Source organism: Paramisgurnus dabryanus, chromosome 22 (genome assembly GCF_030506205.2).
Source record: "Paramisgurnus dabryanus chromosome 22, PD_genome_1.1, whole genome shotgun sequence".
Lineage (NCBI taxonomy): Eukaryota > Metazoa > Chordata > Actinopteri > Cypriniformes > Cobitidae > Paramisgurnus > Paramisgurnus dabryanus.
This window is the reverse complement of record NC_133358.1, coordinates 28,628,038-28,916,395: the sequence shown is the minus strand read 5'-3', so window position 1 is coordinate 28,916,395 and position 288,358 is coordinate 28,628,038. Positions and strand designations below refer to the sequence as shown.

The following is a 288,358-nucleotide window of genomic DNA, read 5'->3' as shown; positions in this document are numbered from 1 at the left end:
AGAATATGACTACGGACAGGAGAAACCCAAACCTAAGTGCTGTCACAATCATCACAATGTTTGCCTAAAGACTTAGACACTTAGTACTTTAAATAGAGATTCACTAAATCAGAAACTCATATTTATAGAACAACTTCCTGAACTATTAAGACCAGTAGAAATGAGAGAAAATGTGATGCTGGATGTCTTAAGAAATATTGGAACAAAATTAATAAATTCAACAAAATTACAACTTTGGAGCGTAACTGGAAAATGGAATAAAAGCAGTTAGAAGCTTTTTTGTTACTATTGCGCAAAATTAGTGCAGCTACTACACTTGGTAATGACAGACAAATAATTTGGTTGCTTGCTACTTTAACGTGCGTTTTACCTTTGGGTTTCTCCTGAACCATCAAGTAGGCGACGGTCTTCTCTTGGCCAACCACAAAAGCTACATCACCTGAATCATCTGGTGTGACCATTTTCAGCACTAGGCTGTGTTCCCTTCCTCTGCAGCTGATTTGATTCAAGTCATTGTTTTGAAGGTGGTTGGAGCCGAGCCACCACTCGACATTCGTAATCCCTGAATGGGACACTTCACACTGGAAGACTGCATCTTCGCCCGTTATCACAGTCACATCCTTTAATTCTTGAGTGATTTTTACATACTCTAGGGAATGGACGGAAGGAAGGGCGGTGAAGGGAACTATCAAAGTTCTTTCACAAAGCTCAAAAGAGATCTTAGTATTGCCCACTGCCTGTCTATTAAAAATGGATTATAATGTGAGATGATGTATTCTCAGTCTTGGAATTTTGATGTGACATTGCACATTTTAATCCAAGAATGGAGGACAGCACCAATATAATATACATAACATCGTGAAATTTGAAGACTTGGATCATGTCAAGAGACTACATAAAACCTGTCAAGGTATCCATGATTTAGGATGCACATTTTCTCCCTATTTTTGGAGTGTGAAATGGGCAAACATTGAGAAATAATTGCATTATTATTGAGGATTTTACAAAACAGTCAAGCTAATTACCTTTGACAGTCAGTGTGGCTTTGCTCTGTTTGTCTCCAGCTTCACATATGTACTCTCCACCATCTTCTACGGATAGCTTATGGATCACCAAGGTTTGAATTGTGCCTTGCCTCTTTATAGAATACTTCTGTCCATCGGATAGGACACGTGTTCCTTTTTTCCAGGTCACATTTGCATCTGGGATTGAAGTCTCACAACATAATGTGGCATTGTCTCCTTCATCGACTTCTTGGCTAGACAAGTCCTTCACAAATGATTGCACAGGGATTGCTGACAGGAAACAGTAAAATAAAGATTACAGTACACAGTAAAATACATATGCAACACCCCAAAACCTGAATTTTGAAAGATCTTGAGATCTCTCTGCAATTTGTATTCGCAGGGACAAGGTATGCCTAAACTTAGATTTCAGAAATCAGAAACAGTTAAGAGCAGTGAAGCTTTTGCAAATTATTAATAGTCAACAATGTGGATCTTGACCACTTCTACAGTACATAGGATATTCAAACAAATACAACTCAATTGCTAACCAAAAATGATGCAGATTAAAGCAGTAACTGACAAATGCAGACAACATTTATGTAGTACATGCATGAACAGAAAATGTGTTGTGGCATTGATGCATCATTTGATGGTTAGTCGCATGCAAAAGCAGTTTAGTGCTACTAGATGAAGTACATAGACATACAGGTCATAGCCATACAGATGTAGACATGCATTTGGTAATACAGTAAAAGAAACAATACAGCACGGTGTACAGTATGTGTTTGAAACTCAAATGCAATATTGGTATGGTTAAAGGATTCAAAAAAATTTTAATAATCTAAAAAGTTAATTTTTACCTTTGACCGTAAGACAAGCGAAAGAAGTGTGGGAACCCACATGGAAGGACACTGTCCCTGAGTCCTTCTGGGTTACACCTCGTAGTGTGAGCGTGTGTCTTTTGCCCTCTTTTTGGATTTCATTCATCTCATTGTTCTGAAGTGGAATATCTTGAAGTGTCCACTGAACAATGGGTGCATTGTCATGAGAGACAAGGCATTCAAAATGGACATCCTCACCTTCATTGACAATGCAGCTCTTCAGACCAGTTAAGACCACGATTTCAGGCTCTGTCCAACACAGCATCCCAAATGTTTCAGTTGGCAAAAGAAAGCAACATTCAACCACATATTTCAATGACCACTTTACAGCCTCAATACCAATTTAACATCTACAACATTTAGCTATCTGCAAACATACACATTAATGCTATAGATTTTTAAAACTACATTCAGTGCAGGTCATGATAGAGATGACTTGACAGGTCATGAATAGTTATGCTAACTGCACCAAAATCCTTTGTAATCTGCTATAGCAGGGCTGACATAGTTATGTCAAAGGATGGTGTTGTAATGATGAAAAGAGGATGATTAGATAATTTAGGAGGGATGATGATCTTTATCTGGTGATTCCTACCATTCACAATGAGTCTGGCAGACGTCCGATCATGTTCTGTCTCACAGGAATATTCTCCAGAGTCTCCTCCCTGCAGTTTGTGGATAATAAGAACGGCCTCTGCCCCATCCTGTTTGAGTTGATATTTGCTGCTTGCTTCCAATACACAATTGTTTTTCTTCCAAGTGACTTTGGCTCCAGGTTTGGTAAGTTCGCATCTAAAAACTGCATTTCCCTCAGCCTCAGTATCCAGATTTTGCAGAGCCGTTTTGAAAAGAACCGGCTGAGCTGTAAAATGGTAAGTATGTAAAACAAGATTCTAGGTCATCATGAAGTAAAAACAATGACAAAAGATACGTGATTTCCGTGTAAGCCTACCCTTAACTTCAAGATGTGCATGGCTTTGCTGATCTCCACTGTCACAAATGTAGTCACCAGAGTCAGAAGGTTCAAGATCATGTATGACCAGCTGAACATGGTGGCCATCATGCTTGAATTCATATTTTGCACAGGGACACAGGCCAATTTCACCCCTGCGCCACTCAACGGTAACGTCTGGTTTGGAGAGCTGACACTGGAAGACGATGCTGTCTCCTTCAACAGCTGTCTGGTTCCTCAAGTCTTGTGTAAAAATGGCTGGAAGAGCTGCCAATTTAAAGATTGGTATAAGCTGCCATAGATTGACTTGTAGCACATTGAATTTATAACAATTATCTAGACAAGTAAGATCAAGACTGCCCCTCTGGACAAATGTGATGCATTTCAACTAGGGTATTTTGATAAAAATTCATTAATTCATGAGCCATCTCCTACCATTAATCTTTATGTTGGCTGTGGTGACATTGTCTCCACAATCACAGGCATAGTCTCCAGCATCTTCAAGTTTAAGATCAGTAATCTTAAGCTCAGCAGTAGTCCCAACTTGCTTGATGACATACTTTCCTCCAGAATGGATCACCTGTGTTCCTTTTCTCCATACCACAGGAACTCCAGGTTTTGAGATTTCACAGTGCAGAGTAACACTGTCCCCCTCTTGAAACTCCTGGTTATGTAACTCATGCTTGAAGACCACTGGCAATGCTGAGAAATCAGGCAAAGTTGTTGAAACAGTATAAACCAACATTACATGAAGACATTATTGTAGAGATGCAGTTTTGATAAAAAACAAGAAGATTCTTCGTTGTTGAAGGGGTTTCAAATAACAGCATAATCCTACCATTGACTTTGATGTTGGCAGTGCTGATGTTGTCTCCACAATCACATACATAGTCTCCAGCATCCTCAGATGCAAGATTAAGGATCTTCAGCTCAACAATAGACCCAGCTTGCTTGATGACATACTTTCCTCCAGAATGGATCACCTGTGTTCCTTTCTTCCATACCACAGGAACTCCAGGTTTTGAGAGTTCACAGTGCAGAGTAACACTGTCTCCCTCTTGAACCTCCTGGTTATGTAACTCATGCTTGAAGACCACTGGCAATGCTGAGAAATCAGGCAAAGTTGTTGAAACAGTACACACCAACATTACATGAAGACATAATTGTAGAGATGCAGATTTGATCACAAAACAAGAAGATTCTTCGTTGTTGAAGGGGTTTCAAATAACAGCATAATCCTACCATTGACTTTGATGTTGGCTGTGGTGACATTGTCTCCACAATCACAGGCATAGTCTCCAGCATCTACAAGTTTAAGATCAGTAATCTTAAGCTCAGCAGTAGGCCCAGCTTGCTTGATGACATACTTTCCTCCAGAATGAATCACCTGTGTTCCTTTCCTCCATACCACAGGAGCTTCAGGCTTTGAGAGTTCACAGTGCAGAGTAACACTGTCCCCCTCTTGAACCTCTTGGTTGTGTAACTCATGCTTGAAGACCACTGGTAATGCTGAGGAATCAGGCAAAGTTGTTGAAACAGTATACACTAACATTACATGAAGACATTATTGTAAAGATGCCATTTTGACCACAAAACAAGAAGATTCTTCGTTGTTGAAGGGGTTTCAAATAACCACATAATCCTACCCTTGACTTTGATGTTGGCAGTGCTGATGTTTTCTCCACAATCACATGCATAGTCTCCAGCATCCTCAAATGAAAGTTTAAGGATCTTCAGCTCAACAATAATCCCAGCTTGCTTGATGACATATTTTCCTCCAGAATGGATCACCTGTGTTCCTTTCTTCCATACCACAGGAACTTCAGGTTTTGAGAGTTCACAGTGCAGAGTAACACTGTCTCCCTCTTGAACCTCCTGGTTATGCAACTCATGCTTGAAGACCACTGGTAAAGCTGAGGAATCAGGCAAAGTGGTTTAACCAGGGAACGCATCTAGCTTGATCATTTACACTTTATATTGTCAAAATCACTTTCATTGCTGAATGTAAAAATCCAAGATACTACAAACCTAACAAAAACAACTCACAACACAATACTAGGCATAACACACCACTAGTACCAATGAACATTAAAACATTATAGAAAACAGCAAATAGATCTCAAAACAAACACTATCTTCATTGTTGAAATGGCTGCGGATGATAGCTCAGTCCTACCATTGACTTTGATGTTAGCTGTGGTGGTGTTGTCTCCACAATCACAAACATAGTCTCCAGAATCTTCAAGTTTAAGATTTGTGATCTTCAACTCAACATTAGACCCAACTTGCTTGATGAGGTACTTTTCTCCTGAATGGATCACCTGGGTTCCTTTCCTCCATACAACAGGAATCCCAGGTTTAGAAAGTTCACTTTGCAAAGTAACACTGTCCCCCTCCTGAAATTCCTGGTTCTGTAGCTCTTGCTTGAAGACCACTGGTAAGGCTGAGGAAGGCAAAGTTGTTGAACCAAGAACAGCATCTTGTAAGATCATTTGTTCTCGACTTTAAAACAAAGTATTTCATTGCTAGATGTAAACATTCTTCTGGACAAGCTTTAATTTATGCATTTTAACCACCATAAAAGAGTTGTACCAAAATCACACCACAACCATAGCTATATAAATTCAAACTGTAAACACAAAAAATGCAACTCATTACAGGACTAACTAATGCATACCACGTTACCATTTAATAAGGAACTCATTTTTTAAATCACAAAATAAGCATTCTTCATGGTTGAAGGGGGTTTAAATAAGCGCCCGGTCCTACCATTGACTTTGATTTTAGCTGTGGTGATGTTGTCTTTACAATCACAGGCATAGTCTCCAGTGTCTTCAGGTTTTAGATCAGTGATCTTCAGCTCAACAGTAGACCCATCTTGCACAATGTTGTATTTTCCTCCAGAATGGATCACCTGTTTTCCTTTTCTCCATACCACGGGGACCCCAGGTTTTGAGAGTTCACAGTGCAGAGTAACACTGCCGCCTTCATCACATGTTTGGTTTAGAAGTTCTTGCATGAATTGAACTGGGAGAGCTGTTGAGGTAAGCACTTTTTTAGCATCTATAAGTAAACCGTGTTTTTGCAATTCAGTTTTACATGATTCTGTGGTAACAGAAAAAGTGCAAAGGTGTAGAATCAAGGAGTGTGATGCATCCGTCTCATCAATTTATATTGTCACGCAAATATACAGTAAAAGTATAGACAATTAATTAGGACAAATCATTTTTGAATTTTCTATCTAAAATAAAACCATTCACATCTCAGATTCTGAATGACGACTTCACCAAACCACTCAGCCGTGGGTGTAGTTTTTGGAGGGGAATAGGGGAGCTAGCCCCTCCAATAATCCAAACAAACAATTACAAACCACTAAATTTACCCCCAAAATTATACACCTGAACCACCAAGGTTCTTGAATCTGTCCCTACCTCAACTTTACTCGACTTAGGACTCTTACGTTGATAGCATTCTTGAAGAACAATGTTGGAAACCACAAATCTTGCCATCTTGACAATCAATTAAGACAATTATATAATATTAATACGTCCTACTTATCTTTATGTAAACAATCATTTTTAAACCTTCAGGTAAATATACCAATTAATGTCCTTTAGACAAACATTGAAAAACGCAAGAATTTAAAATGCTTTTACAAAGTTAAAAATGAATAACGAGGACACACAGCGCACACTACAAATAAACAGTCCCTTAAAGCAAAAGCGAATGCTTGACATCCCATGCTATTCTTTCCGAACAAAGCATCGCTAAACATTTTGACTCATGCTGTCATTAGCACATAAAGGTGCTGTGCCACAGACAGGTAATGGACATCATTTTCATACCACGGAGTTGTTCCTGCTTTTCTCTCTTCTGATACGCAGTGTCTGTTTCAGAGGCAGCAGATGCAGTGAGGAACTTTGGAACTGTGATAAAAACAAATTCACCTAAACTGCACATCTTTATTGAAACCATAAGGATAACAAAATTGCAGAAAAAGCGATGCCTTTGTCAGCCAAATGAATTATGTTGTTGCAATGACACACCCATTACGGTGCATCCTTATTACAACACCCCCCTTGTGGCATTATTCCTGCCTTTTGTTCACACAATGCTGGGTCAATGCTGGGTGTCAAAAATAAGCAAGCATTTTTAGAGTGCATAAAATTGCTGTGCCATTAAAGGGTAATGTACATCCGTTTCATACCACTGGGTATTTCCTGTTTCTCTCTCTCTTGCTTCTGGATGTCTATTTCAGGGGCAGCAGATGCAGCGAGGAACTTTGGAACTGTGATAAAACACAAATTCACCTAAAATGCGTATCTTTACTAAAAACCATAAGGATAAAACACAAATGCACTAACTTGAAGTGACCAGCACAATAATATAGAGCATTCTAAGACTTTTCCAAACCACTCAGTCGTGGGTGTAGTTTTTGGAAGGGGAATTGGGGAGCTAGCCCCTCCAATAATCCAAACTAACAATTACAAACCCCCAAATTTAGCCTAACCCCCCCAAAATTAAACTTATGTACAGTTGACACCTAAATACCCTATGTTCTTGAATCTGTCCATACCACAACTGTACTAGACTTAAGACTCTTATGTTGATAGAATGCTATTTGAGAACAATGTTGGAAACCCCACATCTTGCCATCTTGACAATCAATCAAGACTATTACATATTATCAACACATCCTACTTATCTTTATGTAAACAACAACTTTTAAAAACCTACAGGTAAATGCACAAATAAATGGCCTTTAGACAGCATTGACAAACACTTGCAGGAATTTAAAATGCTTTTACAAAGTTATAAATGAATAAACGAGGACACACAATGCACAAAACAAATAAATAGTCCCTTAATGCAAAAGCAAATGCTTGACAGCTATTCTTTTCTCAACAAAGCATTGCTAAACATTTTGACATGGACTCATGCTGTCATTAGCACATAAAGGTGCTGTGCCACAGACAGGTAATGGCATCAGTTTCATACCACTAAGTTGTTCCTGCTTCTCTTTCTCCTGCTTCTGGATGTCTTTTTCAGGGGCAGCAGATGGAGTAAGGACCTTTGAAACTGTGATAAAACACAAATTCACTTAAACTGCGTTACTTTACTGAAACCATAAGGATAAAACACAAATGCACTAACTTGAAGTGACCAGCACAATGTAATGCATTCTAATGCTGCGTTCACACAGCCGCGTTAGAGGCGTCAAGCGCGAGTGATTTCAATGTTAAGTCAATGACCAGCACAATAATATAGAGCATTCTAAGACTTCACCAAACCACTCAGTCGTGGGTGTAGTTTTTGGAGGGGAATGTGGGGATTTAGCCCCTCCAATAATCCAAACTAACAATTACAAACCCCCAAAATTAAACTTATGTACAGTTGACACCTAAATACCCCATGTTCTTGAATCTGTCCCGACCACAACTGTACTCGACTTAAAACTCTTATGTTGATAGAATGCTATTGAAGAACAACGTTGGAAAGCACCTATCTTGCCAATCGATTAAGAAAATTATATATTATCAACATGTCTTACTTATGTTTATGTAAGCAATAACTTTTAAAATCACACAGCGCACAAAACAAATAAACAGTCCCTTAAAGCAAAAGCGAATGCTTGACATCTCATGCTATTCTTTCCTCAACAAAGCCTCGCAAATATTTTTGACATGGACTCATGCTGTCATAAGCACATAAAAGTGCTGTGCCACAGACAGGTAACGGACATCATTTTCATACCACTGAGTTGTTCCTGCTTCTCTTTCTCCTGCTTCTGGATGTCTCTTTCAGGGGCAGCAGATGCTGCGAAGAACTTTGGAACTGTGATAAAACACAAATTTATCTAAACTGCACATCTTTACTGAAACCATAAGGATAAAAAAGCAGAAAAAGCGATGCCTTTGTCAGCCAAATTAACCATGTTGTTGCAATGACACACCCCTTACAGCGCATCCTCACTATGACACAACAGCATTATTCCTGCATTTTGTTCACACAATGCTGGGTCAATGTTGTGACCCAGTGCTGGGCAAAATAACCAAGCATTTTTTAGAATGCATAAAGTTGCTGTGCCATAAAAAGGATTCAAATGTTTTAAACAAATTCATCATGAGTTGTTCCTGCTTCTCTCTCTACTGCTTCTGGATGTCTGTTTCAGGGGCAGCAGATGGAGTGAGGATCTTTAAAACTGTGATAAAACACAAATTCACATAAACTGCGTTTCTTTACTGAAACCATAAGGATAAAACACAAATGCACTAACTTGAAGTGGCAGCACAATTTAAGGCATTCTAAAGGGCTCGTTATAGTTGTACGTAGGTCCTACGGCGTAGGTTCCACCTCGGTTTCATTTATACTTTTGCGTCGTCATCCATGTCGACATGCAAACATGCGCGCAGACCGCTGGTAGGCAGTATCCATGTGTGTAACCACAGTAGCAGCGTGACCGTCAGAGAAGAAGAAGCTTGGCAAGTTAACCCACAAACGAAGAAGAAACAGCAACTTGTTGTGTATGATTTGAGAAGACCAGCAATGATGGAAGTAAATAAACAGCGACTTTTGTTGCAGTTTGAGGTAAATCACTCCTCAACATGGTCCGTTTTTGTTTTCATCGTCGCAAACGGAAATACCTATGACACAGTTTTTTTACCTGACGGGAGGGGTTCTGGTGGACCAATCACAGCGCTAACGGTCCGCATAGAACTGACGCTGTTAAAAATTTTGCGTTGTGCACATCAGGCTACGCACAGGCTACGGATAGCTACGCCGTAGAACCTACGCATGACTATAAATCAGGCTTAAGACTTCACCAAACCACTCAGCCATGAGTGAAGTTTTTGGAGGGAAATGGGGGAAGCTAGCCCCTCTAATAATCCAAACTAACAATTACAAACCCCCAAATTTACCCTCCAAAATTGAACTTATGTACAGTTGACACCTAAATACCCCAATGTTCTTGAATCTGTCCCTACCACAACTGTACTCGACTTAAAACTCTTATGTTGATAGAATGCTATTTGAGAACAACGCTGGAAACCCCACATCTTGCCATTTTGACAATCAATCAAGACAATTACACATTACACATCCTACTTATCTTTAGAAATATGCACAAATAAATGGCCTTCAGACAGCATTGACAAACACTTGCAAAAATGTAAAATGCTTTTACAAAGTTAAAAATGAATAAACGAGGACACAAAGCGCACAAAACAAACAAACAGTCCCTTTAAGCAAAAGCGAATACTTCCCATGGTATTCTTTTCTCAACAAAGCCTCGCAAAACATTTTGACATGGACTCATGCTTTCATTAGCACATAAAGGTGCCACAGACAGGTAATGGACATCAGTTTCATACCACTGAGTTGTTCCTGCTTCTCTTTCTCCTGCTTCGCAGTGTCTGTTTCAGGGGCAGCAGATGCTGTGAGGAACTTTGGAACTGTGATAAAACACAAATTTATCTAAACTGCACATCTTTACTGAAACCATAGGGATAAAAAAGCAGAAAAAGCGATGCCTTTGTCAGCCAAATTAACTATGTTGTTGCAATGACACACTCCTAACGACACATCCTCACTATGACACACCCCTTATGACATCATTCCTGCCTTTTGTTCACACAGGATGCGTTCTGAAATATTACTACGTCCCAGTTACAAAAGAGATCCCAGAATAAATTTCAGGACAGGTTTGCGTTCACATAGAAGGCATTCTGGCATTTTTTTTGGCAAATTTCTGGGATCAACGCGCTGTGTAAAAGGTAGGGTTGGGAATCGGATTTCAATTTTAATTCTGGAATTGAATCCATAAGAAAGTAATCGGATCCTTGTTATAAAATTACAATTCCACTTAATAATTCCGGACCGCACGGTCACATAATTTTCACGTCATCTGCACAGTGCGCTGGATCGTCTGCTCAAATACTAAAAGTCAGTTTGCATGATAGACCGCGGTGCAAGGCGTTGCAAGATGGGTTTCACCAGCAATATGGCAAAGCATTTGTAATTGGGGCATTGTATTGAATAAAAAAAACATCATGTTTGATGCGTTGCACATTCTGAATGCCGAGTGCTCTTTATTGGTCACCGACGACAGTAGCCGGCACATGCTACACGTGAGACCCCCTTCTCCCTTGCTTCGCTTACACAGGAAAAAACAGATTTCATCACAACATTTATAGTGAAAGGCCTGCATGCATTTTCTGTTGTTGAGTCGCAATCATTTACATAGGTGTTATGTTATAAGGGAGAATTATTTTGAGATAACTTAGCCATCTTTGTTTAAAAGTTTTTATGTAGCCTCCTTTTTTGTTTTCAGTATTTTTGATTTATAAAGGCTTGAATTTGATTGTGTTTCAATCCTTTGGAATCGAAACAAAGAATCATTAGGAATCAGAATTGAGAATCGGAATCGATAATTTTGAAACAATGCCCAACCCTAGTAAAAGGTGTTTGAGACTTCACACCAAGCCACTAAATTAGAAACATAATTTCGAGGGGGTGGGTAACCCCCAATACTTAAAACTATAAATTACCAACAGCCAATATTTATACAGTAATTCATGCAAAAAAATAAAAATAAATAGGAACCGTTGACCCCTCAATCTCCCTCAAAAAAACCCAGCATTTTTAAGAGTGCATAAATTCGCTGTGCTACAAAAAGGTAATGTACATCAGTTTCATACCACTGAGTTGTTCCTCCTTTTCTCTCTTCTGATACATGGTGTCTGTTTCAGAGGCAGCAGATGCAATGAGGAACTTTGAAACTGTGATAAAAAACAAATTCACCTAAACTGAACATCTTTGTTAAAACCATAAGGATAACAAAAATGCAGAAAAAGCGAATCCTTTGTCAGGAAGGAAACATGGAGGTGTCCTTGCATAAAACTTGTTTTATACCATGATTTACTTTTTGTATGTATCGTATTAATGAAAGCCTAAAGCATTCAAAACAGCTCAATATTGGGCATCTATGCAAAAAGAAATCAGACTGCTGATCAAGAACCCATAAAGCACAGATCTGCACATTAGCTCCATACCACTGACTGATGCCTCTTCAGTTGTCTGCTTTTGAAGTCCTGGTTTGTACGAAGCCTTCAGCACTGTGACAGAAGATGTTCTGAGATGTAATTACCAAGTAAAATAATTATCCCAAGGAATGTGTAAAGCAGACACATATCCAAAGCCCAGCCATGGTGCATAGTAATCTCCAGTGTAGTGTAATGCAACGTCATATATTTTGACCTAACTCAGTTGTTTATGTACAAGTCTTAAAGCAGCTGAACAGGAAACATGCTGACAAAGAGAAAACAAGCCATACGTTTGAAACTGCAACAAATAACTATAAAATACACTTATAGCAGACAAGTAACAGAAATTATTTGAAGTAGGCCTACTCAAACCAACACACTTCCAAGGAGACAAACTGGTGACCCACATATCTGAAGCACATTCAGCAGTAGAAATGACATTAAGGTCCAAAATATTTTTATGTTTGCCAGTTCACTCAATATTTGACTAAAGTCACCTAAAATTATACTATGGGCAACAGAAAAGCAAGCCACAAGCTAAAGACAAAACTGACAGAAAGTACCAGAAACACATTTGAGGCGAAACTAAAACAGATGTCTGTCAGATAACAGCACAGCGGGTAGAGTAACAGCGGGATACAATAAATTGTTTGATAGTTATATTTGCACATACAAGCAAAAACATTGCAGAATGAATCTGTTCCATCAATCACTTCTGGCTTTCTACATGACTATTTTATCTGTAGGAGCATGTAAAGATAGCATAGTACCAAAACAAAGGGTTGTGAATATAAAAAGGATTCAAGACTTTGCAAAGTGAGAGACACCTGAAATGAACAACTACATTATATATTTTTGAAAGAAAAATTATTACAGAATAGATAAAAGAAATAATGAGACCACAAAAAGAGTTGTACGTCTGCGTAAAACCATGCAAATAGCAAGTAACCAGAGGATTAGCAAACTAAATCTATCTTAAAGACAAGCACCGCAGAAGAGGTTGCTGTACAGTAATATATTAGGATTAATGTCAGGAAAACATGACATTTCACCCCACAACCAAAAAAAAACAACGCTTTATAATAAGGTTGTTTTTGTTAACAATAGCAAATGCATTAACTAATATTAACTAAAAATGAGCAATATAGTTTATCAGTTAAAGAAAATGTTTAAAAAAGTTCACAAAAATGACTTTCTTACTTAGTAATTTTTCTTGTTTTTGGTACAAATATCTAAAAATTAGATCAATTAAATTAAATCGAGATGCATTTTCTTGATGAGTTAAATGAACTAAGAAAATAAGTCTAGAACTAAGAAAAAAAGTCTACCAAAAATATCAAATTTATGTGAATTTGTGATTAAAACAAGCAAAAATAATCTGCCAATGGGGAAAGATTTTTCATAAATTAAATCTTTGAGAACTAAAAACTAGACTTATTTTCTTTGGTAATTTTGCTCATCAAGAATTTTTAGATATTTGTACTTAAAATGAGACAAAAATACTAAGTAAGAAAGTCATTTTTGCAGTGTTGGTACCAAATGCACTGCAAAAAATGATTTTCAAGAAAAAAATTGTATTTTTGTCTTGTTTTCAGTAAAAATATAAAAAAATTCTTAAATTAAGATGCTTTTTCTTGATGAGCAAAACGACCCAAGAAAACAAGTTTAGTTCTTTAGTTTTAATTTTTCATGAATTTTTCTTGAATTTAGTGTTTAAGAAAAATGTTCAAGATTTTTTGCTTACCCCATTGGCAGATTTTTTTGCTTGTTTTATGCACAAAATCACTTAAATTTGAAATTTTTGGTCTAAAAACTAGACGTTTTGCTCATCAAGAAAAAGCATCTTAATTTAAGAATTTTTAGATATTTTACTGAAAACAAGACAAAAATAGTAAGAATTTTTTTTCTTGAAAATCATTTTTGCAGTGTGTAACTCAGTTCCAAACAATAGAAACATTTTGTCTTGACTGAGACTCGTGCCAAATAGTATTGAATCACTTATGGTTAAAAACTCCCAGAAAGAATAAGATTGGTTCTTACCCTTGATCTTCATATTGGCTGTGCTTTTCTTATCTCCACATACACACGTGTAGTCTCCTTCATCGTCAGGTTTAAGATCATTGATTTTTAGCTCCACTTTTGATGCAGTTTGCTTGATGATGTACCTCCCTCCAGACTGGATAACCTGGCTTCCTTTTTTCCACTGCACAGGGACGCCAGGTTTGGAAAGTTCACAGGACAGGGTAGCACTGCCTCCTTCATCACACTCCAGGTTCTTCAGCTCATGTGTGAAGACCACTGGCAGTTCTAAGGAACCAAGATGCAAGATATTGTTATGCTGCATAGACACCAAAGTGAAGCATTGGGTTCCTCGCTCTAGATTACTGTACTTGCGTGATTTAACTTTGTGTCATGCAGATTTTTAGCTTGAGTTGAAAGTTTTTGCTGCTATTCGCGTCTTTGCATTGACTTACTTTGTAATCTACTTGTGCAAAACTTTAGTTTGCGTTTGGTTTGTACGTTCCATTACACAACAAATGATGATATCACATCAGAGCTGGTAAGTTTAAGGTTACGGCAGACCTTTATGTGGCTTCCTAACTTATAACAAAAATGTTTTACAGATTTGGTGTCATACAATCCCACTAAGAAAGCAAAGGCTGTGCACAAAATTCCTGCATTACTGTAATAAAAATCCCTGAAAAATGTCAAACTTTAAGTAACAATATCAGACATAAACATTCTTCAAAACAGGCAGTGACATCATGCATGTGCATTTAATATAGTAAGTGATCCCTACCATTGACGGTAATGGTAGATGAGGTTTTGTTAAAGCCACAATCACAACTATAGACTCCAGCATCTTCAAGTTTGAGCTCAGTAATCTTCAGCTCAAAAGTAGATCCAACTTGGTCGATGTGGTACTTTCCTCCTGAATGGATCACTTGTGTTCCTTTCCTCCAAACCACAGGAACTCCAGGTTTAGAGAGTTCACATTGAAGAGTAACACTTCCTCCTTCTTCACACTCCTGGTTTTGGAGTTCACGTTTGAAGATCAGAGGTAATGCTAAGAAGCAATTGCCGAATTTGTTAGTAAGGGTTTCTTTTGTACAAAAACAAAAGAATTTTGACATGCAAAGACTTAACCTAAAAACAAGACACAATATAGGACACATACAAACATTGAACGTAAGATTGTACTCGACAAGATGCTATACCATTCATTGGTGTACTCTTACATTTAACGTGATACTACTGTATAAAATTCAAGGCCCATTTTGGCCCAAACCAGTAATGGTTAAATATAAGCTTTAAATATAACGCTTTGTACTCAGTTGAGTCAATTTAAATAGTTGAATAATCTCATACCCTTGATCTTAATGTTTGCTGTTGTCTTTTTGTCCCCACATAAACATGTGTATTGTCCAGCATCTTCAGGTTTAAGATCAACAATCTTCAGCTCAACAAGTGGTCCAGCTTGTTTGATGTAGTACTTTTCCCCAGAATGGATCACCTGTGTTCCTTTCCTCCAAACCACTGGAACTCCAGGTTTAGAGAGTTCACAACATAGCGTAACACTGTCTCCTTCTTCACACTCCTGGCTCTGTAGTTCACGCTTGAAGACCACTGGTAATGCTGAAGAGCAGTTGTTTGTTAAAGAAATCAAGAAGTGAGCTCATGTGGCTGACTACATACAGTATCTATTGAGAGAAAGATGATCCCTACCCCAGATCTTATACCCATAGAATTTAGTCTAAATCATATCAAATAATTGCACATAATTAAATAAGCTTTTATCCATACCGTTGACAACAACATTTGCTGTTGTCCTCTCGTTTCCACATTCACAGACATATTCTCCAGTGTCCTCGATCACTAAATCTGAAATCTCTAGCTCAAACACAGTGTCCTTTTGTGTTATCTTATATTTGCCACCATGTTTAAGACTTTCGCCTCCTTTCTTCCACTGCACTTGGCAGTCAGGTTTTGAGAGGACACAGGAAAGCAAGACTTTCCCACCCTCTGTAACCTGTTGGTTCTTCAGCTGCTCTTTGAACTTTGCAGGTACCACTGGAGAATTAAGAAGGACTTCGTTAAAATTCGACATATTTTTTGTTTACGGAATCCAGGATGGAGTAACGATGAGATGCAGGTAATAAATCAAGCTCTTTTCTTCATTAACAGTTAGAGAAATGTGTTTTGAAAAGCTAACAAAAACAAAATGGTCAATGGCATAAAAAGACTACAATTCAAACAGCAACATGCATGTATAGATTTCACTTGTAGCAGGTAAAACGAGCATTTAACTAATAGAAAGCTAAGCAGATCAAGTGATGCATTGAGAGGCAGAAAAATCAGCAATTTCAGCACACTTCTTGAAGTCAGGCTCTTACCTTTAATCGTTAACTTTGCTGTAGTCTTCGCAGAGCCAATGTCACAGGTGTATACCTCACTGTCGCTCTTCTCAAGATCCTTCACTTTGAGGATAAGGACCGTTCCCTTTTGTATCAGCTCGTACCTTCCTCCTGTCATGATCTCCTTCTTTCCTTTGAGCCAGGTGACTTTAGAGGCAGGGTGGGCTGTCTCGCATTCAACAGAGATGGTACTTTTCTCTTCCGCTGTGGTGTCGTTTAGCTCACAAATAAATTTGTTGGCCATTTCTATAAAGAAATTCCAAAATAAATACACTTTTAAAAAGTACAGCAAAAGTGATTTTAAAAAGAGTAATATCCTTGCCTTTGATCTCCAGTTTAGCCTTTGAGGTTGGACCACCAGCAACTTCACAGCTGTATTCACCAGCATCTTTGTCAGTGACATTGCGGACAGTCAGCCTTACGAGTGTCTGTGCCTGGCTGATCTCATATTTCTGGCTTTTCCTAATGGACTTGCCATCCTTGGACCACTTCACGTCCAGTCCAGGTTGAGAAAGTTCACAGGAGAATGTGGCATCTTCACCAGCTTTGACACTGACACTTTGAAGCTCTTTGGAAATAGTAGGAGCTTCACCTGAATGAAAAAATAAGACATGCTAAGTTTTATGTGGAACAGGAGTTATCCATTTCAATGCCATGTTGGTACAAGTTCTGCTTACCTTCAACAGACAAAGTTGCCTTTGAGCTCAAGTCCTTGAGGGAAAAGATCAGCTCACCAGAGTCAGAAGCTGAGACTCCTTTGATTGTTAAGGTGTATTTGCGTCCTCTGCTGCTTATTTGAAATCGTCCACCATCAGTGACGGGTTGGCCTTTTAGACTCCAGGTACACTTTTCTGAGCTTTCCCTGGACAAGATACAATCAAATGTGCAGCTTTCACCTGCTTTGGCTTCTACTGACTTAAGACGCTTGGTTATTCCGATTTGGATATCTGGGGTCAAAAGCAAAAAGATTTTTAAAAACACCAGCAAAGCTATGTCAGACGTTGTATCTATTGTACAGTGGATTTATTATTAGAATCCCTACACGTACAGGTACTGGAGCTTATTAGAACAATAATTGCTTGTCGTCATACCTCTGACAGTGACTTTGGACTTTGCTAGATCTGTGCCAAGATCACAACTGTACTCGCCAGCATCAGCTTGCGTGATGTCATGGACAATCAATCCCAAGGTCTTTCCGTCATGGAGGAACTCATACTTTTTGCTTGCTTCTAGGACTGTACCATCTTTACGCCACACAGGGGCAACCCTGGGTTTTGAGGCTTCACACTTGAGAGTAACTGTACCCTTCTCCTCTGCAACCACATCGTCCAGAGACTTCAGGAATACAGCCTTCTTCTCTGGATATAAGTAAAATAAAAGTATGGCTTTATGTTAAAACCTGCCGCCTTCTTCATCTAGGTGTATTCCATTTTCTGTAACCCTGATTATTATTATATTATCTTTTTACCTTTAACCTTTAGCAGGGCTGTTTCTGTCACATCCCTTACGCTGATGGAGACCTTCCCACCATCCTTAGGTGCAAGGTTCTTGAGAGTAAGGGTATGGGTCTTATCCACATGGGTGATGGAATTGACATCATTGTTGAAGAGTGGTCTGTCATCGAGCATCCACTGGACCTCTTCATCAGGATAGTTGATGTCACATGTGAACACAGCATCGCCATCTTCATCTATCACCAGGTCTGCTAGATGCTTTGTGATCTGGATTTTACGCACTGCGTATATGGCAGAAACATAAAAACATTATCAGGGTGAATTTTTATTTCAGCTTCTTAAACTTAAGACTGTCCTCAGCATAATTGTGTCATGATGTATTATTGCACTAAATATACATTAAAACATGTATTAACAAACTGATAAAAGCCTTAAAAAAAGTTCAGTACTTAATTTATTTGGCACCACTACAACCCACGTATGAAATAAGTGCATGGACTAACCTAAGCCAATCGGCCTAGCTCAAACAGGCTGGATGTATAAAGGGTATGCAATTTGAAACAACATACTCTGAATGCCTTCTCTATGACTTTACCTTCTACATTAAGATTGGCTTTGGTCTCACAGACCCCAACCCGACAACGATACTCTCCAGAGTCCTCTGCGCTCAAGGTCTGGATGGTCAGCTGCACACTGGCGTCCTTTTGCCTTATTAAATACTTGCTAGAAGCCTTCAAAGCAGTTTGGCCCTTAAACCACTGCACTTCTTTTGGTGGGGCAGAAAACTTACAGCACAGTGTAATGGATGTCTTCTCTTTCGCTATCGCATCTTTGAGTGGCTCCAAGACTTCAATAGGACGCTCTGAGGGATAATATGAAAAGCCACTTTAAAACGCAAACAAGAGTATTTTCAAAGGTGGAGAATTTGGTTAGTGGCATCCACATGCATTACCTAATGTGTGGTTCAGTTTGTTAATTTTTACATTTTGAATTTTGACTTTCATCATCTGCAATGTTTTTAGTTACATTAGTTACATCTGTAGTGCTTTTGCAACTTTACTATGTCTTGTCCAAGTGGACTTTTTTATAGAAGTGAAGGTTTTTGCCAAAAAAGCTTGCCTGCACTTAGAGGGTTTTGCAGCGAATGACAAATTTGTTAAATACCAATAAAATGACTAAAGTGACATTTGTTAAAATAAGGCATTTCACTTACTGAATAATAACCTTTTCATTGCCCTTAAAGTGTAATTACTGAACCTGAACACAAGAGCATGTTAAAAAAATTCTAATTTACAAGAAAACATGTCATTACTCAACTCTTGTTAATTGTTAATTGATGTTATTAGAATCAAATGGGGTGGGATGCATGTAGTTCTTGATAAACCAATCCCTGACCTTTAACTGTGAGCTCAGCTGTAGATTTGCTTTTGCCAGCAGTGAACTGTACAGTGCCTGACATGGCGACCTTGGTCTTCTTAAAAGTAAGGCGGTGCATAGTTCCTTCTTTCTCTATCTCGATATCCGCACTCTCCTTCAGCTGTTCCCCATTTAGTGTCCACTTCACTGGCTTAACCGTCTCCACGCTCACTTCCACCTCGAAATGGGCGGCAAAGGGCTCTGTCACCTCTACAGGACTCAGCTCTCGTACTATGCTGATCGCTTGCTCTAAAGTTGTGATAAGAAAGTATAGTGCTCAGAATGTTTATGTTTATTAAAATCGCATGGAAGTTAAATTTACATTAAGAGTTAACCGTACATAAGCACATCACATACCAAGGTTCAAGTATATTGCAGATCATTAGGAAACTGATGCATGTTGTATGAATGCAGTTTTTTCATCCTAAAATGTAATAATTACAGGAAATATATATATTTTTACCCTCTACAAGAAGTTGACATGACGTCTTATCATCAATGGCATCACACGTGTATGTATCCTCATCATCTGAGTCCACATCAATGATGGTGAGCTTCCTGTAGATGTCCTCACTGGTAATCTCATGCTTTTTGCTGGGTTTAATCTGAGTCTTGTTCTTGTACCATGTGACTTTAGCACTAGCCCGTGACACGTGACACTCTAAGTACGCTTTGTGTTTGTACATGGCGATTTTCTCCCTCAGTTTCTTCACAAATCTCACAGGCAGCTCTGTAAAGAGTAAAAAGGACCTTAGGGTTCTTGGTAGCTTGAGAGTAGGATTTGTTAGACAGTACAAGCACAGCATCAGATTTAGTTAATTATTCTTAATGCTAAATGCAAAATGTATTTATCCAAATCATAAACCTTTAACTTTCAGTTTAGCAGTCGATGATGCCTTCTCAGCTGTGAACCTGACCTCGCCTGCATCCTCAGCCTTCACAGATTTAAAGAGCAGAACGTATGTCCTGTCTGAAGTAGAGAGTTTTATTGGATTGGTGACTTATTGGAATTTATGATTTTTAAGCCCCTGCAAACTGCTGTTAACTCAGTTCAACTCACCCTCCTGCCTCATCTTTATGTTGTCTCCAGCTTTGAGTTTTGTGTCTCCTTTGTGCCATTGAGCCTCTACCTCATCGTGAGAGATCTCACAGATAAACGATGCACTCTCCTTCTCTGTCACCTCCAAATCCTTAAGTGGCTTCACAATCTTAATATCGCGAGCTGTGAGATTGTAAAATATTATTTTGAGATTATTTATTTTAATGACTGTCCAATTTAGTAAAAAAAGTGTATTCATCATTACCATGAACAGTGAGCTTGGCGGAAGTGTTGTCATCTGTTGTTTTACATATATATTGACCCTGGTCCTCATAGGCACAATTGTGGATGAGTAGACTGCGTTTGTTGCCCTGGGAATGGATGCCGTATTTCTTTCCTGGCTTCAGTTCGATCTCATCCTAGCAAAGTCCAAATGACACTTTCTTTGAGTTTCATATTATTTGATAAAAAAAATGTGTATTATGAAGCTAGATAATGTTTATTTCTGCAATTCTGAATCAAATACAAATACCTTAAACCACTTAACATCTGCATTTGCTCTTGACACCTCACATTCAAAAGTGACTTTCTCCTTTTCTGGACAACTGATATCTTGAAGAGGTCTGAGGATTTTTGCAGCAGGTTCTGTACACACAACACCAAAAATTATGTTTTCAATTGGGCTTTTTATCAAAGTGATGAACACAAAGAAGTTATGTTGAGGAATGTTTGTAACCAAACCAATCAGAAGCTAAATTTACTTCCAAAGTATCCTTTTTCCTACTTTGCAAGTAAATTAGGCTTCTGATCGGTTTGTTACAAACATTCCTCAAAATATATTCCTTCGTGTTCATCAGAACAAAGAAATTAATATAGGTTTGTAACAACATAAGAGGAAGTAAATAATTTTGGTTAACTATCCCTTTAAGACAGGGGTGTCCAAAGTCGGTCCTGGAGGGCCTGTGTCCTGCAGAGTTTAGCTTAAACTTCCCTCAACACACCTGCCTCAAAGTATCTAGTCTGCCTAGTAAGACCTTGATTAGCTGGATCAGGTGTGTTTGATTACGGCTGGAATAAAACTCTGCAGAGACAACGGCCCTCCAGGAGCAGGAGTGGACACCCCTACTTTAAGATAAACACACCTGTAATAATGAGTTTTCCAGAAGTATGAACATCCTCAGCCTGGAATGTGATTGTTCCACCATCACTAAGCTTTAACTGGGACAAAGTCAGGCAGTGCTTGTTGCCAAGTGCTGAAATGAGGATATTGGATGCTACCCGTAGTTTCTTGCCATCTTTAGTCCATGAACCTTCTACATCAGCCTTGCTGAGCTCCACCTCCATTGTAACAGTATCGTTTTCTTTTACTTTCATCTCTTTCAGGCCTTTAACCACCTGAATCTTCTTAACTGTATTCGAGAACAACAAAGAAAAAATGGGTGAAAGACTTGATGTGCCCAGTACATAGATCCTTGTTTGTTTGGTGCAATGTTTATTGGGTTATAAGTGGTTTCAACGGATGCAACATATCTGAACATAACATCAAACAGTATATAAACAACTTTAATGTTTTAAAGGAAAACGTACTCTCTACTGTTAGTTTGGCCTGGGTCTTGTCATCCAGGGTTTCGCAGGAATAGTGGCCTCTGTCACCATATGCCACACTCTTGAGGACCAGAATCTGCTTGGCACCATCAACATGGATCTCCATATTTCCACCGGGTTGTAGTACCACACCATTTTTCATCCACTTGACATCTGTAGAGGGTTTACTGAGCTCCACTTCGAACCGAACTGTATCCTGCTCCTGAACTGTGATATCTGCAAGCTTCTTTTTGAAGGTCACAGGAAGCTCTGCAACAGACATCAATGAAAATTTGTCTATACATTTGCAGTGAAATACAGACCTTGTAACTTCAAAAATGCAAATGAAAAAGAGTCATAAATGTATAACCCTGTATGTGGATACTCTTAGCTGTAGTTCTTACGTTGTACTTGCAATGTGGCTTTGCACACTTTGCCTTCGGCATCAATACTAATCTCTCCTGCATCCTCCTTAGTAACAGCCGTGATAGTGAGGGAGTGACTGCTTCCTCCATGAGCAATCTTAAATTTAGGACTGGCTAGGATGGGAACATCATTACGCAGCCATTTGACGGATACATCAGAAGGTGTGATGGAGCATTTAAAAATGGCATCTTTGCCTTCATTTGCAACCATGTTGTTTAGCTTGGTAGTGAACCTCACAAGACGTGGGGCTGAAATGTGATGAAGAGTTGAAAAGTTAGCTCAAAGAACTGATAAGAAGAACATCCATTGCTTAAAACAAGTTTAATTGGTCAAGTTGGTTCATTTTGAATTGATGACTTTCAATACGCAGACATGGGCATTGATGACTTACCTTTTGTGGTAACTTTGGTAGAGGTCTTGTCATCTTTGCATTCACAGCTGTAATCACCTTCGTCCGCCTGAGTCACAGCAGACACAGTCAAGATGCAGTTGGTGCCATCAGTACGGATACTGTACCTGCCACCCGGTTTGATTTCCTTGCCATTTTGCCTCCAAAGAACGTTAACTGTTTCTTTGTTGAGACCACAGGAAAGGATCATGGTGCTTTCTAATACTGCACACACTGGCTGCAAAGGCACCACAAACTTTAAAGGTGTCTCTGTGGGTAAACAGTAAAAACATGTTTGTGATCCTTGAAGAATTAAGTTGAATATGCCTTTGGTAAATCTAGCAATTGCTATCAGAGCTTCAGCTAATGCCCTGCAGATACTTTAGATGAACAAATGGAGGTCATGCTGCATGGTGGACGTTAGGGTTAGGGTTAGTAGTTTTAACAAAAGATTTTAAATTGCTGAGACTACTGCACATTAACTCTTAGGAGATGACTCAATAATTATTTATCAAACACTGCATATCAGCTTTTACCTTTGACCTGAACCTTGAACTCCATCTTGTCATCAACAGTCTGGCAGGAGTAAGTGCCAGTATCTTTGGTATCAGAAGACTTCACAACAAGGACACGTGAGCGACCTTCTTTTTTTATCTCATACTTTGATCCTTCTTTTATTTCCACACCATCCCTGAACCACTTGACATTACAACTCTCAGAAGTCACTTCGGTTTTCAAAACAATCTTCTCTGTTGTATCTACTACCAGTGTATCCTTTGTCACTGATGTCTTCTGGAATTTGGCAGGGACATCTGTGAAGGTAAAAGTAAATGAAGGTACTCGTTGAGCTTCACTGAGGCTTGAAAATCAAATATCATGTCAAAGACATCTCACCTTCCACCTTAATCCTAAAGACCAGTTTCTCATTTCCAACTTCACAGGTGTATTCTCCAGCATCCTTCTTCTCCACGCTTTCCAGTTCCAGCTGACGGCTGGTACCCTTTGACTCTATGTGGACACTCTTACTGGAGCTCAACTGTTTGCCATCCTTGAACCATTTCACCTCAGTCTTAGAGTCAGAAACTTCACAGCTCAGTGTGGCTTTTTGGGAAACTGACACCTTCACTTCTTTCTGATAGGTGTCCTTGTTGGTGAAGACTGCTTTGGGCTCTATCACGGAAGTATAAAGAGAGGTCATCCAAAGTCATTAAGTCAGTAAGGTACAAAGTCTCACTTATTCAGAAGTACTGATGATCCAAAAAACATAATGAAAATGTTATTGGGTGTGATTACCAGAAAGCAACCACAAAGTCTAAACAATACCCCATGCGCATAATCAAAATAAGTTGTTCAAAAAGATTTTCCATACAGTACCTGTCACCAGAATCTTAAAGACCAGCTTCTCATTTCCAGCTTCACAGGTGTATTCCCCAGCATCCTTCTTCTCTGCACTTTCCAGCACCAGCTGACGGCTCTTGGCCTTTGACTCTATGTGTACATTCTTACTGGAGCTCAACTGCTTGCCATCCTTGAACCATTTCACCTCAGTCTTAGAGTCAGAAACTTCACAGCTTAATGTGGCTTTCTGAGAGGTTGATACTTTGATGTCTTTTGGATAGGTATCTTTGTTTGCGAAGGCAGGCAGAATGTCTGGTGGGCAGTCATGGTGATACAATATTAAAAATAATATTTTTTGAGTAAATATATTATTCAAGTTGTTTTCAATATGGTAAACAAAGATGTCTTCCATACCTGTGACTTGAATCTTAAAGGTCAGCTTCTCATATCCGGCTTCACAGGTGTATTCTCCAGCATCCTTCTTTTCCACGCTTTCCAGCACCAGCTGGCGGCTCTTGGCCTTTGACTCTATGTGGACACTCTTACTGGAGCTCAACTGCTTGCCATCCTTGGACCATTTCACCTCAGTTTTAGGGTCACAAACTACACAGCTCAATGTGGCCTTTTGGGAAACTGATACTTGGACTTCTTTCTGATAGGTGTCCTTGTTGGAGAAGGCAGCTTGAACGTCTGGTGGGATAATCATAAGGTTTCAATACAGTAAACATGAAAACTACCAATCAAATCAAGTGAATATTTATTGCCACACATTGAGGACTGTTGAAATTTGTTTCTGCAACCTTTCAGTGTGAGCCACAAAAAAAGCAAACAAACAATGCGTGTTCTCACCTTCCACCTTAATCCTAAAGACCAATTTCTCATTTCCAACTTCACAGGTGTATTCTCCAGCATCTTTCTTCTCCACGCTTTCCAGCACCAGCTGGCGGCTCTTGGCCTTTGACTCTATGTGGACACTCTTACTGGAGCTTAACTGCTTGCCATCCTTAAACCATTTCACCTCAGTTTTAGAGTCAGAAACTTCACAGCTCAATGTGGCTTTCTGGGAAACTGACACTTTGACTTCTTTCTGATAGGTGTCCTTGTTGGAGAAGGCAGCTTGAACGTCTGGTGGGATAATCATGAGGTTTCAATACAGTAAACATAAAACCCACTAATGAAATCAAGTCAACACTTAATGCCACACATCAAGGACTGTTCGAATTTGTTTCTGCAACCTTCCAGTATGAGCTCCACCCAAAAAAAAAACAAGTCAACAAACAATACATGTTCTCACCTTCCACCTTAATCCTAAAGACCAGTTTTTCATTTCCAACTTCGCAGGTGTATTCTCCAGCATCTTTCTTTTCCACGCTTTCCAGCACCAGCTGGCGGCTCTTGGCCTTTGACTCTATATGAACACTCCTACTGGAGCTTAACTGCTTGCCATCCTTGAACCATTTTACCTCAGTTTTAGAGTCAGAAACTTCACAGCTCAATGTGGCTTTCTGGGAAACTGACACTTTGACTTCTTTCTGATAGGTGTCCTTGTTGGAGAAGGCAGCTTGAACGTCTGGTGGGATAATTATAAGGTTTCAATACAGTTAACATAAAACCCACTAATGAAATCAAGTCAATACTTATTGCCAAACACTGAGGATTGTTGGAATTTGTTTCTGTAACCTTCCGGTACGAGTCCCCCCCAAAAAACAAGCCAACAAACAATACATGTTCTCACCTTCCACCTTAATCCTAAAGACCAGTTTCTCATTTCCAACTTCACAGGTGTACTCTCCAGCATCTTTCTTCTCCACGCTTTCCAGCACCAGCTGACGGCTCTTGGCCTTTGACTCTATGTGGACACTCTTACTGGAGCTCAACTGTTTGCCATCCTTGAACCATTTCACCTCAGTTTTAGAGTCAGAAACTTCACAGCTCAATGTGGCTTTTTGGGAAACTGACACTTTGACTTCTTTCTGATAGGTATCCTTGTTGGAGAAGGCAGCTTGAACATCTGATGGAAATTATATTGTTTCAATACAGTAAATGTGAAAAACACAAATAAAAGCAGGTCAAATTTTTTTTTGCCACACATTAAGGGCCGTTGGAATTTGTTTCTGCAAACTTCAAGCAATGTAACTATGAACTAAGTGCATTTTGGCACTGGAGAAACCTGGTGTTAGATTCATTTCCCAAAGGCACAATGGTGATGGTTTATGGCTTGCTTTTTATAGATTGAACCAGCCAGCAAGTCTCCTTTGGTCAACTGCTTTATTAGACACTATGCTGCATTTACAGCACTTTTGTTCGAAAAAATTACATATCTATGGCCCACTAACTTCCAAGCACTTACCAGGCTAAATCAGCTTAGATAGACAAAGAAAAATGTAATCGTTCTCTTTATGAGGTTAGGCAAATGGCAAACACTTTTGTTTTATGTAATGTCATGTTTGAATTTTTCAGTGTGAGCCACAAAAAACAATCCATGTTCTCACCTTCTACCAGAATCTTAAAGGTCAGCTTCTCATTTCCAACTTCACAGGTGTATTGTCCAGCATCCTTCTTCTCCACACTTTCCAGCACCAGCTGACGGCTCTTGGCCTTTGACTCTATGTGGACACTCTTACTGGAGCTCAACTGCTTGCCATCCTTGAACCATTTCACTTCAGTTTTAGAGTCAGAAACTTCACAACTCAGTGTGGCTTTCTGGGAAACTGACACTTTGACTTCTTTCTGATAGGTGTCCTTGTTTGAGAATGCAGCTTGAACATCTGGTGGGATAATTATAACGTTTCAATACAGTAAACATGAAAACCACAAATGAAATCAGGTCAATATTTATTTCCACATATCGGGGATTGTTGGAATTTGTTTCTGCAACCTTCAAGCAATGTAACCATGAACTTAATGCATATTGGCACAGGAGAAACCTGGTGTTAGATTCATTTCTCAAAGGCACAATGGTGATGGTTTATGGCTTGCTTTTTATAGATTGAACCAGCCAGCAAGTCTCCTTTGGCCAACTGCTTTATTAGACACTGTGCTGCATTTACAGCACTTTTGTTCGAACAAATTACATAGCTATGGCCCACAAACTTCCAAGCACTAACCAGGCTAAATCAGCTTGGATAAGCAAAGAAAAATTTGATGGGTCGCTTCATGAGGGTAGGCAGATGGCAAAACTTTTGTTTTACATAATGTCATGCTCGAATCTTTCAGTGTGAGCCTCAAAAAACAAGCCAGCACACAATGGCATGTTCTTACCTTCCACCAGAATCTTAAAGGTCAGTTTCTCATTTCCAACTTCACAGGTGTATTCCCCAGCATCTTTCTTCTCCACGCTTTCCAGCACCAGCTGACGGCTCTTACCCTTTGACTCTATATGGACACTCCTACTGGAGAACAACTGCTTGCCACCCTTGAACCATTTCACCTCAGTCTTAGAGTCAGAAACTTCACAGCTCAATATGGCTTTCTGAGAGGTTGATACTCTGACTTCTTTCTGATAGGTGTCCTTGTTGGAGAAGGCAGCTTGAATGTCTGGTGGGATAATCATAAGGTTTCAATAAAGTAAACATGAAAACAACTAATGAAATCAAGTCACTATTTATTGCCAAACTTTGAGGACTGTTGGAATTTGTTTCTGCAACCTATGCTGAGAACCTAAGCAAAGAAAATTTGGATAGGCCTTTTCATAAGGGTAGGCAGATAGCAAACACTTTTGTTTTACACAATGGCATGTTCTCACCTTCCACCAGAATCTTAAAGGTCAGCTTCTCATTTCCAACTTCACAGGTATATTGTCCAGCATCGTTCTTCTCCACGCTTTCCAACACCAGCTGACGGCTCTTACCCTTTGACTCTATATAGACACTCTTACTGGAAAACACCTGCTTGCCATCCTTGAACCATTTCACTTCAGTCTTAGAGTCAGAAACTTCACAGCTCAATGTGGCTTTTTGGGAAACTGACACTTTGACTTCCTTCTGATAAGAGTCTTTATTTGAAAAAGCAGCCTGGGTTTCTGAAAGAACATTTATGTGTCATTTTTATCATTACTGTCTACTGCTTGGATGATGCATCAGAAAAGCATGAGGTGCTGGAATGCACGTACTCTTTGAAGGACAAGCAAAAATATCTTGCAAATGAATTAAAAGAAAAACACAAACCATACACACAAAATGGATTTAAATGTTTCTTTCTAAATTCTATTAATGTTTCCCAGACAGATTTTATCTCTAAAAGCAGTGGTCAATTATTGTTGATGAACTAATATTGGCCACATTTGACATTGACATGATAAACGGCAATATATACTTTATATATAACTGATATAACTATTCATTTATTAACTCATTTATTAGTTGAATGAACATTTAGCGTTCGGCTACACCACCACTGTTCAAGAAAACCATAGTTATGACATTAATTAAGTATTCTGGCATGTTTGATTAATCATGTTCATTAAATCTTTTAGTTTTAGACTAATTAGCACTATTCTTACCTTTTATCTTGACCAGGAATGTCATCTTGTCCTCTTGCGTTTCACATGAGTAGCGTCCTTCATCGCTCTGCTTGGCACCCTTGATGATCAGCTTTCTTTGTGTCCCCTGAGAGACAAAGGTTGTCCTTGTGTCCTCTATTATTTCTTTCTGATCTTTTTTCCACACAACAGTGGTTCCAGAAGAAGCAACCTCACAGCTCAACACCACGTCACCCATCAGAGCATTGCTCTCCTGGGTCTGGGCCCTTGGCTTGTTAACAAACTTAGATGGTTCTTCTGTTAGGGAAAATTGAGGTTTAGATACCAAAAAGTTGGTTTTAACGTGAAATGGATTATACAGCATAAAAATAGGTATATCCAGTGTCCATCATGTGACACTGAACACACAGGTAACTTTCGCTGTCCCAATTTAATTTAATTTGATCAGGAACTGGCAGTACTGTAACATCTAACTGCCTATGGGAAAACATGTGTTCATAATAAAAAATAGTATACTTTAGTACAATAAGTTAACATGTACTTGCCTAGTCAGTAGAATGTATGGTGGGGGACCATCACGATAAGGTGTTATCAGATATTAAACGGTCTACTAGTACTCTAATGATAGCTAGTTGACTTGTAAGTGTTACGTTCTTTAAAGTCAACAGAATGTTAAAAGGAACCATTAAAATAAAGTGATACCATCATGTCTAATAGTCAAGTATATTGAATATGATGACTGCTAGCGTATGTACTTGACAACACACCCTCCCAACACTTCCTGTTAAGTGTTGCTTTAGCCCAGCTGTTCCTGGCTGTCACCACTGACCTCTTACACCATTACGCTGGGATAGGAAGCACTGACTACACAACACTTATTTTAACTGTTGGAATATGGAAATCCCCACATAGTACAGCATGCATCTTGTGTACCTCTCTTATAATATATTTATGTCAAATATTATAAGTCAAATAAGTTTGTATCCAAACCCCATACTACATGGGGTTAAATGTATTTATAAAATTTAATTTAAATGTAAATTAAGTTAACTGTAATTTAATACTTTATAATAATGTTGGATTAGTTAACTCTTTCCCCGCCAGCATTTAAAAAAAAAGTTGACAGCCAGCGCCAGCATTGGCAATTTTCACAAAAGTTAAATGCCTTCCAGAAAATGTTCTTCTTTAAATATATAAACAAACAATATATCAGATGAAAGAACAGACCCTCTGCTTTCAAAAAAAAAAAACTTTCATCCTACCTTCATTAGTTGTCTTGTAATCACCTCTCAAACATGGGTAGGTTTCTTCAAAAACACCCAATTTTGAGCAAAAAGCTGAGATAATTCAATTTTTGCGAAGGACTTTTGATAGAGTTCAGATGCAGAGCGATCTTTAAAACATACACGGAGTTCTTTCTCTTTCACGTGAGGCGCTATAAGTATTGCGGAAAGACGGAAAATGTCGTCATTGGCGGGGAAGCGTTTTCTCTTAATTGAGGAGATATCTCGTCAATGGCGGTGAAAGAGTTAATGCATTCAAAATCAACGTAAATCTTGGCATAAGTTAATACACAACTGGTATAAACAATTGTATTGGCATTAAATAACATTAAAAAAAATATACATGCTGATAAACAATATTGCTTATTGTAAGTTCATCTTAGCTAATGCATTTACTAATGTTAATAAATACAACCTTATTGTAAAGTGTTACAGCTTTTGTTTTAATTACAAAGGGAGTAGATGCTATTAAAATAGCACACAACATAATTAAAGTGTAAAGTAGAAATATATATGGCATTGAAAATAGCTTTATTACCTTTAAGGGCAAGATGAACAGATATTTTATCACCATCACAGATGCACTCGTAGATGCCCACATCTTCATGGGTAACGTTGTGGACTGTTAGTATCCGTTTGCAATCCACACTTGTTGCTTCATATTTTTTCCCCATCCTCAACTCTTTTCCGTCCTTCATCCAGACCACCTGCAGCACAGACCGTATATGTACTGAAGTTAGGCATCGAGAAGAAATTTGACACATTGACCAAATACCCTGATGGCTACACATTTAACAGACGTCTGTACATTTGTAAAGCAAGTGCATATATAAGAGTCTTTTGTTTTAAAATATATGCCATTTCTGCATTACTATCATCACAAGATGGAATATCAAAAATGATTTCAAAAATAATAATCATTTCTAAAAATAAAATTGTGCATCACCTGGACACTTGAATCGGACACTTCTGTGTACATCTGTGCTGAGGAATGTACACTGAAGGTAAACACCTCCACTTGAGATGACTTGATGAAGCGTGCACGTGGAGCTAGAAAGGAAAAATATAATTGTTTTTGTCTATCACATGTTCTGGTAAGTCTGCTTTTCAGACCCACACTTTATTTCTTACCCTTTACACTGAGGGTTCCCGTGCTCTGAGATCCACCACCAACAAATTTGACCTGCGCCCCATCCAGTCCCATGGACACCTCCCTGATGACCAATGTGTGTGTGTTCTTTGAACGTGTGATCAGGTACTCAGATCCACTACGGATCATTCGATCATTTATGCTCCAGGAACCTGAACATACAGCTGACAGCTCGACAGTGAAGGTAGCTTCTTCACCAGCATGTGCACTACAGTTTACAAGGCCTATCTTCACTGACGCTGTGGGCTCTGACCGGATAAAGCAAAAAAATATTTACTGGTAAAGCTTAACATTCTGGACATTAAAGAAAGTCTACTGTACTGTCTTCCCATAGCAAGCAACTAGAAATGATTTCTTACCAAGGTAGAACGTTCCAGGAACCTCCAAATAAGCACTCTGGCCAAAATCATTGACTGCCGAGATACGGAACTGATAGCTTGCTTCCTCTGGGATGTTGCTAATGGTGTATTCAGTGGTAGACACAGATGTAGTAGTGATTTTAACCCAGGTTTGGACTCCCACCTTCCTGCGCTCCACAATATAGCCAGTAATGGGGACAGGCCGGTCAGTGTCTGGTGGGGACCAGCCCAGCGTGATAGATGAATCTGTCTTATTCCGCACCACTGGTTCAACTGGGGGATCTGGTGGATGTTTCCTCGGTGCTGAGATCAAATGTGTCAAATTTAAAGTGATGTTATAGACACATTGCCTCTGTAAACATATTATGGTAGATAAGTATTTTAGCACAGAAGATGGGCTTTTTTCGACCCATACCCACCAGTGACAGAGAAGCGAGTGGATGTCTTGCAGTCACGGGCGATGAAGGCCACCTCACCCGAGTCCTCTGTGGTACATTCACGAATAGTTAAGGTGTACTGTCTGTTTATGCGGGCAATGATAATTCGGGAGTCCTCTTTTAGCCTCTCTCCATTCCTGGTCCAATATGCATCGTCTACTGGTTGCTCCAGTTCCACGCAGAAAATCACTGTATCACTAACTGGCACCACTGTCTTCCTGGGCAGCTTTTTAGTGATGTTGCCTGGAATTGTCGAGAGGAGACTCAATTAAACAAAATCAATTCTTTGGATAAACTATACATAAATGGTGTTCAGAGCTTTACCCAGAACTGTTAGTTCTGCCACAGTGCGACTGCCCTCCTTCATCTCGCAGATATAGACGGCATCATCGTTGGTGGTAACATTGGTAATTATGAGCCGGCGCACGGTGCCCTCCTCATTCATGTGGTACTTGGAGCTTTCTTCTAGACGAGTCTCTTCCATGTACCAGCTAGCTTTGGTGTTTGGCATTGGTACCTCACAATGCAGAGTCGCCATTTCCTTTTCCTTTACCTCAACATCCTGCAACTTTCTCTTGAATGGAATCTTTGGCTCTGACAAGGATACATATTAGTGAGCATAATTTTTTTTAAGTGACATAAGTTATACAATATGGAACCTGACTAGTGAGAATTAAGCAGCCCTTTTAAATAATTATTGAACACCAATTCAGCATCTACAGTATGGCTATATTCAACGTGAGAACCGGTTAATCTACACAAGTTGATCTATACACAGATTATGGGAAGGGCAATTTGGCATCTCCAATAAACCTAACTTGAATGTGTTTGGACTGTGAGAGAAAACCTGAGTAAACCCACACTGACACAGGAAAGACCTCCTGACCCAGCCAAGGTTCCAGTCTGGGACCTTCTTGGTGTGAGGGAACAGTGCTCCCCACTGAGCTACTGTGCCACCTGCCCTTCACATAAAGTGCATGCATTGTTGATGCGATGCCTAAATTGGTGAAATATATTTGGTAAAAAAAAGATCTGTCTATAAACAATGGTTTAAAAATCAGTCACTGAAAAACTAGACTTGATCAACCACTATTCTTAATATGTGGGCTTGTTTTTGTTAGACTGCCAACCAGTTTTCTGATAACCTCACTAGTTGTCTCATAATCAAAAACGCAAATCTCCTCCCCTCCTTAAAACGATCTCTCTTTACTTCCGGTCATATGGTATGGCAGGTGGGCCATTTCACTCGTATATACGTCACTACGGGGAAAATAAGACAATTGCTACTTCCATTTCATGGCGACTTTAAATTAACCTGTTTACACAAACAACCTTACAAATGTCATGAACCTTCACACTCTTAACTATTATACAATGATATCAAGTCACTTTGGATTGGAATGACAGAAAGGCATCTGGCTAGGTTTCTGTGACCTTTCTCTAAGGTGCTTATGGAGTGAGAGATTAAGGCACATGTACAAGGCAGCAAAACATGATTGCCACACTTTTAGCTAAAATTAGATATGACCGCTTAATTTATACACAATGTGTTGAAGATTATAATGTTGCATTTGTTAACAACGACTGTTCTAGAATAACTTTGGATTATGGATCGATAGTAAATGTAGAAGTCCCACAAGACGTGATATGGAAAGTCACCAACTCAGTGGCGTCAGATGTGACAACTAACCATCACAACAACTGTGAACTAATCATCACCAGCAGAAAATAGGTGTAATGCTACACCCTGTTAAAGAGTCTTGCTAGCACTTTACCGCGATGAGATTAAGGTGAATGGCAAAGATGACTATCAGACTTAATTTCAATTTTTAAAATGCTGAATGTGTAGAGCCATCTGTATTTGTAAATTAAATCTAATAGTAAGTACTATGTCCATTGGAAGACTTTCTTTCACATATATTCAGTTTGGACTTGAGACACAGTACTATAATATATAATAGATTTAACTCATACCTTTAACAGTCACTAGCACAGCGCTGTAGGTTTGTCCAGCCATGTTGGATGCATTGCAGGTATACAGCCCATTATCATTTTGCTTGCAGTAGAGGACCTTGAGGATGAAATTCTCTGCCTGATCCTCATACATAACATGTCTGCGGCCCTCGCCAATGTTAACCCCATCCTTCCGCCAGATAATCTGTGGTTTAGGATGGCCTGTGACGAAACAGCTGAGCTTGGCATGTTTACCCTCTGTCACTGTACAGGTGCGGGTAAACACACCTTTAGGCAACATGCTCGCCAAGGCCAAGGCAGAAACCCTCTGCTCATGATCGTAGGACCCAAAACCGAAGCTGCCATGTTCTTCTGAGATTTTTGAGGAGGAGGTTGTGGTGCTTTCTGTGGTGCGGTAGATGGAGATGTCCTTTTGCATCTCTTCTTTTCGCTTCTGCATGTGTGAGAGGAGGGATGTGCTCTTGTCTGCATTGAGCGAACGAGTGTCCTGCATGTCCACCACCAGAGCGGCAGCGGATTGAGCACGACCAATGGAGTTCTGCACCCGACAGGTGTACGAACCACTGTCCATGCTCCGGACGCTTTGGATCCGCAAGGAGCTGGATTCGCTATCTGAGGTAATCTTGATGCGGTTGGTCTCACTCAGGTAGCGGCCATCCTTTTCCCAGTCAAAATTTGGTGTTGGATGGGCTGCAACACGGCAATAGAAGGTCACATCCCCGCCTAGACCCACTCGGCTGGAGACAGGCTTCACTATAAAGACTGGAGCACGATCTCCCACAGCTGACGGCAATCCTACTTTCAGGGTAACGGCTGCATACGCCTCTCCGACATTGTTCTTGGCACGGCAAATGTACTGCCCACTGTCTTCTAGCGTTAGATCGTAGATAGTGAGTCGATAAACGTCCCCATCCTCAACCGTTTTGAAGCGCCCCCCTGCCGAAAGAATCAGTTTTTCTTTCTCCCAAGTGACGGCAAGTACAGGGTTTCCTACGATAGTACAGCTGAGGGAAGCATCTCGTCCCACACTCAGTTGAAAGGCCTTAGGTCGAGTTAGAAAGCGTGGAGCCCCACCAAATAGATTCTGATCCATTATTGCTTCCTGTAGAGATGAAACAACACTAAAGTGAAAGCTGTTTGTATTTGTATATTGTCTTAAATAGAATCAATACAAGACATGGAGATGCTAACATAGATTTTGAAATAATTTAATAAAAATACAAGTTCGATTAAGTGCAGCGCAGTTTTGTACGTGCACCCTAACCCAAGCAAAACATTTTCACAAACTTACTGATTTCTGCCCTCCTACAGTATAAGATCATGACAGATTATACCGTGTGATATAGATCTAATAAACTTGGGTAGGATATAGACTGTACAATACAGAATGTTATGGTGCATTTATACCAGACGTGAATGAAGCATGAAGCACGTGTGATTTACATGTTAACTCAATGCAAAGACGCGATAGACATCATACGGCGCGATTCACCCAAATTACGAGAGTTAAAAAATCTGAACTTTAGCGGATATTTGTACTGCATTAACCTATAAGGAGCTTGCTCTAGTAGTGAGGTGATTACGATGTAGTGGGAAGGCACAAAAATTTAACAGTACAGCGTCGCTGTATGTGGACACTCAGAGCTGTAAGATACATCTTCGTACTTTTATAGAAACAGGAATAAAAAGGATCTTCTGCAGTGAGGCGGTCGGACAATCTGAGCTCTTTACTCAATTTGAGCTATACATATTGAGACTACAAGCTAGCTAAAGCCGGCAAATTGAGTGTATTCACATCTGAATTTCACATGCAAATGACGCAAGTTAACTCAAAAATGTTTAAATCCCCAACTACACGCAAACCGCGATTTATTCGCTTCATTCGAGTCAGGTATGAACGCACAGTAAACCTTACCAATATGTACAGTACTACTGAATATTTATCAAGACTATTGCCATGTTAAGCTCAGTAGTATCTTCACATAGTTAACACAGTACTATTCGGACGGGATTAGTTTCACATAGGGAGGTGCAGCAAGTTTTATTAGAGCTTCTCGGTTAAACGTATTTAACTTTTAGCAATACATCGCATTGATCAATACGTCATTTTATGTTGCATTTTCATTGGGTACTTGTAGGATCATGCTACATTTCTGACACTGCTTGCAGACTATCTTTGATCGCAAGACTGTGACAGCTGTCTTTGAATCTCTCCTACCGTATGTCAAAGGACCACCGTTTAGGAGTTACGATCATAGAAATCATCAAATATTTCATGATGGCCATCTTTCATTTGAGACGGCTGAAAATCATGCAGTGTGAACCCGGCTTAATACTGTATAGGCTACTAGATGGTTTTACTGTCTCTTTTTTTGGTAAGTAAAATAAAATAAACAATTGTACTTTGCTGCATTCATCAGTACAGAACAAATATCAACAGAAAAAAAATGGGGTCAGTTTAGTCTGGAAGATCCCAGACTCACAAAAGCAGATTTAATCCTAGATAAGGTAAGATTTAAACCTCCTGTATGAACTCAGGAGTTAAATAGAGAACCCTGTGCCTGACCTCTAGATAATTTTAGGAGACCTGTTTCTGTAATTAGTGTACTGTAAGTCGGTGTGAATAAAAAGAGTGTACTGATGACACGACTAATGACAATGTAACTAATAACCATGTCAGGAAGGATCCTGAAATAAACACTTAATGCAGATGGTGCTCAATTTCACCTATAAGTGTTACAAGTGTACACTTGCCTGCAGATTAATAAGAGAAGTAATTGCCCTTCAATTGGAAATAACATTAACTAAATATTTTTAGAAATGTATAAATACCATATTCACAAATAAACTAAACAAATGAATACTACACACGGTTACAGTCCATTTAATCAGAACAAACTAAAACAAAAGGATGTCGGTCTTTGAAAAGCATGACATTTGCTATCTCCGACACCTCAGTCCCATGAGCTGCCCGTCCCAAAAATAACCTCAGCTGTCAGGCTTCGTCTCCAGTATGTCCATTTGTAGAAGAGATCAGACCTGAGCTGTGATAGGACATCACTACAACAATGTATTATGCTTGGACATTTTTTGTCAATGACCATTTAACCTCATCTCATAAATTCAGTCTTGCAGAGAAATAGATGATGTTTACTTTTACTGCAATGAAAAAACTGCAATTATTTTTAGACAATTAAAGCAATGTTGTGTTTATATTTAGAGGAAGACAATAAAATACAGTAAGAAACTTGGAAACACCAAAACGGATGATTTGCAAAGTTTCAATAGTAAAACAGCAAAAAATTATAATATTAGTAATTAAGAAGCAAGATAGCTATTTATTACAAGTTACCAGGTTCACCTTTCAATAGTCCATAATAAATAAAATTGCCTCCTACCTTTTTTTTCTCCTCAAGCTACAGTGGATATAAACCGATATAGTTCTTCATAAATATCCAATGTTGGCATGAGAATAGATCCGCGTAAAACAGGTAAATTCCGTGTACTTTAGAGGAGCAAGGACAGTGTATTTTATCCCCCAGTGTCTTTGCTTACACTGTGACAAATAGCTGACGCTCCTCTATCGGTCCTGCCTCCTGTTCAAAATAGACATGCCACTTACCAGAGCCAATGTCAGACACTATATGGGACTTTTAATGTGGAAAACAAGCCCCATGTATGTCAGAAAGTTGTAATAGTTCAAGCATTTAAAAAGAATTATAGACTTCTTATATAACATTTGTTTATTAAGGTGATAACTCACAGATTATAAATGGGGTTCACTAAAAAAGGTGTCACAAATAAGAAGCTTTATAAACAGTCAAAACAAAAATTATTCAGACACCAGATATGATTTTGTTTTATATCTTATAGGAAAATGAAGTTAAAGATGACATATTATACCCAAAAATTCTTCATAAAGTGGACTACCAGTAAAACTGATAAAAATTTTTGAACGAAAATTATTTAGACACTTTGACCTGACCATGTTTGCTTAAGTACCCCTAAGGGGACATGGAGAAAAAATTAAATAAAGTTTAGTTTCATGTGCTCACGCGAAACTTTCATGTGCAGAATTTTTTTTTAAAGTTTAGTTTTGCGCGCGCACGTGAAAGCGAAAGTTTCACGTGCGCACGCGATAGTTTCACGCGAGCACGCGAAACTAAACTTAAAAAAAAATTCTGCACATGAAGGTTTTGCGTGAGCACATGAAACTAAACTTTAGATTTTTTTTACCCCAATGTCACCTTGGGGCTCGGTACTTAAGTGTTTTTTTTCTTTAATTGCTTAATTCACCCTTTTTACACAGTAAAAATAAATAAAAAAGTTGACTTGACTTAAACTTTCAAGGCAACTGGTTTTCAACTTGTGGGACAAGTAGTTCAGCTAACTCAATTTTAACTATCCTTTTATTTTAAATTGTTTGTTCAGAGTACTCCATTTGGCAAGTTGGGCAAACATTTTGGACAAACACATAAAAATCCAGCCAACAAAATAATGATATAATATAATAATACTTGAAAGCAGGATGATCAGGCTTATTTCATTCGGTATAAAGAAAATAATAAATTGACCTCCCTCAACAAAAAAAAAATCTTTGTTCAAGTTACTTTATTGTCTTTGTTGGGAGAACATTTTGAAGTTGGATTTTTTACAACAGTGTACAGCATCCTTAGCACGCAACCCTTAACCATTTTGCACGTGTAGGTCCAGAAAGCTGTTTCGACTATAATAAGTAAATTCCTAAAGCAGCCATCTTTTTTCAAAACGCGTTGTTTTTTTTTTCGTTTCATGTGTCTACGGGTTATTTAGTGACAAAACACATCCTAAAATTTGACTTCTCAAAGTTTTTCAAAATTAAAATGATAAAACTGATTTTTTTTTTTACAAGAATAAATGACAAAATATGTTTGCAGTTACATATTAACAAGGTCATAGTCAAGTATATTTACTAAAAACAAGTGTATCACAAAAATCTATCTTGTTCCGTTGTGTTACTTTTAATCCACCTGTTTGTTACTTTCGTCCCAGCTGACAGGATTAGTTATGTTCAAAGTAAAATTATACTGAAGTCGTTTTACATTTGTTCAAAAAAATACCAACCTGGTATTGATGGACCACAATTGTGAGTTATTGACCACAGCAAAAATATATTGTAATTCAACATACTGTTTTTGAGACTACTAACAGAAGGATGGCCAAAACCAGTGAAATATCAAATTAATTTAACAAATAGTTTGAGTTCTTCATATTTTATTACAATTATTTAAACTATATTGAATAAACTGTGATATGTGAGAAATGTTGAAGGTGTCTGAATAAATTTTGGTTACAGGAATGCACTGTAAAAAAAAAATGCAGCATATGAATTATGCAAGTAAATTCCAACAACTTTTTAAAGTTTTGACTTGTGATAAGTTGACATAACTTATCAAATTAAGTTGAACAACTTAGTTTTTCTAAGTTAAATTAACATAAAAATATATGTTGATATAATTATTCAAATAATTATTAATAAAAAAACTCACATTTAGGATAATTTGGTAAAACTTTGTAATTAAATAGAACTGTTGAAGCAAAGACACACAACCATTGTATTTGGCATATTTACTTTTGTAATAAAAAATTATACATGTATTTATATAAATGTTTATAAAAAATAACAAATGTATAAAAAATAATGAGTTAGAATTTCAGTGTGAATTTAATCACGTCTCTTCAGTATCTTTTCATAAACCTCATCAAACTAAAATTATCCTTCTGTATTTTAAATAAACCCATAATAAAAGAGATTCCTGTGGGAAATAAATCACATTTTTAAAGGGATACAATCATTTATTTTTTTCTCCACTGATTGTCTCATATTCTCTTTAAAGGGGTGGGTCCCTCCCATTATCTCCCCCAGTATGAGTGTTGATTGACAGCAGCAGATTGGCCAGGCTTACATTTGAAACAGCTTGAAACTCAAGCAGTTGGATCAGCCGAACACTTTGGTGAGAAGGATTATTTTGATCTCTGCTTTCCACTACTTTGGTTGCAAACGTGTCACTTTCCTCACATGGGAAATGTGTCAAAAAACTTAACAGCACAGGTTGTGCTCGAGTACCAATAAAACAAACAAACATGCGTTTATGCAAATGATAATATCTGTGATCAATGTTTATTTTTAGCTGAACTAGTTATATTTAAACCATTACTCTAAGTGCCTGGCAACAGATATTCATCTTGCTCCAATTCCTTAATGATAGATCCAAATGCATCTACATCCCAGCCAGAACTATGAGGTCAGTGAATGAGCGGCGCCTTGTGGTACCATTACAAAAGGGCATAAAATCGCTCCGCCATTCATTACAATCACTGTTCCTCTCTGTTGTTTCATGCCCCTTAAAATATAAAACAACAGCTATAACTCTCATCTACTTATTTTCTTCTCTCCTCTTATATTATCACCTCCTTATAATAAATCACTTTGCTGCTATGGATAAATACATCTTTGTGCGTTAAACTTTTAACGCATTATGTGTAATTCTGTCTTGATTTTGTGTTAAGTTGTGTTAAAAGTAACACAAAATGTGTGGTTTCAATAATGTTTTTAACACATTCGTTCTAAGAGTGTGGGTTAACAATTTTTGAAATACAGGTTAATTCTGAGCTAAATAAGGTTTATTAAATGAAATATAAAAGTAGATTTGTGTTTTGAGATTTGGCACTCTCTTGGTAGTAAAAAAGCAGGATATTTTCATTAATTCTGATGATTAAGGTATTTTGTATTCTGTAGTTTATTATCGTCATGTTTTTAAAAACAATTATTATACAAAATATACTGTATATTCTATAGGCACGTTCTGAAATAAAATAAAAAATGACATATTTTATTACAAAATTCCCCTAATTTCTTTGGCAAAAAACAACAATTAAGATTGTTAAAACAAATAAATCATATATATATCTTAATACTATATAAAATGGTAGAGAGTATATGAGTTGACAGCATATGAAGGTATCATAAACATACCAAGTAAATGTCCGTATGCTGCCTAGTAAACATTAAAAACACTTCTCTGAAGTTTCAAGCTATCTGGGTTAAATGCAGCCATAGTCACAACCAGACTAGTATTATCAGTTTAAACTGAAGTTTCACTCTGGTTTGAGTTTGACGAGTTCCCATTGGCCACCTCCACACAGTCGCAAAATGACATCATGATGCTACAAATAAAAAGACAAATTGAAAATCAAAATAGTGACATCCTCTAAAGTATCAATCCACAGTAATGTTTGTGTACCTTTTCCAAACTGCGCCGGTGACCCAGACTGATGAGGGTCATACCCAGATGTTTACAGGCTTTATACAGCAGATCTTCTGCCTCTTCTGTCAGAGCACTAGTGGCTTCATCCAATACTTTTACAAAAATGATCAGAACTCATGAAAAGGAGGAAAATAAGTAATCGTACAGAAAGTGTGATAAAAGGTACCGACCTGCATATTTGGGCTGCAGGTAGAAAAGTCTGGCAAAGCAAAGCCTTTGCATTTCTCCTGGTGACAAAACATCATACCTGTGAGAATAATAAAAGCCAGAAATGAATTGTTATGCTCTTCAAAACATTTGGCTGAAGATTCAAAAAAGTTGTTGTAACATTGCACATTTTTTTCATGAAGTATTGTCCTTCCAATGTACATTTCTTACCAATTCCAATCTACTTTTGCATCCAGCCCTCCAGTTCTGTTCAGAAGATTCAACTGATACGCAGAAACACAGGGTTGAAAAGCAAATTTGAAACAGTATAATTTTTTATTAATTTAATAGTAGTCTTACCAAACCAGAGAGTTCCAGGTATTTAAATATTCGTTCATCGTCTGCAGACCCTATAAAGTGAATTTGGATTCGTTAATAAATGTCAATATGTTTTTTAAGCGCTTTAATATGTTTTTCACATGGCTCAAGAAAGTCAGTTGCATCTAATATATTTTATGTTTTTATAGTCATGCAACCTTAATGAGTGTCAATTATCAAAATAATCTATGCAATCATGGTGATGATTCACCCCTTTGGTGAAAATCAAGTTGCATATATGTCTATTTGGTGTTTTAAATATGCGTTAATACAATCCATGTGCAATTTCATCATTCAACACCATAATTGCAGTTTTCCAAATTGCTGTTTGAAATTGCCTCGGTTTCCTACATTACGTAATCATGTCAACACAATTGAACCAATGGATCAATTAGCCATAGACATATATGGATACATAGATTCGCTGTTGAAACAATCGCAGCACTGCTGCTTCAGCCCTACTTCTGTAATGAGAGCATTCGCAACCAGTAGCGGCCGGTGACTTTTCTTCCGAGGGGCACAAATTTAAAAATATGTGTTTGGAGTGTTATGTGTATTGCTCGTCATGTTATGTGTTCGGTAGGGCTGTCAAAATGGCTGAACAAGTAAATTCGAAATTTGTCCTTGAAAAATAATAAAATTCGAATTATATTCGAATTATAAAGACCTACTTTATCTTGGAGAAAATACTCCTAAAAGCCCACAAGAGGGCGCAGCACAAAGCCCCAATAATATAATCGTGCACAGCTTATTTTTTGTTAAAACGAATGTTATAAACACTACTAATGAAATCAAAATTAACCAGTATAGTTGTGCACCTGTAAATGTACAAAACGAATGCCATACATAGACAATGCATATTAATATATGGCATTTTATATAAGTAGATAAATTAACGTGTTTCTAATAAAGTATGAAAACGAATTAATCTTTATTTAAGCCAAAATAAGTGGGAAAGATCATTAGTCATTTAAATTTGGTCGAGCTTAAACGCTTTTCACAACAACTTATATAATATTTTGTGTGTTCCTTGGTTGAAAATATGTAGAAATATAAGCGAGTAATAAAGTACAGAACAGAAATGTTTAACTTACGCGCAGAGCGAAGCCGTTAATAAAGCAGACTCTCCGTAATTAATAGAGGACGTGCTGAAACAGTCGAGTTGGCAGATGATCATCATGTTTATATTTCACGCAGATAATGTTGATGAAAAACTTGCATATTATCAAATGTCCAGGTGAAAGTCAAGTTTCCAGTCAGTTAAAATAAAGCCACCGCGGCGTTACATTGCAACTCTCTCATATGCGGTGTGGACTCTGTAGACGCACATATGGTTTTAATGTTGCTAAACAAGCAGCTGTATTATGGCACTTTCGTGTTGATCAGTTATTTTAAACTTTAAAACTGCATTTAGAAGCAGACGACAATAATTCATCTCAGTTAGTTTCACTTTGCGGTTGAATTCCAGTTGATGCTCCAAAAACCAAAGCAGCATCACACAGCCTTTTAATATGTGTTCTGTCCGACTCGTAATCCCCACTGTCTATTCTTGCTATTTTTCAAATGAATAACGCTGGCTTGCTCCGCATAGTTGGCTGAGCCGCTAACACTCTGTATAACAATCCGCGTCAGTTATGCATTATATCACGTTGCGTGAGCTTCCTGACACAGGTCAAATTCGAATGCAAAGTTTTACGTTCGAATATGCATATTTTTTTACATTCGACGAATATTCGAAATTCGAATTAAAATTTGACAGCCCTAGTGTTCGGTGCATCATTTGAACTCAAGGCGCCATACATCATGTCAAAATACGTGCCTCAAAAGGTTTTATGATAAAAGAAACGCTCAAATTGACAAAATACTTGCAAGACACTTACTTTATGCTAAACTTTAATAACACATAAGATTAAACGAGTATCTGGCAAACGCGAGCGTCTCTTTTATCATAAACTCATTCGAAGCGTCTGCACGTATTTTGACTTGACGCGTGATGCACATAGGTTAACATTACGTGCCGAACACATATTTTGACATGACAAGCCACACACGAAATACATTTTAGTCACCAGCCACCACTGTACTCACGTACAGTGTAAATGCTTTAATCTGTTATGCAATGTACACACCAAATGCGTAGCATCGCATTGCTTGCTCTAGATTACTCGCGGGATTTAACTTTGTGTCATGTGAATTTTTCTCGTTTGAGGCGAATAGCGCGTGTTTTCACTGCAATAATTGCGCTGACAAATTAGCGTGTTTCGCATCACCCAGCGCAAGGACGCATCTGATTGCGTCTGTTTGCATTGACTTTGTATGTGATCTACTCGCGCAAATCGTTGAACTCGCGTTTGGTGTGTATGCCCCATTAGCATCGGCACAAAAAAAATACGTGCTGCAGATGCGCAACTCACGTATGCATTGTGAAAGCTACATGTCTGAAACTGCTGAATACAGCATCTATGCATGTATATGTATATATGTATGACTGTACGTACATACGTATATATATCTATATCTTTCATTTGCACTGGTTCGATTGAGTAGAGGCGGAGACTAATTTGCATATTCATAGATTCAGGTATACTAAATGAAGCAAGGTTGTTACATTCAAGTTATTTTAAGGCATGAAGAAATTATTATCACGATTTTAATAGATAAAATGATTGACTAAAGGGGGACTTTCAAAAAAAATTTGACTCATTTATACCTGATGCTGGATATATATCCTTTAATGGATAGATCACCTGCAGGAAAAGCCAGAACATGAGAGGCAGAAAGATGCATATGTGTCTTTTGCATGTATGTCTTAATATTATTATTTTGCATATGATCTTAGAAATAAGAAATCAAGTCAGACTCAAGTCAGTTTAAATGGTTAAAACTGTGTGTAATTTGTACACCTTACAGTTATTTGAATTTCTCACCTGTTCTCTCAGAGTACCGTCAGTCAGATATGGTTTTTGGGGTAGGAACATAACACCTCTCGGTCCAAAACATGTGGTCATGTCCACAGATCCTGAGCAACAGAAAACATATTGACAACAGTTTACACAAAGTTAACATATTTAACCTGCTATAGTATTTGATTAACCTTTCTCTTCTCCCATTAGCTCACATATCTTTATCTTAATGTTTTCACCCAATTTTTAAATATGATGTATTTAATCAATTTCTCTTGTGTACCATTGCATGGCTCCCAAAGGAAGTTGAGAACTCTCAGTAAGGATGTTTTTCCAGTTCCTGTGTTTCCCACCACAAGCAGATTCGTTCCTTCAGAGATCTTCATGGTCAGATCCTTTACAAGCAGCTCCTGTGAGACGGGCGATCTAAAGGAGAGCTTATCCACCACAAACGCCGTGTCCGCTGTGTGAGCTTCTCTATCACTTAAACAGAAACCGTTTTATTGCTGATGGGATAAATGCCAATGTAAGAGTAACATTTTGCTATTGGAACTAAAACAACTGTGCAAACAATACACCCAGGAACCCTTAAGACCCAACAGGAACTCCAAAGTACTTCAGTATTAGTGCCCTAATTGTTTTAAGCTTACTCATACATGTCAAAGTCACCAGGTTCCTTTGACAGAGGATCATATCTTTCCTGGTCCCGCTGTTTCTCGGCAATGTCAGACATTACTTCCCTTAGTTCTCCTATTCTGAAAAGCCAGAAGAAATAAAGAACAAAGTTAGCTGAACTCCGACTGTATTAACGAAGACCTCTCCATTAATGCTTTGCTCACCTGTGGGTGTATCCAGCAACGTCAGATAAGTTGGTTGAAAGGTCTATGAGCTGCGTGAAGCAGTTTATCAGATAAATGCAGACAAAAGCGTTCTGAAAGAAACAAAGCGAGATTACCACGATTGTTTCATTTTCAGTTGTCTAAAGGGGGTAGCACACCGGCCGCGCAGCTCAGCATCGCGTCGTGTTGCGTCTAGGACAACTCGGAGGTATTGTAAACCGGAAGTGCAAATTAAATAGCGCGAGCTTCGTCAGATAGCGTCTACTTCAAAATGCAAAATATAGGTTAGAAGCCAATGTTAATCCTTAATGATTTGGGACAAATATGATTTTATATAATGTTAAACTATGTGATGGCGCTGGGTGGCGCGATAGGGATTTGAGCAACTTCCTGAGTCACAGCTGGGCGGCACGGACAGGCGCCACCTGGCGGCGCCGGTGTGTGTATACTCATAGAAAACAATGTGTTAGATTTTTTTAGAACGGCGCGGCCGGTGTGCGATCCCCTTTAGGCTACGTTTACATTACAATAATTTTCTTTTGTGCTTTTGAAAAATGTCACGTATACACAACAAGAATATATAAAAAAATCTGCGCTTACGCAAATACACGAAAAAGACAAAAACTGCTGTATTACGTGGGCCAGACCAGTAGATGGTGATGTTACTTTGTAAAAAAACTGCACATACGCATTGTTCCACAGAACGATAAATACAAACAATTAAGATATCGAAAGCATCAAACAACTTTGTTTAGATGTTTGATTAGATCGGTTTATAACTATAAGTGACCCTGGACTATAAAGTGGCAAAATTGTTTCAATAAAAAAAAAAAAAAAACCGTTTCCTACGTCTGCAGACTCAATACCAGTGGCGGCCGGTGACTTCTTTTTCAACCTCTTTTTTTTACAGCATGTATTTAGCCCATCATGTGTGTTATGATAAAAGAGACCCTCGTGTTTGCCAGATACTTGCTTAATCTCATGCGTTATTAGAGGTTATTGTGAATGTGAGCGTCTCTTTTATCATAAACCTTTTCGATACGTGTGCAGCATGCACTTATTTTGACAAGACGCGTGATGTACATAGGTTCACATGTCGCATAGAACACATATTTTGACATGACAAGCAACACAAATTTTGAATTTGCGCCCCTCGGACGATAAGTCACCGGCCGCCACTGCTCAATTCTCATGCACATGACGTCGCTGTTCTCACAGATTTGTGTTTATTTCACATAGAAACGATAAAGCTGTCCATTTCAAAAACTAGATCTTTGAAAGCTGTTTTTGAAAGTTTGTGTTTTCTGGATCTTTTAAATGCTGTTTTGTGTAAACGAACAAGCAAAACACAAAAACTTTATCACGTCGGTTAGGGTTAGATTGTTGTAGTGTAAACGCCCCTTTACTGTTTGGTCTTGTAAATCATCTCACCTTACTGACAAGTGCACTCATTTCTCCAGGTGTGAGGCCATCATACACTCCAGCAAAGATGGGTATCGCTATAACAATATAGCTGAGGATACTGCCCATGTAGTCAAAAGTATTTACCCCAACTGAAACAAAAAAATGTAATAAGCATTTCAAATCCACTAAACCAAATATCCTCATTGTCATGTGTAGGTTTGATCATAAAAGTTATTTGTGCAAGTGCAAAAGTCTTAATTGTGACCCACAAAACAAGTCTTAGATCACACGGGTATATTTGTAGCAAATGCCAATACATTATTATTGATTTTTCTTTTATGCAAAATCTTAAGGATATTCTGTAAAGATTATGTTTCGTGATGATATTTTATCAAATTCCAACTGTAAATCTTATCAAAATTTATTTTTGTGAATGGAAACAGTTGCTAATGACTTCATTTAGGCAACTTTTTTTTAAGTATTTAGATTTTTTGCACCTTCAGTTTCCAGGTTTTCAAATAGCTGTATCTCGGCCAAATATGGTCATATCCTAATTTCAGAAAATTGACACTTATGACTTATGGTTTTGTGGTCCAGGGTCACAATTAGTTAAGCAGCCTAACTATAAGCTTAATGCAAAATCAAACTAACATTAGTCTTTTAGGGGAAGACCATTACAACTGTATATTTGAAAAATAAAAATGTGATTCGAGATATTAAAACATCTATATCTTAGTTATATCTTGATTCATTATATATTAGTCATATATTGATATTAATCATTTCAGTATTTGTAATATACACAATCTACATTTATTAATTTGGCAGACACTTCTATCTAAAGAGACTTAAAGCACATTTTGTTAAGTTTGTTTTTTACCTGAGAATTAAACCCACAACTATAGCGTAGCTATTATATTAAGTTAAGTCCTGTTTGGGCCAATGTGGAGCTCTCAAAAAAGAGAAAAGGTTCTTACTGTAAAGCCAAAACTCTTTATTCATTAGGCTTTTCTGAGTGGATAAAAGTATCTGTAGCCTTCGGTTCGTCCGCATGTGTTCCACCTTCCCTGCCCTAAACAAAACAAACACTTTTAGGGTCACCTGTTTTGGGATATTTTATTGTACGTAGAAAAAATATAGTGGTTATTTTAGGCAAATGTGCCCAAAAACAAACTGACCTGTAGAATGCGGCAGATTCTGCATTTACTCGAATCTGCATGTGTTTGAACCTGAAAACGACAAACCAGGAAAACAGAAAAGAATCAGGCCATCGAACAAAATAGTGTCATAGTTAAGCACGCAAGGTATTGTAGGTTATTTGTAGCAGCGAAGTATACGTCTCATGCATCCTCCCAATTCCTTTGAAAGAAGGTCGCATTTCGAGTATGCTTGCTTTTCTGAAATGATGACAGTTATGCAGCTCTCGAAAAGGACCTTCGTAAATGTATTGGTATATCAAGACAGTTTAAACAAATTTGTAAAAAAGTTTTTTTTAGATAATTCCTGCCTATCCTGCCTTTAACTTTTTAAATATCGCCCCATATTTGTTTTTACAGTCAAAAGAGGTAAAGACACATTTTTGGAAAGGTGTACGTCAGGCTATGGTGTAGGGTACACATCTATGAGGTTGAAAATTCCTGATTGATTTAATTCAGCTTTGTTCCAGATATAAATATTGATTAAGGAACATATTAGTTGTTGATTTTAGATGGATCTACCTGAAATCTCCTTCGAGTTTTTCTTGCTCAACCAGCATGGTCACAATGGGTCCTATCAAGATCTTATTGATGAAGGTTCCAATCCCGAAGTAGCCAAAGATGCTAACAAATCCAATCCAACCGGCACTAAGTGACAGGAAAAAAATATTTGAGTCATATTAAAATGTGTTCAAAGATCTGAATATAAATGAGTGCCTAAATATTATATTTAAATGATCTGTTGAAACACAGCGTTTCTGTAGCTGTTATATATTTAGCAGACGCTTTTGTTCAAAGCGTCTTACAGTGCATTACTAAGTATACATTTTATCAGTATGTGTGTTATCTGGGATTGACCCCACAACCTTTTACGCTGTTAACGCAATGCTATACTATTACAGAGCTACTGTTACACATCCCAGGGTATGCACATGCTCATAACATGCATGGCTTGAATACTGTAGGTCACTTTGAATGAAACCATTGACCAAACATACATGTAAATGTATATAAGAAGGACACTCTTTTTCACCTGTTAAAGCACTGATAGGTGTAGTAAGAGATGGTAAACGGGGAAACGAGAAGTCGACTAGCCATTGTGCTCATCTGCTTACATAACCTCTCCACATCTTGACTGATTCGCTGGTCTCTGTAAACAAACACACACACCACATTATTAAAGGAGATTAACTCTCGTAAATACTTGAATTGTCACGTACGGAAAATGATTTTACAGGTGTTTTGTGAATATATTACGGGTTGTCGATGTCTTTGTGTAGTACGTTGAGGGTGTAGTAAACGCGACCCTGAAAATAGGTGTCATGGAGTTCTTCTGTTAAAGACTTCCTCCAGCTCACATAAAGCAGGCTGCTGACGTACTGGTCCAGACTTTTCAGCTTAAAAAACAGATTATTGATTGATAGTGAACTACACATTTTACACTTTTTAATGTCAAGACAAAGACCAGCAAGAATGCATTCATTGACATTATGACTGACAGTGAAACCTATTCACATTAAAGGTCACCTAATATAAGAAATTCACTTTAAACAAAATTGGGATGTACACAACCCTTTAATGAAAATCTGCCCAATCCCATTTTTTAATCCCTGTACAACATCAACAATCTCACGGGACAAGTGTTGTCTGAGTAAAATGTCATTAATTTTTGCAGGCCACGCCCACAAATGTCTAAAGACAACAGTGAGGTCAAAATTAATAATTAATTATCAAAGATTCATTATGAACATGGTGGTGGTCTAATTAAAACAGTGTATGGTTGAAGTATACATAAGAGTAAACAGGGAGAAAACCAGCACCTCATTTGCATTTAAAGAGACACACACACACACACACACAAAAAAGCACTTTTCCCTGCACACCTAAAAATGGGCCTTTTCAACAAGGTGTATAAATTATCTGTAGGATATTTAGACCTAAAACTTCACAGGCACTTTCTGGGGATACGAGCGACTAATATTACATCTTAAAAAATTGCCATATCAGGTGACCTTTAATACAAAAGGCATCAATGTGTACACTACACACAAGTTTAAAATCAATACTCAATAATGCTGTGAGCAGCTTGCTGACTCATTTAATTGTGTTTCAACACCCATTCTTATACAGCATCAATGTATCATGCATATATATTAGACAAACTTACTGTTGAATTGATCAGGATGAGTAAGACTGCAAACAACACCATATCTTTAAATCTGCTGTAGTTCTTCTCAGACAGAATCTCATAAAACTGACTCGGAATCAGACCCACTTGATAAATCACAAGCTGAACTGAAATGAAAGTTGAATTTACTTAGCAATCAAAAACAAAATGTTTACTATAAAAGTAATTAAATGACTCCAACAAATACCTGAAAGTGTGACGCCAAGGAGCGTCATAAACATTCGCACATTTTGATTGGCCCAGGATGGGAAAAGGATCTTTAGAATACTGCAGAACCTCTGTAGGAACTTCCAGTCCAGTTTTGGTCTTGGTGATATAATAAACAATCATATAAGTCAACCGCAGTTTAACATTTAGAGGTATAAGTGTCAAGACTACCACAAGAAATGAACTAAGTTAAACTCTTTGATAGAGAAGATAACTGGATCTTACCTGTTTGTACTGTTCTTCATTGGTGGCATGATGATGAAAGGATGGTGAATGTATTTGGAGACCTTCTGGCTGTCGAATCGTATTGCTGTTTGATCATTCAAAGTGATGAGCTTTGGGGTCAAAGTCTGTTATTGCACGTGACAGGGTCTTAAATAAAATACTTTGTCATAAAAAATAAATAAAGATCTAGCGTCTTTTTTCCTAAATTATTTAGACGTTTTTAAAAGAATAAACAAACAGCAATATTTCACGTGAGTAAAAACACAAACGCATGAACTGATATTATTATTTCTCTGGATATGCTTTGTAAAATAAAAACAGAAGTTACTCTTCTTCTATTTCGCAATGTGAAAAGCGCACGCGCTGTAAGACACTACAGCGCCGCCTGCCGTAAGGGAATCATTATGACACGACACAGTGCTAGTTAAAAATATGGTAGTACACTCATAAATAGAAATAGAAAAAACACTATAATAAATATATTATTGCTTAATATATAGCCTAAAATATATAGCTCGTTCTTACAGAAAATGTAAATTATTTAAGTTTGCGTTTATTACAAAATTGAATCATATTGAGTGTCAGTGACATCGTCTCCTTAAAAAAGTGAAGAGTCAAAGGACGCGAATGTGAAATGAAATCAGTGTTAATAAGTACTCGTTAGCAGAGATCAGCTTTCAGTATTACTTCTGCAAATGTATGCATGAGGCGCTGCGCAGACTGGTCGTAATGACACTAAAGTGTCGCGAGAGCACATCTATCCAATCGCTCTCGCAGTACTTTGACGTCTTATGCCGATCGTTCTGCGCAGCAACGTATTAAGTCGCCTCACCTTTTGAAATTTGGCCAGAAGGTCGACGAAACAAACGGACACTGAACAGAAAGATGTTAATGCAGAATTGAAGGTTAGTAGATGTTGATGTAAGGGACACTTCTTTAATGTATCAATCTTGTAAATGATTCGCGTTATTTGTTTGGTTTGCTTTGACAAGAGTTGGGTCGTTGCTCGTATATCTTACAATGTCAGTGAGATACCAAAATTCAATACTTATAAAATCACAAAATTGGGAAATTATTGAGACATTCAATGTGTTTCCTATTTAATTATGTCTGAGTGAAGCGTTTTATTCACTTATTGAGGATGTTTGTATAAACTACAATAATATTTGTCATTCCTTTTACTAAATGCTTGATGACATCATCATCTTCTAGGTGGACAAATGACCCAGTGCACATTAGCAATAAACTTAGCGATTAAATTAGTAATTAACCCCTAAAATGGGGTCAGTGCCTAATGTGGGACACTTGTAGTGTTTGTAGGTGTCCGATTTAATGCCAGTAAAACTATGAGTTAGCAAAGCTGTGGTGTCATCAAAATCCTGTTTTTGTTTTTAAATGGTATTAGGTGTGGATTTAATGTTTTGACTAAACATTGCAATGTGTCACAAAAGTCTGAATTTTAAAAAAATGTCCCACATTAGGACGATTCACAATATGTGTGGTTTAAGTGACATGTGATGGTGTGTATTGTGCTCAATGTATTTATTTTTTGACTTTAAATCAATTAAAAATTTGATTCATTCTTCTGGAATCAGAGAATGACTTAAAGTCTTGCTCTTTAGTTTTAATAATACTTGAGGAAAGAGCCAAATAACTTAAATCTTTGAAGTCTTTACATGTAGCCTTCTTGAACCTTTAAATGATTAGTCCATTTTCTTAAAAAAAAAAAAAAAGATAATTTACTCACCACCATGTCATCCAAAATGTTGATGTCTTTCTTTGTTCAGTCGAGAAGAAATTATGTTTTTTGAGGAAAACATTCCAGGATTTTTCTAATTTTAATGGACTTTAATGGACACCAACACATAACAGTTTTAATGCAGTTTAAAATTGCAGTTTCAAAGGACTCTTAACGATCTCAAACGAGGCATAAGGGCCTTATCTAGCCAAACGATTGTCATTTTTGACAAGAAAAATAAAAAATTTGCACTTTTAAACCACAACTTCTCGTCTATCTCCGGTCCTGTGACGCGCCAGAGCGACCTCACGTAATTGCGTAATGCCATGGAAAGGTCACGTGTTACATATGAAATGCACATTTGCGGACCATTTTAAACAATAAACTGACACAAAGACGTTAATTAGTATCATTCGACATAAAACAACGTCAGAACGGTCCTCTTTCTCCACACTTGCAAACACTGGGGCGTAGTTTCACATACGTCATCTGTGACCTCTTGAGGTCACGCTGGCACGTCACAGGACATAGACGAGAAAGTGTGGTTTAAAAGTGCATATTTTTTATTTCTCTTGTCAAAAATGACAATCGTTTCGCTAGATAAGACCCTTATGCCTCGTTTGGGATCGTTTAGAGTCTTTTGAAAATCCGTTGAAACTGCAATTTTAAACTGCATTAAAACTGTTACATGTTGGGGTCCCTTAAAGTCCATTAAAATATGAGAAAAATCCTGGAATGTTTTCCTCAAAAAACATAATTTCTTCTCGACTGAACAAAGAAAGACATCAACATTTTGGATGACATGGTGGTGAGTAAATTATATGGATTTTTTTAAAGAAAATTGTCTAATCCTTTAACATAAAGAAACACAGACTGTAACACTTTATCAGGCCTGTTTGATAGATAGTTATGATAGTGAACTTGTAATAATCCCAGACATCTGTTGTTCAAAAATATAAATACGTATTATTGATTCAGAAATTTTATTTTCATAGACTAAAATGTAAAGAACATAACAGGATTTGAGAATAAATCCCATGAGCACAAAAATATCCCACTGCAAGCGATTATGTACAAGAAAAAAAATCCCTTTTACTTACGAAAAGGGCCAACAAATATCAGTGCAACAAATTCAGATTCTTTTCACGCTTGGGAGAAACCAATCAGTATAATAATTAATGATTATTTAAAATGTCTGATTTTTTACAAGGCTGCCAAAATGCAAAAAAGGTTTACTAAACAAAGCAGCCATTTGCTAAAAATAGGCACTGTGAGATATGAGATTTCAACAAACAAACGTGTACCCACAGTATAGCACAATAAGCTTTCCACTTCACGCCATGCATATATACCACATGGCTAAGTAAATAATGTTGACTGATTGTTCAACCGATAAATAAAAAGTGTCTGTGTTTAACTGAAAGTTATTTTTTTAATTGACATTTATTCCCCTCTCTTCTGTACAAATAACAATGTGCGAATTAAGTATGGCCACAATATCTAACAAGCAGACATGACGTGATATATATTAAACAGCTAGTCTACAGTGTACACAGAATCGTGATTTTGCTTGTAAAAAAACATGAATCGTCCTTTGTCAACCCACTTCAGCAGTTCATTGTCTTCGATCGGCGTACATATGGAAGATCTTTTGATTTGGTCAAAGTATGCGTGCCATGTCGAGTTCAGCGAAAATATTTACGATAAAAAACGGATTGAATATGAGCAGTTGAATGTCAACACACATGAGCATCAAATACGTAAAGTTGATGATTATATCAGTTTTTTATCAACTTTTTTTTTAGGTATGAAAGAAACAAAGTGCTCTTGTCCGACCAGTAAAAAAATAATCTCTACAGCTCATCAGCTCCTTTTAAAAAGCTGCAGGCGTTCATTTAAGAGAGTCCTCTTGTTTATTTTGTTTAGCGATGGACTTTCCATCCCAACGGCGTTTTCCTCTTCTTCACTGCACTTGTCTTGCACTGTGCAGTTATTTGTTAAATGGCAAACAGGCCGGCAGTATGACTGTGGCACAGGCCGGTCCGGCTAAAGGTTCTGCCACATCCCCTTCCATTTCTGTCCATGTGCTTTTCTCCGGGCTGTAACAAATGGTGGATGACTTATAGGCTCCCTGCAAAAGAACATCAATGATGAGTTACTGTCAACGTACACGCATAAAAAAATGGACCCTAGCTATCACTGACACTGTCCTTTTTCAAGAAGTACACCTTTGCACCTAAAGAGTTAGACCTCAGAAGTACATATTGGTACCAAATGCATACATGTACCTAAATGGTAAATATATGGGGCTTTTTAAAGGATACTGCCCCAGTGACAGCTTGGGATAATTTTTTTCTGTAATTTATTCAATCATTCAGAAACTTTTGTAAGAGTGTAATGCAATATTGTTTTCTCCTAGAAGAAGTTTTCTCCCCACAAAGGGGCGCTATAGGCATATTTAAATTGTAAGGGATTATTGTTTTAAGGGACAATATGTAAGAGTTTTGCGTTAAAGGATTAGTCCATTTTCTATCATTTACTCACCACCATGTCATCCAAAATGTTGATGTCTTTCTTTGTTCAGTTGAGAAGAAATTATGTTTTTTGAGGAAAACATTCCAGGATTTTTCTCATTTTAATGGACTTTAATGGACCCCAACACTTAACAGTTTTAATGCAGTTTAAAATTGCAGTTTCAAAGGACTCTAAAAGACCTCAAACAAGGCATAAGGGTCTTATCCAGCGAAACGATTGTCATGTTCAGCAAGAAAAATTAAAATATGCACTTTTAAACCACAACTTCTCTTCTTCCTCCGGCTGTGTGACGCGCCAGCGTGACCTCACGTAATTGCGTAATGACGTCGAAAGGTCACGTGTTACATATATGAAACGCACTTTTACGTACCATTTTAATCAATAAACTGACACAAAGACATTAATTAGTATCATTCGACATACAACAACATCGGAACCGTCCTCTTTCTCCACACTTGTAAACATTGGGGCGTAGTTTCGAACACGTCCCCTGTGACCTCTTGACGTGATGACGTATTGCGTGATGTCGCGTTGGCGCTTCACACAGCCGGAGGAAGACGAGAAGTTGTGGTTTAAAAGTGCATATTTTTTATTTTTCTTGCCAAAAATGACAATCGTTTCGCTAGATAAGACCCTTATACCTCTTTGGGATCGCTTAGAGTCCTTTGAAACTGCAATTTTAAACTGCATTAAAACTGTTACGTGTTGGGGTCCATTAAAGTCCATTAAAACGAGAAAAATCCTGGAATTTTCCTCAAAAAAACAAAATTTTTTCTCTACTGAACAAGGAAAGACATCAACATTTTTTTTGATAACATGGTGGTGAGTAAATTATCTGGATTTTTTTTAGGAAAATGGACTAATCCTTTAAATTATCCAAATGAATATTAATTCATTAGCACAGCATTATATATTTTATTTTTACATGTGTACTTGCATTATCGCAAATGTCTTTAATGTTTGAATTCAGGGAATTTACAGTTTTTAACCAGTTTTACGCCCTTGTTCTTAGGGTCGCTTGTCAAAGATTTCATGTCTGTGTCAGGGGGTGTGCACACCAAAGCTTTTAAATGCATCTGAATATGCTAGGAGGATGCCGACTGCCAGCCTTTTTCAGCTGAGCGCTTGCTTGCAATGATACTTTTTCTTTGTTGTTTATCAGTCATTGAACGATGCACCGGTTCGTTGTTGTGATGTTTATCCTGCCCCTCCTCCAACTGTTGCGTTGAGCGCAGAAAAAAACGCAGAGCGGCAGCTTTCAGTGTGAAAAAAAACCACAAGCTGCTGGCTTTTTTCAAAAGTGCCGCGCTTCCATTGGAAACAATTGAAAATATACGCCGACGGCCAGTATAAAAGCTTTGGTGTACCTTATTCTCGGTTTCCGCTTTTGCTGTCATGGAAACCATAGATGTGTTTGACTTCATGTGGCACTCCACAGACCAATCAGCGTAGGACATCAAATATCGCAAAAGTGATTAGAAAATGGTACTGTTGCAGTGCTCTGTGATACTTTGATGTCATAAGGCAATCGATCTGTGCAGCGCTGTTTGCGGAAGTAGTACTTGTAGCGTTTAGCATGCCAATCTGCTGTTGCTTCTATCAAGACACCCTGTGGGTTTACATTATAATGTAATGGTTTATTTCATTATATCATCCATGTACATGATTTGTGTGTCGGATCAATTTTTATTAACATTAAAGGTGAAGACTACAACGCCCATCGTTCCACGCGCTTTCACGGCGTCATCAAGCTGCGCCGTTGTTGTTGATTAGTGACCTCTAGTGGCGAAAATTACACAATGTGCCTTTAAAGGTGCATTGTGTAACTTTTAAAAGGATCTCCTAACAGAAATGGAATATAATATACATAACTATATTATTAGTGGTGTATAAAGAACTTACTAAATAAATTTTATTGTTTTTATTACCTAAGAATGAGCCGTTTTTATCTACATACACCGCGGGTCTCCTTACATGAAGTTTCTACAGTAGCCCTAAACGGACAAACTTTCTACAGAACGCGTTTCGTCCCTACGTTGTCTCAGAAGACGACATGTTTGTCCTGTGGTGCCTATCATATGTGTTTTGAAATGGAGGGGTGAGCTGTTGGTTGCAATTCGCAATCTGACCACTAGATGATAGAAAATACTAGTTTCAGTCCTTACAAAACGAAGGTAAATGGGTGTGTTTAAGAGTAAGTGATGTTTACCATGCTCCAGCTGTAGCCACCAACTAAGTAAATACTATCATCAAGAACGGCACATCCAGGGCCGCTTCGTCCCTCCAGGATCGGCGTTTGCAGAATATCCCACTGGTCTGCTTTGGGGTCGTAGCATTCAACCAGCATTACATCCAGATGAGAAAAACCTGCACACAGAACATCAGCATTAATAGACATACGTGCCACAATGTCATTAGAAAATAGCGTTTTTCTCTTAATGAGGACTGCGATTTTATCAGCCATCTTGGGATTTAATTCTGAAGTGAATTAATGTATTAAATATCCAATAATTGTAGTATTGATTAGTGTTGTCTGGTTGATGATTACCTTTTAAGTGATTGCCGCCAATAGCATACAGGCGATCGTTCATAACTGCGAGAGCGTGTATGGCTCGCTTAGTGTTCATGTCTTGTTTCCGAGCCCAGACGTCCATAACGGGGTCGTAGCAGTAAAGCCAAGACACGTATTCTCCGTTGTGAACTCCACCTGAGTCAAAACATTTACAATGTACATTTCAATATGAGGAAAGGTAGAGTTTTTTAATGTAGATAGCTGATTGCTAAAGTCAATTAAATCTAAAACTTTTAAAGCAATATTATTCCAGGTTGAAGTTGTTCTAAGCTGTATATTTTTAATAGCTTGCATAAAATGACGCTACTGTCGGACAGATGTCGCCTAATATCACACCTGTCTCTGTGATGGCTCTAGGCTTTGTGAACAGCAGGAAGACTGTTGTGTTTTTTAATCCAAACGGTAAAGGAGCCAATCAGAAACGCTCTTTGCATGTTTGTCTGGACTCTACAAGACTACAAGCACCGCCCATTACAAGATAAGTCCACTAGCCAATCACAGACAAGCATGCAAAATTGTTAAATGTTTGTATTGTTTTTATGGCAGGTTTAATACGGCATTTGATTTTTACTGCAAAGAAATTAAATGAGACATTTCACAAGACTTTTTAAAATGTAAAATAAATCTTTGGTACATATGTGAAGTATAAGCTTAAATATAGATATAATACCATATAGATCATTTATTATAACATGTTAAAAGGAGAAACCACCGTTTTTGAGTGTGTCCTTTAAAATGCAAATGAGCTGATCTCTGCACTAAATGTCAGTGTCGTGGTTGGATAGTGCAGATTAAGGGGCTCTATTATCCCCTTCTGACATCACAAGGGGAGCCAAACTTCAATGACCTATTTATTCACATGCTTGCAGAGAATGGTTTACCAAAACTAAGTTACTGGGTTGATCTTTTTCACATTTTCTAGGTTGATAGAAGCTCCGGGGACCCAATTATAGCACTTAAACATGGAAAAAGTCAGATTTTCATGACATGTCCCCTTTAAAGTAATATTAACTTTCTGATTCAAAAGCTGACATATACAGTATAGCACGTCTGTGAATGCTAACATCGGATTGGCTGATGTCTTTGGAGGGCATCTGGTCAAAGTTAGCAAACTGACAGGAAAACAGCTACAGCACTTTATAAGTTTAGCTCTACAACACTACTATACAGAATAATAATTTAATAATTCCTCAATATGTAAACACACAAAAATGTGGACCGAAATTCACTGAAACCCTATTGGGGAATATGTGATATGTTGCCATCTACACTTCCATTGTAACTTCACAAATAACACTTTTATCATTTTAAGTAGGCACGACAAATACGAGTAAATATGTGGACTTGAAATATTAATTATATTGATAGATTTTATTAGCTCATTTGTTACAAATGAATAACTTCCTTAAGGAAAAAAGTTTTTAATCCAAAACAAAAAAATTTAAATGAGACAAACGTACAGTTTGGTTTAATCGTGTAATTAAAATCCCATATATCTAATTAATTATGCATAAATGGCAACTGTCAAGATGACTCGACAGTACCCAGATGAAGCCATGTATGTTACAATTTCAGGCGCAATCTTAGGTTTTCTGGGAATATCAAACCTCGGAATGTCATCACTGACCAATCAGAAGCAATCATTCCAGAGCACTGTGTAATAATTATGTTTATACATGCTGTGATTAAATTACCGTCTAATTTAAACTTGTATTAAAGGGGCATTATCATGAAAATCTGACTTTTTTCATGTTTAAGTGCTATAATTGGGTCCCCAGTGCTTCCATCAACCTAGAAAATGTAAGAACTAACCAGTAATTTCTAAAACCATTCTCTGCAAGCATGTGAAAAAAAAGGGGTCATTGAAATTTGGCTCCCCTTGTGATGTCAGAAGGGGATAATTCCGCCCCTTAATCTGCACTATCCAACCACGGCACTGCCATTTAGTGCAGCGATCTAAAAACGGCACATTTTTGCTCACACCAATAAAGTGACTATTTTAACATGCTATATTAAATAATTTTTTATGATATTTTAAGCTAGAACTTCACATACGTACTTTGGGGACACCAAAGATTTATTTGACATCTTAAAAAAGTCTTATGAAATGTCCCCTTTAAATCTGCAATATTTTAAGATGTGCTCTGCTAAGATCTGCTGTTAATAAGAGCACATCTTTATTCTTCTACTTCTAGGCTTCATGACTTGAATGTCATCTGTTAGTAGAGTTTCAGACACATTGAATAATACACTGTTTGGATGAGGTTTATTGTCAAACCTGAGATGTATATTTTCCCATTGTGCACGGCCCCTGCGTGTGCAGCCAACGGCTGGGGAAGAGACGAAACGTAATTCCATTCGTTTGTCTCAAGGTTATAGGCTTCAACGCTAGACAGATAACCTGTCTCGTTCCTTCCCCCAACAACATACAAGTGCTTATCCAGGCAGCAAGCGAAGAAACTCGCTCTCCTGAAACAAAGACATGATGGAAAGATCTCTTAAAATCCGTCATCGCCGAGACTGTTTACAGCAAACATGCCCGTAGCAGCCAAGAGAAGAAATTCATCACGAAGGCTTAAGAAATAATTATAGTCATATTTCCAGCTCGTATTATGAAGAGCTCTCATTATTTTAGGAATCATAAGTCATTTTCAGAAAACAAAATGCTTCATACCTTTCCTGCATGGGAGGCAGCTGAATCCAGCTATTGAATCTTGGGTCGTATCGACTTACGAAGTTAGTGCTGTGCTTGCCTGCAAATATTAAAACTATTAGTATCAAATTATTAAGCATTTCTACGTCTAGGATAACTATAGACCTGATATAGTCCGGCTATGAGTAACCCACTTGTAGCCAAAATAAACTTGAATTGGGTTACCAAAATAACTTGTGAGATGTATAATATCCCATCGTGTAAGGCGCAAAGCCAACAATGATTTACAAGAAGTTTGGTTTCATTAATTTATTTTCATTTGGGCCATAGTAAGACGTCTTTTACATTTTCACCAACATTTTGCCTTGTTTTAGCGTAGACGGCGAGTTTAGACGGCGATTAGGCGTCTTATAAACGCAAAATTACTTGATGGGATACATTGGGTGACTATATAAAAAAAGTTAAAGCTATTGTGCAACATATCTTTAAATTCTGCACATGATAATAAATAGATATAGATATAAAAATATTTTACCATTAGGGTTCCACTGGTCCTCTCCACCCATTAACAGCAGAAAGTTTTCCACTTCAACCACACAGTGATGGGCACTGTTATATGGCATTACTACAACACAAAGATTAAACAACAAATCAGTCTGATACTCCGGTAACATTCACATTAACATGAACGAAATTTTCAATCTGAGCCATAATGAACCAGTAATTTGCTTTTTCAGCAGCCATCAGATTCAGGTGGTACATCCCTTTTTGTGTCTGTAACGGTACATTCACACGGGGCGTAAGCGTTAACACTTCCCATTCACTTTTACGGCGCATTCACACGGGGCGTAAGCGTTGACGCTTCCCATTCACTTTTAATGGGTGACGTCAAGCGAACTGAATTGTGGATCCGTCGGCACCGCGTCAGTGCCATTGCTCGCGGCAGAAGTTGAACATTTCTCAACTTTTCAATCGGCAATGCGAGCGTCGGCCAATCAGATTGCCTTAAGCAAATAACCTAGTCAGAGCCAGCCAATTACGTTTATGGAAGACCTGAGCATGTGCTGCGGCCCCTGTGATTGGCTGTTGGCCACGCTTCAGACAAGCCTTCCGTTAAGCGTTAACGCTTACGCCCCGTGTGAATGCGCCGTTAATGGGAGACGTTATGCGTTGGAGAACTGAATTGTGGATCCGTCGGCGCCGCGTCAGTGCCGTTGGTCGCGGCAGGAGTTAAACATTTCTCAACTTTTCAAGCGGCGATGCGTGCGTCAGCCAATCAAATTGCCTTATGCAAATAACTTGGGCAGAGCCAGCCAATTACGTTTATGGAAGACCGGAGCTTGTGTTGCGGCCACTATGATTGGCCGTTGTCCACGCTTCAGACAAGCCTTCCGTCAAGCGTTAACGCTTACGCCCCGTGTGAATGTACCGTAAGCTGCAATTCAACGACTGGCCACTAGAGGCTGGCTCCAAAAGGGAGTCAATACCATAACCCCCCCATGTTATATTTGTAAGCAAGGTAAGGTACGAGAGGCTGTGCTGTATCGTGAATAAGTAACGGCTGAAGTTGCAACCCCTTCAGCTCTTACTTATTCATGATACAGCACTTGCCTCGAGTACCTTACTGCTTTTTTAAAACGGTTACCACTAGGGATGCACCGATACCACTTTTTTGGAATACGAGTCCGAGTACTTGCATTTCAGTATTTGCCTGATACCGAGTACTCTGCCTCTTTGGACAACACGAGGCATTAACCCCTTACATGCCGCTCAAACATAGACATTTCTCAGACCGTGGTATCGATCCCTGGTATCGGGGGACTTTTAACGAGTACTTTAGAAAATGTGGTATCGAGGCCGATACCCAATACCAGTATCGGTATCGGTGCATCCCTAGTTACCACACAATATTAAAGTAAAAAAAATTAGTGCAACTTTCATGAAGTTAAATCAATAAAAAGCATTCCTTCCGCTAGAAAAAATAGTCCCTGACCATGAACAAAAATGTGTTCCAATGTGTAATATGCATGAAAGCTCAAATAAAAACAACAAACCGATACTGTGGTTGCTAAGGGTGTTGCTAAGGGCGCAGTGATAAACAGAACCATTGGGTGAAGCGGTCATAGCCGTGTTTTATCGTGAATAAAGCACACCTGTTGACCAATCAGAATCAAGGATTGGAACTATATTATAGCAGAAAAAAAATGTTTACATCCTGGTACAAAAAGTGTTTATGGTCTATATAAAAAATGGGGTGAATTTTTGTAACTCATCAGTTTACATTATGTTAACTCTTTCCCCGCCAGCATTTTTTTAAAAGTTACCAGCCAGCGCCATCATTTTTTATGATTTTCACAAAAGTTTAATGCCTTCCAGAAAATGTTCTTCTTTAACTCTTCTTTAACTCTTATCTTGTCAATTATAAGAAAACATAAAAAAAGGTGTTCCTGATGAGTTTTTAATGTTAATTTGTAATACCATGATTATCCACTAGATGGTGCACTTACCCAATTTATAAAAAACTGAAGCAAAAAAATTATTTACTAACTCTGTGTAGGTTTTTTATAATCGTTCTAAATTTGATCTCTAACATAAATCTTCCACAAAAATGCTATTATTTGAGCTTTTTTTAAGAATAATACCCATATTTAGGAGTTTATAAGCAGATAAAAATATAGATAGGAAGGAATTTTTTTCCTGGTTTGTTTGTTGTTTGTTTGAAAGCAGAAGGTCTGTTCTTTCATTTGATATATTTGTATGTTTATATATTTGTAGAAAAAAAATTCCTGGAGGGCATTTTGTGAAACTTTGTGAAAATCACAAAAAATGCTGGCAAGCAACTTTTCAAAACAAATGCTGGCGGGGAATGAGTTAAATATATAAACATGCAATATGTCATATTAAGAACCAGACCCTCTGCTTTCAAAAGAAAAAAAGTGTTTCATCCTATCTTTTTTTCTTTATATCACCTCTCATATATGGGTAGGTTTCTTCAAAAATAAAAAAATTGAGCACAAAGCTAAAAAAAATGCATTTTTATAAAAGATTTTTATTAGAGATCAGATTTAGAATGATTATCATACACAGTTTTAACTGTTTTTGGCCTTAGTGGATGCTTCTGTGTTTTATAAGTTGTGTAAGAGCGCCACCTTGTGGATAATAGCAACAATATGGCTTGCTGTAAAAACCCGTCATTGGCAGGGAAGCATTTTCTCTTAATTGACGAGATAACTTGCAATGGCAGGGAAAGAGTTAAGCCTTAAAGTACTGCACAATTAAAGATCCACAATTATGGATTGCCGCCGCTGTCACTTCCGTCGAGCTAAGCGGTTGTGGTTTCAGCAAACAGGCACCTCAGCTCCACCCACGTTCCGCCTCTTTGCCCATTTTTGGTTATTCTGGAGTGACGCGTGTTACTGTGCAGCCAAAAATGCTCTTCAGATACATACTGTACAGGTGACAACACGGACACTACGTCCATGTTTTATACAATCGTGCAGGGACACATTTGATTTGTTAGGTTATTGGGGAAATAATGCAGTCACATTTGACATTTTATTAAATTTATGAAAAAGTGCATTCAGTCCATACATTTTTTATCAATATGCATCTTCCCTGAAAGCGAACCCATGACGTTTGTGCTGCTAAGTGCTAACGCAATGCCCCATACAGTATATACAGAGTCTCGGGTGCAGATGTGTGACAGAAGCCTGATGTTCAATCTGTATTCTTTCCCATCTCTGTCTCCTCTTATTCGTCACCTACTGCAAAAGTGACCCCCAGTTGAAATAGAGAGAAATGGTCGTAGGGTGACAGTCATAATGAACACGATCATGTTCACTCCATAAATCTCCGTCCCGTGCCCGTGCAGCGTAAATCAGTCGTACGCTAAGAGCCACCTGTCTGCCTCCATCATTCATTTCCACTGTCACATCACCGCTGCCTGATGGATCACAGTTGCTGTAAAATTAGACAGCCTTGAATCTTGCTTTTTTCCAATTGGCCTCTTCTACCGCAGTGTAAGTCGCACTGAATGAAGCCGGACTGCACGGCTCTTTCTCACGGGGGCAGGTGATACCTCCTGACACGAAACTGTGATCCATCTGACACTGAATTGATGCCGTGCAGGGTCTGTTGACATTTACAGCTGCAGACAGACGCAGCGTGACTCGATAAGATGATTCAAATGATCAAGAGGTCACAGTCCGGCCCTTCTTATTGATCTTACGGTCTGATCTACACAATTGAACATCTAGATGAATCAAGAAAACATATCGCTAAACTGACTGAACCTGAAACCTGCCGACTCTATAGAGACAAATGATATTGACTTTTAGCCTAAATGCAGAGGTCTCCAGACATTCAGCATTATAAAGTCCTGTATCACACGCCACAGCAGATTTCTTTGTTATTCAATATAATAAAACTGAAAGTCATCTCCGGGATAAACAAAGTTTTGATGTTGACAATATATTACAAATAATTCAACCCCCTAAAGAAAGTCAGGAGAAATTTTACACTGTTTATGTTAAAGAAGCATACTGATGAGCTTGAAAAATATGCTTTGTTTTTCCCTTTCTTTCTTTCTTTCTTTCTTTCTTTCTTACTTTCTTTTTTGTCCTTGCTACCTTCCTTCCTTCTTTCTTTCTTTCTTAATTTCTTTATTCGATCAATCTTTCATCCTTTCCATCTATCTTTCCTTTTTTCATTTTGCTTTCTTCCTAACTTCATCTTTTCTACCTTTCTTCCCTCTTTTTTCTTCCATCCATCTTCTTTCTTTCTTTCCTTCCTTCCTTCATTCTTTCTTTCTTCATTCCCTTTTTTTCTTTTCCTTACATCTTCCTTCTTTATTCCTTGCTTCATTCCTTTATTTTTCCTTCCTTCCTTCTTTCCTTCCTAACTTCCTTCTTTCTTTTTCATTTCTTCATTCCATCCATCTTTCCTACTTTCTTTTTGCTTTCTTACTTCCTTCCTTCATCTTTTTTTACCTTCCTTTCCTCTTTTTTATTCCATCCATCTCCTTTCTTTTTTCTTTCTTTCCTTCCTTCCTTCCTTCCTTCTTTCTGCATTCCCTCTTTTTTCTCCTTCCATCTTCTTTCATTCGTCCTTGCTTCATTCCTTTATTTTTCCTTCCTTCCTTCTTTACTTCCTTCCTTCCTTCTTTCTTTTTTATTTCTTCATTCCATCCATATTTCCTACTTTCTTTTTGCTTTCTTACTTCCTTCCTTCATCTTTTTTACCTTCCTTTCCTCTTTTTTATTCCATCCATCTCCTTTCTTTTTGCTTTCTTTCTGCATTCCCTCTTTTTTCTTCTCCTTCCATCTTCTTTCTTTCGTCCTTGCTCCATTCCTTTATTTTTCCTTCCTTCCTTCCTTCTTTATGTATTTTTTCATTCCATCCATCTTTCCTTCTTTCTTATTGCTTTCTTACTTCATCTTTTCTACCTTCCTTCCTTTATTCATTCTTTCTGCATTCCCTATTTTTTCTTACCTTCCATCTTCTTTCTTTCTTTCTTTCTTTCTTTCCTTCCTTCCTTCCTTCTTTCTGCATTCCCTATTTTTTCTCCTTCCATCTTCTTTCATTCGTCCTTGCTTCATTCCTTTATTTTTCCTTCCTTCTTTCCTTCCTTCCTTCCTTCCTTCTTTCTATTTTATTTCTTCATTCCATCAATCTTACTTTCTTTTTGCTTTCTTACTTCCTTCTTTCATCTTTCTTACCTTCCTTTCCTCTTTTGTATTCCATCCATCTCCTTTCTTTTTTTTTCTTTCTTTCCTTCCTTCCTTCTTTCTGCATTCCCTCTTTTTTTCTTCTCCTTCCATCTTCTTTCTTTCGTCCTTGCTTCATTCCTTTATTTTTCCTTCCTTCCTTCCTTCTTTATGTATTTTTTCATTCCATCCATCTTTCCTTCTTTATTTTTGCTTTCTTACTTCATCTTTACCTTCCTTCCTTTATTCATTCTTTCTGCATTCCCTATTTTTTCTTACCTTCCATCTTGTTTCTTTCTTTCTTTCTTCCTTCCTTCCATCCTTCCTTCTTTCTTTCTTCATTTTATCAATCTTTCATCCTTTTCAGCCATCTTTCCTTCTTTCTTTTTGCTTTCTTACTTCCTTCCTTCATCTTTTCTACCTTCCTTCCCTCTTTTTTCTTCCATCCATCTTCTTTCTTCCTTTTTCCTTTCTTTATTCATTCTTTTTGCATTCCCTCTTTTTTCTAACCTTCCATCTTCTTTCTTTCTTTCTTCCTCCTTTATTTCTTTCTTCATTCCATCAATCTTTCATCCTTTTCAGCCATCTTTCTTTCTTTCTTTTTGCTTTCTTACTTCCTTCCTTCATCTTTTCTACCTTCCTTCCCCTTTTTTTTCTTCCATCCATCTTCTTTCTTCCTTTTCCTTCCTTTATTCATTCTTTTTGCATTCCCTCTTTTTTCTAACCTTCCAACTTCTTTCTTTCTTTTTCCTACTTTATTTCTTTCTTCATTCCATCAATCTTTCATCCTTTTCAGCCATCTTTCCTTTTTTCTTTTTGCTTTCTTACTTACTTTCCTTCATCTTTTCTACCTTCCTTCTCTCCTTCCCCTTTTTTTTTTCTTCCATCCATCTTCTTTATAACTTTCTTTTTTCATTCCTTCCTTCATTCATTCTTTCTGCATTCCCTCTTTTTCCCCCTTCCATTTTCTTTTTTCTTCATTGCTTCCTTCCTTTATTTTTTCTTTCTTCCTTACTTCTTTCTTTCTTTCTTTCTTTCTTTCTTTATTTATTTATTTGTTCAATCAATCTTTCATTCTTTCTTTTTGCTTTCTTACTTCCTTCATTTTTTTCCTTCTTTCAATCTTTCATTTTTTCTTTCATTCATCTTCTTCATTTCATTCTTTCCTTTTTGCTTTTCCTTTCTTCATTCCTTCCTTTATTTTTTCTTCCTTCCTTTCTTCTTTCTTTTTGCTTTCTAACTTCCTTCCTTCATGATTTCTACCTTCCTTCTTCCCTCTTTTTTTCACCCATCTTCTTCTTTCTTTTTACTTTCTTACTTCCTTAATTCATTCTTTCTGACTTCCCGGTTTCCCTTTCACATTCCCTCTTTCTTTTTGCCTTCCTTGCTTCCTTAATTTTTTCTTCCTTTCTTTCTTTCTTTCTTCCTTCATTTTTTCTTCTTTCCTTCATTCTTTCTTTCTTCCCTTATTCATTCATTTTCTCTCTCTCTCCTTCTCTCTCTTTCTTTCTTTTATTGATTTATTCATTCATTGTGACATTCACAAATTGACAACTGACATAATCAAAAAATTAAACACCAATTTTTTTTTATTTTGACTATTAAAAGGTTATTTAAACATCATTGTAGTACGTATAAGCTATTGTGTTAGAGACTTTATTCTGGAATGCAGTAAATTGTCATAAGAGTAACTTTTTTCAATTAAAAAGATTTAAACATCATCCGAAAGTTAGATAAACAAGCTTTTCATTGATTTATGGTTTGTTAGGGTAAGACACAACTATTTAAAAATTTGGAATCTGAGGGTGTAAAAAAATCAAAATGGTAAGAAAATCCCCTTTTAAAGTCATTAATAAACATTTAATAAACATTTTTACAATAAAACATTTTTATATATTTATGGTAGGAAATTTATGAAATATCTTCGTGGAACATGATCTTTACTCGATATCCTAAAGATTTTTGACATAAAAAATCAATAATTTTGACCCATGCAATGTATTGTTGGCTATTGTTACAAATATACCCTGTCCAGGGGTCACAAATGTCATGAGAAATTTCACAATAAATGAAATATTTCTTTTTGATTATGGTATAAAAAAGTGACCTGGTTAATATATTCATTGTATATAAAACAACTGACTGTAACCAAACACCTACAATATTATTTACTCAGTATATAGTTAACTCTAACTATTTAAACCTCTGCTTTATTTTATTTCTAAAGCCCATTGCACGTTGGGTCCACTGGGTGGCAGTCACTGCATGTTGCAGAAAAGCAGAGAAGCAAAGAGACGCAGTCATGAGAACCGTCCTAAATAGTGCTGATGAAGGTTTTAATCAGTCGCCGTTCCCCCCCTTTTGGGTCTCGGCTCATTGCAAAGTTATGATTGAATGTTAATAACCTGCACACCCCAAACGACATCAAGGGGGTGCTGGTGTGTTGAGAGGATGATTTCGCAGTTTGGTCTCTTCGCCTGGCCATGGGCCATTTGATACTCGACGTCTGAGGCAGAAATAAAGGACATTACACTATGACCTTATGAGTGTAAGTTATATAGATCCAGATGTAATTCATTAATGAATGTTATGCGTGCTGCCAAAGTCATGCATGCAGGTATTTGGAGTGTGAGGTTTCTCTGTAGGTCTTGTTCCTCAGGGATTCAGTCATCGGATGGCTGAACTCATTTTTTAAGCCATAAAACAAAAAGACTGCATGCTGGTTAATGTCTTCAGTTTTGTCTGGAAAAGCAACAGAAACTACGCAATTGTTTTGATTATATCGCTGTGGCTTAGCTTCTACCTGAGCTAAATAGGCTTAAAACTGTATTTTCATAAATTTCGCACTGGCTATGTTTTGCAAGCGCCTGGTGCTTGTCATACATGACACAGAATCATAGTCAAGAAATAATTGATCCTGAACTACCTGTACAAGTTTATTAATACTTTAGGATACTGTTTTAGCCTACACTCTGAGAAAAAATGGTTCAGATATGTACCCCAGCTGTCACTGGGGCTGTACCCTTTAAAAACTTGCACATAAAGAGATAATATTACTATCTCAAATAGGGATGCTTAACGATTAATCGTGATTAATCGTTAGCAGAATAAAAGTTTTTGTTTACATCATATATGTGTGTGAACTGCGTATAATAACTTTGTATAAATAAATGTACACACATGCATGTATATGTTTTAGAAATGTTTACATGTGTATATACATTTGTATATTTATGTATAATTTATATTATATATAAATATAAATACTTAATATATACATTTTTTTTTCTTAAAATTATACATGAATGTGTTCATATTTATATAGATACATATTTATTATATACAGTTTACACACATATGTGATGTAAACAAAAACTTTTATTCTGCTAACGATTAATCGCGATTAATTGTTTAGCATCCCTAGTACTGCCCCAGTAATAGCTGGGGGAACATATACTGCAAACAGCCAGTCGAAATAATCACATGTGAAATTTGCTTTTTTACTTATTTGTTTTACAAACTAACAATTTATTTTAGGGAGAATATGCATACCAGCCAAACCAGAAACAATTAAATAAACCAATAAGAATTTCTCCAATAAGACCACTAAGATTTTCTCTAATGTGTCTCTAATAGGTTGATTTTTCCTGTTGAACTGGACACCTTCAGTTTCAGATCTTACCAATACTTTAAACTTTGCTCAGATTTGTCAAGTTACCAATGTCTGGTATCAGAACTTTTTTGCATGTCCAGTATGAATTATACTTAGGGAATCTATCCCAATAGGAAATATTTTTTATATGTGACCCTAGACCAGTGTTTCTCAACTCCGTTCCTGGAGGACCACAGCTCTGCACATTTTGTATGTCTCTTTTATCTGCCGGCCTCAGTTCAGTTCACGGAGATCTCTGCTAATGAGCTGATGATTTGAATCAGGTGTGTTAAATAAGGGAGACATACAAAATGTGCAGAGCAGTGGGCCTCCAGGAATAACGTTGAGAACCACTGCCCTAGACCACAAAACCAGTCATATTTGTATCAGTAGCCATTGTTTGTAGGGCTGCAAAACGATTAATCGTGACTAATTGTTTGTAGTAGGGATGCTTAACGATTAATCACGATTAATCGTTAGCAGAATAAAAGTTTTTGTTTAGATCATATATGTGTGTGAACTGTGTATAATAACTTTGTATAAATAAATGTACACACATGCATATATATGTTTTAGAAATGTTTACATGTGTATATACATTTGTATATTTATGCATAATTTATATTATATATAAATATAAATACGTAATATACATTTTTTCTTCTTAAAATTATACATGAATGTGTTCATATTTATATATATATATATACATATTTATTATACACAGTTTACACATATATGTGATGTAAACAAAAACTTTTATTCTGCTAACGATTAATCGCGATTAATTGTTTAGCATTCCTGGTTTGTAGAATAAAAGTTTATGTTTACGTCATATATGTGTGTGTATTGTGTATAATAACTATGTATATATAAATACACACACATGCATGTATAATTTTAAGAAAAAGCTATTTATATTTTAAGTATTTATAATTATATACAATATAAATTATAAATATAACAATGTATATACACAGGTAAATAAAAAATAAAATTTAAAATAAATAAAATTTAAAGGCGATTTTCTAAATATTTTTATTTTTTGCACCCTCGGATTCCAGATTTCAGATGATGTATAAATCTCAATTTCAAAAAAGTGACCCTTATGACTTAATGTTTTTTGGGGGGTTCGATGACTTCTTTTTTCGAGGGCGCTCGATGCGAAGTTCGTCACAACATGTATGTAGTCCGTCATGTGTGTGGTTCGAAATTTCTAAATATGTGTTCTGCTCTTCGAGTTATCCTATGTGCATCACGTGTTTTGTCAAAATAAGTGCCCGCTGCAGACGCATCTAAAGGGTTTATTATAAAAGAAACGCTAGCGTTTGCCAGATACTCGCATAATCTCATTGATCAATCAGAGTTTACTGTTAAGGGAGTGTCTTCCGTGTATTTTGTGAACGCGAGCGTCTCTTTTATCATAAACCGTTTTGACGCGTGTGCAGCAGGCACTTATTTTGACAAAACACACGATGCACATGGTTTACACAACAAACACATATTTTGAAAACATGAGCAACACACATGACACTGCGAACACATATTTTGAATTTGCGCCCCTCGGATAAGTAGTCATGAGATTTGTTTCTCCTCAACAATATTGGATATGGATATTATTAATGAAGAGCTAAAAGAGATCTGGCTCATGTCCTTCCTTCCATATTTCTGACCAACTGTAGGATCTTAAACATTTTCATCAAATTCTTCCAAATCCCAACTATCTAAATTATAATGAACGATCTACAATCTTACTTTATCTTTAAGAGTTACATTTTATTTATTTATGTATTGCCAAACAACATAGTTGTCGTAAATTCGCTTGATTCATCCACAATAATAACACACATCAAATATGAAGTATCCCATCAGTCACAATAAGACGACCTATATACTAGGGGTGTAACGGTACGCAAAAATCACGGTTCGGTGCGAACCCCGGTTTTGAAGCCACGGTTCGGTTCATTTTCGGTACAGTAAGGGAAAAATGCAAACATTAAACTGCAGGTTGTTTATTACTATAAACTTTTTTTTACAATTTGATTACACTTTTTTTAAACAGTTTTTATTAAAATATAACACATAAAATATATATAAAATGAAAAAATAATAAATAAAATACTACTGCAAAGTTCTTTTTTACATTATTTTATAACAGAAGGTAACTCTTTTCTTAACCTTCTCTTAAACTTTTTCTACTAAAACCTTGAACTAACAAATTCAATTCCTGAATACATTAATGAACTATTAGCCTACATTTTTGTCACCAAAAATTTTCTGTTTTGATTTATTTTGGATTGTTTAACTCACAGTATTGAATTGGCTATGTACCATCTCTGTATAAAAAATAATATTACTGCTCTATGTGTAACTGCATAGCAAGCAACATGATGATATACTTATTATACACTCATTTTGAGATTAGTGAGCTGCATACATAGCCATCTTTGATCTTTTGCACGTTTATCCTAATCTTTGCTTGTGTCGTCAATGTAAGCTGCCTGTGACTTTACTAATGAAGCCCTCCGTAGCTGAGTAAGCCCAGGTTACAGCTCTTCTCTGTCCCGACCAGCTGATCGCATTGTGACAATGATATGATTGACGTGATGTGCAGATGAAAAATCTGATCATGCATTCCTTATTCTTGCTGTCACAGAAAGCGCGTCTCATGAATGCGTAGCAACGAAAGACGTGCATCCTCTCACGCACTTTTGAAAGAACAAAGCAGCGCGTTGACACGCGTTTAACATGCGCTTTTAGATATGACACGTAAACGTTTACATCAATAATCAAACAGATATACAACTAAGTAAATAAAAATCTTTCTGTGGGCCGAATTATGTTATATGTTTGACAGAAGACTTGCGCTGAACGCGGAGACTTCCGCCACTTAATATGTTCGTGCGGAAACGCACGTATTATGTTCCGCACAGGCGCACACAAAATGCATTTGGCCTTTCGGTGCACGTGTGCACCGTGCCGAAAGCCCTGAACCGAAACGGTCCGGTTCGAATACACGTACCGTTACACCCCTACTATATACAGATGCATATGTACAAGTAAGAGCATGAACCATCATACGATAAGTACTGTTCACAAAACTTAAATAGGTTTATTCGGTTAATTTCATGAACGGTTTGTGTTTAATGCCTTACTGAGATTACTTTAACAAGCATTATGCCAAGATGCAAACTTTCGACAAATATTGAGACACACTGTTACATTGTGAGTTTTCAGATTATGATGTCACTCATTTCATTTGAACACCATAAAACAATTAAAAAATTTCTGATTCGAATTCGAAAACACAACCCCTGCAGGTTCCTTCCCCGCTGTTCGTAAAGACAAATGCAACCCTACAACGTTTTGCCCTAATAAAGCAGTTCAATAAGAATACGTGTCATCGTCTGATGATGAATCTTCACAAGATCATTAGATTAAAATTAATCTTGCCGGCACGCTCGTGCAAAAAGACAGGGGGAGAAACAGAAGCGAATCCAGGCGTTACAGCTCCACAATGGTGTGAAGGCAGTCACGCTCTGATTAAAAAGTTACATTAAAAGTGATAGTGATACATCATTACCTCTCTGCGTCTCGGCACAAGCCGGCACAGGGAGGGTTCGTTCTGCGGAAGAGAAGGGAAAAGAGCAAAGCACTCACTTGTAAGGATCTTCCATGTCTTCTTTTCGTCGTCGTAGTATTGAACCAGATTACTGGGGAGGCGGTCGGGGCCTGGTGGCAGGCCCCCGACCAACAGGAGCATCCGTTTGTTTGAGCGAATCCTGCGTTACACAAAAAAACCTTCGTTAGCCAGTCATCTTATGAGATGCTGTTAGTGCATAGTGGTGGGTACATATCGAATGATATGGTAAAACCTGTTAAACGCAGAGAGAGAAAGCGAGACCCACGCAAACATAACAGGTGTATATTTTAGGTGAATCTGGGGACAATCACTGAATTTAAAAAGCAAATTGTGACGCTGTGTGCTATATGGGACAGTATTTTGTCGATTTTATTTTTTAATCAATTCTATCTTTCTCCCAAATTTCTTGGCAAATCTATGTTAAAGAGATAGCTCACAAAAAAATTAACATTTTTCATCATTTACTTGTTCCAAACCTGTATAAAGTATATCAAAGTACCTGTATAAAAAATCAAACAGATCTGGGGCACCATTCACTTCCATAGTATTATTTTTCCTACTGTAGAAGTCAATGGTGCCCCAGATCATTCTTCTGAATATTTTCCAATACAAAGAATTTAAACAAGTTTGAAGTAAATGATAACAGAATTTTAATTTTTCGGTGAACTATCTCTTTAAGAACAAGATTTTTACGAATCAGATTTTTAGCTTAATCCGGCAGCTCTGTATACTAGAGAGTTACAGCCGGTGTATGGTTCAATTTTTAGTAGTACGTTCAATTAATTCCCAAGTAAGTTCAAGTAATAACTCCCACCCTTTGTATAGTGAATTTTAGCATATTTTATCTAAACAGAGGTTTATAGATCCACAATCCAGAAGAAAGCAGTATAAAAATTGCATTGTTACAGCAGCCATTACTCAATTGAATAAGACATTTATTCAAGTCCATTTTCTTAAAAAAATCCAGATAATTTACTTAACACCATGTCATCCAAAATGTTGATGTCTTTCTTTGTTCAGTCGAGAAGAAATTATGTTTTTTGAGGGAAACATTCCAGGATTTTTCTCATTTTAATGGACTTTAATGGACCCCAACACTTAACAGTTTTAATGCAGTTTAAAATTTCAGTTTCAAAGGACTCTAAACAATCTCAAACAAGGCATAAGGGTCTTATCTAGCGAAACAATTGTCATTTTTGGCAAGAAAAATAAAAGATATGCACTTTTAAACCACAACTTCTCTTCTTCCTCCGGCTGTGTGACGTGCCAGCGCGACCTCACGTAATTGCGTAATGACGTAGAAAGGTCACGTGTTACATGAAACGCACATTTGCAGAACATTTTAAACAATAAACTGACACAAAGACATAAATTAGTATCATTCCACATACAACAACAACGTCAGAACGGTCCTCTTTCTCCACACTTGTAAACACTGGGGCGTAGTTTCGCATACGTCATCCGTGACCTCTTGACGAGAAGTTGTGGTTTAAAAATGCATATTTTAATTTTTATTGCCAAAAATGACAATCGTTTCGCTAGATAAGACCCTTATGCATTGTTTGAGATCATTTAGAGTCCTTTGAAACTGCAATTTGAAACTGCATTAAAACTGTTAAGTGTTGGGGTCCATTAAGGTCCATTAAAATGAGAGAAATCCTGCAATGTTTTCCTCAAAAAACATAATTTCTTCTCGGTTGAACAAAGAAAGACATCAACATTTTGGATGACATGGTGGTGAGTAAATTATCTGGATTTTTTTTAAAGAAAATTGACTAATCCTTTAAGTAATTGGAGTCAGAGCTTGGGTACCATAACACATCTATAGGTTGGTGTCTGCTCTGCTTGTTCGCTGCAATCAAATTGACTTAAGGGTAAAGTAATAAAGTAAACTAAACTGAATAATGTTGGCCACCAGCAGAATAAAGAGAAGTTACTTTAAATTTGCTTTATTTTGATTGTTGTTAAAGCAATTATTCCCACTGTGATGATGATCCTACTGTATCTCTAATGCAGAATGTTACAATTAAGAAGACTAAGTGATCTCTTATTAATCTAATAAAACACTCTCAATTGAGCTACAACAAACTTAAATTAGGTTTGTGACACATACAGTTACCGTAAACGTATGCTAAAATATATCTTGCATCATTTGATCACATTTGTTAGTGCAACATTAATGTCGTTGGTGATGTGCTCTTACACAAACTGTTATGCCTGGAGTATTGACGAAATCAGCAGCCGCTTTGATTGTGATTCAGACCGTGTTAAGATCCAAACTGATCTTATCCTATTGGTCAAGACCGTACATGTGACTACTGTCAACAGTGAAATCACCTGCATTCATTTTTAGCCACTGCAAAAGATTCAATCAAGCAAATGAGTTTAATATAAGTAAGTTCAGTTTAAAGACCCTGAGCAATTTAATTCTCATATTAAACAACTGCTTTAAAAGCCTGACAACATTCATTGAGTGCGAGTGTTCAATATTTACGATCCCCTCGGCTCTATAGGATTAAGTGTGGGGAATAAATGGGTCTCTTTCAACAACACCAGTCGAGAGCAATGAAACTACACAATCTTCAGCATTAGCTGTACATCCATATGCAATTGTCTATTTGGATTCATTCAGCGTTCATTAAAATTCATGAATCAAATCATATTAATGTTGGACAGCTGATGTGACGAGTGATGATCAAATAATACCAGTATCAGCTACACGAATCATGTTAGCAAATACGTATTTATGTACTCATTAGTGTGCCTCAAACCTTTCGCAAGATGACTTCCTAAAGATCATCATTTCCATTTCACAATAAAAAAATACTTGATTCCGGTTTATTCCACGCTCACCTATTCCTGCTAATTATCCCATCTGCAGACTGCAGTATGCAAGCCTGCAACAATGCTGAAATTAATCAACCTTGAAACGGCACTATGAGGAATAGTGAAAGAATCTCAGATAAAGCAAAGCATGGAAACTACATTTGATCAGATCAAATGCAAAATGGTGTGTTCAATATCCAGTACCCAGGTAAATATTGCATATGTGACAGTTTACAAATAGTGCAATCTATATACAGTGTATATATAATGACATCTGTCAGTAATATGATCACGTGCAAAGTGTTGTATACAGGTGTGAGATTCAATATTTACATGCTTGTGTCAACACAAGCTAAAAGAGAAAAACAAAACCATTATAACTTTTCTTTTTTTATATAAGTATCATCTTTCTCCCAAATCTTTATTTTATAATCTAAAGTGATCTAAAGTTTTCAAGTGTGCAAACATAATGTAAATATGTTTGAAATGCAAAGACTACTTCGTACAAGACTTAGTTTTATGTGTTCTTTACCTGCTGGCTGTAGTTTGTCTGCAGTGCTGTCTGAAGGGCATCAGGTGGTAGTTCATGGCATCCAACAGCAGTTTCTGGCACACCGGGTCAGTCCTCATAAAGTCCACGGACTGCACCCTCTCCACCAGCTCCGGGGCAGGAATGAGGGCGAAACGCAGGCGCTTCATCAGGTCAGGAGCGTAGTGCATCCTGGTCTCCCTGTCGTGCTCCAACCACAAGACGGACATCTGAAAAAGAGCCAGCTCTGACTCCACGGGCGGAGGCAGGGCGTCCAGCATGGCGCACATCTCCTCGAAGTTGAGGAGGAGCACGTCCTCCACCAGGTACTTGTTGGCGAGCTTCTTGGTCTCGTCCAAGCCGTGGAGGGCTGCGATCTTGCAGATCTGCTTGTAGTTCTGCACGGAGATCTGGTCGTTGAGGAACTGCACGCTGAGCTTGGTGATCTGCGGGATGTTGAGGATCTTGCTGACGGAGAGCACCTCCTCCACCGTGTCCAGGGACAGGGTCACGTTGGCGGTGTAGAGGTACTCCAGCACCAGCCGGAGACCGATGGACGAGCAGCCCTGCAGCACCAGGTTGTTGATGGCAGAGCGCGGGCTGGGCAGGAGCTTGTCGTCCGGCGAGGAGGACGGCGTGCCACTGCTGCCTTGGTCCTTGCTCGCCAGCCCGTCCTCTCTGTTGAGCATGTGCGTGGAGAACAGAGACCTGAAATACTGGGAGCAGGACGCCAGCACGGCTTTGTGGCAGTGGAACTGCTGTCCCTGTGCGGTGAGAGTCACATCGCAGAAGAGCTGCTTTCTCCACAGCAGGTTGAGACCGTGCAGCAGAGTGTCGCTGTGGGTCGGATCAAACGTGGAGGTTCGGTCACCCGATCTGGACATGACTCCGGGGCTGCGCACACCTCCTGCGAGCAAACAATGCCATTGGTACACTACACTGCATTTCTCTCCATTCGCGTGCGGATTAAGTTTGCATGCGCGGTGCAAGCATATGCATACGTCTCCGAGCCTTTCATTTACGCGTGCATTCAAACCGAACGGACGCTGCGCATTGAAACCCAGCTACCGCAGAGTTAAGTTTAAAAAGCAAACCTCGTCATATATATGCTATAAACTTGCCCTGTCTGTATACGAGCTAAACCGTTATGTGGGCGCACAAACACACGCACCCCCCTCCCTCCTTCCTTTAGCAGCACAGATAAATGCATGTACACATATTCTCCCGATATGCGATACAAAAGCAATTAGTTTGTCTCCCGCAACCAACATCATCATCACTGTAGATGTGCGATTGCGCATCGGTTTTGTCGAAGAAACGCGCTGCCGCTATCCAACGAGACGCGCGTTATATCGCGCTATTTGTGCGCAAACGCGAGGAGAAACGGCATGCAACTTTCGGCCGGTGCCACATACATTGGCGCACCGTGCGCAACCGTGCCAAATGTGTTATAGCAGGCATCCACAAAAACTTACCCGAGTTAAAAGTGAAGCTTCAAGTCCTTCGCTGCACTTTCTTTGTCCGTTCTGTCTTCTTTTCGAAAGTCTGTGATGGACGGATCAGAATAAAGATAATTGATATCCACTCATCCGAAGCTTAGTATTTGTTCCTCTGATCATTTGCGTTTGCCCAAAATTACCCGAAAGAACTGTGTGTGAGTGCGAGAGGAGCCGTGTGCTTTCTGCAAGAGAAGAAGAAGAAGAAGAAATATACGTGTGACAAATTATGCTACCAAGAAACAACACATCATTATCCTTGGGCCTGGGGCTCAGTGAGTCGTAACGAGAGTAATAGGAAATCCACGGTCGGGGAGAGAAACGGACGCGCATGGCCGGTGGAGAGAGACCGCGCAGGGGTATGGATGCTGGAGAGACTCGCAAAATTATGGCTCAAGGCTATTGTAAAAACTGTCGAGCGTAAATGACTGCGATTTCAAACATCTATGGAAAAAGGAAGAGGGGAGAAAAGGCGAGTCTTTGCTCTCTTTCTCTCTGCGTTATGGAGAGAAGCGTCAAGTTTTAGTGCGCATTGCTAATTAGTCAATTTCTCTGTTCCTTCACAGCCCGACGCCTCTGCCGCTGAGCTGAAACTGCTAATTTCTGGGACCAGCCTTTTTTTTTGGGCTCTGAACGGGGGATGGATGAATGGCTTGTCTCGCACAAATGACAAAAAGCCCCCCTCTGCCTTAATCTCCATCGCCAAAATAACCCCATCTTTTTCTTCTTTTGCTCAGTCCTTCAAAAGAAGCAGGGGACTTTATGCAAACTTGTATTATGGTCTTGAGTGATCAATGCAGACGAATGTCTTCAAATGCACATCATCCTGTTGGTGATTTGTGATTTTATTAATCTGCTTTTTTGGGCTTGCCACGATTATCAAAATCACTGATGCCATTTATTAGATGCACTTTAATGAACAGTGACCACGCCAGCGGATGTCTTTTCACAAAAATAATTATATTTCAAATATGCGGGCACCATACTTTTTCATCTGCACTCAATTTCGCTTAAACATCATGGCAACTATGTACATACATACCTGAAAGTCTCTTGCAGATGGATGAAAATGTATTTCATGTATGTAGACATTAAGACAAGTGCTAAGTATTTGCATCTAAAGGTGCAGATATTATGCACTTAATAAAGGTGACTCCCAAATCCTCCGCTAATAAAGTGAGATGCACATTATGTATCATGAAGATGTATGCGTGCGGCCTTGATGAAGAACATCTCGAAATGTGTATGTTTTCTCGTGCATCTCACGGTGCAGATAACTCATAAAGCAGTTGGCTCCTATGAGGGATTTATCACATCATGTGATGCATTCATTGGCAACGTTGCTTTTGCATTGCTTGCCTGGTGGCCAAAACATACATTTCTGCTTCGCTTTAGTGCCAGTCTTCTGTTTCTGTCATGTGATATTGCAAAAAAAACGTGACTTAAAACCCTTTGCACGACCCACAGATCAGGAAGTTATGTCTGTGCGTTAAAATATTTGATGTTTCCAAGCGATTATCTCTGCAGCCTTATATACCCATAACAACAACACAGTGTGTTGTGTTTTAAAGATCTACAGTAATTTCCTATCGCCGCATTTAATACACCGGATGCCTTGGAACAATTACAATATTTCTCTGAGGTGACTCTTTTAGCATGTTTTAAACACACAGCTTAGTGTTCAACCTAGACTTTGTTTCCTTGCATTGGCCACATTATTGTATAGTATGTCAATGACAAAACAGAACTGATTACTATAGGAACGCAAACTTAATAAAGCCGCTAAAATATAAAATGTACGAATATAACAAGTCGCACAGTCTTGCTATGTATAAGGCCAATTAGTCAAACATATGTACTGTTTGTTATCAGGTAAGACGAATGCTTCTGAAGCTTCATATTATAGCATAGTTGCTTGACATGCAAGACGGATTTATGAATGCTATATAGCCATCTGGAAAACAGCATCAAGCTTACAAAGCCATTAAAGGAAAAGGTTTGAGATAAAGCATATGGATCAAGTGAAGGATTAAACTTTTTTGTTAGTTTCTTTCTCTTTTTTTGTTCTCTCGACATCACAAATGGCTGCCTGTGCTACTGCTGAAAGTTTTATTGCTGATGTCCTCATATGCTCTCCCATAGTTCTCCTCACGCTGTGCTGTTCAATGAAGTCCTAATGATTGAAATAATAAAAGCTAGTCAATCATTTGCTCATTTAAGAAGACGATGAAGGTTTACAAACACTAACAGATATGTTATTATCTTAACTAGGCCAAGTAACGGATCAGGTGCATCCCAGGTAGACTCAACCTCTGATGGCTTACTGAAGGAAGTTACTGCAACAAATGGGTCCTTAAGCAAGGTACTTAACCTCAGATTGCTCCTCAAGGGTTGTACCCTAAATAAATGTAGTGTTAGACACTTTAGCATTGGCGAAATGACAAGAAACCTTGTGTACAGTAGACTGCATCGGTGAATTTTAACTTAGTGTTAGAACAAGATGGCATCTTGAATTTGCATTTTTTTGTTTGTGCAAAACTTGACACAGTACAATGGGTTTAAGTTGTAAATGGTTTAAATCTTGTTGCTATGTGGTTGCTAGGGTTTTTATCAAATAAAAGGATTAAAATATAAATAAGTTAGTGTCAAATAAAGTATAATTTATATGATTTAGATTTTGGCCAATTTTATGTATACAATTTTATGTCTGTTTTAGCAAATCTAAGTTTGAAAGTGAGATCAGGCACATGATTTGAAGTTTTATTCTTGTCCACATTGCTGGTTACAAGTTTAATTAGCGGGGTTAACAGATGGTCCGGCCCAAGCCGTCTAGCTGACGTAATCAGGGAATGATCGCCAAAAAAGGGTGGAAGTACATTTTAGATTTGGATTAGTTTATTAAAAAAGGACTTACACGGATGAATTATTTGTAAAAAACACTGCAATATTTCATAAAAAAATGAAAAAGGTCAGTTTTGATTTCATGGGGACTTTAATGCTAAGTATGAACACTTGTAATGATGATTTTAATCAGTATGCAACTTGAAATTTACAGCAACAGTTGACTTTGTACTGTTAATTTTCATATTGTTTATTTGTTGTACATTGTATAAGCAAATTGGCTCTAAAAATCATTTCAACTTGCTATTTTAATTCTGGCTAGTGATAGAGTTGCTGTAACTTTAAAGTAAAAGTTGAAATGATCTTAAAAGCCCCCTGTACTCCATAATTTAATCCCTTAAAGAGCACCTATTTCATTGCTAAAAAAAAATGTTATTTTGTGTATTTGGTATAATATAATGTGTTTGAGTGGTTTATGATAAAAAACACATTATTTTCCACATACTGTGCATTTTTGTAGCTCCAAATATACTGCTCTCCTCAAACACGTTGAATTTGTACAAAACTCATCGATCTGAAAAAGCTCTGAGTCCCTGATTGGCCAGCTAATCTGTACGTTGTGATTGGTCTGAATGCCTCTGACGTCAGCCGGAAATGTGACGCTCCTTACCATGTTTGAAAGATTCGCTCACAATGCAATGCTAACAGGATTTAACTTACAGGCTGTGAGTCCGAAGCGGGAGGAATTATGATAATGTCGGTCTTTACTACATCACCAATCCCAGGAAGTTAACTGTTGCCTACAATCCGTGTGTTTGTTGTAGTCCAAGAAAAGAGATTTAGGTTGGAGACGATAACTCGCGTAATCGTTTACTTTGGGGTTTGTACCTTTTCCATATCGTTAACACGCTAATGTGTATTAGTAACATACATAGTAACATAGGAAATGTAAAAACGTGAATCAGACCGTAGTTGCTCTTTAAAACTCATCTTTGAGCGTCATAATAGCACACACAAATGTTTTTTCTTCGTGCTTTAAAATTGCTTGAATGTAACTCTACACCTTTTCCTAATTTAGTATACGTGGATCTATGAATTTCTGAATGAGTCCCCGCCTCTATTTAATCGTACCAGCTCAGACCATAGACATATATATGTACATAGATGCTACAAACGTTAGTTTTACCGTGGGTTCACACCAGGTGCGTTTGAGGTGTAAAATTTGTGTCTACCGTGTCTAGTTTGCAGCTTAAACATTTTGAGTTTACTCGCTTCATTCGCAAAAAAAAGCAAAGCAGCGCGTGAAATTCTAGTCATCAAACCATTCATGCAGAAATTCGCGTCATGGGAGGGGCTTCTACAACTCCGCTTGCTTCCTGAAATCACGTCACTACTAAAGCAAGCTCCTGATTGGTTAACGTGTCAAGTTTTTGCAACTCGCGCCCTTGCTACAGCAACGCTCAATTTGCGCCATTCGAGCAAACTAGACGCACGAATGAGCTGGAATCGCGTCTACCACGCCGCGCTAAACACCTCATTCACGTAGCGAGACCACCAGACACGCGTCAACGCGTCTTTACATTGACTTAACATTGAAATCACTCATGCTTGACGACTCTACCGCGGCTGGTCTGAACGCAGCATTAGACACATCACTGCTAAGTCTGGTTTCACAATGCGATCTGCCCGTTTGTGCTGATGTTAACAGGTTAAAGCATTTACATTGTTTCTATGCATCCAAATATATCTATGGCTCGAACTACTGATCCACTCGTTCAACTGTGATGATGTGACATAGGAAACTGAGGCGATTTTAAACTGCAATTTTCAGTCTGTCTTTGGAAAACTACAATTTTATGGAGAAAAAATAATGTAAAAACATAATGTTGCCATGACTTACTGTATTAATCACACATAATATTTTACAGTGAGAACAACATTTTAAAGGGCCTGCCAATGTCCAAAAGAACAATAAATGCCATAAAAAACCATACCAATACTATTTAAGTATTTTATATAATTATATAATAGTATATGTAGTTTTTGTCAGGAGTTTCGGTTCTAATGAATGTTTCTGTTACAGGTAAGAAAAAAAGGTAAGAAAGTAATGCTTCTTTTATGACTTAAAGGTTCTTTAGAGACGCAAAAATGATTCTTCTACGTCATCCCTGCGAAGAACCTTCAAAGCACCTTTATAGTGAATTATAAAAATATGAGATCTATTTATTAAGACATTTGTGAGGTATGAGGTCTAATATTAAATCCAAGCTCGTAACACGAAGAGACCGGGGCTTAAATTGATATGACATCAGTTAATTCTCTGTTGACTTGTTATACAGTCTGAGATGGCCGTCTTTGAGTCTATAAGCTCTGCACTGTTACGGGGCTCTCCGGGGGCCCGTGGACTTTAGACGGAGGGGCACTGCGCCTGTGGCGCGTTATGGAGGGGCGTCGAGCGAGCCTCATCACGTTAAAAGCGAAATCCGTAGACTAATTAAACCCTCCGAGACTGCGGATCTAAGACCAGATTTACAACTCTCTACACAACTGTTAAACCAACTCAACTATTTATCGCCCAAATTACAGACACTGAACCCATGAGTGAACTGCAGGCCGCACGTCAGTGGAACTGGATTGTGGATGGAGATACGCGTGCGTGTGACCGTGACGCGTCCAATCACGATACGGGTCCTAAACTCTGACTAGCTGTTTGTAATGTCAGTCATTTGTATTTTAAGATGAACACTGGTTACTTTTAAAAGCTTTGGTTGTTAGTAAAAGAAGTTCAAATGGTCTAAAAATTATCCCTTGCTGTCACTGGGGTGCTACCTTTGCACCTAAATATGAGTACCTCAGAGGTACATATAATAATAAAATAATATTTTAAAGCAGTAGGTTGCAAGTTCGAGGCCAAGCAGCTGAAATTGCATTTGTTTAAAACCATTGCACGCATAGAAAAAGCTGTAAATTGAATTACATTTGCACTTTTACACGAAGTTACTTACAGTATACACGTTTTATTAGTATGTGCGTTCCCTGGGAATAAAACCCAAGACCTTGTTGAGCTACAGGAACACAATTTTCCAAAAATTGCTTTGGAAAAAAATCACAAATGTAAGTCATAACAAGATATCGAGCTTTGACTGCGGCGAGTCTGTTCTTAATGCATATTTTTTTCTGCAAATGTACAATCTCGGCGTGAAGGTATATTCCTAACACAAAGAGAAAGCTAATCTAAGACAATCTATCTAAAGACGCAGGGCTGCACAGGACCGATCGGAGTGAAACTTTGAGCTTGAAACTCTTCCAGGCATATTTTCATCTGCCTGGCTGCAGAGGCGAGAGTATGCTAAGATAGAAAGTATTATTTTCCTAAATGGAAGGTGTCAGATCGTCACGCCGAGGTGATCGGCTGTTCGAGATCACTGCTTCCCATCTGCAATTTGTGACGTGTGAAAGATTCAGCCCAAATGTGCTCACAAACTGGAAACCCACAGCACTTTTCCTTATCGGTGCCAAGCAAGATAACCAGCTGCTTTACAGATCAGGGAACATATCATATTAATATCATGGAGTGTTGTGATATCATCTTGTTTGTAAAAATATTTTTGTTAACTAAGTGTGGTGGGACGGCGGCTTCAGGGAGTGCCAGCTTTTTGCTTTGATTTTTTTTCGTTTTTTTATAAAAGCGCAGAATGATTTTGTTTAAATTAATGAAAGGTTACCAATTTGTTTACTGGATCTTTTTGCTACTAGATGGAAAATGTTAACCTGGTGCAGCATTACATGCAGGGGCGCCGCTAGCAATTTTGGGCCCTATGAAAAAATAGGGGGTCAGGCCCCCCCATACCCATTTCGTACCAAACATACAATCCAACCTACTGTAGCTATTCAAAATCTTTGTCTGTAATTTAATAATACAGAACTATTTATTTTGATATTGTTTTGACCACAGTTTTCAGTATTTATAGATACCTAAAATATCTGCAGCTAAGATAATTTATTGTGCAATGCAAATTTAATTGAAAAATACAGTACATTAAATCAAATATTCAGAGAAAATGCAACATTCTTAAAGATTAAAGATAAATGTGACCATGCCTGTGAAAACCCAGCTGAAGTATTTCTTTGTGATTTACTGTTTTCCACATAAAATCATCCTATATAATGTAAAGAACATTTGTGAAAATATAAACTTGATATCTTTAATATTGACTGAGTAATGTCATATTGAAATCATAGTGAAATTAATGCTTGAAATTAAACTGTGATGCTTTTATCTCACAATAAGATTTGAGGCTTTAGTCTGATTTTCAGAGACAGTCTCAGTGACATACTGTATACTTGAGCTGTTACACACGAGACATTGTAACATTTAAAAATGGCGAACAACAACAATGCATCTTTTCTATGTACATTCTGCCTGAAATAAGACTGGGTCAACAATGCTTGACCAAAGCGGCGTGGTGAGCTTGAACCTGCTTACATTACGAGGCATTTTTTGGACCCAACATCCAATAAGAAAATTCAACTGCAGTAGCCACCGTTCAACCTGAAGATGGCAGCACTCAGACGTTTTTACACCAGTATTGAAACACTTTATATCCAAATGTCAAAAAACTTACTAAAATCAATGAACAGCACTAATAAAACCCCATTCTTACAGATCATTAACTAAAAAAAGTTGGTTTAGGGTTTAGTTACTCTTTAAGAAAACAGCTATACTGTTATTAAATTATTCTTCAGACTGTTTTTTTAATCAACGGGGCTCTAAAATGAAATGAATGACAACTATAGCAGATTACGACATAGATTTCCATTGATTTCTTAACCCTGTTGCAAGTTGAGAAGCTTTAATATACATAATTTGACTAGTTTAGCCTTAGTTGCATTTCAGTTTTATCACAACCAACTCGATTTAAGACTGCATAAAAATCCTTTCTTTGCATATTGCGTTACAAAACAAACAGTGTGTAACCGATCACATTTCTAGTTTATGTTAATTAGCTTATACGGGCTACGTTCATTTAAACAGCTTATAAGGGCTGACTTCGCGTTAGAATCATAACATAAAACAGGGAACGTAAATCACCTTGAGTATTTTCAAACTGGGGTGAACAGAGCGAAGACTTTACAGTGGGAAGAAAACTGCATTGTATTGCTCCAGCGTCACATTGTGTAAACTGCATTTATAGTAAGGAAGTGCACATATGCAGATATCATAGGAAATAGCAGTAAATACACACACCTTGTTCTCTTCTGAAGTTCACGCGCACTGTGAGACCGTGGATTGAAGACGGCGCTAAAACGCAGAGTAAAGACGGGGCGGAGCTAAGAGGGCTCAGCTTAAGGGGGTTGCGTGTGCGGCACAGTCCTTGGCTGGGGCCCTCAAAAGTTCATGGGCCCTTAGAATCGTCCTAACTTTTCCCCCCTTTACGGCGCCCCTGATTACATGTCCTATTATGGCCTGGGCTTAAATCTAGTTGAAGAAAAATGCACGATTGAGTTGTCTAAACTGAAAAAAAAAACCCAGATTAAAACTTAAAATATATCTCTGCCATTCTTTCATCTTAAGATTTGTCTTTTTTTCTAAGGTACATTTATAAATGCTACTTAAATGTCATTATCTAAATAATGGGGCGTATACACCAAATGCGAATTCAACGATTTGCAAGAGTAGATTACATACATACACTGTAAAAAAAATCAGTAGAAATTACAATGGTATTGCAGCTGGGTTGTTAGATTTAAATTTATGTCTGGCAAGAGTTTGTTCAAAGTTAAATAAATTTAAATATTAACAAGTCTTTATCTTTACAGAATAAAACTATACAATAACTCATGCAAAGCATTCTGGGAACCAGAAATCATCATCAACCTTTTTCTGTTTTTTGCTTCAGATTTTGTTTCCCAGAATGCTTTGCTTGATGCTGTTATTTTAGTTTTACTCTGTAAAGACAAAGACTTGTAAATGTTAAATGTTCATTTAACTTTGAACAAAATGTTGCCAGTAAATAACATAAATTTAAATCTACGGTAAATTACCGGCAACCCAGCTGCAATTTCTACGGATTTTTTTTACAGTGTAGTCAATGCAAAAATGCATATACTGTAGATGCGAACTTGTGCAGGGCGATAGTAATTGTATGCAAAAACATGCGCTATGTTGAAAAATATGCAGCTCAAGCGAAAAATCCGCATGACACGAAGTTAAATCCCGTGAGTAAAGCCTCGTTTAGACCACCAGCGACTATTGGTACTCCCATTGGTAGTCGCTTCCGAAAATTGCTCATCATTTGCATAAAGTTACAATTTTCTTAACTTTAAAGGCACGCCGCGGAACTTTTTGGCCACTAGGGGGTGCTAGACATGTATTTTTCGAGTCTAGCGCCCCTAGTGGCCACAAGCGCCACAGCACTGTCGCAAACTCTTTAGGTCACAAAGTGTGCATTCCAGCATGTCATATGAATACAATTTCATGGGTTTAATTTTTAACGCTAAAAGATTGTGTAGCTCATGTTTACAAGCCAGTTGTAACCCTGGTCGCTTGGTTAAAATTTATATTTAAAAAAATTGCCTTAAAGGGGAATCGAACCCAGATCGCCCGTGTCGTAGGTCCATGAGGCTACCACGGCACCACAGTGTCATGTGATACAAGTCTCTCTCTACACTCTCCAAGTAGCTAACAGTAAAATTCACGTTCAAAAAATAATAGGAAGTGACGTATGCCGTAAAGTAGAGTTTTGTAGTTATTTTTGTGCTCGGGTTACTACCCAAAACCCTAAGTTTAATAGTACGAGTAAAAGCGATACAGACCTTGTCAGGCTATGGTAGACATGTCATTCAACCTATTTTAAGTCAATGTACCATCACAAGGGTCTTGAAAATATATTATGAAGGTTGAAAAATTCAAAGCAAAGATGCCAACTCGCGCACGGCTATGCAAATTTTGTGTAATATTGAAAAATATGCAACTCAAGCGAAAAAATTGCATGACACGAAGTTAAATCCCGAGAGTAAAGCCTCGTTCAGACCACAAGCGACTATTGGTAGTCATTTCTGAAACTCGCTCATTATTAAGTTAAAATTTTCTTAACTCATCATTTAACTAATGGGGCGTACACACCAAACGCGAATTTAACAATTTGCGCGGTGTGATTGCTGCGAAAACACGCATTATTCGATTGAAACTCATCTTTGTGCAAGTAAAAAATATTCAATTTGCATGACACAAAGTTAAATCCCGCGAGTAAAACCTCATTCAGACCACCAGCGATTTTATTGCTGTGTGTTGCCCATCTCTTTCAATGAGGCGTTTCTAAATCTAAAACAAATGAGTACGTCCACGCCAGTAACTGATGACGTGAGAAGGATGACGTGAACTCCACTGTTTCCCTCCCATTGGTAGTCCCTCCCAAAAAGCACATCCCTTCAAATAAATTGTAACTGCAGTGCAGAGAGGTTTAAGTGGCGATTATGAAGACATGAGGTTAGTTTGCAGTAGATTACACGTACACTGTTCATTCACAATGGTAATAAATGAAAGTTAATCTTGTTAGGGTAGCGCAGGGACTGCTGCTTATGAGCTTTTGCATCATTGCAATTTACAAATGACTTTTTTACTGTCAATAAGAAGCCTGTACATTCATAACAGACTACACTAAACTGATACGCAGATTATAAGATGATATACACTTAAAGTGCACTAATAATGTCAGATGGCTGTATGATATGCTGTAGTTTAAATTGTAAATATCGACTCTCTCAAAATCACGCCGTTATTAATGTATTATACATGAGATCAAACCTAATTATACAAAGATTTCCTATTTTATTTTAGGAAAGGTTATGGGTGTTTGCCTTTGAAAAAGTTAAGGTGTTTTGGGCGCTTAGTGGCCTTAGTAAAAATAAACCCTTGAGTGCAGTGGTTTTCTGGGTGGTGGGCGGGTGTAAGATGGTGCCAGGTGGGCCCAGTTTTACGACATTTTTTTAAATACATTAAATTATTATATTCTGTGCGTTTAAAAATAAGGCTAGTAACCAACAGCACTACATTATGGGTGGTTTCCCGGACAGGGATTAGACTAGTCCTAGACTAAAATAAATGTAAGAGCTGTCCAAACTAAAAACAACTTGCACTGACATATCTTTAAATACATCAGTGCCCTTTGTTTTGCCTGAAAATGCACACAAGTAATGTTTTAAGTAAGGCATGTTTGTTAAAACTAGTTATTTTTCCTAATTAAACTGGCCTAGTCCTGGTTTAAGATAATCCCTGTCTGGGAAACCACCCCATATATCCTAATATTTAACTAAGGCCTAATCCTGGCTTAATTTAAACCCTGTCTGAGAAACTGACCCCATATCATTCTATATGTTTTGTTTAATTCAAATTTTAAGTTTGAGATTGTTTTATGTCTTGAATTTTCTTTGAGGGGCTGCGAAGGGATGCCCGAAAAGTTCAAGAACCACTGACTAAAAATGTTGTAATTTTAACTAGAGCTGCACAATACACCGTTTTAGCACCGTTATCGCAGTGCATCGGTCACATTACAGAACGTGCAATGATGTAAGGTAAACATACAGCCGTGGAACATTATAAGACCACATTAAGATTATTTTCCTTTTTTTTAAATGTACTATTTATAGGTGTTTAAGTAAAATGAATATTTTTGTTTCATTCTGCCAACTTACAACAACATTACCGCCAAATTCCTAATAAAACTAATGTTTTTATTTGCCGAAAACTGAAGAAACTAACAAAAGGATGCAATGTTTAGAGATCTTGAATAATCCTAATGTTTTAATATGTATTTTAGGAATACTTTGATGGACTAACCCTGATTTTAATCACATCTTTCATGGGTCTTTTTGCATGGTCTCAGTCTTTACATTGAGGTTTGTTGAAATTCAACAGATACTGGACTGAAATGGTCACAATACATGTTGAAATGATGATTAAATGCGAAACTGGAGTGGGCTCTTACATTTTTTTTCACTGCTATATTGTCAATATAATATAAATACATTTACTTTTATAACTGCCTGACATAATATAATTTACTTCGTTGACATGCAGGTTATGGGGCAACAATTTTTCTTAGGGAGGAAAGCAAGTTGAAAACAGATTTATTATTTATATATTATTTTCTATGATGATGCAGTGTCTTAAAGGCGGGATGCATGATCTCAAAAAGATATTTGAAATCACCTAAAGAAACACGCCCCTACCCCAATAGAATCTGGACCTTCTTTTGATAGACCCGCCCCACACATACGCAACCCAGGCAACGATGTTGGTTAGACATGACCCTTACTGGTGATTGGATACAAGTGTGTTTTGGTAGTCGGTCCGACTCCCTTTTTCAAAGTGTTTTTTCAAAAATCATGCCCCCCGCCTTTAAAATAGTTTTTGTTTTGGTAGTCGGTCCGACTCCCTTTTTCAAAGTGTTTTTTCAAAAATCATGCACCCCGCCTTTAAAATAGTTTTTGTTTTGGTAGTCGGTCCGACTCCCTTTATCAAAGTGTTTTTCAAAAATCATGCCCCCCGCCTTTAAAATAGTTTTTTTTGGTAGTCAGTCCGACTCCCTTTTTCAAAGTGTTTTTCAAAAATCATGCACCCCGCCTTTAAAATTAGTTTTTTTTGGTAGTCGGTCCGACTCCCTTTTTCAAATTGTTTTTCAAAAATCATGCACCCCGCCTTTAAAATAGTTTTTGTCTTGGTAGTCGGTCCGACTCCCTTTTTCAAAGTGTTTTTCAAAAATCATACACCCTGCCTTTAAAATAGTTTTTTTTGGTAGTCAGTCCGACTCCCTTTTTCAAAGTGTTTTTTTCAAAAATCATGCACCCCGCCTTTAAAATAGTTTTTGTTTTGATAAGTCGGTCCGACTCCCTTTTTCAAAGTGTTTTGTCAAAAAAAAAATTGTAAAAAATAATTACAATAATTTAATGTTATCATTGCTTAATGCTTTTACTTTTCAGTCACCAAACACCTATAGCAAGTGTGTAAAAATACTATTTCTGTTTTGGGGATGTTGCACCTGATACGGCTCTGTCACAGTCAGGTCATTGTTCACTTTTAAAAAGTAAAAGTTTGATCTACAAAAAAATACTTTGATTAAAATGTGATTGATACTTTGAAAAATTACTTTGAAATTAAGTTTTTAAAACTTAAAAAAGTTTAATTAACTTAAAAAACACCTTAAAATGTACACTTAGTGCAGAAATGTTATTACATCATTTGGTAAAACTCAAGAAAAATTAAGCTTTATCAACCAACATTTTTCACATAAAGTGTTTTTTTCTTTTTTAGGTGTTACCAATTAAATATTTTTTTTAAAGTTAATCCTACTTTCCATTTTTAAAGTGTAATTGTGATGTGATCATGCAGTGGTTCTTGGTTGTGTTCAGTCATTCTGGAATTAATTCACCTGTTACTTGGTAATGTTTACATTATATTGATCTAAATAATCTGTATAGTTGTAATATTACTCTTTTTCTATGTGCCAAGCTGTTAAATAAAATATTTGCTATTGCTCATATATTTACAGAATTGTACATTTACTTCAATTGCATACTAAACATTTTTGGTACAGTGTTTGCTCGCCTGACATCACATCTAATGTCATATTTGAGTATCAAAAGGAAATCAGTCGTCTATAATCTAGAAAATGCCGAAGATAAAATGAAATATTTGGGTAAAATGATAAACACACAGGGGTGTTGATTAGGTGTGGTGAGTTAGACGCATTGTTTTTCCATCACATATGGGGTTGTAATGGGCGAGTCCCCGACCAGGTGGGCCCCGGTGTTTAGAGACCTGCGAACGATCACTCATGACAAAGAAAACAGCAGAAGAAGAGAAAGAGAGGGAGAGCGAGGTATCACAGTAGTAGTGTGTTCCTCAGGGAGCATCTGGGCAGCTAGGACAGAGGCATTATGGGATACTAGAGGGACACTTGCGTGCATGTTTGTGTGTGTGTGTGTGTGTGTGTGTTTGTATGCGTGTGCGTGCTCCACCAGTGGGTATCCACCCTCAGGGTTGGCAGCGGCGAAGGAGCCGTGTGCGCTGGAGCAGCCGTGGACGCAGTGGCGCGATCACCTGGGGAAGGTAAAACCAGCGGAGCAGAGCTGATGCGTATTTCTGGGGAGAACTGGGAGATTTTATTCGTTAAAGCGGCACCCAAACGCTCCTGCTTCAAAAAAGAAAAAAATAGATTAGAAGAAAAGAAAAGCACGTGGGAATTGAAAGTATGAAAAGTATCCAAAATGTTGTTTTTAAAGCCAGATGCTGAATGATTAGAACAATATGTTATTATTTGTGTTTGACATGCTAAAAAATAAAGGCGCTAGATAGCGTTCTTCAATTTTGGTTCCCTATTAAGAAGTTTTCAAACAAGGGTTCTTAATAGATGCATTTCATTATAGTCTAAACAAAAAACATTTTGCACAACAAAGATGCAAAGAACCAAACTGATATTTCAGATGTTTTATTTGGTGGCTTAAAGGTGTAGTTCACTCAAAAATGATCCCAATTGACATGACCATAGTCATTTTTATTCCTACTATGAAAAGTCTATAAGCCTAATTTTTGCGTTAAGTACTCCTTTAAAGGGACACTCCACATTTTTTGAAAATATGATCATTTTCCAGCTCCCCTAGAGTTAAACATTTGATTTTTACTGTTTTGAAATCCATTCAGCTGATCTCCGGGTCTGGCGCTACCACTTTTAGCATAGTTTAGCATAATCCATTAAATCTGATTAGACCATTAGCATCATGCTAAAAAATAACCAGAGTTATTTAAAACTTCACTCTTCTGTAGTTACATTGTGTACTAAGAGCGACAGAAAATTAAAAGTTGCGATTTTCTAGGCCGATATGGCTGGGAACTATACTCGCTGGTTACTTTTAATAACAGGGGACATTTTTCAGGCACTGCGCCTCCTGCGGCCATGTTACAGCAGCAAAGTCCTTGATTATTACGCCAGAATGAGAGTATAGTTCCTAACCATATCTGCCTAGAAAATTACAACTTTTAATTTTCTGTCGGTCTTATTACACAATGTAACTACAGAAGAGTCAAGTTTTAAATAGGAAAAATATCAAAACTCTTTGGTTTTTTAGCGCGATGCTAATGGTCTAATCAAATTCAATGGATTATGCTAAGCTATGCTAAAAGTGCTAGCGCCAGACCCAGAGATCAGCTAAATGGATTCCAAAACAGTAAAAAAAATAAATGTTTAACGCTAGAGGAGTTGGAAAATTATCATTTTTATTCCTACTATAAAAAGTCAAGGGGCCCCATTTTTTTTGGCGAACTCTTGTAAATACCCAGGCGAGGTCTCTTAAGGTTTTGTTTTATTATTTTTCAGTTAGGTTGGCACAGATTTCAGAATTTTCATTCACATCCATAACAGAGAAATGTCTCACTGCTGTTTTTCTTATAAATTCACACATTTAAAGTTAATTTAATTAAAATTAAAATAAATATTTTTCTTTGAAGAGCCATCCCTTCTTCATATGTTGAGTATTATTGCTTCTGGTTTGTGCGTATTTCTTCATAGATTTCCTGCAAAGTAAGTTGTATCCCAAAAACTTGTGTCCTTTATTGTCACATCCATATCACATGTTTATTTCCCTTATGTAAACCAGAAAACATAATTATAGACTGATATTTTTCTGATGTCTGGACTGTCATAAGAGGTTAATAAAAACATAAACAGATGGTTCAATATTGGTAATAAATGCATTGTCTAAGAAATTAAACTTAATTTTTTCACTCCGAATGTCATATCCATAAAGCTGGAATTGCTCATAGAGTGTATATAGTATAAGTTAATTGTACATGATGTGTTGGATGCATTTGCATTGCACTACTGTATATAACATGAATTGTTTTTATTTTAATGCAAGAATGGTTTAATTTAGTTTGGTTAATACATGCCACTAGATGCTACTTAAAGATGGTGTACTTAAAAACTTCAAATGCATCTCTCTCCATTGTTGGTCATTTTTTTTAAGTAAATAAAGTAGCTTTGTTTTCTGCCATGTAAATGATAAAATTCATTATATCAGCATTGTCATGATGACATTTACTTCAGCTCCAGAATGATTATTGACTTTGTGTTCCAGGTCAGAAGATGGCAGGGTGCAGGTTGTGCACCAGCCATTGAGATGAATGAAATGCCAATGGACAGATCTCTCTCCAGGTATTACAAAAAAATCTGCTTGTGCTTCATGAATGAAGCCCATTGTACATTTACATTGATGCATTTGGCAGATGCGTTTATCTTAATGACTTTGCATTGCATTCAAGCTATACATGTACATGCTAACAGATACCACTGTGTTTTAAAGAGGTTTCACAGTATTTATTATACTTACCTTTTATTAGAATAGACAGATACTTACACACACAACCATTTTACCTACAATCCATCTTTTAAGCATAATAAACACACACACAGACACAGCCACTATTGCATCTAGCATCAGCTCTTCCTTTAATCTTACACAAACATTCATTTCAGAAAAAAAGAGCAGAAATCCTGATACATTAAGACTTTAATTTCTCTCCAATCTTTTGTTTTGACTCCAGCGTTTCCCTCTTCGAAAAAGCGTTTTGTGTCTAATATGGTCAGCGCCACGCAATTACTCCCTCCAGTGAAAAGTGAAACAAACGCAGGGCAAGCAAAGCATTTTGCATTATCTGCGCTCCTTGGATAGTCTAACCATAATAACTGTAAGACAACGTCAAGCCGAAGCTGCCAAGCTCATCTAGCATGCATTAGGACTTTAGAAATGAAGTTTTACTCGAGGTGAAATGAGTGTTGGATACCGTCGGTCGGATGCTGGATCTCTGCCATGTTTTTGTGCATTTTTCTGAGAAGAATATAAATGCACATGTATGAATCTGTATACATCTACAGCATATGGGTTTGGCAATGTCCTGTGGTATATTTTGATATCATTGGATATTTATCTCACTAGTGATTCAGTACACATGTTGGTTTTATAAGCTCATACTGTATATAAAGATGATTAAATTGGGTCAAATATTGGGTCAAATTTAATCCAAATATTAGATTGTTGGGTCAAATATAACCCAGAAACAATCCAGCATGGGTTAAATTCGCAAATTCAAAAAGTGAAGCCAAAATATTTTGAACGCCCCCTGTTGGTTGACTGCAGCATAGGTCATAAATCCCACCCTCCCCATGTAAACGAAAGGGACTTGAGCCGAACTTAAAAATCAAATTACACTTAAAATACATTTTTTACAACAATGGTTTCTGTTTGTTTTCCTAATAGTTTGGTTTAAGGGTCAGTGACAAAAACGGTTTGGCAAGATGAGAAATTCAAAAATCTTTAAAAAATAGCTTGTTTTAAAAGCACGCATCAGGTTTATTTCAATGCACATAGTGTATTTATGTTAATTTTATGCAATAAAAATGTAATTTGCACTATTTTTACGAAAGTTAAGACTGAAGGGAAAATGTCAAATGGTATAATCGCCAATTGCGCCACAGAATGAGAAATATTAAATATTTTATCCACCTAATGGCATGCAAGTGTAATCATAAAAAACATTTTAAATATCATTTTATTAGTTATTTCTAAATTATTATTTATCGTTATTGTTATTTCTAATTAAATGTACATTTTAATGCATTTTTTGTAATATTTGTCCTGACATATGCTAAAAAAACTAAATCATTTTTCTAAATAATCTTTGACAAATGATGTAAAAATGTATGTTACACTAAACATATTACACTAAACTAGATGATTATATTTTATTCCACATTTTTTATGAATATATTTATATTTTCATTTAAAAAAATACTAGACACACCAATTGACACAGACCGCTTACACCACACTGACATTTTTGCAATTATCCCCCAAATATTCTTTCAAAATGAAATAAAACCAGAAATTTTATACTTGGTCCTCAAAAAAGAGAATGTATGCAAGTAATCCGCAAATTTATTTTGAAATGTTAACCCTTTTACCTTTATTTTAACCATACGGACACAAAATAATTAACGTCACGTCCCTTAAATGGGATAATTTACCCAAAAATGAAATCTCTATAATCTTTTACTCACCTTCAAGTTGTTCCAAACTTGATTAATTTTCTTTGTGCTTCCCAACACAAATAAAGATAGTAAAAATGGATCTGGGGCACCATTGGCATTCATAATATTCTTTTTTCCTACTATAGAAGTCAATGGTGCCCCAGATAATTTTTCAAAATATCTTCATTCGTGTTCATCAGAACAAAAACATTTATACAGGTTTGGAACAACTTGAGGGCGAGTAAATGATGCCCGAATTTTCATTTTTAGGTGAATTATCCCTTTAAGTTAGTTATGAGATGCTATTAAAACAGGCTGTGAAAAACGGAAACGAAAACATATGCATTGTGAACAGCGCTATACATTTAAATGTGAATCATGCCACATACACACTCGGCATCCACGTTGACGTTAGGCCCGAATCAAAGCCTCGTTTCTCTCCCGCGCTTCACTCTTGTTGTCACAGTTTAAGTATTAATAAAGAGATTTTGTCAGACGTAACTCGTGTTTAATTGCCGCCAGGTTGATTTGACTGAATCCGTCCTTCACATCTCGCGTTTCTTTCGTTCTCTCTCCCTCTTTTTTCGTTCATCTCCATTTCATATCTTTCCCCCTTACTGCACCCATCGAATTGGCACCAAACCCTTCAAGATGTCCCCAGCAGGCTCGTGCATCGCTGGCCGCGTAGTAGACTGTGTGGTTTCCTTTAAACAGCTGTAATTTGTATTTCCAATCACTGTGCTGATTTCTGCTCATTATATCGCTGTTTCACACCGGTAAGTGAGCAAAAGTTTGGATTGATTGACTCTAATTAACTAAAAAACGTTCCGAGCCACGGGTTTATTACCATGCTAGCTAGCCACAAATGTCAAAGACTTTCACAAATTATTATCCTGTTAAGATGAATGTGTGGGAGGCAGAAAAGTGTGGAGACAAAGAGAACATATATTATTTTCATGACGAATTTGTTTATTGGCCTCATTTTTTTCCCTTCACGTTTTCAGGTGCTTTTTTTCCAATTAAACACACACAGACACTCTTCAGCATCTGTACACATTTCAAGGGTTGTCAACGTGTTTCGGCATGAAGTCTGTGAGTTTATAAGTGCGTGTCTGGTAATTATAATCTCTTGGCACCGTGAGGGCCAAAATTAATATTTGAACAGATTTATTCGTTTGAGTGTGATAGTTTAAGCCCAAACTTTTAATTTTATCTTATCACGTTTTAATTTTTAGATAGATTTTAGATCGATCAAACAATAAATGATTCACTCAGATGATTCACTGATACTTCTGAATCATCAATACCGGAGTGCAGATCTTATGTAAGTCTCCTGCTTTTCTGATCTTTTTCTAACAAAATATCCTCTCAGCAGTATCTCGGACTGTTTAAAAACAGCAAAACTGCAGTGTTTTGACAAAGACAGACATCTTAATCTCACCACATTCATCCAAGTCTAAATGATATGAGCCGCTTACATGAGTATACTAAACAAGTGATCCGTTTGAATTTTTTATTTTATTGTAAGGAGAGACACCGGCCCCCAATTTATAAACGAAAAATTACATTAAGTGTCCTGAGTTTACTTGAAGCAATATTATTTGTTGCATAAAATCTTCTATAATTAAATTTGGGCTATTATGTAGTATGACCTCAGTTTGGTTCACGAAGCTAGTAAAGCAGGTATACAATATAGCCACTGTGCATGCATATATGTAATAGAGTCGTCTGGCGGTAGCTAACCCACTGTAAGCTTTGATGCATGTTTCTGTTGAAATTAATGGCAATGGTGTTTCCTGGCCGCGTGTCATTTATTTCAGAGGATTGATTGGAGGCTGGAAGAGCAGACAAATGTGTTTGGGAAGTGTTCTCATTTAAAATATGGCTGTCTGACCTGGAAGAGATAGCAAAGAGACGATCCATCCTTCAAAATATGACCGAGACATCCAGGGGTGCCAGAAAAGTTTGCTTCAGAAAGTGCATGCGATAAAACACAACTGTACTAACCGATGGATTTGTACAAACGTTCATATAAAAACAATCATTATATTGGTTTGTTTCTGAGAGTGACACAGTAATTACAGTACTTCACCGTGATTTATCAATAAAAAACACATGGGTTTGAGCGACTTGCATGCACAAAATAAGTGGATATCTATCAGAAATCAGCTTAAATGGGTTGTATACAGTACATGCAAATCAATAAAGTGGCTATGCAGAAGACTGCGTTTACACAGGATTGAGAGATTTGTTCAATTATGAACTGTTTAAAACCGAGGTGATTTCTCCTTAGTACTTGTTTTTGGGGCAACAATCTTGATAAGTTTTCAAAAACGCGATATTCTCAAAAGCTGTTTCTCCGTCTCCGTCGTCTACCGGACACGAAGGGCAGATTGCTTCACGGCTGCTATTACAAAAGGTCTGTCTTTCACCTCCGTCTCTCAGTGACTATAATGATGTAATCATACCAATTTAAAATCTTAAATAATCAAACATATTTGATATGATCGGGGCAGCCCGATTTGCTTGCGAGCACATAGGGAGGTGTAAGATTAGATTTTTTTAATGTCACAAATTATATGATAATCTAAGTCGAACATTGATACCGATCGAGGTCCAGGGAAAGATTTTCTTTTGGATTTTCTGGAGGGGAAAATCGGGGTAAATGCAGGCCGATAATCCTGTAGTGTGCGCCCGGCTTTACTGTTCTAAAGATGTGAGAAATCTCTCTCATGAGTTTGTACATCAGTTGAGTATCTCTAAAAACTTTTTTTTTCTGGATTCTTCAGAGTATACAGTAAAGGTTCGGTTTCTCATGAAAATCTGTAAACTACAGGCCTATTTATTTTTGTTAAATTAATCTTGTACTACATTTTGTCATTTTTTAGCAGATGCTTGCACTAGTTTGTATATATGTCACATCCACATGTACATAGTTTCTTCAAATCTGTCAGGGTTTTAAAGGGGAACTTATGAACCTTTAATGGTTCTTTTCAGCTTTGGTTTAGTAGAAAACCATAAATTTTCAAGAACAAAGTTATTGTTCTTTAATTGACTTTATACCATGGGGCTGTTGAATGCTTTATTCTGATTGGTTGAGAATATTTTTGATATACGCACACCTGACCTGTCAAATGTATTAAAGGATACATTTCACAAGACTTTTTAAGATGTCAAATAAATCTTTGGTGTCTCCAGACTACATATGTGAAGTTCTAGCTCAAAATACCGTATCATTAATTGTAACATGTTAAAATTGCTACTTTGTAGATGTGTGTAAATATGTGCCATTTTGAGGTGTGTCCTTTTAAATGCAAATGAGCTGATCTCTGCACTAAATGGCAATGTCGTGGTTGGATAGTGCAGATTAAGGGGGGGTATAATCCCCTTCTGACATCACAAGGGGAGCCAAATTTCACCTATTTTTGGTCAATTATATGGAATAATCGACTCTGGCCCTTTAAATTATTTGAAAAAAATGTACACCCGCGATGTAACCACCATTACCAACTTGGGTGTGCATTATTTTCAAATAATTCAGTGATCCGTTGTCAATTATTCCTTACATATTATGCTTCATTGGAGATTTCACAAGTTTTTGACTTTAGATTTCTTTATGATTATTCAGATCACTGTTTTTGGTTTGTTGTTTTTTTTAGAATTTTTAACATCAGTACAGTACACTGTCTGAAAAACTTCCAACAATGGTCCCTAGCTGTCACTGGGGCGTTCAAAAAGTACACTTTTGCCCCTAAAGGGGTCCTATTAGTACCTCTAAGGTACATACTGTACTATACTGGTACCAAATGTACATTATCTGAAATAAAGGTACAAACCTGTACCTTTTCTGTCACAGGGGTGTTACCCTCAAAGGTTCATTTTTGTACCTTTATGGGTATACAACACATTGAAACGTTGTAATTTAACAATATTATACCCTTATTGTGTACCAATTTTGTATTAGTTAAATGTTAGAGATACAAAACATTTCACTGTACCTTTACACAGCATTGCGTTAGCAGTGCAAAAGGTCATGGGTTCCAACCCAGAGAACACACATTGATAAAAATGAATACCTTGTAATGCATTGTAAGTTGCTTTGGATAAAAGCGTCTGCCAAATGCATAAATAAATGGAACATATTAGGACCTTTTTAAAGGGCACCACCCAGTGACAGCTGGGATCATTACTTGACCATTTTTTTCTAAAAACAGAACTTTTTTATGATTGATAAGTGTTGGGGTGTGTGATTTGTATAGAAAAAGATTGATCAATTTATAATATGTAATCCACATTTTCCAAGGTATTCCATTCACGTCTGATGTCTTGCTTTTTGTCAATTATAACTTAAATTTAAATAAAACTGAGTTTTGTTTCATCATGGCACACGGTTTAAAAATAATACACAAATAGCATAAAAAAATGAAAAGGCGCATATACCACAACAGCAAAATGAAAACTCATTTTTGTAAATGAAACCTATTTGTCGACGGAGCACATCAGACTTGTGAAGCGGGGTAAATTAGAAGGCTCGCGTTTCGGTGGGGTTGCGCGGAATGCCAGTGGGTAGCGTTCACACAACATCCCTCTGTGCATACTATTTACCCCTGGATTGCTTCAGGCTAATGTCTCAATAATTTTCCCTCTTTTTTTTCGCAGGTCCTTCCCACAAAGGACTTGACTAATGATCCATGGACAAAATGAAGCATTCAAATTTATTCATTAATCATTCATCTCCAGCTCATTGAAAATGCTAAACTTCCACAAAATTAAGATTGAATATTGAAAAGTGATTGAGGAAGACAGCTCTCTGAGCGGAGAGGGGAAAAAGCGCAAACAATCAAGAAAAGGAGAGAAAAATGAGAAAGAAGAAGATGCGGCAGAGTCCAACCCGAGCCTGGTTAGGGTTACGCAGGTATACTATCAGCTAGTTAAGGTCAGAGGAGTTTAACTAGGTGTAATTAGATCCAAGAATCTAGAGAAGCGTAGAATTTCTGTCAACACAGCCCCCTAATTATTCTCTTTTCCAATTAATGGTGACATAGATTAATTATCTGATGAGGCAAAGCCAATTGCAATCATTCACCCCGCTAAAATTAGATCATTCCTGACAGCACCATGAAAGTCACCTGTTTCATTGTTATGGATTGGGCTGTGAGCAGTGGATAGAGGAGAGAGTGAAGCATGCTGGGGCTTTAAGGAAGTCGTCTGGCACAGGTGAGCGTCCGATTACTCCGTTATCCGAACCGTAGGCATCCGTCCGGCGTCTCCGTTCGCTTGCTCCAGGACACCGCTGCCGGTCGAGTCGTCTGTCGGGGCGAGCAGGAACTCGGAGAGGCGGTAGATCGAGTTTGACAACTCCTCCTGTTTGAACAGGCAAGCAAATGAAATCAATGAGTGTTGACTAATTTATTAAAAAAACATGGAGACCAGAAATCTGATGCTTTTGACAGTGGCGGCCGGTGACTTCTTTTTTCGAGGGCGCTCAATGCAAAGTTCGTCACAACATGTATGTAGCCCGTCATGTCTGTGGTTCCTTTTTTCAAAATATGTGTTCTGCACATGGTCCTGTGTGCATCATGGATGTACATTATTGGTCAACAAGCTATCAGAAATAATCCTTGTTTATAACATTTGTGATCCTTTCTGTAAATCCAGGTTAAAATTTAATAATCTAATGATAAGATAAGAAGCATCAAACTTGGATTTCAATTTAAATACTCAATATTAACTCCTTAATATTAAAAAATAAATAATAATGCAATAAAGTATATATTTTATACATAAAATTATCACAAAAAAATAGCTTTGTGTTACACTTTTAGTGGTTTTACCAACAATGGCCACTAGGTGTCACCGGTTTGCTGCATACTCTTGTCACAAATTAATAAATGACTTTCACAGATGATCTTTATGTAGAAAACAGTAAATCACTAAAAAGGTTTTGGGTCACAAAAGTTTCAGCTGTGATGTGATGTCAGCAGGCCTCCCCAGACTTTTATTTTGTAAGCTGGAGAGTGCAAAAAGACAAAATGAAGGAAAGAGGCAAAGACAGGTTACGCCACACTCCTGTTGAAATGTGCGTGAGGGTTTAGCGTGCGTCTGTTTTATGAGAAAACCCTCAGCAACCAGTTTTTCTATTAAACTGCCTTTTATACTGCATTTTATACATAAAAGTATCACAAAAAATGAGCTTTGTGTTACACTTTTAGTGGTTTTACCAACAACGCCCACTAGGTGTCACCGGTTTGCTGCATACTCTTGTCACAAATTAATAAATTACTTCATACATTTTCTCAGAATGATTTGTATGTAGAAAACAGCAGTAAATCACTAAAAATAGGTTTGGGTCACAAAAGTTTGAGTTGTGATGTGATCTCAGCAGGCCTCCCCAGACTTTTATTTTGTAAGCTGGAGAGTGCAAAAAGACGAAACGAAGGAATGAGACAAAGACAGGTTACGCCACACTCCTGTTGAAATGTGCGTGAGGGTTTAGCGCGCGTCTGTTTTATTAGAAAACCCTCAACAACGAGTTTTTCTATTAAACTGCCTTTTATACTGCATTTTATACATAAAATTATCACAAAAAAATGAGGTTTGTGTTACACTTTTAGTGGTTTTACCACCAACGGCCACTAGGTGTCACCGGTTTTCTGCATACTCTTGTCACAAATTAATAAATTACTTTCACAGATGATCTTTATGTAGAAAACAGTAAATCACTAAAAAGGTTTTGGGTCACAAAAGTTTGAGCTGTGATGTCAGCAAGCCTCCCCAGACTTTTATTTTGTAAGCTGGAGAGTGAAAAAAGACGAAACGAAGGAATGAGACAAAGACAGGTTACGCCACACTCCTGTTGAAATGTGCGTGAGGGTTCATCGCGCGTCTGTTTTATGAGAAAACCCTCAGCAACCGGTTTTTCTATTAAACTGCCTTGCACTGTCAACCAGCTTGGGAATCTGAACTGGCTTAGCCATGCAGAAATTTTCTGACTAACAATTATATCAGAAACAAGATCTTGGATTACGGTCCCCGGAGAGCAGCGCGGTGGGCGTTCGCTCCAATTATTACCGGCCATTCACAACTCTCCACCCTGCTCTCTGTTGTTAGCAATTGTCAATTATGCTATCCCTGGTGTAAACTTGCATAACCCGGAACTGAGTGGCCGATCTTGCAGCACTGTTGCGAGATGACAGGCTTGTGTGCTTTCTTTCTGTCTTTTAACTCTTTCACCCTTTCTTTCTACATCAGAGCTTTGCCTGGAATCATTTGTGTTGGAAAAACACACCGCGACACGTCAACGAAACACAATATTTAGCTACTAACTTAAGGTCCTGATTAGATGTCTTTTGCTTGTCAAATAGGTGAACTTGTCTGTGAAATCCAAGTTTTAGTCTCATAATCTAATGATGAGATTTGGATCATCAATATTTGATTTCATTCTTTGATTTTTACTTAAATTTCAATCTTTGACATGATCTTACTCAGTAAATATTAAAGATATCAAGGTTATATTTTCACAGAATGTTCTTTACATTATGTAAGATGATTTTGTGTAGAAAACACCAAATCACAATAATGACTTTAGCTGGGTATTATATTGAATAGCCATAGAATTAAGGGTTTTGATGACGGTTTTTAAATGAACCCAGCAAGCAATTTTGCGTTTGAAACACAGCCCAGATATCTAGGCTAAAACAAGGCAAATTTGGGCGGTCTGTGAAAACATAATAGATGTCTAACCACACTGCAAAAAATGATTTTGATGAAAAAAATTCTTAGTATTTTTGTCTTGTTTTCAGTAAAAATATCAAAAAAATCTTAAATTAAGATGTTTTTTCTTTATGAGCAAAAGGCCCAAAAAAATAAGTCTCGTTTTTAGACCAAAAATATCAAATGTAAGTGATTTTGTGCATAAAACAAGCAAAAAAATCTGCCAATAAGGTAAGAAATTTTTTCTTGAATTTTTCTTGGATGTAGTGTTTAAGAAAAATGTTCAAGATTTTTTTGCTTAGCCCATTGGCAGATTTTTTTGCTTGTTTTATGCACAAAATCACTTACATTTGATATGTTTGGTCTAAAAAATAGACTTATTTTCTTGGATCGTTTTGCTCATCAAGAAAAAGCATCTTCATTTAAGAATTTTTTGATATTTTTACTGAAAACAAGACAAAAATACTAAGAATTTTTTTCTTGAAAGGGGACAGAGAATGAAAAACCATTTTTACCTTGTCTTTGTTGAATAATGGTAGTCTACCCGCATTCACGAACATACAAAAAGTGCTAGACATGCTAAACATCTCAGTCTCATAGAAATTCCTCTTTTAGAAATGTCAGCCAGAAAACAGCCCAATCTGAAAAACTGATGCTTATGACATCACAGGCATCTCACTGCCCCTCCACTTTAAAATAATTGGCTACATTTTTTGAGTGGCAGCAAAGTCAGCCAATCAGTAATGAGATTGCAAGTTAAGCCAGTAGGGGGAGCCAAATAGGTGCAAAACCACTTGTTTAAAATCCCCCACCCTAAAAGAGCTATCTGATGGCGCTTTTCCATTGCATAGTACCCCACGGTTTAGTTTAGTTTAGGTCGGGTCAGCTCACCTCACTTTGGTGTGGTTAGCTTTTCCATCGAGTTTAGTATCACTTCGGAGTGGGAGGGATTATAGGTGTGTCGTTATATTTACGCTGCCTACTGCTGTGACATCATACACGTGAGAGCGTTGTTGTACATTCCCATACATTCATTTATTTCTTAGTCTGCCACAAAATTTAAATTGGCCACCACAAATAGATGTTTGCACATCGTGTTTATAACTTCCTCTATATCACATGACAGTTTCTGTTCAAACACCCGACCCGTGGCGTCAGTCGACGGCGCTCGGCTGAGCCTCATTCAAGTTGCATTTAAGCAATATAATGCGGACGTGCACGTCGCGAATGTGCCGCAACAAACTGCAAGTCTGGAAAAAACTGTTATGGTGTCCCGGATTCTCAACCTGCGGATGTTTTTCATCGCTAAAAGGGTGTTTGGAAACTTATAGCAGAACACAGATAACAACATGTTTGCTTGAGACAGCGCAAGCTAGCAGTAAGCTAAAGCTAATATTTACATTATAGCGATGACGTGACGATTCTCTCAGACCAATCAGTGATCTACAGTGTTTTCGCGTCACGTTTGGTATCAGCTTGGGTCGCTTGGAACCCCAACCGAGGTGGTACGAAAAAAAGTATCGGGTACTACGTACTGCACCGAATGGAAAAGCTCCCAAAAGTAAGCTGACCCGACCCAAACTAAACTAAACCGTGGGGTACTATGCAATGGAAAAGCGCCATGAGAGAGGTTTTTAGGAAGCTTCTAAGGGATTACAGACCCAAACAAAAACATTTTTGTCTACATGTCACATCACAGAACAAGGATAAATACCCTGTTCAATCATTCTATGTCACCTTTGAAAATAGTTTTTTGCAGTGCATAGACCAAAAACAAAATAAAACGCGTCATAATCACTAGCTGAGTTTCCATTACCCTTCAAATTGCGCAAATGAATAATCCGGCCAATAGAAACACGGCAATTTCGCATAAACTCCTAGCCTGGTTAGCCAGACCTACATCAAGATGTAAGGTCTGGCAACTCTTCACACAAACGGCTCAATGCAAGGTGCGGGATATAAGGTTGTCCCTCAAAATGCCTCTGCACGCAATAGGATAGCGTTATGACCAATCAGAGCAACGAAGAAGGTCTTCAGTAGGGTTATTTGCTCTTCTCTCAAAGAAAAACATAAGTCTAAGTCCTCCAGAGTCGCGGCCAAAGCCGCTTCAAAAGAAAGCTGTTCGCCAGCAGCAGCAGCCATTCTTTGTTTTCAAGTAGGAATCGCAGCTCTGTCGTCATCATGTTAAGGCCGCCCCACAGACGCTACACACGATGTGATTGGCCTGACCAAATTTTGGTTTTTGGAGCTGTTAAGTGTATTGTGAGTGCCTAGACTAAACCCTGGCAGCAAATATATTTTGCGGCCGCTAGGGTGCGTCTAGATTTCTAGGCTAATAAACTCCCATATATTGCACAAAAAGTTATATGCACGGGTGAGGTTGTTTTTTCGAAAAATTTATATCTTGCAAAACTGCAATGAAACCTGTCACCTGTAAATGTTTGGTTGGAGGGCAAGACGGAAGAAGTCTGTTCGACTTCCTGTGGCGTCACAGAAACCATCAAACGCAAGTCATCAAAATCAAATAAAAGCGACTCAAAGCACACAAAGCAGTCGACTTCCCAATCACTCTCATGGAATTTTGAAGTCATCCGCATGTCGGTCTGCATGTCGCCTTATGAAGCCGTTCACATCCATCACTATGGTTTTTGAAATGCCAACAAAATTACGTTTTAGTCGTATAACATTGGTTGACGGAAACAGCGTAATTTCGCGTTTTCCTTTTTTTCGACATTTAGAAAACAATGCAAAAGTATGGTGCAAATCTTTAAAGGGGACATTTCACAAAACCTTTCTTAAGATCCTTAAGACAAATCCTTGCCAGAGTGCATATGTGAAGTTTTAGCTCAAAATACCATATAGATAATTTTTATAACATGTTAAAATTGCCATTTTGTAGGTGTGGGTCAAAAAAGTGCCATTTCAATTCAAATGAGCTGATGAAATGCAAACACTGATCACCAGTATGGTGGTTTGTTGAAATTGAAACTCAATTGTGCTGTCAATTACTTTTTTAAAGTGCAAATTAAGGGGCGGTATTATTATAATAAGATCCCCTTTTGACATCACAAGGGGAGCCAAATTTCAATGAGCAATTTTTTCACATGCTTGCAGAGAATGGTTCACCAAAACTAAGATATTGGTTTGATATTTTTCACATTTTTGTAGTTGATAGAAGCACTGGGGACCCAATTATAGCACTTAAACATGGAAAAAGTCAGATTTTCATGATATATCCCCTTTAATGGAAACACAGCTACTTAACTTACATGACGAAATATCATACAATCTCACAAATGATGTAGGCAAAAACGACATATAACCAAATTTAAGTTGGGTTACTCATAACCGGACTAACCTATAGTTAACCTATATGTTACACATGTCTTTAAAAGTAACCCTTTGCTATTATAGCCTGCCAGTTTTGGGTCATTTCAGAAGGTGATGTTTTATCTCTATGACCTGCTATGCTGTGTTTTTTAACGTATAGTCTCCTGTGCACTGTGCTTGTCTGTGTCAAGTCTGTGGGAGGAGATCAACGCTCAGCTATGACAAAGTTTCGAGTAAGACCGCTCCTTTTGTCCTTCACACTCGGAGGAGCTTGAAGAACTCCTTGTCTTCACGCTTCATTCCCCAGCCGGACCTCCAGAGCCGGTCTCCCCTGACTGAGCCAAAAACACACCGCCGTTCACCTCATTATAAGCATGTATAGCACACCTTCAACTGAGGGGCAAATATCTTACGGCTTAGATCATCACGGTTATGTCGTTCCAACATAGAAATCACTTTGGATATACAGGATCTTGTCTAATAATAGTATTTCTGTGCTAGATGGACATGTTTGACAGTTCCAGTGAGTCACTCGATGGCTCGCGTCGTGACCGTCACGTTTTTTGAAATGGCGTGTTGAATTAAAAACACATCTTAAGACACCTGCATTCTGTTCCATTCAGTTGCGCTGCGTCTAGCTCTTTCTCGACATGAGAACGCATACTGTGCGTGCAGCCACTTAAAACCGACTAAATAGTTTTTCCCGAATTAACAATTTCTGAGTGCAGTCTTGTGTGCATTGGCAATGCTGTGTTATAGTCCTTCACTGATGCATATTTTTCAATGGCCGATACAAAACTAAAAGCGAGGCGATTTTATGCTTATTTTCATAATAGTGAAATTTGGGATGATTTATCAACTTGGCTGATATATCTCTCTATCATTACTGTACTTTTTAGATATCCATTAGTTTGTTAATAAACTACATTGCCCCTGAAAGCAATAGTTCACACAAAAATGACTATTCTGTTAATATTTACTCATCCTTATATATTACCCACACTTTTTAAACATTTAGATATGAAACTGATAAACTCTATTATCCAAAGTGACCTACTGTAAAAAATGATATCAAATCAACATATATTTTTATGTTATTTTAACAAATTACAGTTTTTCTCAGTCGCTTTGGTACATTTCTCGAATCATACTCACAATTTGCAAAACAGTAAGTGCATTTCTCAAAACAATTTGTACAAATAGCAAAACATCATGGATAACCTGCAAAAGCCACTCTTTTACTCAAAATACTTAGTTCATCTCTCAAAATTAAATATCTGTGTCAATGAACATGTCAGTGCCATCAGAATAACAAGTCATTGTGTCATTGTGTACGGATAAGACAGTCAAATTGTTTAGTCATGTTGTCAATATAACAGTTTACTCTGGAGGAATGTTCTGATGTAAACTATGGCTAAAGATTTGATGACAAGTATTGTAAATTGTAAGTTACACCTTAGTATAAGTTATGTGTGAGTTTGATTGCAAGAGACTTGACAAAATTTACATTTACGCTTTTACTGTTTGTACTGTAATTCATTGAAAGACCATGTCATTGCCATAAAGAAAGATAAAGACAGCACTGCAAGCACTGTATAGCATAAAGAGGAAAAAAAAGTAGAAATGTGAACATGATAGATGTCTAACCATAGCCCAAGAATAGATGATGCATATACTTTTAGAACATGTAAAAGAAATGAAAGCAAACACCTTGAACACACTTTGCTTACATGTTGGAATATAATACATCTTCAAGTTATTTTGGCAAAAATGGCATGTAACCAAATTCAAGGTTGTTTAGGGTAGAAGTGGATTACTCATAGCCGGACTATATTGGGTCTATAGTTAGCAGTCATTTCAATGTCTCGGTTTTTGCTTGTTGGGGATGTTTCTGTCTGTTAGAGAAAGTCAAGATTCACCTGGGAGCAATTTACCAATTCAAGACAGATTTAGAAAAAATGTCTAATGGAAATGTATAGAAATATGTTTGACCATATCCTGTATTTTGACAACATGTTCAACCATTTTGCATGTAAAGACTTATACTATGAACTAATGCCTAAATGTTGTGTGGAGTGAGACTATTCAACAGAGACCCATTATAATACATTTTGATCAACATGACATAAGCAACTGATAATGTAGGAAAAAGCAGAGAATTGTACATAATCATTTGCATGGATGTACCAAAGCATTTGCAACTTGTTCAAAGAAATGAGAAACTGCTTTTTTGATGTGCACAAGTGACACAATGATGTGAGAATTGAACAAGCAGTTTTGAGAATTTCAATTCTGATCTGAGAATTGTACCAAAGCGACTGAGAAAAACTGTAAGTTAAACAAATTAAAACAGTTTTTTACAAGTTAAGTCAAATTATCACAAGTCAAAACTTGTGTGACCACCATGTGTGTTCACCATGTGTGTTCTCTGAGGATAGGTAGGTAGGAAGGTAGGTAGATATATATATATATATATATATATATATATATATATATAGATAGATAGATAGATAGATAGATAGATAGATAGATAGATAGATAGATAGATAGATAGATAGATAGATAGATATATAGATAGATAGATAGACATGCCGGCAGCCAGCCAGCCAAATATACAGCCAGGGATAGACGGATAGATAGACAGATAATAAGAAATACAGACAGACAGACAGACAGACAGATAGATAGATAGATAGATAGATAGATAGATAGATAGATAGGCAGACAGACAAATAGATAGGTAGACAGAAAGAAAGATAAATAAATAAAAAGACAGACAGGCAGGCAGATAGATAGGCAGGCACATAGATAGATAGGCAGGCAGAAAGACAGACAGACACAGTAGATAGAAAGACAGATAGACAGAGAGATAAATAGACAGACATAAAGACAGGCAGACAGACAAATAGATGGATATACAGAAAGATAAATAAATAGACAGACTTAAAGAAAGGCAGACAGACAGATATATTGATAGACAGATAGATAGAAAACAGACAGACAGACAGACAGACAGACAGATAGATAGATAGACAGAAATAGATAGACAGACTTACCGGCAGCCGCCAGCCAGCCAGCCAGCCAAATATACAGCCAGGGATAGACGGATAGATAGACAAATAATAAGAAATATAGACAAACAGACAGATAGATAGATAGGCAAACAGACAAATAGATAGGTAGACAGAAAGAAAGAAAGATAAATAGATAGACTGACATGTAGGTAGATAGACAGACAGATATATAGATAGACAGACATGCCGGCAGCGAGCAAGCCAAATATACAGCCAGGGATAGACAGATAGATAGATAGACAGGCAGGCAGGTAGAAAGACAATAACAGTAGATAGACAGAAAGACAGACGGATATGTAAATAGATAGACAGACAGACATATAGATATACAGACCTACAGAAATATAGATAGATAGATAGATAGACAGATAGACAGATAGATAGATAGATAGATAGATAGATAGATAGATAGATAGATAGATAGATAGATAGATAGATAGATAGATAGACAGATAGACAGATAGACAGATAGACAGATAGATAGATAGATAGACAGATACATAGATAGACAGACATATACATAGATAGATAGACAGATACATAGATATACAGACATATACATAGACAGACAGACAATTACATAGACAGACAGACAATTACATAGATAGACAGACAATTACATAGATAGACAGATAGATAGATAGACAGATATACAGATAGATAGATAGACAGATACATAGATAGACAGACACATAGATAGACAGACATATACATAGATAGATAGACAGATACATAGATATACAGACAATTACATAGACAGACAGACAATTACATAGACAGATAGACAATTACATAGATAGACAGATAATTACATACATATACAGATAATTACATAGATATACAGTTACATAGACAGACAGACAGACAGACAGACATATACATCGATAGATAGACAGATACATAGATAGACAGACAGATACATAGATATACAGACATATACATAGACAGACAGACAGACAATTACATAGACAGATAGACAATTACATAGATAGACAGATACATAAATAGACAGACAGACATATACATAGATAGACAGACATGTACATAGACAGATGGACAATTACATAGATATACAGATACATAGATAGAGAGACAGACAGATACAGATAGATAGATAGATAGATAGATAGATAGATAGATAGATAGATAGATAGATAGATAGATAGACAGATAGACAGATAGACAGATAGATAGATAGATAGATAGATAGACAGATACATAGATAGACAGACATATACATAGATAGATAGACAGATACATAGATATACAGACATATACATAGACAGACAGACAATTACATAGACAGACAGACAATTACATAGATAGACAGACAATTACATAGATAGACAGATAGATAGATAGACAGATATACAGATAGATAGATAGACAGATACATAGATAGACAGACACATAGATAGACAGACATATACATAGATAGATAGACAGATACATAGATATACAGACAATTACATAGACAGACAGACAATTACATAGACAGATAGACAATTACATAGATAGACAGACAATTACATAGATAGACAGATAATTACATACATATACAGATAATTACATAGATATACAGTTACATAGACAGACAGACAGACAGACAGACAGACATATACATCGATAGATAGACAGATACATAGATAGACAGACAGATACATAGATATACAGACATATACATAGACAGACAGACAGACAATTACATAGACAGATAGACAATTACATAGATAGACAGATACATAAATAGACAGACAGACATATACATAGATAGACAGACATGTACATAGACAGATGGACAATTACATAGATATACAGATACATAGATAGAGAGACAGACAGATACAGATAGACAGACATATAGACCGTTTCGGCGGTAACAACATAAACAAGCCGCTGTCGCGGTCCGCACGTAACTTCCGGTAAACTCCGCTAATAATAAATAACAACAAATTCTTTAAACGTAGTTTATTTATATAACAAGCAAACAAAACAACACATAGATTACCTAGGAAACCAAAACATTTGTTATTTTCGACGAGGCATTTGTTCAAGAGATCAGTTTAGCAACTAGTCAGACCATTAAAAAAAAAACTAAACCGGAAGTAAGGTTCGGATCCAGACGTGTATCACGTGCGTCCGATGAAACCATCTATACATAGATTGATAGACAGATAAATAGATAGACAGACAGATACATAGATGGACAGACAGATAGACAGGCAGACTGATAAAAACAGACAAACATATAGACAGATAGACATGCCGCCAGCCAAATATACAGACAGACAGACAGGCAGACAGACAGGCAGGTGGATAAAGAAATGTGGGTGAGTAAATAATGACAGAAGTCATTTCTGAGTAAACTATTGCTTAAACGTGATATTTTTAAATCAAATAAATTCTCATCTGAGCCCCAAAACAAGCTTTAATCTGAATGCATTTGGGACGCATTGTTCTATATGTGGCTAAACAGTTTGTGTGTGTATGCATTTGTGGTGGTACTAAAGAGCCCATACCTGGAGGGCTTTCATTTTCTGGTTGTTCTGGTTGGAGTGGGCCTGGAATCGGGCCAGCGCTGCCCGCCTGTAGTCGCTGCGCTGTTTGAAGTATTTCAACATGGCTTTGTGCATCCTTTTCTGCAACAAAGAAAGCTGTGGAGGAAAGAAAAGAGAAAGAGGAGAGAGAGAGAAAGAGAGGGGGAATTGGTAAGGCAGGAGAGGAAATTAATGGCAGTGTTCAAGAAGAATGATGGAGGGAATAGAGAAAGCAGTCAATAGCCCATTCTGCAGTACACGGAGCTGACAGGAATTTCACAGTCTCTTGCGTTCCCTGCCCACTCATGTGCACTGGGCGGAAACCAGTCACATCTGGCTGCCAGGATGGGGGGTTAATTTTCTCTAAATGCTTCAGCGGTTTTGTTCTAGCTCAGGCAAACTCGGTGACTGCAAAGCTGATGAGTAAAATATTTCGACTTCACTCACTTTAACTTTATACCAATCCCCTCAAGACATATTTTACACATACACAAAAAGTCATGAACCCCCTGCCGCAACCAGAAATTATTCCGAGTATACTGACAAAACAAAAACCAGAGCATGTGTGTTTCTGTGTGTGTTGGAGTGAGAGAGATTAGAGAAGAGAGAGAGAGAGAGAGTAGTAAGAAAAGCATGCTGCTCTCTCTTTATTATTTGTGCAGTTTTCCAGAAAAAGGGGGTTTCAATTCGGAGGGATGCAGTCGCCCCATCTCTCCTCTCTCTTCTTTTAAGCTTATCATTGCTTGGCAATGTGTTCTGCAGAGCATGAATAAACTAAAGCGAATTAGCTCAGCCTTTAAGTGAACGAGTACAAAAATGTCCTTTATGTCGAAACCGGCACGGTCCTGTTAATGCTACCAGTTTAAACATATAAAGACATACACGCGTCATGAAAAATGATACAAAACAAGATCTCATAATAAACAAATAACAAAGATGTCAACTTTATCTATGCAAATTAGAATAACTCATTAAAAAATGCATGCATTTGTATTTTATATCTTCCCCTTTTTCACAGTTTGACACTGTTTGACAAACATCCACGTTGTCTGAAATGCTTTCGTATGCATTTGCTATCTAATTTAGACGTCAATGTTACTAAAAAAAAGGCAATGAACCTTCTGTTTACAAGCAACTCATTTTGGAAGTTTAATCTGTGCTGTTTCAGCAATTACAGGCCTGTGGTTTGTACCTGTGACTACAACAAGGGGGCACTGTAGCTCTCTCACACACACCGGCAGAATTTTAACCATACGTTGTAAAAAAAAATGCAAGTTTAAAACTTGTGTTTGCAAGTCATTCAACCTTTTATTTAAAGTTTTGAGTTGTGAGAATTTGACATTACTTATAAAAACAAGTTGAAATTGTAAAATAAAAGTAAAATAAAAATATTTGTTGATTTGATATCATTTGCAGTGTACTGGCAAAACACCAGAACATCACTGTATATAAATAACCTATCATTGTGTCAGTATTTTACAGTAACACTTTACAATAAGGTTGTATTTGTTAACATTAGTTAATGCATTAGCTAACATAAAACTAATAATGAGGAATATAGTTTTTAGCATTTATTAATATTTGTTAATGTTAGTATAAATACAATTGTTTATGTTAGTTATGCATTAAAAATGTATAAGTGAATGCTGAAATTAACATGAATTAAGATTAATAAATGTTGTAGATGTTATTGTAAAGTGTTGCCCAATATTTATTTTGCTGCATGAAACAAACATTTATATCTGTCTTGGTTGTATTCAATTGATAGAAATGCAAAAAGTTTTACATTATACAAATTCAAACCTATATCCTGAGTGCTGTTGGTTGCAAATAACAGATATCTGTAAAGTTAGCTGTAAATATCTAACATAATGTATCATATGCCTTGCTTTGTGTTTGGTGTAAACTAAAAACATTACATAATACCAAACTTATCAGATTTACCCTAACATATTCACCCAAACATGAGCAGTGTTTTAACGTATATAATTGATCATAATATATATGATCTTACAGTTTCAAGTAGATGACTAAAATAAATACTTGGTTTTAAGTCTTGTCCTATTGGACCATAAAGACCCATAACATAATCTCATAATCTCAAAATACTCTATTAATATTAAACAGTCAAAAGAATCCATGAATTAATTTACTCCTACATTTCCTTACACAGTGATGTAAATGTTTTAATAAGAGCTTAAAATGCTATAAGATGCGACTACTTTCACTCGTGAAGGAGAGAAAGCCGAAGCTCCAGTCTGAAAAAATAAACAACAAACTGTAAAAGGACTGAATGCTGGGTAAAAGAAAATCAGGCTTTGATCATGAGCGTGGAGAATCCCGTCCACAGGATTTGCCTTTTGCATGCATTTCTCACTTGATAACATTCATGTAGTTAGATGAAGAGTTGTACGAGTATTAGTCTTTTGGGGAACAAACAATGTGTCTTGCTCTTCGGTAGAGTTTTACTGTCAGCGGTAGAATAATAAATCACGTTATAATGATTAACGGCTAAAAATGTGGTTATATAGCTAAAGTGACAGATTACGAGTAGATCAGATGCTAGAATTTGTAATAATCTCTGGCAATAAAACCATAACAATAACAAGCCGACTAATGCCACGTATGAAAGACACAAAGCTCTCCTGGTAAAAACTGGGACTGGAAAACATCTTGCTGATGAAGTCTTATCAGGGTTGGGCAACGTGCAAAATTAAGCATTTGGATCCCTTTTCAATTGGAATGAAATTAAAGGAAAACACCTCTGTTTTTCAATATTTTACTATGTTCTTACCTCAACTAAGACAAATTAATACATACCTATCTTCTTTTAATGCGGGCACTTAATCTTTGTACAGCGCGTCGTGACTGTGTAAGCATTTAGCCTAGCCCCATTTATTGCTTAGGATCCAAACATGGATGAATTTAACACTTCCATCTTTTTCCTATTTAAAGACTGTTGCATAGTTACACGAGTAAGCATGGTGGCACAAAATACATTTTTTTTTGAATAAAACAAGTTTGCAGAACTTCAACCCTCTGGTGCAGTAATATTGAAGTTTGAGCGAGGGGATAGTCAGGATTGATGATGTTAACTCTTTCCCCGCCATTGACGAGATATCTCGTCAATTAAGAGAAAACGCTTCCCCGCCAATGACAAGATTTTCCGTCTTTCCGCAATACCGCTATTATCCACCAGGTGGCGCCCTTCCGCAACTTTTTAAACCCGGAAGTATTGCCCTATGGCAAGCTGCTGCATGTCCGTGTCTGTTTTAAAGATCACTCTGAATGGGATCTCTATGAAAAGTCTGTCACAAAAATGGAATTATCTATGCTTTTTGCTCAAAATGTGGTGTTTTGCAGAAACCTACCCATATTCAAAAGCTGATTGCAAAAGAACCACTGAAGGTAGGATGAACATTTTCTGGAAGGCATTAAACTTTGGTGAAAATCATGAAAAACGCTGGCGCTGGCTGGCAACTTTTTTTAAAAACGCTGGCGGTGAAAGAGTTAATGCGCGCAGAGGCTAAACGATGATCTTACTGCTAAACGCCACCTCCGTCTAAAATGAGATAATGATATATATCGAAAGCGTTTGGCACGTATTATATTTTTCATCAAAAACTTTTTCTTCAAATCTGCTTAATACCGGCCTTAGTCCATTATGAAATACAGTTTTTTTTTTGCAGAACCCATTAAGATTTGCCAGATTTACTAAATGGGGCAATTTAGCGCGAGAGTGCAATTACAAAAAAGCGCTGATGGGAGTGGTAATATCTGCGGGTCATTTACTAAAAGGCGCAAATTAAATAACACAAGTGCAACACCTGATTTCCACAATGACCAACGCAATCTACTAAGAGCAGCGCAAATTAGTTCAGGGTCACAAATATGAGTTGCGGGTGATCTGAAAAGAACTGGAGGACAAAAAGATGAAGGTTTACAAGAAATTTGTGTGACTTCTCCTAGTGACTCCTCTTTTATTTCATCAAGCAAAAAAGTTACATGGCTTGGCAAAAAATATTTTGAACAATATGTTCCAAACAAACTGTTACATGTAGAACAAAATCATCTGCCTTGTACCATGCGCTCTCTGATCTCTGCAAAGAGAATTGCTGCCATTTTTAACGCAAAATGATTTAAGCCATGCTTTTTTCGGCGTTAAATAGTGGTGCAAATACCAGTAATATCATACGTGCAAACCTTAGTAAATCATGTTGCGTGAATCATTTAAATAATTTCCTCACATTAATTTTGAGTCTGAAGGGAAACTCCTAGAAATGCATATGCAATAAGGTCATCTGCAAAAATAACTAGACCACACCCTTTCAGTTGTTATTCAAAACATTTTCAGATGCACTTAGAGGGTTTTGCATTTGAGCTCCTCTATTGTGTTGCATTTAAAATCTCTGTTTTGTAATCATGTTGGTTGTTGTCATTTGGCTAAATCAGAGCAGTAAGGGAAATGATCCGTAAAATGAAAGGTAATTTATTAAATAAAAAATACATTCTAAACAGTAGGTGGAGTTTTGACTATTTATATCAACTAATGACTATTTATTGACTACACTGTAAAAAGTGAAAGTTGGATCTACTTAACTCTTTCGTTGCCATTGACGAGATATCTCGTCAACCAAGAGAAAACGCTTCCCTGCCAATGACGAGATTTTCTGTCTTTCCGCAATACCGCTATTATCCACCAGGTGGCGCCCTTCCGCAACTTTTTAAACCCTGAAGTATTGCCCTATGGCAAGCGGCTGCATGTCCGTGTATGTTTTAAAGATCGCTCTGAATGGGATCTCTATGAAAAGTCTGTCACAAAAATTGAATTATCTCTGCTTTTTGCTCAAAATGTGGTGTTTTTGCAAAAACCTACCTATATTCAAAAGCTGATTACAAAAGAACCACTAAAGGTAGGATGAAACGTTTTTTTTTTTTTTTTTGAAAGCAGATGGTCTGTTCTTTCATTTGGTATATTGTATGATGTTTATATATTTAAAGAAGAACATTTTCTGGAAGGCATTAAACTTTGGTGAAAATCATGAAAAACGCTGGGGCTGGCTGGCAACTTTTTATAAAAAACGCTGGCATTGAAAGAGTTAATACTCCAATTGGTAACACCTAAAAATATTTAGCTTTATCAACTTAAATTTTTCACTTTACTAATTGAAGTAATTTTTTAAGTTAATCCAACTTCCACTTTTCCTGTGATATGCCGATAATTTTCAACAACTTTTAACCGCCAGTGTCGACGTAAAACGTAGCATACAAGACGGGTAAACGCGGAGAAGCAAAACGCCAATCAGGAAATCTACGAAAAGTTTTGTTTCAAAAGAGTTGAACAGAGTTGTTTTAGCTATACTGTAGGTTTTTATCAGGTTCAAAATGGTTCGCTCTTGTTTTAAATATGACATTTTTCTTTAAAAAATTGCATCGATTGCCCTCAGAAGACCTTTATTAACCCCATGGAGCCATGTGGATTACTTCTGTAAAGACTTTTTTAGGGCTTCAAATCAGAAGCACCATTTACTATATTTATAAAGCTTAAAAGAGCCAGGACATTTTGTAATATATCTCTGACTGTGTTTGTCTGAAAAAGATAATCACATCGAGGATGGCTTGAGGGTGAGTAAATCATGGGGTAATTTAAATGTATTATTAAAAATTACAGTACATTCAATAAATGATATAAATCTTTAGAAAGCTTTAGTATTACTTCTTGAAATTCAACCTCAATCTAAATTCAATTCGAGTTCAGGGTTTTCAGTTCTGAATGACACACAACCCCGGTTGTTTCATGACAAAAATGAACTCCCCTCACCAAATCGTGCATACAGTATATTCTGTTTGCGAATGAATAATGTACTGCACCGTACAGGTACACGCTGCACTAACACCGTGAAGCTTTGATGAATACAAGCAAAACCACCCATCCTTCAGTGATGGACGTACATGTCATATTAGCGTTTTCTCAGGATCTTAAGACTGCTTGCATCTGCTATTCTCCCGTACCGTGCGAGGTGAAATAAACACACGTGCACGCCAGAGCGATGCTGTCATGAAGCTGATCTCATCCTGATTAGATTACTGCAGTGGCCTGCTAGCTGACTGGCCAGCTAAAACCAACCACCTATGACAGGCTGCGCACCGCCGCAGACCTCTCTGTTCTCATCACTGTTTTGCATGCTGGCTGTCTATCTCTGATTACAATGACAGATACAGATGAATCGCACAAACATGTATGTACGGAAAAAGACCCAAACTGAATGTTTGTGGTGATGGCTGTTACCTGCTTGTGGTCTTGGATGTAGGCCTCTGCTATGTTGCTTTTGTCAAAACCGTGCACGACTTCTTGTCTGGCGATCATTAAAGCTTTCTGCAAGGTTTTGTACTCTTGCGCTAACGCCAGGTTGTCTTTTAAGGCTTTCTGTAGATTAGCCTGGAAAAGATTAGCAAACAATGTTGTCAGGTAGATTTTTATAATAAAAAAGGATTAAAATTTAAAGGGCACTTATTTCATTGCTAAAAACAGCGTTATTTTGTGTATTTGGTATGATTAAATGTGTTTGCTTGGTTTATGGTTAAAAAGCACGTTATTTTCAACATACCGTACATTTTTGTAGCTTCAGATTTCCCTGTCTTCCTGAAACGCATGGATTTGAAAAGCTTGGTGTCCCCGATTGGCCAGCTAATCTCTACGTTGTGATTGGCCTGAATACCTCTGACGTCAGCAGGAAATGTGACGCTCCTTACCATGTTTTAAAGATTCAGTCACAATGCAATGCTAACAGGAGTTAACTTACAGGCTGGCAGTCCAAGCGGGAGGAATTACGATAATGTCGGTCTTTACTACATCACCAATCTCAGGAAGTAAACGGTTGCCTACAATCCGTGTGTTTGTTGTAGTCCAAGAAAAGAGATTTACGTTGGAAATGATAACGCGCGTTATCGTTTACTTTGGGTTTGTACCTTTTGCATATTGTTAACATGAACTAATACACACTTACACACCAAAGGAAATTTTAAATTGTGAATCAAACCATTGGTGCTCTTCAAAAAAATTCAGTAGCAAATCAGATAATTACTTATCATTATTCAGCTCTCAATTCAGATACGATGCAAAAAATGCTTTGTTATTTTTAACTCAGCATTGGGTTAGAAAGGGACAAACCCAGATTTTAGGTTAAATTAACCAAGGTAATGTTTAGATTTAAAAAAATAACCCAGCATTTTTAAGAGTGTACTGGGCCATAAAAATAATAGTCAGATAATATATAGTGAACCATAGTGTAAAGGTTTTTGTTTATGCTAGATCTCACATTTTTGGGGGAATCTACTTTTTAAACCTTTACACATTTTGACAACACAAGTAAATGAGTTTTTACATTGATGCATTGATGCATTTGGCAAACACTTTCATCCAATGTGACATAAAATGTGTTGCCTGGGATTGAACCCAAGACCTTTGCAGTGCTAAAACAATGCTCTACGACAGCGTTAAATTTACATGTATGCATTTGGCATATGTTTTTATCTAAAGAACCAAGTTCGAACCCATGACCTTCTATGCTGTTAATGCAATGCTCCACAGGAGCAATGAATGTGTTAACTGTACTTAGATGAAAACAATGACTGCTGGATGATATTAATACCAGCAGGCTGAATTCTCATTTACACTGTAGATTTGTAGAGCCTTGCAATGTATTTTACAATGCGTTCAGGCTATACATTTTTGGGAAATTAAACAGAAACAAGGGAACTGACTCAGCAGGCAAGATTAAAGTACCTGAAGACCTGTTCATTGTGCTCTTTTGTGTCCATCATTGACAGGTTCTACAGTAATTACTCTCAGCGGTCTCTTACAGACATGAGATCTCTGTGTCTGTTTCTCTGTCCAAGGTGCTGAATTCCGAGATGTGAGAAGATTAAACAGATGCTGCTTTGCTTTCGCACCTTTTATGCTTATTTGGTACCCTAAGCCTTACATTAAGCATTCCAATGTACAAATTGTCACTGACGTTTTGTGCATATGAAAAACTAATGTACTAACTACAGCAAGAACGTTTTTACATTGATTAACTCTTTCCCCACTATTACAGAGTTAACTCGTCAATTTAAAGAAAACGTTTCCATGCCAATGACAAGTATTTCCGGCTTTCCGCAATACCACTGTTATCCACTGGTCTTCCGCAACTTAGTAAACCTGGAAGTATTGCCCTAGGGCAAACAGTTATATGTCCATGTAAGATTTGATCATCGCTCTGAATGTGATCTCTATCAAAAGTCCTTCACAAAAAAAAGTTTTTTTTGAAAAACCTACCAATATTTGAGAGTTGATAAAAAGAAAACTAATGAAGGAAGGATGAAATGTTTTTTTTGTTTGTTTGAAAGACGGAAAAACTTGTAATTGACAGGGAAGCATTTTCTTTCAATTAATATGATGAACTTTTGTCAAAATCATGAAAAATGCTGGCGCTGGCTGGCAACTTTTTTTTAAACGTTGGCGGGGAAAGAGTTAAAACTGAGGACGCGAGTTTGTGCATGCAAAGGTAAGAACATACAGTGGGCCTGAAAAGAATTGTTGACATTTAAAAGACCACTGAATTAATTTAAAAGAGCTGTAACAGTGAGTTCTAGTGGTTGAACTTGGTATTGCAGTTTAAAAGAAAAAAAATGTGGGAGACTTTTTTCCTCCCCCCTCAGGTTGCCATACACATACAGGAGCGCAAGTGGCGATGAAAAGTAGATTTTTAAAATTGGCAATGTTTTTTGTACAAACCTGCTTGTGTCGATTTTTTAAGTCAATCTGCGGCTAATTTGGAGGTTAAAGAAGAAAATTTTCTGGAAGGCATTAAACTTTTGCGAAAATCATGAAAAAGGCCATTTTTGGGCCATTGCGGTCTCATTTAAGCAACAATGATAACCGGCAACCGAGCTGTCGAAATACATTATTGGGTAAATTGGCAGTGGCAGGATCACGCAAACCAAAGCAAAAACAGACATGCCTACAACTTAAGGCGCATTTTAAACAGAGAATAATTGGTTACAGAATTGTTTCTCAATATGTAAACTTATGTTTCCTAAATATCTACAAATATATGATAGTATTTTTTTATTTAGTACAGTCAAAAACCTACATACAGCTCCTTTAAAGAGCACCAATTATCCGATTTACGTTTTTACATTTCCTTTGGTGTGTAAGTGTGTATTAGTACATGTTACCGATATGCAAAAGGTACAAACCCCAAAGTAAACAATGACGCGAGTTATCGTATCCAACATAAATCTCTTTTCTTGGACTACAACAAACACACGGATTGTAGGCAACCGTTTACTTCTTGGGCCTGTTGACGTGGATAAGATTCCTCCCTTGGACAGCCTGTAAGTTAACTCCTTTTAGCATTGCATTGTGAGCCAATCTTTCAAACATGGTAAGGGGCGTCACATTTCCGGCTGACGTTGGAGGTATTCAGACCAATCACAACGACAGATTAGCTGGCCAATCATGGACACAGAGCTTTGCAGATAAATGAGTTTTGTACAAAATCTATGCGTTTGAGGAAAGCAATATATCTAGAGCTACAAAAATGTACAGTATGTGGAAAATAATGTGTTTATTTGACCTTAAATCACACAAAACACATAGCAAATACACGCAATTTTTACTGAAACAGGAAGTCAGGGCGGGATATATTGAGTGGCTTCTCCCTCTTTTAAAAAGCCAACTTAGTTTAGTCTACCTCACAGCTTGAAGTGCAGAATGTTGTCATAAAAATCGTTGATTCGTATCAGCGGACGTGGGAGACTTTAAAGTTTTATATTGTAATATATATTGCTTATATAAATGCTTGAATTTTGGCAAATATCAAAACAAGTGTGTTTATTTTAAATAAAGATAGCATTCAGAAAGTTAGCACAAATGTAGTACTGTATGCTAGCTCACTTATCAGACAAAACATTTCACAAAACAACTTCTGATGAAAGTTCAAGTAGCATTTATTTGTAAATGCCATTTGGTTTGATATTTTGTTACAGTCACACTTAAGTGTGACTTAGTTGTATGTGCATACATGCTATACAATGACCATGTTTCCTTGCATTTCACAACACACAAAAAGCCTCTCCACCTTAAACGCATCACCAGTAATCATACAACACTTGAGGATGTAAACAAACTACAATAAATAACTGTCTGGCACCATCAGAAGCAAACAGACTAAGACAGGAGAAAGCTATGGAAATCAAGATGGTGAGAACATTTTCGGTTTTACCTGCGAATGAGGAATAATGAAGTGTGTCTGGGCAGTAAAACGACCCAACGCTAAACTGATGAGTTTAACCCAGCACTGAGAGTGGCACTAAACATGACAAATGCAAGCTATTGATTTAAAGCTTAATTACGGCGTGCGGTGCTGACAAAACCCGTATGATGCACCTCTGGAGTGTAAATGGGACAAATTACACTCCATTGGCCATAAGAAACTGATGGTGTCTGCACTTTGCATCCTACCGCTTCTCTACTCACTGAACGTGCGACTTCATCAAGTAAACAAGCTACATGAGAATATGATGAGGGGATAAAATCTTGAAGGAATCACAGCAGAGGAAGTTTCATTCAAGGTGTCTGGGCTGATCGTGTGAGCAATTGTTCATAATACTCAAAGTTGCCGTGAACCGGAGCGGTGAGCGAAAGGTTGTGTAAAGGTTTGAATTTTACCTTAACGTAGACAAAGAATAGCTCCACTAGTAGAATAAGGATTAACAATGTTAAAGTTGTGACAGAAAAGAGTACAAAAGCTGTCACTGGGACGCTACCCTTTCAAAAATACACCTTTGTACACCACATAAAAAGTGCATATTAGTACCATATTTGTACCAAATGTATACCTAAATTGTAGGGGTGTGCGGGGCAAAAACTATTGCGGGGTTAGTTGTAACACAACTGTTTACATTGTTGCACAAGGTTGAGCATTTTGTTTTTCGGGTATTTTTTTCAAGCTGCCTAAAAGAAGATCTCCCGCAAATTATTGTAAATGTATAATGTTTTTCCAGAGAGTTATTGATGAACGAGTGTTTTGGTGGCATGTACATTTTTTCATCATATGTTTTTTTCGGTTTCTAAGTTGGGTGTGTAAGATACCAAATCCAATGCTTTGTTATATTAATCAGTGTCTTGTTGACTAAAACATAGCATCATTTTGAAATCTGTCTGCAGCTCTTAGCAACATTTTTGGTGGGCTTGAAAATATTTTGACCCAGCGAGGTTAATTGTAACGCTGTGTTACAACTAACCCCTCAGCACTTACGATATGAAAACCGCTAACGTTAGCGTAACGTTCTTGCCGTTGTTTTAAATAGGCTATACACGAATGATTGCTGGCTGCAAACAAAATAAATGTGCCTGTCTTATAAAAAATTGTGTGTCACATTTATTTTTGTTCATATCTTTAATATTGATTGAATAAGGTCATTAAGATTGAAATCATAATGAAATGAATGGCTAAATTGATGACTTTGATGCTCATTATCTCAGAATTAAATTTTTGAAACTGTAGTATGGTTATTACAGACTGGGTCACGTATAAAAAAATTTTTTTGTCATAATTGTGCTGCTTTTACTTAAATATTTAGAAATGTGTATCCATTTATAATTGAAGTATTGTTAGAAAAGGGTTGGATGAATGAATACAGTGTAGATACCTATCTATTATAGACAGATATATAAACAATATCCACTTCAAGTATATATACAAAATTGTATTAAAATATTTGCATGCAAACTTAATTTTTAGCAAGTGTTACAACTAACCCCCTGCCTGTTACAATGAACCCCACCTATGGGGTAAGTTGTAACGTTTGCACTTCTGTCACGTTTGGTGTAATTGTCCAAGAATGGTACGTACTAAAACAAACTTCAAATGTTCATTTGTAGCAGAGATGTGTATGTTGCTTGTGTAAAAATATAATTAAAAATGTTAGGTTGTGCCCCGCTCAACCCCTAAATAATAGGACCTTTGCATCAGTTTTTGTACTACTTTTCTTGCCAAACTTCACATACTGTAAAATGACAGTATACAGTACAAAAGTCTGAATCAAAAGGATGAATAATATTATTTGATTATTGATAACACATTTGTTAATCCATCACTCAGTAGTCCGCTCTCCTGTTACGCATCAGCATCCAGGTAAATATGTTCAACTATCTGCATCTCGTGATTGCGGCGTCGAACCCATAACCCAAACGCGCCTCAGGTCAATGCAAGGCATTTTCACTCAACCTCTCTTCGTTCAAGCCGTTAAAAGACGAAACATTTCCATCGGGCGATGAATCTTGCAAGCGCTTTATTGTTTCCAGTAAGAAGTCTAAAGAGACTCTCTGCTCGGTTGCCCTGCAGCAAGTTAATGGCACACTGCCTCTATGAGGGAGGACTTTTAATTCAGCTCCTGTCTCGCACCAACAACTTGTTTGGAGTTTGCTGCTTCTGCGCGCATGGCGGATTAAGCCCCATTGCCTTTTCTTGTTTTGAACTAATGCATTCTTGATCACCGTTTAATGAAACTATATACCACATGGCGATTTCACATTAGATAAACCATGTGAGACTTTCATCAGGCGCAGGGCTCTGACTGAGGCCATAATCCCGAATCTCAACTCCCCCAATAAATAGCTTTTCCCTCGGAAAATGAAGCGATAATACGTGGGTTTCATGCAAAATATGACATATTATCTCTGATAGGAAATTATTAGCTTTGGACAATTATTAAAAAAGACATGTTTGTGTGATGCTATTTCTGGAATGGGTGATTTAGGATTTTAACTAATGGAGTGGTCTGTACATGCGAAAATAAATCTGACCGTGTGCTGTTAAAGACAAAACTGTCTGGTTAATTTTATGCATGAGGGGATGTTTCAGTGGCTGGTGACGTTCTGGTTGGGTTGTAGCTCACAAATTTATTTTATAGTCTTTAAAATGCTTGTGTCTCTGTCAAGAATAAGTTAACAGTAGTGTTGTACAGTATGATTCTTTGGCTATCTATTATCTGTGAAATCCATCGTTACAACACTTAAATTTATGCATTGGCAGACTTTTTGTTTATCGAAAGGTAATCTAAATATTTGAATATTTATAAAGGTAATTTCAGCTTGAATGGTGCACATCAAATCCCTTGACCAATCAAATGCACTCATGCTTGTTCTGTCTTTTATGATTGGTCTTCTGATAAAGTATGTAAGAGGAATATTCATTAACTTTAATAATAAATGTCAGTACTGATCCAGGACTATACAATATTTGTATGTATAAATAATATAAATATTAAAGGAAATCTTTTACCTCTGTGTCTTTCATGACAGCCTGACGTTGAGTAAACAGTGCAGTGTGAATCTGTGCGTGTCGAGACTTCCTCTCTTCACATGATGTCAGATCTCTGCGTAAGTTACCCATCACCACCATGGCTGTCCCATGTTTGAAGGCCACAGTATCTGATAGACGTCTGCAACCAGAAACAAATAAAAACAGGCATGGAAGTCTGATGTACAAGAAATATATCATTTTCCAGCACTATGTAGTACAATGTCAGAAGAAAATGATCAAGAAATGGTTCTAATATGTACAGTACCATTTAGGTACAGATATGTAATAATTTGTGCCTTCGGGGTACTACTATGTGCCTTTGAGGTGCCAACGTGTGCCTTCGAGGTACTAATATGTGCCTTCGAGGTACCAACGTGTGCCTTTGAGGTGCCAATATGTGCTTTTGAGGTACTAATATGTGCCTTCGAGGTGCCAATATGTGCCTTCAAGGTACTTATATATGCATTTGAGGTACCAACATGTGCCTTCGAGGTACTAATATGTGCCTTCGAGGTACTAACGTGTGCCTGTGAGGTACTAATATGTGCCTTCGAGGTACCAACGTGTGCCTTTGAGGTACCAACGTGTGCCTTTGAGGTGCCAACGTGTGCCTTTGAGGTACCAACGTGTGCCTTTGAGGGAACTAATATGTGCCTTTAAGGTACCAACGTGTGCCAGTGAGGTACCAACGTTTGCCTTTTTAGGTACCAACGTGTGCCTTTGAGGTACCAAAGTGTGCCTATAAGGGAACTAATATGTGCCTTTAAGGTACCAACGTGTGCCTTTGAGGTACCAAAGTGTGCCTATAAGGGAACTAATATGTGCCTTTAAGGTACCAACGTGTGCCTTTGAGGTACCAACGTGTGCCTTTGAGGTGCCAACGTGTGCCTTTGAGGTACCAACGTGTGCCTTTGAGGGAACTAATATGTGCCTTTAAGGTACCAACGTGTGCCAGTGAGGTACCAACGTTTGCCTTTTAGGTACCAACGTGTGTCTTTGAGGTTCCAAAGTGTGCCTATAAGGGAACTAATATGTGCCTTTGAGGTACCAACGTGTGCCTTTGAGGTACCAACGTGTGCCTATGAGGTACCAACGTGTGCCTTTGATGTACTAACAAGTGCCTTTGAGGTACCAACGTGTGCCTTTGAGGTACCAACGTGTGCCTTTGAGGTACCAACGTGTGCCTATGAGGTACCAACGTGTGCCTTTGATGTACCAACGTGTGCCTTTGAGGTACCAACGTGTGCCTTTGAGGTACCAACCTGTGCCTTTGAGGTACCAACCTGTGCCTTTGAGGTACCAACGTGTGCCTTTGAGGTACCAACGTGTGCCAGTGAGGTACCAACGTTTGCCTTTGATGTACCAACGTGTGCCTTTGAGGTACCAACCTGTGCCTTTGAGGTACCAACGTGTGCCTATGAGGTACCAACGTGTGCCTTTGATGTACTAACAAGTGCCTTTGAGGTACCAACGTGTGCCTTTGAGGTACCAACGTGTGCCTTTGAGGTACCAACGTGTGCCTATGAGGCACCAACGTGTGCCTTTGAGGTACCAACGTGTGCCTTTGAGGTACCAACCTGTGCCTTTGAGGTACCAACGTGTGCCTTTGAGGTATCAACGTGTGCCAGTGAGGTACCAACGTTTGCCTTTGATGTACCAACGTGTGCCTTTGAGGTACCAATGTGTGCCTTTGAGGTACCAACGTGTGCCTATGAGGTACCAACGTGTGCCTTTGATGTACCAACGTGTGCCTTTGAGGTACCAACCTGTGCCTTTGAGGTACCAACGTGTGCCTTTGAGGTACCAACGTGTGCCAGTGAGGTACCAACGTTTGCCTTTGATGTACCAACGTGTGCCTTTGAGGTACCAACGTGTGCCTTTGAGGTACCAACGTGTGCCAGTGAGGTACCAACGTTTGCCTTTGATGTACCAACGTGTGCCTTTGAGGTACCAACGTGTGCCTTTGAGGTACCAACGTGTGCCAGTGAGGTACCAACGTTTGCCTTTTAGGTACCAACGTGTGTCTTTGAGGTACCAAGGTGTGCCTATAAGGGAACTAATATGTGCCTTTGAGGTACCAACGTGTGCCTTTGAGGTACCAACGTGTGCCTTTGAGGTACCAACGTGTGCCTTTGAGGGTACCAATGTGTGCCAGTAAGGTACCAACGTTTGCCTTTTAGGTACCAACGTGTGCCTTTGAGGTACCAACGTGTGCGTTTGAGGTACCAACGTGTGCCTTTGAGGTACCAACGTGTGCCTTTGAGGTACCAACGTGTGCATTTGAGGTACCAACGTGTGCCTATGAGGTACCAACGTGTGCCTTTGAGGTACCAACGTGTGCCTTTGAGGTACCAACGTGTGCCTTTGAGGTACCAACGTGTGCCTTTGAGGGTACCAACGTGTGCCAGTGAGGTACCAACGTGGGCCTTTGAGGTACCAACGTGTGCCTTTGAGGTACCGACGTGTGCCAATGAGGTACCAACATATGCCTTTGGGGTACTAAAATGGGCCTTTAAGGCAGCAATATGTGCCTATGGGGTACCAATATGTGCCAATAGGTACCGCCCCAATAACATCTAGGCAGCTATTCTATTTTTAATTTGTGTGAAATTATGTAAAACAATGTAGTTGTGTGGTTCTTACTTCAGCTCATCTTTAATTTCTGGCATAGCGTTTATGGTTTTCTCCATTATGTCTGAGGCTTTTTTTAAGCCTTGAGATTTCAGGCAGAGCTCCTTGATCCTGTCTGACATCTGCTCAGACTTTAATAACACCACATCAAGGCTTTCCTACAACAATTATATACAAATGCATTATAATATTAGATCTGGGGCATATACAGTAGTCTGCTATTACTATCAGAGCACCTTTTTTGTAATGAGTATATAATTTGCTTATATTTGAGGAATTAAATACTTCACCTGCTGCGTAACTAAATATCTATCTAGTTGCCTTAAATCTGCAATATCCTAGCTTATATAAAATATCTAAAATATCCACAGTACAACATACATGTATTTAATGTAAATGGAGTGTAGTTTCCATTTCACCTTTACAGAATTAAGATATTTCTGATGGTCTTTTCTCTTCTTCCCAAGCTCATCTATAATGCGTTCATGTGCCATGTGCATTTCACTTATTTTTGCCTTCAAGCCTTCAATTGCCTGAGAAAAATAAAAAACACAACAAAACAAAAAGAAATCATGCAACCGCACCTGATCAATCACCTTATTATAAAGGTGCACTGTGTAACTTTAAGGAGGTTCTCTTGACAGAAATGCATTATACAATACAATATTTATTTATATTATATAAATAAATAAATAATATATATATTAAATAATATATTTATTATAATATATATATATATATAGAATGTGGCATTTTTATCTACATACACCGTGGGTCCCCTTACATGGAAGTCATTATTTCAGGCCTATAGCGTCTACCGTAGCTTCTCAATGCGCTTCGAAAGGGAGGAGTGAGCTGTGGACCGAGCCATTGGTTAAAATTCGCAATCTCACCGCTACATGTCGCTAAAATCTACACAGAGCACCTTAAAAAATAAAACTGAACCCCATTAACTTATCTGATCATTTACGCATTTTGACGTTATCCAAGGCGACAGTGCATTACGAGCTATATATTTTATCATTATGTATGTTCCCTGGGATCGAACTCTAATCTTATAATCTTTTGCACAGCTAATGCAGTGATCTACCACTGAGCTACATGAACCATAATAAAAACCAGAATAATTCATATTCTGGTTTTACGATGTTTATTTCATCAGTGACTGTTTTGCTATCATGAACATGTTTCATTAACATTTAGTCATTTAGCAGATGTTTACATCCAAACCAATTATTTGGAAGTAGGACATGCCATTTTTTTTGTGTGCAAATAATAGCAAACCAATGAGACGTGTTATTTTACTATGATTTACCTGAGATTTCTCTGTATAGATTTGTCTCAGGTGCTCCACCTTTGTCTCCAACTGAGCGGTTGTAGATGAAGCGTCTTTGAACTTCTTCTGTAGATCCGACTTCATCATCTCGCCGTGTGTTTGTTCACGTTTTAATTCGGCTGCAGCAGTGGCCACACTTTCCTTATAAACCATACAAACCGAAATCACACACAACCCTGACAGCTCTTAATCAATAATTCATTCATTAGATGATTTTGATATTACCTTGAGAACATGTAATGTCTTCATTTCATTTGATATCTGAAGCTTCATCGATTCAATCTGTTTCTGCAAAAAAAAGTAACAAAAGAAGAAAAGTCATTGAAATAAAATCACCATAAGGGATGATATTAAAGTATAAAGCATTGAATAAACTTTTGAAACAAGAACAAGACAAAAACCTACATAATAATAATTGCCTGGAAGCATTACAATTGTCTTCTTTTTTCTCACTTTTATATAAATAGTCCTTTTGTGATCCACAGATGTCAGTCAGTCATTCATAAATTCATTTTTTTCTAAGCGTCACAGTCGATCACTTCAGTAATGTTGCTGAATAAGTTTTAAGGTGGCACCCGTCCTCTTACCCTGTTCCTCAGCTCCTCCAATAACGTCATTCGCTCCAGGTGCTCCAGCTTATCTTTGGTGAACGAGTGGTCGCCTGACACCCGTTCGAGTTCGGCTTCGGCCTGTTTTCTCTGCTCCTCATTCCAGCTGAGCTTCAGCCTCAAATGTTCACAGTCCTTCTGTAGCTGTCTCACCGCCTGCTCACTGGAAAAGCACCACCACAGTTAAACAACATCATAAACCACGGCCCGTCCCTGGAGATGAACACACCACAATTTACCAAGAGCTGCCTGCCCTCAAACATGCTTGTGCAGCATTTAGGAAAATTCAGAACCGGAAATAAAACATCTCGAGAATGGGGAACTTTCTAATTAAAGGTGACGTTTGATATCTTATTCAGTCTTATCTTATTCATAAGCCCTGGACCACAAAACCAGTCATAAGTTGCACAGGTACATTTGAAGAGTTTCGCTGCAACGAGATAACTCCGTTTTTTTATTTTTCAGAAATCTTGTTTTTTGGTTGTACATTCCAATTAATATCAATTCAACTGCAGTTGGTTTGTTTTGATTTACACCTTTATAAATTTAAAAAATACAACTAAGTAGCACCATAAAACAAAATAAAAACATGATAACATAATAATAAACATGTTTTGACAAAAATTTAAAAAACAGAGTTATCTCGTTTTGCAACGAAACTCTTAATTTGTAGCAATAGCCAACAAATACATGGTATGGGTTAAACTTTTATCTATTTTTATGCCAAAAATTATCATGTTCCATGAAGATATTGTTTTTTTTACCATAAATATATCAAAAAGCTATTTATCATTTGTAATATGTGTGGCTAAGGACTTTATTTGTAGAACTTTAACTCATCCCCGCCATTGACAAGTTATCTCGTCAATTAAAAAAAACATTTGCATAAAAAACGTGTTACTGATGAATTTTTATGTTAATCTGCAATACTTTGATTATCCACTATACTTACCCAATTTATGAAAAAACTGTAGCCATAGCGTTATTTACTAATTTTAAACTCTCTGTATATTTTGATAATCGTTCTGAATCTGATCTCTAACAAAATTCCTTTACAAAAATGCAATTATTTCAGCTTTTTGCTAAAAAAAAAAAGTATTTTAACAGAAAAATGCCCATATTTAACAGTTTATAAGCAGAGAAAAAAATATAGATAGGATAAAAGTTTTTTCCATTTTGTTTGTTTGTTTGTTAATTGTTTGTTTGAAAGCAAAGTTCTTTCATTTGATATATTTGTATGTGTATATATTTTTAGAAAAAAAATTTCATGGAAGGGCATTTTGTGAAACTTTTGTGAAAATCACAAAAAATGCTGGCGGGCAACTTTTCAAAAAATGGCTGGCGAGGAATGAGTTAAAGGCGATTTTCTCAATTTTAGTGCTGCCTCACGATTAGTCGCGACTAATCGTTTGCAGAATAAAAGTTTTTGTTTACATAATATATATGTGGGTGTACTGTGTATAATAATTATGTATAAATACACACATATACACGCATGTATATAATTAAGAAACATTTGCATGTGTATATTAGGCATGGGCCGATTACGGGTTTCAAGGTATACCAAGGTTTTAAACAGTCAGGGTTTCAAAACCACTAAAATGTTCTGTGATATCGTTTCCAAAATTCATTAAATCATTAAGTCATGCGATTGATTTGATGTTTACATTTAATGTACATTACGAAAATATTATATATTCTTTGAAAGCATATTATAATTTACCGTGGTATTTTTGCTAAAGGTCATCATACCGCCAGAATCTTACACTGGCCCATGCCTAGTGTATATACACATTTATATTTATATATAATCTATATTATATATAAATATAAATATTTATTATATAAATATATTTTTTTATTAAAATTATACATGTATGTGTGTGTATTTATATAAAAATAATTATTAAACACAGTATAGACACATATATTATGTAAACAAAAACTTTTATTCTGCAAACGATTAGTCGCGACTAATTGTGAGGCAGCACTACTCAATTGAGATTTTTTGCACCATCATATTACAGTTTTCAGATCTTGGCCAAATATTGTCCTATCCTAACACACCATACATCAAAAAAAATTCAGTTTTCAATTTTGAAAAATTACCATTATGACTGGTTTTGTGGTCCAGAGTCACAAATGTGCAATGATTCAAAGTGGTACTTTGCAAAACATTACAAAACATTGTTACAAACCTATACTGAAATCAGGTTCAGGAAACCGGTTTGATAACACTGACAGTAACGGCATGACACCTTCAACACAATACCTAAGACGGCAATATCTATTTACTAAAACCCAAGCAAGTTTGTGTTTAAAAGACATCTAATAGCTGCCCAAACACAACTGCCCAAAATTTAGGTTGTCAGTCAAAATTTATTAGACATCTAACCATTGCCTAAAAATAAATTAAATCAAATAAATAAATGAATGAAACCAAATACCTTGAAATCAATGTTGGCTTGGTTTATCACACATCTCATAAGTTATTTTGGCAAATTTACCCAAATTTAAGTTTATTTACGCTGGAAGTAAGTTATTCGTAGCCGGACTACTATATATCGGGGCGGTGACATGGTTAGACGGTAAAATGGGAATTTGTACTTTTGACCATTCAATTATATTATATACAGTATTGAACATTGACAAACTAAATAAACACTATTTGAACTAGGATTTTCAATACTATTTAAGTTCACGCTTTGGTGCTGCTTCACAGCATTTTAATTTTGGTAGCAATGCCACACATACCTCCACATTTTTAATGAAGTGGAATAACAGTTGTTATGTGATTTCATGACATGATCTGCAGAACGCACATTCTCTGATGATAATTAAAGAAACCAGCATTCACACAACAGACCAATGAACCACAAGACATTTCCAGCTCATTTCTCACTGTTGTCATTTGAGTTTCAATCAACAACACACAATCAGTCTAAGGTGAACCTGTATAGGATTACAATATTCATTATTTTTAATGTATTACAGGTTTTTGTGTATACAAGTCAACACTGCATCCGCACCCCAGTTTACTTCGGTAATGTGTTAAATTACAGAGTAAAGATACTCAATGAGAAGTAATGGAAATTTTTTATCATTAATCAAGTAATTGATTAAATGATAAAAAGTGCTCTTTATGACAGGTGTCTAAAAGGGGAGGGGTTAAGAAAGCAAGAGGCATTAGTGAGAAAAACGTATTACTTTTTTATTAAATATACGCTGGTTAATCATTCAAAATAGCAGCAAGAATGCAAATGCTATAGTATGTTACGTATTTGTGTGATTTAAGTATGGCAACCAATTCTTCACACATCATCTTCCTCTTTAAAACTGCTGCAGGTACCAATTTAAACCAATAAGGATTTTACAGACTGATGTTGATGCTGTATTATGGATGTTTTGTGTCTATGGATTATTAAAGGGTGAGGTGCACAACTGCTGTCAATTTGCCAAATTTTAAAGAGCAAGTTTGTAAGACAAACCTTTGTTGAATCCTTCGCTTGAAATCTACAATTTCCAGTTTGTGATCTTTATTATTAGCTCGAAGGGCCAATAAATCCTGTCGCTTTTGGCTCAAGAGTGCATTCAGTTCAGAAACCTTCTCATCACCGTCACCTTTCTGATAAATGAGAAAAGTTTGTCACATTATTCTCCCTCATTATTATTATTTTTTTTTAACTATAATGGCACATTTCAAACAATTGTTGCAAACATAAACCTAACACAGCGCCACCTATGCTTAAACAAAGCTCCTAAATTTCAATCTGCTGAAAAGTTTTATACTTTTCAAACTCGGCTAAAAAACAGAAACGGAGAAATACAAATTTAAAAAGGAATAAACAAACAGCTCAAGAAACAGCTGAGCGCTCCGCGGCTCATTCGCTCAAGCGTACCTGTAATTGTGAAATCAGGGCTTAGACAAAATGGAGGCTCTACAAGAATAAACACAGCAGATCGGTGCAAGGAATGGTGGGACTTTCCTGCCCTCCAGAGGACACGAGAGTTGACATCTCCAACACATCATTTCACCTCCGATCATCTCAAATATCAAGCAAAACTTGAATGTGCTCTGATATACTTACGGTTGTTTGAATTTGCTGCTGAAGTTGTGATATGAAGTTCTTTGTTTCCATTATTAACTCTTCTTTATCCTCTATTTTTGCTCTTAATGTCATGACCTATAAGAACGAGACGTATCATTAATATTTAAAATGAGAGAAAAACATTGCATACAATATAAAAGTTTGTAGTGTTATTGTAAGCGACCTTAAATTTACAGTATAATGGATGTTAATGCTATCATAACATTAACTGCAAAAAGTGGCATTGATGTTGTGATTTCGTGTTTAATGCAGTGTCTGGTGAATGTACAGTACTGACAGCATCATTTCTGTCTGTTTCCTGCCTCTCAAACTGGCGGATCTCTTGCAGCATGGCTTTGATTTGGCTGTCTCTCAATGTTACTTCTTCTTTAGACTTTTTAATGCTTCTGTGAAACATCTCACACTGTGACTGCAGATGGTGTAACTCACTCCTGTAAGCAGAAAAAGAGAAATTGCATTTTTTCACTTTATATATATAGTACACTTTATATGTCTCTCCTTTTGCTCTATATGTTATGAAACCTTACCTTACAATCTTATTAAAATATTGCTTGATGTATTTGATATTCAGTGTCATTTACCGTTATGCATGTTATAAAAGCAACTTACAGTTATATGTTTTGTGCATGTCCATTTATTGCGTATATCGTACCCAAGACCTTGGCATTGCACCACTATACCAGTTGAGCTACAGGAACATATTGGTGGCTATGGCTATAACAATACAAAGTCAAAGCAAAGCTTTTAGACTTAACATTATGGTAAATAAAAGTTTATGATTTATTGACCTTTTCATACGATTTATCACATTGCAGGACTGTAAACATGAACTGTGAAACAATTCAAGGTTTAGGGTAAGTGTACCCTTAAGGCCCACTTTGAACTCGGAAGTCAAATTATTTAAAGAGAAAATTATATTTTATGCTGATCATTATTTTAACCAATCCAGTGATTTGTTATTTCCTGACATTTTTATTGCATACCAATCACTCTTACCATGTTAAAAGTTAGCCCCATTTATGTGCACACTGTCTTAGGAGACCTCACACAGGCACCCAAAAACTTTGGCGTTTTGGGACCCTTAAGAAATAAACACTTTGCAATTTTTTTAAAATGTACATCAACTAATAAATACATTTTCAAATGAGAGATAAATAATTTTGACAAAAAAAGCCCATCTAAAATAAGATTTCAGTGTGCTTAATGGTTACGTCTACACTACACTGCAAAAAATAGTATTTTTGTCTTATTTTCAGTAGAAATATCTAAAAATTCTTAAATTAAGATGCTTTTTCTTGATGAGCAAAATGACCTAAGTAAATAAGTCTAGTTTTAAGACAAATAATATACAATTTAAGTGAAATTGTCCTTAAAACGAGCAAAATTAACTGCCAATGGGGTGAGAAAAAAAATTGTGAAATAAGATTTATTTTTTCTTAAACTCTTAATTCAAGTAAAATTTTCTCACCCCATTGGCAGATAATTTTACTTGTTTAAAGCACGAATTCACTTAAATTGTATATTTTTTGTCTAAAAACTAGTATTATTTTCTTAGGTCATTTTGCTCATTAAGAAAATACATCTTGACTTAAGAATCTTTAGATATTTCTTCTTAAAACAAGACAAAAATACTAAGGCAGAAAGTCATTTTTTGCAGTAACAATTTAGTCTTTCCCTTATTTACACTTCATATACATCAATTTAACCTAAAATCCTGAAGAAGTCATACTATGTCGAAACATAATTTTCATGTGACACCTATGATTTTGTTTTAATTCAATTACAGAATTTTATTTGTAAAATAGTGAAAAGGTGTTTAGAGCAATAAAAAACTAAGTCTTCAATTAAGTGATGTAAAATAATATCTGGACTGTTTTATCTGTTTAGTGCTCTCACGCCATAAAAAAAAGAAGCAAAATTAACATCAACTGCTGTTTAAGTGATAGTTTAAACTCTAAGACTAAGTAGAGAATATTGTGGCATTTTAGTGACACCTTCTGTCTGGACTGTGTATTGAAATAAGAGCAGAGGTCTTCAACCTTTTAAGGGCCAAGGACACCATAATGGATAGAGAAGAGGAGCAGGGACCCCCAGTACATGTAACAAATTAATACTGGATTTATATACTTTTTATGATAGTTATAGTTTATTTTTTTATTATTTACCTATTACTGCATTTTTGTTTGATGCTTTAAACAATATTTGGAGCAAAACCACCACAGAGGCCTTCTGTTGAAGACCCATGCTATAGGTGGAGTATAAATGACATTTTTTTTGAGAAAAACGTAACTTACAGTTTGTCACTCAGCTGATTTTTGATAGTTTCGATGTCTTTGTTCATGTCCTGTCTCTCAGTTTCGGCTGTGAACTGCTCCTCTTTAGACTTCAGCTGAAAACCTTTGAGATCTTGAGCGACCTTCGCAAGCGTGTCGCTGGCCTGTGGAAACAGATTACAAACAGATCACCTGACAATGTTTATCATGGCAAGTGTTTCCCTTAAAACAGAAATAACATGACCAGAAGGAATAAATTTAAACAGTGTGACAGAAGCAAAGGACATTTTAAATATAAAGTCAAGTCAAATGTATTTATATAGCGCTTTTACACAATGTTGCATTGTTTCAAAGCACCTTTACATGAAAGACAAAGAAAATAAACCACAAAAACTGGAAAGTTGTTAAATATGGTGTATACTAGAAGAGAGTATACTGTATAGTATTATTGCAAATTTTAATGTTCTCATAAAAAGATTATAATGTTTGCTTTTCTTTGACTATCGAATATAAATGAATATGATCAATAACAGGTGTCATATTAAACTAGACATGCCTTTATATCTTACATGGACAAGAAAAAACATGAGTTTGATATAAATAAGAAATTTGCAAAAACACCATGAAGAGCAGTGTAAATTTTGGCAACATCATTAAGTGCACCACACCTACAAAAATGAAATAGTGACATCTTTAAGATTGAAGCAGGACTATTACAAGAAAGCTATGTTAAATTTTTTTACAAAAAGACAAGCAAGCTCAGTTTATAAAACCCAAGTTGTATTTAAATATATATTGCTAGGGATAGGAGAAAGCATTGAAACAATTAAACACTTGGTCTCAAATTGTAAGAAAACTCTTTTAGTTTGAACTTCATCCCTTGCACTCCTTTAGTCGTGTCTCATTGATTTCAGGCTCTCAAAACGAAGCAACAAACTCACCTCACTTTCTTTTGTTCGGATGTGCTTCATGATTTCATCCTCTATCTGTAGTCTCTCTTCCACCAGCGGCCCGTGTTTCCTCATAAAGTCAATATCCTCATTGAGACGGCGGTTCAGCACCTCCACCTGGGTCAGTCTGTCTCTTACCTGCGGCCGCTGATCTCTTCTTATTTTTAGTTGCCACGTCAGCTCGGCGATGTCTAGGCAGTAGGCGTCACGCTCTGATGGTGAAAACACAAAACGGACAGATCCGAAAAGGCGGTTGGGAAAGAAAAGAATACAGAGGAAAGATTGTTTTGCAGCAGTTAGACCGTGCATGTTTGCTGTAAGGTAGGGGTCTCCAACCTTTTTGTGAGCAAGGGCTACCACAATGGATAAAACAATCATGAGGGCTACTTTTTTAAAGAGCACCTATTGTCCGATTCACGTCTTTAAATTTTCTTTGGTGTGTAAGCGTGTATTAGTTCATGTTAACGATATGCAAAAGGTACAAACCCCAAAGTAAACGATGACGTGAGTTAACATCTCCAATGTAAGTCTCTTTTCTTGGACTACAACAAACACACGGATTGTAGGCAACAGTTTACTTCCTGGGATTGGTGATGACAAGACCGACATTATCATAATTCCTCCCGCTTCGGACTTAGCCTGTGTTAGCTCCTGTTAGTATTGCATTGTGAGCGAATCTTTCAAACATGGTAAGGAGCGTCACATTTCCAGCTGACGTCAGAGGTATTCAGGCCAATCACAACGTACAGATTAGCTGGCCAATCAGGGACACAGAGCTTTTCAAATCAGTGCGTTTTAGGAAGAGAGTGAAATCTGGAGCTACAAAAATGGTATGTGGAAAATAATGTGTTTTTAACCAAAAACCACGCAAACACATTGTATTATACACAAAATAACGTTGTTTTTAGCAATTAAATAGGTGCTCTTTAATATGGTCAAATCTTTTTTGTTTTACTTGTTAAATTAAATTTATTTTACTTGTTGATATGCTTTATCATCGTATAAAATGTTAACATACATAAATGAAGCCAGGCTAATATAAAAATTATGTAATATATAAACATTAAAATTGAGGCTATTAATAGAATGTGCTTTGGCGGGCGACTCACAGACGCCATGCGGGAAACCATGTTGGAGACGCCTACTGTATGGCCATTTTTATATGATAAGTAAGGAATAATTGACGACGGGCCATTGAATTATAGGAAAATAATGCACACCCAAGGTGGTAATGTGGCACGACGCGAAGCATTATTTTCAAATAATTCAAAGAACCGGAGTCAATTATTCCTCTTATACCACAAATACCACAAACATTGCTCTGGTGCCTATTTTTAACAGATTTGACAAGTTAGGTGTGCGGTTATCACAAAATAATGCATACCCACTGAACATTTCTCAACCAATCAGAATACAGCATTCAACAGACCCGTGGTATAATGTGCATTGAACCTCATGGGGTAAAAATTAAAAGATCACTATTACTATTAACTATTAATCACTATTAAATTATGATACTAGAGATGCACCAATACTACATTTTTCTACGGATACTTTGGTGGATATATTTACTTGGATCAATTAAATTCTGAAGATTCGATTTTCTCGATGTTATTCATTCATATAATGACCATTGATATTGAACATGAAACTTGTGATGTTGATGATCTTTACATCTTTATACACAGAGCTCAAGTTCAGTGCATTTTCCTGTTCTCTTTTGATTGACAGAATATTCCGACCATGACTATCAGCTGTTTTTACACGGCCCATAGCCGTTAGTGTATAAAATGTTCTTTTACTGTCCAATTCTGATTATTTATTGGATTATCTAACTGATATTGATTTTAGTTCATTTATCGACACCTGGTGTGCCATATGGTTCAGGTCCTGATGGGAAAATAGAATAGCTGATGAATCTAATGCATATTATAATTAAAATGCAGCCTGACCTTTCTGCATTACAATAGGAAACTCTTGCTGTCTCCAGTGATCGAGACTCTCATGTCTCTTCAAATATTTTTTTGCTTTTTCCTTTTCCTCCAGCAAAGTCTTCTCTGCATCTCTCCGGTCCAACTCAAGACGCTCGATCAGACGCATAACTTCAGCCAGCACATCTACAGTTTCCTTACAGAGCGGAGTGAAAACCTCACCATCTATTCACAATCACACATTTAAAGACAAAAAATTATGTACACGACATTAAATATAAGTTTTCCAATATGCATATTAAGTTTCAAGTTCAGCATTACCATTAGCACAAAGCACAGCACCTTCAACACACAGTTCTGCTGTGACATCTGCATCTGTAGAAACACATCTAAAAACACAATGTATTAGTTAATACTGAGAAGTTATCATTGCATTGCACTTTTCACCTGACGTTGTGTTAACATCCATGTGTAATGGGCATAACGAACGCTTACCGTAACTGCCCTCTTACTGGAATAATGGTTACAATGGATGAATAATTTGATATAGAAAACCTAAATACTTTATGGCTCACTTCCAAACGTTACTGTGGTTGTTTTCATTCTCGGTTTCATGCTGAGCATTACCACCCTAGAAGAGAAAAGACATTTATAATTCATTCATTATGTAACGTGAGAGTACAGAACAGAATATTCAACACATAGACATGTCAGCTTAATATGTGTTCGATCTGTGCACTTCTGGTCTCGATCTAAGGGTCAGCTGTAGGGTCTCACCATCGTGGGGTTTTACGGTTGGATCTTGCAAAAACCAAAATCCATCTTTATGTCCAGTTTATGTTTTTATGTGAATTGGTGTGTGAAATCGCCACGATAGCTGCAACCCTCTCTGTATGCATGGTTTTACCTTTTGGTTCCAGTTTTCCAGTTTTGTCTTCAACTCTCGGATGTGACACACTGCTTTATTCACACATGGTGTCGGAGTGTTAACCAGAGCACAGCTGCGTCGCCTACTGGAGCAAAATGCCTGCAACTCTCCATGCGCTGAAACATGCAGTACATGTAAACAGTATGTGAATAAAGAGGTCACTAAATTAATAATTACATTAGTTTTGTACAAAGGCTATATTCTATTTTTTGACATTCATTATCTCAAGAATGACAACATTGTTTTTTGATGTGCTAGAACTTTCTTTGTTAGCAATAAGTCGACATGAAATGGTATTATAGTTTATTTATAACAGAATGAATGTGAAAAATACAGTCCTAAATTCATTAAAACTTTTATTTATTCTGCTTATCATTGCTTGTATGCTTGTATAACTGAATGTACTTGTGGATTTAGTACAGTATAGGTACAGTATGCATTTGTATTGGTTTACTGTCAGTTTTACCCACAGTTAGACAATGCAGCTTTCAAATGCATTACATGAAAAGTATGGTATTTTTAAGTATTTGTGTTTTCGGTATTTAGAGAGTACAGAATTTGGAAAAGAGGAACAGTAATACTACATTAGAGTATATTTGGAGGGCATCATTTCAGGCTGAAATCTGGTCAAAAAGTGGACCACTTTTTTATAAAAACTTGCCTTATTAGAAATAAGAGATTTCAAAAATTGTACATTAAATCACATATGTACACTGTAAAATGGTATGAAAGCTGTCACTGGGATGGTACCCTTTAATGTACCAATATGTACATTTTAAGTACTATTATGTACAAGACTTTTTTAAGATGTCAAATAAATCTTTGGTGTCCCCAGAGTACAGATAATTTATTATAACATGTTAAAAATGCCACTTTTATGGGTGTGAGCAAAAATGTGCAGTTTTTTGGATGTGTCCTTAAAAATGCAAATGACTTGATCTCTGTTCTAAATGGCAGTGCTGTAGTTATAATACAGATTAAGGGGTGGTATTATCCCCTTCTGACATCACAAGGGGAGCCAAATTTCAATTACCTATTTTTTCACATGCTTGCACAGAAAAGCTAAAACTAAGTTACTGGGTTGAACTTTTTTACATTTTCTAGGATGATAGAAGCACTGGGGACCAATGGGGGCACTAAAGTCAGTTTTTCATGATATGTCCCCTATAAACATTTTTAACATATTTTTACCTTTATTTCTGAAAGCCAGTATTAAAAAGCATCACAGTTTTTTTATCACCTAAACCGAACATATTTAATACAGTAAACTAAGCATATTTGGTTGAAAAATGTATGCAGCGAATTGAATTTTTTTTCTAGAATTGATTAGTTTGCATTACTTAAAATATTGGTAACACTTTATAATAACTGCACACTACGAAGCATTAGTAAAGCGTTAGTTAAGCATTACTAAATAGTCAATTCATCATGTATTAAACAAGACATTATTAAGTAGTTTATAAATGCTTTATTCTTGATTTATAACCATATATATATAATGTGTTTAATAATTGTCTTTTCATACTTTATTAATGATCGTTCATAATTTCTAAAATAAGTATTACATTATTTACAGACCAGTTATTAAAGAGTTGTCAGTGGTTCATAAGATCATTTAGGAAGTGTAAGTAAATGATTAATAAACTATTTAAACATTCATTTATACATTTTATTATTTAGACGTATAGTAATAAGTTAGTCAGTGTGTTAATAAATGCTTCATTAACACATATTCCTACTGTAATTCATGATTAATTTAGGTTATGAAACATTTAGAAGTGCTCAGTTAACTATTTCGGAGGTAGAACGCATTTTGAAACATTTTTATTTGTATAAAGATGCAGCACTAAATCATTCACCAAACACACTTATTTAGAGTAAATCAGGGTTAATTTTGATTTCATGTCCTTAATTTTGTAAACATTTATGTAAATAATGTATATACGTGATTCCAGTTGATAATCATTTACTATAACCCCATAAACAAAATAGTTTTATGAATATAAACAATATATTTTAAAATGTTTTTTACATAATAAATACTGGCCCTATAATGTCAATATTGCAAAATTACCTTGCAAAAAGGCACATTCACTTCCACCTTCACAAGTAGGTTTTAGTAACTTTACCTCAGGCATCCCTCAACATCTGTACGTCACAGTCTAAAATAATAATGAATGACTTATAACAATCTTTAAATCAGCACACAATTTGTAAAATCCTAGCATAATTTTTGTTAAACTGCACACAAGGTTATTTTTAAAACGTATTTATTTCATATTGACTTCTTTCAAAGGCTAAACATCACTTAACTGCAGTGTTAAGGTTAGTTATCAAATCAAAGTTAACATTGACTATAACAGCACGACAGGTTTAAAGTCCCCAAACCTGTCAATACTTACATATTCGTAGCTAAAGTTCGCCCATTAATGTGATATATTTCATTTTTGACCCCACAAGCGCGATATTGTAAATGTATACACGTTTGTTTCCATCCCCTCAGTTGTGTGCCGCCCGCGGTTGCTAAGCAACAGGAAGGCCCTCATTCACCACAGAGACAATAGACAAAAGTGAAAGAAGAAAAGTCTCAGGGTCGCAGAGGTTTTTTATGTTGGTTGATGAATGCAATCACGTATTAAGTTTATTCCGGGTCAGGGTGGAGAAAAGCTTTAGGTCGCACGGCACCACAGGAAAAACACAATAAACGATACATTAAAAATACTTGCCTATATATTAAAACTTAAAACCAAAACATTTCTGTCATGCCTACATTTGTATTTACTTCTATCATTTTTTACCATCTTGCAAAAAGTTTTGTATTATTTTATATGATGCGTTATGTTTGTAAATAAATAATATTTTATATTCATATATTGTCCTATAAAAATACTCTATTTACATGTATATAATATGTATACAGTTTTCTATAACATTAAAAAAATATATAAAACATCTATTTGATGTTTATAAGCATCTTTTCTGAGAGAGATCCCGCATGACGTCATCGCCCGAGGAGCATTACGTCACATCAAAGCAAATGAACAGCAGGGACCGGAGGCTCCGCGCGAGACTAACGCGAAAAAAAGCTAATTTTGCGTTTAAAGGTGAAAGTGTCGTCGATGTAATGCATCGATTTAACGCAAGTGTTGTTTAGTAAAAGCGGATGGATTGGAATTAAAGACGTTTCTGCGATGACACGCGTTTGGTGAGTAGCAAGTGCACAGACTGAGGTCCAGTCGTATCGCTTCATTGTCAGTGCTTCACTGTCTACTAATAAAATGCATGATGGAGATTGGGAAAGTAGCCTATGCCTTATGTAGTATGCACATGAAAGATACTGTCCTAAATCATCATCTTTCGATGATCATCACAAAAGTGTGATGGGCCCTATTTTATTTTTGCAAAATTCTGTCTTGCTTATGTACTCTTATGTTTATATGGTTGCATGTACTTGTGGATTTCGTATGCATACTGTCAATTTTTTCCGGATTGTCAGACAGTACTACTACTCAGTTTTAAAAATGCTCATGACATCACAAGTATGATGCAGTATTCACACTACATATTCTTTAAATGTCACTGGGAAAATATATATCAGAAAAAATGTCCACCAATACTATATTTTACATTTTTAGTGCATCACCCAGGTTGAATTCTGGCCACTTTTTTTGTAACTGAGTTTACCTGAATTAATCTTACATCCTCACATAATGTTTTCCAGTAAAGACAAGCAAAAGGCTTGTAAAGCAGTGGTTCTCAAACTAGGGGCCACAAGATGGTGCCAGTCGGGCCCCAGTTTTATGACATTTTATAAAATACATGAATTTATCATAAAACTAAACCTCAGAAAAATAAGGCTAACCAACAACAATACGTTGTATACTGTAATATGCTTTGTTTAATTAAAATGTGAAGTTTTAGATTGTTTTATGTCATAGATTTTCTTCGCAAAGGGATGCATCGTACACAAGGGGGGCTGCACGCCAGAAAAGTTTGAAAACCACTGCTTGGTAAATCACAAACTGAATGGGCCATAAATTTTTATCCAAAGTTCTCTGCAGTATCATGGTGATACCATGACAATCATGCTGGCAGAAGTAATTGAGTGATGGTTGCTATCGGTGCGCTTGGACTGTATGGAGTTCTCATGGCATCCTTTTTTTAGACCTTTATGTGTGTTACATATAAAAAATTCAAGAAGCATTAATGCATATTAAATGCCAAATAATATTACAATGAAACGCTTGTGAAAGTATTCACCAAATGCAAACATAAACAATTTTAAGAGTGCATGCATAAATAATCACTTTTGTGCATAAACAATCACCTATGTAAAAGTCTCATAATAAAAGTCTAGTTTTTGTAGCTGTGGTGTGCCAGCCTTGACTTGTATATTACTTTTGATAAATGCAAAAACAACCACAGATAAGGTTTTTTTTCCTTGCACAAATACCTTGGTATTTTCTTAGCTTAGGATGTCCACATTAGCATACCTAGACATGCAACCCATTTTTGAATCATGACCATTTGGGATTCACTAGTATAGACATTTGTTGGCGAGAGGAACGGATATATCTATATGTTTGATGTATAATTTCTGTCCTGTATAGCTCAGTGGAAAAGCATGCAAAAGATCACAGGTTCAAATCCAAGGAACACAACACACATTGATAAAGTAATGCACTGTATACCTTGTGGTATTACCTTTGGATTAAAGCGTCTGCCGAATGCATAGATGTTAATGTTCAACATCATATTCTTTACATTCTTATCAGCCAAAGATATAAGACTGGCGTTTCTCAAATAGATGCATTACGTGGATTTGGAAAAATGCAGCAGCATAGCTATCATTTACTCCCCCAGACAGTATAATGAAAGTAATCCAGTGCTAATTATTTGAAGATCCTCTGAACAGCTGCTTTACGATGTCTTTCTCCTCTAGGTCAGATCCGTACTGTAAATATTATATGGTCAAGGGCATTTATCAAAGGAGCAGAATGCAAAAGCGCAATTTCTTGTTCGACCTGGTGTACTACAGTAAATAAATCACACAAAGGGAGTGACATAAATGGAGTATAGGACTCAAAATGCCTGGATGGCACATAGTGCCCAAAAAGATATTTATAGGCTGGAGATCCCAGAGCCACAATAAAGAAAGAGAGAGAAAGAGGAGACAGACTCTGTGAAATATGGGATCTCTATAGAAATGTCCCATTAGAGAGCTTGAATTACAGTCTTCTTTTGTAACCTGTTCTAGCGTAGCCTCATCATTTTGCCTAATAATTTCACACGGGCTGCAAAAAAAAAAAAAAACACAGTCCCCTTCCTACAGGACCAGACGTCCCAGCGGAGAGACGGGACACGGTGCAACCGGAGCTAAGCGAGCCGTCTAAGCCTGGCAGGAATGTGAGTCTCTCTTATTGGATGTTAAAGATAGAGGCAACACATGCTGGATCATGACGGGGTCTAATTTCAGCTAGATCTCTATGGGCTGCTTTTGTTGTGAAGTCGGACCTGACGAAACCGTATTATAAAGCGAGCAGCAGACCCGTTTCAGTCACTGGGTTAGCAAGAAGAGGACCATGGTGCTCTCCGAAGGGTATCTGGTTTGGATTCTTTCGTTTCTTTGGCTGGGATTTTGCTGTGGCAATCTAACTCAATGAATGTTTGCTTTTATGTTTATATAGCAATTGTTTATTTATATACCCTCCATTTGTTTTAAAATGATAGATGTGGTGAACCAAAACACTAAATTACCTTTAATCACCCTGTTTTAGTTTGGATTTAGCTTTGATATGAGAAAGCAAGGTTGATATAAGTGACGTTTAATTTTTGCAATGCATTCTGGGTATTTTTCACAAGTTTCACATTTGTTCCTGTGTTGTCACGGTGATGCAGTATAGTTCACTATTACTGGGAACTCTTGGATCTCTCGGGATTGTGACTGCACATTCCTTAAACTTAATTGAGCATCACAAGCTTTGTGAAAGTTTTAGACTGTCTGAGAGAGTAATGTTATTAACTTTTCGGTTTAGTAGATCAACCTGACATTTCCTCATAAATGTGTTAAAATCAAGTAGATAAACATAATTTTACAACTTTGTGAGAACCGTGAGCTTATCATCATCATGTGTCATTTTTCTGGATTAAGATGTTTTTGGTCCCTGCTAAGGAATTGGTTGAATTTCTAAGTCTTTTATACATACCTGCAATTTTGTAGTTGTTTAGCTTTCTTTTAAAGAAAATGGATTGTGTTGGTATATCTACAATTGTGTTGCATTGTTATTTAGATCGTAGGCTAAGGAAGTGGTTTTCAAACTGGGGGCCGCGAGATTGTGCCAGGGGGCCCCAGTTTTATGACATTTTATGAAATACATTAATTTATCATGAATTCTGTGTAATTAAACCTAAAAAATAAGGCTACTAACCAAAAGCACTACTTTTTTGTATAATTTAATGTTTTTTTATTAAAATGTTGAGTTTTAGAACAGTTTTTTGTCACAAATTTGCTTTGGGGGGCCGCGAAGGAATACACCATACACAAGGGGGGCCACACGCTGAAAAAGTTTGGGAACTACTGAGCTAAGGGACAAACTTACTATCAAAAATGACATTCAAAACTGATTAAGTTTGGTTAAAAGCAAGTTTGGTGTAACGTATAACCCTGTAGCAGGTTTCTTATGCACAGTTTTATTAACACACTGTAAAGCCTATACTTCAGACATTTACTTTATTCTGTTTAGGATAGTTGTGCTACAAATAAAAGATGACTAATGTGATGTCACAAATAAATGATCACATTGTATCAATATAATCACAGTTTTTGTAAACTTGCTGAACAAGTGCAGTTTTCTTTCCTTTTGAAACAGAAGCATTCAAAAAGTCTTTTATTCCCTGAAGAGAGAAGCTGTACATTTTACATGTAAATACTGTATCATATATTAGTAAAAGTACACAAGCGTAATGAGCTAAAGTCCAACAAAAATAGATTTAATATAACAACATAAGTCCAATCATGGAATCGTCCCACAAGATGCTCTCATTCGTGTGGACTATTAGGGTCGGTTTCCCGAAAAATGTGGCCAGCTACTCAAATTACTACCTTAGTGATACATTTTGTGAATTTATGTTTATAGAAGGGACATAAAAAATAAATATTATTTCAAATAGTAGAATTTTTTTGTCGTTTTTTGATGCATTTTGAAATGTCTGTTTTTACTAAATGCCACAGAAATTTGACTGAATGTAAGTGTGTGTGTGTGTGTGCACGTGTGTGTGTGTGTGTGTGTATGTGTGTGCATGTGCATGTGTGTGTGTCTGTGTCTTTATGTGTGTGTAAGGTTTACTGTGACATTGTGTGTGTGTGAGCCTGTGTGTGTGTCTTTTCTATATTGTATTTGTGCTCTTGTACCAGGCCTACTTTTCTGTGTTGAAATTTTTCGATTTATTCTGGATGCATTCAAATAAAAATGATTTTTTTTGCATTTCCTATTCATTTTCAATTGGGGTCATTTTTACCCCCAAAGGGACTATTTTAGAACGACTTAATCAAGCCCAGTTTTTTATATGAATCTTGACAGATAATCTGGAAAAGACATAAAATCTTAATCCACTGAGATGAAAGGAACCATGTTTTTAAACTAAAAAAGAGGCTTGGGGTAAGATTGACCCCAAGGGTCTTATTAGGGTTAAATAAGAAAAGTGAAAAATGTAAGTTGATAAAAGTTTACATTTTAGGAGTTAGCAATTGAAGTACTGAGTAGATCCAAGCTTTATAATTGTAGCAAATGGTGCTTCGGTTATTTTTCAGACACTTTATTGTGTTTATTTCTTATGAAGAATTTTCAGTTTTGAAAGATATATATTCATTAAATAATTACTTTTAAATATGTGTTTATATATGTGTGTTATATATGTGCTTATATATGTGTATAAATATTTACTGCCAGATAAACTTTGCATCATGAAAATTATTTCATGAAAAACAAAAAAATAACCGTGAATGTTTAGGATGTGCTATTGTTTATATCGGGTGTGATTTGGGCAACAAATCTTGCTTGTATCCAACTATTACCAGTCTTATTTTGTTAATTAACTACAACTAGTTGTATCCGAACACAAATGTTGTGTCATCTCGATCTCTGTGTGTGTTTGTGACATTGTCCCTTTGTTTTCTCTTTGTGTGATGTTTTGTAGAATGATCGAGGAGTCGGGCGGTAACAGCAGAATCATGGCTGATAGAAGACAACTGTTTGCTGAAATGCGTATGTATCACTGTATCAGTCCAGTCTCAAACTAACATGATGCTGATAACAAGATGCAGTCAAACTAATCGTTCTTAAAATGCGTGAAAAAATGCCTACACAAGGGTCGGTTTCATCAGAAAACAAGCATGGGTCTGGAAAACCAGCTTAGACCAGCAAAGCAAAATGTGCGTCAATCTCACTATGAAGCTGAAGACTGGCTTGATTTTTGTTGTACAGGTGCACTGGATCTGGACTCCATCAGATTGTCCACATACAGGACAGCCTGCAAGTTGAGATTTATTCAGAAGAGGTGCAATTGTAAGTACGAGCGATTTACAATGCTTATTTTTACTTTTATTGTAGCTTTAGTAAGCCATTAATCTTCCTGAACGCACCTTCCTACAGTGCATTTGGTGGATATCTGGAATATTATCGAGGTGTTTCGTGAAAACAGACTCAACACCATGGACCTCAGCACAGAGTTTTCTGTATCGCACCTGCAAGCAATACTCTCCACCATCTTTTACCAGCTGAACAAACGCTTACCCACAACCCATCAGATCAACGTGGACCAGTCCATTTCATTTCTCCTCAACTTTCTGTTAGCGGCATACGACCCGTAAGATCAAGACAAAACTAAATTAGATTTCCCGTATACATCCTAGTTTTTAATCGTCATCTTAACAGACTAAAATTGTTTTACACTCCATGTGAAAGGTTCAGTGCAGTATGTGACCATATACATTTGGTTGGTATGTTGGTGTCTATTTTAGGGAAGGTGTTGGAAAAATCTCGGTTTTTGTTGTGAAGACGGCCCTGGCTGCCCTCTGTGGCGGAAAGATTTTGGATAAACTGAGATGTAAGTTTCACCTCAGATTTGCCTTTGAACTGATGTGTGTTCAGTCAGTGGTATGATGCTGATTAATGAACACTTATATGAACATCGTTTTATCTTCATTTTAAAGGTCACAGCGGTTGTCATTACTTGAAAGTCACAAGGCATCATGACCTTGTCTGTATAAAACTTTGTGCCTCATTTCTTCTGAAGCACTTGTCGTAATGTTTGACAAAGTACTAATAATTTGTAGATATTTGAGAGAGGTTTCTGGACTACCGGCATGATGCCTTAGATTTAAAAACAAAAAGTTCCTGAATTTACGTGAGCATATATATATATATATATTTTATTTTTTTCAGATATTTTTTCACAGATATCAGACTCGAATGGAGTATTGATATACACACAGTTCGATCAGTTTCTGAGAGAGGTGCTTAAACTGCCCGTGACGGTATTTGAGGGACCGTCTTTTGGTTACACTGAGCAGTCTACGAGAACCTGCTTTCTACAAGAGGTTTGTGAATTTTTACAAGAAGCTTCATTGATTGTATACTTTACAACACTAACACGTTAATTCATTTTAGTTTTTTTTCCACTATACAAATGTGCTGAGCATATATGACTCATTTGTTTATTAACCGTTGACTCTTAACAGAAGAAGGTCTCGCTCAATGTGTTTCTTGACACATTCATGTCAGATCCTCCTCCTCAGTGTCTGGTTTGGTTACCGCTGATGCATCGACTGGCAAATGTTGAGAACGGTTAGTTTTGAACATGTTTTTCATTGTTAATGGATTTTTCATATGTTAGTACTTTCTACTGTCATTCACAAACTACATGAATCACTCTCCTCTGCTCTTCTTTTTTCTTTTTTCTTTTTTTTCTCATCTGTCCTCCTCCCCTCTTTTCTCCTCTTCTCTGTTAATCTCCTCTCTGTTCTCCTCTTCTCTGTTCTTCTTTCCTTTGTTCACCTCTTCTTACCTCTCCTCTGTTCTCATCTTTTCCTTTCTCCTCCTTTCCTCCTCTTATCTGTTTTCCTCTCTTCTCCTCTCATCTGTCCTCCTCCCCTCTGTTCTCCTGTTTTCTTTTCTTTTCACCTCCTTTCCTCCTCTTATCTGTTTTCCTCTCTTCTCCTCTCATCTGTCCTCCTCCCCTCTGTTCTCCTCTTTTCTTTTCTTTTCACCTCCTTTCCTCCTCTTATCTGTTTTCCTCTCTTCTCCTCTCATCTGTCCACCTCCCTGCTGTTCACCTCTTCTAATGTTTCCTCTCTGTTCTCCTCTTCTCTGTTTTTCTTTCCTTTGTTCACCTCTTCTAACCTCTCCTCTGTTCTCATCTTTTCCCATCTCCTCCTCTAATCTGTTTTCCTCTCTACTCCTCTCATCTGTCCTCCTCCCCTCTTTTCTCCTCTTTTCTTTTCGCCTCCTTTTCTCCTCTTTCTCTTCTTATCTGTTTCCTCTCTTCTCCTCTCATCTGTCCACCTCCCCTCTGTTCTCCTCTTCTAATGTTTCTTCCTCTCTGTTCCCCTTTTCTCTGTTCATCTCCTCTCTGTTCTCCTCTTCTAATGTTTCATCCCCTGTGTTCTCCTCTTCTCTGTTCATCTCCTCTCTGTTCTCCTCTTCTAATGTTTCCTCCCCTGTGTTCTCTTCTTATCTATTCATCTACTCTCTGTCCTCCTCCCCTCTGTTCTCCTCTTATCTGTTCTCCTCTCCTAACCTCTCTTCCCCTCTGTTCTCTTCTCCTAATGTTTCCTTCCCTCTGTTCTCTTCTCCTCTGTTCATCTCTTCTCTGTACTCCTCTTCTCTTTTCTTACTTCCTTTGTTCTCCTCTTCTAACCTCTCATCTGTTCTCCTTTCCTCTGTTCTCCTCTTTTTCTGTTCTCCTCCTTTCCTCCTCTTTCTCCTCTTATCTGTTTTCCTCTCTTCTCCTCTCATCTGTCACCCTTCTCTCTGTTCTCCTCTCCTAACGTTTCCCCACCCTCTGTTCTAATCTCCTCTATTAATCTCCTCTCTGTTCTCTTCTTCTCTATTCATCTACTCTCTGTTCTCCTCTCCTCTGTTCATCTCCTCTCTGTTCTCCTCTTCTCTGTTCATCTCCTCTCTGTTCTCCTCTCCTCTGTTCATCTCCTCTCTGTTCTCCTCTTCTCTGTTCATCTCTTTTCTGTACTCCTCTTCTCTTTTCTTACTTCCTTTGTTCTCCTCTTCTAACCTCTCATCTGTTCTCCTTTCCTCTGTTCTCCTCTTTTTCTGTTCTCCTCCTTTCCTCCTCTTTCTCCTCTTATCTGTTTTCCTCTCTTCTCCTCTCATCTGTCACCCTTCTCTCTGTTCTCCTCTCCTAACGTTTCCCCACCCTCTGTTCTAATCTCCTCTATTAATCTCCTCTCTGTTCTCTTCTTCTCTATTCATCTCCTCTCTGTTCTCCTCTTCTCTGTTCATCTCCTCTCTGTTCTCCTCTCCTCTGTTCATCTCCTCTCTGTTCTCCTCTTCTCTGTTCATCTCCTCTCTGTTCTCCTCTTCTCTGTTCATATCCTATCTGTTCTCCTCTTCTCTGTTCTCCTTTCTTCTGTTCTCCTCTTTTTCTGTTCTCCTCCTTTCCTCCTCTATCTCCTCTTATCTGTTTTCCTCTCTTCTCCTCTCATCTGTCACCCTTCTCTCTGTTCTCCTCTCCTAACGTTTCCCCACCCTCTGTTCTAATCTCCTCTGTTCATCTCTTCTAACCTCTCCTCTGTTCTCATCTTTTCCCTTCTCCTCCTCTTATCTGTTTTCCTCTCTTCTCCTCTCATCTGTCCTCCTCCCCTCTTTTCTCCTCTTCTATGTTCATCTCCACTCTGTTCTACTCTTTTCTGTTCTTCTTTCCTTTGTTCACCTCTTCTAACCTCTCCTCTGTTCTCATTTTTTCCCTTCTCCTCCTTTCCTCCTCTTATCTGTTTTCCTCTCTTCTCCTCTCATCTGTCCTCCTCCCCTCTTTTCTCCTCTTTTCTTTTCGCCTCCTTTTCTCCTCTTTCTCTTCTTATCTGTTTTCCTCTCTTCTCCTCTCATCTGTCCACCTCCCCTCTGTTCTCCTCTTCTAATGTTTCTTCCTCTCTGTTCTCCTCTTCTCTGTTCATCTCCTCTGTGTTTTCCTCTTCTCTGTTCTTCTTTCCTTTGTTCACCTCTTCTAACCTCTCTAACCTTCCCATCTTTTCCTTTCTCCTCCTTTCCTCCTCTTATCTGTTTTCCTCTCTTCTTTTCTTCTTTCATCTGTCCTCCTCCCCTCTGTTCTCCTCTCCTAACTTCTCATCCCCTCTGTTCTCTTCTCCTAATGTTTTCTTCCCTTTGTTCTCTTCTCCTGTATTCATCTCTTCTCTGTTCTCCTCTTCTCTGTTTTTCTTCCCTCTGTTCTCCTCTCCTAACGTTTCCTCCTCTCTGTTCTCCTCTCCCCTGTTCATTACCTTTCTGTTCCCCTCTTCTCTGTTCTCCTTTTCTATGTTCTCCTCTTCTTCTGTTTTTCTTTTCTCCTCCTTTTCTCCTCTTTCTCCTCTTATCTGTTTTCCTCTTGTTTCCTCTCGTCTGTCCTCCTCCCCTCTGTTTTCCTCCTTTCCTCCTCTTTCTCCTCTTATCTGTTTTCCTCTCTTCTCCTCTCATCTGTAACCCTTCTCTGTGTTCTCCTCTCCTAACGTTTCCACACCCTCTGTTCTAATCTCCTCTATTCATCTCCTCTCTGTTCTCCTCTCCTCTGTTCATCTCCTCTCTGTTCTCCTCTTCTCTGTTCATCTCCTCTCTGTTCTCCTCTCCTCTGTTCATCTCCTCTCTGTTCTCCTCTTCTCTGTTCATCTCCTATCTGTTCTCCTTTCCTCTGTTCTCCTTTCCTCTGTTCTTCTCTTTTTCTGTTCTCCCCTTTTCTTCCTCTTTCTCCTCTTATCTGTTTTCCTCTCTTCTCCTCTCATCTGTCACCCTTCTCTCTGTTCTCCTCTCCTAACGTTTCCCCACCCTCTGTTCTAATCTCCTCTGTTCATCTCTTCTCTGTTCATCTTCTCTCTGTTCATCTCCTATCTGTTCTCCTCTTCTCTGTTCTCCTTTCCTCGGTTCTCATCTCTTCTTTTCTTTTCTCCTCCTTTCCTCCTCTTTCTCCTCTTATCTTTTTTCCTTTCGTCTCCTCTCACCTGTACTCCTCCTCTCTGTTCTCCTCTCATATGTTCTTATCTTCTCTCATCTTTGCTTCTTTATTATATGTTCTCCTCTCCTAACCTGTCCTCTTCTCTATTCTTCTTTGCTCTGCTCTGTTTACCTCTCCTATGTTCCTCGTCTTTTCTCCTCTCCTTCTTTCCTCCTCTTTCTCCTCTCATCTGTTTTCCTCTCTTCACCTCTCTTCTCATTTTTTGTTCTTCTCTCCTATGTTTTCCTCTCCTAACATCTCCTCTGTTCCCCTCTCTGTTAACCTCTCCTATGTTCTCCTTTTCTCTGTTCTCCTCTCCTAACCTCTCCTCCCCTCTGTTCTCCTCTCCTATATTCTCCTCTGCTCTGTTTACCTCTCCTCTGTTCCTCTTCCTTATCTTTTCTCATCCTTTCCTCTTCTTTCTCCTCTTCTCTGTTTGCCTCTCCTGGTCTTTATCTAGTCTTCCACCCAGTTGAGTGTTCCTACTGTCACAGCCAGAGCATGATGGGATTTCGTTATCGTTGCCAAAAATGCGATAATTACCAACTCTGTCAAGAGTGTTTCTGGAGAGGCCATGCCTCAGGCAGTCATAGCAACCAGCACCAGATGAAGGAGTACATGTCATGGGTAAGTTAGCCTTACTTTGAGTAAGTGTTGAGTAACAGCTTTTTACTCATTTTTAACCTTTTCCAATTTACGTCAAATGTTGTCACATTGTGGTTCTATCCGCATGCTGGCTCAAACTTGAATACAGAGCATTTTTTACCCTTTAGTATTACTTATGATGAAGTTTTTACAGTGTACAAGAAATCAATATTTCTCGTAGTTGTTAATATAATAATCAAATCTAGAGAGCAGAGTGGCTCGTGGCCAATATGATGCCTGTATATTCAAAAATCAATTTAATGATGGCAAATGAAATGTGCATAAAAAAATGAGCATTATCTATTTACAAACCTGTCTGCATAGTAGATCAGATGTTGGTATTTACAGTATATAACAATGAAAATCATTTAAACATATTCTTTGAACATTAATTTGTATTTTTATAGATATTTGCTTCAAAACAAATCTGTTTATCTCCAGAAATCTCCAGCTAAGAAGTTGTCGGATGCTCTCAGCAAGTCTCTGAGCTGTGCGACCAATCGAGATCCTCCTTACCCAATGTTCTCCGAAGCCCCTGAGAAACCGCTCAACCTCACCCATGTCGTGTAAGTTAAACAAACAGCCTCAAACGTTGTTGTGAATAAGCTTTCAGTTAAAGTTTATGAATAGTTTAAAATGAGTTGATGATTTTGGATGTAACAAATTGTGAATGGTAACAGTTTCCTGCCTTGTTTTTGTTTAATGCTACGAACAGAGACACATGGTAAGTAGCACAATTAAGAGTATGTGCTATTATATGATTATTAATAATTTGATGGCCAAAATTTTAAATATAGGCACAGATACACTCCGACATATATGCTCATACACGCCAACACAATCTCACATCTTTCATTATTATTTTTTTTTATAATCATACGTTTTTATACGATGTACTTTATACCAATTAGCTGACTCGTAAAATTCATACAAATTCCTGTGATATTAGACTCATATATTTATATATGCTCATACACTCCAACACAATCTCATGGCAATTCGTATGTATTTTAAAGGTGGCTAATTGGTATTAATTCGTACAGTCACATTCGTACATTTTTGTATGATTTACTTTCATCCCTGTTGTGGTTATACGTGGGGTTTCATTATTGTTTTTTCTAATAATCTTATGTTTTTGTACGATTCACCTCATATGAATTAGCCAACCTGAATTCCCGTGATATGAGTCGGTACATTCATAAATTCATCTATGCAGTAATAAGAGAGCCACACACTCATACACATTAGATAAGTATTGTGATGATAACACGCAAAATTGTCTTAAGGCCTCCTCGACCGATGACCAGTGGAAATGAGTTCATGCTTTCTCACACCATGCCTTCCTCAGGAAACCCCTACTCCAGTAAAACGTGAGTACAACGCTGTAACACAGACATTCAGCCAAATAATGAATGCTTACACACAAAGAGCGGCCAAAATGTACATTTAGCGAGGGCCAAATGCAACCAGACACTGTAAACAAGATTACCAATAGCTGACCATGATGCATGATTTAAATTAAAAGATTAGTCAATTTTCTTAAAAAAATTAATCCAGATAATTTACTCACCACCATGTCATCCAAAATGTTGATGTCTTTCTTTGTTCAGCTGAGAAGAAATTATGTTTTTTGAGGAAAACATTCCAGGATTTGTCTCATTTTAATGGACTTTAATGGACCCCAACACGTTACAGTTTTAATGCAGTTTAAAATTGCAGTTTCAAAGGACTCTAAACGATCCCAAATGAGGCATGAAGGTATTATCTAGCGAAACGATTGTCATTTTTGACAAGAAAAATAAAAACTATGCACTTTTAAACCACAACTTCTTGTCTATCTCCGGTCCTGTGACGGGCCAGCACGACCTCACGTAATACATCATCACGTCAAGAGGTCACAGGTGACGTATTCGAAACTACGCCCCAGTGTTTACAAGTGTGGAGAAAGATGACCGTTCTGACATTGTTGTATGTCAAATTATATTAATTAATGTCTTTGTGTCAGTTTATTGATTAAAATGGTCCGCAAATGTGCATTTCATATATGTAACACGTGACCTTTCCATGTCATTACGCAATTACGTGAGGTCGCGCTGCCTCGTCACACAGCCAGAGGAAGACGAGAAGTTGTGGTTTAAAAGTGCATATTTTAATTTTTCTTGCCAAAAATAACAATCGTTTTGCTAGATAAGACCCTTATGCCTCTTTTGGGATCATTTAGAGTCCTTTGAAACTCCAATTTTAAAGTGCCCGTATTATGAAAAACTCACTTTTTCTGGGTTTTGGGGTGTTCATTTGTGTCTCTGATGCTCCCACACGCATACAAACTTGGAAAAAAATCCATCCATGCTGTTTTGAGTGAGATACAGGTTTCTGAATGTCCTCTGCCTTGAGTCTCAGATTGCGTGAGTTAAAACTCAGCTCCGTTGTGACGTAACAAACCGTTTCGTCACATTCAGTTTGAATTTTCCCGCCCACCACCCCACTCGCAGGTCTCCACCCACCAGGTAGCTAGAGAGCATAGAGCAGTCAAACCCTCTATGCTGTTATCATGTCTCACGGAAATAACAGCAATTTGGATATTATCATAGCCATGGATATGGCTCTGGATATTATGGATTATACTCCCGCCTACTTTTAAAAGCCAAGTTTTAACGCGTGGTTTTTGGAACCCGGAGTAATCTTATATACAGTCAGTGTGTTACCGAAATGTGATGTAAACAACAGACTATCACTGACTATAACAGACAGTCACTATGTATTTATATTTCACGGATTATATGCATTTGTGGACAAAAATGGTCATTGAATGTATTTTATTGGACTTTCATGGATCATTCACACATCTGAAACAGACTGGATTCGATTCGCGATCGTTGTATATCAACAAAAAAGGTAAGAAGTCACGTTATATTTTGCATGTTGTCATCTTCGGTCACAAAATACAACATTAGAGCATCTATATCTCAAAACAGAGATCATACATTGATGCTAATCCCGTAAATTATACCTTTTAAATGTATAGTGATGTTAAAATTGTTTAAGTTAGGCTATATAGATATTTAGCAGGCTAGATAGTTTGCAGCGTGGTTTCGAAAGTTAAAAAAAAAATATTTAACGGCTTTATTTACAATTCTACAAGAACTAAGTAATAGTGCTTTGCCAAACTAAAAGTGTTTTGCCAAACTAACCGAGACCGGGCCTTACCGCCCCGGCTTTTCTGACGAGGCTAACCCCCGAGCATCTAATAACTGTTACGGTCCGGACCTCCCGCTAGCTTCTAGCAATTAGCACGCGGTCCACAAGCAGTATACATCCCCCGCCGGGTCTTAATTTCTGTAATTTGTGATAATAATGCGTTTGAAAATGTTTTATAACGGGAAAATGTTAGCATTGTCCCGGGAAAACGAGTATATTGTTGAAACTGCTACATCACAATTTACGCTGGAATCTTTGTGTGTCATGATGAGTTTGACACACCGAGACCGGGCCTTACCGCCCCGGCTTTTCTGACGATGCTAACCCCCGAGCCTCTTATAACTTTACGTTCCGGACCTCCCGTTAGCTTCTAGCAATTAGCACGCGGTCCACAAGCAGTATACATCCCCCGCCGGGTCTTAATTTCTGTAATTTGCGAAAATAATGCGTTTGAAAATGTTTTATAACGGGAATATGTTAGCATTGTCCCGGGAAAACGAGTTTATTGTTGTGACTGCTAAAGTAACATCACAATTTACTCTGGAATCATTGTGTGTCATGAGTTTCATGAGTAGTGTACTTATTAGTGATACTTTTCTGCATGATTTGTCTGTTGGCAACATAAACCGTTAATAATAATAATATATAAAATAATAACACAGTATGGTCTGTACTGCTCACGATACCGACGTTAGTAGTGGGGCGTGATCAAAGGAGCAGCAGCTCATAAATATGTAAGACTAGCTCAAAACGGCACAATCTGAACTGCCCTAAAACAGAGGCTAGTAGAGATGGGTAACAATCTTTTCCTACAAGCTATTTCGAGCAAACAACTTTTGAAACATGCTTTATGGAACTCATACACCTATTTAACTTGTGGAAAAGCTATTATAATATGGGCACTTTAAACTACATTAAAACTGTTAAGTGTTGGGGTCCATTAAAGTCCATTAAAATGAGAAAAATCCAGGAATGTTTTCCTCAAAAAACATAATTTCTTCTCGACTGAACAAAGAAAGACATCAACATTTTGGATGACATGGTGGTGAGTATTCAATTATTCAAGTAATCCAATTATCTGGATTTTTTTTTAAGAAAATGGAGTAATCCTTTAAAAGTAAACTTTATATATATATATATATATATATATATATATATATATATATATATATATATATATATATATATATATATATTATATTTGTTGGGATATAGGTGATTTAAACCAAAGTTATAATATGTAAACGTCCTGTTGAAATAAACAGTGACTGGCAAACATGATATTTTTTATAATGCAAAATTCAGTTTTAGGGTGATGAAAAATACTTATATGGCCAGAACTGTACATTTTCTTAGATCAACCTCTGTTAATGTTTGATACGAGCATAAAACAAAATCGTGTATATTCTGCTTATTAATAATGGATGATGTTTTAGAGGTGCTCACGATGAGGCTAAACAAAAGAGACTGTATTCTCAGACGACCCCGGATCTTTTGAAAGGAAAAGGGTAAGTCGACATTTATTATGTTTATGTCTTATGTTTACAAGTAATGTAAAAGACAAAACATGACATGTTAAAATTGAGTTACATTCAGTATGATAAGTAAAATTTTTATAGTACACTGCATTACTGGTCAGTCTGCACATGATAACCACAGGATGCTGATTCCAGTATTTTTTCTTACCTCTTTCCATGATGACGTCTGTGTTTATGAAACATGGTTTCAGGGTTCGGTACAGCCTCGATATTGCCGATAGGCTTGAGGATGAGCACTTACTTATCAGACTTTATGTGAATCTACTTGAAAAGAAGTCCTCATGGTCAGTGTGAGATTGCTGTGGCACTTTTCACCTTAAAGGGATCATCTGTCATCATTTACACACCCTCAATTTGTTACAAACCTGTAAAAATGTCTTTGTTCTGTTGAACACAAAAGAAGATATTTGTAAGGAAGCAGGAGCACCATAGACTTCCATAATAGGAAAACAATACTATGAAAGGCAAAGGTGCTCCAAAACGGTTTGGTTTAGGTTTGTAACAACATGAGGGTGAGTAAATAATGACAGAAGTTTCATTTTCGGGTGAACTATCCCTTTAATCTGTTTGCATAGATCAAGGGTCACCATCTCAGTCGGATAATACCCAGCATGCAACACAAAGTATCACGTGTTGTTTAAAAATATTTTTTAAAGGGGTCATATGATGTGATTTCATGTTTTCCTTCGTGTTTGGAGTGTTAAAAGCTGTTGGTGCGTATAGAAGATCTGTAAAGTGGCAAAGATTAAAGTCTTAAATCCAAAGAGATATTCTTTCTAATTCTGCGTACAAACCACATGTGAACCATTGGGTTTCTTGCTCTAGATTACTCGTGAGATTTAACTTTGTGTCATCTGAATTTTTTGTATGAATATATATGAGGCGAATAGCACGTGTTTTCGTGGCAAATGTGCCGCCGGATTTGCATCATTCGCATCGCCCTAAGCGATTTCATGTCGATTTGTGTCTTTGCATTAACTTTGTATGTAATTTATTGCCGCAAATCGTTGAATTCGCGTTGTGGTGTGTACTCCCCATAAAAGCGAAGGCTCATCCACGCCTTCCTAAAACGCTTAATTTAAACACGTCCTCACATATCTACCTCACTGTGTGGGAAGATGTACATAACACCGCCCAAATGTATACACAAAGAAAGAAAACGTAACTTTTATTCTCGCTGTAGTATTGTTGACGTCGTCATGTTGTGAAGATGCTACGCTTTGGAAGATGATATTCCATATACGTTAAGAGCGGTAACATTTTTGTCACACGCATGAGGTATTCAGCCAGTCGCAACACACCGGATAGCTGGCCAATCAGAGCACACTGTGCTTTTCAGAACCATGAGCTTTGTAAAAAAGTTACGCGTTTTAGAAAGGTGGGGCATAGAGGAGAGCAACAATAATGTACGAATAAAAACAGCGTTAACGCATTGCATTACACCATATACACAAAATAATGTTATTTTTAGCAACGTCATATGACCCCTTTAATATTTAGTTACTTTAGAAATAATATAGTTTTTTAGCAATTTTTTATTTTTATTTTTTCGAAAACTGACATCCGATATGGGATGGTGACTGTACCGGCGTCAATGCTTTTGCAAAAACATCTGAAGCTTGCTAACTGGATAAGCTTTGTTTTTATTTAAGCAATGTAATTACGTTACATTGTGTGACAGTGATATAACATTTTACTGCCATTGCATTAAGCAATAGTTCAAAACCTCAACAACCCCTGCTTAAATCTTTCCCCGCCATTTACGAGTTATCTTGTCAATTAAGAAAAAAACGCGTCCCTGCCAATGACGAGTTTTTACGACAATTCATATTTCCGTTATTATGCACTAGATGGCACTCTAACACAACTTATAAAACACAGATATGTGCATAAATGTGACGGTAAAAACTCTGCGTATGTTTTGATCATCATTCTGAATCTGATCACTAACAAAAGTCCAAAAATTTTTGTTTTTTAAAGAAACCTAACCATATTTGAGGGGATTTGATAAAAAGAGAACAAATGAAGATAGGACGAAATGCTTTTTTTCGTTTGAAAGCAGAGGGTCTTTTTTATTTGACAACATTTTCTGGAAGGCATTAAACTTTTGTCAAAATCATAAAAAAATGCTGGCACTGGCTGGCAACTTAAAAAAAAAAAAAACACTGGCGGAGAAAGAGTTAATAGATAATGCCAACATAAATTAATCTCATTTGTGAGATTTTTTGCCAGTAAATTTTCCTTTAGTGTCTACTGATGTACACATACTGTAAACAGATGCACACATATGCAGACAAACATGTTACTGACCCTATGTTTGGACAGTAAACACTAAATGCTTCTGTGTATATGGCCTAGATCAGTGGTTCCCAAACTTTTTCAGCGTGCGGCCCCCCTTGTGTACGGTGCATTCCTTTGTGGCCCACCCCAAAGAAAATTTGTGACAAAAACTGTTCTAAAACTCAACATTTTAATAAAAAAAACCATTAAATTATACAAAAAAAGTAGTGCTTTTGGTTAGTAGCCTTATTTTTTAGGTTTAATTACACAGAATTCATGATAAATTAATGTATCTCATAAAATTTCATAAATCTGGGGCCCCCTGGCACCATCTCGCGGCCCCCCTGGGGGCCCCGGCCCCCAGTTTGAAAACCACTGGCCTAGATGACTGAGTTGGCTCCGCCTTTTTTCTTTGATTGACAGTTTTCAGGAGAGCAGTAAAAACCAAGATGAGGAGCACTGCCTTATCGCCCGTTACACCTCCCGATTGGCTGCCGATGGAGTTGCTTCGGTAAGCGAGCCAATCAGAACGCTCATCAAAATGATCATTCGACTTTTATTGTTGATTATTGATATGCAATGACTAAATTACAAGTGTAAAGGTGAATAAAGGTTTGCCAAATTTAATGTGCAGACACGACTTCAATTTTGTTTATTTGGAGAGCATTGCGTTAGCAGTGCAAAGGTTATAGGTTGGATTCCCATGTAACAAATACTGTTAAAAGGGACATATCATGACAATCTGACTTTTTCCATGTTTTAGTGCTATAATTGGGTCCCTGGTGCTTTTATTATCGTAAAAGATCAACCCAGTAACTTCGTTTTGGTAAACCATCCTCTGCAAGCATGTGAAAAAATAGCTCATTGAAATTTGGCTCTCGTTTTGATGTCAGAAGGAGATAATAACGCCCCTCAATCTGCACTATCCAACCACGGCACTGCCATTTAGTGCAGAGATCAGCTCATTTGCATTTAAAAGGACACACCCAAAACGGCACATTTTTATTCACACCTACAAAGTGTAAATTTTAACATGTTATAATTAATTATCTATATGATATTTGGACCTAAAACTTAACATACATACTCTGGGGACACCAAAGATTTATTTGGCATCTTAAAATGTCCCCTTTAAAATGACCATCTTGAATGCCCTGTAAGTCAGTTTTGTTAAAAGTGTCTGCCAATTGCATAAATGTGACATAATCTCTAACTCGCCAACTTTTTTATAAACAGAGGAGCAGAGTACCGTCAGATATCTCCTTGTGTTTGGATACAAACATACAGCAGAGACAACTCATCGCCGAGCTAGAGAGCAAGAACAAGTAAGTTGGTCTCTTTTGTTAAGTTGCATGCCGAATTTGAATGTTTCCAAAAACATTGAAAATGTTAAATTGTGTGTTTGCAGAGAGATTTTGCAGGAGATACAGCGCTTGAAACAACAGCATGAGGAAGCTTCTCAGCCTCCATTAGACAAAAACCAACAAAACCCAACATTATTGGCTGAACTGAGACTGCTCAGGTAAACACAGTCACACACAGCAGACAATGAACTGAAACCGGATGAGCTGCACTGAACAACAGACACTGATGGCCACTCGATAGACGGCATTGAAAGTGAATGTAACCCGATCGCTGCTCGTCTCGTGTATGAATGAAAGCTCTTGAGAAGCAATTTACAAAACCCATTGCTTCCTGTTTGCGCACACCAGTCAGTCGGACTGTATAGAGATATGAGCCGAGTATACGGTAGATGTAAAAACAAGCCTCAGGCTAAATCTTAATCTCACTTTAGTTCAACACTTGTAACAATTACTTGAGTAAATTTTATTTTGTTATAATATCTGTTTAATACTTTATACCCTATATGTGACCATAAACCAGTCATCATCTGAATGCTGAATAAATAAGCTTTCCATTGATGTATGGTTGCATTGCTAGGATAGGACAATATTTGGATGAGATACTATTTGAAAATCGGAGGGTGCAAAAAAATTGGAATATTGAGAAAATCGGCTTTAAAGTTATTCAAATGACATCAGTAGCAACTAACAAAAATGGCTCTTTCTAAGGTAATAAAAGCAATACTGTTCATTATGTGAGGGTCGTTATACACCACTGATAATATAGTTATGTATATTATATTGCATTTCTGTCAAGAGATCCTACTAAAATGTACACAATGCACCTTTATCATAAACTTTATCGTAACTTCAGTTACACACTGCTATCAGCACCCACAATACATTTTTTATTTCTGGCCAAATGTTATGTAGACTTTCACAGAAAAAGACCATTCACTATCTTTGTCTTCTGTCTCAGGCAGAGAAAAGAGGAGTTAGAACAGAGAATGTCGGCTCTACAGGAGAGCCGTCGTGAACTCATGGTCCAACTGGAGCAGCTCATGATGCTATTAAAGGTAACGACATTCACACACCCAAAGAAACTGTGATCTCATTATGTTAAAGGGATAGTTCACCCAAGCAGTGTTCGAATTTTGTCAAAGATTACGGGGGTTCTGCTTGCTACAGGTAAGCCCCACCTGTACCCCCCACCTGTCATTATAGGGTCATATGATCCTTGATAGGGTCAAGTAAGATATGATCTTGGATCAACATTTCAATCAAAGAAACCCCAAATTATCCTTAAAGGAGTAGTCCACTTTATAGATGGGGCCCATTGACTTACCATAGTGTTTTTTTTCCTACTATAAAAAGTCAATGGACCCCATCTTTAAAGGTGGACTATTCCTTTAACTAAAAAAAAATGGTTTCTCTTAATTTTTTTGTTCTTTTGACCATGTTTTCCCTATATGGATGCACCGATAGGATTTTTTTGGGCCGATGCCGATACCGATTTAAACAGACAACTTCTGGCTGATACCGATGCCGATACCGATATTAAACACTTGTATACAATACTATACAGTTGGTCTATTACCTAGTTTATTTCTGCATCAAAATATTTTTACTGAACATGGATTGGATCCAATTAACATTCAACTGACCAACATAATAAGAGAGGCACAAATGAAGCTAAAACAAATATAAGACGGCAACATGACAACCTTCAAAGGTGGTTTTGGGTATTCAGCATTTATTTTATTAACAACATTAACTCATTTTTTACATATTGATTTCTTTATGCATTTAATTAATAAACAATCGGTATCGGCCTTTCTCGTGCTATTGCCGATATGCCGATGGTTTCAAATTCATCAAAAATCGGCCGATAAATATCGGCGGCCGATACATCGGTGCATCACTAATTTAAAGTAAATAAATGCAAATATAAAACATAATTTTTATTAAGAATTTGGCAGAAATGTTGTCAGTAGTTGACAGAATGAAACAAAAAATATCATCTTACTTAAACAAATACCTATAAATAGTAAATCTAGAAAAACTGAAAGGGACCATAGTAAATGTATTCCGCGGCTGTATATGATTATCTTTTTTTATGTTATGCTGGAAAATGTTCTGTCTGTTCCAAGCTTTATAATGGTAGTAATTTAATTTAAGACCAAAAAAGTCTTTCACATTCATAATCCACACAGCTCCAGGCAGGGCCGGCGCCACGAGGGGGCGTGAGGGGGCGTCGCCCCCTCACTGGCACTATCCCGCCCCCTTAGATCACCATTAATGTTGAATGGGATTTTAATGATAAAATGCGCTATTTAAAAATCACGTTTGCCTTGTGTATTGTCTTCCTAAAGTGAATTTTAAAGTCTAATTATTTAACAAAACAAAAAAACAAGTGTGCATGTATTCTACCGTGACACACGCCCACTCATGTGTAGCCTATAGGCTTGTTCGAATTCTTCAGGCGAAGACGTCAAAATGCCGCGAGAGCGAGACGAAACGACACTTAGTATGATTTCTCGAATCGTTCTCGCGGTACTTTGACGTCATTTGGTTGTTGGTTCTTGCAGCCGCGCCTGAAGTTGAACAAGTTTGTGTTGACGGCTTGAGGCACGCCGACAATGAGCCCGCGTTCTGAGTCTCAGAGGGAAATCAAGATGTCGAAGTGGGAAATTATATAAAAATTTACAGACAGGAGTGTGAGAGTGACCTGGGCCTGCCCTGTAGCAATGGATATATGGAAAATAGCATTGGAAGTTCTACAAACCGGACTCCGGATTGTCACACATCAATTAATGCCGTGGCGTGGATGAATTATCGGAGCATTTCAGGTGCAAAGATCCAAATGTTCGGCTGTCATTAAGTCAATTCGGGCACCATTAACTTCAGCCAGACTGTACATAGTTTTGAAAAGTTCAGATGTTCATGTTCTTCAGCATCCTTGCAAGTCAACGTACAACCAACAGCCTATTATTGTTCTGCATTTAACGTTAAAGGTAAGCCTGTTCGATCTCTCTCTCACACACACCTGTTTATCAGGAGTAAATAGATAAAAAAACAGACATTGTTAAATTTATAATTAACGAATTTGAATTAGCCTATCATACAGCATAGCTGTATATGTAAACGAGTTATTGTCATTTTGCTATTGTGGTTCTGTAGCTGCTTAATCGCTAGCTTATGGTGCATTACTTGTGGCAGTTAAAATAACTACGTTATATGATCAAATTGAACCAAAATGTTGATCAAATGTTGCGTTTGGACCGTTTTTGGGCTGAAAACCATCAACTCTATTTGCCAACACTGCCCCCCACCATTACGTAAAATGTATTTCTACCTCTGGGTTTGAACTTCAAATGAGCAGTGTTGTGCTAATATGTAACGTTAGGTATGCGTTTTTTTTGTTGTTGTTGTATTGTTCAGAGCTCTGTACGTTGCTCACTATAGCTGTAGTTTTTGTGGTTGTATACAGAGATGTTTGTTTATAACACTTTAAAACTTAATGTACCAAACCTATGTATTTTCTAGCTGGGGGAATTATATGCATTCATTTGATCGCCCCCTCTGGTATTTTAGACGCCCCCTCATCAGCGTTCGGCTGGCGCCGGCACTGGCTCCAGGGAATAAATAAAGGCCTTCTGAGGGCAATTAGTGCGATTTTTGTAAGAAAAATATCCAAATTTTAAACTTCACAAACTAAAATAACTAGCTTTCAGTAACAACTGATACGCGTTCACGAGAGAGTGTGTTTCCATCGTATTCTACTTATTATTTGTCTTTTAATGACGGGTAGCATTATCGAGTTTGTCTCCCAGAGAAATGCACTCTCTCTTGAACACGCTTATTGGAAGCTAGTTATTTAGTTTAGTTTTAAATATTGATATTTTCTTACAAAATTGCACCAGTTGCCCTCAAAAGGCCTTTATTAACCCTCTGGAGCCATGTGGATTACATCTGTGAAGGATGGATGGACTTTTTCGGCCTCAAATTCAAAAGCACCATATACTACCGTTATAAAGCTGGAAACAGCCAGGACATTTTTTAATATAACTCAAAATGTGTTCATCTGAACAAATATAATTATATATATCACAAGTGACTTGAGGGTGAGTAAATCATGAGGTAATTTTCATTTTTGGGTGAACTATCCCTTTAACATTAGTGTTTTTCTATTAATAAGCTGAAGTGCTCCCTCTACAGGATGAGGAGCTGAAGCGCACCGTGAGTCATTGGATCTACACTACAGCTTTGTGCTAAGATGCATTAATGAACTGGGTCTTTTTGGTCTAACACAAATTAAACAATTAAAGTTGATGTGGATTTACTGTAGCAGTGTACACATCCACAAACATGCACGTGACGGGCAGATAGAGAGATGTCATTTACTGTCAATAATCCTCATTTGACAATTGTCCAATTTTGCTTCTAGGTCTTTGTTTGTTTGCTGTGAAACTAAACTTAATATTTTTTCTTCTTGGTTTTGTGATTAAAGCACATGCGTGTTTGTTATTTGTAGCATCACCGTTACTGTCTTTAACCCTGAGCACCATTTGTGCTACACACTGGAATGATTCTTTAAATATTGGCTTGTTAAATGAGCACAGGTATGCTTGGATTTGCATGACGGTTGATAAAATGTGCATAAAAATCCCAAGCACTGACCAAAATAAAAAATATGGAATTAGCCAGTAAACATCCTCCTAAAAAAACATGACAGCAAGTTTTACAAGGGCAAGCACTGCTTACATTTAACATATGTGTAATTTTGGAATGCAATTGTGATACAAATTGTTAATTACGAGTGAATGCTAAATAAATCATTAAAAATGTATTACTATGTATTTTTCTAGACCCAAGGTACTGGCTCCTCCCCTCGCTCCTCCCCCAGCCACACGGCCAACACATCCATCCATTCAGCATCCGGCAGTACCACACCCATCCCTATGCCGGTCCAGTCCACATCCGGCAATACCACGCCCAGTCAGACACCTCAGGACTCGCTCATGGGCCTGGGAGGAGAAGTGCAACAGGCTTTTGCTCAGGGTAATCATGGAAACACATTGCTCTTTCTTTTATTAAATACGTCCAATGGAACGGTACAGATATCAACCCAGACTCAAAATGATTTGCACTTGCTCATAAAGCAAAACTGCAATGCTAATAAATGTGTTTCTTTTTGCAAGGCTCCAGAAGGAACTTAAGAAATGATCTTCTGCTGGCTGCAGACTCCATAACCAATACAATGTCTTCTCTGGTTAAAGAACTTAACTCAGGTAGTAATAGATTGGATTTGTATGTAATATATTCTCTTGAAGTTTTGTTCACTATTAATATTCCCATCAATGTTGTCCCATCAGAGGTAGGGAGTGACACAGACAGCATCTCTGACCTCACATTTCAGATGGCAGACGTTTTTCATCCACAGACCGGTTCCTCTAGAAGAGGGTAACATTTATTTTTATTTCTCTTAAACTATTTAAACTGAGATAGTTCACCCAAAAAAGAAAATTCTTTCATCATTTACTCACCCTCATGTTGTTACAAACCTGTATAAATTTCTTTGTTCTGATGACCCCAACGGAAGATATTTTGTGGGGGGAAATTTTAAGAACTAAACAGATCTGATGCACCATTCACTTACGGACTACGGAATATTCTTTTTTTGGGTGAACCATCAGTTTAACTCATTCCCCGCCAGCCATTTTTTGAAAAGTTGCCCGCCGGCATTTTTTGGTGATTTTCGCAAAAGTTTCACAAAATGCATTCCAGAAAAAATGTTCCTATCTATAGTCTTTTCTCTGCTTAAAATCTCTTAAATAATAAGAAAATATTTTTTTGGAAAAATCTGAAATAATTGCATTTTTGTAAATTAATTTTTTATAGAGATCAGATTCAGAACGATTATCAAAACATACACAGAGTTTAAAATTAGTAAAAAATGCCAAATTGCTTCAGTTTTTTTATAAATTGGGTAAATACGCCATCTAGTGGATATTACAGGGGTATTACAGATTAACATAAAACCTCATGCAGGAAAACTTTTTTTTATGGAAATTATTTTTCCTTAATTGACGAGATACTTGTCAATGGCAGGGAAAGAGTTAAGATTGATAAAATCTGAGATTAAGTTGAAACACAACTTAATCAACTAAAAACAGTAAAATGAGTAACCATGATAGTTAGGCTAAACATTTTCTGGTCTTGTAGGACCGCAGGGCAGGTGGATGCTGGAGGATTTTATAGGAACGGACTGGAAAACCGGCTGGACAAAGAGCTAAAGATGGAGGAACGACTGAGACCCACGCAGGAGCAGGACAAGAACTTCTTGGTGAGTTCTTTGAAGACATTTTAATCTGTGTTGAATTTTATATAAGAATTAATTAAATCATTGTTTAGATATATTATAATTGCAGTATACACCATGTGTACCTGTCTAGCTTGAGAAATCCTGGTTGCAAAATAAGATCACCTTAACAACAAGGAAATGTTGTTTGATAGATGTATGAAATATTCATAAGTGTAACAATAATAAATCGGTTATATTTAAGATAACATTAAGGAAAAGATATGGCTGTCCATTATAAACCAGCAAACTTTGGATTCTGGGAAACACGCCATCAGTGTGTCATAAGTACGCTTGTATCATATTTCAAATTTTATTTCTTTTTAATTGCTATATAAATTAGATGAACTATAAATGAAATATCCATTACACCAAATGGATGTTTCATTTAACTGAAAATATCCTCCGGCTGTATCCAAGCACCTGTTTTTAAATGCTGAGATGAAGTTCATTTTATCTGCACATCTGTACAAGCATTGCCACAGGTGATGCACGTGACAAATCCCTTACTGCTTATTCTTACAATGCCATATATGGAAGTCAGGTCATTTTTTTTACCCATCTGTATGGAATTTTCTGCGCCTTAAGCAATTCTGTTTCAATTTTTCCCTATTTCTGTGCTTTTTAGGTGACTTTACAAGAGTAACTGCAGTTTATTAAGCAATGGTGTAAGTATTTAACAAATCTGATATAATGTCTGCTCGATAGATTATATGTGACCCTGGACCACGAAACCAGTCATATGTTGCACAGGTATAGCCAACAATACATTGTATGGGTGAAAATGATCTTTTTTATGCCAAAAATCTTTAGAATATTAATTTAAGATCATGTTCAATGAAGATATTTAGTAACGTACCATAAATATATCAAAAATGTATTTATCATTAGTAATATGTGTTGCTTAGAACTTCATTTGGACAACTTTAAAGGCGGTTTCCTCAATTTTTTTGCACCCTCAGATTTTCAAATACTTGTATCTCTGCCAAATATTGTCCTAAAAATATTGAACCTTATGGTTTTGTGGTCAGATATGAGATACATTTTAATAATCTGTTTATATTTCTATCCACAGGGAGGACGAGCTACTTTAAAGCACTGTGCAGTAACCATACCTGTACCGTGGTACAAAAATATATTTTTAGAAATGTTTTAAGATAATACTGTGAACCAACTTGGAGCAAACAATGGAACTGTCTATAACACCACCAGTGCCATAAAATCCAACATTTTTAAGTTGATTTCATTTACTACTGTAGGTGTTTATGTGATTTGGTTTGATTTTATTTTCATATGTGTTTAAAGAGTTGTACTGTATTTAAAAATCTGTTGGGGAAAATGGGTGTGGTCTTTAATGAAGCTGCTATCTTTACCAACCCAACACATTTCCTTTTATTTGAAGAGTTGAACGCTTAGAGACCCGGTGGTCTTTTAAAGCGTATGTATACATATTACTATGTTGTAACTTGGATTTGAGATTTTATCATAGTCTTTGATTACAACTTAATACACTGCCTTAGCTTATGAGACTACATTTGGATTTTTAGGTGTACTACTGAATTAATAATTTTAAAGAACACTTTTAATTATAAGAACAGTTCAGAATTGGGTGAATATCACAAGATTGTGTCGAAGTCACATTGCACCCTAAAATCCACAAAAATATAAACAAAAAATAAGAAATTATATTTTGCATAAAAAGTGGGACCATTTACATGTTTTAAGTTATTTTAAGGACAAGCATGCTTTTATAAAAAAAATCTGTTACTCACTGGTGTCAAAAATCAGTTCATTTTTTTAACAAAATATAATTTCTTGTTTCTTTCCTTTAATCATATGGTGACCCAGATATGTTCTTGATGTTTCATGCAATTCACCAAAATAAACTTTGTACCTCTGCATTCAATGCAAGACATCATTTGGCTCTTAATGGGCCACAGTATATTTACCATGCTCTGTTATTTAACGTGCAAATATTTTAATTGCTTTAAAGAAAAATAAATAAATCATATGTTATGGACATTTTAAGCAGATTTGAAAAGCACATCTGGTGGAATGTGACACTGTTGTGTGATTACATGCTATTTGGAAATGCATTTTAAATAATATTTTAGTGTAGAGCTGGAACATACTTATCCATTGATTTGGTCAGTAAATATGAGACATGACCTTCTGATTTGGATTTGACCATCTGCGTATTCTTTGTTGATGTGGGGTTTTTTTGCATACGCTACTGTCACACTTCAGTGGTCACATGGTTTCCTCGTGCTTTTTCAGAATGGCAGTGACCAGTACAAAAATACAGCATCCACGCTTTGTTGCCAATCATTGCACTTTTCAGTGATTTCTGCATGGTACTAAATAAAAATACAAATATTGCATTGTACAAATATCATTGTGTGTCCACAGTGTTTATAAAATGTATACAGTTGGTGATTTCACTCTCTTCCCATCACTTTTGAGCAGTGGCGAACCGTGGGTACTTCAGCTGGGCCTTCAAAATATGCAATGAAGTGCAAATGCCTCTCCATCCATAATACTAGGCTATTCGTATTTCGTTAAATCATACAATGAACGTGTAAAAATTCTGAGCACGCAAAGTTAAATTACAGAATGGGCATTGTCTGCCTTTAAATGCAGTTTTAAAGTTTAAAATTACTTTAATCTAACTGATAAACACAAATACAGACTCTGCTGCTCTGTAATGACAGGGGCTCTGTATATTTGCATTTAACAAGCTTAAATTATGTTCTTTAATTTATTTTTTAATTTTTTTGAAATATATATTTAGCTGTAGGATACCTTGTTAGTCTTTTCATAAGGGGAAATATACCACCCAGCGTTCTCAGTGCACCTCCTTGTGGCTTATAGCTGTTGTTATAAGATATCCAGGGCTCGCAAAATCGCTAACCCGAGGTCCCGGGGCTATAGCGAATTCATGTCGAAAAATGTATCTCCGCCCTGCCCATCGGGTATATGGTGGAAAAAAAATATTTGTATGTTTTCGCATTCTCTCAGATTTAGTTAGGAAATTATATTGTATGTAATTCGGCGTCGTCTGTCAGTCATTACTATCCTCACGTAACAAGTGAAACTGTCAGGAAGTAAAAGTATAATTAAACCCATTATTTTTCTCGTGTTCGCGTCACAGGCTCCTCTGCACGCGCTTCTCCCAGCTGTGCTCTTCACGAGTACGCGCTTAAGTAATTTCGTTTTTACCTCAGCCCTATCAAGCTAGCCACAAATTCAATCACGTTTTCCGCCATTTACCTCAACCACTCTCACCGCAGAGTTTCGGGCCATTAGACTGTATTAATATTAACGGTCTATGATCTTCGTCTTTGGTGTTTTACGGCAGCTCGCATACAGTTTGTTGCATGCTTAGGACTTCATGAAGGCTTACAATGCTTTGTTTTTTACCCGCCCACTTGAAATCAAAACGTGATTGGTCAATTTGCCCGTCACTCTCCACACCAAAACACATAGCTTGGCCTTCCCTGGGATTCATGAAGTCCTAACCAATGAATGAGCCAGATAACCGGGCCTTAATAGAGACAGACGATTCTGATTGGATTAGATGTTTTCATGACATGAACCTGACAGTAAGCTTAACGTTAGAATATAGATGAGAGAAAATATATTACATGTATTGTATTAAATTGAATTAAATAAAAATTTAAAAATGTAAAAACATATTTTTATTGAAAACTATATTATTTATTATTTATTTATAAAAAATCTTTTTATACATTTTTTAAGGCCTTCTCTGAAGGCGTGTAGAAGGCCCTGAAGGTTCCCCACTGCTTTTGAGTACATATCTATTCTAGATTTGTAATGCAATATATAGAAGAGCCACTAGATGCCGCTGTTGAAAATGAACATTTAGATATCTTTATGCCATATTCGACATGACATAAGATAGTGGGGGTGCATTTATTGAGATTTTTTTTTACATTTTAATTATGTGTATTTATGTATTGTTAATAAATGAACGAGACACGTTCTAGAAATATAGATTGATAGATAGACAGACATTGAGATGGATGGATAAAAAAGCAGATTCTCTCTCTAAATTCAGTCTTCCAAACACGTTTGGCTAGATAAATAAAATCACCATTTTTTTCACAGATAATATATAAATAAGTATAAAACGTGTAATATTTCAAAAACAACACGACATTCCAAAGCGTTCAATCGGCGCATTGCTTTCCCATTGGCTGAAAAAGACAACATCCGTTCCATCTATCAGCCAATCACCAAAAAGAGGGCGGGACAAAGTCTCCGTTCTATGGGTCAGCCAATCAGCAGACAGTAGTAAGGAGTGCCCGCCAATCAGCGGCGTAGGCGGATGCGCGTGTGGTGCTGGTGCTTCAGCGCGCTCGCTAGAGGGTGGGGTGCGAACCGAGACGTGCAGCTGGTTTGGTCGGATTTACTGTTGAGTTTACGGGTGAGTTAAGCTTATATAAGGTGCTGTGTTTAACTCTGACTGCCGTTTCTTTTTGGGTGGGTCTGATTTTGTTCTGACATGACTAAACCGTCTTTGCCCTTTCGGGTTTTGTTGATTTATTTGTAATATTTTGTTCCTGAAGTTGTTTAAAACCACACAGGCAGAGTAGCATGTTAGCTGTGTTGCTATTACATTAAAGTGCACTGCTGGTGACATAAACTGTCAATTTTATGTTTTATAGTGGCTTGGTTAATAAATGAATAACGTCACTGACACACATTTGTACTGTTTTACTTCGCTTTATTTTTCTTTTTTAGTTTACATTATTAATTTTCAATGCCCACTTCCTGTTTTGTGCACACATGCATCTGTTAGGAATATTAGAATATGCAACCTAACAATTGATGTTCGTGATTCAGTTCACATGTGTTACACAAGTTTTCACTAAGAATTAAATGGCTACAATTCCCTAATCCCGTTTTTTTTGTCATTGTGGGCAAAACAAGCCAACAAAAGACAATTGAACTGACTGGTGCAATTGCAATGCAACAATCTGACCTCAAATAGCCAATCAGTGAAAGCATGTTAAATAGCTAACTGCTCAAATACACACTTTAACCATACCTACAGTTGACAAGTCGAAGTGTTGCATTTTTATCTTTTAATGCCATTTTTCATTATACATTTATATTAGAACAATAATGATTTGAGTGGTGCAAAGTAGGGCACAAACGTGTTAACATGGGCTGTGTCATACATTTGTAATATCTTACATATGTTTCATGTCATATATGTTCTGTTTTGCCTTTTCAAAAGCTTATTTCCATTGGCCACTTGATTATATAAATGCATTTACATTTGCTGTCCAGAGTCATTATATTTTCAGCTTTTTTCAAATTGTTATATTTTTAATTATTTGAATAATTTGGTACTCATTGTCATGGATCACAACAATATAATGTAGTGTTTTATATAACTGAAAATCATGATGTCCTGTTGTCCAAATTAGGTGTTTGTGTCAATTCTGTAAGGTAGAGTAACAGTGTTGATAGTGTTAACTGGCAGTCATACACAGAGACACAAACTCACATGACTGTCAATGTCAACACTGTTGCTTTACCTTATAGAGTTTGATAGTAACAGAACTGACACTAATTGACAAAAAATAAAACTACTTTGGACACCAAATTGGATACCTGAAATTATTTAATCACCCTGACACCAAGTTTAGACTAGTCTAGTTAAGGCTAATCAGTCTTACTTATTTGATTCAAATTAGACCAATCTACCTAAAAAAAAAAAAACAACGTAAAACTAGGCTAAGCAGCTCATGCACAATGCTGTCTTGCATTCTTAAATCAAGATGTATTTTCTAAGTGAGCAAAATGAAAATATGTCACAAAAAATATATTCAATTTAAAGGACAAGTTCGGTATTTTAGACTTAAAGCCCTGTTTTCAGATTGTTTATGGTGAAATAGAATGGTTTTGACTGAAATTTCGACATTTGCGGCTGTCCTGAGAATTTTCGCGTGTTTGTGTTTCAGCTCAGACCTCTACAATGGGTTTAATGGTGCACTGGAACAATCCTTCCTAAAATGCATTAAACTTTCGTTTACAAAGACGTGAAACTCACCGAGTGGTCAGGGGTGTTCACTGGTATGCTCACACAAAAATCGCTGCAAAAGACGCTTTCCAACAGCTGTTTTAGCATTCGTTGTTAACTTGTGGACCTATTTTTCCAAACGCCTCACACCTGTACATTCTTCCGCTTAGAGCTTGAATAATAGACACTCCAGCCCAGGTGGTGGCGCTAATCCGCCTTTGCCAATTGCAAGAATAGAAACAAAGTTCCCGGCGCGGAGTAATACCGTACCTCACAGCACAACTAATACAAGTCAATGGAGTTGGCAAAAACTACGATAAAACCTGTTGGAATGCGTCTTTTGGAGCGATTTTTGTGTGAGCATACCAGTGAACACCCCTGACCACTCGGTGAGTTTCACGTCTTTGTAAACGAAAGTTTAATGCATTTTAGGAAGGATTGTTCCAGTGCACCATTAAACCCATTGTAGAGGTCTGAGCTGAAACACAAACACGCGAAAATTCTCAGGGCAGCCGCAAATGTCGAAATTTCAGTCAAAACCACTCTATTTCACCATAAACAATCTGAAAGCAGGGCTTTAAGTCTTAAATACCGAACTTGTCCTTTAAGTGAATTTGTGCCTAAAGCAAGCAAAAAAATGACACATTTATTTGCTTGTTTTAGGCACAAATTCTATATTTTTTGTCTAAAAATTAGACTTATTTTCTTAGGTTATTTTGCTCATCAAGGAAATACATCTTGATTTAAGAGTTTTTAGATAATTGTACTTAAAACATGACAAATATACTAAGCAAGAAAGTAGGGCTGGGCGATATGGGCAAAACATTTTTATCGTACGGCATCCGGAAGTGCCTGCGCAGCATTATGCGTGGTGCGCCGTAAACATTACCGACCACTTACCGATCTGTCATTTTTGTTATACCGCAGAAATGTATATCAAGAAATTTATCGTTATGGAATTATTGCCGAGCACTACAAGAAAGTAATTTTCCAGTGCAACCGGTAGGCTATAAAAAGAAAAAGTGGTCTCGGACTTGTGGACCCCAAAAATGTTGTAGATGATGGATATATTATATTTAAAAGTATGATGATAAGCTGATTATTTTTGGCTTAGTCAATAATCATGTCTGTTTGGCTATTTAACTCAAGTTTTTGAGGCGATTTCCTGAACATGGGTTAAGGGCGATTTATAGTCGTGCGTAGGTGCTACGCCGTAGCTACGGCGTAGGCTATCCGTAGCCTGTGCGTAGCTCTGCGTAGCCTGACGCGCACCTCACAAAATTCCTAACAGCGCGTCGGACCTACGCGGACCGCAAGCTCTGTGATTGGTCCACCAGAACCCCTCCCGTCAGGTAAAAAAAACTGCGTCATAGGTATTTCCGGTTGAGACGGTGAAAACAAAGATGAGCCAAGTTGAGGAGTGATTTAACTAAAACTGCAACATAAGTCGCTGTTTATTTACTTACATCATTGCTGGTCTTCTCAAATTATACACAACAAGTTGCTATTTTTTCTTCGTTTGTGGGTTAACTTGCTTAGCTTCTTCTTCTGTGACGACTTCTGCTGCTACTGTGGTTACACGCGTGATTACTGCCAACCAGCGGTTTCGCGTGTGTTTGCACGTCGACGCGGACGGCGACGCACAAGTATAAATGAAAACCGACCGGGAACCTACGCCGTCGCTGCTACGCCGTAGGACCTACGCACGACTATAAATCGCCCTTTAAGCCTATAGTCCCAGACTAAAATGCATGTCTAAATTGTTTGAACTGAAAACGTCTTGCAGTAAAATTTCTTAAAATACATCAGTGCCACTGTTTTGTCACAAGAACACAGCAGTAAGTTTTCTGTAAGGTGCACTCTTAGAACAGATGTGTTAAAAACAACACATCAGTGTTAGTTTAGGGACAACCCACTGCATTGTCCCAGAGTACACACAACACATTTTGTGTTACTTTTAACACAACTTGTGTTTTATTTAAACAAAATGACACATTAAAATTACACATAACGTGTTAAAAGCACAACACAAAATGCTTTCTTAGAGTGTGTGTTTGTAAAAAACAACTTAATGTCCTAATATAACTAAGGGTAGTCCTGGATTAATCTAAACCAGTGGTCTCTAACAAGTTGCCAGCAGAGTCTGTGAGGTGCCCGCCAAAGCACATTCTATTAATAGTCTCAATTGTAATATTTGTTTTACATGTATTGTTTATTTATTACATACTTCTTTTATATATGTTAACATTTAAACAATACTAAAACATAAGTAAAATAAAATAAAATCAACAAGTACAACAAAAGGTTTTATGTAGACTATATCAAAAAGTAGCCCTTGTAGATAGTTTTATCCATTGTGCTAGCCATTGCTTGCAAAAAAGGTTGGAGACCCCTGATCTAAACCCTGTCTGAAAAAAACGCCTCTTAATGTTTTAAAATTTGTTGTATATTTGATGTAAAATGTTTTAACATTTCATTTGTATTTTCACCATTGGGAACCTTGCACTCTTGATATTGGTCTTTTTGGTAATGGCAATAACCTTTAAGTACATATTAACTAACCAATCATACAGTATCGGAAAAAATAAAAATGTTTGATTTACGTAATTCAATTATATAAACTGGTTCCATATGATCAAAATAACTTATCTTAAAATAAATGAACATGTCACCGCAGTGGTTTTCATAAAAAACTTATACAAGCATAAAAAAGAAGACAAAACAAACAAAACTCAAGCTCACTAAAGATAAACAGTCAGTGATGACATAAGGATAATAAATAATAATGTGTGTGTGTATATGTATATGTTTTAGTCAAGACAAGAGCAGTGTGTAATTTTCTCTCAATGCTGTTTGATTATCAAGAGTCACAGGAGTAAAATTATGTAACCAAAGTCTGGATCCAATATACTGTTACACATGCGTTATCTTTTTCAGCTGTTTACTTTAATGGTCGTGTTTATGAGGATACTTGCAATGACGGGAATTTCGACGCATGTGTATATTTAAGGCCAATAAAGTGGCAAAAAGTTCACAAGCTCGATGAGCAGCGGATGCGTGACTTGTGCGCGCTCTTCTCACACAGAAACATGCGCGCATATAGACGGTTTCAGCAGTAACAACACAAAAAGCGGCTTTCGTGGAAAACACGTAACTTCCGGTAAACTCCGCTAAGAATAAATAACAACAAAGTCCTTTTAAAGTAGTTTATTTATATAACAAGCAAAATAAACAACACGTAGATTACCTAGGAAACCAAAACATTATAGGTATTTGTAAAGAGTTCAGTTTAGCAACTTGTCAGACCATTAAACAAACAGGAACCGGAAGTAAAGTTCCGACCAGACGCGTAATCACGTCACCGCACGTGCGTCCGAAGAAACCGTCTATAGCACTGTTGTTTGTGTCCCAATGGCTTAAAATAACTTGTTTTAAAACTACGGTGCTTAAATACATGTACAACGTTACATTTTTGTGACCACATGCAGACCGTATAACAGATCTGGTGCACCATTGACTTCCATAGTATTATACTTTTTTTTTACTATGGAAGTCAGTGATGCCCCTGATCTGCTTGACTATGGACATTTTTTCAAAATATCTTCATTTGTGTTTAGCAGAACAAAGAAATTTAAACAGGTTTGTAACAACTAAACTTCTGAGTAAATTATGACAGAAGTTTCCTTTTAGGGGAACTATCCCTTTAATATGTTGAGCAGTAGATGTATTGGGAAGGTTTTTTTTTAGTAATATCTATCATTTCCATGCAATATTTGGCCAGTAAATAATATAGAACCCCTCACCACTAACATCTAGTTTCATACATCAATAATACATACGCCTAAATGCATATTGCTTATTACAAAGGGTTTTTTTGTGCCTATGTAGTCGCTAAATTTTTACGGTCTGCGCTCAATGGAGCAATGCAATGCTCTTACTACAGTATCTTGGGTTAATGACCACTTATGTGCGGTGGTAAATACTTAATAGCTGCAGTTAGTCATAAACATCAAATGCAATCAATTTTAAATGTTAGTTAATGCATTTACTAATGTTAACAAATACAAACATATTGCAAGTTTTACCCCTTATTTATACAATGCAAAATGATATGCACATATAAATGCATGATGTGCATAGATAGAAGCCAAAAAAGTTCCCTCCTCTCACCCAGGCTCGAACCGAAAGCACCCCTCCCATAGTCACATGACTGTAGTTCAGTGAATCAGACGACAGGAAGACACACACACACACACACACACACACACATACACGCACCCTTACGTACAGTTACATGCACGCACACACCCGGGATTTACAGAGAACAAGCAGAAGGCAGGGAGAAAAACCCCCGACGTCCCTTTCCTCGTCCGTTCGTGTATTTCACAGAGCCAAATGCCCGGTCCGACCCAAGCTCTGTCCCCCAATGGCGAAAACAACAACGACATCATTGCGGACAACGGGACCAACATCATTCCCTATAGGAAGAACACAGTACGCGGCGAGCGCGCCTACAGGTAAACCACTGCCATTACCATCCGCCGGGAGGCTTTACAAAGAACCCCCCTGCTTTAACCGAGGTCCATTCAATGCATTTACGTGAAAATATACAAATCTTTCCATTTCATCCATGCATTACCAATGCACTCGGAGCCCCGTTCTCCCATTATGGCTGCGTTGTGCCGCGCAATAGCGGGGCTCTTCCTGAGCCAGCTATGGCGTTTCCCGGTGGTGCAGTCATTAAAACGCATTTAAATCGGCTTTAAGCGAATGCATTCTTACTTTTGGGGATTTGAAAACATTATGCATGTGATTTAGGGCGAATTTATATTACGATATACGCTGACAGGACGCGTTTGGTGGGTTTGACAGTACATGGCCTGTGTTCGGCCGTTGCGCATGTAATTCATTGCTTGTTGGCATCAAATAACGGGCTCGGGTTTTGTATTTTGACACGCATGATGTACTCGGTTTTAGTTGACTTATTTACGCACGCATTAAAGGTAATCGCACGTGAGTTGGTGGTTTATAAACTTGTTATGGGTTGGTTTTGATGCGTATTGCTTTTGTTGACACCAAATGGGCTCTCCTGATCCCCCCTCCTCATTCATTCGACTAAACTGTTTATCTTTCCTGCTAAATTTAGATGAATGTCTGCTCTTTAAGAACAGCAGATATACTGTCTGGAAATACACACAAGTGTGCTTGGGTTTATTAAATAGTTTGATTTATACATAAACACAGTGTTTTTCAATAAATCTTGTATATGTGGGAGGTTCAGTTCATTGTTGGGTGATGATAAATGTACTGCACTGAGAAATCATGGGAAAAATTATTTTTATATTCTTTTATATTTTTATAATCTTTGGGGGTGGTTTCCCGGACAAGGTTTAGGCTAAACCAGGACTAGGCCTTAGTTAAATTGGGACATTTGGGTAGTTTTTACAAACATACTTTACAAAAAAGAAAAACCATTACCGCTGTGCATCTTGAGACAAAACAATGGGAAAGCAAGAAGTTTTTAAATTAAGGAAGCTGAAACATGCATTTTAGTCTGGGTCTAGGATAAGCCCTTTCTAGGAAACCGCCCCTTGAAGTGTTAACATGCATAATTTAGTGTTGTTAACTCGTTGTAAAAATATTTGTCTTGTGATTGAATGGTAAAAATGGGGAAAACATTTCTGTTATGTTGTTGGGATTATTTACTTTAGTCCACTACCAAGTGTGAAACTATATTTTGTAGGGATGCATCGAAATGAAAATTGAAATAAAAAAAGAGGAAACCAAACCACCGAAATAAATTATGGCAATTATTAGTACCATTGCATTTATGACTATGCAGGGTTCCCACGGGTCCTTGAAATCCTTGAAAGTTTGTGAATGGTTTCTGACTGTAATCTATACATACACTTAAGACATAAACAAATGTTTTTATTAGAAAAAGAATACTGTGAAGATCATTTTGTTTGTATGCGCCCTGTCAAGAACAGAAAGATTTTATGTTCGCTTGCTTTTTGAAACGCGTCTCTCCGTGTATGCGCTACTGAGTGCACTTAAACGCACGCGCACACAGACGGAGGGTGAATCCCAAACGGCGCAGAATAAACAGTCGCTCCACATTAAAACATTAGGTTGTTTTTCTTTGCTCTATTCGACAAAAGTATTTTAATGGACTACATTTTGAGACACAGAGGAGTTCTGATTTTAGAAGGGGTGATCATGTCTGATAATCATGTATTAATCTTCAAATCGCATATGAGCCGATCCTTACTGATTCACGATCTTGGGAGCTAGGGAACAACGCAGACATGTTGCATCAGACAAGCACGTGCAGGTTGCTTTTTATGTTTGCGTCATCATAACGTTTCAGCCTTTTTGTTTCGGTGATAAAAGTCTTTCGGACGAAAATTTTCGGTGGCCGAATATTCGGTGCATCCCTAATATTTTGTGCTTAATTTGTGTTTAAAATCTTTCACATTGATGAACAGATTTGCAAGGACATAAACATGGTTTATATTGAGGACACGGAAGACCTTTTAGACTTTTCTCACAGTTTTTATCATTTTTTACTTCATTGTTTCCGAGTTATTTCAGATGGCAAGTGATTGTTTTTATTGTTCTGTATAGATATCATAAATTATATTTAACACTGTATACAGGGTGGCACGATATATAATTTCAGCATTGACTTTTCAATGTGCACATTTGCAATAGTCACATAACAGAACATGCAGAGCGTTTTTTCCCAAAAGGAAAACAATTTAGGATGCGTTTAATCCAGAATGATTTTAAACGACAGGGAAAAATGACAGTTTCAATAATATCACATGGTGGTAACTAGGGATGCTAAACAATTAATCGCGATTAATCGTTAGCAGAATAAAAGTTTTTGTTTAGATCATATGTGTGTGTGAACTGTGTATAATAACTTTGTATAAATAAATGTACACGCATGCATGTATATGTTTTAGAAATGTTTACATGTGTATATACATTTGTATATTTATGTATAATTTATATTATATATAAATAATATAAATACTTAATATATAATTTTTTTTTCTTAAAATTATACATGAATGTGTTCATATTTATATATATACATATTTATTATACACAGTTTACACACATATCTGATGTAAACAAAAACTTTTATTCTGCTAACGATTAATCGTGATTAATTGTTTAGCATCCCTAGTGGTAACAATTAATACAGTTTCAAAGCGTATTTCATTAATACGTTTTTTTTTTTTGTGTTGTATTTAAGTCCAACGCTACCCTGGATGTGGACTCGCTCTTGACTCGGACTTGACACTTGATCTCTGGACTCGACACTTGATCTCTGTACTCGATTACAACACTGGTTTTAATAACACAATCTAGTAGCTTGAAAAGAGGTGTGAAATACCATCAGACAACTAATTTCTTCAAGTTGCCAAAGCTTTACAAGAAATGCAAGGCAAATCTTTTTCATATTGCAAGAAACACAATACAGCGATGTCACTTTCACACCAATATCGTGTACGCCAAATACATACCTTTATAATAATCTAGTTGACAAAGGGATTAGCAATACTATATAAATGGAAAAGTTCATCGGATGTTAAATAAACTCCAGTAACAGATGTGAGATACGTCAGTCTCGGTCAGTTGGTTTGTATATACGAGACCAGTTGTTCAAACAATCTTCAACAATTTTGTTTCTAACCATCACTTTGGTTCCAATTTGAGGCTGCTTTCTAAACATGCCTTCAGGATTATGGATGTGTTGCAAATGTGTTTACATATTTTCAATGCCAATGCAGTCTAAATGACAGTGTGGTGATAATCTGCGATCGCAAAAAATCTGATCTAACCATTAAAATGCAAACTTGATTTTGTTCATCTCTTGTCTGCATCTGTCTGTGATGATGATGATGATAATGATGATGATGATGATATCTGTGTCTGCAGCTGGGGGATGGCGGTCAATGTGTATTCTACCTCAATCACTCAGGAGACTATGAGCAGGCATGACATCACTGCATGGGTGAATGATCTGCTCTCGCTGAACTACACTAAAGTAGAGCAGCTCTCGTCAGGTAAGAACGTCCAAAATAAACCACAGCTAACACTCGTGAGATCACTAATCCCATTGGATTTACACTGGGGCGTTGTGTTAGCATCCCTGTGTTTCATCATTTAACCCTTGTGCCTTGTTCCAATTCACTACCCTTTCGTGTTGTTAGCGGCCAAAAAAGGCCACTAAATTAAACGGCTGTAAAAATGTATCAGATTAATATTTTTTTCAAATTTTTTTGCATAAATCTGTTAATCAACCTCAGAACTGATCAAAACTACCAAATGTTTCCAAAAATTTCATGATTTTAACTCTTTAATTGCCAAGCTCATAAGTGATGCCACTGATTTGAGAAAAAAAAAAACACAAAATCACTGATTTTCAATATAAAAAGTGATTGTGGACTGAATTTTTTTTCACCCTTTTCACAGTCTTGGGCATGCCAAAAATTGGTAAAAACATTGGCTTTGATGCATTTTTAGTTTTTGTGCAGCATCAGATTAAATTTTTTTCTCCCTCATTTATTGTTTGTGGCCATTTTTTCCCCATTGACTTCCATTATAACAACATTTTTTGATTGCAGAGCCATGACACCTTATTACCATGCATTTTTGATTCTTTGTGGTTTTAGTTTTTGCAAAGAGGTAAAATTTGTCATTTTTACTGTTGATCACCATGTGGCACAATTAACCCTTTAGTAGCCTGTGCAAAAAAAAGAGCTTGAATTCTGGATTGTACATTGAGTTATATGGACTATAACAGCATATTAGAGAGAGAGAGAGAGAGAGAGAGAGAGAGAGAGAGAGAGAGAGAGAGAGAGAGAGAGAGAGAGAGAGAGAGAGAGTGAGAGTGTGTGTGTGTGTGTGTGTGTGTGTGTGTGTGTGTGTGTGTATGTTTGTGCGTGCGTGCGTGCGTGCTTGCATGTGTGTGCGTCTGTGTGGAAAAATCTGTAAAAAATCTTCTCTTCGTCAGATTTATTAACAACATTTATTATGAACCAAAATGCAAAAACAACTTCAAATAAACTGAACAATGAAGCAAGAGTAGAGGATGGATGGAGAACTAAACAATCAAACTCATTTTTTGGTGTGTATATGTGTACGTGTGTGTGTTCAGTCTTTTTAGCAGGACTTGCAGCATATTACTTGGTGCTCTCTGCAAGTGTGTCTACCACAACGGATACAAATGCTGACTGTTCTATTTTTGGTTCTGTACACCACTTGCATGTTCCCCTCTTCACTCCTGAGCTGCTGGTGCCTGCTGGTGTCTGTGGATTTGTGTCTAGAGGGACAGCTACAGGAGACTAAATCCCTCTCACCAGTGCAGCACTAACTGGTGCGCGAGGGAGGTGCTCTCTCCTCAATACTAACACTAACCCTACACACACACACACACACACACACACACACACACACACACACACACACACACACACACTCGTACACACACACACTCGTACACACACACACTCGTACACACACACACTCGTACACACACAATGGTTTTATAGTCCATATAACTCAATGTACAGACCAGAATTTATGCTCTGTTTTTTTGCACAGGCTACTAAAGGGTTAATGGTGCCACATGGTGATCAACAGTAAAAATGACAAATTTTACCTCTTTGCAAAAGGAAAAGGCACAAAGAATCAAGAATGCATGGTAATAAGGTGTCATGGCTCAGCAATCAAAAAATGTTGTTATAATGGAAGTCAATGGGGAAAAAATGGCCACAAACAATAAATGAGGGAGAAAAAAATTTAATCTGATGCTGCACAAAAACTAAAAATGCATCAAAGCCAATGTTTTTACCAATCTTTGGCATGCCCAAGACTGTAAAAAAGGTAAAAGAAAATCCAGTCCACAGTCACGTTTTATATTGAAAATCTGTCATTTTGTGTGTTTTTTTTCCCCAAATCAGTGACACTACTTATAAACTTGGCAATGAAAGAGTTAAAATCACGGAATTTTTGCAAACATTTGGTAGTTTTGATCAGTACTGAGGTTGATTAACAGATTTATGCAAAAAAATGTGAAAAAAATTTCATCCGATAAATTTTTACAGCAGTTTAATTTAGTGGCCTTTTTTGGCCGCTAACAACACGTAAGGGTAGTAAATTTGCCCACGGTATATTGTTAAGTTTTTGAAAAATGTCAAAGCATTTTCTTAAAATATGTGTAAATATAAGATTTGTCACCAAAAATCATTCCATTTGCTGAAACACAGAGAAAGTTGTGGCCAAATTAAGACAAAAAATTTGCAAAAATGGCCAAAAATGGCCCCAACAACACATAAGGGTTAAAGAGATAGTTCACCCAAACATTAAAATTCTATCATTTACCCACTCTCATATTGTTACATACCTGTATGAACCAATCAGAAGCCCCATTGACTGCCATAGTAGAAAAAAGAATACAATGGAAGTCAATGGAGCTTCTGATTGGTTTGGTTAAAAACAATTCTTAAAAATATCTTCCTTTGATCATCAGAACAAAGAAATGAATACAGGTTTATATACAGTTTTATTAACAATATATTTAATATAAATATATTTTCTTTAAATCTTTCATTCTCTCCTCTCTCTTGTATGTTGTGCTTATTAGTAATAGTTTTAAATTCCTCCTCATTTGTAAGTCACTTTAGATAAAAGCGTCTGCTAATTGAATACATGCAAATGAAAACTACATACCCCAGGTATCACACTATAAAAAAATGCAGCATGAAGTTAGAACAACTTGGTTTTGCAAATCAATTTAACCTACTATTTTAAGTTTGGACCTGTGATAAGTTGACATGACCTATACATTTTTTTTGAAATTGTTGCTAAATTAAAAGAACACGCTGTCTTTTTGGGACTATAGCTTTTTCACCGTATCCCCCAGAGTTAGATAAGTCCATACATAACATACCTTTTTCATCTGTAACTCTGTCTGGTGCACACACCGCTAGCTTAGCTTAGCACAAAGACTGAAAGTAAATGGCTCCAGCTAGCATACTGCTCCCAATAAATGACAAAAATAACACAAACTTTTTCAGATTTATATGTTGTGATTTGTATAGTCACAGCATGTAATAACAAGGTCATATGAGACACAGCCGTGTTTTAACCCTATACATACTGGAACTATAAGACTGCTGTGTCTCTCATTACCTTGTTATATGAACACGCTGTGAATATACAAACTACAACATTTAAATAGAATAATGTTGGCGTTATTTTGTCACTTATAGGGAGCATTATGCTAGCTGGAGCCATTCACTTCCAGTCTTTGTGCTAAACTAGGCTAGCAGTGGGTACGTCATACAGAGTTACGGGACGCACGGATATGAAAAGCGTATGTATTGACTTACCTAACTCTGGGGGATACGGTGAATAAGCTAAAGTCCCAAAAAATCGGCGTGTTCCTTTGAAGTAACAAAAATGTGTTGATTTGAAAAAAATACTGCATTTTTTACAGTGTATACATTTAATAACGTTACTAAATTTAATGCATAACCTAAGGTGTTTTGGCTGTAATAATTTAGTTTCAAAAGGCTTTAAACGTGAATTGTGGTAAGAATTCCCTGTATTGCTTACAGCACACTGTTGTCAAAAATACCCCTGCAATCACTGAGACAGTACCCTTTAAAAAGATCCTAATATGTATATTATTAGGTGCCGAAATGTATACATTTGGTATTAATATGTACCTCTGAGGTAGAAATATGAACTCTTTTTTTTTGAGAGGGTATTGCCCCAGTGCACAGTAATGGCACATTAGAGATTTTATGCTTCATCTAAAACTATTTTTGAGAAATTATGTCATTGTTGTTGTTATTATTATGCGTGTAGTTTTAATGACTAAAAATATTTAATTTATAAATAAGATCAGGGGCACTTTATTTAAACTACTGCTACATTTATTATTACTGACAGTATTAAAGGGATACTTCACCGATTTAGCATTCAGCTTTGTATCTGTAGAAACCCGGCAGTATTACTGAATGACCATGTTTCCCTCCCTCATTTCCCCCTGAGAGGAGAGATATCTGCATTTTGGTTCTGCAAAAAAGTCCTCCGATGATGTAATATGACGATTTTTGCATCATCGGAGGACTTTTTTGCAGAACCAAAATGCAGATATCTCTCCTCTCAGGGTGAAATGATGGAGGGAAACATGGTCATTCAGTAATACTGCCGGGTTTCTACAGATACAAAGCTGAATGCTAAATCGGTGAAGTATCCCTTTAACTGCTATATTTAATATTGCTTGCCAGGTTTTTCCAGTCGAGCGCTTTGGATGCAATGATACTTCTATGTTTATCAGTCGTTGTAATATTTGTCCCGCCCCTCCTCCACTGTGATTGGACGTCAGAGTAAGAAGTGACATTAATTTGACGAGCTGAGTGATTCACACAAAAATAAAAAAATGTTTCAACTCTCAGGTGCTACACTGCAAAAAAAATTCTTAGTATTTTTGTCTTGTTTTCAGTAAAAATATCTAAAAATTCTTAAATTAATATGCTTTTTCTTGATGAGCAAAACGACCCAAGAAAATAAGTCTAGTTTTTAGACCAAAATATCAAATTTAAGTGATTTTGTGCATAAAACAAGCAAAAAATCTGCCAATGGAGTAAGCTAATTTTTCTTGAATTTTGTGTTTAAGAAACATTTTCAAGATTTATTTCCTTACCCTATTGGCAGATTTTTTGCTTGTTTTATGCACAAAATCACTTAAATTTGATATTGGTCTAAAAACTAGACTTATTTTCTTGGGTTGTTTTGCGCATCAAGAAAAAGCATCTTAATTTAAGAATGTTTAGATATTTTTACTGAAAACAAGACAAAAATACTAAGAATTTTTTTTCTTGATAATCATTTTTGCAGTGTAAACACGAAAAACCCGCCAATTTTTTTTTTTTTTAAGCGTGGCGCTTTCATTGTAAACAATTTAAAACATGCGATTGCTTTTGCCGTAAACGCCTTGATGTGCACACCCCCTTAGTCAATTTATTCTTGATGAAGTGCCATTCACACTCTTTATTTAATCTTTTGTTATTCAATCAATAAAAGTTTTTGTAATTCATTCAGACAATCAAGTTACAAACTGATTTTACTGATGGGATTTTAAAGAAAGGATTTCTGATGAAAAAGACGAATAATTACTCAAATCAGCAAAACAAATGATAATCATACATATTAAGTTTAAGTCTGCTGTATAAGAATATTTATGACCCTGTCTATCAAATTCAGGTGAATGATGAAATGTGGTGTTTGATTTCAAACTTTGATTTTTAAAGGGACAGTACCCTTTAATAAGGTCCCACTATGTATCATTTAAGTACAGATATGTACCATTGATGTACTCATATGCACCCTTTAGGTACAAAGTGTACTTTTCGAAATGACAACTTTTGGACTTTTCTTTCTGAGAGTATATCAGTGTCCAGGATTTGTATCTGTTAAGCAAATGTATACCTCAAAAGTCATGGGACTTCCTTGCTCAAAAATGTTGAAAATTACGACATCACAATCAAGACCTTATTTTATCTCTGTGTAAGCTAATGTCAAGCCAGCGGTATTTAAAGATCTCCAGACACTGAATATATCCTGGATCATGTCCAGTTTTACTTTAAGACGCATTGATTTCTGGTCATGTAATGTAGAAGTGCCATGCCTTGAAATTAGATAAATCTCCCTCTGTTTTATTTCTTTTAATACATCTGGCCCGCACTCGGATGACCCTGATACTGAAACTAGATCTGACTGAAAGTGATGCGGATGTTACTGAGAGTCAGCACGCGATGTTGTAATGCTTCAGTAATATCCAGAGGATTTCTGCATCTCTTCACAGGAGCGGCGTACTGTCAGTTTATGGACATGCTGTTTCCTGGCTGCATCAGTCTTAAGAAAGTGAAGTTTCAGGCCAAACTGGAGCACGAATACATCCACAACTTCAAACTCCTGCAGGCCTCCTTCAAGAGGATGAACGTCGACAAGGTGTGACACATGTGATGCTGTTTTTGCTGTTCTTTTCTTACAACGTATTGATAGTTTGTTTGATCGATAGTAAAAAAGTGCATGGGAAACACTCAACATTCTGTATAATTTTCTTGTGGTGGGGTAAAAACATAGACTGTAAAAATATGGACGTAGTGTCCATGACGTCACCCATAGGTTTGTAAAAAGCTTTTTTGAAGATGTCGTCTGCATGTTGGCAGCGCGTCACTGCGAATCAATCACGGATAACCGAAAATGAGCAAAAGAGGTGGGACGTGGGTGGAGGTGAGGTGCATGGTTGCTATAACCACACCCCGCTTAGATCATCGGTAGTGACAGCAGCTGCAGTTCACCTGTCACTCAAGTGGCCACGCCCTTAATTATGCAGAACTTAATATAATTTAAAACATGTTACAAAAAGGGCAGAATTAGCTATATAGACCAAAAACTAATTTTGTACCAGGCAGTAAATGGTTTAGCAAGATGAGAATTTCTTAGAGATATTAATTTAAAAGCGTGCATCAGGTATATTTCAATGCACATAGTGTATTTATGTTAATTTTCACCATTTTTATGAAAGTTAAGACTGAATGGACATGAAAATGTCAAATGGTGTAACCGCCAGTTGCGCCAAAGAATGAGAAATATTAAATATTTTATCCACCTTGATGGCATGCAAGCGTAATCATAAAAAAAATGTAATATCATTTTATGCGTTATTTCTAAATGTAAATTTGAATGCGTTGTTGTAATATTTGTCCTGACATATTTGTTCTGCTCTGTTTTCTAACAATTTTTTTGACAAATTATGTGAAAATATATGTAAAAAAATGATATTACACTAAACTAGATGATTATATTTTATTCTACCTTTTTTATGAATATATTTATATTTTCATTTAAAAAATATACTAGTTACACCAATTGACACAGACCGGTTACAACACATTGACATTTTTGCAATTATCCCCCAAGTATTCTTTCAAAATTAAATAAAACCAGAAATTTTAGAGTTGGTCCTCAGAAAAAAATAAAATAATATATATATATATATATATATATATATATATATATATATGCGCAAGTAATCTGCACATTTATTTTGAAATTTTTACATTTAATTTATCCATACGGACACAAAATAAATAATTAAAGTCACGTCATTGACCCAAACACATTTTTTTGTGGACATTTTAACATGGGGGTCTATGTGTCTATCAGCCTCTAGTGGCCAGTCGATGAATTGCATTTTATATCACTTTCGTGTTGGTTTGACGAGAGAGATCGGAGGGTTGCCCCTTGGGTAAAACGTAGAAAAACCCAAGCACTGGTTTAAATTAACCTAGAAAGATATTTTACCCCACAACACAGCTTTATCATAGTGTAGTAGTTGTGTATAATGTAATTTACTCTTTTTTACATTTGCTTCCTATTTCATCTTAGATCATCCCTGTTGAGAAACTAGTCAAGGGGCGATTTCAGGACAACCTGGACTTCATTCAGTGGTTCAAGAAGTTCTTTGATGCCAACTATGACGGGAAGGAATACGACCCAGTCCAGGCCAGACAGGGTCAGGATGCAATTCCTCCTCCAGATCCCGGAGAGCAGATCTTCAACCTGCCGAAAAAATCCCTCCACGCCGCCAGTTCCCCCACTGCAGGTGGGAATTTAACCATTTATAATCTTTCAGTCTACTAAATATCCATCATCATTATAGGTTTGACTGTAATACTAACCGAGACATGCATTAACTCGAAACCCATTTGTATGCAGGAGCCACTAGATCAACCACTTCAACCCCTAAATCCTCCACCTCCACCTCCACATCTCGACCCTCCTCTGCTAAAAAGTTCCCAGTGACGACATCGACCCCCGCTAAAGGAGAGAAAGAGCTGGAAGCCCAAGTAACACAACTAAACGAACAGGTACACATCTCTAACACAATTAACACTATTCTAGTCTGTTAATAGATCACATCAGCAGTTTTTTTATAAATACATAAAATGCATATATTGTAGATTTAAAGGGATAGTTAACCCAAAAATGAAAATTTGGGCAGTCTTATGCCGATTATGCTTAATAAACTAATAACATGTGGGGTCGTGTAAACACGTAAAGTGTTTTTTCTTTTATTGGGGAAAGCCCATAAATGGAGGAAGCAAGAAACCATCGGCACAAGTAGTTTTTGCTCATTAGCCCGATTTTGCAGTGCATGTAAACACCTTAACCAGCTTTCTTGCAATTTTCTTAATGTGCGCTTGTTTCTGCGCGTGAAAGATAAACGGCACACCCGGATGTAAGCACAAAATAACGCATAAAAGTCTGCACTCGACTTAAGCAGTTGGCAGAGAAATAAATGCTCATGTTACATTTACAGAGAAGAGATACAACAGTATAGCTTAAGACAGATTTCATGCCGGCTCTTTGAAGGACTATATGTACTATAGGTGGTGACGTCACTGCCTGCAAAAAACCTGACAAATCTCCAAATCCCATGTAAACACAATTTTCTGCATAGCCGGTTTATTGATTTGCATGTAAACTGGTTTCTATAATAAGCAGATTTTTGATAGTTATCCGCTTATTCTGTGCAAGTAAACACTCTCCTTTACTCATCCTGAAGATGCTACAAACCTTTATAAATTACTTTGCTCTGCTAAACACCAATGGGGATATTCTGAAGAATGTTTATAATCAAGCTCATCTGGGGCACCATTGACTTTCATAGTAGAAGAAAATAATACAATGGAAGTGAATGGTGCCCCAGATCTGTTTAGTCATTAACATTCTTCAATTGTGTTCAGAAGGTTTTTAACAACTTGAGGGTGAGCAAATGATAACCACATTTTAATTTTACGGTGAAATATTCCTTAAAGACATTTGTCTGAATGCATTGTTATGAAAATATGACATTTTTAAGCATTATAGGATTTGTACTTTTTCACCTTTATTTAACGCTTTCCCCACCATTGACGAATTATATCAATTCAATTAAGAGAAAACATTTGCATAAAAACTTGTTCCTGATGAATTTTTGTTAATCTGCAATACCAAGATCCACTAGATGGCTCACTAACTTACCCAAATTTATGAAAAAACTGAAGCCAAAACGTTATTTACTAATTTTAAACATTGTGTATGTTTTGATAATCGTTCTGAATCTGATTTCTAACAAAATCCCTTCATAAAAATGCAATTATTTTAGCTCTTTGTTAAAAACATTGTATTTTTAAAGAAAATTACCCATATTTAAGAGTTTATAAGCAGAGAAAAAATATAGATAGGATGAAAGTTTGTTTATTGTTTGTTTGAAAGCAAAGTTCTTTCATTTGATATATTTCTATGTTTATATATTTTTAGAAGAAAATTTTTTTGGAAGGCATTTTGTGAAAAAAAAGGCTGGCGGGCAACTTTTCAAAAAATGGCTGGCGGGGAATGAGTTAAAGAGGATTTTATTGCCATCTCTGTTAATATGCAATCATTTGTTATATAATTTAATATTTTATAATTACTTTTCCTAGTTTTTGTAAAAGTAAAGCCACTTTGAATCAATGTAACATTGTAAAAAAGCACCATATAAATAAATTTGCTTTGATTTAATTTAATTTTACTTAGCATTTTGGGCACATTGCGAGCCGCCATTAACATTTGTAACATTTTAATAGGCTTTCTTCCTATGCAGTGGTTTTGGACACCTATGGTGCTCTTTTTGGCAGCCTTGTTTGGCATCCTTGACTGTCAGCCTAGGCAACATTTTTAAAAGCTTATTCACCAAAGCATTACTGTGTACTGTATATCATCCATTAACAAGTTTGTCTGCGGTTATCAGTCGGTTCCTAAATGTCTCATTCTTTATCTCACCGTTGTTTACATAGCTCAACACAATAAAGCTGGCCCTGGAAGGTGTGGAGAAGGAGAGGGATTTTTACTTCGGGAAGCTGCGCGAGGTTGAGCTTTTGTGTCAGGAGCAGGGTCAGGACAACGGGCCGTTCGTGGAGAGACTCATGGAGGTGTTGTACTCTGCAGATGACCAGGTCAGTCTTTCGCATGGATACAGTGCATCCATTTTTCGTGTGAGTGCAATCCAAATAAACAACTTTATCAATAACTAACATCAATTCAATGTTTTTAGGAGGCCAGTGGGGAAGAGCACGAGGCTCCCGCGCCAGAAGAGGACGTCCCAGACGACACACAAGACGAATACTGAACAGCTGTCAATCAAACGAGATAGCCGGACACACGCACTCGGCCAGGGAACTTCTTTTGGGTTTCGCGTTTTCATCCAACTCATTACGGTTTATTTTGAATTTGCTCTCTTGATGAAGGACTGAGACGAATCGGCCAAATAATCAATTATATATTTTGTCCTCGTTACTGTTTTTATTACATATAAATTTGTTATTATATATAATGTTATTGTTGCTATTTTACATACAGTATATAGCAACTTGGTAGTAAAGAAAATGACACTAAAATTTTTCTAAAAGCTTCCTACACTGTGTTGTAACCAGACACGAGCAATTCATCTGATGCAATACCACAAAAACCATAACAATGACATCTAATCAGAACACATTTGATGTTCTGTTACGTGAATGATTTTTGACCAATGAGATCTTGCAATGGGCGGAGCTAAACAGAAACTAAGCAAAATGTTTAAAATAACATTACAAAAATGCGCATCTATTCATGCTTTGTGTCGTGTCTGGTTAGCACACGCTGCACTGGTTGAAGGAAAGCCCATCTCATGTCATGATTTTACAAGAGTAAACTGTAGCAAACGGTCTTTAGGTAGAAACCATGGTGTTAGCATGGTAAAATAGTTTTGCCTGACTTAAATTTGTGTTTTAAGCATTGGAGTTTTATGCATACTGGTGCTATGCATAGGAATATAAACTCACACGTCACTTAAATATCAATTTTAGCCTCAAGTTTTATTATAATGTATTTACTATTTTTTTTTGGCTCAATGTGTCTCGACTTCACAGGGGTGGAAACCAATGACAGTGTTTATTAGACAGCGTTTTAATTTTGTACTGTGCAATCTGTATTCTGCATTATGTCATTTATTTTGTATGTACAGTTAAGAAAAGCAGCCATCATCTGAAGAAAACAATGCATATTGAAGTTTTTTTTATGTTGTACTAAAGCACAGGTCCTAGCAGCTCAACAATATTCTCTGTGATCTCTGTCAATATTCTCCACAGGTCAATGCTTATGTCATTTATTATTGTGTACAATGAGAAAAGGAATGTAAACATATGTACTGTTAATAATTATAAATAGACAAATGTTGTTCTTTTTATTACCCTCACGGTATCTCCCCTTATGCATTCCCCAAATGTGTTGCATGTTTGCATTTTATTTGTGAATAACTTGACCTGCTTTTTACATATTTAATAAAAAAAGTAATAAAAACACTGTTAAATGTTTTTTGTATGATTAACTTGATGTTTTACATTTCTGGAGATATGAATAGACTTGCCCTAATAAACCCTTCACTTCAAATTTACTTGAATTGATTCTGATGTTTTTTGGCATGGTCAGGGAATGGGTCTACATTGATATAACAAACTTTAATGCATTTATTAACCTAGTTTAGATCCACAAGTAGTGAACTAGTACTATTTTTAGCCAATTTATAATTATTTATATAATTTATTTAATGTTGCTTATGATATACTTTTGTGGTGCAGTAGCGTGTATTGACCGGCAGGTGTCAGTGCGCGACACTACTGAGCGGGAAAGACAAACAGAAGAAGAAACTCAATGTGTTGTGCAAGTTTTATTAAACAACATTTGCACACGGTAACAATGTGAACAGTTTTATAATTCATGCTGGAAAACATTTAAGACATTCAGCATAATGTCCAAGGTGAGTGGTCTGTAAACATTTTGTGGCCGGTTTCCGGAAACTTTATATTTTGAGAGAATAACTTCAGTTCTTTACTCGACTGCAGTTCAGAGTTTATTAATTTAATGCTCAACAATACAGCATTTAAAAATATAATTTTTTTACACAGATAAAAGCAAGTAAGAGCAAAATGTTAATGTTTATATATAAATAATAAATGTTAAAGTATTAGAGGATTTGTGTACATAGTTTAATCTGTGCAGCATGTATTGTGCAATGTAAAGTATCGTGTGTCAGTCAAGTTCAACTTTAATTTGATATCACACGCAAGATGGTGTGAGACTTTTTAGTGTTGTAATCATAATGTTGACATTTTCATTGTATCTGTGTGTGTTTTCAGCGCAAGAGAAATCTGGGCATGAGATGTGTGTTATTTCCAGACGATGTGAACGAAGCCTTCAGAAAGAGCAGAAAAGAAGCTGCCAAAACCTCCACGCCAGCCGCAAAGGCCTGGAAGAGATGTGGGGACAGTTTTCTGGACACGTCTGTCATCCAGGTCTGTTATACAACACTACTAGTCTGGTCTGTTACACACAGCTCCTCTGATCATAATGTCTTTGTATTTCAGAATCTACAAACATCAGAGAAGAAGATCAGAGATATTCGTAAAGTGATTCAGACACATGTCACTGGTAACTGCACAGTTTTAACTAATGAAGTGAAAAAATATCATTTAGAAATCATTTAAATAGTTTAAATAGTTTATGACACCTGTTATATAAATATTATATTATATAGGGGGTCTGTTTGTTGATTTGTCTGCCTGCCTGCCTATCTAACCTTTCTATCTGTCTATATCTATTTCTATCAGTCTGTATCTATTTATATATGGCTGTATCTATTTATGTTTGTATGTCTGTCTATATCTATTTATATCAGTTTGTATTTATTCATGTCTGTATGTCTATCTTTATCTGTATGTCTGTCTATATCTATTTATATCAGTCTCTATTTATTCATGTCTGTATGTCTATCTATATCTGTCTGTCTGTCTATATCTATTTATATCAGTCTCTATTTATGTCTGTCTTTATCTATCTATATCTGTCTATATCTGTCTGTCTACATCTATTTGTCTGTTTGTCTGTCTATATCTCTGTCTTTGTCTATATCTATTTATATTTGTCTGTCTGTATGTCTTTATCTATATCTGTCTGTGTCTGTATTTGTCTGTCTGTATCTATTTATGTCTGTCTGTCTGTCCATATCTATTTATATCAGTCTCTATTTATGTCTGTCTTTATCTGTCTATATCTCTCTATATCCCTGTCTATATTTGTCTGTCTGTTTGTCTGTCTATATCTCTGTCTTTGTTTGTCTGTCTATATCTATTTATATTTGTCTGTCTGTATCTATTTATGTCTGTATGTCTTTATCTATCTATATCTGTCTGTGTCTGTATTTGTCTGTCTGTATCTATTTATGTCTGTCTGTCTGTCTTTATCTATCTATATCTGTATGTGTCTGTATCTGTCTGTCTGTCTATATCTATCTATTTCTGTCTGTCTGTCTGTATCTATCTATATCTGTCTGTATCTATTCATGTATATCTATCCATCTATCCATCTTTCTATCTACATCTGTCTCTGTCTGTCGGTCTATATCTATTTATATATGTCTGTATCTACTTATGTATGTCTGTCTGTCTGTCTGTCTGTCTTTATCTATCTATGTCTGTCTGTCTGTCTATATATAATTTTTTCTGACTGTATCTTTTTGTCTACATCTATCTATATCTGTCTGTCTGTCTATATCTCATTCTGTCTGTTTATATCCCTGTCTATGTCTCTCTGTTTGTCTATATCTATCTATTTCTGTTTGCCTGTCTGTCTGTTTATATCTATTTATATCAGTTTGTATCTTTTCATGTCTGTATGTATCTGTCTGTTTATATCTATCACTCTGTACTATTTATGTCTGCCTGTCTTTATCTATATATGTATGTCTTTATCTGTCTGTCAATATCTCTGTCTGTGTCTGTCTGTCTATATCTATCTCTCTTTGTCTGTATCTTTCTGTCTATATTCTGTTTATATCTATCACTCTGTACTATTTATGTCTGCCTGTCTTTATCTATATATGTATGTCTTTATCTGTCTGTCTACATCTATCTGTCTGTTTGTCTGTCTATATCTCTGTCTCTGTCTGTATGTCTGTCTGTTTATATCTATCTCTTTTTGTTTGTCTGTCTGTCTGTATCTTTCTGTCTATATCCCTGTCTGTATCTGTCTGTCTACATCCATCTATGCCTGTCTATATCTATTTATATAAGTCTGGATCTATTTATGTCTGTCCATCGTTATCTATATCTATATATGTATGTCTATATTTGTCTGTCTGTTTATGTCTGTCTATATCTATCTACTTCTGTCTGCCTGTCTGTCTTTTTGTCTGTATATATGTGTCTGTCATTCTGTCTGTCTCTCTCTCTCTCTCTCTCTCTCTCTCTCTCTCTATTACGCATTTGGTCAAAATTGAGTTAAGGGTTGAAATGGGCTTTGTGAGATCTGTTTTGTCTTGTGACAAAGTCTCCTGGTTGAATTTTGTGGTTCATTCAGTGTTTGTGTAGTAACTGCACTTAGCCTTTGTAGGGCAGTATATCTCTCTGTCTGTTTGTCTATCTAATCTGTCTGTCTGTCTTATTACCTCCCTATCTATCTGCATTTCTTGAAATTTTATTTATCAAACTGTTTGTATTATATTTGTTTGTTTATGTTAAGGTAATGAAGAGGCGGGCACAGATGAGCCAGTGCACATCGCCTGGAGCTCCAGTGAGGAGGAAGACTCAGATGGTGATAATCTTCCTCAGTCGACTGTAACACAGACAACACAAACATCCAGAGCTCACAAACAACATCATCTTGATTATTACAGGAGCCTGCGGATGCTCAGCGCTGGTGTGGGTAAGAACAGAACCAGTTTATTATAAAGATGAAGAATATAAACGATTTAAAATATCTTTATAAAACAGATGAATGAGGGCTATGAATTTTTTGGTAGGGTTATGATTTTACAATATGCAGTTTCTGTAGTTCAGTTGAATAAAATAAAGGACTTGTGATATGTGATAAATTACTTCAAATGCGTTATACGATATGGTAATGCGAAAAATATTGCAACGTAAGTTTATCCGTATTGCTTACAGTGCCACAGGTCACAACTGTTATTTGTTTACGAGCACTGATATGTTGTCTTATCCAGATAACAAATATTAATACTCGCTGCTTTTTTCAGACACGGATGACCTGCCGTCTATTGATTCGGACAGTGAGGTTGAAGAAGAGGAGTCCACTTCAAAAGACCAAACTGACTTTGTAATCCCTGCTGCAGTAAGTACATTTAATCATTTAACTGGTTATGTAACATTGGCTTGCTTTGTAATGTCTCATGGTATCTATATTTATAAAAAGGAAAGAGTATGAATGATGTGTTATACTGCTCATGTTCACCAGTAGGGGGCGGTGTAGTTCCTCATAGATAATTTTTGGATGCTTCTCGAAGGCTCATGATGTCCTTGCTCTTTTTAAGACTGACCTTTGCCCTAAATATGTTTTTGCACTCTCTCTTGGTATAAACATATTACTATTTGACATTTTGATGAGTGCATGTGAACAGTCACCTGAACGGAAGATCATATGCGGTTCAACGAAGTGTACCTTGTTTATTATTTGGACAGCCGCATGTGACTGATACGGCCCAAAGCATCCCGTAATGGTACATCATGATACATACCGTAATAGTCTTTACATCCAGTTACACTCGTTGTAAGCACTTGTTACACAAGGATTGCACAATGATTTGGGTCCCGGGTTACATTCTTACTCTGAACTGGACGCAGGTCATTGGATCGATTTTCCATTTCAGTGTCCTGACCGAATCCTAAACCAATCTAAAATCGTGAAAGTAGGTTAAAGCAAGTCAGCAACCCGTCTCAATCGCAATCATAAATCAGTTTTAAATAGATTTAATCCTTATTAGGGATGAAGATCAAACCTGCCCTATATTCTGATAGGCCAGACAGATAAACTAAAGATAAACTGCATGTGCTGTTAACGCACAATGTCTAATAAGGTTGTAATGGTTGGTCTTTAACATGTCAAGGTCACATTTTCTTCCCATAACCAATTATATAAGTAACAAAACAAACTATATTTGGCTTTAATAAGGATCATTATGGCTTTTGGCATTGATATTATATTTTTGGATTATTTTTATTTCTTTAGATTCTCATTGTAATGCAGTATTTATAATTTAAATCAGCATCATTTAAAAAACAGATTTACTATTATATAGAAATAATTTAAATTATTATTTAAATAAGTAGTAAGATAATGAAAAATATATAATGTATTTTTTTTTATTGATCTACACATTATCAGATTTCTTAGGAAAATCTGGAATCTGAGGATGCAAAAATATTGACTATTATTAAAATATTAACAAAATAGCCTTTAAAGTTGTTCTTAGCAACACGTATTACATATGATAAATCATTTTTTTGATATAGTTATAGTAGGAAATGTACAAAATATCTTCATGAAACATGATCTTAAAGTGAAGTGAGGTGAAAGTACACAACGCATCCTCCTAATGTGACCTCTGCATTTAACCCATCCCAGTGAGTGATACACACGCACGCCCGGAGCAGTGGGCAGCTATCCCAGCTTCCCGGGGAGCAATTAGGGTAATGTGCATTGCTCAAGGGCACCACAGTCGTAGCCTGCCGGCCGTGAGTCTCGAACTAGCAACTCTCGGGTTACAAGCTTGACTCTCTCACCACTAGGCTACATCTGCCAATGTACTCTATATTACTTTATTTACCTAATATCCTAATAATTTTTGACATAAAAATAACAGGGTCATGGAATTTCTGGAATATCATGGAATTTTAAAAGGTCTTTTCCAGACAGAAAGTCAGGTAATTTTATATTTTTTTTTGTCCAAATCATATCAGGGGTTTTTGTTTGTTGCTTTACCATTGCCAGGTCCAAGGCACTGTTTATTCTTTTTATGCATTTAAGCTACATTTTTATAAACTCACGGTGTACACTACATTATCCAGGCTCACGGCATTCCGGACATAAGTCATGGAAAATCAGCTCAGTCAGCGATTTGACTTGGAGTGAGAAACGTAAATCGATAATTTTGACCCATACAATGTATTGTTAGCTATTGCTCCAAATATACCCGTGCAATTTATGACTGGTTTTGAGGTGTAGGGTCACATATGGTTAAATTTGGCGGCACATTCTTTATGCATATTATTTAAAAAAATTATTTCCATTTTGGGGTAAAATGTGACCTTGCATATTTCATAAGATGCACCCATTTGGTTTTAATTTTTAAACGAATGCCGACGTGATACCATTTAGCACAAATGCTAATATCAACATAATCTGTGACATCAGCAATGACATCATCCATTTATCTATTTCGATTATAACAGTAATCCTGCCCAAACTGAGCCGTCTTGAGTTTTTACTTCCAGCATGTGTCAAACTTGAATCCTTCACAATGATGTTATTTCCAATATCTGCTGATTGTCACCAAATGTCTTCTAAAGGGGGTTGCACACCAGCCGTGCAGCTCAGCGCCGCGTCGAGTCGCCACTAGGACAACCGGACTTATCGTACACCGGAAGTGCACATTAAATAGCGCAAGCTCAGTCAGATAGCGTCTACTTCAAAATGCAAAATAAACTTTAGCAGCCAATGTTAATCATTAATGATTTGGGACAAAAATTATGTTATTTAATGTTGAACTAGGTGAGTGGCGCTCTTTGGCGCGGTCCGGATTTGAGCAACTTCCTGTGTCGTAGCTGGGCGCTGCGGACAGGCTGCACGGTGTGCGTATACTCCTAGAAAAAAATGTATTCAGATTTTTTTTTTACGGCGCGGCGCTGAGCTGCGCGTCCGGTGTGCGACCCCCCTTAAAACTGTCATATTTATTTCCTGAATCAAGATTGGAACAATTTGTTTACAAATACACTGCTTTGAAGATAAATATTATTGTGACATTTACGAAAAGCGCAGCGTGTCTAGCCATGTGCTGATGAGACATTCAATGAGTATTGCTTAATCATTACACCTTTATTACCCACAGTTTGTTTCCTTCTGTTTACATACAAATCAAACAGGTACATTCTTCAGGTACATGACACAGTTATCCGTGGCCTGCCATCCAGCACCATAACATAACAATTCCATCTTGTTTCTGCCAGTTTGGGAACCGCCCCGTATGACGTGTCTGGGAATGAGATTTAATAGAGCAGAACGTTTGTATACTCCTCCATTCATTTTGAGCCAGTGCGGCGTGAACAAATTTTTGAGCTCATGCCAGGAACATAGTGTACTGCGGAGAGAGAGAAAGAGAGAGAGAGAGAGAGAGAGAAAAAGAGAGCGAGAGATTGTACACAGTGTTTGCTGGCGCGCTGCCTTGCAGGGTCAAGTTGAATCAAATAAATGAGTGTGTAGGCTGTTCGACGGCCTGGAATGCTGATCGTGTCTCCACATGATAAGGAGGCTCTCGATTTCTCCAGAAGAAAACCAGTTTGCAGTAATGCTGCTTATACACAAACACACTCGCACACCTACAAAAGTCTATGGGCCTCCTTTCCCCTAAAAGCCGCATCTTTTACCCGACCTGACCCGTACCTTCAGCACATCAGATTACCTGTTAAACGTATATTTCTTGTGTGTTGTCTTTATTGTTTGTTGAAGGGTGTGAGCTGGCCGTCCCTTGTTGCATCTCAAATTACCACCGTAGATTTTCCCATAATGTCTCATAGTTTGGAGGCAATTAAATTCATGGCTTGGTGTCGTGTGTGTGCAAATCTTTTAAGACAATATGCAACAGCTTCCACAGGCATCAGCTGTAGATTTATTAAAGGGATACTCCAGCCAAATATCAAAATTACCCCATCATGTATTCACCCTCAAGCAATCTGAGATACATGTGTCCATCATCTTTCAGACAAACACATTTGGAGTTATTTAGTAAATGTCCTCGCTCTTCCAAGCTTTATAATGGGGATCAGGGAACGACTTTTGACTGTAAACCCTCAAAAAGTGCATTCATCCTGCACAAAAGTAATCCACACGGCTCCAAGGGGTTAATAAAGGTCTTCTGTGGGTAATCAATGAGATTTTGTAGGAAAAATATCCATATTTCAAACTTTATAAATTGTAATAAGTAGCTTCAGGTAACCTTTTAGCGTTTCTACCATTTATAAAGCTTGAAAAAGCAAGGACATTTACTGAAATAACTCCAAATGTATGCGTCTGAAAGATGATGGACATATGTATCTCAGATTGCATGAGGGTGAGTAAATCATGGGGTAATTTTCATATTTGGCTGGAGTATCCGTTTGGGAAATGTTGTATGTGGGAGTTTGCCGTGGATTTGTGTCTGTGCAGTGATTTGAAGCCTTTTTCCAGTATGTAAAGGTTAAAGTGACTTGGAGAACAGGAGCTCAGGTTGAGTTTCTAAGGTCATTTGGGAGTCATGAGCTGGAGAACAGATTTAATGGGAGACCACAGAGTTCTTGTTATTTGCGTCTCACCTTTGGCCTTCCTTATTTTTCTCTTCAGCCTTCAAGTTGTAAATTTGATAGATGGTTGTGCAGGAGGACAGATGCAGTGGATTGCAAGACAGTGGTTTCATTTGCTATGGCAAAATTGAAAAATATACACAATTATATTTTCACCCAACTATGGGTTAAAAACCACCCAACGTTGGGTTAAATTAACCCAAAAAATTATATTTTCACCTTATAATGTGTTAAAAACAACCCAACGTTGGGTTAAAAAGGGACAAACCCAGCCATTGGGTTAAATTAACCGAGATAATTATATTTTCAGCCAACAATGGGTTAAAACAATCTAATGCTGGGTTTTAAAGGGACGAACCCAGCCGTTGGGTGAAATTAACCCAGAAAATTATATTTTCATCCTACAATGGGTTAAAAACCACCTAACAATGAGTTAAAAACAACCCTGCGCTGGGTTTAAATGGGACAAACCCAGTCGTTGGAATAAATAAACAGAGAGAATTATATTTTCAGCCAACAATGGGTTAAAACAATCCAGCGGTGGGTTAAAAAGGGACAAACCCAGCCGTTGGGTTAAATTAACCCAGAAATATATATTTTCAGCCAACAATGAGTTAAAAACCACCCAACAATGGGTTAAAAACAACCCAATGTTGGGTTTAAAAGGGACAAACCCAGCCGTTGGGTTAAATTAACCCAGAAAATTATATTTTCACCCACCCATTGGTTAAAAACGACCCAACGTTGGGATAAAAAGGGACAAACACAGCCGTTGGGTTAAATTAACCCAGAAAATTATATTTTCACCCACCCATTGGTTAAAAACGACCCAACGTTGGGATAAAAAGGGACAAACACAGCCGTTGGGTTAAATTAACCCAGAAAATTATATTTTCACACAACAATGGGTTAAAAACAACCCAACGTTGGTTTAAAAAGGGACAAACCCAGCCGTTGGGTTTAATTAACCCAGAAATATATATTTTTCATCCAACAATGGGTTAAAAACCACTCAGCGTTGGGTTAAATTAACCCAGAAAATTATATTTTCACCCAACAATGGGTTAAAAACAATCCAGCGCTAGGTTTTAAAGGATCATCAAACCCAGCCGTTGGGTTAAATTAACAGAGAAAATTATATTTTCAGCCAACAATGGGTTAAAACAATCCAGAGCTGGGTTCAAAAGGGACAAACCCAGCCGTTGGGTTAAAGTAACCCAGAAAATTATATTTTCACCCAACAATGGGTTAAAAACCACCCAGCGTTGGGTTAAATTAACCCAGAAAATTATATTGTCACCCAACAATGGGTTAAAAACAAACCAGCCCTGGGTTTAAATGGAACGAACCCAGCCGATGTGTTAAATTAACCCAGAAAATTATATTTTCACCCAACAATGGGTAAAAAACCACCCAGCGTTGGGTTAAATTAACCCAGAAAATTATATTTTCACTCAACAATGGGTATAAAACCACCCAGCGTTGGGTTAAATTAACCCACAAAATTATATTTTCACCCAACAATGGGTTAAAAACCACCCAGCATTGGGTTAAATTAACCCAGAAAATTATATTTTCACTCAACAATGGGTTAAAAACCACTCAGCATTGGGTTAAATTAACCAAGAAAATTATATTTTCACTCAACAATGGGTATAAAACCACCCAGCGTTGGGTTAAATTAACCCAGAAAATTATATTTTCACCCAACAATGGGTTAAAAACCACCCAGCATTGGGTTAAATTAACCCAGAAAATTATATTTTCACTCAACAATGGGTATAAAACCACCCAGCGTTGGGTTAAATTAACCCAGAAAATTATATTTTCACCCAACAATGGGTTAAAAACCACTCAGCATTGGGTTAAATTAACCCAGAAAATTATATTTTCACCCAACAATGGGTTTAACAAACACCAAGCGTTGGGTTAAATTAACCCAGAAAATTATGTTTTCACCCAACAATGGGTTAAAAACATCTTATCTATCTTATCTTATCTTATCTTATCTTAAAAACATACCAGCATTTTGGGTTGAAATAACCCAAAGTTGAAATAACAAGTTTGTCCCTGTTTGACCCAACAGTTGATGATGATAACCCAGTGTAGGAGGCCCCAGAAGTTCCAAACATACCAGGTTATTTTTGAAAAAGGTGAACGCATCATACAGTAACACCTGTTTAGTCTTCAGGTCCACCCCGGCGACAGGCTGTCAGGAGTCTAGAGGCGTCTTTCGACTCCCATAATTTGTGTAATTGTCTATGTAGACCATACATTTTGAGTGGATATGTAGCTAGGGGAATGAGTTCAAATGTGACATTCATTGCCCCTGGTGGATTTTAAGGATTTAATAGTACTTTGTGTTGTTTAAAAGTCTTTATGCTGAGTCATGCAATATTGACACTCTGTTTTGTTTTATTACTGTACTTGATCCTTTTTGTACTGATTTTATTGATAAAAAGAATCAAATTTCAAACATGCAGGCTATGAATTTAACATCTTTTTGAATTGAACCCTTCTATAGTGCATTGCATTTTATCAGCATGTGTGTTCCCTCTGGATCAAACCCTTGACCTGTGTGTTCCCTGGGGATCCACAGGAACGCTTTACTTCCTTGCACATTTCTGTAAAAAATATCTTCTTGTTTTCAGTCTCCAGCTGAGATCTCGGTCTACTCCTCGAACGATGATGAAGATCCAGAGGAAAACACAACAGATTATTCTCTTCTGGACCCGGCCGAGACCAGCAGACAGTCGGTCAGCGAGTGGGTCCGATCTGCTCAGGCGATACTTCAGACACCTCAGAAACAAACCACCAAAACCATTAAGACCCCAGAGGACTCCAGTAAGAAGAGCAGGAAGTTTGAAAGGTATTGATTTATAAATCTTACATTTTCATTGTCTTCCTGTAACTACAAACCAAACTCAAATTTTTTTTTAATGATGACCATTGATTCATAAGTCCGCAAACTTTAAAGCTTTTTGTAAACTTTAAACTGTTTTTGTAAGATTTTTATCATAAACTTGTTACGCTGTCTAAGCCTTAAATATCCTATCAGAGTAAACACACAAAATACAAAAGAGTTCAAGGTCCAGCTGCAGTTTCAATAAAACATCCACACCCTTACCGTAAAGCCTGATCTTTTGATTGGCTGATGGGGAGTGGCTTACTCATTTGTGACCCTTTTTTAATTTACCAGAAAATCTTTTTCGGCACACACAAGAGACAGATAACCATATACATAGGAATGTGGTCAGTCTTCATGATTTTAGTCTGGTTACTCATCGCAGTCGTTTACAAGTGACCACGTGCAACATTAATGTTGAATGGCTGCCCACAGCTTTCTTACTGTAAATGAGCAGTTTCTCAGAATTTGTGAATGGGAGTGAAATGATTGTTGTGTTTGTCCCCTCACGGGGGAGCTCTGGCTCTGTTTAGCTCTTGGTTTAAAGTCTGCAGATCTTCCCGACTGACCCTTACTGCTTCCTGTAGGTAAGCGCGGGATAGGTTGCCCCATGCAACAGATGTTAAAGAGACGGTTCATTGTTATTATTTACTCACCCACATGTCGTTCCAAACCTGTATGAAGTCGTCTGGTCACTTCTTTCTATATTATGCATTTAAATGGTGCCTGTGGATGTTGCGCTCCCACATTACAGAAAGCAGTGAAAAAAGTTTCTTAGCATTGAATTTATATTTCAAGTCATCAAATTTAAGTTCACTGAAAATATTCACTTCCTGTCCGATGCTCCTCTTTGAGTTTATAAGAGATGCAACAGTGCCCGTTTTGTGAATAATTGATTATTCGGGTAGATTTAGGGATAGTTCAACGAAAAATGTATTTACTCACTCACCTTCAAGTTGTTTCAAACTTTGTTTTAGTATAATTTGTTTTGTTCTGCTGAAAACAAATTTTGAAGAATCTTTGCACTCGTGCTGATCTGGGGCACCATTGATTTCCAAAGTGCGAAGAAATAATGCTATGGAAGTGAATGGTGCCCCAGATCTATTTTGTTATTAATAGTTGTCAAAATATCTTCATTTGTATTTGGCAGAACAAAGAAAGATATACAGGTTAAGAACATATTTGGTTTTGATTGAATCTGTATGATTGATTCTAAAAACCTGGTTCTTTGTAATTGATCACATGCGATTCATTCTGTCATACCAATTTTTGTTAAAAAAATCTTTGGGCTTGAATCTTTGATTGATTCTATGAACTTTATTCTCTGTAGTTGATTATATCTGATTGATCCTATGCTATTGATTTATTGTTATGAAATTTGTAGGTTTGAATCTAGGTGAATGATTCTATGTATACTTGATTCTTTTTAATTGGTTTCATGTGATTTATCATGTCTTTATTATAAAATCTTTTGGTTTGAATCTTTGTGATTGATTCTGTTAATCTGATTCTTTGTAATTGATCATATGCGATTCATCCTGTCATACCGATTCTTTGTTGTAGAATCTTTGGGCTTGAATCTTTGATTGTTTCTTTAAACCTGATTGTTTGTAATCTATATGATTGATCATATGTTACTGATTCATTTTTAGAAAATTTGTAGGTTTGAATCTTTGTGATTGATTACATGTGATTCTTTGTTATTGAATATGTAGGCTTGAATCTGTGTGATTGATTCTAAAACCTGGTTCTTTGTAATTGATCACATGCGATTCATTCTGTCATACCAATTGTTGTTAAAAAATCTTTGGGCTTGAATCTTTGATTGATTCTATGAACTTGATTCTCTGTAGTTGATTAGATCTGATTGATCCTATGCTATTGCTTTTTTGTTATGAAATCTGTAGGTTTGAATCTAGGTGAATGATTCTACGTATACTTGATTCTTTTTAATTGGTTTCATGTGATTTATCACGTCTTTATTATAAAATCTTTTGGTTTGAATCTTTGTGATTGATTCTGTTGATCATATGCGATTCAACTTGTCATACCAATTCTTTGTTATAGAATCTTTGGTCTTGAATCTTTGATTGATTCTTTAAACCTGATTTTTTTGTGATCGATTACATGCGAATTATGCTGTCATACCGGTTCTTTGTTTTAGAATCTTTGGGCTTGAATCTTTGATTGTTTCTTTAAACATGATTCTTTAGATTGATCATATGTTACTGATTCATTTTTAGAAAATCTGTAGGTCTGAATCTTTGTGATCGATTACATGCGATTCATCCTGTCATACCGATTCTTTGTTGTAGAATCTTTGGGATTGAATCTTTGATTGATTCTTTAAACCTGATTGTTTGTAATCTATATGATTGATCTTATGTTACTGATTCATTTTTAGAAAATCTGTAGGTTTGAATCTTTGTGATTGATTACATGTGATTCTTTGTTATTGAATCTTTTGGCTTGAATCTATGATTGATTCTATAAACCTGATTCTTTGTAATCGATATGATTTATCACATGTAACTGATTCATTTTTAGAAAATCTGTCGGTTTGAATCTTTGTGAATGACTTCATGAACCTGATTCTTTGTATCAATAACATGTGATTCATCATGTCTTACTGATTCTTTATTATAGAATCTTTGGGCTTGCAGTCTGTGATTGATCTATAAACCTGATTCTCTGTAATAGATGTGATTGATCATGTGTTACTGATTCATCATTTATCTTTTTGATTGATTTTGTAAACCTGATTATTTGTTATAGAATATGTAGGCTTGAATCTGTGTGATTGATTCTAACAACCTGATTCTTTGTAATTGATCACATGCAATTCATCCTCTCATACCAGTTCTTTGTTATAGAATCTTTGGGCTTGAATCTATGATTGATTCTATGAACTTGATTCTCTGTAATTGATTAGATGTGATTGATCCTATGCTATTGATTAATTGTTATGAAATCTGTAGGTTTGAATCTAGGTGAATGATTCTATGTGAACTTGATTCTTTGTAATCGGTTTCATGTGATAAATCGTGTGCTACTGATTCTTTATGAAATCTTTCGGTTTGAATCTTTGTGATTGATTCTGTGAACCTGATTCTTTGTTAAAGAATCTATGTGCTTGAATCTGTGTGATTGATTCTATTAACCTGATTCTTTGTAATTGATTACAATCCTGTGTTACTGTTTGTTGAATCTGTGGATTTGAATCTGTGTGACTGATTCAATGTGATGTCTCTTTATAGAGGAGGTCTTGCTGAAAAGCTGAACCGACTCCACAGCAGGCAAAGATCAGCCATAAGCTTCTGGAGACATCGGTGCAACTCAAGCACATCTGCCGGTAAGACACACCCCCTATCAAATCAAATGTTTATATGCAAACACATTTACTTGCATCTTGAGTTTTTTCCAGGACAGATCATTAAACATTAGCCCTCTGTTGTTGACCATTAATAATAATATTATTATAAATGTTTTTTCCAAAGCTGATCTTTTAATTTAAATACTGCCAAGGCTAGACTTGCCGTGTGCCAGGAAAACATTTAGACACCAGCCGGTTGTTTTCTTATTTCCATGATTGCTTGATGTAATGCGTTGAATATTCCAGCACTGAGATCTTGCCATGAGATGTACAGTTAGAAGAATACAAGTTACAGATCAGCTGTCTGTTTAGCATTACTGCACCCTACTACTACCCGTACATCACACCTACCATTGTGATACAGGTGACATTAGAAGTTTATCTTTCAGTCAAAGTGACAGGAAACCACAGGCACGCACAAAAACACCTAGCACACAAAGTCACATGCCTTACGTTTTCATTTTCCATGGTATAACGGATTTCTTTTCATACGATGCCCTGACAGGGGTCTTTGGTACTCGTGTAGGTTTTTGTGTGTGTAATGAGGGGGCTGCTTTCAGACACATTACAGTTGACAGTGGAAAGTCAAGAGTAAACTAAAAATGCATGTGTGAAAATAAAAAAGTGCATCTAGTGTTTTGCTGCAAGGTCATATTAATGCATCAGTGAGCTCTTCATTTCAAAATTATTGTGAAAGATGTTATCAAGATGTAATAATGCCATACTGGTCAATGAACATTACAACACTCAGAACAGGTCTGAATAAGTTAAGCATCTCTGTTAATGTTGTTAAAACTTTGCGTAATTGACAATACATGGGCAAAAAGTCCATAGACTTTGTTAGAAGGCCCCCTAGTCTATATATTTATACTAGGGTTTATACTAAGACTAATTGCGATTAATCGCATACAAAATAAAAGTTTTTTTGCATAATTGATGGGTGTGCACTGTTTAATCATTATATGCATATATATAAATACATACACATTAATGTTTCTGTTTAGAAACATTTATGTGTATATTTATATATATTTTGATATATTTTATGTTAAAAATCTAAAAAAAAAGATACCAACATTTTTCTTAAATTCATACATATATGTGTGCATATAATATATATATATATATATATATATATATATATATATATATATATATATATATATATATATATATATATACTTAAAGTAATATTCAACTTTCATAAAAAATTCTGATAATTTACTCACCCCCCTATTCTTTGTTTAGTCGAGAAGAATTTTTTCTTTTATTAAGGAAAACATTCATGGATTTTTCTTCATATAGTTGACTTTATCAGTTTCAATGCAGTTTAAAATTGCAGTTTCAATGCAACCGAGGCATAAGGGTCTTATCTAGCGAAGCGATCGTCATTTTTGCCAAAGAAATAAAAAAGAAGTCCTTTTTAACCACAACTTCTTGTCTTGCATGAGATTTGTGATCCGCCAAAGTGACCTTACATATTACGTAATCACGTCAAAAGGTCACGCATGACGTATGCAAAACTACTGTTTACAAGTGTGGAGAAAGAGGACGTTGATGTATGTGGAATGAAAAATATTAATTAATGTCTTCGTATCAGTTTATTGTTTAATTGATACACATATTGCGTCTTTTGCACGCTCAAGTTCATTATTTCAAATGTAGGCGCGCGGTATGTGCACTCATAACGGAACGATATGGTCGCGATGCGCACCGAATGCCGCAAGTGCACCACAGGTCATGTGACAAAAACCTAAAAATGGCCCCTAAAATGGTCCGCAAGTGTGCATTTGACACATGTAACGCGTGACCGTTATTACGTAATACATAAGGTCGCGCTGGCGCATCACATGGCTAATGCAAGACGAGAAGTTTAAAAGAAATTTTTTTGACGAAAATGGTGATCATTTTGCTAGATAAGAAACTTAAGGGCTTGTTATAGTTGTGCGTAGGTTCTACGGCGTAGGTTCCACGTCGGTTTTCATTTATACTTTTGCGTCGTCGTCCACATCAGTGTGCAAACACGCGCCGACCACTGGTAGGCAGTATCCACGCCAGTAACCCCAGTAGCAACGTGACCGTGAATGAAGAAGCAGCTTGGCAAGTTAACCCACAAATGGAGAAGAAACAGCAACTTGTTGTGTGTGATTTGAGAAGACCTGGATTGATGGAAGTAAATAAACTAAGTTAAATCAATCCTCAACTTGGCCCATCTTTGTTTTCACTGTGGCAAACAGAAATACCTATGACACAGTTTTTTTACCTGACGGGAGGGGTTCTGGGGGACAACATACTAATACTGTGTTTGACACCATTTCGCCTTCAGAACTGCCTTAATTCTACGTAGCATTGATTCAACAAAGTGAGAAATGTTGGCCCATATTGATAAGATAGCATCTTGCAGTTGATGGAGATTTGTGGGATGCACATCCAGGGTATGAAGCTCCCGTTCCACCACATCCCAAAGATGCTCTATTGGGTTGAGATCTGGTGACTGTGGGGGGCATTTTAGTACAGTGAACTCATTGTCATGTTCAAGAAACCAATCTGAAATGATTCGAGCTTTGTGACATGGTGCAATATCCTGCTGGAAGTAGCCATCAGAGGATGGGTACATGGTGGTCATAAAGAGATGGACATGGTCAAAAACAATGCTCAGGTAGGCTGTGGCATTTAAACGATGCCCAGTTGGCACTAAGGGGCCAAAAGTGTGCCAAGAAAACATCCCCCACACCATTACACCACCAGCCTGCACAGTGGTAACAAGGCATGATGGATCCATGTTCTCATTCTGTTTATGCCAAATTCTGACTCTACCATCTGAATGTCTCAACAGAAATTGAGACTCATCAGACCAGGCAGCATTTTTCCAGTCTTCAACTGTCCAATTTTGGTGGGCTTGTGCAAATTGTAGCCTCTTTTTCTTATTTGTAGTGGAGATGAGTGGTACCCGGTGGGGTCTTCTGCTGTTGTAGCCCATCCGCCTCAAGGTTGTGCGTGTTGTGGCTTCACAAATGCTTTGCTGCATACCTCGGTTGTAATGAGTGGTTATTTCAGTCAAAGGTGCTCTTCTATCAGCTTGAATCAGTCGGCCCATTCTCCTCTGACCTATAGCATCAACAAGGCATTTTCAACCACAGGACTGCCGCATACTGGCTGTTTTTCCTTTTCACACCATTCTTTGTAAACCCTAGAAATGGTTGTGCGTGAAAATTCCAGTAACTGAGCAGATTGTGAAATACTCAGACCCTCAGCCCGTCTGGCACCAACAACCAGTTCAGGAGATTGTCTTGACCAGGACCACACCCCTAAATGCATTGAAGCAACTGCCATGTGATTGGTTGATTAGATAATTGCATTAATGAGAAATTGAACAGGTGTTCCTAATAATCCTTTAGGTGAGTGTATATTATGTTTTAGCTAGGATATTATTTAATATAACTTCGATTGTGTTCGACTGAAGAATGGAAGTTATATACACCTGGGATGGCACGTGGGTGAGTAAATCAAAGATACATTTTTATATTTCAGTGGACCATTCTTTTAAAATTGAGGTGTGTTGTAATTATTTTATTTTGAATGTGGGCACGTCAACTTATTCATCACATTCCTGTGTGTACGTTTCCAGATGCCAAAGAATAATAAATCTAAATTTAGTTCTGAACATTGCTTAGCATTCGTTCACTCAGTGACTGGACTATTTTCCAATTGCTTTTCACCCTCCGTCATGCCTAGAAAATTCCCCAACTCGTTTCCCACTCACATGCTATCCGCAAGATTTACTGTTAAACATTTTTTTAATACGCAACAAACCGAATAATAGTCTGTGCGTCCAACATTTTTTTACTTTCCGTATTGCTATTTAATAAAAAAACAAAAGCTAAAAGACAACTTGTCCTTTTTGGTTCTGCTTGCACGTGGTCGGATGAGGTAAACAGTCTCTCGTTCTGTAATTTTGCACCGAATTTTCCATTACACAAGGTTTTGAAGTTCTCTGTGCTGAAGTCTTGGCCTGCGTTTTAGCTGAGTCAATTGTGTTTATGTGTCCAGTTAAAGGAGCCAACTATTCATTGAACAGTCAGCGTGGGGATATATCTGTGTATCCCGTCAGGAGAGCTGGATTTTATTGCGTTTCCTTAGAACTGGCAGAAATGAAAGAAAAGGCCTGAAACTGGGCCAGCTTTTAGCGCATAACCCAAAATATCCCTCTGCTGTTTTTCATTTACTGGGCCTGTGTTATATCTTCAGTGTTTTGCGAAATTTAATGACTTTGTGAATGAAACCATTTTTCAGAGCTGATAGCTTTTGTTAGAAAAGTTTACTTTTAAGGCTAGATTAGCATTATAAATCTAGAAGTATGAAATAATATAGCTGTCATAGTTTTTGGTTTGCTTTTTTCAACACCTCTAAATTTCTAAAAGAACCCAAAGATAGTTTTGTTTATATTTAATCGAATTATATAATGCATAACCACATTGTATGGAATGTGGCTTCACATTTCATTTGATTGACATGACTGTTTCCTGTTTATCAATTCATACCTGCATTTCTCATCTCTCAGCTGATAGGCCTGGGGTACTGACGCTGAGGATTCTGGGTGTTCGGGAAGAATGTGGCATGCAGGCCGCTGTGTGTGACAGACTGCCGGAGAATGAGAAGTATGTAGCGATGTTCAGCAAGGACACGGCCGCTCAACTGCAGCCTACACCTGGAGACATCGTCCACATCTATCCACCCTGGTGAGAGTCTCTGCTTATAGAGATGCCCGAGATCATTGTGTTCGTGTATTACCTTTGGTAACTTTTTCAAAACATAATATCATCTGATAAAGATCAAAGTATTAGTAATACTATTACACATTCTTAAGGTTAGGGATTTAAACAAACCCAAAACAACCCAGCATCTTGGCAATGATTTTGCTTTATTCACTCTCATTTCCTCCATGCAATGGAAATATGGTCTTTATCTTTAAAATGATTCTTATCCACCCTACTTCTTTATGTATGCACACCCACATGTTCAAACAGACTGTAATCAGATATTGAACAAATATTGACGTTACACTTGATTTCAAGTTCGCCAAATCTTTTTTGGGGTGTTCCTAAACTTAACCTCATAATTTTTCTATTTGTTTTGCCTTCTGGTTATGCTTATGCTTTATTTCATCTTAACTTCTCTGGGTAGTTTACACAACATTGTTTATAATCGAAACAGGAACGTTTTATGCATTTTTATGCCGTTTTGCAGGCGGGTCAATGACGTGACGTTAATTATTTTTTGTCCGTATGGTTCAATTAAATGTAAAAGGGTTAAAAAAAATTGCAGATTACTTGCATACATTCTATTTTTTTGAGGACCAAGTCTACATTTTCTGGTTTTATTTCATTTTGAAAGAATATTTGGGGGATAATTCAGGGCTCAACGCAAATAATTTTTTATATTGGCCCGGTTGGGACAGTGGTTCAGGTTTTCACTTGCCTTGCCAAAAGTTTCACTGGCTCCAATAAAAAAGTCAGTGTCACATATTTAAAAATAATACATCAAAAGTCAAATATAATTGTATACATAATATTGTATACAACAAAGATTAAAAAAGGCTCCCAACTTTTCTGCTTTACTCGTAAAATGACAGCAAATTGTTTAAAATATTGGATCGTTTCTTTTGTCATGTTTTACCCAAGTAAATATCTGCTTCCAAGATGTTAAATAATATACATTGATGAAAATATATTTTAGTGACTGAGGGTGAAGCACTTGGGCAAGTCACAATACTTATTACTGGCACGAACGTCTCTCACGCTTGCCTTGGGCCACCGGGCGGTCCTTTATGTTGAGCCCTGTAATTGCAAAAATGTCAATGTGGTGTAACCAATCTGTGTCAATTGGTGTAACCAGTATTTTTTTTAATGAAAATATAAATATATTCATAAAAAATGTGGAATAAAATATAATCATCTAGTTTAATATAATATGATTTTTTTTACATACATGTTAACATCATTTTTCAAAGATAATTTAGAAAACAGAGCTGTTTTCAGCATATGTCCTGACAAATATTTACAAAAACGCATTAAAATTTACATTTAGAAATAACTAATAAAATAAATACAATTTTTGTGTGTATTTTAAAATATATATATAATTTTTTTATGATTACGCTTATATGCCATCAAGGTGGATAAAATGTTTAATATTTCTCTTTCTTGGGCACAATTGGCGGTTACATTCAGTCTTAACTTTCATAAAAATGGCCCAAATGTCATTTTTTTATTGCATAAAATTAACATAAAACACTGTGCGTTGAAATAAACCTGATGGATGCTTTTTAAATAAGTTTTTTTTAAATATTTTTGAATTTCTCATCTTTATCTCTGACCCAGTCCTGAAAATGCAAACTTTTGAAAATTGCCCTAAAAATGCGCATTGTTGTCTCTGTGTAAACTTAACTATGAAAACGCAAGTTTGTGATAATGGTGATGTTGGGTGGCCATTCGTGCCAGTTCCGCCGGACACGTCCCGAACATGTTTTCGGGTGGGTTCTCCGGAAGTCGCCTTGCTCGACCGCATACGTCATCCAGGTTCTCACATTTTAGTTAAAATACATTAGAAAATTAAGATTTATTTCATAGAATCATTGTAGTTTCATTCTTACCTTGAAATGTAACGGTTGGTTTTCTGAAATTGAACTTGAAATATTAAACCTTGATGATGTATGAGGTCGACCAACGCGACTTCCGGAGAACGCACCCGAAAACATGTTTTCGGGACGTGTCTGGCGGAACTGGCACGAATGGCCACCCTATGGTGATGTCAAGCGGGTGACAGAAGATACTGAATTAGATGAAGTACCTACTCATCGACCAGTAAAACAGTAGGTACTATGTAGTATGAATATGGATATTTTTAATTAATTCGGACGTACTACATCCGTCATGTTGATACATTATATGACATGCGTCGTGACTAACAAGTTAGTCGTTAACTGGAATGACATTAAACTAACGCAATTTAACCACAAGGGACAGCTGTGTAATGCACGTATTTACATTTGCATAAAGCCGCGTTACCGCATTACAACACATCTTCTTTTTCGTTGGATAATTCCTCTCCATGGGGCTCACGGGATGGTAAAGTGTCCATCGAAGGAACATTACGGGAAGTAGTAGGTCATCCGGGTATTTTTCGCTGGCTGTTTTTCTAATACTATGAATTCCGATGTACTACTTGCCTCGCGTACTGCTTTTCACCAACTTTATATTATGGAAGTAGGCGGTTTCAGACACCGTGATGCTCAAGATACTGAGTTTATTATCGCTTTAAACTAGTGCTGGGCGATTTGGCCTAAAAATAAAATCTACGATTTTATTTTCTTAATTCGACTTACGATTTTTTCCGATTTCCCCCCCCACTTATTAAGAAAAGCAATAAGTACAAACGGCAGACAACTTAAAGCAAATTATGCTTTTATTTAATCAAAAGCAAGACAAAAGATTTTATTCCTTTCTTTGGAACAAACTTCCCACTCTCGCCGGTAGCCATGTTGTCGCTTGCTGTTGCCGTTTCGTGTGTTTGTGCTATGATGATGATGTTGTCGCTTGCTGATGCTGTTTCACGTGTGCTATGATGTTGTTGATGTTGCTATAATAACGCTACGGAAGCCCCGGGCAGCCAAAAATGCGCCATTACAAAAAAATCGAATTACTTATTTTTTAAATCGCCCACAACAAAAAATTCGAATTAATTAATTAAATCGATTTTTCGCCCAGGCCTACTTTAAACAAAGTTTACAAAATTTTGCTGCTTTATAGTAAAGGGTCGCTTAATAATAAATGTATTTCATTGTCCGTCTAAACAAAACTTCTCAATGCTTTTGCCATCTTGATTGTTTGTATTTATCTCTCTGTAGAAGAAAGCATATAGCGGTTGTTTACAAAGTAACCTCGCCATCTGCTGGCCTGGCACGCATAATACAACGTTTTTAGTCATTTGCGCATATCCACATAAACCTGGATCTTTTTGATAATACTTTACATTTTTCATTAAAACTAATTTTTTTGTGTTTCTGGGTGTCTTTCATTAAACAGCCTGTTAGTGATTGATAATAAATATCAGTAAAGAAATAAGCTGCAGAGCTGATAAGAACATTGTCTCTCTCTTGTAAGGCTTACAGGGCTGGAGCTGAGAGGTACAGAAGTGCCTGGCTCCAGCTGTTTAGGAGCACCGATCTGAGAGACACAAATCCCTCCAAACCGGAAACAAGAGCCCCTCCTCTCCCTCTCCCCCGTATCGGCCCCATGTAGTGTAGCTCTGACGTCATTCCCTCAGCTCCAGGGAATGGCCTGCATACCTCTTCCTGGCAGCTCTGAGCTCATTTCCAGCAAGCTGGGAAAAAACATCGCTGGATCCATTTTCTTCCCTTCTCCCATTTTTTCCCTTTTTTGAGGAACCTTAGGCAGCGGATCACAATAGCTGTGACACAGGCCAGAGAGGGGAATAAAAAACACATGCAGCACAGTGTGTTACTGGCATGCTTTCTCCTCTCCTCTTTCTCTTTCTCTCCCCCTGCGGAGTGTTTGCTTTTAGGGCAGGCGTAGTTGACCCTGGAAAGTCCAAGAGTTCATTTTACCCTGGAAAGTCCATTGGATTGACTCCAAAACTGCCCCTCTAAGTGTGAAGCGGGGAACATGGACGGCATATGCTAACACTTTCCTTATAGTGTTCTGTTTACATAATAAAGTGCCTAGATATGAGCATGGAAATTTTCTTTGCAACATTAATATTTGAGTTTTAAGATTTATCAGTGCACCAAAAGTCAAAGTGTGGACACACGTGCTTATTTATGTTGGAGTCATTTACAGTAATGTGATTAAAAGTTTTGTAAACACTATTGAGTGCCTGTAGCTCAGCTGGTGTAGTATTGCATCAGCATTGCAAAGGTTATGGGTTCAGTTCTCGGAGAACACACATACACACGGTTTTCTTCATCACCTTAATTTATTAAACGTTTATTTAAGCCTTTTATCTTGTGTCTTGTATAATCGCATTTATTCATTTGGCAAATGCTTTCATCCAAAACGACTTTAAGTGCATTACAAGCTATACATTTTATCAACATGTGTTCCCTGGGTTCAAACCAGGACCTTTTGTGCAAAGCTCTACCATTGAGCTTTACAATCATACAGTATCATAATCCCATTTATACAGTACCGAAATAGCAATATTATAATATTCACATATTATATTTTGGTATGGATTGGTATGTATATTATAATAGCAGGGTTCCCTTTCGAATCCATGATCTTTTGCACTGTTTATGCAATGCTCTACCACTCCGCTATACAATCATACAGTTTCTTAATCCCATTCATTCAGTACTGAAATACCAATGTCATAATATTCCTATATTATGGTATGCATTGGTATGTACAGTATATAATATATGCATAAACATAGCCGCGACGTTAAGACTGCGTCTTAAAAATTATTCTGACTAACTAGCAATTAGTTAGGGCTAATCAGTCTTATTATTTGGATTTAAATTAGACTAATCTACCTTTCTATGTAACATACTTAAAACAGTTATGATCAGTCTTCAAGAAAAAAATTCATGACTAACTTTTAAGACTAGTCTTAAAGTTTTATGCAACCGGCCACTGGGGTTTGATGAAAAAAAATATATTACAATTAAAGGAAACCACCACTGTTTTTCAATATTTTACTATGTTCTTACCTCAACTTAGATGAATTAATACATACCTATCTATTTAATGCGTGCACTTTTAATCTTTGTACAACGCTTCTTGAATGTGTTAGCATTTAGCCTAGCCCCATTCATTCCTATGGCTCCAAACAAAAGTTTTATTTTGTGCCACCATACTTATCTTTGTAACTACCCATGTAACAGTCTTTAAATAGGGAAAACATGGAAGTGTTTGGTGGCTTCTAAATGCATCACTGTTTGGATCCTAAGGTATGAATGGGGCTAGGCTAAATGCTAACACATTCACGATGCCCTGTACAAAGAATAAAAGTGCACGCATTTAAAAAGATAGGTATGTATAAATTCATCTAAGTTGAGGTAAGAACATAGTAAAATATTGAAAAACAGTGGTGTTGTCCTTTAAATCATAAAATGTAAACCTATTATTTTATAGTCTAAATAAAACACTAACTAACAAAATATGTATTTTATTTGTTTAATTTGCATGTCATGTGACCATAACATGACACATCATGCAAAATGGACGGATACGTTTTATGTACCAATAAGTAAGAATTACCAGATACTACTGATAAAAAACTTAACTAAATAAATGTTTTAGAAGTTTAACATGCCAATGCACTATTAAATAATGGAAATATTTACTATATATCTTCAAATAAGTAATTTAGGTCAAGAGTGTTCGGCTGACATAAAACTGACAGAAAACCCCTGTATAATATTATGTTAAGGTATTTTTGTATTGTGTATTTCCGGTGGCCTGTTCACTTACACAAACTCATCTGTGTGTCTCACACATCCCAGCGTTAAAGGAAATGCCAGTCATTGCACACCTGTACCGCGCCCTTACCTGTGTGTGTCAGCTCTGACGTCAGCACACATCAATCATGTTTGTTCTCAGACATCCTGCTCCATTCGACCAAAAGAAACATTCATATGAATATTATCATTACGCTTTGACCCGGTGTCCTCTGTGCGTAAAAAATCTACGTTAATTTCCCGTAGTACTGACACTTACAAATGTGCTTTGTGTTGTTTGTATAATTATTTCCTTGGATGAATATAATTTATTTCATTAGATCTCTTATTTGCTTCCAAGAAGTTATATTATATCTTAATATAAGATGAATTCAGCTACATTTATAAAACTTTTTGACACTCATTTCAGTTTAAAGGTTTTTTTTATTAATTTACCTGAATTCAGTAGTATTACACTATTAAATACAGGTAACACTTTACAATAAGGTTGTATTTGTTAACATTAGTTGCATTCGCTTACATGAACTAACAATGAACAATACACTTACAGCATTAATTAATACATTTTTAAAATAAAAAAATTATGCACAATGAACATGACCAACTGTATTGGCATTAACAAATGCTGTTAAACTATCTTGTTCTTTGTTAGCTAATTAATTTACCAATGCAACCTTATTGTAAAGTGTTACATATTTGTATTCATATGCAAATTTCTTTGTATTACACATGCAATATTTAAGCATTACACAAATGATTATAATGACATGCATAGTAAACACGTTTTCAGTTTATTTAATTATTCCCAACAAAGTACGGAAAACCAGATTTTTCCATGCTGTCACTCCAGGGTTGTCAAAGATCGGATTTTCCCCCCCTTTGTTCCTTAGGTTGACAAAAAGTAGAAAAAAAGCTGTTGTTTGCACAAGGGAGGAGAAAACCTCCACCTCTCCTGTGTAAACTTGCCTGCTCTGGCTGCCCTGGAGCCGCTGTGTGCCGTCTGAAGTTCGTGAAGTTCACTCCCATTACTCCTATTTGCTGGCACCTGCTCAAATCTCTCCGGGCAGGACGATTTGAATATTGACGTGAGCGTTACGTCTCATGACATGAGGTTGCAGGCCTCGGCTTGTAGCAGTGCAAAGGCTGTTTTGCAGATTAGTTTGTTTGGTACAGATGTGTTTATTCAACCTCCAATGCTGAGATTGATTTTTGGTACGTACGCCTGACGCTAAAATGACCAGATCTAGATGCATGTTTGCGTATTGGTCAGATGTGTTCAGTTAGTTGAATGCATCTTTAAAGATGACCCTGCCTGTTTTCTACATAAAATCATTTTGTATAATGTAAACAACATTTGGTGAAAATATATCCTTCATATATTGAATATTTATTGAGTCATGTCAAAGGTTGAAATCAATGTGAGATCGAACTTTGATGCTCCTCACCTCATCAATATATTTGTGACGGGGTCACAAATTATACAAAAGATTCAGTTACAGTACATGCATGAAGCAATAGACGTGTTTTATATTTGCAGGAATTAGTTTTCTTTCTGCAGATTCATTGTGGGTTTGTGAGTATCACCCCAGGCTATAACCTATATACACACTACACAACCGATAGACGTATTTCATTCACAAGCTCGTCTTGTCATTGTATATGCACTAACTCCAGTATTTAAAGTAAACCTCATGATAAATCCCCTATGTCGGGTACGTCGAAACTAGTCTTGTGTAGTCTGATTTTTCCCCCTTAATATAACTCCTAGTCCAGTTTAACATCATTCTCAAGCAAACTAACAAAATGGCATTTTAGTTTTGGTGAATGACAGATTCTTTTGTTTGTTTTTGTACCAATACTTAGGCAGACCTTTATTCTACGACCACAGGTAACCTATTGCCAAGTTAAAACACCATCGACTTCAACAAGTCTTTTGATGAAGTTTTTTTTTGAGAATGCATGTGCAATGAAAGCAAGTCACTTTTTGTCACCACCGATTGTTTTCCATCTCAAGAGGGATGGCCTACAGCTTAATATGTGTGAGAACTGTGGAGGTGGTCATTTGTTTTTTTGTCAATCCATCAACGTTAAAAGAAATCAATAGGTTCATTGTTATTAAAGGGCACCAATTGTCCGATTCACGATTTTACATTTCCTTTGGTGTGTAAGTGTGTATTAGTACATGTTAACGATATGCAAGGGGTGCAAACCCCAAAGTAAACGATGATGCGAGTTATCATCTCCAACGTAAATCTCTTTTCTTGGACTACAACAAACACACGGATTGTATGCAACAGTTAACTTCCTGGGATTGGTGATGTAGACAAGACCGACATTATCATAATTCATCTCGCTTTTGACTCACACCCTGTAAATTAACTCCTGTTAGTATTGCATTGTGACCGAATCTTTCAAACATGGTAAGGAGCGTCACATTTCCTGCTGACTTCAGAGGTATTCAGTCCAATCACAACGTACAGATTAGCTGGCCAATCGGAGACACAGAGCTTTTCAATCCGTGCGTTTTAGGAAGAGAATGAAATCTGGAGCTACAAAAAGTAAGATCATGTCAAAGATAGAAATCAATGTGAAATCAAACTTTGATGCTCCTAATCTAATTATTAGATTGAGACACATTTAATTATTATTTTTGTAATATGACATTTTATAACCCTCCTATTTCTCTGTCTTTATAGGCAAAATCTTGTTGTGGAGGGACAGCTCTATCCAATAATACTCAACACACATTTCAGTCAGAAGGTTTGCGTGGAAACAGATAATTCTGACCCTCCAAAATCCGTGGCTTCTGTGGAGAAATGCAGACCACCAGAGTTAACCAGGTGTCTATGGAGGTCAGAGAGGAGTCGAGTGTCAAACAAGCAACCATTCAATTCTGAACAGGTTGGTCAACTCTGCTCTCCTATAGGAATCCAGCTAAAGCCATTTTTTGTGTGCGCGCAATTTAACGATTTGCTCGAGTAGCTTAAATACAAAGTCAATGCAAAGACACGAAAAGACGCAAACTTGCGCGGGAGTCGGGACTATGCAAATGACATGAATTGGGAGGCACGATTGCCGCAAAAAATTCACTATTTGCCTCAAACACGTCTTTGCGCATGTTGATAATATTAAATTCAATAGAAAAATTAGCATGACGCAAAGTTAACTACCGCAAGTACGCGATGCTTCTTGTTTGGTGTGTGCGCAGCATAATGGGGCAGACACACCAAACGCGAATGCAATGATTTGCGCGAGTAGATTACATACAAAGTCAACGCAAAGATGCTAATAGATACGAACTCCCGCGGGGCAATGTGAATTAGGGGTTAAACGACTTCAAATTATTTAAAGTCGACTGTTATGACATCAAAGTCGAGTTGACGTCGACTATTCGTTGATGTCAATCATACAAAACACAAGAGATGAGACTGCTTTGCAACATGCCACAATTTATTAGCAGAACATTAATGCAGATGCTGATTATACAGTTTATGTTGCAACTTAAATGAAAAAAATTATATAGCTCATATATTGCAACTTAACGTAACAATGCAACAATAACTCCCGTTTTAGAGCATTTTTTTTATCGTGCGAGTAATCTAGAGTAAGGAATGTGATGCTTCAGGCTTGATGTGTATGCAGCTTTATGCAAATTTTCACTTGAGTTTAATATTTTCAACTTTAATGCGAATAGCGTGTTTTTGCGGCAATTGTGCCCAAATTGCGTCATTCGAATCGGCCTGCGCTAGTTTGCGTCTATTTGCGTCTTTGCCTTGTCGTTGTATGTAATCTACTCGCACAAATCGTTGAATTCGCGTTTGGTGTGTACGTCCCTTTACTAGTTGTAATTTTAGTATGAATGAAAACTACTGACCAAATGCGACTTAGAAAATCTTGATAAGTTTGTAATAGTGACAAACACATTTACCTTCATGCATTTTGCAGACAGTTTTATCCAAAGTGACCTACAGTGCATTCGAGGTGCATTTCCACTGGTGTGTGTTGATGCATGAAGATGAACATGGTAGAAATAAATTTTTATGCTTTTCCAGCCTCAGGTCTCAGAGTTATCCTGCTCGGGCCGTAGGGGAGTTAGGGACTCTCTGCTGGACGCGGTGGAGGATTGTGGGTCCCCGGGGTCTCAAAGTGGACCCGTTGAAGTGGTGGTTCAAAGGGTCTACTGTATACCCATCAACCGCTCTGACAGAGCTTCTTTACATCTCAGAACGTCGGATAAATCTCCATCACGACCAGAATTATCATCGCGCATCGGCAGGTACTTGATCTTTAAGTTTTGTTTTTTAGTTGACTTAGGGGATATTGTGTACAACGGGCAGCTCAGTAGGAAGCACTGTTGCCTCACAGCAAGAAGATCTCTGAAAACAAACAAATTTTAATGTGTTACTAGCACAGAGGTGTAAGACTTGTTTACCTCCAGATCTGCAGCACCCTCAACCAGCCAAACCAGTTTAACAGACCAGTAACCAGTTAACTTCCTAAAACAATTGTAGAATAACAAAATTTGAATTGGGAACACGCTTGAGAACATGCATGAGTCACGTAGTGACCTAATTTATTTGTGATGAATATGAATGTTGATTGTACTTTGTCAATACAATATACAAAACTGCTGGTGGCCGTGTACTGCAATTTTACGTGATATCTTGAGAACATGTTGACCGTATAATAAAGCTGTTGTCTGTTCCAAACTCCACGATTGAAGTTTCAAGAGGTCAGTCTGCTCACGAAAGTGATAAATGACTAAAGAGCGACTTTTGCTGCTTATTCTGTCAATGACTAACTAAACAACCCCTCCCAGTACACAAAGTACTCTCTCTCTCTCTCTCTTGTTCGCAGTTCTCTGGGCCATATGGTAAAACTCTACACACATCTCTAATTAAGCCCAGCGATGTCAGTGATCCATAGCCACACGCTTCCAGAGAAGCAGAAAAAAAAGAGAAAGAGCTGGAGAGATGTGACGTGCAAAACAAACAAAAGCAAAGTTATAAACAAGGCCATAAACCAACAGCGTGAGCAAACTGAAGTAAATGGGATTTATGCTATACTTGCAGCCACAATGCTATAGGGGTTGTGGGTGGGTATCATGGTGTGGCTAAGGTGATGCTTAGTGGTTGCTAGGTCGTTCTTTGGAACAGTCCGGTTGCAGACATTACTCACAGTTTTCCAGAATACCAAAACATTGCGCAGCACCTAGTTAAAAACTTTTCAATAACGTGTCCCATTAAAAATGCCTGTCTGAAATCGATTCTGAATCGCAAGGTTGCAATTCTGTGTTCATGCACAGCTTGTGCGTGTACTACGGCATTTGGTCAGTAGGAAGTCCTTATCAATCTAAAATCATTATGAGTCAGAGTCGTTTATAATGTGCATTTAAAAAAGCAACACTCGTTAAACAAAATCATTTAAAATATTCTTTATTTTCATGAAAATACCTGAAACAATTCAAAGAACAGCACATAAATATTCCTGTAGACATTTCCTGGAATAGCGTTTGTAATGCTACTTCTTCTGTGGCACAAAGCGCGTTTCCGCATTAGAGCGCCCCCTGGCGTTTGGATGTGCCGGGATTTCACCGTAATTTATTTAAATTCATTCATTGAGAAAACGCCCATTTGCACAGTTTATCGTTACACCCATTTATTTTATTGCAAAGTTTTTTTTTTAAACTATAGTAATTTTCAATGTAGTGTTACCTAACATTTGTTCGTCTTGGTGTGTTGTGTTCTGCAATTATAATATTTTGAGCGCGTAACATTTGGTAATCGTACATGTGTTTTGGTAATCATATGCGCAGCTACCTCTCGAATATACATGGACCAGCTTAAGGCCAAAGTATGGTAAAGTTTTACGTTTACGGGAGGGTCCGCGTGCAGTACGCGTGATGCGAAGTGTCAGATTTTTGAAACCCTGCATACATTATTCGTGTAGGTCACGCATGCGCCTACAGGAGAGTTTAGTATGCAGCCCACGAGATGGGTTGAAATTTGTCGCAATGCACATGCGTCGAACATCTGCGTACACGTACGACTCAAATAAACATTCGACCGTGCACGTACGTTTGCGTACACGTAAAAAACTATACTATACTCCGTGCTTTAGCTAGCAGGTTTGCCAGAAAAAAACTCATCCAAAACCTAGCCCAATGACCATATCCCAAATATCAAAACTTTCATGAATGAAAGAATCATACTTTTTGATAAAAAAATTGCACATTTAACCTGCGAAAAAAATCATAGTTTTATGGGGCGTACACACCAAACATGAATTCAACGTTTTGCACGAGTAGATTACATGCAAAGTCAATGTAAAGAGGCGGAAAGACGGAATGACGCAAATTGGGCGATGCAATTGTTGCAAAAAATTGGCTATTCGTCTCAAACGCGTCTTGGCGAAAGTTGAAAATATTAAACTCAAGCGAAAAATTAGCACGACACGAAATTCCTGTGAGAGTAATCTAGAGCGAGGAATGCGTTGCTACGCGTTTGTTGTGTACGCAGCATTAAAATGATTAAATTCTGCAGGAACAGCGGAGACTTGGTTCACATACTGCCTTGGTCCGTTCCAATGTGGTGGACGACTTGTGTATAGTGGCCCAAAGAAGCAGCCGCTAATGAGGCATCTATACTGTAACTATTTCTATAACATTCTGATATGAAATGGATTATTTTACTCTATTGTAAAACACAAAAGTATTTTTCCCAACTTTCAGCAAAACTTAGATGGTAAAAAGAGATAAACTCAGTCAGCTGACCCGATCAAACTGGCGGTGGGTCGGCAAAACATCGCGCTCTCCAGAGGTCCACTGTTTATTGTCAGTGCTATAAACACAAACACACCGAGTTTATATTCCTCTACACAATCTGAGAACTTTTGCCAAGACAAGCAGCAAATCAAGAGTGAGAAATTATGAGATGGAACCGATATTTCTGGACAGAAAGTGCCATGCAGGCAGATGTGTGTATATTTAGATAACTTTTGATATTGCAAAGCTACATTTCAGGCCCTTATGAGGAGGCTTATAATCGTATTTAATTGCATTGAATAGGCATTTAATATTCACTCTCAAGTATTTATAGTGTTGGCTGGCTGTGTTTGTACCCTGACCCACATCAGGTTAAGTCCAGCGAGGTTGGTCACAACATTATCTTCCTGTCAACACACATACTGAACCGTCTGACCGGGATCCAGTTACTTTTTCCATCTCGCTTCATCAACATATCCACGTGCGTTTTGGACAACCAAACAACGTGTCTCTGAACGACTAAGAGTTGGGAGCGGGTGTGATGGCCTAACCTGCAGACATGGATTACTCGATGTCCTCTCCGATGATTTATACACAGTCTGTCTATAAATAAAACTGCATCCGATGCTTATAGAGCCTTTTACAGTTTGTAAACATTATGATGTTTTTTTGTGGGCGGAGTTTAGATGGAGGCTGACTAATGCTAGCTAGATATGTTTTGGTAACACTTTACAATAAGGTTGCATTTGTTAACTTTAGTAAATGCATTAGCTAACAATAAGCAATATAATTTTTCATCATTTATTAATCTTTGTTAATGCCAATACAATTATAGTTCATGGTCCATTAACTAATTTTAACAGATACAACTTTTGATTTTAAAAATGTATTCATAAATGAACATGAACTAAGATTAATAAATGCTGTTGAAGTATTGTTCATTGTTAGTTTATGTTAACTAATACATTAAAGGATTATTACACTTTTATAAAAAAAAAGGTAAATTGCTTACCCCCATATAATCCAAGATGTTGATGTCTTTCTTTGTTCAGTCGAGAAGAAATATATATTTTTTGAGGAAAACATTCCAGGATTTTTTTCCATATAGTGGACTTTAGTGAACCTCAAAAGTTTGCAGTTTCAATGCAGCTTCAAAGGACTCTAAATGATCCCAACTGAAGCATAAGGATCTTATCTAGCAAAACAATTGTCATTTTCACACAAAAAAAGTACTTTTCATGTGATGTGCCAGCGTGACCTTAAGTATTACGTAATCATGTCGAAAGGTCATGCATTACGTACGTAAACTACCGCTGTAGTGTTTACAAGTGTGAAGAAAGAGGACCGTTCAGACATTGTATGTGAAATGATACTACTTAATGTCTTTGTGTCCGTTTATTGTTTAAAATGGTTCGCAAGTGTTCGTTTACATCAAGTGTGCCGCACAAGCCCTGAAAGTGAAGCCAAAACGTCTCGATCGCCCCCCAGTGACTGGTCCCAGTATAGGTCATAAAGCCCGCCTTCCAATGTTATCCAATGGGACTTGAAACCAACTAAAAAATTTAATTACACTTCAATTATCGTTTTTCCGAAGCTGGTTTCAGCGATTTACTGTAGTTTTTATCACGCTGATGTAAATTCTAATGTTTGTTTTTAAAATAAGTTTGTTTTAAGTTAGTTATTTAATGATATAAAAATGGTGGTGTGATGTCATGATTGACAGCTGTGATATCGTGTGACATGCGCAGGGCGGGGTCTTGATGTCGCGGCTTTACTTCCTGCTCACAACTGCGCAGGACTGGTCCCGAAATTGCTACTGCGCAGACTCAAGACCCAAGATGTCAGCGCCATATCGGGACACTGGCGGCTTCATTTTTCACCAATGGAAGAGAGCGAACAGGCGTCGTCCATCTTTTTTACAGTCTATGGTTTACATATGTAACGCGTGACCTTTCGACGTGATTGCGCAATACGTAAGGTCGCTTTGGCATGTCACATGGGCTACTGCAAGACAAGAAGTTGTCGTTTAAAAGTACTTTTTTTGTGAAAATGACGATCGTTTTAAAAGTTAAGACACTTATGCCTTGGTTGGGATCTTAAGAGCCCTTTGAAGCTGCATTAAAACTGTAAACTGTTGAGGTCCACTCTGGTGTGCCTCATAAGTCTTGAAAAGTGAAGCCGCTGGCTCTTCGATCGCCCCCTGGTGGCTGGCTGCAGTACATGTCATAAACCCCGCCCCCTCCATTCAAACGGATGGGACTCTGCTCTAAATAAAAAAAATTATTTACACTTCCAATAAAAGTTTCCGAAAGATGGTTTTGGTCCTTTCAAGTAGTTGTTATCACGTTTATATATGTTCAAGTGTTCATTTTTGTGATACGTTTTATTTTAGCTAGTAATTTGATGCTATAGAAACGATGCGTGTCGTTATGATTAGCATGGTTGATTGGTCGCGCGAGCGTGTGGGCGGAAGTTTGATACCGCGGCTCCGCCTCTGGCTCCATGGACGATTCCTTCAGCGCATGCTTTGGCTCCAAACTGACGTTTTTACGTAACATGGCGGCTACCATGGTCGGACATTTTTGGCTTCAATTCATTACAATGGAGGGAGGCGACGTCGGGTCGAGTCTTTTATTACAGTCTTTGGGTCCGCTATGTGAAGAAAAATCCTGGAATGTTTTCCAGTAAAAAAAAATAATTTTCCACTGAAGAGAATGTTATGTTAGGAAATTATCAGGAAAGTGGAGTAATCCTTTAAATAATTTTAACAAACAGAACCCTATTTTAAAGTGTTACCGTAAACAATTACTGAACAAAATCCAATTTAATTTAACTTTATCATTGTGTGTGTTCCCTGTGTAGCTCAGTAGTAAAGCATTGCGATAAAAGTGCAAAAGATCATGGGTTCGAACCCAGGTAGCAAACATACTGATAAAAAATGTATGCCTTGTGTTGCACTATAAGTCACTTCAGATAAAAGCGTCTGCTATTTGCATAAATGTAAATGATAATTGAACCCCTGACCTTACTAACATGATGCTTTACCGATAAAAGAAAGGTGACTTCTTTGAAGAAACTCATAAGGTAACCCTTAATAGTACATTTTATAATATAGGACAATATCTAAGTGATATTGAGCGGTATAGAATATACATTAAACTCTTATTTATGTTACCTTTTTTTTATAAAATAAATATTGTTTTAGTTTGTATATGTTTTATTTATTTTAATAACCTCAAATCTGAGCCAAACGTCTTTACAACCTAAATTTAAACCAACATTAATTGATTCACCTTTAAGACAGCAGTAAATGTATAAATGCATTGTTCTCTATATTCAAGCTGTCTTGGCTAGTTTATAAACATGTTTCCCATCAGATTTTATGCTTGAAATCCATTTCCTTGTTTATACGCTCTGACATGCATTTTCAGATGTTGACAACATCTCTCTGTTTCTGGAACGTTCATATGTTTCGCCTCAACAAGACCAACCCATCTCATTACAAATCAATGTTGTGTATTTTGGACTGTTAGTTCGCAGTTACGTCCTCTAGTTCTTTTTTCTTCCCTGAGTTTCTGTGGCCGCTTTCCAGATAATAATTACGATTTAACTTCGGGTCCAAAAAGATATGTTGTTCCAGTAAAAACTCAAGGCAGTATAAACAGGCTGAAGACGTTCTCTGTTCGTTGACAGGAGGGGTTGGATGTTTTCTAGAAGAAGTGGAACACAATGTGCTTTACATCTCCGATTACAACCCTGTTTATCAAAATCTCAGATTTTATTGGTCGAAGCCACCCGGAAGCAACCCTGCCCACTCTCCCTCAACCAATCAGGCGTCAGAACAGTTTTTTGTGTATGTGTGAAGGAAACGAAAGGGGAGTGGGGTACCTCCATCGAGTGTGCTTGTGAAAAGTGTGTGCGCGAGTGTTTGGACAAGCTCAATGGATCGTGTTCCTGGAAGCGCCCCCAAGTTGCTGCGAATTCCTCACAATAACAAATTCCTGAAAGTGTCTAGTGATTGCGGCCGGCCAGTGACAGAGACCTTAACCCCCTGTCTCGTTGCGCTGGAGGAAGTGTTTGAAACACACGAGGGGGGTTGTTTATGTCAACCTGGCCGTACCACAAAATGCTACTGGTCCTTCACCCCTCCTGTTCTCTGGTTTCATAGACACACGCGGGTCTAAACAAGCCCGAGTATTCAGATCATCGAACTCCCTTAACCTTGGTGTTCTTTAGCCGGGCAAGAACAGGTAACAGTCGGTCACAATGACTTCAGATGTGCCTATCACAGTTCATCAGAGGTCAAATCATATCACCCCTTCACCAGCGTTGATGTGCTGTCCTGACAACATTTCGTCTTTTTCGTTTCCTTCTAAATTGGAAGTCGTTTCTTTTTTTGATTTACTTTTTGGTGCTTGGAGTATAAACATTTTAATGCGAAACATCTTGTTGCTTTATCCGAATCTGGACCGGACCGAGTTGCACACAATGTCCCTTTCGAGACAAAGTGCTTTTAGGAGTTTCTGTCTGAGCGTGAAATATTGTACAAAAATAGATCTAAACTGGTTTATTCCAGAGTAGAAGACAAATGTAAAGAATATGTTGTCAACATTTTGATATTTAAACAGATTAGATTAGGCATAAAAATCAGTAGAACTAATTACAATTCAGTACGCAAATAAAAAAAACAATTCGTCAAATCCTAATTAACTAAACAAATGATGACATCATTATACTTATTTAGGGGGAGTGTACACCAAGGCGTTCACGCCGGAGGTCGGCATGTGTTTACAATTGTTTCCAATGGAATCTTCGCACTTTTCAGCTGGCGTTGAAAAATTTTCAACTTCGGATGAAATGCTTAACTCGTCAATGTTGCCATCCAATCACAGTGGAGGAGGGGCGGGACAAATATCACAACAACCAACCGCCACATGGTTCAACGACTGTAAACTAAGCAAAAGTATCATAGCAACCAAAGCGATGATCTGAAAAACCGTTAGCAAGCGCCCAGTCAGCATCAAGCAGCCATTTTCAGCTGCGTTAAGTCGGTCCGGTTCTATCATCCCAAAGGCGATGGGTTTATGGAATTTTGGTTAAACTCTCTTGGAAAAACACCACCATTTATCACTTTTGACTATGTTCTTACCTCATCTTAGACAAATTAATACATACCTATCTTTTTTCAATGCATGCACTTCATTTTTGCACAGCGCATCATGAATGTGTTAGCATTTAGCTTAGCCACATTCGTTCCTTAGGATCCAAACAGGGATGAATTGAGAAGCCACCAACCACTTTCATGATTCATCCTAAATTTATCCCTGTTTGGATCCTAAGGAACGAATGGGGCTAGGCCAAATGTGAACACATTCACGACACGCTGTGCAAAGATGAAGTGCATGCATTGAAAAAAGATAGGTATGTATTAATTCTTTGAAGTTGAGGTAAGAACATAGTAAAATATTGAAAAACGGTTGTTTATCTTTGAATAAGATCTTTGGTTAGCATAAGCCCAAGATATTTTCACGTTTTTTTCTACGACATAAGGCGCACCAGTAATATTTCACTCGTGACTTTTTAAATCTTTAAAGTTTCTTTAAAAGGGCGGTTGCTAACAAGTTGCTACATGGGACTTTAAGCATCATCACGCATAAAGATCTCCAAAACAACGCAACATGGGCACTATCCCCAACAAGGATTCATCTACAGAGAATTTCCTTCTCGGGGAACATGTTTTATGTGTTTAATAAAGTTGAGCTGTTGGATGCTTGGTGGTGATGTTGAGGTCGAGCAACCGTAGTGTAATTTGCATGTAGCCTAAGGTCAGCTTTAAATTTCTAGTAAATGCATTTCTTGTTGAACAGTGTAAGTGTCGTAAACACAAACATTTTTTTCCCAAAAAGTCTATTGTAAAAATGAATGGGCTTTTTGACAAGGGAACTGTTGTCCTGCTAACTTCCGGGTTGGCCTACAAAAATATGTCATACCTTGGGCACTCTGTTGTGCAATATTAAATGTTTTCATTTTAGTCCCTGGATCGTAAATGTCTTTATACTTTTATATAAAAAATACGCTCATAGCTCGAATTATCCAAAAAACAAGTTTATTAAAAAGTGTTCGACATAAAATCTTTACGTTAAAATAAACAAATAGGAGAAAATCGCCTATAATACCAAACCTGTTTCTAAGATGAAGTAATGCATGACTTCTAAAATCATCCTTGTTATTTTTGCATACCACTAGGGTTATCTGTACTGCAATCAAATCACTGTCTGTCATGTGAAAATATATTTAAATCCAGACCTGTTTGTTTAGTCCTGTGGTTTACTGTCTCCAAATAAGTCTCAGTCTCTATGAAGTGACTTTCTGAATACTATTAATACCTGCAAAAATATCGTTTTGAGTACTGAAGCACATGCATGCAACCGCTGGGAGTCAACTCATAAATCAGTTCATAAGTTAATCCCTGTTTAAACATCTAGTAGTGTTTGTTTGTTGAGTGATGTTCGCCGCTTAATCATAGACTATCCATAGTGGTTTGTTTTCGTACCTGTGCTGCTTTTTAATAAATATGGTTTTTCATATCTATAGTCGACAAGCTCAAATTCTTTTTGGATTTTGACGTTTATGTCAGCCAGATGTGTTATTTTAATATTTGTCTTAACCTATGTATCTCTTTGTACTAGTTAATTAATCACTGTTACTACATCACAGCTGTGAATGATGGTGGTGTCAAAAGTAACAAGACATTCATTGTACATTCAGTTTAGTTACCTGATGTTAAAACTGTTTGGTTATTTACATCTGATCTGACGGTTTGCATGGTTATCTTATGCTGCGTACACACCAAACGTGAAACACCGCGTTCCTTGCTATAGATTACTTGCGGGATTTAACTTTGTGTCATAAAAATTTTGTTGAATACGTTTAACTTTGGCAAAGACATGTTTGAGCACATGTTTTTGCATCTTCGCGCCGCACAATTCGCGTCATTCCCACTGCGCTATTCGCATCATTAGCACCACGCAGTTTGTGTCATTCGCATCGCCCCACGCAAGTTCGTGTCTATTCGCTATCGACTTTGTATATAATCATGCAAATTGTTGAATTTGCGTTTAGTGTGTACGCCCCGTTATGCGGTCCTTCCAGAAAAACTCCGAGTTTTTTGTGATTGTTGCAATCTTGCGGCACATTTTCTTAAAAATGTGATGGAATATGCGGGATATTTATGCAATTTTATGCAATGAAATAGCAGGAACTTGCAAAAAATTGCGTGAACTGTTTGCAGCTATTGATTGATGTTCACGTCGCGTAATCACGTCACTTCATAACGTTCCCATGGCAACAGGGGACATGAATGCGCTTGTGTGAAGTAAATGCAAAATTTTCTTTCTGCTAAGATCTATGTGATTTTTTGCTATGAAAATGGGGGAATTATGAAATCATGCAAGCCCCACATATTTTGCGGGCGGAAATCTGCAATTTATGCAGCGAAAGTGCGGATTATTGTAAAAAATGCAGCCTTCGCATAAATATGCGGACTTTGGCTGATTATGCATTGAATCATGCAATCGCATAATCTTGTTTTCTGGAGGGACTGGTTATGCTGCGTTATCTTTTTGCACATTTTTCGCTAGCACGAAGACGCGTTTGATGTGAATAGTGCGTGTTTTCTTGGCAAACGTGCTAGCCAATTTGCACTATACGTGAATTTGTGTCTATTCGCGTCTTTCCATTTACTTTGTGTGTATTTCGCTCGCGCAAATCACTGAATTTGCGTTTGGTGTGTACGCCCGATTAGTCATTATAACCTCTATGTTTAACAAGATAAATGTATTTATATTAAAAATAACAATGAACAGTTCCAGCTTCTTAAGTAAAATAGTTTGTTACTTTAACTGTAGACCATTGATTGTTGATATTAATAAAACATATCTCATCAAGTCAGATTTTAGCCAGAATATGTTTTATATCTAACAGACTGACTCTCTCTGTCTGTCTCTCTCTTTTTCTCAGGTTATGTGCTGTTGTTCAGGATGGCTATGGGATGTTTGGTGATGTTTTGATGCAGTACGTGTCCTCGGATGCTGAGGTCCAGCAGATTTCTGAGCAGGTGGAAGGGAAAGTTTGTGTCCTTCAGGGCCTGCGGGTAATTCAGCGTCTAACTCGTGACAGGTGAGTCACAGGACATCTTGTTTCATCACATGACATTGATAACATTGTTTAATGAGTTGAATAAGTCAATCACACCCACATTCTTTTCTTCAGAAGTAGTTTTTTTTAGCTATAGCCTGGCTGGTTTATTATACACATAATGCATACCTGTCTATACACATAATGCAGTATATCTGTAACTATATATCACTCAAACGACAACCGAGCTTCCCGAGGATGGGTGGAGGATGACGAGCCGCGCGCAAAGCTACAACCGACACATGCATTAGTGCGCACGTCCACCTGCGTACACAAACTCGCACATTCGGTGCATCACACTAGTGCATTTTTTTTTAATAACTTTGCGACTTATCTGTATAACCTTTTCACCTGCATTTGCAAGAGAGGCATACAAACAATGGTACAAGGTATACATTGCAAAAATGGCTCTTACTTTGTATTTTTCTCTTGTTTTCAGTGCAAATATCTAAAGAAAATCTTAAATCAAAATGCATTTTCTTGATGTGCAAAATGACCTAAAAATAAATCTAGTTTTAAGACAAAAATATCAAATTTAAGTTTATCTGTGCTTAAAACAAAAAAAAGATTTCTTGATTTTTTCTTACCTTATTTTTTTGCATCTTAATTTAAGAATTTTTAGATATTTCTACTGAAAACAAGACAAAATACTAACTAAGAAAGTCGTTTTTGCAGGGAGGGGCGCTGTTAGGGTTCGTGAATTTTCCCTTATTTTCCCTTAATTTGCGTGAATTAGTTCGTGAATTTTCGTAAATTTTAGTTCGTGAATTTTCCCTAATTTTCCTTTAATTTGCAACCAGGGACAGGGGTTGCAAATTAGCTTCGGCTAGAAACTCTGTGTGCAACACATTTGTTCAAGTTACTGTAACCTGTTACAATGTGTCTCTCTGCATTGTCCCTGACAAATAAACAAATAAATAAAAATATTTTCAAATCCCAATGTTGACAGATATGACAAAATGCTGTGGTGGTTTTTTCAATCACTTTCCTCTCTTCCTCTTTCCATCATTTTCCATCTGCTAAAGCTATATGGGCAAATATATGCATTTTTGATCAGGATCATTTTGATGTTTATAAAAGTTTATGAAATGATTAAATTTGCAGTGTAATAAATACATTGAAATTAGTGCAAATATTTCACGTAGTCTCTTGAAAATGAGTTCTTCCGAAATGAACATTTCTTAAATCATTAATATTTGTGATCCAGTCTAAAGTCATTTTTTACATAAAATGATCTTACATAATGTAAAATATGTGAAAATATAACCGTGATATCTTTAATATTGACTCAGTAAGGTCATGTCAAGAATTGAAATCAAACTTTTTTTATTGCATAATCTTTATTGAATGCTGATTTTATTTCTATATTTGAAAACATACACACACATATGTCCACACTAAACGCTTCTGTTTCCACTCCCACCTGCTCACAGTGTCTCAAGCGCACCAGACAGTTAGATTTATGTATGTAATGGGTATTCCTGGCATCTCACCTTAAATATCATCTCAAGGTTTTGTGTAGTCAGTCCTTCAACATCTATGTTGTTTAAATTAAGGATGGCATGTGATGGAAATTCTGGTGACGTGGACATAAGATACCTCTTAACATTTACTGCTTATGTGCGTTCTACAGCTATATGTGCTGTGAATGGGATATTGGTTATTAGAAGTTGTTAAATTGTTTAATTGATTAACCTTAATTTTATATCAAACCCAAAATGACGACAAATGAAAAATGGCATTTTCTTAAAAATGACATTCGCTGTTAATTTATTCACACTGTTTCAGATCAAAGGTGGACAGTAGTGAAGTATTTTTACTCTTCTCAAGTATGCGTTTTTCAAGCGTCTGTACTTTTGGAGGGGGGGGGTCTTTGGCAAACGTTTGCTTGACTACATTCCAAAGCATAAAAGGATAGTAAGTAGGGATGCACCGATAGGATTTTTTTGGACGATACCGATTTAAACAGACAACTTATGGCCGATGCCGATACCGATATTAAACACTTTTATACAATACAATACAGTTGGTCTATTAGCTAGTTTATTTCTGCATCAAATTATTTTTACTGAACATGAATTGGATCTAATTAACATTCAACTGACCAACATAATAAGAGAGGCACAAATGAAGCTAAAGCAAATATAATAAGACAGCATGACAACCTTTAAAGGTGGTTTTTGCTATTCAGCATTTATTATATTAACAACATTAACTCATTTTTTACATATAATGGATTTCTTTATGCATTTAATTAATAAACAATCGGTATCGGCCTTTCTCGTGCTATTGCCGATATGCCGATGGTTTCAAATTCAGCAAAAATCGGCCGATAAATATCGGCGGCCGATACATCGGTGCATCACTAATAGTAAGGGATAGAAAAATGAAAATTCTGTCATCATGTTGTTCTCAACCTGTAAGAGTTTCTTTATTCTGTTGAACACAAAAGAAGATATTCTTATAAATGATGGTAAGCACACTCTTGACGGTACCCATTGACTTGCATAGTAGGAAAAACAAATGCTATTGAAGTCAGTTGATACTACATGTCACCTGCTTTCCATCAATTATCAAAATATCTTGAGCAGAATAAAGAAACTCATACTCGTATATTGCTTAGGGTAAGTAAATGATGACAGAAATATTTTTGTATAAACTATCCCCCATAATATCGTAAACTTTACTCTACTAGGCTACATTATATATATACATATACATATAATACAAATACAATTAGCTCTTTTTTTTTTACTTTTAACACTTAAGTACATTAAAAGTCTAGTATTTTCTTACTTTTACTTAAATAGCACTTTTATTTATTTTAAGTCAAGTGAAATTAAAAAAGGTACTAGATTTTTAATTGTATTTAAGGATTATAGGCAGAAAAAAATAACCTACATATTTATATCAGACGTTCATATCACAGTATGCATTTTGCAATGGTTTGCAATATCTGTTAATTTAATGCTTCAAATAGTTACATATAGTCAAAGTTTTAGGTTGATGCAGATAGCAGGCGAGACTAATGCTGGATTTACACTGCAAATCTTGATGCCCAATTCCGATATTTTTTTATGCCTCGCTTACATCGACTCGTTTCCGATATCAGCATTTACGCTAAACACTTGGCAAAACAAGTCAAAGTAGACATACCGACCCAAAACAGCTTAAATCATATAGAAAGTAAAATGTTGCGATATGCAATTGACACAGAAAAAAAGTCTAATGTTTCACATGTGCCTCGGACAAGGGTCGGGTATAATAATAGCGGCATCGGGTCTCGGGTAATTTAAAATGAATGTGTTTTTGCCGAACGGACCCGAAGACCTGAACTCTTGTGCGTTTGTGCACATTTTTTTTTTCAAACTTCTCCTCTGTTTGCCAAGAGCGCTTCGGACATTGTGTGACTGGCAATAGGTTAAATTTCGTTGAGACAGACATTTCAGTCAATTTTAATTGTACATTTTAGCGGTTACCTGGGTGTCATAGTCAGATAACAAAGAAAACAAATGGAGCAGCAGGCCAAATTGGTTGCGAGACTAGCGTGGTTTCTTTCTGTCTGACTACTGCGTGCGGGGGTGCAGACTGCACACACATCAGTGCTGTTTACATTCGGGTCCAGTTGTGTGAAAAAATTGCCACTGACTCGGGTCTAATTTTCTCGGGTTTGTCTCGGGTCGGGTCTTTCTTTAAAAAAAAATTATTATGCACGTTGGGTTCGGGTAGAAAGTGATTCGGGTCATTTCAGGTCGGGTACATTTCTTTGGACCCGAGAAGATCAATACCACAGGACAAACATGTCCACGTCTGAGACAACATAGGGACTAGAGGTCTTCTCGGGTCCAAAGAAATGTACCCGACCCGAAATGACCCGAATCACTTCATACCCGAACCCGACGTGCATAAATAAAAAAATTTTAAAGAAAGACCCGACCCGAGACAAACCCGAGAAAATTAGACCCGAGTCCGACCCGAACTAGTGAAATTTATTTTTTTAACCCGACTGGAATCGAATGTAAACGGCACTGACGTGTGTGCATTCTGCAGACCCACGCGCAGCAGTCAGACAGAAAGAAACTCCGGTGGCCTTGCAACCAATTTGGCGAGCTGCTCCATAATTTTACTTTGTTATCTGAAGATTTACAGAAAGAAAATCGTGATTAGGAAAGAATTGAAGGTAAATTATTTCCAGGTTGAGGTGCGAAATAAATCCAAAATCTAAGGGGTTTGAAACATAGCACAAGGGAGCAATTAAATTTTTTGGGTGAACTTTTTCTTAAACAAATATTTTCGGCTGGTGTGGGTCAGTGATGTACTGAATATTAAAAGATCTGAGGTAAACCTTTATGAGGAGATTTTCGGAACCTCTTTCTTGGTTTCACCTTTTTTTTTTATCATTTTAGATGCTATTAGGAGACACGGTTAAAAGGGGGTAAGATGGTCAAGGGTGAGAGAGAATTTAGAGTTAATGTTTAGAAACATGAGCAATATATCTATACCGTGAGATGTAATGAAATGTAAAGCCGACTTTTTGAACCTCTTATCATCACCAATGATCCCCCTGGCCTCACTAAAGCTCAGTGTTCAGTGATAAGCTCAATCTCAGCCGTGTCGGCCCGCTGGACTGGATGGGGCGGTTGAGCGGGTCACAGGATGAAGGGGGCAGTGAAACTTGTTCTGAATCACCTCTTCACTCTTTCACGCTCTTAAAGATAAAGACACTAAAGGGTTTTATAACCTGATCCCACAGATAAGGATCGTTTTAATTTTTTTTTTTTTAAATACTAAAAACCAGTATGTTGATATATAAAGAACTTCTGATGATCAAGAACCTCATGGTTTTCCTGTATGTATCTTAAATTGTTGACCATTGTGTTAGTAAAAGATCATGGGATCAATCCCAAGGAACACACATAGGGATAAAATGTAAAGCTTGAAGTCCCTTTGGATAAAGTCTGTTGAAAGTGCTACGTCTTAAGTTAGTTTGAGAGGACATAATGTGGTGCATAAGATATTAAATTTTTAAATGGTTTTATAGGATGACTTGGCTGATTTCTCGGTTTCCACCTGCGCTCGTAATCAGATCCTAAAATAACAATCTGCATGCCAAATTTTAAATGAACAATGTTCAATGAGCAATGATTTAGATCTTGAATGTCTAAATGACTGTTTACCTCAACGTGTGTGTGCGTATGCGTTCATACACGGACAAGCCTGAGCCTGCTAGTGAAACCAATCTCATGCATGTCAGCAGACATCTCCAGTTTAAGCTCAACCTGGCAACATGTCAGACTGATTGGAGTTAATGATCCACACATTGTTAACACTTCACCTTTGCTACTGTATCCCATGCTTCTGAAAGAGTCTCGTAATTTTGTGCATTCCGATAAAAGGGATAGTTTACCCAAAAATGAAAATATTGTCATTAATCACCCTCATGTCGTTCCAAACTCGTAAGACCTCCATTCATCTTCTGAAACACAGTTTAAGATGTTTTATATTTAGTCCGAGAGCTTGTTGACCCTTCATTGAAAATCTACGTACGGTATACTGTCCATGTCCAGAAAGGTAATAAAAACATCATCAAAGTAGTCCATGTGACATCAGTGGGTCAGTTAGAATGTGTTGAAGCATCGAAAAGACATTTTGGTCCAAAAATAAAAAACAATTACGACTTTATTCAGCATTGTCTTCTCTTCTGCATCTGTTGTGAAGCTCATGTGCGAGACTAAAGTCACGTGACGCGGATGACGTGTTATTCTCAGACTTGTTTGCAGAGTTTTTTTTTCAAACTTACAGCGTGCGTCTCCCCAGATTGTAAACGAAGCCCGGGCGCACAAAGAAAAAACACCTGGGGCGCACCAGATAACACGTCAGCCACGTCACTGCAATCACGTGACTTTAGTCTCGCGCATACGCTTCACAACAGACTCGGAAGAGAAGACAATGCTGAATAAAGTCGTAATTTTTGTTATTTTTGGACCAAAATGTATTTTCGATGCTTCAACAAATTCTAACTGACAGTATACCGTACGTAGATTTTCAATGAAGGGTCAACAAGCTCTCGGACTAAATATAAAACATCTTAAACTGTGTTTCAGAAGATCAATGAAGGTCTTACGAGTTTGGAACAACATAAGGGTGAGATTATTTTCATTTTTGGGTGAACTATCCCTTTAAAGTCCGATATTAAATGAGTTTGTGACACTCAAGACAGAAAAATGGGATATTAACCACCCAGCCAAAATTGAATGATTAAAAAAATTGCAAATAAATAAAATAAGTTATCAAAATCTTTGAAAAACAGCCAGCATCCTCCACTCTCAAATGCTGGGGGCGTGTCCGCTGTCTGCGCTGAAACCACGCCCACTCGCCGAATGCTGCTGTCTCTCTCATCTTCCAAAAACCTGAATGGATGCTCGCGATTGTATTAGTGCATCATTACGCCAACATTTTAGCCCCGCCTACAAATTTTTTAACTCAAAAGTGGTGAAAAACTGTTTAACGATCAAACTCTGCAATTCAGTACTACATAGTTTACAGTCTTTGTGGCGTGTTTCCCGCAATACATTTCTAAGATTTATAATGTGTTTAGAAACAATTTTCACGATTGACTTTACAGGGACTCGTCTTTTTTTGGTCTCTTTGCAGATGTTCTTCGCTCTTCAGCATGATTGACAGTTTGTGGCCTCCACTGGTTGCCCCGAAATCTCATAAAGATCTTCTGCAGTCTCCCAGCGTAAGTTTTGATCGGTGAAGGTCACTTTATAAATCACAGCACATTTATATTGACATTGGTTTTCTTATAATGTCAAAGCAACCACATCATGGCATATTTACAATGAGTACATGTAAATAAACCTTTAACATTTAAAATACAAAACTTTATTCATGTGGCTCATTTTTTGGATGCATGTGCATGACGGCGGGTTAACAGACCAACAGCTGTGTAGTTTGTGTGTTTAGGAGTCGATGTGGGGTCTGACTGTGTTTTTAAGTTTTTCCCCTATGTGTGTGTGTGTGTGTCTATGTAAAACACCAACATTTTATTTTAAAATTAATATCCTGTTTTATTCACCTTTAAAGGGATAGTTCACCCAAAAATGAAAATTCATTCATCATTTACTCCCTCTCTTGTTGTTACAAACGTGTATACATTTCTCCGTTCATTTGCTTTCATAGTATTCTTTTTTCCTACTATGGAAGTGAATGGGGCTCATGATCAGTCTGGTTCAAAATATCTTCCTTTGTGTTCATCAGAACAAAGAAATTATATATAAATTATACAGGTTTGTAACAACATGAGTGAAAAAATTTCAATTTGGGCTAAACTGTCCCTATTAAATATTAAACGGACTCTTCTCTTGATGTTTGTCGTTGTGGTTTGTGTGTTTCAGGGTGGACTCCCACCACCTAGTTTTTGCTATAGGTTGAGCGTCCAGCAGGGTCACATGGTTCCTTTGTCAGGACAGACTGTGTCACCTTTATATCGATCACCTGTATTACAGACACTAAGAGAAATCATTCAGGTAAAACACACAAAATATGCGGTGATCACTAAGGGGCTATTTACACCTGGTATTAAGATTTGTTTTGGTTGATCGGATCAGGAGTGGATGACACTAAATATAGGTGTAAACGGGGTATTTGAACTCGTCCACTTTCGGCCACATTTAGTTAACCGTAACAGAAAAGATTTTAATATTAAATTGTCATTGAGTAAAAATACAGTTGACCCCGTAAAAACAATACAAACATTTTATTTAATTTGAACGCGCAAAAGATCAACAACAGAACCAGGACACATACATTATCAAATTTTCACGCAACATTACATTAGCAGCATGCGATCAGTCCTGAGGATTAATATCTAAACAGGAAATATTGACTCTTTTTTCATCTATCACAGTGCCATTTCTAAAGCAGGACACTTTTCAAAAATTTTAGCTTATGCGTCTTTCTCTGTTTGTGCAAAGAGGGAAATGTTCGGGTGAGGTTCTTTGACAGAGGCGATCAGTGAAGCTTTGTCCGGACCGCGTCATCTGGCCCACGGACATATGAATTACAAATCATTATTCATACAAATGATTACTTTACCAGACCATCAGGGCAGCAATAAAGTATGTAGGCACGTATAATAATATAACTAATAATATTAATTGTTCATAAATTCTTACTTTCGATAAAAGGATTAGTCCTTTTTTTTATCCAGATAATTTACTCACCACCATGTCATCCAAAATGTTGATGTCTTTCTTTGTTCAGTCGAGAAGAAATTATGTTTTTAGAGGAAAACATTTTCAGGATTTTTCTCATTTAATGGACCCCAACACTTAACAGTTTTAATGCAGTTTAAAATTGAAGTTTCAACGGACTCTAAACAATCCCAAACAAGGCATAAGTGTCTTGTCTAGCAAAACGATTTTCATTTTTGACAAGAAAAATCAAAGATATGCACTTTTAAACCACAACTTCTCATGTGTGACGCGCCAACACAACCTCACGTAATACGTCATCACGTCAAGAGGTCACGGATGACGTATGCGAAACTACGCCCCAGTGTTTACAAGTGTGGAGAAAGAGGACCACTCCGACGTTGTTGTATGTCGAATGATAATAATTCATTTCTTTGTGTCAGTTTATTGTGTAAATGGTCCGCAAATGTGATTTTCATATATGTAACACGTGACCTTTCTACGTCATTACGCAATTACGTGAGGTCGCGCCGGCACGTCACAGGACCGGAGGAAGATGAGAATTGTGGGTTTAAAAGTGCAAATTTGTTATTTTTCCTTCCCAAAATGACAATCGTTTCGCTAGGTAATATCCTTATGCCTCGTTTGGGATCATTTAGAGTTCTTTAAAACTGCAATTTTAAACTGCATTAAAATGTTAAGTGTTGGGGTCCATTAAAGTCCATTAAAATGAGAAAAATCCTTTTCCTCAAGAAACATAATTTATTTTCGACTGAACAAAGAAAGGCATCAACATTTTGGATGACATGGTGGTGGGTGATTTATCTGGATATTTTTAAAGAAAATTGACTAATCCTTTAATGGTTAAACAGTCAATATGAACATCTCTACATACAGTAACAAACAATAGCGTGAAAAAAAATGAGGTGCTAAGTGAGGGATAAAATCTAAAATAAAATCTAAATTAATAAAATCTGCAAAAAGTGACTTTAAAATATGTCCAACCAAAATATATATGTACATATTTACCTTGAGGCATTTTGAATTTATATGGTGTTAAAAAGCAGTATGTGAAATTGAACAGGTTTAGTGTTTTTATGAATAAATTGTATTTTAAAATTCAATTTTTCATTCATTTTTCTCACTTTCTCTCTCTTTCAATCTCTCTCACGCTTTCATTCATTTATTTAAACACACAGATTAAGAATGAAAATAATTCAGTTACAGTTTTAACAATATAACTGTTACAGATTTATATTGGTGTTATAAAGTCCTACGTGAAATTATTGATGAACTGTTTTTTATTTTCTTTGTCTCTCTGTCCCTCTCATTTGTAGGATGACTCTTCAAAGCATCGTTGCAGCTTTCGAGCCACTTTAGTTCATAAACAATTTCTGGTAATTTTTTCATGCACTATACCTAAATGCATGTACGTCAGATATTCATTATTCCTCCCATCTCTAGCTGCCTGTCTCGTCCCGACTTAACCCTATGAGAAAAGTGTTTAGCGTCTCCATTCATTGTGTTTTTAAGAACCCACCATAACTGCTTTCCCAGCATGCTTGCCAAGACTTAAGCCCTCAGGGTTACTTCCAAACAGTACACCTTTAAAAATACTTTCACAAAGCTTCACGCACTCATGACATATCTTACCGTAAGTGACATCATTCAGTGGCTAATCTACATTATTGATCTGACAAACTTTGGACCTAATCTGAGGTTCAGGGTCACGCTTGTGCATCATCAGATGTTTTCCTGGACAGATGATGTTGTTTTGATTGGATTTTGATGTTGCATGTCTGCGTAGAAGATCTGCGTAGAAAATATTTTTTGTATTTACAAGGTATAAAATGCCTTTGATATGAAAACATTTTTTTTTTTTTATATTTTCATGTACACCTGTATTCTGCAGAGCTTGAATGCGGGTGAAGGTGAGATGTTACTGTTTGTGACAGATCCCAGTCTTCAAACAGATCCACACACTAATAGCGTTAGGAAAACTGTACCCGTGTGTCTGAGCCCGTCCTGTCTGATCCGGAGATCGGTAAAACAGGCCCTGGATATCTCGCAGGATCGACTCATTCTGACTTTCAGAGACGCCGTGAAGGAACAGGGTATGGTATATTGCCAGCTAGATGTATAGAAATGTCATTGAATGATCAACCTGAGGTTGAACGTTTTACCGAAGTGCATTTCACTGCTGATTAGTCGCTTGTAATTATTGAAGTGACATTATGGTTATGCCATCATATTTCGTAAGTAAAACCTTTTTGCTGTGTAACGAAACTACGTTTTTGCTCTGCAAATATAATTGGTAAACTTTTGTATAACTCATCCCAAAATAAAAATGTTGTCATTACTTACTCACCCTCATGTTGTTCGACACCCTTGTTTATCTTTAGGACACAAATTAAGATTTTTTCGATACAATCCCAAAGCGTTTGGAGCCCAAGTAAACAGCAATGCAACTCACAACTTTCAAGGCTTAGAAAAGACACAGTCATTATATTATTAAAACATAACATTTCATGAAGTGATGAGAATGCTTTTAGTGCTCATTAAGTCAATGTTTGATGCATGTTGACGAAACAGCGCATGCATGCATTAAACACGGCCGTTGTATGCCAGGCATAGACATAAATACACACAGACGCCTCATTCGACTGCTTCATAGATGCAAGCTGTTAACTTTTTAAGACTTTAATTATGCAGTTTTTCATTATGTGTCTGTATTAGATGTGTGTTAATGAAAATAGCGCATGCATGCGTTAAACACTGATGTCGTACGCCAGACATTGACATAAAAATAGATAGATGGCTCAGTCGACTGTTCCATAGATGCAAGTTGTTAACTTTTTAAGACTGTAATGATGCAGTTGTTCATTATGTGTCAGTCTTCGATGCGTGTTAACAAAAAAACAGTGCATGTATGCGTTAAACACTAATGTTGTATGCCAGGCATAGACATAAATAAACATAGTTGCCTCAGTCGACTGTTCCATAAATGCAAGTTGTTAACTTTTTAAGACTGTAATGATGCATTTGTTCATTATGTGTCAGTCTTCGATGTGTGTTAACGAAAACAGCGCATGCATGCGTTAAACACCGGCATTGTATGCCGGGCATAGACATAAATATACATTGATGCCTCATTTGACTGTTCCATAGATGCGAACCATTAACTTTTTAAGACTGTAATGATGCAGTTGTTCATTATGTGTCAGTCTTCAATGCGTTTTCCTGAAAACAACGCATGCATGTGTTAAATACCGGCATTGTATGCCGGGCATAAACATAAATATACATAGATGCCTCATTATACTGCTCCATAGATGCGAACTGTAACTTTTTAAGACTGTAATGATGCAGTTGTTCATTATGAGTCAGTCTTCGATGCTTGTTTATATAAACAGCTCATGCATGCGTTAAACACTAATGTTGTATGCCAGGCATAGACATAAATATACATAGATGCCTCAGTCGACTGTTCCATAGATGCGAGCTGTTAACTTTTTAAAACTGTAATGATGCAGTTTTTCATTATGTGTCAGTCTTCGATGCGTTTTTACGAAAACAGCACATGCATGCGTTAAACACCGGCATTGTATGCCGGGCATAGACATAAATATACATAGATGCCTCATGCGACTGTTCCATAGATGCGAACCGTTAACTTTTTAAGACAGTAATGATGCAGTTGTTCATTATGAGTCAGTCTTCGATGCGTGTTTATATAAACAGCTCATGCATGCGTTAAACACTAATGTTGTATGCCAGGCATAGACATAAATATACATAGATGGCTCAGTCGACTGTTCCATAGATGCGAGCTGTTAACTTTTTAAGACTGTAATGATGCAGTTTTTCATTATGTGTCAGTCTTCGATGTGTGTTCACGAAAACAATGCATGCATGTGTTAAGCACCAGCGTCATATGTTGGGCATAGACATAAATATAGATAGATGTCTCAGTCAACTGTTCCATAGATGCGAGCTGTTAACTTTTTAAGACTGTAATGATGCAGTTGTTCATTATGAGTCAGTCTTCGATGTGTGTTCACAAAAACAGTGCATACGTGCTTTAAACACCAGTGTTGTATGGCCATGCATAGACATAAATATACATAGATGTCTCAGTCGACTGTTCCATAGATGCAAGCTGTTAACTTTTTAAGACTGTAATGATGCAGTTTTTCATTATGTGTCAGTCTTCGATGTGTGTTCACAAAAACAACACCAGCGTCATATGTTGGGTATAGACATAAATATACAAAGATGCCTCTGTCAACTGTTCCATAGATGCGAGCTGTTAACTTTTTAAGACTGTAATGATGCAGTTGTTCATTATGTGTCAGTCTTCGATGCCTATTTACAAAAACAGCGCATGTATGCATTAAACACTGATGTCGTATGCCTGGCATAGACATAAAATGTACATAGATGCCTCATTTGACTGCTCCATTGATACTGTATCAGGGGCATAAGGGGCGGTTTAAAATGCATGTTTGAGCTGCCTTAATTTAAAAACACCTTGCATTGACATATCTTAACATATATTAATGCCATTGTTTTGTCTCAAGTTGAACACTAGTAATGTTTTTTATAAGGTTTGTTTGTAAAAACTGCTTAAATGTTATAATGTAACTAAAGCCTAGTCCTGTTAATCTAAACCCTGTCTGTGAAACTGCCCTATGATGCATTTTAAGGTGTTATAAAGGTGTTACAAAACCTCTCAAGAGGTTTGCCATTAGCACAGATGCTTTCCAATACATTAGTAATGTAGTTTGTCTATGTTAGTGTTTTTAAGAAACCGTTCAACGCAGCCGAATGGAAGCCGTTTAAGTCGAAACTATTCATGTCTGAACTTTTAAGAGACCTAGAGGTCTTCACCATTAATCTTGACGTTGTCTTTATAACCTTGTCTTGAGAACATGTTGTGACATAACAGTGCTGGTCTTTCACTAAACCAGGTCAAATATTTTGTGTGGAGCAGACGTTGATCCAACTGGAACCAGAAGACGTGTCCTTCTGCATTCCCCGGCCTATAATACTCGACCAGCTGTGTCCAGAAACCTCCCTGTATTCTCTCTGCACTCTCACAGGTTGGTATAATCCACCCGAAGCTTCTCCCTGCTGGTTTGGTACATTCCAAAATCTCATGGGGTACAGCATGTTTGTTCATTTAAATGAAACCAGTTGTTTGTTGGCTCAGCTATTGTTCCTAAAGCTTTATTAGAGATCTTGTGGTTTATCATTTGCTTTTCTTCTTTCTGTCCTGAAGCAAAGTTGTTTTTTGCCTAGCTTTGAGATGTAAACGTTTTATTATGGTGAAGTATCTTTTGTTCATTCATTTATTATATTATTTTAAAGGTAACATACAGTATCGTGAACATCTGACATCTGTCTAAAAGTACTTCATCAGTTCTTTCTCAAACTGGGAGGTCATCCAGTAGCCCCTATACACAATACACTTTAGTGTGTATTTTTGCATTGCTTATAGACAAATAAGCTGGTACAGAAATGACTGAACAGACGTGTGTGAGTAATCAATCAATATTTGTTGTGTGTTTTTAAATGTGTGACCCTGTTTGTGAGATCCAGGTTAAAGTCTTATAATGATGTAATTTGGAGCGTCAGAGTTTGATATCTCTCATTGATTTTACATTGATTTGAATCTTTGTCATGACTTTACTTAGATATCAAGGTTATATTTTCACAGAATGGTCTTTACATTATGTAGGATGATTAATAATTCCCCAGCTGGGTTTTTGAGAATTTGCTCCTATCGACGTTTCTAAGCGATCCTCTAGCCGCTTGCCGTCAGACATTATGTTTAAAAAGCTTATCTCGTTCCATGTCAAACTGAACAGAAATGAGATTTTTACACCCAGTATTAGACTTTGTAACTCTGTAGCTCTTTCACCCTGTAGATAAGATAAATCATGTGACCCAAAAGTGTAACAAGCACAGATTATTTGCTGCAATGGTCAGCAACTTCAGTTTTTGGCTGCCTGCCTGAGGAATCTCCAGAGAGCAGAGGTTCATATGGGGGGCTGATCGTTGCGGCTGTTGTGTATTATGTAAGACAGATGTGATGCTGTTTCTATGATGTTATTTTTCAGAAAGTGTCAGTTGAGTTAAAAGGCCTTAATTTTACTTTCTTTTGCTCATGCAGCGCTTTTGCTTGGAGTTTAATATTTTTCAAAACTCATAATACTTAAACTTTGAGGTGTTGCTTATCCCATCTGTTTGCTTTGCAAATCGAGGGGAATGTCGAGGAGAAAAGCAGTGCTGTTACTTTTCGAAGCAATTGGATTTACGTTTTTGCCCTGAGGGATGATGAACGGGTGAAAGAAAATCTAAATGAGTTACATTTACAACCAAAGATCAGAAAATCGTAGAGAATGCAACTGCATATTGTAGCAACCTTAAAGAAAACCATAGAAACATGCTAGCAACCACATAGCAAATTACCAAAGACACTCAGAACCCATTGGCGTCCACATAGTAATGTGCCGGATATGATTAGAACCCCATAGCAATCACTTAGCACGGGCCAAAGACACTCGCATCCCCTTACCAACCACATGGCAGTGTAAAATGCACTCGGAACCCCTTGGCAACCACGTAGCAACCTGCCAAAGACACTCAGAACCCATTGGCGTCCTCATAGTTATGTAATAAATATGCTCAGAAACCCATAGTAACCACATAGCAAGGGCCAAAGACACTCGCATCCCCTTAACAACCACATGGCAGTGTAAAATGCACTCGGAACCCCTTGGCAACCACGTAGCAATGTGCCAAAGACACTCAGGACCCCATTGGCGTCCACATAGGAATGTGCCGAAGATGCTTAGAACCCCATAGCAACCACATAGCAAGGGCCAAAGACACTCGCATCCCCTTACCAACCGCATGGCAGTGTGTAAAATGCACTCGGAACCCCTTGGCAACCACGTAGCAACGTGCCAAAGACACTCAGAACCCATTGGCGTCCACATAGTAATGTGCTAAATATGCTCAGAAACCCATAGTAACCACATAGCAACGTGCCAAAGACACTTGCATCCCCTTAACAACCACATGGCAGTGTAAAATGCACTCGGAACCCCTTGGCAACCAAATAGCAACGTGCCAAAGACACTCAGAACCTATTGGCGTCCACATAGGAATGTGCTGAAGATGCTTAGAACCCCATAGCAACCACATAGTAAGGGCCAAAGACACCTGCATCCCCTTGACAACCACACCCGGTGTGTAAAATGCACTCGGAACCCCTTGGCAACCACATAGCAACGTGCCAAAGACACTTGTATCCCCTTAACAACCACATGGCAGTGTAAAATGCACTCGGAACCCCTTGGCAACCAAATAGCAACGTGCCAAAGACACTCAGAACCTATTGTCGTCCACATAGGAATGTGCTAAAGATGCTTAGAACCCCAAAGCAACCCCATAGCAAGGGCCAAAGACACCTGCATCCCCTTGACAACCACACCCGGTGTGTAAAATGCACTCAGAACCCCTTGGCAACCACATAGCAACGTGCCAAAGACACTCAGAACCTATTGGCGTCCACATAGGAATGTGCCGAATATGCTCAGAACTCCATAGTAACCACATAGCAAGGGCCAAAGACATTTGCATCCACTTACCAACCGCATGGCAGTGTGTAAAATGCACTCGGAACCCCTTGGCAACCACGTAGCAACGTGCCAAAGACACTCAGAACCCATTGGCGTCCACATAGTAACGTGCTAAATATGCTCAGAAACCCATAGTAACCACATAGCAAGGGCCAAAGACACTTGCATCCCCTTAACAACCACATGGCAGTGTAAAATGCACTCGGAACCCCTTGGCAACCAAATAGCAACGTGCCAAAGACACTCAGAACCTATTGGCATCCACATAGGAATGTGCTGAAGATGCTTAGAACCCCATAGCAACCACATAGCAAGGGCCAAAGACACCTGCATCCCCTTGACAACCACACCCGGTGTGTAAAATGCACTCGGAACCCCTTGGCAACCACGTAGCAACCTGCCAAAGACACTCAGAACCCCTTAGCAACCACATAGCAAGGGCCAAAGACACCTGCATTCCCTTGACAACCACACCCAGTGTGTAAAATGCACTTAGAACCTCTTGGCAACCACATAGCAATGTGTCAAAGACACTCAGAACCCCTTAGCAACCACATAGGAGTGTGCCAAAGACACTCAGAACCCCTTAGCAACCACATAGAAGTGTGCCAAAGACACTCAGAACCCCTTAGCAACCACATAGCAAGGGCCAAAGACACCTGCATTCCCTTGACAACCACACCCAGTGTGTAAAATGCACTTAGAACCTCTTGGCAACCACATAGCAATGTGTCAAAGACTTTCAGAACCCCTTAGCAACCACATAGCATCATGCCAAAGACACTCAGAACCCCTTAGCAACCACATAGCAGTGTGCCAAAGACACTCAGAACCCCTTAGCAACCACATAGCAGTGTGCCAAAGAGGCGCTTTTGGCTAGAAGGAATACAGCTATGGCCAAAATCTTGTGAAATCTTGCAGATGAGCACTGTTTTTCATACTAATCCTCCACCTCCAAACCTAACCCTAAACCCAACATCTCGCGAGATTTGGCCGTAACTGTATTCAATCTAGCCAGAACCCAGACACGCACAAAACCCCTAAGTGGCCACATAGTAATCGGACAAAGACATTCTAAACCCCTGAGCGACCACATAGCAGTGTGCCAAAGACATCTTGGCAACCACATAGTAAAGTGCCAAAGACACCCATAACCCCTTGGCGACCACTTAGCAATGCCAAAGACCTCAGAATCCCTTGGTATCCACATACATGCCAAAGACACACGGAACTCCTTAGCGATTAGATAGAAACATGCCAAAGACATTCAGAACCCCTTAGCGACCACATAATAAGGTGCTAAAGACATTCGGAAGACGTTAGCGACCACATAACAACGTGGCAAATACATTCTGAACCCCTTGGCAACCACATAGCAACATGCCAAAAACATTCAGAACCGCTTAGTGACCACCTAGTAAAAAGCCAAAGATGCACAGAACCCCTTAGCTACCACATAGGAAAGTGCCAAAGACACTCAGAACCCCTTAACGACCACATAGGAAAGTGCCAAAGACACTCAGAACCCCTTAACGACCACATAGGAAAGTGCCAAAGACACTCAGAACCCCTTAGCGACCACATAGGAAAGTGCCAAAGACACTCAGAACCCCTTAACGACCACATAGGAAAGTGCCAAAGACACTCAGATCCCCTTGGTGTCCACATACGTGCCAAAGACACTCAGAACCCCTTAGCGACCACATAGGAAAGTGCCAAAGACACTCAGAACCCCTTAACGACCACATAGGAAAGTGCCAAAGACACTCAGATCCCCTTGGTGTCCACATACGTGCCAAAGACACATGGGACCCCATAGCGACCACAAAGCAATGTGCCAAAGACACTTGGAACCCCTTGGCAACCACATAGCAACGTGCCAAAGACACTAAGAACCTCTTAGTGAGCACATAGCAACGTGCCAAAGACACATGGAACCCCTTAGCAACCACATAGTAACGTGCCAAAGACACCCATAACCCCTTGGCGACCACTTAGCAATGTGCCAAAGACCTCAGAATCCCTTGGTATCCACATACGTGCCAAAGACACACGGAACTCCTTAGCGATTAGATAGAAATGTGCCAAAGACATTCAGAACCCCTTAGCGACCACATAATAAGGTGCTAAAGACATTCGGAAGACGTTAGCGACCACATAACAACGTGGCAAATACATTCTGAACCCCTTGGCAACCACATAGCAACATGCCAAAAACATTCAGAACCGCTTAGTGACCACCTAGTAAAAAGCCAAAGATGCACAGAACCCCTTAGCTACCACATAGGAAAGTGCCAAAGACACTCAGAACCCCTTAGCGACCACATAGGAAAGTGCCAAAGACACTCAGAACCCCTTAGCGACCATATAGTAAAGTGCCAAAGACACTCAGAACCCCTTTGGTGTCCACATACGTGCCAGAGACACATGGGACCCCATAGCGACCACAAAGCAATGTGCCAAAGACACTTGGAACCCCTTGGCAACCACATAGCAACGTGCCAAAGACATTAAGAACCTCTTAGTGAGCACATAGCAACGTGCCAAAGACACATGGAACCCCTTAGCAACCACATAGCAACGTGCCAAAGACACTCGGAACCTCTTAGTGACCACATAGCAATGTGCCAAAGACGCTTAATACCTCTTGGTGTCCACATATGCGCCAAAAACACATGGAACCCCTTAATTACCACATAGCAAAGTGCTGAAGACATTCAGAATCCCTTAGCGACTGCATAGGAAGGTGCCAAAGACATTCGGAACCCCTTAGTGACCACATGGTAACGTGCCAAAGACACTCAGATCCCCTTGGTGTCCACATACGTGCCAAATACACATGGGACCCCATAGCGACCACATAGTAACATGCCAAAGACACTCAGAACCACTTTGGTGTCCACATACGTGCCAAATACACATGGGACCCCATAGTGACCACAAAGCAATTTGCCAAAGACACTCGGAACCTCTTAGTGACCACCTAGCAATGTGCCAAAGACCCTTAATACCTCTTGGTGTCCACATATGTGCCAAAAACACATGGAACCCCTTAATTACCACATAGCAACGTGCTGAAGACATTCAGAATCCCTTAGCGACTGCATAGGAAGGTGCCAAAGACTTCGGAACCCCTTAGTGACCACATGGTAACGTGCCAAAGACACTCAGAACCCCTTGGTGTCCACACACGTGCCAAATACACAAGGAACCCCTTGGCAAACACATAACTTTGTGCCAAAAACACTGAACCCTTAGCAACCACATAGTACCATGCCAGAGACACTCCAAACCCCTTGGTGTCCACATACGTGCCAAAGACACATGTGACCCATTGGTGTCCACATACGTGCCAAAGACACATGTGACCCCTTAGTGACCACATAGCAATGTGCCAAAGACCCTTAATACCTCTTGGTGTCCACATATGCGCCAAAAACACATGGAACCCCTTAATTACCACATAGTGCTGAAGACATTCGGAACCCCTTAGTGACCACATGGTAACGTGCCAAAGACACTCAGAACCCCTTGGTGTCCACATACGTGCCAAATACACAAGGAACCCCTTGGCAACCACATAATTTTGTGCCAAAAACACTGAACCCTTAGCAACCACATAGTAGGAGGGGTACATGCGTGCCAAAGACACATGTGACCCCTTGGCGACCACATAGCAATGTGCCAAAGACACTCTGAACCCCTTAGCGTCAACCTTCCTGTGTGCCAGAAACACTCAACATCTAAGCAAACACGTAGCAACATGCTAAAATACCTTAGCAACCATATATACTAACACCATTTGCAGTCTTGCATTGTAGTGAGCTGTCTTACACAGGCAAACAACACTCACAAGTTCTTCAGAAAATATAAGTAATATTTATTTAATCATTTTGAGGCCCCTACATAGTTTTTCAGCTTTAAGGACGTGTTTTAATGTGGCATTAATTCATTTATTTCATATAATAATAATTTCTGCGTTTGTGTTTGCTTTTATAATTAAAGTTAAATCAAATGAGCTGTAATGACCAGGACTAATTCTGTAAATTAATAGCTCCGGGAACTAATTTCTGATGTGATGGTTTGGTAATTGTATTTTCATGTGGGAATAAAATGATGCTCATAAACGTGTGGTTTACAGGTGTTATTACAGAAGTGGACGAAAGCACAGCGTTCTCTTGGCCCGCCTGCAGTCACTGTGGGAGTAGCCGTTTAGAGACGGCTCAAGATAAACAGTAAGTCCAGAGATCTTTCCAGGACTATTCTAGATCCAAACGAAGTTTTTTAGTACCATGTAGTTAGTATGCACACTAGTCAAAATTTAAAGTGAATCAAAAACTTTCCTAAGAGTTGCCTGTGTTTTGATCAGTAATGGTAGAGCATTGCCTTAGCAGCACAAAATATCATGGGTTTGAACTCAGGGAACAGACATGTTGATAACAAATTTAGGCTTTGGATAAAAACATCTGTCAAATGCATACATTTTTATGAAGTCCGCTAATGATGTTAATTAAAGGAAAACACCACCGTTTTTTAATATTTTACTATGTTCTTACCTCAACTTAGACGAATGAATACATACCTAACTTTTTTCAATGCGGGCACTTTATCTTTGTACAGTGCGTTGTGAATGTGTTAGCATTTAGCCTAGCCCCATTCATTCCTTAGGATCCAAACAGGGATGAATTTAGAAGCCACCAAACACTTCCATGTATGAGTAAGTATGGTGGCACAAGAATAAAATGTGCCGATTTTTTAAGCGGATAAAAAATGAGAACTATATTGTATGGCGGAAGAGCACTTAGTTTGCAGCACTTCGACCTCGGCGCGCAGTAACATCATCACTCCTGACTACTCCTCCTCTCATTCAAACTTCCGTCAATATTACTGCGCCGAGGTGGAAGTGCTGCAAACTTAGCGCCCTTCCGCCATACAATATAGTTCTCATTTATTATCATCTAAAAAATCTCCACGTTTTATTTTGTGCCACCATACTTACTCGTGTAACTACTCATATAACAGTCTTTAAATAGGGAAAACATGGAAGTGTTTGGTGGCTTCTAAATTAATTCCGGTTTGGATCCTAAGGAATGAATGGGGCTAGGCTAAATGCTAACACAGTCACGACGCGCTGTACAAAGATTAAGAGCACGTATTGAAAAAAGATAGGTATGCATTAATTCGTCTAAGTTGAGGTAAGAACATAGTAAAATATTGAAAAACTGTGGTGTTTTCCTTTAAAATTGTATTTGACTAGTTACTACCCTCTTTCTGACATTTAATATTATAAAAGGCTGTTTGTGTCATTCATTATACCCTAAAAACTTTCATATGTAAATGACCTCACTTGTGATTGGCTGCCATTGCGTGTTAAATGACCAAAAATGTCCCTGTCAAGTTGCTGAACGCTGAATAGGCATTGATATGTAAATATTTCACTTGAATTGTGCAAAAATTAGATCTGTGTTGCAGATCAAACTTTTTATTTGAAAGGTCAACAAAATGCACGTGTTTTGGGATATGGCCCCTTTTCCATACATTTTGGAATGCCAGATGTATGTACAGTACAGGGACTGTCACAGTTTTTTCTCTTGCTTTATATAATCCAGACTCACTTGAAGACTGTGTGGGCCAAACCATCTGCTTTTAAACCACAACTTCTCGTCTTCCACTAGTTGTGTGACGCGCCAGTGAGTCCTTACGTATTATGTAATGACATCGAAAGGTCACGCGTTACAAATGTGAAACGCACACTTGTGGACCATTTTAAACATTAAACTGACACAAAGACATGAATAAGTATCATTCTACATACAACAACTTTCTCCACACTTTTAAACACTGGAGCGGTAGTTTTGCGTACGTCACGCATGACCTTTCGACGTGATTACGTAATACGTAAGGTCACGCTGATGCATCACAAGGCTCATGCAAGACGAGAAGTTTTTCATAAAAAACTTATTTTTTGCGAAAATGACGAAAAGACCCTCATGCCTCGTCTGGGATCGTTTAGAGCCCTTTGAAGCTGCATCACAACTGCAATTTTAAACTGCATTGAAAATCCTGAAATGTTTTTCTTAAAAAACTTAATTTCTTGTTGACTGAACAAAAAAAGACATAAAAATCTTGGGTGACATGCGGGTGAGGGGGTGAGTAAATCATCAGATGTTTTTATGAAAGTGGAATATTCCTTAAATATTTGATACTTGCACACTAAAGCATCCAATAAATATTAGTAAACATGCAAAAACATATTTTGGTCTAAAAATGACTAAAAGATTAAGTAAACACTCCATGGGGTAGTTGACCTGCATGTGTTCAGAGTTTATGCCTCTTAGCCATCATTTTCAGTACAATTACAACCCACAACATTATGGTTGTTTTCACATTCCAGCTTTTAAGAGTAAAGTTGAACTGATGAATCACGGTTTGCCCTGAATCATACATTTAAACTGGAGAAGGCACAAATAACATCTGTAAAAAACAGCAATTAAAGTACATGCTTTGTTGTGTTTAGGGAAGGATTTCACTGTTTAATGTGTGGAACAACGATGGACGAACCAACCACAAAGATGCAGCTCGATGTGTTTCTTAACTGTCCATCACTGAGAAACTGTACGGTCAAAGTCAAGGTGAGATTTATACAGGTTGATCAGATCTTGTGTCATTTTGAATACTTTTTTCATTATACTGTCAAAGAGACGCTTCACCCAAAAATACACTTGTGTCCTTTTAAAACCGAAACGTGAACACAAAAGGAAATGGTTTCCATCACACAGATTTTATGCGCATTTTGAAGTATTGCATAAGAAACGAGTGATGGAAACGGCAAATTTAATTCGCAAAAAGGTTTTTATGCTTGCCTTGAGGTGGTTTTTGACTTGTGCGAAAAAGAGCAGGGGTGCGCGGGGCAAAAACTAAAGCAGGGTTAGTTGTAACACGGACTGTTTACATTGTTGCACAAGGTTGAGCGTTTTGTTTTTCCGGTATTTTTTTCCGCTGCCAAATATGATCTCCCGCAAATTATTGGAAATGTATAATGTTTTTCCAGAGAGTTATTAATGAACACGCGTTTTGGTGGCATGTTAGTAAATTTTTTCATCATATGTTTTTTTTTTGTTCGGTTTCTAAGTTGGGTGTGTAAGATACCAAATCCAATGCTATGTCATATTAATCAGTGTCTTGTTGACTAAAACATATCATCGTTTTGAAATCTGTCTGCAGCTCTTAGCAACTTTCTTGGTGGGCTTGAAAATATTTTGACCCAGCGAGGTTAATTGTAACGCTGTGTTACAACAAACCCCTCAGCACTAATGATATGAAAACCGCTAACGTTAGCGTAATTCTTGCCGTTGTTTTAAAAAGGCTACACACGAATGATTGCTGGCTGCCAACAAAATAAACGTGCCTGTCTTATCAAAAATTGTGTGTCAAATTAATTTTTGTTCATATCTTTAATATTGATTGAATAAGGTCACGTCAAAGATTGAAATTATAATGAAATGAATGGCTAAAATCAGACTTTGATGCTCATTATCTCAGAATTTGAATTTGAAACTGTAGTATTGTTATTACAGACTGGGTCACATATAAAAAAAATGATTTGTTATAATTGTGCTGCTTTTTCCTCACATATTTAGACATTTGTATTTATTTATAATTGAACTATTGTAAGAAAAGGGTTGGATGAATGAATACAGTGTAGATACATGTCTATTATAGACAGATATATAAACAATATCCACTTCAACTATATAGACAAAATAGTGTTGAAATATTTGCCTGCAAACTTTTTTTTTTTTAAGTGTTACAACTAACCCCCTGCCTGTTACAATTAACCCCACCGATGGGGTAAGTTGTAACGTTTTGCACTTCTGTCACGTTTGGTGTAATTGTCCAAGAATGGTAAGTACTAGAAACAAACTTTAAATGTTCATTTGTAGCAGAGATGTGTGTGTTGCTTGTGTAAAAATATAATGAATCAAACTCAAATATTTTTTTAATGATTGAGCCAAAAACAGAAAGAGTTAGGTTGTGCCCCGCTCTCCCCTAAATGTGATCTATAAGAGATGGAAACAACATTTGCCGAATAAATTCTGACGTACCTACCGTTAAATCCACGTGACTGATCGTTTGACGTTGTCTTTCCCATATACGGGGGACGGGGCTCGATGTCTTTGCAGTTCCCTTGCTGCTAGTGCCTGCATCAAATATCCTGAATTTCTTTTTCTGTGCACACAGTTTTTGCATTACAAGCTGCACTGCTAGTAAACTAGATTCAGTCCTGTCTCCATTTTTGAACCATGCCCCCTCTTTTATTTATGTTGGTTACTAGGTTATATTCCACCGTCATTCGTTCAAACAAGTTTATGGAAATGCACCTAATTCACATGTTTTTATTATTTGGCAATTTTTTGAAAACAAATTGGCTTTATTTCGAGAGAAACCCAGCTTATGTGTCTGTCTAATTATGATTCACATGTAAAAACTAAAAAAATTAAAGCTACCATGATTTTATCATCCCTGCAAAAACTCAATAACCCTTCACACTGAGTTTATCTACAAGTTCTGTTTGGTTTCCTGAAAGTTTCAGGGCTCATACAGAACAGATTTGAGGAGATATATCAAATAAAATTTCGGAAATGTTGGGTGGGGAATGAAGTGTTTGAAAGGTTTGAGGATAGGAAGATTTGAACATGTTTAAGTATTATGCATATGAATTTATGTAATATCAAGATGAATCCATCAATGTGCATATTTTAGTAAAGTTCAGACTTTCCTGAGAACTCAAAGTCTTTTTGAGATTCGCTGACGTCTGTGTGTTATCAATAATCTTTAATACAGGGTTGCATGAATAAAGTTTTTAACTGTATGTTTTCATGCACATGTGTTTCAGTTGCAACAAAAGACCATCAGCTCTCTCCTGAACTCAACAATAAACGCTGAAGTAATTTTTTGCATTATTTTAAACGTGCAGTGTTTATTTAGATGCTAAATGCTGTGCAAATTACAAGTGCCACGTTTTTAGATATTATAACTCACTATGTTGTCAAAACAATCCTTAACCAAATGTGACCTTGTCAGTCAACTTTAGCTATTTATAACCTTTTCTGTTTGAGCATAAATCGACCTGCATTAGTCTTATGTTGTTTTCATTACGGTTGTGTTTGATTCCCATTTAAGTGTCCCTGGTTTTCATATATCTGATCTCTTTGCTTGAAAGGGTTACACGGTGGAAAGTGTTCTTGGGACAGAGATCGGACCTCTGAGTGCCCTGGTCCATGTCATCAGACGAAGTCACAGTGTTTGGATGGGTTTGGAGGAGTTAACCATTTGACCTGCTTATCTGTTTCAAAACCCAAGATAGTAATCAATCAGCATTGGTCTGTTTTACCTCCAAAGTGATATAAAAAACATAGACACAAATAAAGAAGACTTTGTTTCATAAGCTGTCCACACTTCATAGAGTTTTTGAAAGTTGAATGTTTGTATAAAAGATACTACTGTTGTATTTTTTGTTTTAAATGCCTGACCTCTTATATGCTTTAAAGTCTGTAAAGCAAAGAGTCGCTGCTAGCCATTTAATGGTGATGTTTAGATTAATTTATTTGTTAAAAAAACTTAAATGTTTTTTATCTTGTCTCTTTGATGGCTTAATATTGACATTCAACACTATAAATAAAGTGTTATGCCACCACATCTCTGCATTTTTTATGTCCTATTCTGAAACACGTGCCATTGAGGTGTTCAAGTTTGACAGCTACACCTTTCAATAAACCACGCCCCTTCCGACCCGCCCCTTAAACACATGCGCGTTCTCATGAGGGTTTGGAAATTTCACATGGTTTATTATACACATTTGTACACACTGTAAAATCGTCAAACATGCTCTGGCATTATAAAGACGTTTGAATTATAAAACAGGTACCATAAAAACGTAAGTTATATGAAGCTTTTCCGTAATAATTTAGAATACAAAAAACAAAATTCACAAAAATAAGTCCATTATCCAAGATGTAACTTGATGCACTTATGCTACAGAAATCATCAATAAAGTTCACTGAGGTATGTTGGAGAGAGAATTGGCAGGATTTGGCTGTGGCGCACTCTCGGACGCGCGTCACCGACTGTCAACAGCCGAGCGCGCACCCGCCCCAGTTCCAAACGAGGGATCGGGCAGCTGTTTGAAGAAGTTTCTGAGACTGCTCAGTTCTCGCGTTAACTGATCGATAGTTTTGTGCAGGCGCTCGTTCTCCGCGTTCAGCTCGAGCATCTTCTGTTGCATCTCAAAGTTGCGCTGCTTAGCCTTGTCTCTGCTTTTACGCACGGCGATGTTGTTCCTCTCGCGTCGTTGGCGATACTCCGGGCTGTGTCTGTCCACTGACTTTTTACCCTTCTCCTTTCCCAGTCTCCTGTGGGTGACAGGCTCGGGTTCGGGTGTGGTGGGCGGCGTCGGTTGGCCCGTATGAAGGCTTACCGAGGTCTTTGCGCACGTCTCGATCTGAGATGGTAACGACGAGGAGAGCTCGCTGTCGCTCCAGTCCGCCTCCTTCTTGATCGGCGCGCAAAACGCGCCCTTTCCAAAGCTCACCTCCGGGTGCTGCAGCCTCTCCAAGCTCTTTTGCGCAAAGGTGCCAGCGCTTACCTGTTGCGCATGGTGTGGCAAGTAGAAATCTGGCTTTTCTTGCTTCACAGTGCTGTTAAACAGGTCTGCGAACAGTTCGTCATTGCAGATCTCCAAAGGTACCGTGGACATGGAGTCGATGTAGACGCTGAAGTCGATTGCGCTCTCATCGTCGTAGATGGCAGGGGCGTTGCTCAGCTCCACCATGCTGCTGCCGTTGTCCTCGGCGATGCCATGCTCGGTTCCGGGCATCCTCGCCTTGACATCCCCTGGCGTCACTTTATTATCATAGAAGTTTGCAGGCTCCATGGCCCAGCTCATGTTGCATTGTGGTGAAACGCACTGAGAGTCCAGGTTGTATATATCAGACATAGATATACAGGTGTAAATAATCACTCAGTTGGCAAGAAAAGTAGCAGATCCCTAGTTGACAGCGTCCCCAGGGCAGTCCAAAAGTCCAAAACTTAATCTAGCAACCACGAAGTGACTCTCGCACCTAGTTCGTATGTCCAAAAGCGCACCAATGTGTCCAAGTGGGCACGTCGTCTCGCGCTCTTCTCAACAGGTGTAAAAGTCCTCGTAGCTCTCTATCGAAACTCTCCAGTTCTCGTGCATAAGTACAAGAGCGCCGCTGACGTCAGAGGATCACCACCCCCTTCTGGAAGCCAGTGAATGTCCAGTGTCAGTCACATGTTCCGCCCGGGCTCCTATTTGAGGAGAGACGGGTGTGGGTGAACGCCCACCAGCGCATTCGCTGCAGGAACGCAGACTGTGAAAACTTTTGACGATTTCTTTGAGTTTACCGTTTTGAATAAAGTAAAAAAACAGTTTATGTATTTTAACATTTACATTAAGTCATATTTTGCACCTTTATTAACTGAACATTTTAAATAGCCATATTTAGTCTATATATATATATATATTTTTTTTTATTTATTATTATTATTTTTTTTTTTTTAGAAAAATAGACAATATATTACATTACGTATTTATTTATATAATTTTGTATATATTTATTTTTATAACGTATGTGGAAGTATTAATCTTAGAGCAAAAATCATTTATTATATAATTATATTCTTATAAACACTGGCCAGATGTTTAGAAAACTGCTGTTCTGTTAACTTCAGTCAGGCTGTCACGTAATTACAAAATATGTCTATACAAAAAATACAAAAATAAAGTAGGACATTATTGTTTTTTGGAGCAAAAATGATATATATATATTTGTAAAAAAAACTTCAGATATTTTTTTCTAAATGTATGTTGTTAATTCTGTACTTTTTAGGTTGTATAAAAATGAATGAAATCGCTCAACTTGCCAACCACAAGGCCATCTAGTGGATGTTCCTAGAAACACCGCCATTTTCTCTCTGTTGTTTTAGTTCCCGCGAAAATGTCAGGCGATACCAACTGGTTGATGGGTCACATTTATGTTAAGCCTCCTAAAATTGTTACTATGCGCTCAATAACTTTATACAAGTACTTAATTGTGATATAAACCAAAATATATACACAAGTCCACTAAATAATCCAAGAAACTAAGACTTTGAAAGATTATATATAAACGGACGCCTTATGTGTTCCCCCTTTGGACCGATGGTAAGAAAAGTAGGTACCTGATTGGTCTACAATTCCCCGCGAATCTTGCGTCACGAGCAGTTTCGCGCCACCGTTCACGTTGTGAAGGAAAACAGTGCAGAAGGTAAGTGTTCCATTTCTTTATAATCATATAAACTTTAATGAAAATATTTATTGTGATCGATTGATACATGACATCGCTTTGACTAACAGACTTTTAAAATTGCGCGTCGTTTAGTAACGTTGTAGTTTATTGTGCGGTAACAGTTAAATCGTCTTGGGGAATATATCATATGCGGAATGCTGTTTGTGTCCTGTTCATCCTTTATATACACATGAACCCTAGTTATACTATAGTAATCACATCTTTACCATGTTTTTTTTTTGTTGTTACTCCATATTAATAACGTCCATTTACCATTTACATACCTTGCTCATTCAACTCACCAATTTTTGTAGTATTGTGTTACATAGGTGTTCACGTGTAAAGTCTTTATGCAAGTATTTCAACTTCCTGTCTCTATCTATGCAATAATTATTTGCAAGCTTCAGATTTGCTTTAGTTTTTAAATAGTTTATTTCTGTAAGCTTGACCACGCAATAATACGCGTTTATGCTCCGTCTCAATAAGTTGTTACACTGTAAAAAGTGGATACATGTGGATAAAAATGTATCTTCATTAAAAAGTTTGTGATGTTATGATAGTTACTGTTATCCAGTGTTCGAATTATGTCAAAGCTTATGGGGGGTCCCCTAGCTAAGCCCCACCCCCGGCTAAGCTCCACCCCCCTCATTATAGGGTCGCTGTGATTTCACAACGTAAGATGTGATCGTCCTTGATCAACAATCATCTGATCCTGGTTTTAATCAAAGAAACCCCAAATTACCCTTAACTCAAACTCTAAAAAAATGTTTACCCCTCAAATTAGTGTGAAACACTGGCAAGGGCAGAACTTTTAAACAGAATAGGGGTGAAATAGGGTGGACTCATTCTTAAATTACATAATTTCACTATATAGTAGTGGTTAAATTGATGATTACATTGCGTTTTTTGAGTCATAGATCGAATAATTTTCGGAAATTATGAGCATATAAAAATAGAAAAGAACAAAGTTACAAATAAAGCAAGATCTTATAGTATTTAGGTACATAAATAGAATCAAATGAATAATAACACTGTCTTCTTCACTGTATAAATTACATATAATTAATCTTTTTAAAGATACATAATTTTAAAGATAGTTATCATGCCACCAGGTTCAAGGTTGCTGTCCCCAGCACTCACAGCAGCCCCACTCGCGTAATTTGCGGGTGGTATACGTCCCCACCGCTTTATGACCAAGTTGATTGTGCCCCAACTTCCGATCACGAAGTAATTCTTGCGTTCATAATCATAATTAGGGTCCATATTCATTTAAAACGCATGGACAACGCATGACGCGCCGCCGCCTTCTGCTTTTCAAAGCGGTCGCCTGTGAACACGAGTTTTGTTTTAGACGCGTCTATATTTGAGTGCACTTGCCGCACGTTTAGATTTAAAATAAACTTGAGCGCAACTTGATTCGAACGGCCTCTAAAAGGTAAACGTCGTATTTTTTATATCTACCGGTAAGTTATATATGTAACAATGATTAATCTATTAATAGTTATTCTTCATCTATTTCATGCAAAACTCTAGGGGAAAAAATATAGGGGAAAACATTTGTTCCCTTTCAGCAGTTTTTGAATAAGGTTAATTGAATAATATTAAAATACCTTATGGTAGGGCTGCACGATTATGGCAAAATCATAACTGTTTTAGACTATTTGCATTGAATTGGAAATTATATTTTTGGAAAATATATTAATTGCAAGGCTGCAAAGAATAGTGCACTGAGGATTTAATTATATTATTTTAATATAGTCAGTGGTGAACTAAAGTGGGCCGGTCTAAGATATGAAACTCCAGGGCTGAAAATGAGTCCCACTTCGGCCATGCGACATTTTTCAAAGGTTTAAAAAAACACATGCAAAAGATACTTTCTACAAATTATTTATTTCTGAAAGATGCGTAGTTGAGCGATAGGCTAAGTACTAAAGAGACTATCATTTATTATCATTTAAGCGTGATTTCTTCTGCTTTCCCAATAAAATATTTTGTGTGACTGGGTTGACCAGCCGTCAGTCTGAGTGAATAGCTTTGCCACTGTTATGAAATAATTGTTTGAGAAGATTTTTTAAAAAACCCTTAAACCTAAAGATTACTAAAGATTCTTACCGCAACTGAGATAAAAAATACTCCACACGCAGATAGAGACATTAACTCGTCTGTCAATTCCTCCAGAAAACAGCATGAGGCGCACTTGCGAGTTTCTATATTTCAGACAGAAGTCATTTGAATTATTTTATTGCGAAATTGGGACAAATAACGGACAGTATCGCTTTGTGACACGCAAAATGAGGATTTTAAATTTATGTAGTATTTTAATTTTAATAAAAACCAGGGGACCCCCCTAATTTATATTTTTGTGCTTTATGGGGGGTCCCTTAAGGCTTATAGGAGGTCCGGGACCCCCCCAGACCCCCTTCAATTCGAACACTGCTGTTATCTAGTTTATTTCCATCTAAAAATCAAAGTGTTAATTCTTAGTACCTTAGGTAATGGACCTTATGCATGTATGCACGTTTTATGTATAAAAATGTTAATTTTAAACACAAATTTTTTAATAAAAAAATCAATTTTGCTTCAATGAACTAAAACAATCTTATAATCTTCCTAGATTTGAATCAAGATGTCTTCACCATCATCATCCAAAGGTGGCCGTAAGAGAGAGCGGGGCAGTAACCCTCCAACCCGTGAGTTATTTTTATTTGAGATGCTCGTGTGTATTTTCATAAGTGCCTCCATATTTTTAACTCTTCTTGATCCATCTCTGTTTACAGCCGCGAGTGAGGATCCCCTCTCCCCACCGTCGCAACGTTCCCGTGCCCATGACACATCCACAGAGCTACAGCCCATGCCCACATCTCCAGCCATGGATATACAGAGTCCGGCCGCCCATGACGTGTCTCTGTTCTCCAGTCCGGTGGCCCCTCGCTCTGGTACTGCTCTGAAATTTCATTGGCGCCATGTTTTGTTAAACAGGTGCCGGTTTTTATTGTTAAAAATCTCTTTTGGATACGTTTCAGTTGTTCAGAGTGAGATCGATGCGAGTTCTCCGCTGATGTATGGTACTCCCAGTTCAAGAGTTGAAGGGACTCCCCGCAGCGGCATACGAGGAACTCCGGCTCGCCAGCGGGCTGATCTGGGATCTGTGCGGAAAGCTCCGCAGGTTGACATGCATTCAGAACCGGTGAGGGAAAACTCTTAACAAAAATTTAGAGTTTTATAATCTATAATGAGATTCGAAGCATCAAAGTCTGATTTGATGTCAACAATAAAGATATTAATGTTATGTTTTCACAAAAAAAAAGACTTAAGCCAGAATTTACACATCATGTTATGTATTTTTTTAAATATTTTGTATTCATTTATTTCTCTTCCTTCAATTCTCAGCCATCTGGAGACGGCGTTGCTGCTGGCGATCAGGGTGCAGGGCAGAGACTCGTGATCTGGGGGACGGATGTCAATGTGGGAACCTGCAAGGAGAAGTTTCAGGTATGCCGTTTTTACGGCACATTACAAGTATTTACTGTTGACATCTGTTTTGTTTATGGAAAAATGACCGATTATGTTTTTTATTGCAGCATTTTCTGCAACGCTTTACGGATCCAAACTCAAGAGAAGAGGAAAACGCTGGTCTGGATCTGAACGAACCTCTCTATATGCAGAAACTGGACGAGGTGAGGATAATACTGTGATGTACAGTTAATGCATTAGCTATAATACAATAGCCCAAAATAAAATAACATTTGTACACAACTTTGGGGGTTCATATGGGGTTTTACCTCTAACAATACTTGCACAACCAACTATCACATAAATAGCTTGTTCATGTTTTGAAAAAACAACTGAGACAATAAATGGGACATACTCTCAACTGATGCTGGGCTAAATGTGATAAAGCAATAAAGGGATTTTTCTAAGCCAATTTATATCATCCTACATGTCCTGCATTTGTGTAATAATATTGTATTTGTGTTTCAGATCAGTGTTGTTGGCGAGCCTGTGTTGAATGTGAACTGCAGTCATATTCAGACATTCGATGCTGATCTTTATCGACAGCTGATCTGTTATCCACAGGTAAGATCACCTGCTTTAAAAGAGGGACACGTGTCTCATGAATTCCTTAACCCTGATTGTCTCATGGTTAAAGGGATATAAAAAATATGGTCATTTTCCAGCTTCCCTAGAGTTAATCATTTGATTTTTACCGTTCTGGAATCCATTCAGCTGATCTCCAGGTCTGCCGGTACCACTTTTAGCATAGGTTAGCACAATTCATTGAATCTGATTAGACCATTAGCATCGCGCTAAAAAATAACCAAAGAGTTTTGATATTTTTCCTATTTAAAACTTGACTCTTCTGTAGGTACATCGTGTACTAAGACCGACAGAAAATTAAAGTTTGTTATTTTCCAACTGTCTTCGTACTCGATGTAATTACAGAAGAGGCAAGTTTTAAATAGGAAAAATATTGAAACTCTTTGGTTATTTTTAGCGCAATGCTAATGGTCCAATCAGATTCAATGGTTCATGCTAAGCTATGCTAAAAGTTGTACCGCCAGACCCCCGGAGATCAGCTGAATGGATTACAAAACGGTAAAACTCAAATGTGCAACTCTAGGGAAGCTGAAAAATGAATATTTTTTTTTTTAAAGTGAAATGTCCCTTTTAAAGTCTGTTATTTCTCTTGCTTACAGGAAGTTATCCCCACCTTTGACATGGCGGTCAATGAGCTCTTCTTCGATCGCTTCCCAGACTCTGTTTTGGAGCATCAGATTCAAGTGCGTCCATACAGCGCGGTGAAAACCAGAAACATGCGTGCGCTCAATCCTGAAGGTGAATGAACACGGCACACTTTTAAACACTTGACAAATATCATATTTCTCCAACTTATTTTGCATACTTTTCCTCTCAGATATTGACCAGCTCATCACTATCAGCGGCATGGTTATTCGTACCTCTCAGCTCATCCCGGAGATGCAGGAGGCGTTTTTCCGCTGTCAGGTGTGCGCGTTCAACGCTCGCGTGGAGGTGGACCGTGGACGTATCGCCGAGCCTGCCGTCTGTCGCAACTGCAACACCACCCACAGCATGGCGCTTGTTCATAACCGATCTGGATTTTCTGATAAACAAATGGTTAGTGTTGTGTTATTAGTTTTTCTTAGTATGTAGTGTTGTGAACCAAATTGAAAGGTGAAGAAATGTGATTGAACAAGCAAAACTTAAAGGGGACATTTAACAAAATTTTTTTTAAGATGTCAAATAAATCTTTGCTGTCCCCAGAGTACCGATGTGAAGTTCTAGCTCAAAATATTATATAGATAATATATTATAAATTACCACTTTGTAAATGTGAGCAAAGATTTGCAGTTTTTGTGTGTGTCTTTAAAATGCAAATAAGCTGATCTCTGCACTAAATGGCAGTGCCATGGTTGAATAGTGCAGATTAAGGGGCGGTATTATCCCCTTCTGACATCACAAGGGGTGCCAAATGTCAAGGAGTTATTTTTTCACATGCTTGCAGAGAATGTTTTACCAAAACTAAGTTACTGGGTTGATCTTTTTCACATTTTCTAGGTTGAAAGAAGCACTGGGGACCCAATTATAGCACATAAACATGGAGAAAGTCATTTTCATGTTATGTCCCCTTTAAAGCAGAATTCACAAGCTATGTGTCATCAAACATCTGTGCATTGACTGAGTTGTTTGAAATGTTTTGACAGATAAAACTACAGGAATCTCCTGAGGACATGCCTGCAGGTCAGACGCCCCACACGACAATCGTCTACGCACACAATGACTTGGTGGACAAAGTACAACCTGGAGATCGAGTGAACATCACTGGTATAACTAGTCATCTTTACAAGCTTATTATTTTATTTTGGTGAAATTTGTGTGAATAAAAAGCGTTTAACCAATAAACTTTTTAAAATTACTTTTTGACCAAACACTGCTAAAAATGTCTTTCCATCTTTGTGTCTTGTAGTAATTAGTGTTTTGTGACGAGCATTGACTTGAATCCGTTTACTTTCAGGTATCTACAGAGCAGCGCCCATGCGTCTCAACCCACGACAGAGTCAAGTGAAGTCAGTATACAAGACGCACATCGACGCCATTCACTTCCGCAAGACGGATGAGAAACGTCTTCATGGAGTGGACGAGGACGGCGAGCAGAAACTCTTCACTAAAGAGCGAGCCGCTATGCTTAAAGAGCTAGCTGCTAAACCTGACATCTACGAACGACTTTCCTCCGCTCTCGCACCCAGCATCTACGAACATGAAGATATCAAGAAAGTATGAATTTTTGTGTACCTAGTAAAGCTATTTAATCATGGGTTAGCTAGTTTGGGTTTATAATTAATTTTCCAGCACATGTTTTATCCTCCAGTTTATTAAAGGGCTCTGTGTTTTTGCAGGGTATCTTGTTGCAGTTATTTGGCGGAACGCGTAAAGACTTCACCCAGACGGGTCGTGGCAACTTTCGTGCCGAGGTTAACATCCTGCTGTGCGGAGATCCGGGCACCAGCAAATCCCAGTTGCTCCAGTACGTGTATAACCTTGTTCCACGTGGGCAGTACACATCCGGGAAGGGCTCCAGTGCCGTGGGTCTCACGGCTTATGTGATGAAGGACCCAGAAACGCGTCAGCTGGTTCTGCAGACCGGCGCCCTCGTGCTTAGTGATAACGGGATTTGCTGCATCGACGAGTTTGATAAGATGAGCGACAGCACGCGATCGGTGCTGCATGAAGTTATGGAGCAGCAGACGCTCTCTATTGCTAAAGTGAGTGTGGAGGACAAATAAACTCCATTTTTGGGGGACATTATTGTCTGATGTCGGTTAATTGAAGTTCTGAGCTTGAGTATTAAGTGGTGTTTTAGGGTGTAATGTTAATGCTGTCTTCTGTGTTTAGGCAGGAATCATTTGCCAGCTCAATGCTCGGACCTCCGTCCTTGCCGCAGCCAATCCAGTGGAGTCTCAGTGGAATCCCAAAAAGACCACTATCGAAAACATCCAGCTTCCTCACACGCTTCTGTCCAGGTAAACCATTAGATAAACTGTTCATGTGTTCAATCAACATATCACTAGCCTTGTAAATTCATGTAGATAAAAAGAATATTACCCTATTTTCTGGTATGCAACTATAACTATTTTCATCTTGCGCTCTTGTCGTTTCAAAAATCATAGCAATGGAAGTTGATAAGCTTTGGCCTGAAGTATAGTTTGAACGCACAGCCATCCAATCCATAGTTTATTTGTTTATCGCCTGTAAATGCGATATATATGTTCACAATTTCAATTTGCGCAATTTGAAGTGTCGTGGAAATGCAATAATTGTTTAATTTCTATAATGTACTTTTGATATCTACTGCGACATAATGTAGCTTGTACACGTCTTGGATTTTATCCAATGGGTTTTAATTAAATCATAAAGTTAGCTGCAGTATTGCTCACAGTTTTTATCCCTACATGACATCCAGTTTGTGAGCTAAACAACCAATTTTTCTTTTCTACATTAAACGCACCCATCTCTTCTTATGCGGCAGGTTTGATCTGATCTTCCTCATGCTGGACCCTCAGGACGAAGCGTACGACAGACGTCTCGCTCATCACCTGGTGTCTCTGTATTACCAGAGTGAAGACCAGATAGAAGAAGAACATATGGACATGGCCGTGCTGAAGGACTACATCGCATTCGCTCGCACGACCGTGCACCCCCGACTCTCAGAGGAAGCGAGCCAAGCCCTGATTGAGGTGTGTAAAACTTTATTTAGCATGTAGTATGGTTGCATATGAGTTTTTGTAATATACTATTTGTAATATGTTGGCATGTTGCAGGCATACGTAGACATGCGTAAGATCGGTAGTGGGAGGGGAATGGTGTCTGCGTACCCCCGTCAGCTGGAGTCTCTCATCCGATTGGCTGAAGCTCACGCTAAAGTGCGTTTCTCAAGTAAGGTCGAATCCATCGATGTGGAGGAAGCCAAGAGACTCCACAGAGAGGCACTGAAACAATCTGCAACTGATCCCAGAACAGGATTCGTGGACATTTCTATCCTCACCACAGGTACTTAAAGCAACACTATGTAGTTTTTTTACCTTTAAATAATTTCTCTAAAATTATTTCAGTGATAAAACAACTTTTAACTGGACAAATTGTACTGTTGCTGCAACCTGAGCAGCCTCCTAGCTGCTACAAGCACACTCTGAAAGTGGCGGTGGAGGGTAGGAAACACAGCCCCGCCCCTCCCCCTGCCTGCAAAAGAGTGACTGATACCAGGCACTGTTGCGCTTTTCAACCACATGGGGGAGCTGTAAGTCATTTTTACATGGAAACTACATAGTGTTGCTTTAATGAGTAAAGCGGAAAAATTGAAATGCATTTAGCTTCATGGCTTAATGTATTGGTGTTTAAAATAGTATTAATGTTTATCTTTGTTGAATTGAATACTATGTAAGTTCAAGCAGCAAGTGACTGCATTACAGCAACAAAGCGGGTGTAGCAGCAAAAGACGTGACTGCTATTGGACGCAAATATTGGGTTTTTCAAAGTTTAATTAAACGTTCATGATATATGGTTGCATTCGTGATATTATTAAAAATTTAACTCGTAATACTAAACTATCGACAAATTAATCGAATCGTATTTGCATTGAAGAACCACCAAATACCGTACAACCGGCATAGATAACCGATAGTGTACCGTATCGCAACAAACAGTATGTGTAAATTACAACGAGTCTGATGTTTGTGATTTGTTTTATTTTTTATAGGTATGAGCGCCACAGCACGCAAGCGTAAAGAAGAAGTGGCTCAGGCCCTGAAGAAACTCATTCAAACCAAGGGCAAAACACCAACTATGAAGTACCAACAGCTGTTTGATGATCTTCGTGGCCAATCAGAGGCTGTAAGATTTACTAACCTATTGCACCAATAACATTGAGTGTTTGTTTTAATCCGATTAAAAACTGTTTGTTGTATTGATGATGTAAGGGTTACAAGGTCGTTTTGTGTTTCAGGCCATCACTAAAGACATGTTTGAAGAAGCACTTCGAGCACTTGCGGATGAAGATTTTCTGACCGTCACAGGGAAAACGGTTCGACTGCTGTAAACTTTAATAAATGTGTGCTGTTTTCCATTCGCTTGCTTTATTTGGTTTCTCTAGAGTGATATTTGTTAATAGCTGTATGTATAAAACCTTTCCTGTTGATCAAAAAAAAGCATTTGTAACTATTTTTGTCACGATATCTGTGCTGTTCACATTGTAACTGCCTTAACAATAAAACCTACAAAAAAAATATGTAAGCCATTGTTCAAGCACTTGAATGCATGTGAGAAAAATTTTAAATAAACTTAATTATTACTTCTAACAAGCTTTACACTTTCCAATACACATTTTCATGGGAATTTCAAAAAATGAATTTCTAAAGCAGTCTTTGTCTAAATGTAGATTTTAAGTTTGGCATCGTTACATAATGGTTTTGAAGTAAATATAGCATGTAATGCAACTACACAACCATATTTAAAAACCACCAAGACCAGTATAAGCTGTTCCTCCCAGCCTGGTCCAGCTGATCTTCCAGTCTGACCAGCTTAAAAGTGACCAAAACACAGCTAGACTAGCTTTGCTGGATTTTTCAGTAGGGAATTAACCATAAATATATTAAAAATGAATAATAATCCCTTTATTCAGAGGCATATACACTAGCAATTGGTTACTTTTAGTACACTAAACAATGCTATTAACCTCTTGTATAAATGTATGCATAAACTTGCAATTATATGTAAATAACGCATAAAGGGCTATGCGTCTACTGCACGAGAGCAAATAAAATACACTGTTAAAAATTGTCGTTATTTAGGATCTTTAAAAAGTAAAGTAAAATAATTTCTAGCGTCTTTGCACGAAAGCCACGCCCCTCCCTCTACGCATTAGTCACATGGCGCGGTGACGTCACGCTGTCGTGCGCTTTTGGATTCGGGCAGGAGAAGATGGCGGCCTCCTCAGGTTTGTCTCACAATCCTCTCGTGCCTTCACGGCGGTATTTTATAAACGGATCCGCTCGGCCCGCACTCCCATGACCCCGTGCACATTATCCGAAAGGTTTACAGCGCTCGAACGTTTTTATTTACTTACGTTAACACGCATTCGTGCAGTTTGAACTATGTGTGTGTGTTAGCTTCGGGCTAACGGCCCTCGCATATAACTGTAGTTTAAAAATAACACTGCGTTTAATTCATATATTCACTCATTCATCAATAAATAGACGTATATTCAATTAATACATTCTTGGATTTGCGTATGAATTCAATTAAATACTAAATGTTGCAGTTGGGCGGGTGTATCGAGGCGGAGTGTTGTCGCGCGTGCTGCTGATGTTCCGTTTAGTGTTATGGCAAAACGGGCCTTTAACTGATGTTGTGATGTCCCATGACAATACGAGCTGGTTAACAAATACAAACATAATCGTTTGTGCCTTTTATATGTCACAGATCTGTAGATAATTGCGTTATGGTTGCAATAAATCTGTATGTTGAAAATATGACGCCCAGAAAGCACGCAGTTCATATGAATGAGTTTGTGTGTATGCATGTGCATTTAGTCTTTACGACTCAAATACTTAACTCATTCATGCTTTCCGATCTTTTATGAATATACTGTTGCATATCATTAAGCACATTGTGCGGTTTCAGTATGGTTAGATGTCGTTTTAAGTTTAACTTGTATGTCTAATAATAACCAATCCATGATGGATCATTAAAGAAGTTCATTTTACATTTTGTTTAGATTGTGTTTGTTTATTTTGTTTAGATGTATTGTGTTTAAACAATTGCATATAATGATATTTTTAGAGTACAATGTGGAGATCCAGTTAAAATGTATCTCCAAAGGGAGGATTGGATGCATTGTTACTTTAATTTTGAGTTTTGTGCATGTCTTGGTTTTGAGGAAGTGAGACCAAGATATAGCAGTATGAGAGTCATTTCCTGTATCATTCAAAAAGAGTGAATATATATATTTTTTTTACACCTATCTAAACCTGCAAATCTCGCCTCTCCACTATTCGGTATTATAGTATTTGTTGAAATATACCGCAGGTTGTTACTGTTTAGTTTTGGGCAGTACATGTTAAAATTGTACATGCACATACTACACAACAGAGGAATAGGTGTGTTTAAAGATGACTCAAACGTTCGCACATTACCAGTTGTTTTGTCTTTATCAGGGTTTTGGTTCTGAAACTGATACGCCCGCCCAACTACTTTGTTTCCTTTCTATCAATGCATCATATTTGCCACTAATACATTGTTTTATACCTCTACATATATTTAACCCTGAAGGAAAATTTTCATGGGTAGTAGGCTTGGAAGACCTAAGAAAATGTAAATCACAATGGTATGCAATAACCTAATGCGATTAGTACATCAAAAAGTCTTAGGTCAGTAGCGGAGAGACTGCTGAGACAGAGAAAGTGATGCTTTCTTAAAAAAATATTGTGAATATAATTAGCTTTAACTATCTTAGGGATGCCCCGATCAGGATTTTTGCAGCCTATACAGAGTACCGATTTGTTATCTTTATAATCGGCCGATACCAATGCATGATGATACTGATTCTTCAAGTATCAGGTGTACGCGGACAAAAGCCAGCTGTCAAGCCAGCTGGAAAATGCCAAAACTTTAAAATGCATGCAAATAATAAACTTTTGGCATAAAGATGCAATGTCCGTGGTTGATATGTGTTGTATAAACTGTTTGACCAGAGCACGTCCCCAAAGAGGAGCCCTATGATAAAACCGAAAAAATAAACCAAAAGATCGGTTCATGAGATCTGCAAATTTAGCGAGTAGGAGTATCGATAGAGTCATTTAATGAAGTGATCGACCGATACGATCTGCGGCCGATCAGTCTGAGTATTTCTAAACTATATATTGTTGATCATTTAAAAAATATATATTTTAATATAATTTAAATCACCGCATGATTTGCAGTGCAGTATCGTGTGTCGCATTATTTAAAAGGTTATCGCAAATCACCCCCCCCCCAATATTGTGCAGCCCTACTGTATAGATTAAAAAATAGCTTCTACATTCAATTAAATTTATTTATATAGCGCTTTTCACAATTGTTAATTGTTTCGAAGCAGCTTTACATTAATAGATGCAGGAGAAAACAAAGAAAAATTAATGGACAAAATAAGCACAGAATACAGCGGCAAAGATTAAACCGTACTAGCAAGGGTAGTAATAAGGTAACATATAGAAGAGAAGTTAAGCCAATGTCATTCGTATGTCTGCCTTCGTTCGCTACTTCATTACTAGAGCAAGCTCCTGATTGGTTAGCGCAGCACAAATATCCACTAAAGTTCACATTTTTAGGTTCGCGCATCAAACGTCCAAAATGCTCAATAATCGTGCCGCAGGATGTCTTTCGCGTCTTTGCAATGATGACTTAAAATGTAAATCCCTAGCATTTAATGCTTAATTGGTGTCTGGTGTGAAAGCACCTTTAGAGAATGTGCTGTTTTCACTACGGATGCTCCGATTGATTGGTACTAGCTAAATTTGCCGATCTCATGAACCGATCTTTCTATTTACTTTTTCAATCATAGGGCTCCTCCTGAATGCGGCTGCAATTAGAGACCAAATTTTACGCAGTGCGGGCATTTTTATAACCCGTTGCTCATGTGCGATGTGCAGTTTTGGATTCTCTGAATAAAATAACTCTCTGCTTTTCACTGAAGAACTGTTGTACTTCATACAAATGTGTGTATATTTAATTCATACAGTAAAGACTGAAGTGTTTTATTTTCATTACTTTTAAAGGCATATTAAATTTCTTTTGCAGAAGAAATATTTGTTGTGCAAATTTATTAGATTCTTTATTAAAAAAATAATATACCTAATTACTGCAAGTAATATAACAAAGGCAACATCTGTGGTATTACTTTATCTAGAAAAAATGTTAACAGTTACAGTCATCAAAGCATGCAAATCAGCTTAAAGAATTGGTATCGGGCATAGGTATCGGCCTATCATGAAGACAGCAGTACTCTGTATCGGCAGCAGAAATCCTGATCGGAGCATGCCTACTAGTCCTGCAATATGTCTTCCCAAAAACAGTATGGATAATAATTAAAGCGAAAATAGAGAAGATTCACAATGCTGTCACTGCTTGACATATAAAATGAACTGCCAGACGTATGTTTACTGACTTCAGGAGATACTGTGTGGTTTATGAATCATCTCTGGCTTGTTGCAGGAGTCAAAGTTCCTCGTAATTTTCGTTTGTTGGAAGAGCTTGAGGAAGGGCAGAAAGGTGTTGGTGATGGCACAGTGAGTTGGGGTTTGGAGGATGATGAGGATATGACTCTCACACGGTGGACAGGCATGATTATCGGACCTGCGCGGGTAAGTTTCTCTGTTGAACTCATTTAATGTGACGTTATGACATAACCTGCTGACAACAGAAACTGTAATTACAGTCTTGAATTACGCTTCACTGCACGCCTGTGTATCAAATCTTTATCTAGTGTGACGGGAAACTCAAGAGACAATGCGCCATCCTCATACCATCCATACTTATCAAACATGACAGATGGAGGTGTGGATCAGGGATAAAGATGAAGGCCATAAAATGAATGACCTTTGATAAGAGTTGTTTATTTATTAAGTTAAATCTTACTTGGTGTATTGCTGCTTTAATGTGAGAGGGAATCATTTTAAACACTTTGTCATTAAGGGTTTGTTAACACGACATTTGTTTCAACCATAAACGGGAATGTGCAGTTTAGCTGTTCATTTACGTGACAATTTTATGATGGTTTTCAAAATGATGCCTTTTTATCTCTATGGTACTACATAACCACATGAATTAATAACACCAGTGTAACAAAACAACAATGACAAAGTTAAAATTTTTTTGCTGCTTTATAGTCCAGGATCACTTGTTGTAATAAACCTAGTTTATTGTCTGTCTAAACAAGCTTTTGCCGTCTTGTTTATATTTAGCAATTTGCAGAAGAATGTGTATGTGCGCAGAAATGCAGTGTTTCTTTACAATGTAATGCTGCGTTCACACCAGCCGCGTTAGAGGCATCAAGCGCGAGTGATTTCAATGTTAAGTCAATGTAAAGACGCGTTAACGCGCGTCTGGAGGTCTCGCAGTGCGAATTAGGTGTTTATTGAACGTTTACACATACTGTTTGATTGTTGCCGCAAGAAACTTCTGCAAGTTGAAAAATTTGAATTTTGGCAGAAAAATGCGCCGCTTTAACCAATCAGGAGCTTGCTCTAGTAGTGACATAATTACAGGAAGCGAGCAGAGTTGCAGAAGCCCCTCCCATGATGCGAATTTCCACGTGAATGCCTAGATGATTAGAATTTCATGCGCGGCTTTCACACGCTATTGAAGCGAGTACACTCAAAATGTTCAAGCGTTAGACGCAAATTTGACGTCTCAAACGCGTTTGGTGTGAACCCACAGTAACATTGCCAGCTACTGGCTTGGCTTGCATAATGCAGCGTTTTATGATCGTTTTGAAAACTTTGTCGAGTGCACATAAGATTTTTCAAAAACACAAAAGAAAAACGTTTCTGTTTTTACAGCTTTACATTGTCGTGTAAACGTAGCCTTGTTAGTACTCGATAACTGTATTCCAGTTAGCTCACCTTTCAGCGGGGTTAACCAGATTTTTGTTAGGTTTCATATTATTTAACAAACAAAAAAATTGAAGAAACTGCATTTAAAATGATTCATTAGGTTTTAAAATTGTACTTTTTATTCTCAGGTTTCCCAATGTTTAATATTTTGATATTCAATTATGATTTTGTGGCCATGAAAGTTAATGAAACATAAAAAAATCCATTGCCATTGTCTAGTTATACTGAGCTCTGCGATATTTCAATAGCTCGATTTGAATGCAATCAAGAACGACGGAAAGTCTTATGCAAAAATCATGGAAATGAATTGTGGTGAGTGTGGTTGTGGGAACACGAGGCTCTGGTCTCTGAGCACTGCAGTGATTTCAAATAAATAAAACAAGTTAAATAAGATGGTGCTAATTAAAATCATAAAGCAAATTTAATTAGACTCTTGCATAAGCCATCTGTATTTGAGCATAATGGACTCTTATATCCTATAGATGACTCGAGATGTTATGAAAGTATGAAGATCATTGTGTGGGTATGTTTTCTTTGATGTTCAGATCAGATTATGTTTCATCAGCTCTAACCTTTCGTCTGTTTTCATTTCGCAGACTAATTACGAAAACAGAATATACAGCCTGAAAGTGGAGTGCGGACCTAAATATCCCGAATTACCACCGAATGTTAGATTTGTAACAAAAATTAGCATGAATGGAATAAATAATTCCAATGGGATGGTAAGTGAAGTAATTTATGTTTTAATATCAAGTATCTGAGTATTATCATATTGCTTTTATAAAAGACAGCATTTTATGCACATTGTTACACAGCAGTGAGGTTGCAGGGTTTCCAGATTGATGCTCATTAGTTTTTCAGCATTGCAGAGGAGGGATGGTTTTCAGTGTAGCCAAGCTGAAGTTATATTGACGTTTTATTCTAAATATGCTGTACTCTGCTCAGGGTTGAATCAAAATATCTGTACTGCGTAAAATCCAAGATGTTCGGTTTGAGTATATTATATCCCAGCACAAGAAGTGGAATTTCCCAAACCAGCACCAAGTGTTTAGCACTTAAGAAATGTAGGTCTACTTGGTACATTTTTATTGTGAAATTGGACAAACTGTCATTTGCCATTTGTACATCCCTAACAAAATGTGTAGCAGTCTTTTACAATAGATAAGTGTATTATGGGACTGTTTCTGTAAACAAAATCTATCTTTCGCTCTACTTAATAAAACTGTCAGTTTTGTTGTTTTTGGCATATTTGGTTGATAAGAATCTCACTTGAGACTGGGCATGTCAAGCATGTCGGTACTTCAAATACATCTAATTTCAAGCTGATACTAAAATACAGCTTTCTGCTCAACACACTTAGGAATACAGGGACAAAAGCTGTCACTGGGGTGGTACACTTTTAAATAGTACTCTGTGTACCCAAAGGGTGCATATTAGTATCTCAAAGGTACATGAAAGATACTTAGCTGTTTTTAAATAGTACATATTAGGATCTTTTTAAAGGGACACTCCACTTTTTTTGAAAATATGCTCATTTTCCTGCTCCCCTAGAGTTAAACATTAGATTTTTTACCGTTTTGGAATCCATTCAGCTGATCTCCGGGTCTGGCGGTACCACTTTTAGCATAGCTTAGCACAATCCATTGAATCAGATTAGACCATTAGCATCGCGCTTAAAAATAACCAAAGAGTTTGGATATTTTTTCCATTTAAAGCTTGACTCTTCTGTAGTTAGATAGTGTACTAAGGCAATGATATTACGCACTGCCCGAAAATAGTCCCTGCCATTGAAAGTTACTAAGGGACTATTTTCGGCTGCTGCGTAATATCATTGCACCTCCAGCAGCCATGTTACAGCAGCAAAGTCCTTGATTATTACGATGTAACTACATAAGATTCAAGTTTTAAATAGGAAAAATATCCAAACTCTTTGGCTACTTTGTAGCTTGATGCTAATGGTCTAATCAGATTCAATGGATTGTGCTAAGCTATGCTAAAAGTGGAGTGTCACTTTAAAGGGTACCGTCCTAGTGACAGCTTTTGTACCATATTTTCTGACAGTGCATGGACTCGATTAAGACATTTAAGTTAAACTAAGACATTAACCCCTGGTTTCACAGACAAGGCTTATGACTAGTCCTAAACTAAAACACATGTCTATGCTGTCTCAATATGCACTCTAAGAAAGGATGTGTTAATTTTAACACATTGTTTTGTCCTAAAATATTTAACACATGTCATTTCGTGTTGCTTTTGTGTTCAAATAAATTAAAGGGACAACATAAGATGTGTTAAAACAACACAAAGTGTGTTCTTCCAAAAATAACATACAGATGTGTTAAGGACAACACATTAGATGTGTTGACCTTAAATAGACACAAGATGTGTTATTAACACATTCGATTTAAGAGTGTGTGAAGCAGCTGGACGGTTAACTCCAAAAGTAAATAATATAATGTAAATCACAAATAATTATGGGATTGATGTTGTTAATAAAAAAATCCAAAATGAATGGCTAAAGGACACATCAACTTATCAATTTTAAAATCTCTCGTAGTTATAATCCTGATTCGTTTTCTGATTAATTGTGCAGCCCTACTGGTGTACATCTTAAGATAAAACAAAGGCACTGATATTTTTTAGTTATATAAGCGCAAGTTGTTTACTACCGAGCCCCTAAAGTGACATTGGAGTAAAAAATCTAAAGTTTAGTTTCACGTGCGCACGCAAAACTAAACGTAGTAGTTTCATGTGCGCACGTGAAACAAAACTTTATTTAATTTTTTGCTCCTGTCCCCTTAGGGGCTCTGTAGTTTTCAGTTAGGACAGTGTAAACAAGAATTTTAGTCTGGGACTAGATGTAAGGCCGATCTGCGAAACCAGGCCTTGGTGTATTTCTGACTGTTTGTTGAATTGTTTTTGGGAACGTTTGAAGCAATATTTACTTAAATGAGTACCACTTTAAGCCTGTTAAAAGTTAAATGTTACCCTGGACCACAAACCATTCATAAGGGTCAATTTCTTAAATCTGAAAGCTAAATAAATAAGATTTCTAGTAATGTATGCTTTGTTAGGACAGTATATGGATGACTATTTGAAAATCTAAGGTTGCCAAAAATCTAAATATTGAAAAAATTTGCCTTTAAAGTTGTCCAAATAAAGTCCTTAGCAACACATATTACTAATGATATTTTTTTGTTTTTTACGGTAGGAAATTGACAAAATATCTTCATAGAAAATGATCTTTACATGCCTAAAGATTTTTGGCATAAAAATCAATAATTTTGACCCATACAGTGTATTGTTGGCGCTTGTTACAAATATACTGGTGCGACTTATGGGTTTTGTGGTCTAGGGTAACACAATAATGTTTTACTTAAGTAAATAAATGAATGTACAGTATTGCTGTATTCAGCAGCATTTAAGCTGCTAATATTGTTTTGGTATCGGATTTTGTAAAATTGCACTTGTATTAGTAACAGGTATTGTACCAATCGTAGTTAAGACCAGTGATTCAGATCCTTTTGCATGCATTCAAATTAACTCATTCACCGCCTGCCTTTTTGAGAAAAGTTGCCCACCTGCATTTTTGTGATTTTAACAAAAGTTTCACAAAATTCCTTGCAGGAAAAATGATCTTCTATAAATATATAAACATACAAATTATATCAAATTAAAGAACACACCTTCTGCTTTCAAACAAACAAACAAACAAACAAAATGGGGAAAAAACGTTTCATTATATATTTACTTTTTCCACTTAATTTAACCACTGAAATATGGATATTTCTCTTCAAAAATACAACATTTTGAGCAAAAAGCTTAAAAAATTGCGTTTTTGAAAAGGAATTTATGTTAGAGATCAGACTCAGAATGACTATCAAACATAAAGGCAGTTAAAATAAATCATTAAATCTTTTTAACTTCCGTTTTTGATAAATTCGGTAAAAGCGGTATTACACTTTCACTTTGAAATTCGTCCAGAAAGGCATTTTTATTAGTTAAATATTAACTCATAATTGACGAGATAACTCGTCAATGGCGGTGAATGAGTTAAGCATCTTTTATACAATGTTAAACAGGGGGCCTCCAGGAGGTTCTTGGGGATCCCCAGAATATTAAGAGAAAAAAGACAGAAAAATTAATTGGGTGTTATCTCTCATTTCTTGCTACATACATTGCATAATAATTTATATTTGCTATGTTTGCTATGTAGTGCCCTTTTTTCTCACTTACTGGGGTTTATAAGGCAGGATTTCTTGGAAAGCTACTATGAAACAAGATTTATGGTTGCTGCAATACAAATAAATTTGAACGTACAATGCATATCTTGATGTTTATACATCCAGCATTACTCTATATTTTGTTATACATAAACATATTATATTGTACAAATTGCTATTTAATTTTAGGTTTAAGGATACCTCACAAAAGCCTCATCTTATTTGGGTGTCCTTGGCATGATTAAGTTTAAAAACCTATTATAATTATATTTTTTCAATTATTGATGGATTTTTTGTGAAATATTAATGGACTATTTCAGCATGTAATAAAGTATGCAGCTCAGATAGTGAGCACTGTGTAGTTGAAATCACATGACTCATTACCGCTGTCCTCTTCCTCTCTCTTGTGTCTTTGCAGGTGGATGCACGTAGCATACCAATTCTAGCGAAATGGCAAAACTCATATAGCATTAAAGTCGTTCTTCAAGAGCTAAGGCGTCTTATGATGTCCAAAGAGAATATGAAGCTTCCCCAACCACCAGAAGGACAAACATACAGCAATTAATTGTAAATGATTGTGACCCTCTGTCTTAAACCTTACTCTCTTAGAAACGTCTTGTAAATCATCAGAAACAAACAAACATCGGTCACTCAACAACATCAGTCTCCAATACTGGAGCATGATTGGACCTTTCTATTAGTTTAGCTTGAGAAACAATGAATGCCTTTAAATGTGTGGCAGCGTCAGTTCTGTTTTACAATTCTGAGTGCACAAATCTCTCTCTTTTAGTAACGTTACATCGACCACGAGCGTATGTTGAAGAGCTGAATTCAGTCGAAGAAAGAAAGGCACGTTAGAACGGTGAGGTTTATACAGATATATACATTTTAAGTTAAAGCAACTGGATGCCAAATTTCAAAATTAGGATGCATATGCAACGGCATGCTTATTAAGAAAAAAGCTTTTTGGGAAAACGAAAGTTGTACGTTTTTTTGTGTGTGTGTGTGTGTGTGTGTATCTGAACCCCTCACTGAGAATAAAAGTAAAGGGTCCTTAAAAGTGTGCCTGTAGAGTACTAGTAGTATTGCAAACGAGGGGAGTGCTTCTGAACGTTTTCTTCATTTTTGTTTTAAACGTCTGTATTTGACACAATAGCAGTTTGTTTCAGCGCGATAGCTCTTGTATTCGGATGTTCTGTTCTAAAATCGAAACATGCGCTTAACTCCTACATAAAATGGTTGTATTAAAAATGTGACTCCTCAACCCGCTGTCAGAATTTGTTTGTATATCGGTCTATCACACGCCGCAAAAAATGCTGAGATGTTACTGTACGAAACGGCAAACCCTTGCCATTCAAGGACTGGATGTAGAGTTTTGCCTCGCTTGTGATTTTTAAAATGCCAAACCTCCTGAAATGTTCCAGTTAATGCCCACAGATATGTTTTTTTCATATCACAAACACTGAATGTTACGTTTATTTAAAACTGTAGTGAAGAAATAACCTCTTAAACATTGTAAAAGGACGTGCAAATCGCATTTTAAAGCGAGTTCGAAGTTGTTGTTATGGTAAGGGTTTGCTGTACAAAACTTGCACAGTGCTTTAAAACTCCACTTATACCTGCAATAGCATGCTGTTATGTAGCTCTCATTAAATCTGAATGTAGTACTTTAGCATTTATAACATTAGCAACACTGTTATAATCCTTAGGTACTCTTAACAAACATAATTGAATTGTGATTCCAGTGACTGGTGGGGGATTGTAGTATTGTTCATTTCTGCTTGGGTGGGCTATGACCATTTCACTAAAGTCTTCATTAGCAAAAAGAATAGGCTGTTACTGTGCAAACTAATATATGTAGTGGCAATTTCTTACCGTTTTTCAGAGCCACAATCACCCTGCTGTGTAATGAATCTAAGAGTCATTTTCTCCCTGTTCATTTTACTTTCTTCTTCTTTTTAAAGACATAACCAAATTAAGTTGAATTTGTGACACCGGGGCTATGTTCAGAAATAATAAAACAACCATTGTGGAACACACATTGTTTCTCTTTGCTCATTTTAATGCAGGCATTATTCAATTATAAAATCACAGCAAATTGTTTAATTTATGTCCTTTATTTTAAATGGTTCTTCTTTAGCATACGTTTAGAACTGTGGTCACCAACCCTGTTCCTGAAGATCTACTTTGCTGCAGAGTTCACCTCCAACTCACCTCCCAATCAAACAAACCCGAACCTGCTAATCAAGCTTTTTATGGCTACCTAAAAATTAGGGGCAGGTGTGCCGAAGCAGGGTTGGATCTAAAGCAGATCTCCAGGAACGGGGTTGGTGACCACTGGTTAAGACTAATATTGCTTTCACCCAAAATGAAAAATCTGATGTTATGTGTTATTGTGTCAACACACAATACAGGTGAAATGGACTTCAAGTGATACTCCAGCCAAATATCAATATTACCCCATGATTTACTCACCCAAAAGCAATCTGAGATACACATTATGTTTCAGACAATCACATTTGGAGTTCGCTTCCGGTAACGGCGCCTTGTTGGACTCATGCGATTCACACTGCGCAACGCGCCCATGGCAAACAACGCTCACTACCTTAAGGATGTGTTCAAAACTGCGCCCTGTCTCCTATATAGTGCACTGTATTTGGCATATATATTTGGAACAACTTAATTTCCTACATTTGTTTACAACTTTTTACCCACAATGCACTTTGACTTTGAGGATAAATTCAGTTTACACTCGCTCACTAACTATTTCCCATTAACGTATAACTGGAATTAGCTAAAGGATGCTGACAGTAAATACCACAAATTTATGTTTATATACACTTTTGTTAGTTATACTTATTTTTTTTAAATGCTATGCGTTTTATTTTAAATAAACTACAACAATAGCAAATAAATATGACAAGCAGTTGTTTTGTTCTATTTATTATCAACTAATTAAAGTCGCCATGAAACGGAACTATCAATTGCCTAATTTTCTCCGTTGTGACTTATATCCGAGTAAAACCAGCTTCTGAAATGAAATAAGTCAGGACTTGATTTGAACTTGTGTATCGAGATCTGACCCCGCCCACCTGCCATACCATATGAACGGAATTAAAGAGAAATCGTTTTGAGGACGGAGGGAGATTTGCGTTTTTGATAAAAGATTATGAGGGCACATTCATTATATTTTTTAAATAATGAAGCTGTCCAATATGTGGTTTGTAAAAAATACCACAATATTACAAAACATTTTATTTTCATGACAACTTTAAATAAACATGACAAATGTGACAAACAGTAAGAAAGTAAACTTTACCCTTTTACAGTACAATCCATAAAGCCACACAGGTTTAAGGGTTTATGATGAATCTCTGCGACAGATCTCAAAATCGGTCCCTTATTTTCGTTTACTACTTTACCATAGTGGACTCAAATGTTATTCTTTATATAGGTAATAGTAAACGAGTGAGCGATTTTGGACAAAAATCTCTCAGGAATTGAATGAGTCCAAGATGGCATTGTTAGTCATTACAGTTTATAACATTTGAAATACAAATATTTTTCTTATAAAAACGCATTGATTACCTTTATTAACCCCTTGGAACCGTGTGGATTACTTTTTTGAAGGATGAATGCATTTTTGGGGGGTTTAAAGTCAGAAGTTGTTCCCTGATCCTAGTTTTCTACCATTATAAAGCTTGGAAGAGCGAGATCATTTACTAAAATAACTCCAAATGTGTTTGTCTAAAGATGATGGACATGTGTTTGTCTGATTGCTTGAGGTTGAGTAAATCATGGGGTATTTTTCCTTTAACATTCTGTGTAACATCTACTTTTCTGTGCCACGGATAAAAGGTTTGAATCAACATGAGAGTGAGTAAATGGTGGGGGTTTACATCAGTATGAGATAATATTGCATAATAATAATCATAAATTAGCAATGTTTGAGCATTCGTCCATCATTGGAGCTGTCTGTTACTGCTAACCTCTTGAATGCCTCAGTTAAACTTTATGGCAATTCTACAGTTTCCACTGGAAGGTTTTTTGTACAACATACTCTGTCCAACAGATTTATCAAAAGATATCTTAAATACTTGAAGTTACCATTTCTGGTGAGAGATGTTTAGGATGCGTTTACACTAAAATCATAAAGAAGCCTCATAATGTATGTGAACATATGTTTTATAAAATTAGATTTATACATCATCTGAAAGCTAAATAAATATTTTTTATGTATGGTTTGTTACGATAGGACAATATTTGGTCAAGATACAACTATTAGAAAATCTGAGGGTGCAAAAAAAAATCTAAATATTGAGAAAGTCGCCTTTAAATGAAGTCCTTCGCACTGCATAAACTCACAAAAATTAAGCTTATTTTAATAAAGAATATCTTCAATGTCCCCTTTAACCACTAGCCAAACTGATAAATTAATACAGACCGGAAGTTCACTTGGGTTCACGCGCGTAATCACGACGTGGACCAGCAGGGGCCCTGGCAAATTTAGGCTACTGTATGTACATGTTTGATATAATTTTTATTTTATAAAATAAAATGGCACTAAATAATGTGAAATAAAGTGTTTTTTAACAATTTAAAAAAATAAATGTTTAACAAATAAATTATGCTAAAACAACGTATGCAGTCACGTGTATACTCAGACGTCATAAATGGCCATAATCCGAATTTGTATTTCGATGATGTTGTGGAAAAACGTTCCCAACGGAAATCACTAAAGATCAGCTGAGGTAAAAACCAACGTTTTTTATACTAATCCTGTCAGTACTTGGCACCTTAAAAAACGAGCTGTTATTGGTGTTAGACGAGATTTTGTGAGACTATATCCTAATATGTAATGTTTAAATGCTGTTACTTTGAAAAGTTGTGAAAATTACACGGTTCTCAATTCAGAGAAACCAACGTTGAGACTAAAAACCGTTAAGTTAACGTCTATATAATTGTAATCGTAATGCCATAACCTCTTTTAGAAGCTGGCACGGTTTGAAAGAAAAGAAATTACCAGACAGTTGCCAGTAATTTATGAAATTACCAAGATAGTCAAATAACTAACCTTTTGGTTATCTTGCAATGTTAGGAGATCGTAGAGGTGACGATGTGAATTCTACTATATAACGGTAAGTATCCTTCTGTGACGTAACAGTTGCCAGCTGGCATTTCAAAAGACTATAAATGACGAATAAATGACGTGTTACTGCTTGTTTTGTAAAGAATGTGCTGCTAAATGCAGAAATGTAAATAATATCAGGAATATTTCCCTGTAAACTGATATGGACAGGTCAGTCGTTTTGAGATGTTCAATACTGGCGCGAAAAAAGTAAATATTGTATGCATTTATACGTGCTTTTTAACGCAATTTAAAGCACTTCAAAGTCATAATCCTTCCCTGGCCGCCATTTGTATAATTCTTTGTAAGATATGAATAAAGCTTCCTTAGTACATTGGAGCTACTGTTGCATTCATAAACGCATGTGGTATAACCTTGATCAGTTTTATTGATCTGTCTGTCAAGATCAGCCAAATGTGTTAAAGCACGCCCTTGTGCGGTGCGTGCTGTATTTTTTACGCCTTTGATTATGAAGGTATATTTGGTGCAAAACAACTGCACACCTGTGACAGTGGAATTTGTATTTGTAGAGATTATCCACACATGTGTATCAGTAAACTTGAAGTCGCAGAGGACAAGATGCAAACTTGTAGATTTTTTTTCTTTCCCTCAAATACAACACAACAGTTACACATTCACAAATCCTTCAGTGCAGCTGCACAAATCCCATTTTACAAATCACAGATTAAGAAACTCACAAGTTCACATTTTTTGCTACAATTGATGCAGTAAATATGGTGCATAACCTACTTGAACGCCTGCATCAAATAATGTGAAGTCACACACAAATTTTGTACATTTGCAAAATCAGTTTGTGCATCTGTGCGATGAGACTTGCATGTGTGTACAATTTATTTTTCACAAATATTTTTTTATTTTTTAAATATTTTCTAGCCCAAACACAAGTACATAAATACAACTGCTTGAATCTGCTGCTACGAGTTTCAAATACTCTTTTTCGTGTGCTCTCTCTTCTGCACCAAATATCTCGAGATAAATGGTGCGAAAGTGATTTGTATACCTGTAGGCTTTGGCGAGCACTGTTCAGCACTGCCCACCAGGTGGCGCCCCCGACACTCACTGAAGCAGAGTTTATTAATTATTACCAATGTTTCAGCAAAGTAAATCGCCTTTATCAAAGTATTATTTTCACCAAGTGGAGAACAATATAAATGGGAGTGCTAATTATACACACATGAAGGTAATTACATACAATACTCCAATGATTCATTAGTAAACAAAATATAAGTTTCATAAATTTCAAACCATCAATATAAGTAGATTAAAAAATACAAGCAGCAAATACACACATAGGCCTACATTTAAATAAGATACCAAATGATGTAAGTCCCATTCATTTTTAATATCATAAAACAAATTATTTTATTTTTCAGACTAATTTTTAATTCAAACAGGAGGTGGGGCCATGGGAAGAACGTTTGTGATTTCTTTTGCAAAATAACCTTTTTTTGAAGAAAAATATGTGATTTATATTTAAATCATGCTTTTTCTTCTAATATACTAATTTGGATGATTATTTCTGTCTTTTTGAATCGGGTTACTGAACAACTAAATTCTTTTTATTATTATATAAACAGTTGTTCTGATTTCTTAACATTTACTTTGGATGCTAACCCAAATCAAATCAGCTTTTTAGACTTGTGGATAGCTCGTAATTGTTTATATAGGGATCCGATTAAAAAACCTACAGCTCGTAATACACTATTGAGAGTGGATTCTTATTGTCATGAGCAGGGCCGTATGCAGGATTTTATAAATACTGAGGTCCATATGTATTTTTTTAGGGCATGCACGCCAGGAAAAAA

General features: G+C 37.3%; 10 protein-coding genes across 47 annotated transcripts in view; 5 read left to right on the top strand and 5 right to left on the bottom strand.

Moving 5' to 3' along the window:
* obscnb (obscurin, cytoskeletal calmodulin and titin-interacting RhoGEF b) overlaps positions 1–37,191 on the bottom strand; it is a 64,112-nt gene extending 26,921 nt beyond the window's left edge. For 3 of the 27 annotated variants that reach the window (XM_065258638.2, XM_065258649.2, XM_065258650.2), the window contains exons 1-58: positions 37,026–37,191; positions 33,628–34,729; positions 31,978–32,247; positions 31,636–31,896; positions 31,217–31,519; positions 30,839–31,105; positions 30,654–30,757; positions 30,246–30,414; positions 28,446–28,721; positions 27,690–27,965; positions 27,206–27,481; positions 26,437–26,712; positions 25,680–25,955; positions 25,239–25,514; positions 24,794–25,069; positions 24,359–24,634; positions 23,981–24,256; positions 23,501–23,776; positions 23,143–23,418; positions 22,610–22,876; positions 22,197–22,466; positions 21,796–22,062; positions 21,351–21,617; positions 20,741–20,853; positions 20,474–20,627; positions 20,230–20,391; positions 20,035–20,139; positions 19,633–19,899; positions 19,149–19,418; positions 18,349–18,615; positions 17,768–18,034; positions 17,391–17,657; positions 16,977–17,246; positions 16,622–16,891; positions 16,279–16,545; positions 15,689–15,955; positions 15,254–15,520; positions 14,685–14,951; positions 13,925–14,191; positions 11,894–11,956; positions 11,540–11,620; positions 10,214–10,294; positions 8,595–8,675; positions 7,839–7,919; positions 7,048–7,128; positions 6,686–6,766; positions 5,610–5,876; positions 5,017–5,283; positions 4,487–4,753; positions 4,083–4,349; positions 3,679–3,945; positions 3,276–3,542; positions 2,841–3,107; positions 2,484–2,750; positions 1,868–2,137; positions 1,026–1,295; positions 371–649; positions 1–9 (exon numbers count right to left, since the gene is read on the bottom strand). The exon at positions 1–9 is cut by the window's left edge and continues 249 nt beyond it. In XM_065258638.2, the coding sequence (XP_065114710.1) occupies positions 1–9; positions 371–649; positions 1,026–1,295; positions 1,868–2,137; positions 2,484–2,750; positions 2,841–3,107; positions 3,276–3,542; positions 3,679–3,945; positions 4,083–4,349; positions 4,487–4,753; positions 5,017–5,283; positions 5,610–5,876; positions 6,686–6,766; positions 7,048–7,128; positions 7,839–7,919; positions 8,595–8,675; positions 10,214–10,294; positions 11,540–11,620; positions 11,894–11,956; positions 13,925–14,191; positions 14,685–14,951; positions 15,254–15,520; positions 15,689–15,955; positions 16,279–16,545; positions 16,622–16,891; positions 16,977–17,246; positions 17,391–17,657; positions 17,768–18,034; positions 18,349–18,615; positions 19,149–19,418; positions 19,633–19,899; positions 20,035–20,139; positions 20,230–20,391; positions 20,474–20,627; positions 20,741–20,853; positions 21,351–21,617; positions 21,796–22,062; positions 22,197–22,466; positions 22,610–22,876; positions 23,143–23,418; positions 23,501–23,776; positions 23,981–24,256; positions 24,359–24,634; positions 24,794–25,069; positions 25,239–25,514; positions 25,680–25,955; positions 26,437–26,712; positions 27,206–27,481; positions 27,690–27,965; positions 28,446–28,721; positions 30,246–30,414; positions 30,654–30,757; positions 30,839–31,105; positions 31,217–31,519; positions 31,636–31,896; positions 31,978–32,247; positions 33,628–34,720 (13,834 nt within the window). In that variant the 5' untranslated portion in view covers positions 34,721–34,729; positions 37,026–37,191. The remainder of the gene's footprint in view (positions 10–370; positions 650–1,025; positions 1,296–1,867; positions 2,138–2,483; positions 2,751–2,840; positions 3,108–3,275; positions 3,543–3,678; positions 3,946–4,082; positions 4,350–4,486; positions 4,754–5,016; positions 5,284–5,609; positions 5,877–6,685; positions 6,767–7,047; positions 7,129–7,838; positions 7,920–8,594; positions 8,676–10,213; positions 10,295–11,539; positions 11,621–11,893; positions 11,957–13,924; positions 14,192–14,684; positions 14,952–15,253; positions 15,521–15,688; positions 15,956–16,278; positions 16,546–16,621; positions 16,892–16,976; positions 17,247–17,390; positions 17,658–17,767; positions 18,035–18,348; positions 18,616–19,148; positions 19,419–19,632; positions 19,900–20,034; positions 20,140–20,229; positions 20,392–20,473; positions 20,628–20,740; positions 20,854–21,350; positions 21,618–21,795; positions 22,063–22,196; positions 22,467–22,609; positions 22,877–23,142; positions 23,419–23,500; positions 23,777–23,980; positions 24,257–24,358; positions 24,635–24,793; positions 25,070–25,238; positions 25,515–25,679; positions 25,956–26,436; positions 26,713–27,205; positions 27,482–27,689; positions 27,966–28,445; positions 28,722–30,245; positions 30,415–30,653; positions 30,758–30,838; positions 31,106–31,216; positions 31,520–31,635; positions 31,897–31,977; positions 32,248–33,627; positions 34,730–37,025) is intronic. The other 24 variants (XM_065258653.2, XM_065258639.2, XM_065258640.2 and 21 more) reach the window with 24 other exon arrangements.
* A 2,010-nt stretch (positions 37,192–39,201) lies between these two features.
* abcd4 (ATP-binding cassette, sub-family D (ALD), member 4) lies at positions 39,202–50,771 on the bottom strand. 3 transcript variants are annotated; one of them, XM_065258635.2, is made up of 19 exons: positions 50,422–50,771; positions 50,177–50,295; positions 49,969–50,096; positions 49,059–49,198; positions 48,835–48,951; positions 48,324–48,449; positions 47,784–47,834; positions 47,583–47,677; positions 46,633–46,754; positions 45,202–45,293; positions 45,013–45,117; positions 44,646–44,845; positions 44,387–44,478; positions 44,170–44,206; positions 41,442–41,491; positions 41,313–41,365; positions 41,105–41,181; positions 40,911–41,026; positions 39,207–40,833 (listed from the first exon to the last, which is right to left on the bottom strand). In XM_065258635.2, the coding sequence occupies exons 1-19, from the start codon at positions 50,448–50,450 to the stop codon at positions 40,765–40,767; spliced, it is 1,818 nt and encodes a 605-aa protein (XP_065114707.1). In that variant the 5' UTR covers positions 50,451–50,771; the 3' UTR covers positions 39,207–40,764. The 3 variants fall into 3 exon arrangements, with proteins under 3 accessions (XP_065114709.1, XP_065114707.1, XP_065114708.1); XM_065258636.2 differs by having other exon boundaries at positions 45,019–45,117; XM_065258637.2 differs by lacking the exons at positions 50,177–50,295; positions 50,422–50,771 and having other exon boundaries at positions 39,202–40,833; positions 49,037–49,198.
* Positions 50,772–53,131: 2,360 nt separating this feature from the next.
* Positions 53,132–78,963, bottom strand: klhl14 (kelch-like family member 14). 2 transcript variants are annotated; one of them, XM_065258634.2, is made up of 10 exons: positions 77,914–78,963; positions 77,750–77,819; positions 76,278–77,181; positions 72,937–73,058; positions 60,455–60,544; positions 59,941–60,019; positions 59,545–59,735; positions 57,243–57,401; positions 56,904–57,061; positions 53,132–54,290 (listed from the first exon to the last, which is right to left on the bottom strand). In XM_065258634.2, exons 3-10 carry the CDS (start codon positions 77,156–77,158, stop codon positions 54,150–54,152), a joined length of 1,821 nt encoding a protein of 606 aa, XP_065114706.1. In that variant the 5' UTR covers positions 77,159–77,181; positions 77,750–77,819; positions 77,914–78,963; the 3' UTR covers positions 53,132–54,149. The 2 variants fall into 2 exon arrangements, with proteins under 2 accessions (XP_065114706.1, XP_065114704.1); XM_065258632.2 differs by having other exon boundaries at positions 77,750–78,963.
* A 21,432-nt stretch (positions 78,964–100,395) lies between these two features.
* On the bottom strand, positions 100,396–142,982 carry ccdc178 (coiled-coil domain containing 178). The gene is made up of 20 exons (XM_065259090.1): positions 142,872–142,982; positions 142,544–142,631; positions 140,449–140,585; positions 140,117–140,172; positions 139,863–139,930; positions 139,563–139,766; positions 137,602–137,822; positions 136,682–136,824; positions 134,665–134,818; positions 134,367–134,462; positions 133,767–133,903; positions 130,258–130,441; positions 129,896–129,958; positions 129,650–129,811; positions 128,754–128,867; positions 128,347–128,492; positions 125,683–125,842; positions 118,638–118,787; positions 112,331–112,465; positions 100,396–101,058 (listed from the first exon to the last, which is right to left on the bottom strand). Exons 2-20 carry the CDS (start codon positions 142,605–142,607, stop codon positions 100,924–100,926), a joined length of 2,529 nt encoding a protein of 842 aa, XP_065115162.1. The 5' UTR covers positions 142,608–142,631; positions 142,872–142,982; the 3' UTR covers positions 100,396–100,923.
* A 515-nt stretch (positions 142,983–143,497) lies between these two features.
* On the top strand, positions 143,498–171,441 carry dtna (dystrobrevin, alpha). Of its 6 annotated transcripts, none has more exons than XM_065258627.1 (23): positions 143,498–143,674; positions 148,666–148,733; positions 148,953–149,033; positions 149,121–149,334; positions 149,489–149,574; positions 149,913–150,067; positions 150,209–150,314; positions 154,145–154,311; positions 154,771–154,895; positions 155,616–155,699; positions 158,964–159,035; positions 159,257–159,349; positions 161,769–161,856; positions 162,582–162,670; positions 162,754–162,867; positions 163,668–163,764; positions 166,907–166,927; positions 167,557–167,749; positions 167,890–167,979; positions 168,064–168,151; positions 168,914–169,034; positions 169,678–169,717; positions 170,125–171,441. In XM_065258627.1, the coding sequence occupies exons 2-22, from the start codon at positions 148,667–148,669 to the stop codon at positions 169,693–169,695; spliced, it is 2,169 nt and encodes a 722-aa protein (XP_065114699.1). In that variant the 5' UTR covers positions 143,498–143,674; position 148,666; the 3' UTR covers positions 169,696–169,717; positions 170,125–171,441. The 6 variants fall into 6 exon arrangements, with proteins under 6 accessions (XP_065114699.1, XP_065114703.1, XP_065114698.1 ...); XM_065258626.1 differs by lacking the exon at positions 143,498–143,674 and adding an exon at positions 145,929–146,068; XM_065258628.1 differs by lacking the exon at positions 143,498–143,674 and adding an exon at positions 145,954–146,075.
* Positions 171,442–173,362: 1,921 nt separating this feature from the next.
* mapre2 (microtubule-associated protein, RP/EB family, member 2) lies at positions 173,363–194,653 on the top strand. 2 transcript variants are annotated; one of them, XM_065258624.1, is made up of 7 exons: positions 173,363–173,496; positions 183,055–183,182; positions 188,996–189,141; positions 190,585–190,801; positions 190,915–191,066; positions 193,017–193,175; positions 193,274–194,653. In XM_065258624.1, exons 2-7 carry the CDS (start codon positions 183,062–183,064, stop codon positions 193,346–193,348), a joined length of 870 nt encoding a protein of 289 aa, XP_065114696.1. In that variant the 5' UTR covers positions 173,363–173,496; positions 183,055–183,061; the 3' UTR covers positions 193,349–194,653. The 2 variants fall into 2 exon arrangements, with proteins under 2 accessions (XP_065114696.1, XP_065114695.1); XM_065258623.1 differs by lacking the exon at positions 173,363–173,496 and adding an exon at positions 179,345–179,618.
* Positions 194,654–194,888: 235 nt separating this feature from the next.
* spidr (scaffold protein involved in DNA repair) lies at positions 194,889–260,612 on the top strand. 2 transcript variants are annotated; one of them, XM_065258621.2, is made up of 20 exons: positions 194,889–195,016; positions 195,396–195,551; positions 195,624–195,687; positions 197,776–197,958; positions 198,290–198,384; positions 205,256–205,473; positions 208,767–208,861; positions 213,444–213,621; positions 222,059–222,263; positions 223,415–223,638; positions 234,145–234,303; positions 240,976–241,063; positions 241,722–241,853; positions 243,857–243,916; positions 244,432–244,633; positions 247,490–247,621; positions 254,310–254,403; positions 256,686–256,800; positions 259,065–259,115; positions 259,392–260,612. In XM_065258621.2, exons 1-20 carry the CDS (start codon positions 195,008–195,010, stop codon positions 259,503–259,505), a joined length of 2,574 nt encoding a protein of 857 aa, XP_065114693.1. In that variant the 5' UTR covers positions 194,889–195,007; the 3' UTR covers positions 259,506–260,612. The 2 variants fall into 2 exon arrangements, with proteins under 2 accessions (XP_065114693.1, XP_065114694.1); XM_065258622.2 differs by lacking the exons at positions 194,889–195,016; positions 195,396–195,551; positions 195,624–195,687; positions 197,776–197,958; positions 198,290–198,384 and adding an exon at positions 199,771–199,973.
* cebpd (CCAAT enhancer binding protein delta) lies at positions 259,996–261,398 on the bottom strand. The gene has a single exon (XM_065258625.2). It carries the CDS (start codon positions 261,162–261,164, stop codon positions 260,289–260,291), a length of 876 nt encoding a protein of 291 aa, XP_065114697.1. The 5' UTR covers positions 261,165–261,398; the 3' UTR covers positions 259,996–260,288.
* A 377-nt stretch (positions 261,399–261,775) lies between these two features.
* Positions 261,776–271,872, top strand: mcm4 (minichromosome maintenance complex component 4). Of its 2 annotated transcripts, XM_065258618.1 has the most exons (17): positions 261,776–262,497; positions 265,133–265,208; positions 265,296–265,454; positions 265,542–265,705; positions 265,909–266,010; positions 266,100–266,195; positions 266,500–266,595; positions 267,216–267,354; positions 267,434–267,654; positions 268,242–268,362; positions 268,553–268,812; positions 268,935–269,300; positions 269,431–269,558; positions 270,065–270,272; positions 270,357–270,585; positions 271,292–271,425; positions 271,538–271,872. In XM_065258618.1, exons 2-17 carry the CDS (start codon positions 265,145–265,147, stop codon positions 271,628–271,630), a joined length of 2,580 nt encoding a protein of 859 aa, XP_065114690.1. In that variant the 5' UTR covers positions 261,776–262,497; positions 265,133–265,144; the 3' UTR covers positions 271,631–271,872. The 2 variants fall into 2 exon arrangements, with proteins under 2 accessions (XP_065114690.1, XP_065114691.1); XM_065258619.2 differs by lacking the exon at positions 261,776–262,497 and having other exon boundaries at positions 264,966–265,208.
* Positions 271,873–272,460: 588 nt separating this feature from the next.
* ube2v2 (ubiquitin-conjugating enzyme E2 variant 2) lies at positions 272,461–283,443 on the top strand. Its single transcript, XM_065258617.1, has 4 exons — positions 272,461–272,527; positions 275,782–275,930; positions 277,778–277,903; positions 281,823–283,443. The coding sequence occupies exons 1-4, from the start codon at positions 272,512–272,514 to the stop codon at positions 281,967–281,969; spliced, it is 438 nt and encodes a 145-aa protein (XP_065114689.1). The 5' UTR covers positions 272,461–272,511; the 3' UTR covers positions 281,970–283,443.
* The last annotated feature ends 4,915 nt before the right edge of the window (positions 283,444–288,358 follow it).

Coding starts and splice junctions, on each gene's coding strand:
- abcd4 (XM_065258635.2), bottom strand. CDS start 50,450: ATGCCACCAATGAAGAACAGTACAAACAG. Junction 50,097..50,176: donor CCTTGGCGTCACACTTTCAG/GTATTTGTTGGA, acceptor CTTTCATTTCAG/TTCAGCTTGTGATTTATCAA. Junction 41,027..41,104: donor CCTGCAGCCCAAATATGCAG/GTCGGTACCTTT, acceptor TTTTTGTAAAAG/TATTGGATGAAGCCACTAGT.
- klhl14 (XM_065258632.2), bottom strand. CDS start 77,158: ATGTCCAGATCGGGTGACCGAACCTCCACGTTTGATCCGACCCACAGC. Junction 57,062..57,242: donor TGGCGGCAATCACTTAAAAG/GTAATCATCAAC, acceptor TTCTGTGTGCAG/GTTTTTCTCATCTGGATGTA. Junction 54,291..56,903: donor GTGGCTACAGCTGGAGCATG/GTAAACATCACT, acceptor GTTCTTTTGCAG/GGAGCCTATAAGTCATCCAC.
- ccdc178 (XM_065259090.1), bottom strand. CDS start 142,607: ATGCCTGAGGTAAAGTTACTAAAACCTACTTGTGAAGGTGGAAGTGAA. Junction 133,904..134,366: donor AGCAGCAAATTCAAACAACC/GTAAGTATATCA, acceptor CTCATTTATCAG/AAAGGTGACGGTGATGAGAA. Junction 130,442..133,766: donor AAGCGAAGGATTCAACAAAG/GTTTGTCTTACA, acceptor GTGCTTTTCCAG/TGAGCAGGCGGTGAGACAGC.
- dtna (XM_065258626.1), top strand. Junction 149,034..149,120: donor TATTCAGAAGAGGTGCAATT/GTAAGTACGAGC, acceptor ACCTTCCTACAG/TGCATTTGGTGGATATCTGG. Junction 161,857..162,581: donor CTGCCGATGGAGTTGCTTCG/GTAAGCGAGCCA, acceptor TTTTATAAACAG/AGGAGCAGAGTACCGTCAGA.
- mapre2 (XM_065258623.1), top strand. CDS start 179,497: ATGCCCGGTCCGACCCAAGCTCTGTCCCCCAATGGCGAAAACAACAAC. Junction 179,619..183,054: donor CGCGGCGAGCGCGCCTACAG/GTAAACCACTGC, acceptor CTGTGTCTGCAG/CTGGGGGATGGCGGTCAATG. Junction 193,176..193,273: donor TGTACTCTGCAGATGACCAG/GTCAGTCTTTCG, acceptor CAATGTTTTTAG/GAGGCCAGTGGGGAAGAGCA.
- spidr (XM_065258621.2), top strand. Junction 213,622..222,058: donor GTCCACATCTATCCACCCTG/GTGAGAGTCTCT, acceptor CTGTCTTTATAG/GCAAAATCTTGTTGTGGAGG. Junction 247,622..254,309: donor TTCTCTCTGCACTCTCACAG/GTTGGTATAATC, acceptor TGTGGTTTACAG/GTGTTATTACAGAAGTGGAC.
- cebpd (XM_065258625.2), bottom strand. CDS start 261,164: ATGTCTGATATATACAACCTGGACTCTCAGTGCGTTTCACCACAATGC.
- mcm4 (XM_065258618.1), top strand. CDS start 265,145: ATGTCTTCACCATCATCATCCAAAGGTGGCCGTAAGAGAGAGCGGGGC. Junction 265,455..265,541: donor TCCGGTGGCCCCTCGCTCTG/GTACTGCTCTGA, acceptor GATACGTTTCAG/TTGTTCAGAGTGAGATCGAT. Junction 269,559..270,064: donor CCTCACACGCTTCTGTCCAG/GTAAACCATTAG, acceptor CTTATGCGGCAG/GTTTGATCTGATCTTCCTCA.
- ube2v2 (XM_065258617.1), top strand. Junction 275,931..277,777: donor TGATTATCGGACCTGCGCGG/GTAAGTTTCTCT, acceptor TTCATTTCGCAG/ACTAATTACGAAAACAGAAT. Junction 277,904..281,822: donor TAAATAATTCCAATGGGATG/GTAAGTGAAGTA, acceptor GTGTCTTTGCAG/GTGGATGCACGTAGCATACC.